Here is a 246,477-nt window from a genome sequence, read left to right on the forward strand (position 1 = left end):
GAGGAGCGGCCATAAGCCAGTGAGTTTATTTTCTTGCCATCCCCAGGTCTGAGCTAAATTGAATGGAGACCCATCAGGGCCTCAGCAGGACTTGGAAAAAATGGGAAGAATTGGTATTCCCAGAAGGGAATCTCAGGGAGGGGAGCTGACACCCTGAGGCTCAGTCACCCCAAATCCCATTGCTCTGTCTTGAGCTAGATTCCATTGAAGAGGCAGGGCGGTTTCCTCGCATGGAGTTCTGAAAGGCGGAGGTTGGAGGCAGACGTTACAGTGAGGTTGAGGTTTCAGTGCCCAGGGACTGAGTGACGCAGCCCTGGCAGGTACTGGGATTCCTCAGAAGGGCTAACAACCCACCTGCCATGTATTTTCAGATGGAGAATAAAAGTCACATAGTGCAGATTTTTTTTCACCATGAGCACCAGTTCCAAATCAGGGTGTAAAGAGACCTTGGAACTTCATATGAGGACAGGCCCTGAGCAGAGCTTGCTTTGCTTGAGCAGGATGTACAGTTGCTTTGGGGCATAGATGGGCCGATACACCCAGGTGGGGTGTTTCCCCCCACCCCCTGGCTGACTTCCCTATGCCTGCAATGAGCAGCCTCATATCTGCATCCTGTGGCTCAGCCATTGCTGCTGGGCCTCCTGAGCGTGACCCTGCATGGCAAGAATACGGGAGAAGCCAGATTCCACTGAAGGAGACAGGAGCGAGTGGGCTGAGGAACATTCCAAAGGTGGGCTGTGCTTCCCACCTGAAGCGTTCTTGTCTCTTCTGGTATGGAGATGCAACTGCCCAAGTAGAAAATTCTAGAGCCCTCTTACATTTGGAAAAGAGTTGTTTTAATAAAATAAAGACAATACAATATTTCCCATTATTTTCCAGTAAGTGACCCTTATTTTCCCCCAGTGCAATAGCCCTTTAAAAAGGTGAGTGGTGTGTGATTTCCTGTGCTGCTCGGCTTCAGGGAGTCACGGTTTCCAGTGTGCTTCTGGAAGCCCCCACTTGTGCAGAGTGTATCCTCATGCAATCCAAGGACAAAAACCCCTGGGCCGTGTATGGAGAGCATGCAGGGTTTGGAGGTCAAAGGCCATGGGGAGCGGAGGCTCTGAACAACAACTTTCACCTGGTGCCGCTGCCCTCAGGGCTGAGAAGCCAGAACCTCCATGTCTCTTTCTTCCTATCCTTCTGCAGACCAGCAAAATATTCTTCCCTTCTCATCGCCAACCAGGAGTTTGGTCTGATTTCTTGGGAAGAGAAAGAATAGACAGAGGGTTAGAGCCAAGCCTGTGAGTGCCTGCTTTCTGGAAATTGTAACCTGGAGGTTCAGTCCAGGACCCCTTGAAGCCTGCACTTGGCCTCCACCTGGGGCAGAGGGATGGGACAGGAATATTGAAGAATGCTTTACTGGGTGGGTGGTTTTTTGAACTATGAGGGTGGTAGGTCCCTATGAGGAGATGGGCCAAGATGCTGAGAGGAGGCCCCGAGTTTTTCCCTTCAGCATTTCCAGATGTGCCTCCTGTCCTGTGAGACACAGTTGAGCCCCTCATGCCAAAAGAATGACAAGCTCTTGTTTGGAGGTTCCTCAGTCTACCAAAAATGGAGCTACCATACAACCTGGCAATTCTACTACTAGGGATCTACCCAAAGGACACAAAAACATTGATTCAAAATAACACCTGATCAAAATAAACACCAATGTTTATTGCAGCACTATTTACAATTGGTAAAACCTGGAAACAACCCAAATGCTCAAAAATAGATGACTGGATCAAGAAGATGTGGCACATATACACAATGGAATATTATTCAGCAATCAAAAAAAGATAAACTCATGCCATTCACAGAAACGTGGATGGAACTAGAAGGAATTATGCTCAGTGAAATAAGCCAGAAGGAAAAAGAAAAATATCAGATCGTTTCACTTATAACAGGACTATAGGGGAACCAAATAAGACATCAGTGTAAAAAAAAATAACAACAGTACAAAACACAACAAAGCAAAAACAGACAATTATAAACCAGAGACATCCTGCAGGGGAGGAGGAGGGAGAGGGGTCAGAGGGAGGGAGGGAGGAGCACAGGGGACTGTGGTGATGGTGCACGGGTGCCTTGGGGAAGGAAATTCTATGGGGACTCATCTGAGGGGGTGGGGGGAAGCAAATATTGTTTAAAAATTAAAAAAAATAAATTTAATTTAATTTAATTAAAAAAAAAAGAATGACAAGCTCTCCAGCAGACAGTTCAGGTCCTGGACTTGCTGCCCCTCTCCCTGGGCCCCGCCAACCCACCCCTCCTCAGCCTGGCATCTAAAACACCATGTGGTCTCCACTACCACAGAACCTGGGTGGCCCACCCCAGGGCAGGGAGGGAGGAAAGTTGACTCTTGAAAGCCCCGACACCTCCTGAGACTGTACTTTCTAGTGTGTAGAACAGGTTAGTGATAGTGCCACCTCCGGGTAGTTGTAAAGAATAAAATATATCTGTCAAGTGTCATACCTGCCACTGGGCTATATAATACACTGACTGGGAGACCTCAAGAGGCGTTTTCTGTCATGCAGGCTAATCATCATGCCACATGTTACAGTCAGTAGCAAACCTCAGGTAAAAAGGCCCTCTTTAAGATGAAATTACAAGAGCAATATAGTTTTACCTTTTGGATGTCTTTGTGAATCAAGGATATTCAAGAAAGAGAGATAGGAAGAACGTGTGTATGTTTAAAAAAAATTTCCTAGGACCCTACGTGACCTCCTTGCCTACATCTGCTTGGTGGATCCTGCTGGGTGCCTGTAGGCTGGCTGCCACTCCCAGGGTCCAGCTGCCTGAGCCAAGAGCCCTGTGGACCTTTTTGGGGGGAGCTGCAGCGCCCTCTGCTGGAAGCTTGGAGAAGCCAGCCGCTCATTACCTGGACACAGCCAGAGCTGTCACAGCAGGGCTGGCCTTGCTGTGCTTCCCGGTCACAGCCATGCTAACATCCAGCTCTCGGCACAGGGCAAGATTCTTCTCCCACCTGTGACCTGAGGAGAGTGTTCAAGAGAACAGTTAGAAAGCCCGAGAAGTTCTACACACGTGCAAGTGTACTTCCACACACAGGGCTACAAACACATACACACATATTTATATTTGTGGTCAGCAAGTTGTTAAATTGAGGGGGAAAATATATTTAATCTTGGCCTGTGCTGTTGCAAAAAGGGCCGTCCCAATTTAATTTGCAGGCTGTGATAGTTACATGTGCTGACGTGCTGCGGTATCCATTGTGTACCAAATTGGATTTGTGTATTATTGCTTTCTAAATTGCATGCCTAGTTCAGCAAAATTGTTCATCAGTGTTTACTGGCTTTATGCTTAATAAGATGCCCCACAATACCTTGCTGCCAGGATGTAATGCAGCCTGTAATTGCCTAGTAAAAATAAATTACATAAAGTCGGCATTATCAACTTATCTAAATCCTCTCACGCCACAACCAATAATTAAATGCTGAGAACGTTTTTTCAAAAAATATAACTCAATGATTGTTACTTCACTCATTTTAATGACTGCATTTGGGGACAGAGAGTAATTCCTTCACTGTGGAGGGTAAGATGGAGAGACATCAGCTGGGCAGGGTGCTGAGAAGTCACCAGGTTGGAGCTGGGGTGGGAATGGTGCAGTTAGTTACCTCAGCTTCCCGGGCTTGTGGACCGGGAAGTGTGTGTGTGTGCGTGTGTGCTGGGTTGTGCAAAAACCCAAACAACAGTTTTCCCAAGTACTTATTATGTATGAGATTGAGTCCAAATCTAGGGGCTGATTCCTAAATTTCTACTCAACTGTGTTGGTCCTTGATGCAAATGACAAATAAATGAATTCCAGGCAGAAATTAGGTTACATCGGCGCACAAATGCAGGATCCTTAATAACTTCAAAGATCTCCTTCCTCGCCCCTTAAGAGATTGAGGATGCAGCAATATGCGCACCAAGGGGACACGTGTGCAAATATCCATGTGTCATGCCTATTATTGGTCCCTTTCCCACAAAACAGTTTTGAGCAATATTATGAGAATAACAAGACCCCGAGTGGTTTAGGTTTGTAAATCTGCATGTGGATTTACTAATCCTAAATCATAACCCAGCTTGACTTTTATGGATCTGCCTTTTCTCACGTCATTTTGTCCCAGTCCTCCCTTGGACTGTTACTACGATCCCGGCAGTTTGTTGTATGGGGCAGTGGTGCCCTCAGGTGTGGACAAACAGCAGAAGGATATGGATCTGGTGCTCCTGTTGCTGAAACCATCTTGTAAATTCTCTAATGTCACCAGCCAGTATGTTAGGGGAGAAATCTTTTAAAAGTCTGAGAAAATGATAACAACAGACTACATTTTGTTAAGTACATTCTTGTCTATGTCTATTATCTTCCTGTCATCAGTACTCTACAGACTAGGGTATATACAAATTACCTCCATTTGACAGAGGGGGAAACTGAGGACTCTAGAAGGTACTGAGGACAGAGCTGGGTCTAAGGCCTTTCCTGTCATTCATCTCATTTCTCATTTCACTAGGCCTCATCACCACTGGCTACAACTGTACTACAACTGTTGGTCCTGAGTAGAAACCTGTGAAATCACTGACCTTTCCAGAACCAATCTAATGTATTTGAGGTGCCCTTTGTCCATCTGTTCTCCAGGCACCCACCCACCTAGCCAGTTAATATCTTGCTCAGAATCCACTTATCAACCAGGGACTAAGTTAATGACTGTAGATTATGAGACCTCATAGCTTCAGAGGTGGGCAGTTGAGCCCAAGACTGACATGGTGTCTCTCATGCAGGTAGACCAGAGTCATGATGATGTCACAGCAGGCTGATCACAAGCGCAGGTCATAAACACCCTGTGCTAGCTGCCTTCCAAATGATGGAAATAGGGGAGGGAGTTTGGCTTCTACTCTCCCAAGAAGTATTTGTGTTCACTGGAATGCACCTGGCTACTTAGCCAGCTGTTCAGGCAAGTAGCCAGCAGAACCCAGGCCCTGGCTTGGGGAGTTTGGCATTCAAGAGACATCCAGGAAGATAAAGAGCATTACACCAAGCTCTGTGAGGTGTGACCCCCTCCCTCCTGGTTGTTAGAAGCCCCTGACTACCACTATTAACAGTGCCAAGGAACACTAGGGCTTGCTGGTCCCTACAAGATGAGGCTGGACCCAACAGGCCTTTTTCATATTGCTTCACACCTTACTAGAAGACTGAAGTAAACTGCTCATGTCCCCCCAAACCTGGCAGCAGCCTGGGACTTGATGACTTTCTTGGAAACTGCAGGCCTGGTTACAACTACTTGTTGTACTTGGGCCAATGAGGAGAGGGAGGACTGTGTAAAGCAAGGGAGATGCCCCCACCATGCACCCCTAGCAGGACAAGTACCTCTTGGACTGGGAGGCTGAGTTGAAGGGTCCTCTGGTGCTGCCTGTCCAGGAACAGACAGCTTCACATCCTCAGTCTTCCAGATCTGTCCAGAAAAGAGAAGATGCTGTAGGCTGCGGAATCGCAGTTTGGATGAGTTCACGCCCCACATCTGTAACTGTAATGCCCCTCACCTCAATCCCTTACCCACAGGGATGAGACTCAGCAGTCAGATCACTATACCACCATTCCCAAAGGCTTCCTTCACCAGTCAGAAGCTGCCCCCAACCTCATGTGTGGCCCTTGGGGTGTGTACCCTCAGGCTGACCACATTTGGGTTCTCTCTTGCTGTTTCTACATTTCTTTAGCCAAAGGACAAGGACCTGTCTCCAGGTAATGTTTCTGTGAGCTCCACACCAGGCCTTGTACAGTGCCATGCCCTCCTAGGGGTTCAGTTACCAGCTGAGTGAATGGTTCTCAGTGCATGGAAGTCCTCCACGCATGCCTGGGCAGGTCCGTGGAAGAAATGCATCTGCCACTTGGCCAGTCCAGGCTCCTGATCCCACAGTACTGACCATTCTCCATCAAGACCTGCATCACTTTCTTACACTGCAATCATGCCCCTCACAGACCACAGAGGGGACCCTGTGATAGAACTTCCTCGGAGCCTCCTCAGCATCATCTCTCCAATGCATGCTCAGCCCATGTGGCCTTCCCCACATGCTCTGACTTTTCCTTATCCTCAGAACTTAGCTGAAATGCCAGCTCCTCTAAAGTCTGTCTGTTGGAAATAAATCCATCCTCCTTTTGAATCCCACTACATTATTCATTCAGCTTCCTGAAACTTCATCTCCAGAATTATTCAGAGACTGAGCATGGAGTCCCCTGGAGGGAAAGTCTAGGTTTTTGCCATGTTGGTATACAGCCAGAATGCCTTCATAAGCCTTTGTGGAATTCACTGGGCATTTTCTTGAATATCTCATGGCATTCAGTTGACATTTACTTTCATTCCTTATCTTGAGTCATTCCTTCATCCTGTCAGTCTCAGAAAAATCACATGTGCTTTATTCTTTCCATCCTAATCTCCCACTTAATGTTCTTTTTCCTTAGTCTCTTGATGCTCTCCCTCTCCATGGCTGTCCTTAGAGAATCCACACCATTCTTTGATTATCCCAGTCACAGCATGAAACACATACATGTATATTTGTTTGTCTTCTCTTTTAGAATAGGAGCTTCTTGAGGACAAAGACCTCTTTATCATTAATCTTTGTGTTTTCAAGGCTTTTATGAAGTGCTTGGCACAGGCCAGAGCTCAATGAATGGAGGCATAGACAGTTGGAGGTACAAATAGTTGGGTGGGTGGATATGGATGAATGGGTAGACTGAAGGATGGATGGATGGGTGGATGGGGTGCATGGATAAATGTTGGAATGGATGGACAAGTGTTAGGTGAATGGGTAAATGGATGGTGCAAATATCTCTTTTCAGCACTGAGTTATTCTTATGCATTTGACCATTCACCTTTCATACTTTATGACAATGTTTGTTTTATTATAGGAATGTATATATAAAATTGTATATATACACACACACATATATATATAATTTATGTATTTATTTATGCCTGGAAAGAGCCTTGTTTTGCCCTTATTTGCTATGTGGACCTGGTCTGGAAGATGTCAGGTGCAACCTACAGATTTGAAGCTGTGGAAGAAGTGAGAAGAATAGAGAGGAACACATTTCTTGTACTCACTCTCATTTGGTATGAGACACACCTACCCGGACCATGCCGTCTTGACTCCCAGTGATGATGACATGGCTTGTGCTCCATACTGGCCCCTCTACCATGCAGCAGCAGGTTATGGCTCCTTCTGGGCCCCAGGCTGTGGTGATGCTGGCCAGTGGCTGCCCATTCACATTCCACAGGGACAGGTGGGCTCCGGCACAGGAGACAATGGTACCCTGCAACAGAGAGAGGGTTGGCTTCACTCTAAGCTGGGCTCACTGCTTGCCCTGCAGCCACTTGCTCAACATCTTTGACCTGCCATCTTCTGAAGACCAGCTAAGGTAACCCAGGACTTCCTGTGATTCAAATATCTTCCCAGCTGACTCACAGGTTCATGTGTTTTCACACAACTGTAAATTCCTGGATCTTTTCATAGTGCCATCTGTGTTTGGATCCTTCTTTCTCCAGCACAAACTGACTGGATCACCCTTTGGGCTCCTCCCCTAAGGCTCACTTTGGCATATACTGTCTGGCACAGAAGACCCAGCCTGAAGATCACCCCTGATCCTAGACATGAAGCCTCCACCTATCTAGTCAGTCCTGTGCCCATTTAGCAACTTCGGATGGCACCTGATGAATGTCAGGGTACAGAGGTTCAAATGCCTGCATTTGACTCATATAATTGGACAATGTCCTTCTAGAGAGAATTTCTGAAGAAAAATTTCCCCATAGCATCCTCTGAAATGTTTATTCCCTGGGTATTTGCCTTCAATTCAATTTTGCCTAATAGAGTGGTGGCCGCTGTCACCAAGGACTCACAGAGTCGGTGGGGGCCATGTCTTTGAACCTTCAGTTAACCAGAGAGGAGATATAGAAAGCTTATTGTCTTTCCTCAGTCCCCTGAGCCGAGTTTCATCATATCCCTCTCGGAACTGTTTGGTGTCATTGTCTGAGGACAAGGACCATGTCTAATACTCCTTTGCCTGACAGCATGGGATCCAGCAGGTGCCCAGTGGCCTCAGAGTCTCTAGAACAAGTAGAGTGGACAACGAGTTATTGCACTGATGTCAATCTTTTCTGAGGTCTGGGGACATAATTACTTATGGGTTTTTGTTTTCCCAGATTAGAGCGCAACACCTTTCCCCATAGAGCCACCCATATATGAATTCCCCTACCATTTTTTCATTCATCTGCCTATTTCCTCACTAATTCACCCAAATAGTGACATGCCTAATAATTAGCCACTGACATACCTAATAATTAGCCATCCATCCACCTATATATCCATCTATCCACCCTCCTTTTGCCCATGGAACATTCATCCTAAATTCAAGCCACCTGGAGCAGCAATTTCAGTCCAAGTTAGTAACGTGAAGATCCTCCAACATCTCTCCTTCCATCTCTGATTCCCCCTGCTCCCTCTATTCCTGCCCTGGGTACCAGGGTTTTCTATGAGCAGATGCAAAGCCTCTCTCAGAGACTCCATGCTCTATGATGGGGACTCCAGTGTTCCAGTGTAAGAGAAACCTGACATTCACACATCGATAAATTACATGTAATATATATATATATGCATATATATACATACATAATCACTGATAATAATATGGTGTGATAATATTTCTGTAAATACTTATTTACAGATATGTCTCATACACACACACACCTGCACACAAGTTCCTGCTGACAGGCTTATCTTGGTAGCCATCATGGAGGGACAAGCAGAAATACTTCCTGCCATGTTGACCAGGGGCACCTGCCATGTCAACACTGATTTGCAGTCAATGAGCTGAATTAGTCAAGCCCAGCAGATCCCTCACCAAGGCCAGCTTCCTGTCCCGATCACCTGGTACCCACACCAGAACAGGCATGCTCTGTTGCCCACCACCCTGAGGTAGAAAGATACAGAAGCAAAAAAAAAAAACAAAAAAACAAAAAAAACAGCAAAACAAAAAACTAAAGGCAGAGGCAGCACATGCTGATGGCACCACTCTGCCTTCGTACAGAATATTCCACTATGTTCTTGGGTGGTCACATGTCTCTGCACCTGTCCTCTCAGATGCTGTCCCCCATGCTACCACACCAGTGCGCATATTGTTGGCAACACAAACATGGAGTCAAAGGGGGTCTCACCGAAATGTCACTGATGGCGATGGCAGAGATGCCCTCCCGGTGAACGGGCAGGCGGACCACATGGGTGAGGTGATCCAGGTCCCACAGGATACAGGTGCAGTCTTGGGAGCCACTCACCAGCAGGCTGAAAGTGACCGATGCTGCCAAGCATGTGACAGCCTGTGTGTGTCCATATAAGGCCTGGGGACAGAGACAGACCTAAAGGTTATGATGTTGACTCAAGCCAGATACCTGGGTAGATTCCCCACACACCTCATCTGTGGGGCCCTCAACAAGGAAACATTTAAAATGCTTCAATGATTACAAAGTCTGTGGTGTGTGTGTGTCCATCCATGACCGGCTTGTCAGTTACATTAATGTCCAGGGGTTGTGGCCCGGTTGGAAAGAACCTGTAATCTTTTATCTTAAACCAAGCAGAGATGAATAATGCTTTATGCTCGGTGCTCCCCAGTATTTGGTTTGCACGTGGGGCTAGCACACACCACACGTAGCAGGCAAGGGCACTGTTGTGCAGAGTGTGGTGTCCTGACCAGGTCATGATCATCATCTAGGGGCTTGTCAGAAATGCATATTTTTGGTGTTTATTCCAGACCTTCTGAATCAGAACCCTGGAGCTGGGGGCCTGCCACAAGTGTTCCCGAGAACTTGCATGACTGTTTAAGTATGAGCATCACTGAAGGAACCTCATAAACCCCTGGATGTTAAACTAGGAAGAGGACAAGGAGGTCTTCAAATCTGGTGGATCTGTGTTCAGGACATGTGGCAGCAGGTGACTCGGGGCATGGGTCTTGACCCTCAGGTTGGCCTTGATCCCTAGGCACACATACCTGAAGGTCCCCTGCCCCTGGGCCCACTGCTGCTGGCAAGGGGTGGTCTCCATGATACCCAGCCTAGAGGCTGCCTGTAAGCCTGGTCTGAGATGAGCTGTGCACAAACATGCCTGCTGTCCGCTGGAAGCAGCCACAGAAGTGCAGAGGTGGCGTTCTGAAATGTGATTACCCTCGCTTAGTAAACCTCCACCCTCAGGACAGACGGCTGCTTACTCATTTGGGTCAATGAAGCTGAGCATCATTTTTCAAAACTGTCATGACGCCTGGTCACTGCAATTAAAAGTTCTACCACGCTATCCAAATGGATTCTGTTTGTCCTCAAAGAAACCTAATGTGGCACCAACCAGATGGTGCTGGCAGGGTTCTGGACATGACCCATGGAAGAAGAACTGCTTCATCTTAGAAAGGTAAAGCATGTCTAAATGAATAGAGGGAAGCAGAGGGTTGACAGGAGTGTGCTGTCATCCTCTAGCGACTATGCTCTGATCATAAGGGACAAGGTGACTCCAAAGAATGTAGGCCAGGGGACCCAGCAGTTATGCTGGGATTCAGAAAGAGAAGCTGTGAGCTCAGTACCCACACATGCTGGCCATATGGAGCCAGGCCTTCCACTCTGCAGGGCTGGGGATGAAGAGAACAGACCACATACTTAAGCCTTGTTGCCTCCCACTGGCCTGGGAGCTAAAGCCCATTGCACCAGGCACCCAACCACTCTCCATCTGGAAAGGCCAGGGAAATCAACAAAGGAAGACAGCAGTTCTCAATGTGTTCTTGAGCGGCTCTCTTGTTTATTAGACTATTACCCCTCTACATGGCAAATTAAAATAACTCCACTATACCATCTTATACCTAACTAATGTAGCAACTGATAAATAAAAAAAAATCTCTGAAAATAAATCCCCATGCTGACTACATTGTGGTGAGAGGATACTCTTAATGAATTGTTGGTTGCACTGTAGCACTATGGATCCCTTGTAGGAAGCATTGCGTCACTGCTTGTAATTCTCCTTCTTGAAATTCATTTTAAAGAAACAATCAGAAGCAAGCAGCAACGTAGGTTTTCCATAGCATTGTTCAAAATAGTTAAAACTTGGAAGCAATGTAATTGTCTAGTTTTAGAAGAAATGGTTTATTAAACTGTGATGCTTTAACATAACAAAACAATTGAAATATAATTTTATGGAAATGGAATAATATGGAATTGAAATGTCAATTATAGGAACTGTAGAAAAGCAGAAAGAATCTGATAGGCTGGATGAAAATAGAATAAAAATATCTACACAATGATCAGAATAATATAAATATGTATATCTGGGGATGGTGGGATGGTAGTATGTAGCCAAGAAAACTTACAAGGATTATAGAGAACTGTTTGACTTTGAAGTGAGTTTGAAATTTGTTTTTAGTGCTATCATATCCTTAAAAATGAAATACTCTTGGTGAAAAACTGCTTATGAAGCTATTTATGATGATGCCTGTCTACAGTTTGGGGACAGATCAACTGGCTAAGCAGCTGGTGTTCTGGGGGAGCCCCAAGGCCATGTTAGCCTTTATAGGTAAATGATAGTGTTCATTTCACTTAGGAAATAAGAGCATGTGGGATTTCCCTTACCTTTGTCTCTTGATTCAGAAATAGAGAGGATGATAAATTGCAATTTTATGTTGTCAATACCAGGGCTTTTATGGTACGTCTTCAGTACTAAATGGGACTTTGCAGCAGTGGTCAGGGGTCGTTTCCAGCTCCCCAAGGGCAACTTTGGGATTGGGTTGCATCTCTTACTGTCCCCAAAGTGATTGATGCCTAGGATGGAGGAATGCTCCACAGAGGTCATGCATAGCCTCCTCACTGAGGTCAGGAATGAAAATTCAGCCCCTTCCCTCCAGCCCCCAGTGGGTGGGTGGGAAGGAGCATGAAAACACTGGAAAGCGGTGGTGGGGGAGTCCAAGGCTGACTTCAGAGGACATCCTGGGAGAACTGGTAAAAGCAGCCTGTACCTGACTTCGAGAGTTGCTCTCAGAGGTGCTGAGGCTTCTGCAGGACAGGTTGGCTCCCTAGGCCTCAGCTCCTGCCTTCATCTCACTTCTCTGAGTGCCTGTTATGCAGGGGCAGCACCAGGGGCCAAAGCAGGAAACTTGAGTAACTTGAAAATTTTCCAGAGAAGCCACATCAGTTCCAGCGAACCAGGTTCAGTGTAGGAAATCTGGTCAGTGGTGAGTTTTGTATAGATAAAGTATTTTTTTTTTTAATTATGTTGGAGGGCCTCCCCTGGTGGCGCAGTGGTTGAGCGCTGGGCTGTGAGGCTGCCCACAGCCTCTGCAGCGCCAGTTCATTCCCCGGCCACCCGCCGGAGAGGGTCCCACACACACACACACACACACACACACACACACACACACACACAAATAAATAAATAAATAAATAAATAAATAAATAAATAAATAAATAAATAAATTATGATGGAACTGTAGGACTGACTTAAAAAAACTGATCTGGATTTTAAAGTTGGAAGGGTATCCTGGACCAGCTTAAGGGTACATAGGGAGAAGGCATGAGGTTTAGAGTTAAACACACCTCAATTCAAATGCAAATGTGACCTTTATGAGCCTCAGTTTCCTCCTTTTAAAGGGGGAATAATTGCACCTGCTTTTCAAGATCAAAATGAATGTTCAGGGTTGTAAGTGAAAGCAAGCACCACTCTGCTTATTAGGAGGATGTGAGGTGGTCCGTAAGATGGGGACAGAGCTGGGTCTCTGCTCCCTTTCTGCTTTCCCTCTGCTCCTGCCACACTGCTGCCATTCTGAAATGGTCTCTCACTTCCTTGAACAAGTCACTTGACATTTTTGCACTTGTTTTTATCCCCTGTATAGTCAGGATGATTACGGTACCTATTTTACAGGGCTCTTGAGAAGGTAAAATGAGGTTATCTAGATAAAAGTGTGCAGGGCATATGCTCAAACATGTTCTCTAGTGCCAGGGAACTGATTTACGGACCTTGACATGCAAGTGGTGTCTCTGACTGGAGAGACGTTCTCCCAGGAGACACCTGCCCTGTGCCTTTGTCAGATTCACCCAAGGGCATGAGATGGTGCTCTCAAATGACACAGAGTTGTGTGCTGTCCTCAGAGACCCGTGTGTTCTCCCAAGGGAGTCAGGGCATTCAACATGCAGGGGGCCTGCTGGGTACTGAACCTGCCCAAGGTACACCTGCTCCAGCACACCTTCCTGTGTGAGCACCCCTGCCGGAGGCACTGTACCTGCTTGAGGCGCAGGTCTTTGGGGCGGCCTTTGGTCATGCTGAGCTCCCACACACACACCACAGCGCTGGCTCCTGAGGTGATGATCGTCGTTGGGGATGGGCACACAGCGCACAGACAATGGCCCCAGGCAGCCAGGTTTTCGAAAGTCACCAGGATCTATGGGAGACATGGGAAAGAAGCACTGGTAGCAGGGCTGCCATGCGGCTGACATGGCTGACACCCACCACGGCGGGTGACAGAGGGATATGGGCAGGTCTGGAGATGGCTGCTCTGCTCATGTGCTTTGGGAGCCAGGCACATGCCACTTGCTCAGAAGCCTGACCCTGGTGACAACCCAGGCCTGTCCCCAAAGAGCTCAGACTCCATTGAGTAGAGAGACCCATGAGCAGGTGGTCATGGGGACACTGAAACAACTCCCATGAGCACTGGGAGCCCCAGAAGGCCAGTGACTCAGCCTGGACAGGCCGGTGACAGCTCTCAGGACAGGGTAGCATCAGGATGGCCTCATGAAGGTAGTAGGAAAGGACAAGAGGGACAAGAGGGCTTGGTAAGCAGGGAATTTACCCCATGTGATGCAGCGGGGTGGAGTGAGAGGTGGGGGAGAGGGGAGCGAGGGTAGGAGACAGGGGGGCAGCCGAAGCCACTTGCAGAATGTGGAGATGACTGGATGTCTTAAAGCAGGGGTGGCAAGATGATAACCAGACATCTTCAGCTCTAAGTTTTGACTGTGGCAGAGGAGCCCCTGGGACCACCCACCCAAGCACAGTGAGAATCTGTTGACTTGATGTAGCCAAGTGACCAGCCAGAGGCAGAGACTGCTGTGGAGGGGACCGCATCATGCTAACTTGCAATCTCTACTCCTTGTAATATGGTCAAGGTGGGGCCCACACAGGCCCTTGGTGTGGCTGCATGAACCCTCTTGACCCCAGGCTGTGGGCTCAGCCCCATGGAGGTAGCAGGGCACGGGGCAGGCCCTGATTTGCAGTGGCTCATCTCCTGACAGCCCCTGCTGGGGCCCCTTGCTGCCCTGCCCCAGGTCCCACTCACCTTGTCAGAGCCATAATTCCCCAGACAGCAGCTGAAGTCATCAAAGCCCCAGCTGAGGGTCCGGTTCCAGAGTGGAGGCAGTAGCACCTTGTTCTTCTCCACGGCCAGGATGGTCTTCTCAGTAGGGACAATTTGGCCAATGGCTCCCTTGGGGGATTCTGAGCCTAGAGAGAAAAGGTACATATCTACCCCCCAGTCAGTATGGTGGAGTGTATATGTCAAAAGGTAACCCTCATTTTTGCTGGGCCCTGAAAGGTGAGGTGGGCAGGCTGCCCTACTTGACAAGCCCATGCCTGGGCAGGAGCTGTTCACCATGGCGCCTCGCTCCCAGGCCCTACCATGGAGGCTGGTTAGACCCTGGCCCTCTGTTCCTCCCAGACTTAGCACGTAAATTAAGCATGTGGCCCTGCAGGTGTTCAGTGTCTCTTAAAAGCTAACGCCTGGGGAGGAGAATGTGAGGCCGCTGGGGCAGATGGTAACAAAGTCACATGGGCCTGAGGAGGGTTCTGCCTGCCCTGTTCCTCTCAGGTGCCATATCTAACAGGGCTGGGTATACTTGGATTTAAGGGGGGAAAAGGGAACATCAAGAGAGCCCAACAAAACTGACCTTATTATATTTCTTGGGACCAGAATCTTGTTCTTGATAGTGGGATTTCCCAAAAGCAGTGTGCACCCTGGGTGGCAGAGACATCAGTCTCTGCACACATGCACAGCTTCTCCAGGGAGTGGCAGGGCTGGGCTGTCCCTCCCTCAGGAAACCTGGGCCTCCCCTAGATTAGGCTTTAGTGAAGAGGGGTGTGTGTGTGTGTGTGTGCACGTGCGCTCGTGCGCACATGTGTGTGTGAGAGAGAAAGAGGTGTGTGTCTCAGGCAGAGAGATAGATAGGTGAGTCTTCATAAGTCAGACTCTAACAGGGGTGGTCCCAGACACATTAGAGCAGGGGCCACCCCAGATCCCTGCTGTTACTGCAGACACAGTCATCCAGTCATCCCCGAGACCCTGCCCATATTTGCACCCCTGAGTCTCCTGAGGAACGAGAGTCACTGAAGGGACAGCTCTGGGAGAGGACACCCAACAGAGCCTGGCCAGGTAGTTACCCTTTACTGTGACCTGGGACGGCCTCAGCGAGTGCAGGTTATAGAAGAAGGGCTGTGGGTGGCCCGGCAGGCCGGCAGGTGAGGAGACATCCTTTCCTGGTGAAGGCTTCCCTGCTGCGGTCCTGGCCGGGTGGGGCTTAGTAAAGAGCTGGAGAGGCAAGGGGACAGAAGCACACAGTGCAGGCCATTAGCAACAGCCAGGAAGAGTCACCCCCACACAAGTCCCAGCTGCACCTCCACTCCTGGCAGTGCCTGGGCCCGGCTCGGTCCTGCCTGGGGTGGGCACAACAGAACCATCTGGCTCAAGCCTTGAAGGTTGCAGACGAGGGGTCTGGGGAGTTGGTGGATAGCTACTTTCTCAAAGTCACAGTGCAGGGCTGGCGGAGACAGCCCTCTAGGCTGCCAAATCTCAAACTCTTGGCATTTCTTAGAAATTCTTCTCCAAACTGCTTGGGGAAAGGATGACTCATCAAGTAGCCCCCAGTTCCCTGGAAGGATTGCAGCTCTCATATCACGGATGAGCTATGGCTTTTTCCCTCCCCCAATCACCTGTCCGTCTTCAATCGCTTATTTCTCAGATCTGTTTCCTTTACCTTAAACTCTCTGCAGGCACCGGTTTCTTTAAGAGCATCCATTCAAATACTCCAAAGAGCAAACCCTGTGGCTTTTCTTACTTTCATTTTTCTGAGCTTTCTACTGTCAAATTGTCCCTAATGCCAAACTTTTTTTTTTTTTATAACTTTCTAGTATATTTATTTTTTGTGTGTGAATTTCTTCTTATTAATGAAGGGCCATTTTGCATAACTGGGCAATGCATGGAGTGCGAGGCTGTGCTGCTGGGCCAGGGAGTGCCCTGAGGCCACTCTAGCAATCCCTCTACCCAGCCATCCCTTGCTGTGCTCCTGCCCTGCTGCTTTTTCCAGCTAAGGGGCATATTTCTCTGCTCCCCCATGGAAATAGCCATTGAGGGGGAACAGGCAGAGACAGCATGGTGGGCAGCTGAAAGGGTGGTTCTCAGAGCAGCCTTGGCTCAGTGACAGTTGTTGTTTAGATGCTGGGCTCTCAGAACTATGATTTTAAAATAAGCATTAAAGAATGTCCTTTGCAAGACCCCAGGTGGGGTCCTGCAACAGCTTTTGCAGGCACAGCCTCTCGATGGAACAGTGCAAGGTCCTGAAGCATTTTAATCTTGTCTTTTGGCTGGGATCACTTGAAGAATTCTAATACTGATGACTATTTAGAATTTTTTTAATTAAAAATTTATTGATGCATTGGTTTAAAACATTATAGAGGTTTCAGGTATACTGCATTATAATTCAACATCTGTATGTTATAATCATCATCAAAAGTAGTTTCGGTCTACTACCAAATAATTGACTCACTTTACCCAGCTTACCCACCCCAACCCTCTTCCCCCAGGTAGCCATTGTTTTGTACTTATATTCTGAGAGTTTTCCCCTTCTTTAGAAATGTTTTTAAAGTCCATAAGATAGATCATTAAGTAGAATAAGAACAAAAAGTTGTGTGCATTCCAAGCTACACTGATATGAAAATATTTTTGCTTGAGGACAAGGATTGGGACTATGTGACATAAGACACATTTGGATAGTGCTGGTATTATTTTGAATTGTTTAATTACTTTATCTGTATTATGCTAATTTTTTAAAGTAAAGGAATGATATCATCAGGCTACGTCAGCTCTTTTCTGATATTCTGTCCACAATGTCTTTCCTGGGCAAACCCACATTTGGATATGCCACCCATTCTCCAAGTCACCCAGGCACCTCTCCTATCCCCCTAATCTGGGATTTGAGCAAACCTGAGCAGGGCAGATAAGGTCAAATAGGAAAGATGTTATTAGTTTTGCAGTGACTGAGATGAGCCCAACCGGCCTCATGTGGGGAAGTCTGTCGCCCAGATGGTCCTGGAATTGGCTGCATTTGTGTACACAGCTGCCAGCGTGGCTCCTGACAGTGCAGGCTGGGACTCCAGCCCATGGGGCCAGGCTTCTCAACCCAGATGGCTTCTCTCAAGGATAAAACATCTCTATGCTGAACTAAGCTTGAGTTTAACAGCTGGGATAGTTAAATAAGCGCCTCATCACACTGCATTCACCAGGATATCAACATGAATGCACATCCTCACATCACTTCCTGAATATCCTGATGGGGGATGGAGACTGGAGAGCAAAAGATTCAGGTGAGACCCCTGCAATTTGGCCAGGGGCCCAGGGGGCAGAACTTGATGCTCTTGCCTGGTGGCAATGTGGTGCAGGCTTTAGAACCAGTCAGATGGGGCTAGAGTTCTAACTCTGTCATCTGCTAATGATGACATTATTGGCTAGATATTTGTTTAGTCTCAAAAGAACCTCAGTTTCTAGATCTTTAAAAAAATAAATCCTATACCCAGAGCTCATGAAAGGTTCACTGAGATAACCATACTGATAACTAATATTTATCGGGTGCTCTAAGCACATTTCAGGCACAACCGAACACTTGGTATTTTGATTCATTCACAACGATGCAATAGGGTAGCTACATATATGAGAATTACATCCTGTGGCTTTATCACAGTGTCTATAACATACATCAAAATGAATGCAGCCTTCCTCACTGTCATTACTAACATCATCACCTTCATCAGCATCAGGTGGTAACTGAGGGCCGAGACCTGATACTGACGACACAGGAAGGATAACCCTTTCCAGTCTTCTCTTTTGCTCTTATCCCAGGAGAAAATGCCCCCCACTTTCTCCCCTCCCCACCCCCAAGTTCATAATGCACACACTCTTTGCAGTAAGCAAGATAAAGGATATGGCATGCTGTACCTGTTTGGGCACCTGTCCAAAGTTGCTGACAAACCCCAGGATCGTGCTCCTGATCAGGGGGTCACTGACACTGCCGAGGTCCATTTTGTCACCGTAGAAGTAGGGATGGAAGGTATTAACAGCCTCCACGGAAGCTGACCCCTGTTGCTTGTACCCAAAAATGAGGTCTATCCAGTGGTGGAGGTTGGCACTGACAAAATCACTTTCCAAAGCCTGTAACAAAAACCCAAAAAGCATGAAAAATGCAGCCTCTTTACAGACTTGTGGCCCCACCGCAAAGGTCAGGAAGAGCACGTGCAGCAGGATGCTGGAGCTGGCTCTGCACAGGGGAGCTGATGCCCCCCGGGCTGGATGGGCACCAAGTGGGCAGACATGCAGGACACCCGAGACCTCACAAGGAGGCGGGTGGTTTTCACAGTGATTGTGGGTTGTTGGTTTTCAAGGCTAGTATAGAACTAGACAGGATAAATGGTAATAGTGTGTTAATACACCACAAAGTTGTTCTTACCAAAATTGAGCCATTTATCTTGAGGGAATAGTCCCTGATTATTCCAAACCTTTGGTTGATTTTTAGAGTTCTGAAAAGTTTGCTATGGCAATTTTTGCTATGATTCTTACTGCTGGCATGCAGTAGGGGATTTTTACACAGACATTTTCACTGATGTGGATCATTAACTTCATAATCTATGGAAATCTAACCTTCACCAAAGGAGGTGGCCTCACTGTGATCAGCACTGCCCAGTTTCCCTGGTCTCATTTCTCTCTATCTCTCAGCATGTCTCTTCTTTGTAGCACTCTTTGCAATTACAGTTTTCCTGTTATTTGTGTGGTTATTGGAAGACTTTTCCTTCCCACAAAAACACCGGCACCTGTATTCAGATCTGTAGAGTGAATTTGTTCACTCATTGCAGGCCAAGAACTTTTCTGGGGAGAGGGCTGCTGCCCCTGAGGGTCAAGCTCATCTCTGGCCCAAGTACTCCAGACTAGTGAGCTGTGGGAGGAACAATTGTTGGATTAAATATCAGGAGCCAAGAATAAACCAAAGAAGAATTTTCTCCTCGCCAAGGGAAAAGGGCAGAGGAAAAGGCACAGCTTTGTAGTTACTGTCAGTCCTGTCTCCAATTATTTTTTTGATGTATAATTTACATACAAAAATATTCACCCTTTTAAAAAATATTGTTCTGGCAAATACGTGAAGTCACATAACCACCCCATAATCTAGGTGTAAGACATTTATATCAATTCAAGAAGTTCTTATACTTCCTTTTTGCTCATCAGATGTTACAGACCATGGATCTCTTTTCTTCCCTATAGTTTTACCTTTTCCAGAATGTCCCATAAATAAAATCCCATGGATTTGGCTTTGGGCTTTGGCTTCTTTTGCTTAGGACAGTGTTTTTGAGATTCATCCATGTCCTTCCATGTAGCCACAATCTGTTTCTTTTTATTGCTATATCTATATTCTTTTTATTTTATATATTTATATATACATTTCTTTTTATTACTATATTTATGCTCCACTGTGTAAGTGTATCACTTGATTCTCTATTTGCCAGTTGAGGGATATTTGGGTTGTTTTCTGCTTTTAATTAAAATAAATAAAATGGATAAATATTTATATATACACTTTCCTGTGGATATGTTTTCTTTTTTGGGGGGTGGTGGTGGTAAATACTTGCAAGTGGAATTGCTAGGTACTATGGCAAACGCATCTTCAACTTTATAAGAAGCTGCCATGCTTTTTCCCAAAGTGGCTGTGTCTTTTTGTTTATCCCACCAGCAATGTGTGATGAACTCTGATTGTTCTATATTTTGCTTACTCTTGGTTTTCTCAGTTTCTTAAATTTTAACTAGACATTCTTGTGAATGTGTAGTAGCAGCTCACTGTGGTCTTAATGTATGTTTCCCTGATGACTGATGATATTGAACACATTTTTATGTGCTTAATGCTAACCCAGGCATCTGACCCAGGAAATGCATTGCAAAATGGTCCCTGGCCTCCATGAACACCAGCTTTTCTGGGTAATAAACCAAGTGCTGCCTAGTCCTGGCAATTCCTTTGGCCACTGGTAGCCGCTCAGGCCCTCCAACCTTTCTCTGAGCTACACTGGGCAGAATGATCCAGGGCATGGTCCTGTCTGCAGGGTTGGCTAAGGACATTAACTTGCCCTCCACCCAATAAGAATCTGAATTGCTTCCCCCAGTGATTCCCACAATAAACTGGCACAAGGGCAAAGCCTAATGGAGCTCTTAAAAAGCTCAGAACCTAAGGCCAACCTGGGGCACAGAGCCAATCCTCCCTCTCCAGGTTCTCCTAGCATAAGAGCCTAGAATTGCTTGTTGCTAGCACTCCACTTGGACAGAAAACCTCTGTGGACATTGAGGGGACAGTGAGGTCCTCATTTCGGAGACCAGGGACTCTGCTGTGACCCCAGTCAACTCACCTGTCTGTGTAGGCTGATGAATTTCCGAGGGTCCCCATCAGCCCAGGGAGGGAGTTGCACATCCCCCAGCGCTGTTCCATCCTGCATGCAGCCTGAATGCAGTGAGAAACATCAGAGTTTAGGGTGAATGGGAGCCCAAACTGGATGAGGGAAAGGGTTGTAAGCACTGTGCTGTCCAGGACTGCAGATTCTGTGCAGATCAGGCTGTGAGCTGCATCCTGCACAGGCCACCCTGCCTCCTGCCTCTGTCTGGGTGCCCCCTCCCTTGTCTGCCTGCAGTATCCCTACTTGACCTGTAAGCCTTTGACCCTCCCACGAGGCCCTGGCTTCCCAGGCAGTGTCTGTTTGATTCACAGTTTGATTCACAGGCATGAAATGATTCTAGTGTCATCATTGTATGTCTGCCTTACCCTACTCCATGCCCTCTCATCTGGGTGCTTTTTATACAGTGCTAAAACAATAAGGAGATAATAACAAACGCTATTGTATTTTGAACACCTAATTCTATGCCAGGGCACTATGCTAGGTGCTTGGCACACATTGTTATATTGAATCTTCATCCAACTCTATAATTTATGCATTTTCTCTCCAGTTTGAAAGTAAGGACAGCAAGCTTTCAGAGGGAGCTTCCCCAGACATTAAGAAGAGGAACCTGGATAAAAGCCCGAGTCTATTCTACCCATTAGCTGCACAACTGTGAACATGTTGCTTAACCTCTTTGGTATTCACTTCCTACCTGTTACCTCATGGGGCCGGTATAGGGATTAAAAAAGAAAATGCACAAAATGTGCTTAGAAAAATTCCAGGCCCACGAGGATTGTTCAATAAACATTAGTTATTATCTTGCTTAAACCCTCCAGAGCTTTCAGACTGGAACGAGAATAAAAACTCTCCCTCCTCTCTCTGGCTGACAAGGCTGGGCTTGAAGCGGTCCTTCTCATCATTCAGCCTCAGCCCAGCTGTCACCTTCTCAAGCAGCGTCTGAGTCACTCACAAGTCCTCTTCCTGCCTATTTCCTCCATAGGGCTTCTCTTCATGGCATAGCATTGCAGTTTGTCTATATTTTCTATTCCCTTCTCCCTTCCCTGCACAGAATACAAACACCTTCAGGAAATTTACCCGAGAGACTCAACTAAATTCCCAGTATCTGAAAAAGTGCTTGCACATAAAATAGATGCTCAATAACCCCTTGTTTTCCTGACTTTCCTGAGGTCACCTGGCCTTGGCGTTTCTACAGCTAAAACCCTCCTGTTGGCAGAAGCCCCTGGCTTCATTCCCCAGACAGAGGGGATGTGGTCCCTCCAGTGCATGCCCGACCCCAGGCTGACCAGCCACCTCCTCTTGGCTTTCTCCTTCAATGGGCTTTACCATGCCTTGTGAGAATGGCCTTTTGTTTTGTTGGGGTCTCTTCCCTAATGAATGGGAAGTATCTTAAGAATCTGAACTCTACTGATGTCACCAAATTCTGTGGGGTCAGACTTGCTGGGTTTGGTTCTGGGCCTGGGCACATTTTAAATGTTCCCTAGGCAGCTGGGTTGCAAACAACTACACAGGAGGTGAGTGCTTGAGGCTGCAGCCAGATGTCTTCATCTGTGTCCCCTGGCCTGGCCCCTGATCTGGCTTGAGGTATACGCCCTTCTGGGCTGTTTGGAGGAAGAAAGAGGGCCCCTTGGAAGGGAACACTGGCTTGCCAGTGTGTACTTGTTACAACTCTCCAGTGCCCTCTACAGGGAAGGCGATCACCTCCCGCTTCTGCCTATATGCTGCCCCAGGCTTGGATCATATATCTCCACAAGTCCCTTGATATTTGCCGAGCAGGTCCCCAAGGTCTACACACAGTCCCTAGGGACCTGCCTGATGTGACTTCCTAAAGTCAGGCTCAGTTGGGGTAGGTACAAGAGGAGCGACCAGCAGGCCTGCACAGCTGCCTTTGGATGCCACCCAACAATATTCCCAGGAGTTTCAGCATCTCTGGGTCTTACTCACGGAGCCCAGGCTAACCTGTCTGTGGAACAAAGGGTCCGAGAGGCCATGGGCTTGCCTGGAATCACACAGAAGGCCTTGCCAGACCTGGGCTCCTGTTCTCTGCTCACCTCCTCACTGCAAACTGAGGCCTGAGGATCCCCTAAAGAGGGGTCAGAGGTGGGCACAGAGCAGTTCTGGCAGCCTGGGACCAGGCACCCTTCCTCACATCCTGCTTTTTTACCACACACCAACCACACTGGTCTGGGGAAAGACCTGTTCGGTCAGTTGCTCAGTAAAGAAATTGATAAAGTTAGTCATGACCACCTATAAGCTGCAAGAAAGAGCCTTGCCCAGGCCTCACTCACCAAACTCCACGGCGTTGCAGTTTGTTAAGAACTCGGGCAGGTAGAAGAATTCAGGGGTCAGTTCCCTGACATCACTCATGTTCTCTCTGGAGGCCGACTCCCATGTGTTTTTCACACTGTGAAACATTCTATCTGCCACATCGAAACCTCCCCCCTGCAAGGAAAAAGTGCTGATGTGAGCGGCTGTGGAAGTCATGCTGTGCGGGTGCCCATGGGCCTCCAGGCCTCCCCTCTGTGGCTGAGCGGCAAGTTCCTTGGTGAGAGCTCTCCATTCACCCCCACACTCACTCCCACACACACTCATGAATGAAACTCCAAAGGTCCTGTTGTGCCAACTTAGTGGGGGATCCCTGGGCCTGGGGCAAATAATCTACTATTTGTGGGTCAGGGGGACTCAGCTCTTTCTGAGAAGAGAAATCCTGCCACACTCCTGAAGCAGCCCACACCTGGGTACCTGGAGAGTTGACTCATAGTTCTCTGCACAGAGACAGGGACACCAGGAGACCTAGTTACTTCTGGGGTCTCTACCAGAAACAGGGGGCGGGGGAAGAGGGGCTTAAAGATGTGACCTTTCTCCAAGGTCATTTTGCTCTTGGTTGAAAGGGGATGCTGTCCACTCTCATATTCAAATCGAAATGGAAACAAAATGGAGGGAAGAGTGTTTCTAAATAAATCTGCAACTAACGAGTCACTCATTGAAACGTATTAAGAGCTTTGTGTATTTAATCTGCAGCCAGCCGGAGCCCTGCATCTGCGGGAGATTGATGCCTCCGCTTCGTCCTGCTTTCCTTTTGCAGCTTTTATGAGTGCTGATGGTAATCTCCTGAGAAACAATATGATTTGGTAATAAAAAGATTACCTGTATTAAATAAAAATAATATATACATAGGAAATATTGTTAGTGCTACAAATCTGGTTAAAGATATTACCACAAAGAAAAATGTTATTTTTTTCACAGCTGTCTAATGCATTTTAGCAAAAGTAATATCTTTAAAACTTAAGCCTGTATTATTTATAAAGGAAGCAATAACTGATTTTCCTATTTCCTATATTAATAAATGTATTTGCATACATTTGTTTCAAAATTAATGGGTTTTCTCACTTCTGCAATACAAAAGAAATGCCAGATCCCCCAGAAGAAAAAGTAGAACTGCTTCTGCTTTGTTACTTGTAAGTCTGTGGGTTGACACACACTCTGGAGGCTGCCAGCAATGAATACCTGAGTCTCAGGAAAGAAAGGAAGGAGAGAAGGAAGAGAAGACAGAAGGGAAAAGGAAAGAGGAGAGAGGCAGAGGGGCCTCATTAGGCTTGCAGGGCACCTTCCTAGCAGAGTCCAAAACAGTTATCAAATAAAAACAACCACAGAATAACCCTAGACACTGGATGGAAACAAACGGTGAGAGGTGTACTGAACCACCCGTAAGTGTATTCTGCAGATATTTGTGATTATCAAGAATGAGGAACCCCACACAGATGCAAGCAAACCCCCTCAATAAATAAAATAAATAGCAGTGAGGTTATTATTAACAACAAGAGAGCGACCTCTTACTGGCAGAAGATTTTTCCCATGCGCCATTAAGCCAGAAGATAAAAGGGACAGGATGGAGGTTTCTGAGGCAAAAGATTAAAGAGTCTGGATTTTATGACCAGCAAAGGTATCACGCATGTAAGGAGACCCCCAAAGAGATTTTGAGTACCTAAGGACTCAGAAACAATGTAATCCTAGGTGCCCTTTCACCTAAAGTATTTAAAGAGAGGAATTATGCAAAGAGGAATTTAAAGGAAAGGCATGATAATAGGGGAGAAGTCGCCCACACGGACTATAGCTGGACATTCACATGGGTTAAAATCAGAAAAAGTCCTTAAATGTGGTACTTGGGTCAAAACTAGAAACACCCTTGAGAGGAGTGTTTGGTGTCAAAGGCACTGACTCTGGTGTGAGGACCAATTCGATGCGGGCCCTCCAGATCCCACCTCTGAGGCCACCAGGTTATGACCCTCCTCCCGGACACTTTCCAGCTGCCCAGCCCTCTCACTGTAATCAGAGCTGGCACAGCTGCAGGCATGAGCATCCAGCCCCCCAGACCTGGCTGCAGCCAGTGCCCAGTGGTGGGTCTAGGTAGTGGGTGAAAAGGCCCAGGTGGTCTTTGCACCATGTATGAACACAGACACAGGAGCTCCGACTGCCCTCCCTTCTCCCTGGCACATGACTCACCCACACCCCAGGCTGGCACCCACCAGGAGCGACTAGGTGACAGCTCTTTTGAGCCAAGCATGGCCACGGTCCTCAGTTCTCTCTGTAGTTAGCATATGTCTTACACAAAAACCAGCCATCTCGCCTCAGGTGGTTCAGAAAACCCTTCCTGCTGCTGGTAACAGCTGACTTCACACGGGCTGTGACTTAATTAACACAGCACTTTATTTCAGTTTCTTATTAAATGCAGCAGTGAAGGTGGCGGTGGCAGTGCTGCCACTGTGCCCTCGCCAGGGCGCTGGCTGTCTTGCTTTGCCCCGCCCAGGCTGGGTCTGAGCTCAGGCCTGAGAGGACCCAGTGCTTCTGCCAGACAGAACTGGGCCTGGGCTGTGGCCCCAGCAATAGCAGGCCTCCGGGTGGCTCAGCTGCATCAGAACTCACTGACAGTGGCTCCAGGCAGGAAAGATTCTCAAAAATTACTGCATCCTGGGAGACAAGTCCCCACTTCCTGCTAATAAGCCTCATACCACCAGGGAGTGGGGATCACACCAGGACACAGCTGACTTGGTGCCTGGGTCCTGCTGCCTGCTGTCACCAGCTCAGGCCAAGCTGCACATAAACACCCTACTTGTTAGATTGTATCACTGTATAACAAGTTTGGGGCAGAAAAACAGACAAGCACAACAATAGAGGTGTGCATCAATTTTAATAGCGGTCCAAACTTGTTAAGATTTAAAGGTGGGGGGATAAAGTATACCTTGCACCTAGGAATCAGAGTATGCCCAGCTGCAATTCTTAAGCTGTGTGTGAGAGCCCCTTGTGCTGTCCACTTCTGTGCATGTCTGTACAGTGCCATGTGGGATGGCTGATGCCCCAAAACGTGCTCACACAGATCACACGCCACTCTGAATACCAATGGTACTTCCATGCAGACATGTCACTGTGTTTGGGTACACAAGTGGGTCGTGTTGACCACCTGTAGCAAGCAGCCACCTGCATGACTCACAGTGTGTGTGTAATATTGCACAAGAAGCTCTGCATTGAGCTACTAAAACAGTGATCTTGAATATGGAACATGTCCCCTTTCTCTTAAACACTCTGCTCCCTCTGGGCAATCTCTGTAGACTGCCACTCATTTTGCAGTGAGTGACTTTGGCTCCTTGTCCCTAGAGCTGTAATCCATTGCATCTTCTTATATATGTCCTTAGTGACCTCAAGCGAGGAATATGACCTCCTAGAGAGTCAGGAAACCAAGATTAATCACAGCACCCTTGTGAGGGTACAGTGAGATGATGTGGGTAAGGTCCAGTCACATTCACAGTGGTGCAACGCTCAAGCACCAAAGGTAGAAGCAACCCAAGTGTGCATTGTTAGGTAAGTGAATAACAAAAGGCAGTAGATACATACAATGGAATATTATTTAGCCTTAAAAAGGAAGAAAATTCTGACTCATGTTATATCATGATTGAACTTCATGAGTGGTCACGATGATGTTACGTTAAGTAAAATAGTCACAAAAAGACAGTTAAGTATGTTCCACTTCAATGAGGTTCCTAGAGTAGCCAAATTCATTAAAAGAAGAGAGAAGGTGTAATGGTGGTTGCCAGGAGCCAAGGGAAGAAGAAATGGGGAGTTGTATGTAGTCAGTATAGAGTTTCAGTTTGAGAAAAAGATAAAGTTTTAGAGCTGGGCAGTGATGACAGGTGCAGAACAACATGAATGTACTGAACTATACTTGAAAATGGTCAAGATGGTAATTTTATATTATGTATATTTTGCCACAAATAAAACAATAATTTCAGAAATACAAGTGAGGTAGTTTGCATCATCCAAGCACACCGCAGATATCCAAGGATGATTAGAGGCTGGTGCTGTATGAAAGAGCCTTCAGAGAGGACTGTCTCATCCACCTCATGGATTCCATCAATAAGAAAACTAAGTCAAGAAAGAGAATGTGATGTGCTTGAGGCCAGACAATGAGGACATTGGGCCCTGACCCCAAATGTGTTATCTCTGGCTATTCGCATGTAGACAAGAAGCAGAGCTTGCTCCCTGCAGGATGGAAATGTGCACTTCCTGAGGCTGACTCCTGTGTGTCCACCGCCATCCTCATGCCCTTGCTCTCCAGAAGAGGAAGAAGACCTCGCTGCCCAAATTCTGCCTTCCCCACCTTACCTACTTCATAATCCATGCTGGGCTAGGAAGTCTGAGATGTTGAGAATGGGTGAGGTGCCATTTCTTGTTACTACATAGGGGGTCTTCTGAAAAGAAATGGGCCTGCCCCCAAGAAACAGGGTGGGGCAGATGATGTCAGGACATTCTCAAGGAGGTCTATGAAGAACCCAGGATTCACAAAGAGAAGCCTGATTCATTGCTCACCGATGTAGCCTTTTACCCATCCACTTGAGAGCTAAAGTTCACCTTTTATTCTAAAGGAAAAAAGCTAAAGATGGTTGTTTCTTCTGCTGGCTCCAAAAGCTGGACCATTTATGGCCACTGGAAGAGACGGTTAAAAGTAAGAAGGTGAAATCAATTCAGAAGCAGAGGTGAGCCAATATGCCACAGGTAGATTTGAACTTGTAAAAAGCAGGAGTCACATCAGACTCCAACATGGGAGTCAAGAGGGCTCAAGCTAGGAAGAGTATCTTTGTGACACCTAAAGCATGTAAGATTGGCTCTGACCATCTCACACTGGTTTAAACAATCTCAAACCGATGTTATCTCTTTGCCAATCACCAATGGATCAAATGAGCTCAGATAAGCTCAAACTAGTTGGGACTAGCTTCAAAGAGGCCCAAACCCAATATTTTTGTGGTTTCACAGCACACCTATTCTATCTGGTTCCTGCCTTCGTGGAATGTTTTTACACAGTCCAGACTGTCTTGAGTTTGCTTAAACCAGAAGAGACCAGCTTGAAGAAGTTCAGGCACATTCAGATTAGATCTGGCAGCTTCAGCAGGGGACAGGGGCTAACCATGATTGATCACCTATGTAGGGTCAAGCCCTGTGCTAAGGGATTTACCCACATTTTCTTATTTAATCTCAAGAACCGGTGAGATGTGCATAAGTAACCCTCATTTCCAGGGATAAAATAAATTGGAGAAGTAGATGTAAATTTCAGAGCTGACACTGCAGCGGCAGATAGAGCTGGGGGTTTTAATACATTAGACAGAAGGGGCAAGGGGAAACTTTTAAAGCATCCAGAATTCCCCGGATGGAAAGCCATAATGGAATGCATCACCATCATCATCAACAGGGCTCATCATTTCTTGTGGATTAATGAGCAACATCTGGATGGGATTCCTGGCATGGGGTACAGCTCTGGGACCATTTGTTCTCCAAACCAAACTTACTTAAAATGCTTGTTGCCTGAGAAACGCTCAAGGGAAGCACACTTATTATTTTTGAGTGAATTTCCAGGGAGAGGGGGTTATACAATGTCTAGACAATCCACGCTGTCAATGAAAGAGGAGGTTGTGCCGAGAAAAAGACAGGAGGGATTTTGCTTCTTGTTGGAGAAGGTGCCTGCACCTTGCCTACTTATTCCCGCCCAGGGCCTGGGGTCTGTTAGGGTGAAAGTCATTTGAGTGATACACAGAATGACCTTGCTGGCGAGGTCAGACCAAACACACAATTCCTGGCACTCATTCTCCTTTGTTGAAGCTTAACTGTCAGAGCAAGTCCCTGCATTTTCAATAGTCTGTGACCCCCTGTGGCTCTTGCCTTGCAAGTACTGGATCAGGTCAGGCCTTAAAATTGGGCCTGTAGTGTATTTACTTTGGAGTTTGAGCCAGCTGGCTCTGGCTGGGTTATAGCCAAAGTCAAAAGCTGTGGCCCTCGGATAACCTTGGAAGTAGGATCTCAGGGATAGAAGCAGAAAGAGAGAAAAAGAGAGAGAAGAGAGAAGAAAAAGATCTCAGCTGCTCTGGAGCGACCCAGTTCCTCTTGTTGGTACCCTGCCCCCCATTCAGAGTCAGACTTTCAGTTCACAGAGGGTGGCAGCCTGGCTAATCTGAAATTCAAATTATTTTTTTAGTTGTAAGTCACTGTTTATCTGAAATTCAAATTGACCTGGGTGCCTTAGATTTTTATTTGCAAAATCTGGCAATCCTAAACTGGCATAAGGGTCTGCTAGTTTATTGGCAGGTCATTTGGATAGTTTGGCTCTTCAAATACTTTATTTCTTCTGAGGCAGGATTTAGCCTAACTGCTTATTCTGTTACCATCAATGATACTCTTTTCCCTCTTCCTTCTTTGTGTTTATTTTTCTAATTTTTGACCACCTACCTTCAAGCATATTTTTAAGTTTCTTGTTTTTCCTTTACTATTAAAATCAACTTATGTTAAGTATTTTTCCATGTCTATCTTTTCTTATTTTTTAGTTATTTTGAGACTGGTGACAGATATACAGGTATCATTGATGAGGCGCAGCCTGCCTCAGCTGGACCCCTGAATCCTGGAGCCAGCATCCAGGGACTCACTGGTTAAAGAGGTGATTTCTAGTGGACGAGTCCCTGCCTCATCTGAACCCAGCTTGTAGTCTGCAGGCTGTCTCTCTCTCTCTCTCTCTCTCTCTCTCTCTCTCTCTCTTTGCTCTGTGTGTGTGTGTGCGTAGGCATGTAGTGGGCATTCAGGAAAGCTCACCTGCAAAGAGCAGAAGGCCTGGGTGAAGGGGGGCATCCGGACCAGGTAGGAGGCGACAATGATGGCTGAGGAGTAGTGCGTGCAGTAGTGGCACTGGACTGTCATGTCTCCTGCAACGAAAAGATGGTTCCCACCTGTGCTGAGCAGGTATAGACGCATCGGCCTGCCCATGCTGAACAGTAAGCCCTAGAAGACTCTTGTGGGCTGACGGGGCCTCTGTGCTCTGCTCACCAATGTCATGAACACCCACCCACCCCTGGTGACAGCACATTCAAGACCTATGGTTTGCCCCCAGGAATGCAGGCAGAGCCAGGCCCTGGGAAGGTGGGACTGAGGATTCATGGGGAGCTGTGCTCCTGACTTAAGGGGTCAGGAGCCCCACATGCCTATAGTCTATTCAGCAACATTTGCTCCTGTTTTCTTAGAATAGAAGCACCTGCATGAGAAGGGGAGGCATGAACTCAGGGCTTCCCCCATGTGTTTCTAGAGGGGAGTATAAACTTCTTCATTTTGCTCCCTCTGAGGCAGATACAGGGCCCAGATGGACATCCCAGCAGGAACAACGTTAATGCTGCCATCTGTGGGGCATCAGGCCGGCTGTGCATTCTCTCTTATCAGCTCTGTATCCACACAGCAGCCCTAAGATGGGTGCTACTCACTCTCCCCATTTCTCAGATGAGACACCAGAGCAAATTCGAGATTGACTTACATAGTAACTAGTGGCACAACCAGTGGGTGGCACCTTCAGCAGAAGCCTGAGCCAGCCAGCCCCAGGACATGTGTCTGCTCATCCACTCACCGCCAGCCTACACTGCCCTAAGGCCTCCCTCACACTGTGCAGTTCTCTAACTCAGAGTGGTCTGCAAGATGGGTGCACTTACAAAAATATCCAAACTCAATGTGTCACGCAAATGCACAAGCAGGAGAGATGGGAGAGAATGAGACAAATGGCCTGCAATGGGACACAGTTGGTGAGAGCTAATAGTCCTCTGGCCTGCCTCTGTGAGAAGCACCCCACAATGCCAGGTGCAGCCAGGGGAGAAGCACCTGGGCTGGGATGCTGAGAGGGGTCATATTGATTCAACTTTTGCCTCAAGAGGAGATAAGGAGGGCCAGGAGGACATGCTTATTTGTCTACCTCCTCCCATTTCCCCCAAACAAGTTTCAGTGGCAGCCTCATGCAGAGAGGGGACCCTGGGTATAGGCCAGGTGGCCCCAGGGGCTGTGCAGGATGTGGCAGGAGCCTCCTTATCATGCCAAGAATCTGTCCTTAGGGGAATTCTGCATGGTTCATGGATGGAAGTTGCCTATTTTAACATATATGTATTTCAAAGCATTTGAGAAAAAGAATACATATAGCATAAAATATATGATAGAAAAATTTCTTTAAAAATATATTCATTTAAAAAAATACATGTATTTAAGAAGGGACTAGAGCTCATGACAAAGACTAAGGTACAAAGAATATAGATGCCTGTGAAGGTGGCAAATGGTATAATGGTGACAAGTACATGAATAGTTTGGAAACTAGGTTATAGAGCCAAAAGGCAGCCAGGGTTCAGACCACTAGATTAGAGAGTTCTGTCCTCAAATGCAATGGTTGACTAGTTGATCTCCTAAACCGTCATTGACTACCAGCTCAAGGTGTTCAAATAGGCAGCACTGCAGGAGAAAAAGCAAGCTGAGAATCTACCCACCTTCAGTCTTCTCAACTTCTTTAAACCTCTGGATAAATTTCAGCTTCCTTTCCTTGGTCTGAGCCCCCATAGGTTTTGAAAGATCCCGGAAAGTCTTGGGATTTGTCAAGTTCAGCGTCTAGAAGGCAGATGTGCAGCTGGAGTTAACTCCCCTCAGACTCTCTTGTGCCCCAGTGAGACTTCGGAAGCCACGCTCTTTAGTTTTATGGTTCTCTTTATTGGTTTATTGTCGTTTGGTCTGACCCCCCTCTGGTGATTAGCAGGCGTGCTGGGGTTTTATGGCCCCGGAGGCAGTGATCCACAAAGACTTAATAGGGGAGAGATAGAAAATGAGAGGAGGGAAAGATTGAGTTCACACTGAACCTGTTCCAAGTTGACCCAAATCAGAACATGGCCACCAGCTACCAGAAAGAGATTTTCAGAAGAATTCCTGTTGTCTGTGAGGCACTTGGCTCCTACCCTCACAGAACAGTTTGCTTCGATAGTTCAAGGACCTTGCTTAGAAGCCAGCTGATTTTCTAGGAAATTAGAAGTTATCTGTGCAGGGAGGAGAGGAATGGCCTCAGGCTTTGGAGGCTCCCTGGGCAATAAAAGTACATGTGTTCACCCCTTTCCTTGCCCTTGGGGACACACAGTGGTGGGGACCTGAAGGTTTTCAGGACGGGTGCCCTGAGAGCTGTGTTCTTTGAGCAGAGATGTTCTGTGTGTCAGCGGAAGAAGTATGCATTCCCCAGGGTTTGTGTGACTTGACAGGAGGAGGTGTTTCTATATAGCCCCCTTTCTTTTGCAAGCACTGAATTACCAAGGTACCCTAGGGGGGCAGGGCCTGTCACCTTTTCAAAGGCCTATAGAAGACAGAAGGGGGCAAGAGTGGAGCAGGCACTTCTAAGACCCCCGTGAGTGACGCACATGTGGACACCCACGCTCTGCTACAGTGATTTTTCCAGGGCAGAATGGGACTTCATGGTGGCCAGATCTCCCTATGCTCTAAAAAAATATTGGAAATTCAGATTTTTAGCATAAATCTTCCATTTTTTAGATGCTGGTCAATAATAAAAATTTGGGACTAAACAAAAGGGACTAGTAAACCATCACTTCACAAAGTGTCAGTTAAAAACTTGGATTTGTAAGTTTCAATTTTATAGTAACTTGCCCTTAAATGGATCATTACAGGGATAAAAATGGTGATTGGTGAGAAAAGTTTTATGTGGTTAAATAGCTTAAGTGGAAAAAGGAGGTTATAAAAGATGGAGTCTCCCTCTCCAAATCCTCGTGGGGGTCAGCTATCCAAGCAGCCGCAGACAGGATTAGCCAGGGCTGGTCTAACCAAGACCCAGTCACCTTCTGCCCTCTATAACATACCTATAGAGGTATGCTAGCATACCACAGACTAGCATACCTCCTGATGGCCATTGTGCAGGTGGTCAGGTCACTGCTTCAGCACTGAGCCAACAATGTCACCTTGGGTCACCTTCTTCCCCTGACCACTGAGGTCCAAGAACAGAGACTAAAAAAGTCATCAGCCTCCCCAATGGCTACACTTCTCAGTCCAGATCTTGGCTTATCTAGATGCCATCATCTCCGTTACTGAAGTCAGACTACAGAGAAGGAAGTCATTCATTCTCTCTAGGTCTCTGTATCCTCTCTTCCTCTTCCTCTTTGTACACAGTCATTCTAAGAAAAAATTCTTTGACCCATTTCACTTAATGGACCAATGTTGGTTCATGGCAATATCTGAGCAGATTCATTCGTTTTCATGGTCGGGAGGAAGGCCAGCAGCTCCCTAAAGCACCTGTTGACTGTGGTTCCTAGTCAAGTTCATCATCACAGTTGGGGCTGTCCCTCCACAGGTGGGGCCAGGACAGAAACCCAGAAAAACAGACTCCAAAAGCCTCCCTTGGGGTGAGGACCAGAGCAGAGAGCTGCCCTGGGCCCCAGATGGATTGAACCTCATGGCAGAAACTGTGTGCTAATTTAGGGTGCTCTGATTGTGAGGGTCAGAAAGGCTCAGGGCACCCATGGAGCATCTGCATGAACACTGTACCTGTGAGGTGTAGTCGGCCAGGACCCAGGGAAACACTGGATACTGCATGTAGTCATTGCAGGTTCTGCCGGCCAGGGTGTTGAGGTGCATGAGATACTCAAAATTGCTGATGTCCCTTTTCTACCAGAAGAGACAAAGAGAGGATAAACCCAATGCGGTTGGCATTTCCTGAAGGTCACAGGAGTCTAGCTCTCCATCCACAGGAGACCCTTGCTGTACAGATGAGAACAGGCAACACATCCATCCACCACTCCCTGTCTACCTTGAGCATGAATCAGGCTGACTCAGGGAGTCTGCACTCAGTTCAGCATGAACTGAGGCAAATACATTCAGGAAATAAAGTTGGCCAGAAAAAATATATATTACAGCTGAGCAGCTCAAAGCCAAGGAAAAAGCATTCTTTAGTCTAACTGTTGGATGTGATACTCAAAAGGTGATTAAAATAATAAAACAAATGTTACGGATGAACTTTTTGCCAGACCCCCTTATGATAGAATATAAATAAGGGACTTTGCAGCCTCAGAGAAAGAGGTCCTCTTTGGTGGGGTGAACACCCGTCTTCCTCTGGGATTCTAGGAATTTTTTTCCCTATCCTTGCCTGTTGGTTGACACTTGTTTTCCTGTTTCTCAAAGCCCTAGGACATAGAGCCACAAGATAGAGAGAAGGACTCTGATGGGGGGAAATCCACCAAGGCCAACAAGTGAAAAAGCAGCTCAATGCAGATACTGTCTCTTATAAGAGACCTGCATGCTGGGGTCACTCCTTTCCTTGACCTACTCCTTGGGAAGGGATTTCAGAAGGGAGTGACCATGAAGCTCACTCTTGTGGCCATGTGCTCCCTAGGATTGTCCTCTTGGGATCCCTTCCTTTCACTGGGGGCCCTAGGCTGAATATCAATCCATCTGGGCTGGGAAGTGTCTTCCCAGGAAAAAAAAAAAAAAAAACTCATATACCAACTGCATGTGTTCATTTATTCATATAGGTCACAGATGGAGCGTGTGTGCACACAGGCCATGCATACTTGTACACACACACACACACACACACACACACACACAGACAGTCCCAGCTCTGGCTTCCAATGCTCAAGAATCACCCTCAATTTTGACATCTTTGCAGGGAAGTATTTGTAACATTTTGGTCAGTTATAAAAACCGAGATCCCTGCTGATTAATCCACATATTCTCGCTCTTCATCACTGCAGTCTGAGCTATTTTCTGAGTTTCGCTCCCAGAAGGTTTCTTTGGGCCTGGGGCAGGGGTTGGGGTGGGGGGTGGGTCATGTACCTGCCACCTCTGCAGCATGATCCTCTCGGAGCTCGGGTATTTCCTGTGGGACAGAAATGATGGTGGTGAGCTAACATCTCAAGGCATGGGCCAGGGGAGAGGTGGCAATTTTGGGGGCCCTGTGGGGTCAGAGAAGCAGGAGACGTCCCAAAGCACACACAACACTCCCAGCCAGGGTGACAAGACCACACTCTAAGCCCTTCTTGGACAACCTAATTAAGACTAGGATCTGGCTGTCAGCGTTGGTCATAGGGGATGCCGGAACATGTTCTGCCTTAGTGGGCACATGGAGAAGTCCCAGGGACATGCTGAAGCAGGCCCAAGCTCAGACTGGGCTTCCCATAGCCACATCCTGGCCATCTTTGTCCATGTGCATATAATACATGTGAATGTGATTTTAAAAATGAAAATGCTGTAGAAGGCCATAAATCATACAATAAGTCATAGATATTTATATAATAATAAAATAAAAGACTCTTAGTTCATATTGCTCCCAAGAAGTGTCCACACTTCAAAGTTTTCAGAAAAGTTGTCCCAATATGCCTACCTATATGCTTACAATTTTTAAAAAATCCATCATACAAGGGACTTACTTAAGTTTCCACCCAGCCTCACTGGCATAACAGGTCTCAGGAGACCAGCTCCCATTGCTGTCTGGCCTCCTCTCTACAGCAGCAGGACACCATCATACACGTGGATCGGCATTGATTGAGCCTGACCCCCATGAAAGTCTTTGTCCTAACAAATGATGTTTCCATGACCACCACAGGACATAAATCTGCATACTTCTGAGAGGTATTGATGAGATAAGTTTCTGGTAGTGCTACTACTGGGCCAAAGAGTCCAGGTATTTTCAGTTTGACTACATATTGTGAAAATGTCCTTTAAAAAGGCTGCACCAATGTAAACTTCTACAAGCACAATTAAGAAATGCAAATTAAACAAAAGAAATACTGGGTTTTGAGCAATCTGGTAGGAAAGAGTTTAAAGTGTAACAAAATGTAGTATTGGGAAAGATATGGGGAAAAGGCTTTCTGTATGAAGTGCCCCCTCTGTTCAGTAGAAACTTGCAGACCCCTGTTTCTCCACCTCTTCAGAGTTTCTTTTCCAGCTGTTTTCTTTCCCCCTCTGTCTCCTTGAGACTCTCCTTCTACTCTCAGTACCAGGTAGGTACTCGAGATATTCCACCAAGTCATGTTTCCTCTTCCTAGCCAGGCCTCTGTCTCAGTCCTGTTCAGGCGCTCAGGGACCACACTCTCACATGCTTTCTCTGTTCCACCATATACACTCCAGGCCTCTGTCTGCATAAGGCCTGGCTACCCACATGCCTCATCAGGGACACCACCTCTTCATCTTACCACAGCACCACCATCACATCACCTGCCCCAGGTTCCCCATCCTTCCTCATTCAGTTCTTTCCTTGGCATAATTCTTCCCTTCCAAAAGCAGAAAACAACTTCCAGGCTGAGATCCACCTCTCCTCCCTAGTAGGGAAATCATCTATTTGGTCCATTTTAGCTGGGTAAACAACAAAAGTGCACAACCACAGAGGAGAAACATGGTCCAATTTATTATTTTAGCTTGCAAATGCTCAAGTGAAGATCCTGTTCTCCTGCTCTGTCTATGAGCCTACCACTGTCCCCGTTTTACAGGCCAGAAACAAGGGCAGAGTCCAGGCTGGAGATATTGGGCTCTAGCCACATTGAAAAGGACATGTCCTGAACCTGCTAATTCTGACTTTATTTTAGAAAGTTGACAGTGGACTAGGAATAGGGGAATACATCGTGCCTTTGAGAATCCAGGAAATGAGAGACAGCACTGTAATTTTCCCTTCCAGGAAGGGTTCTAGAATTTTATCTATGGTCTTTTGTGACTATGCAACCAGACGGAATGGTGTACAGAAGATAAAGGCATTTCACCAGCCCATTCCCTGCTTCATCGGCTATGAGCTCCAAGGAAGATCCATCATTTTGTTACCATCAGAAAAGGACACCACTACCAACAGTGCCAGGACACATAACCAAAGGTGGGTTTTATTTTTAAAAAAATTTAATTCATATTAATATGAAGGCAATTCATATTCTTGGAACAACCTATGTGAATTTTGTAAATATCTGATAATCAGTTTTAAGTGTCTCAATAGTTAATAAACTGCATCGTCCTGCCATTATAGTATAAATTTTAGATTAAATTAGAGATGGCTCTTGGTGTTCCAAAGCCTTCCTGGGGTCTGGAGGAGACAGCATGGGAAAGAGTACTGGCTTTGGAGTCAATAGAACTGGGTTTCAAAAAGAATAACTATAAGACAGAAAATATCAAAATCGACAAACAACTATGAACCAGAAACACTCTATGGTGGGTGGGGGGCGGGGAAAAGAGGGCTTGGGATCAAAATAAGGGGCCTGTAATTGTATGGGGAATATAAAAAATAAAATTTAAATTAAAAAAACCTGGGTTTCAAATTCAGAGCACGACTTGACTACTCTGAACAGCTGTCAGTTCATCCTTCTAACAGGGTTGGCCCCATCTGTCACAAAGGAGTGCTAGGAGCACAAGAGCCACCATGGACGAGACTCATACGAGCATGGGCCCCCATGGGCATGGGGTCTCTCAATGGGAATAGTACTCGTAGGTGTTGATGATGATCAGGGCCGGGTTGATTCTTTTCTACTCTGAAAGAACAGAGTGGTAAGATGGAAGGCTACCTCTGGTCAAGACCTGCCTGGTTCTGTCAATATCTTTCTGAATGATCTTAGAAGAATTATGTCACCTGTGAATCAGATCACTTGCCTAGTCAACCTAGCAGTTGACAAGGGTGAGGAGCCTCTTAAGTATCTGACATGGAGTCTGTAGGCCAAGAGCGCAGGACTTAGTCAATCAGAGATGCAGCTGAGAAGAATGGAGGAACTCAGTTAGTGAGGGCTGGGGGGTTGCTCTGCTTAACCTAAAGGTAGCCTAACACAGTGGGTCCCAGAAGACATCTTATTAAGTCCAAGACAGGGGTCTAAACTCCTCTGGGTGACTTCCAAAGATGGGAGCCTTATCTTTAAATCAGAACTTCGAGGGAGGTCAACTGCTAGAGCGAATGTTCAAATTCTTCCTTATTTTGAGTAGCAATTTTTATCTATGTTGCTCCATTTTTAATCAAATCTCTGTCCTTCAAACCCTAGAAGTGCTTTAGAGGCTGAGTACTGCTGTCACATGGCCTTGTGGCCTTCCCTATTCTAGAATATCAGTGTCCCCCCATTCGCCTCATGGTCTTACCTTAACTCCACCCCCTTGGATTAGGTCTACCTAATTCCTCCACACCGCCCTGAGCCTATACCCAGTGCATGCCAGAGGCAGAGCCCGGGAACTTACTTCTTTCCGGGGAGGCAGGCAGAGCAGCCTGAAGGGGGCCTGGCCCAGGCCAAATGGTCTCTATGAAGGAACTGGTCCGGCTAGAGGCCACACCCTCTCGGCCTAGGAAGGAATGGATCTGAGCTTCTCTGCCCATTCTTCTCCTCACTTCTGGGGCTGGGGACTAGGGTTAGCTCTGAGGCACCAAGAAAATAACGTGCAGGCACCCAAGGAGGGCCCACAGGGAAACCCGGGCTCATTAGCTAACGTGGACACATTCTGAAATCCTGCTGCCAAATTCTTCTGCATTTCTCCTACAAGACAGACATGAGGCTATGGTAAGACAGATCAGTGAGTAACTGAGGGGTGTGTTCCTGGGGTTGGAGGTGTCAGGAAAACAGAAACCATAAGGTGAGTAAGCACATCTTAATACCATGAGTATAAAGGTATGCTTTATACTCATCTGGGCAAATTAGAAATGCATGTCTGCTAATGGGTTTGGGTTTACATCTCAGGACAGGGCAAGTGTTTGCCGGCATCTGGCTGGGTGAGGATCTAGAGTGGGGAACTCATGAGGTGGTGTGTGGTATGAGGAAAGTTTCCAGTGAGGAGCCAAGAGACTGGTACTAAAAACAAAATCCCCACTTTTTTTGGTATCTCCTCAGAAGTTAATTGGAGCCAACCAAAAGAAACCACAAAGAGACAGATTCAACCAGAGATTCTTCCCTGTCCTAACAGGATATTGACCCTTCTTGTTATAAATTCTTGACTTCATTTCTTACATACAGTTCTAGACCCAGTAAAAGAGCAATTAATAATTGTCTAATGCATACAGATTGCTAAGACATTTTGCCTATTGTCTAATTTTCTCAAAGATCCACCAAAGTGGCCATTATCTCCACTGGGGTTAAAGGTGGCGTGCAAAGCAGGCAAGTTCAAGATGGCTCGCTGGAGCCACCCCAAAGTCCGACCCCTGCAGAACACATTCTCATGAACACTCCACACAGGGCTGGCAGACAGCACCTGCCAGGATCATACCTCGATCCCCGCCTCTGAAAACAAGCTCTTTCACTCATGCTGAGAGGGGGAACAAAAGCAAACAAAAAGCAACAGCAAAAATCTTGGAAGGCAATTACATGACAAACTAGTAACTTGTGTATATTTGCAGGCATTCACTTAAAAAATGAGCATTAGCAAAGTTACCAGATTATTACTGCACAACCGCACCATAAACATGATGCTATAGATATCTGGAAGTCTGGGAGGTTATGCAACATGAAGTTCCTCCAGGTGCTGAGCTTAAGCATCTCTAATTTTATAAGGTTTTACATATCTGCATTTTAAAATATATTTATCGTCTGTTTTTTCCTTCTTAAAATATTGATTTTGTTTATCTGTATTTTATGATTTTCATATTTCATGAATACTATAATTAGAAATATACTAGAGAGTAGGATTTTGGTAATTTAAAGTTTGTGCTTACCTTCATTTGTAATTAATTTGTAATTTATTGTCTAAATCAAATAATCTATTTTATTTTATTTTGGGTTAAACAAAAATAGTGGTGGTGTTCATCAGTTTTTATAGTTAACTATTTTTTTAATTTGATATTTAATTTTATTTTTCTTTTAGCTCAAACTATTTTACTTTTTTTGTAGATTCCAAAATTTTTGTTCTTTGGGTTGATTTTGTGGATTTAAAATTATTTACTAATGATTTTACTTATTCCCTGATTTACAGCTGGTTGGTATAATTTATAGTACTCATTTTTTATTTCTATATATGCATTTTCTAATTTTCTACAATGTTATTTTATTATTTGCATACCGATGTTAATGTTTTTGCCAATTTTCTCCATTTATGGGAATTTAATTTCAAGAAAAAAAACTGAACAAAGAGACTAAACATGTACAAATATATTCATGGCAGCATTATTCATAATGGTGCCAGACTGGAAACAACAGGAAGAGCAAAATACTCCAGATTCTGCATTACACATTTATTCAAACTGGAGGATTTAGAAACTACATATAGGCATCTAATAACAATGTTAATTGAAAAAGAATATAGGATTATAGGATTTTCCGATTTTTATAAGCATTATAGTCACTCTGATTTCATCCTGTAAAAAGGGCACAAAAAGGAACTTGCAGGAAGTAATTAAAATCAAATAAACACACAAAAGACAGCCATTTCAAAAACCAAAGAGCAGGAAAAAAAGATGTGGACAAATTCTAAGGAAATGGATATTTTATAGGACTCCTTTGGAAGCATCAGACATTTGTTCCTTAAAAGAGGCAAAGGTGGCTTTTATCCCAAGTTAGCAATGTTACTTCCAGTGGTCGCCATGGAAGCCAGCAGGCTCTCGCCTTGTTCTGTGGCCCTCCCCCACTGCACTGCTGGGAATCACCAGCAGGAGGGCTCCTGCGAGCACCCCAGGAGGCTGGGCTCCCTCCATGTGGGAAGCAAGCAGAGCCAGCTAGTAAGTTTGGGTGTCCTGGAGACCCTTCCAGCCATGGGTGTCCTTCCCCTGACTGGCTGGTTTCAAGATTACGTTAATCAACACCAAGTCCCAAGCCTCCTGTTGCCTGGTGACAAAGTTTCACACTTCAGAAGGAGGAACTGGGACTGACAGGGTAAGTTTTCTCTGGTGGTGGTCCTGTATTTATTGATTTGCTTTAACTTTGCCAAATAATAACCACTTTAAACTCTGCTCTTTTCTCTCCTCCTTTGAGTAAGCAACTTTGGAAATGCCAGCTTTCCTGGTGTGTTTTATTTACAAACTCCAGACGCGAGCTAATTCATTATTTAAGAGAGGAGGAAGCTGGCACTGAGCCCCAGTCAGGAAGGGCAGCTACCTGGGCAAGCTTGGGGAGGGAAGTGTGTGGCTCTCTGAGGCTCCCGGAGCATTTTTGTGGCTCCACAAACCGGTGGAAACTAGTGTTTGAGCTACTTCTTCACACAACCGGTTACCCCTTTATATATATATATATATATATATATATATATATATAAATATATATATAAACCCCTATATATATATATATATATAAAGATTGTTAAACAAATAAATGAATGTATTGAATGAGCAAAGGAGTAACTTGGGCTATAGCAAGCCCTAGAGTTTAAAAGTGGTCAGAAGTATACTCATAGCAACAAGTTATTGTTATATTTCCATTTTCTCATTATTGATGTTATTATTAATTATTTGTACTTAGAAGATTTCAGACTTTTGTTCCCAGGAAATAACAAAGATTGTTCTGCTAGTCTTGTATCTGGAATTAATGACCACTGGGGAGTCCTGAGAGAACTACTTTGAGGGAACTAACGCAAATAGTGCTGTTTGGTGAATTTATCGGTGTTATTTACCATCACAAAGGCACCGATTGTAGGGGCCAGATAATTACTTACTGAGTACCCACCACACACTAGACATGTAACATACAGTTATCACCTCTTTCACTCCTCACAACAACCTGCAATATCCTAACCCATTTTGCAGATCATAAACTGAGCTCATGATTAAAACCAGGTTGTAGTGAAGGTGGGTATGGATCCCAGTCCCATGGCTTCATAGCACCTTTATTTCCTGTCGTTCACATGCCTGATTTCTTTTAAGACCTTATATACACAACATGTAAGGAACAGGCAAGATGGCTAAGTCATGGGCATTAGCCTTCTCTGGAGAATGCTCAAGAGCTGCTTGTCCTAAACAAAGTGCCATGTTCACATCCTTCCTAGCAAGTTTTATCTATTTACCCAAAGTCATCAGCAGAGGGTCTCTTACTGGTGACAGTATTGAATGCTTCAGTAATGATGCCAAATAAGCATGATAAACACTCAGGGAGTGGGAGGCAGAATGAAGACTAAGCATACCCAAAAGCCCACATAAAATATATTTAGGCCATGGCTCTATGGAAGAAAGAACAGCCAACTAAGGAGGATCTATGGGTGGCTCTGTGGTGGGGGTAAGTTTGCATCATTAATTGGGGGATCAGAGAAGACTGAATTGAGAAGGTAAAATTTACCCCAAATCTTTAAGAATGTAAGGAGATCAGCCAAGCAGGTATTTGAGAGAACAACTTTCTAGAGGAATGAGAGAGCTGGAGCAAAGGCCCTAGGAGGAGATTGCCAGGCACATTAGAGGCACAAGTGGGCTCTGTTGGCTGATGCGGGAGAGAGAACGGGGGAGCATGGTGAGGAGTCCCTCGGGAGGTCAGGGAGGCCATGGGGAAGACAGAAAGGACTCTGGCCTTGACTTAGATGAATCAGGGGTTGCTGAAGGGTTGCTGGAGTCAAGGGGCAAAGTAGTTGGACAGGCTGTGTTTTCTGACAGCTCTGTGGAAAACAGATTGCAAAGACCAGAGCAGGAAAACAAAGTAGGAGGCTTCTGCACATGTTCCCATGAGAAATATGGGTGACTCAGTCTAGCCAGGCATGAGAGCAGATGGTGGGAAATGGGGGATTCTAGATGTATTTTGACTATAGAGTCAAGCAGGATTTCCTGATGGATTGGCCATGGGTGTAAGTGGAAAGGGGTGTTGAGAGTAAAGCCACCATGTGGGGCATGAATACAACTGAGAGATGCTGTTGCTCTCCCCAGGGGCAGAAGCCTCTTGGTGGACCGACTGACAGCAAGCTCAATTTTGAATACACTGAGTTTGAGATGTCTTTACTGTGCCCGCACCTCAGCATGTCTCACTGAGACCCGATGGGGTTCTGGTGCAGAATGCACACCCCACAGGGCACTTGAGGTGATCTGCTCCCCACTCAGTGATTCTGGGGGACTTGTGTCTTAAAGAAGTAAGGACGCTGGACCATGTGACTCGACTCGGGCTTCTCCCCAGTGGAATCCTGGAGTCCCGGCTTCACTGTTGATCAGTGATGTTCTATCCTTGCCACCCCCCATAAAGTCACAACTGTCCTTCCAAAGCTTTCACTCCCTCACCCCTCACCCTTGGAGACCAGCCCCTTTTATTATCCTCCTTACAGAAGTGGGAACTGAAGCTCAAGGAAGCTCAGGAGGGCATTGAGATGGCATTGAGGGCATTGAGATGGCAAATGGGAAGCTAAGGCCCCTCTACACTCCCCCTGCCAAGCAACCGACTTGGACCCCAGTTTCTTTACTGCAAGGGAGATAGTGACTGCGTGGAAGAAATGCAATAATGTCTGTTTGGCAATAGCTGTACTTCTAAGCCATTTGGGTTGAAATTGAATTAATGTTTCTCACTTTGTGGGGTGAAGGTGACAGAACTGACTTCTGCTCTTTGCCTTCCCATGTCGTGGAGTTGGTTTGTGTGTTTGAATCTATTGGCTGATGAACAAGGCATTTCTAGTCTGTTAAACTAATAATCTTAATATTTTATTTTAATTGTAAGGCACCTATTCCCTTTTGTTCCTTTAACAAATCCAATTAAAACAGAGTACATTCAGACTTACAAAATAGATGCTATTAAACCAATAAGAAATCATAATCTTCTGTTATTGGGCCATGTGACCCCTGGGAACTTTTGCTCCAAATAAAAGTTGAATTCTTATTATCCGAGGGTGGTGGTGGGGGCAGCTTGACAACTAAGGACTTTCCAGGCAGCACTTGGGCAGAGCAGCACTGGCGCTATAGATACAGAAGTAAATGATACCTGAGCAGACAAAGCTGCGCATGCATAATGTCCCGGTAAGATACTTAGAGCTGCCTTGATCAAATTAACCAGATAATTGCCAAAATGAAATGAATCTGATCATTTCCAAATAGACATTCTGTTTGCTGCTTTATAGGCATGAAGGCGGGAGCTCTGATGTCATGGGAAGAACAGTTCATCTAGAAGCCCTAGAATAAGGCAAGTTATGTGAGACTGAGTAAAGCACTTTCCCCCCTACCCTATTCTATTACCCTTCACCCCCAGCCCCTCTCCTTCTGGTCCCCCCCACTGCCCTGTTCCTTTATCTGGGGGAGATTATTCCTACCTAAAAGAAGTGTGAGGACTAAATGAAGTGGCAGATGGGAGACTAAGGACCAGAAGTCTTCTAAGGGCTTTTGTAAAGAATGTGTGAGGTGGGGGTGGACAGAATCACAGATTGGCTAATGGAAGAGATTGTTGTTTGGAGGAAAGAAAGTGCCCCTTACAAGGGGCTAACTTTTAAAGTATGCCTACAGGATGAGAGCAAACTTGTGGTAGCCTCAGGACCGTCTCCCAGAGCAGAAGAGGGGCTGGTTGGTCCCTTCTCTAATGAACACCCAGGATACAGGACGTTAATGTTCCAGGGACATGCTGGAGAAAAAACCTGGATCTCTTAAAAAAAAAAAAAAAAAAAAAAAAAACCAGCCCAAACCTGGATCTCCTGTCCCTCACTGAGGTAGGAAGTTCACAGCATGAAGGGCCAATTTGAACAGGAGGGGCTGAGGGTCAGAGTCCTGTCTCCATCTCGGCCACTTGGGGGCGCACGCCCACTAGGTGAACTGGCTGATAGCATTTGTACCCTTTAAGTCTGTCTGTCTCTAACACACACACTGCCAATCTCCAAACTCTTAGTTAAATAATTCCATTAATGCTACTGAAAAGTGTTTAAAATCCACACTACTTGTATATATATGGATATATACATACATATATAAAAATAAGTATGTGTACGTCTATGAAAACAAGCACCCTACATATTGATCCCTGGAGTGTGGGTGGGCCAAACAGAGATCCTTTCTTCTGACACCCTGGTTGTGTGTTGTCCCTCCAAAAGGTTGGTGGGAGATTTACATTCCTGACTCCTGCGGGAACTACGGCCAACAATTGCATCTCCAGCCCCTCATTCTCCATTGCGTTGGCCAGCCACTTGAGCAGGAATGCACCATTCCCTTACGCCGCCCATGGGTGAGCATCAGTGAAGCTCCCTGGGGAACCCATACCCAATAGAATGGACCTGAGCCAGGCTGGTCACCCAGAGACTGAGGACCTTGTGACACTCCTCAGTTCTAATGTCAGCGAGCCCCTCGGTGGCCAAAAAGGCAACATACCTTTTTGAGGTCACAGGGGGAAATGGCCCTAATTTTCTGTTGCAGAGGTGGCTTTCACCCAGGGAGTGCTAGGATTTCAGAATACCTTACGCTCCTTGGAATCAGTGGGGGCCATGTGCCCCAAGAATGAGGCGTTTCCTACTTCTGGAGCCAAGGCATGGGGAGGGGTGCAGCATAGTTTAATAAAAAGAACATCGATACATCAAAGTTATAATTATGTTGTGCTCTGTGATGTCTCTGTGACGTCTCTGTGACCTTGGGGAAGTCAATTCACTTCTCTGAGCCTCAATTGTCTTATTTTAACAATAAGATTGCCACTTTGCTAAGTTTCTCTGGAGATTAGAGATACATGAAAGGCCGAGCAGCATGTTTGTATGAATTACTTTGATGAATGAATGTGAGTGGGTCTGGACATGCAGCAGCTCCAGAACTGATGTCAGCCACATGCCCCCAAATCTTGAGGTCCCTGTAAGACTGCACTCCTGCTGTCTACATCTCTCTCCTGCCCATCCTCACCAACTCTGCCAAGTGTTTGGTGGAGCTATTGCTCTAAACACCACAAGTTTTTCTGCCTCTAGTCTCCCCTTTCCTAGCAATCTGTCCTTCTGCCGCAAGAAAGAGGGGCTCAACACAACACAGCTGGGGGCAATAGTAGAAAAATAAAAGCACTTCATGATTCTACCCCTCCCCATTAGTCTATACTCCCCAAAGCAGATAACACTGTGAAACAAGTAGCAAAGCATGCAATTCCTGGTCCAGAGTGGACATGACGAGGAGCATTTCTTCCAGTGCAAACTACACCTGATTCAAACATTAGTGCCTATTTTAGGGGGCTGGTCCCTCCACAGATGGCCCACAGTGACCACCTGTGTCTCCACATGGCTTCTCATGTGAAGGTACAGCATGTTCTACGACAGGGTGGAGGGCATGGGAGATGTGAGGTCACAGCAGAGGTGAGGCTGTTCTGTTCCAAGCCTAATGAGTCTCCTGAGGGTTGGGAGGGCAAATACATGCAATGACTTTTGAATTAGTGACTTTGTTGAGGGAAGTTTACAGACTTTCCCTAAAGAGCCATCTATGAGCAAAAGATATTTCTCATCCTTATGGCATGAAACTTATCTGTGAATTTAATCCCAAATTCTGATTGTGAAATGGTGGTGACTTTCGGAATTTCAGTTCTGGAATGTCTCTGTCCTGAATCTCAATGCATCAATCAAAAGAGTGAAATAATTAGTGTGAGATCACATTGGCAAAATGTTTAGAGATATTGGATATATACAAAGTCAGTTTTACTTAAAATTATAGTTAAAGATACATGGTTGTGAAGCACCAGATAAATTCAATTATCATAGTGGGGATAACAATCTTACAACTGAAAATGTTTGCAAATATTGTGATGGCATTAAAATATAGGTTGCCATTACATTTTTAATTTTGCTATCCATGGGGTGTCCCACCATGCTGCTTTATTCACAATGACTAGATAGAAAAATTAATTAGAAATTAAAGTCGAACCAACTGGTCCAGTTTTTCCAAAGCATAGAAACCGATTACGGAAGACAAGACAGTACATTTCAGCCTCTAAACTGTTCACATGAAATCTATTCTACATCTATACATCCATTTGTCTGCCTATCATCTATCTATTAATCATCTATTTTCCCATATATTATCTATTGATGAATCTATCTGTCTTTCTACATATCTCCCTCTGTAATTGTCAGCTCCCTTGGGTGGGTTGATTCTCCTCAATACTTGAGGATTCCATGAATTGATACGAACAGGCCATCTAACCAGTTTTAGTTGTATCATAGATCATCAGTTTCATCCTTCTTTTGCTAACATTTATGCTCCTATTCACTGGGCAGGCCAGGGCAGCTTCTTGTGGTGTCAGCAGTTTAGGGTATCTGGATTAACCCTGAGCAACACAGCACAACATGCCCTTTTGCCCATAGGAAAGAGGGTTTCGACAGCCAGCCAAGTCAAGAGTCCCCCAAGAGTCAGCGTCCCAATCAGATAGCACAGTGGCCTTGAGGAGAAGCATAAAGGGGTGGGGGCTGATCATGTGCCAACTGGCCTCAGGTTGCCTGGTGACTTCTGAGGAGAAGATGAAGGAAGGGCATTATCCCAGCCAGCCCTTGCAGGTGATTAATGAGCAGACTCAGGGTTGATGGGTTTGTTGACGAGCTGCTCCTTAATGGAGAAGTTCTCTGTAGACGGCGCCATGCTGCTCCCTCCCCATCATTCATCAGAGCTGGGAGGTCTTCTTATCAGGTGTGAGTGGGCTGTGGGGGCTGGGGGGGACTCAGCTGGGCCCAGCTGGCTGTATTTCCAGTCTACTGGAAGCATCCCTTCCCATTCAGAGGCCCTCTAACCCATGAGTAGTATATGTGGGCGCTCTAAACTGAGCTTTATCTTAAATAAAAGAAATAGGAAAGACAGCTGAGGCTTCTGTGTGCTCAGGGGGAGCCTAGTGGCCAAATCCATTACACTTTAGATTTTAGCTCCATAAGCTAGAGAACTGGTGCTGTTTCTTGCTCACCAGGGTAGTCCGGAGGCTTGGGACATATTAGGCTCTCAATACACTTACTCAAAGAGTGAGCAAATGAATGAATGCAGGATTAAGCACATACACATGGCTTAAATTAGTCCCAAAGGACTAATAAAGGAGACTTTACTCTTTGCTCCATCCCATGGGATTGAGCTGACAAGGAAATACTATATTTTGCAGTGTTTGGGACATACGTATCCTCAACACTATCATTGTTTATATGAAGCGCATGTTGGGCATCTTGTAATTTTATTTGCTACAAGTGGCAACATTACCAGGAGAAGTCACTGATAAAGACCAGAACACAGGCTACTCTCCATCTCAGTCCATCTTGTCTTTGAGATATTTTTTTAATTAATTAATTTATTTATACAAGCACTGGGTACAGTCAGAAGCGCGGGAAGGTGAGAGAATTCACCGAGCCAGAGCGGGGAACAGAGCAGGCAGAAGGACCGACGTACACTGCTGAGGGGAGCAGCGGGTGGCAGGAGAGGTCTGCGCGCCATGTAGGACCCTCCTCTGGTGTCTTTGAGATTTTTAACTCAAGTGCAGGAGAGCAGGTTTTTTAACAAGCTACCTTGTGCATCCTGCATTGTGAACATGTGCACACACATGTAAACATGCACACTGTACATCACATTTACATGCCCTTCTGGAGCAGAACAGTGTTGAGTCAGGACACCAAAAAGTCACAGCCTTTTAGGGCACACTGAGCAAAAACAACCATGGTGATAATAACGGAAATAGAATATGAAGTCTCTAGTATTTTTAAATTAAAAATTTACCCATAGTAAAATAGCATTTTGTGTGTATACTTTTCTGATACAGTTTCATGTAACCATTACCAGTCAGGATACAGGCAGGTCCTGCTCCCCAGATCACTCCTGCTGTTCCCTGAAGTCAAACCTTCCTACCCCTAACCCCTGGCACTCACTCATTTGCTTTCTATACCTACCGTTATGACTTTTCCAGAATATCATATACATGGAATTATTTTCTTATGTTTGAGATTCCTTAGGTTTGTTGAGATTGGCGTCTTTAATTCAGCAAAATGCTTTTGAGATTCATCCAACTTGTTGCATATCTCCATATAACTGTCCTCTTCATTTTTAATAGTCTTTCGTTGTAAGGATGTTACAACTTCTTTATTTATCCACCCACTAAAGGACATTAGTTTGTTTTCTTTCTGGTTTTTGGAAATTATGAATAGAACAGCTCCAAGCACATGTGATCAAGTTTTTGTGTAAATGAAAGTTTTCATTTTTCTTGGGGAAATATTGGGTCATATGACGGGTCAAATGGCTTGGGGTGATACTGGGTCATATGGCTAATTTTTTACAAAATTACCAAACTCTTTCAGAGTGACTGTACCACTTGAATTCCCAACAGCAATATAGGAGCACATCTTTAACAAATCAGTTTTCACTTTTCATTTTGTTTTTTATTTTAAACATTTTAATAACTGTGTAGTAATATCTGATTGTGATTTTAATGTGCATTTCCCTAGGGACTAATGATGTTGAGTAACTTTCTGTTGTTTTGTTTGCTTCTATTGTAAAATGTCTTCTTAAAACTTTTGGACATGTTTTATTTTTGTGTTTTGTTGCTAACTTTGAGTTCTTTATTAGATTTTGGCCACCAGTCTCTTCTCGGATATGTGATTTGCAAATATTTCTCCCAGTCTATACCTTGCTTTTTCATTCCCTTTTGTTTTGTCCACAGCAAACATTTTTAATTTTATTTAAGTACAACGGCTCAATATTTTCTTTCATGAATTGTACTTTTGTCTAACTAAAGTCATTCAGATCTTTTCCTTTAAAAGTTTTATAGTTTTATCTTTTTCATTCATATCTATGCTTTTCATTTTGAGTTAATTTGAGTTATTTCTTAAGTCAAGATTCATTGTTTTCGGTACATGAGTTCTAACAGTTGTTTCCCATTGAATTTCCTTTGAACTTAGGTTAAAAAAAAATGACAAATGACCAGATTAGCCGTATTTGTGGGGATCTATTTAAGGATTCTATTTCTATCCTGTTGATTTATATATCTGTCCATTCACCTTGCCACAGGTTATAACTACATAACTTTCAAACTGGAAAGCAACAGTTCTTAAACTTCTGCCTTTTCAATATTGCTTTGGATTTCTTGTTCCTTTTCTTTTTACTATAAATTTTAGATTTTTATTCATATACACAAATAATTTTGCTGAAATTTTGTTAGGAATCATATTAATCTTTAGATCAATTGGTTTTCTAGCTAGAAACTCAAGGATATTGTCTCCTTGATCTACTGTGTACTTTCTGCCAGTGATTCTGCCTCTAGGCTAAGTGGCTGTAGGGCAGAAAAAAAGTAACTGCCAGGATCTTGGGACCAAAATTGGGTCACAGACAATGGTCTAGCTCCTCTTCAGAGTTTTATTTATTTATTTATTTATGTTTTTGTTTGTTTGTTTGTTTGTTTATTTTTTAATGATTTATTCATAGTTGTAGATGCCTGCCCACTGAGCCCAGATACAAGGACTGCTTAGTGCTATGGTGGGGCCCTCAGTGCTGGAGTTATCTGCCATGACTTTCAGTGAGAGAGGTGTGAGCAGAGGAAGAGCAGGGGAGGAGACAGAAATAAGCAGCATTGTTTTTTAAGCTGTTTCAGGCCCAGTCCTGGCCCCTCATGCTCCTGGAGGCGCTCCCTCCCACTGGGGCTGGTGGAGGGTGCTGCCTCTGCTCCTGCTGTGGTAATTGTAGCAGCCCCTCTGGGTCCAGAAAGCGAAGAGCAATAAACAGCATAAATCATTCTTAACTCCACATCTATGACCTCCTATCTAGGCTTATGTTGCTTCTGAGAGGTCAATAGTCTCAGACTAGGAGCTTGTGTGCTAGATAACTCTAAGGAAACACTGGATTTATGTGAGGGTCTGGAAAGTGGCAGACTTGGGTGGGGATGGGGGAGGGCATATGTGAAAGCCCAGGACAATAGAGAGATTCAGGTTAGGGGACAACACAGTCAGAGGGGTGCTGTGCATCCTCAGGCCAACCCTGCACCTCTCATTTCATATCTGAGAGCAATGAGGTCTGACAAGGACATTCAATTTGCTGAAGATGTTTAGTTGGGTTAGTTCTGTCAATGCCCTAATATCCTTTCTCTGTTTTTATACCATTAGAAAGAAGAGCATTATGATATGGGGGTGGAGGGAGTGGTGGTGCAACAATCTCCTGTCACCTCCTAACTAGGTATTTTTTTCTCCTCTTTATCAGAGTATATCTTCTAGCAGTTTCTTGTGACTTTTTTTCTCTAACGTATCACCATCCAATCAGTACAACATACCTCAAACATCCTCCCAAATATACTAAAAGAACATGGGCAAGGGCGGGAAAGGCCCCAAGGGCAAGAAGATCACCCTCAAAGTGGCCAAGAATTGTATCAAAGTCACATTTGATGGGAAAAAACGTCTTGACTTGAGCAAGATGGGAATCACCACCTTCCCCAAGTGTATTCTGAGACTCAACGATGTGGATGAACTTGATCTTAGCCGGAATTTGATCAGGAAACTCCCTGATGCAATATCCAAGTTCCAGAACCTGCGTTGGCTGGACCTGCACAGCAACTACATAGACAAGCTTCCCGAGTCCATTGGCCAGATGACCTCTCTGCTCTACCTCAATGTCAGCAACAACAGGCTGACCACCAACGGGCTGCCAGTGGAGCTCAATCAACTCAAGAATATCCGCACTGTGAACTTTGGCTTGAACCATCTGGAAAGTGTGCCAACCACACTGGGCGCTTTGAAGGAGCTCCATGAGGTGGGCCTTTTTGACAACCTGCTGAGCAGCATCCCAAATAGCATCTCCAAGCTCCCCAAGCTGAAAAAGCTCAATGTAAAGCGAAACCCCTTTCCCAAGGAAGAGGAGTCAACTGAGTTCTTAGATTCCATCAAGAGGTTAGAGAACTTATATCTGGTGGAGGAAAAGGATCTGTGTGGACCTTGTCTGAGAAAATGCCAACAATCCCGGGAAAGGCTGAACAAAATCAAGAACATGGCCGCAGTGACACCGAGAAAAGCCCTCTTTTCCAATTTGACCTCACCCAACTCCACGGCCAAGGAATCTCAGGAAGAATGGAGGTGACCTGGGACCCTGACCCTAAAGCAGGAAGGGAGGGATGATGGCAGTGGGCTACATCCACAAGAAGTTGAAAAATTCCCATTACTGCAATAGTTCTTCCAGTCAGGCACATAAAATACCTCTCTCTACTTCCTCGGCTTGTGATTTTGTTGACTGAGGGTGTTTAGTTTCCTGCCATTCTGCAATTTTCTTTCTGCTCTGCATATGCAGAGCCACACATTCAAGCAAATTTCACTTCTGCCTCAGTACTCTCCTCCCTACAGCTAATGCTGCCAGCACACTTGGGTCTCATTAGCACAGGTTTCAGGGCCAGCCACCAGCTCACCAACATGAAGCTCGTTCTAAGGAAATGCTTTGGGCCAGGGCTTCCAAAGTCAGAAGGAAGAGGGGCATTTGATCTTGGGAAGGGAACAAAATTGGGCCACAGAAATGGGCAGATAAAATCACTGAGTATTAACAGGTAACCTCTTGGACTCAAAGCTGAACTTTGAGTCCCTCAGTATTTGAGGGTTCCACATTCATGTATACAACCAACCTCAGAAGAAAATACTTACTATGTAGTTAGGCCTATGATGCTTGCATCTGTACTGAACATGTACAGACCTTTTCCTTGTTATTTATTCCCTAAGCAATACAGTATAACAGCTGTTCTCATAGCACTTACATTGCATTAGGTATTGTAAGTAATCTAGAGATTATTTAAACTATATGGGAGGATGTGCCTAGGTTATATATAAATACTCTTAATTATTTTATATAAGGAACTTGAGCATTCTCAGATACTGCTATTTGAGGGTGGAGAGGAAGTGAGTCCTAGAACCAATCCCTTTCAGGTCCTTAAGGATAATTAAACCTTATCTTTTATCTAAGGTTGCATAATTTGTTCTAGGTACTTTCTAGATTAAACCTGCAAGCTCTCACTGGCTGTGAGTGAAGTTGCACACCCATCTTATAATGTCCAGTGCTTTGCCAGGCCTTCATGGGAGTACAAGAATGGATGCAGATATGGGTTGATGCAGTTAATAAATAAATAACTTACTAGGTGCTGTGTTAGGTGCAGGCACTGTGCCCTGTGGGGGAAAGGTTGACTTGCCCTATGCAACCTGTAGGAAAGACCAGCTGAGAAAAGACAAGGCAGAGCATTATTGTCTGAGAAAGTTAGGAAATCAGAGCAGAGAGGTGTAGAGCTGGCTTGGCATTGACAAAAGCCAAAGATTCTGGAATGTAAGTCCAGAGCAGCTCTGCTGCTTACTGTCATCTCTCTGGGCCTCTTTAGCTACGGTTCCTTCACTTGTATGGCAGGAATAATACTGGTGCTAACTCCAAGGTCTGATGTGTATCTAGAGCAGACAGTACACAAAGGAAGGAGTAAATAGAACTAGAAACTGGTGCATCTCAAAGCTGAAATCCTACTTTGGAATGTGTCCCTAGTCAGACTAGATACTTTGTCAGAAAAGACCATGACAGAGTCAATTCTCCCAATAGATGAGAATTTTCTCTGATCTCTGTATCACTCACTCATACCTTCACACTGCCTAGAAGAAAAGGATCAAGTTGTATAGTGGTCAGTGGGAAAGCAACAAGAGCCATGTATTAACTCAGTGGGAATAACTTATTTTTTTCACATCACAAGACATAGCAGACAAGACACTTCATTTCTTCACTCTTCACTGCTTATTTTTCTTTGCAATGCTTAGCTGTGACAATTCTATCATATTTCAAAATTTCTGAAGATATAGTTTAAAATTTCCCTTTTCAGTTTTCTTTTTCATATGGTTTCCAGTATATAAGTCACAAAACCATGACATGATTTCAAATATAATAGTTGAAAAATCCACCATTCTACAGTGTAAACAATTATAATATCGATAGATTTCCTTTGTTATTTTTCTCTGTATATTTTTATGTAGTTAAAAATTTTTATGTAGCTTTCATGACATTTTTATCCTGCTTTGAAATCCAAGTTGCTACAAGTTCTTAATAACCATAATTTAAAACATCTGTAAGATAGTTAAATATGGATTTATGTAACTATAAGTTACTAGTGGACATTTAAGTTGTTTCCAGTATTTTCCTAGTAGAAATTGTTTTGTGATGAAAGCTTTATGATTAAGTTTTTTTTAATAGTTTGCATTATTTCCATAGCATTGCATCATTGTATAAATACTGTGGAACAGGTATTTTTTAAAAATAATTTTTGATTTAAGCTGTCAAGTAGCTTATAAAAAGTTTACACACATTTATGTATCCGCCTGCAATATATTAGAGAATCTGTCTCACTGCATCCTTGCCAGCCTTACATATTACTTAAACTTTTCCCTTCATTTATTGTCCAAAATTATTTACTAGAAGTCTTTCTCAAGATAAGCAGAGCAGTTGCACCTGCGAAGGACTTGATGAGATGTCATGCTTCAGGCTCAGGAGCGACTGATAGTGTGTTGGGGCTTGAGAATATCTAAGGCAGCCTTCCTGCTATTTTAACTACTTCATCCCAGGCTCAAGAAGTACAGAATCCATGCAGGGGGATGGGATCCAAACAAAGGGTGCATGCTAGTTATTTGGATACTGCTCACTTTCATTCCTCAGTCTTAAGACACAGCTTCTTTAGAATTAACATTCCTTTCATAGTCATTCAAAAGGATGGTCAGAGAACAGGAATTAAGAAAAACAGAGGCCATAGATGTGCCCCGCTGATCCACTCTCTCCATCACAGCACATTCTTCACTGCTCCTGGCCATGTCCTCAAAATCCCTCCCCAGTCCAGTCTCTCAGATTCACTGCCAGCTGAGCAGTTGGCATGCAAGGTGACATTTGTTTTCTATTTTTGTTTTTGCATCTTTATTATGCCTTCAGTCTTACAGACTTAGAAGGGGTCTTAAGTGCATTTAACTTCACCAGAATCAAGAGACAAATAGGCAGGGGACTCTGGTTTGCCACAGAATACAGTTGTATTATACACCTTGTTAGCCTGGAAACTGTATGGTAAAGCAAGAACTTGAGAGAGGGAGCAGATAGGAGTCAACTTGTACATTTTATTTCTTTTTCTGTCAAAGAATAAGTTTGATATTGATGTTCCTTCATAACCTAAAATATCATAATTACCTTTACTTCCTGGAAGTTGTATTAAGCCTAAAACACTTGGTAGGAAAACCACGGGGTATCACTTTCCTCAAATAGAACAAAAGCCCTGTTCATACTAGCCCAGTCATGACCCTCTCTGAAAACCTGGCATGACCTAAGTGTCCTTGTTTGACCCCTGTCCTTGCTGTGTCCATGACCTGGAGTAATTGCCTCAGTCTTTTGTGTCTCCATTCCCAGGATACGTTCGCCTGTACGCTCGTCAGTTACCGCCCTAGGGTAGCTAAAAGGCAAAAATTTGAAGACAATCAGCTAACAAGAATAAACAACTCTGAAGAAGAAAAGCCTTCAGTTAGGAGAAGAAAGAGAGTAGCAAGGAGAACATTCTGGAAGCCCATGTTGTTTTGGTGCTAGCCGAGTCACTGACTCCCTTCTTAAATACACTTTGTCTCTCTTTAACTTAAAGGTGATATATGTATGAAGATGACTTTGGGAAATGCTCATTTTATTTTTTAATGTATATAGAGGGAATATTTTAGAAAATGATATATGTTATATACAATTAAAAGTTTAAAAGAAGACTTTAAATCTTAAAAAACTTATGGTCTTTACATTTCACTCAAACTGGTAAAATCTCAACATTAGTACCTGTGATGTTACAGATGTAAAATACAACACCTTAAGCAATTAAAATTTATACAAGGGCCTCCCTGGTGGTGCGAGGGTTTAAGACACAACCTATGAGGCTGTCCTTCGTCACTGCAGCACGAATTCAATCCCTGGCCAGAGAGCTACCCATATGGCATGGCAGACCTCTCCTGGCTCACCTGCTGCTCCCCTCAGCAGTGTATTTCAGTTTATCTGCCTGTTCTGCTCCCCACTCTGTCTCTGGTGAATCCTCTCACCCTCCACACCTCTGGCCTGTACCCCAGTTCTTGTATGGATAAATAAATAAATCTTGTAAATAAAATTTATACAAAAAACTCAAAGAAAATATTCTGAGGCCCTCCCTGGTGGTGTAGGCGGTTCAGCGCCATACTGTGAAGCTGTCCTCAGCCTCTGCAGTGCAAGTTCGATCCTGGCTGGCCAGCAAGAATCCCACATGGTGATGCAGACCGCTCCTGTCTCGCCTGCTGCTCCCCTCAGCAATATATTTCATCAGTCTGCCTGTTCTGTTTCCCACTCTGTCTCTGGTGAATCCTCTCACCCTCCCGCGCATCTGGCCTGTACCCTGGTTCTTGTATAAATAAATAAATCTTTAAAAAAAAAGAAATATATTCTGAAATCCTACACATTTTAGCAAATTTTTTAGCAGTGCACAGATAAACAGGAAAAAGAAAACAGAGAAATTGAGACAAGAAAGATAACAAACAATAACATACAGACTTACATTCTATGTAAATAATTATTTACATTAATAATTACAGCAAATGTAAATATCAAGTAAAATTATGTCTCTGCGCTGCGAGTAAGATCTCCCATTAAAAAAAGTTAATAGGGAGGAAAAGCGGCAGGTCCCAGTGAGAACTGGGACACGGAAGATAAACGGGTGACGCCAGCAAACTGCCCGAAGAAGAAAGTTGCCATAAAAGAGGACCAGAAGGGAGGAAAGCGCAGAACCCTGCTCCCCTCCCCCGCCCACAAAGTCAGCACTCTCCGACCAGCAGAGAGGAGGGGGAAAAAAAAAAATAAAATAAAATAAAATTATGTCTCTGTAAATATCCCTGGATAAGCAAATGGCTAAGTGAACTCTGGTATGTCCATATCTGTTATACTACTCATCAATAAAAGAAGAACATACTGTTGACATATGCAACAACTTGGATGTGTCTCAATGGCATTATTCTGAGTAAAAAAGACCTATCTCCAAAGGTCACACATCCTATGATTCCATTTACAGAACATTTTCTACATGACAAAATGATGCAGAAGCAAAACAGATGAGTAGATGGCAGAGGTTAGGGATGATGATGGCTCAGGGCTAATAAAGGGTGAGGGTGACCAAGAAGCGGCAGCCTAAGAGATGTCTTTCTAGTGACTTTTTAAAAATTGTGTATGTTGGTAGAGGTGGTGGTTAAATAAATCTACACATGATAAAATGACAATGAATTATGCACACATATCAATGTTATTTCTCTGGTTCTGAAATTGTACTATCGTTATCTAAGATGTAACCATGGGGGGGAATTAAATGAAGAATGCATGGGGTCATTGTGCAACTTCCTGAGAACCTATAATTATTTTAAAATAAAAACAAAAACAATCATACAGCTAAAGTGAAGCAATAAACAGATGCTTGTACATCTACCAAGTGCTGATTTCTGAATAACTATGGCAGTTAAAAGTTCCTCAACCATTCAGAAGAGTTAAGGCATTTCAGGAGAAAGAATACTTCCAGTTCAGTTCACCAGAGTAACCTAAAGTTATCCATTGTTGATCTTAGCTTGAAGATTCCTGAGAGAGATGTTAAAATAATAAAAAGCTAATGCATGGCTTCTCTATCCATGCAAGTAGGATTTAGGGTAGGGAGGTCAAGAGAAACCTTGGACCAGACTTGCTCCCCTCATAGTTCTGGATTTTCACACTGTCCACACTATCCCTATAGAAGCAGCAAGACTTGGTGGAGCTGGAAGAACACAGGGACCAGCCTTGGTGCAGAGAATGAGGCTTAAGCTAAGCTTCTGCCTAGAAATTGGTCTGACATTATGGCTAAGATAGAATGAAGAGGAGGCATGGATCTTAGAAATAAGAAAGGCAAAGTGTAACATGGGAGGGGGCCCAAAACCAAGTTCTGATCATGTCCCAGGAGGAGTTCTCTGTAGATCACTGAGCTTTGCTGAGTAGTGCTCACTGAGCCAATAATGTGAGAAGCTCCTAACTCCTGGGGCATTTGTTATTCCCAGGAGCTCATTCTGGTACTAGTGACATTTTCTAAATGACAAAATGATGGAGAAGCAAAACATATGAGTAGTTGCCTTCCCTTTTGAAGGAGTTTTGAAATAATTTTTAAAGGATCAATGTGTATTTACTGGGGTCTGATCTGTGTGGTCTCCATAACTGCCCTTCTTGGGCTGTGCTTTACCAAGAAGCCCCAGGACCATGTTGGTACTACTCAGTGGTGGAGCTGAAGCTATCATCATGTACATTGCAGATTCTCAGCTTCCCAGTTGGTCAACAGTGATGTTCTCTGGAGAGCAGAACTGAAGGAGCAGAAATGGGGAGGAGTACTTGAATTTTAGCTCCCACACTGCTAGTGGTAGTGCCTGGGGGGAATATGAGTGATTTTCATGAAAGATCAGCATCTTAGGGGAATTTATAGCTTCTTATGGTTGGTTTTTAAGTTCTTTGTCCTTCATTATTTTTCAAATATAATCTATAAAGGAAACTCTAACAACACTCAACTATAGAATGTTGTGCCAAAAACCAATTTCAATCTAAAATATTATATTTAAGTAAGCTCTACAACTGCAAGAATTTCAGAAATTACAATCATTCAGATAAAATCACGCCCTAAATATTGCAGTCTCATACCCAGTGACTTCCTCATGTCCAAGGACACTTCTGCCTTAGTGACACAGCAAGTCAGCCTTCCAGACCCAGTCAGAGCCCACAGTATAGAAGGGAGCCTGCCGCTCATGCGCAGATGGGGGCTGTTTTCAACAGAGATTTAAGAGGGGAAACGCCAGGCAGGGACCCCAGCTCTGTATTTCTCTGTGTTTTCTAAGCTCTGGCTTGAATATGAACTGAGGTCACTGGGAAGCAATGTAACAAAGCCAGGTCATGGAAACCTCTCAAAGAGAGGTCTGCTCAGGAATAAGTCCAGATGTTAAGCACCCACTTTTGCAGAGAACCAATACAGAAAATTATTTTCTGGAGTGATTTTTTTTTCATATTTCATAAGAAGGAAATAGCCTTCTTTGGTACCCACTACCCTTTCAACAAGGACAAATTTCATATCCAGTGCCAAGAGAAAGTACATTCCAGATTTTTTCCCCCAACAACCCTCTGTTTCTTGTTATCTTACTGGACGATGTTGTAACCCATCAACACAGTTGTGTTTTTTTTCTTAGTTTCGGGACAATTCAAGTAACTAGATCACTTTAGTTACCTGGTCCCTTCGACTTTTTTCTCCTTTGAAGGAGTTTTGAAGTAATTTTTAAAGGATCAATGTGCTCTGTATTTACTTTTGAAGCTGTTTCCAACCCTTTTTGGAAAGGAACAGAACTAAGTGTAAGGATGAGTGTTTATCCATATGTACAGTCTCAACTAACTGCAACTTCAGCTCTTCTTTCTGTTTTTCTCTAACTGGTCCTTCTCACATTTCAGCAAAGCCTGCCTGTGTCCAACACTGTGGAGCTTTCTGGCTGCCAGGAGGTCTGGCTGGCTTTGTAGTAGAAGCCCTTGGAGCTCTAATAGTCCTACACTCCCTGGCATCTGATTATGTGGCCATCCTGCATTCAGAATGGTCTAGTCTTGTACCATGGAGAGACACAGAGGGATTATAGATCCCAGGTTAATTCAGGTTTTGCAAGCATTTTCCTTGGAATCCAGACCTCCAGATCCTCCTTGAAAACAGTTATGGTATTAGTCATTGTCACTGGAATTCTAGGTAAACTCTGGTACCCAAAAGTTCTGGTTTCCAATAAATGAGGGATGGTTTCCAGAAGGATCAAATTAATCGTCAAGAGCTAAGAGTTGAAAATATGAAATCCTATAGCAGAGGCCAAACATCTAGTCACCAGCTGAAACCCCTCAGAATACATCACAAATCTCCTTTAGAGAGTAGAAGCTTGTGTTCACTAGAGGTAGGCAATTCTCAAGATTCATCATACAGACTGGACATTGCCCTTGGTAATCTAAATGGAAAATGGTCAAGTTCATTCCAGGTCACGGTAAAGGTTAGCAAGTCCTCCTAAGACTGGAGGCCTCCACTACTTCCCTCCCCCTGAAGCTCGGGAAGGCACACTGTAGGGTGAGAAAAGGGCTGGAAAGGAGATATAAAAAGGAGCTGACCACAGAGACAGCCTCCTATTTTTAATCAGTTGTTCCACAGATATGCCCCAAGTACACAGCAGTTGGTTTGAAACCTAACTAAAGAAATTATCATTTACTAAGTGCCTACTATGAACCCAAACAGATTGATTTTAAAGTTCATGACTGACTGTGGTTTAAGCACATGCCCCGGCTGCTTGGGTGGTCTCAGAGCCTAGGAACGGGGCTCCTTCAAAGGCTACCTTATTTTGTCACTTTCCATGAGTTAGAGATGCATTTTCTCTGGAGCACTGTGTGCTGTTTCCAAAAGACTCCAGCAGCTTTCCATTTTATATTTCCCAAAGGACCCCATGCTTGGAGCTGTGCTGGGAATGTGCCAGGGATAACAGAGAATGGCCCTGGAAGGTCCTGTTCCAATAGGGCTCAGATGGCCACAGTGGAAAATATAAGCATGAGGGTACTAAAACCAGAAAAGTGCCCAGCTGTCCCACAGGTGCAAGTTAGAACCCCACTTGGTGTCAAGGGTCACCCTTATAGATGAGGAATAATTTCCTCACATTTGACTCAATCCAAGCCAAGAATCATCTTCTTGCTACCTGGCATTCATTTTTTGTTCAGACCCACCAACTTAAGTGGTCATGGCCTCAGTTCACCTTCCCTTCTATGTTCTTCCCTCTGACCCCTCTGTCTGCCCTTCTGTATCTGGCGAAGAAATTTGGAAACTCATATATTTGAATGAGATTTGCATTGTTGGGCTAAAGCGCCCCCAAGACTCTGAGCACAGCAAAATAGGAGTGGACAGAGTTTCATTCAGCTGAGCTGTATTACCTACTTGACATCTCTACAAGAGGGTGAGCAGAAACAAATGGGATTCCGCGAGAAATGACTTATATAAAAGTTGACACATGGAGAAAGTAGTTCCAGGGTAGAGAAGATGAACATAGAGATCATGGGTGCTGGCTCCCGGGAGCACTCTGCAGGGGGCAGTGGATGTCCATCTGCTTCTGTTGACACTCTGGCATTCACCCCTCTTATGGTAAGAGAACCTTGATTCTCTTAGGGGAGTACCCGCCCCTTAATTTGGTCATGCTGGTGGTGGTATTGACTCTACCCCTAGAAGAGGGCATGCCTCGCTGATCTGGCCAATGAAAGCACTCAGTGGCCTCTGGAATGGGTACTAATCTAACTTTAAGCAAATGAAAATCAGTTCTGGAATTTTTGCTGAAATTACTGGGACAGAGCACTCCCCATGTGGTAGAATTCTTAAGTAATTGACTACCAGTCTGGAGTAATTGAGGACACGGTGCCATTAAGCTACAAGAGAATGCCAAGCATGGAGCTAATCCAGGGATAATCCTCACCATGAGAAGGAGAGGCATGGCATCCTCTGGGCTTACTGACCCAGTAAGGAATTGTGAATATTTGGCTTGTTACTCTGTCAAGAGCAGACACCATGCATAACAAACTATTGATAAGTAATTTTGAATGACTTGGTGGCATCCATTCCAGGGTCACTTATAAGTATTTTGAATACCACTACTCCTGGGGACACCCCTCCTAGCCTTGTGTCCACACATGCCTGGAAAATAACAGCAAACACTATGCTCTTCCTATTCTTCTTAACTAAAATAAAAGTACCTGCTGATTGTGAATTGGCTTTCTAGAAAACTGGGTACTTGTAGAGGGGCCCTTGAGAAGCAACTGTAAGCATTTCTTTCCCTGGGAAAGATGCTCTTAACAACATAGATTCATAAATTAACATTGAATTCACACAACATTGTATGTTAATTTAGCTGGGCCTGGGCGGACACCTCTGCCCAGAGCAATGGAACAGAAACACCAGCAAGAGGTCCAGACATGAGGGTTCACCCCCACACCCTTACCTTAGATTGAGGGTGTCCTCCATGATACCTCTCCCCTTCAAGTTGGATTGGAAAGAACAAAAGCTAGACAAACAGGGAAAGGATCATTCTGTCAGTAGAGTCAAGACTCTCCCACAACCAGGTAGACTTTTCAGAGCCAGGCAAGAGATGGGTCCTTTTTGCCCCTCCATACTCCAGCTTGCCCCCAGGTGGTGAGCAGCAGACTTGGGTATATCTCTGAGGCACCCCATCCTCAGCAACCTCTGACATCCCATACTCCAGCCTCAATAACAGTGAGACAATAAAACCATAGTCATAACAAAATAAAGTGTTTTAGATCCCTCCTCTGAACCACGCACTTGACATTTCCATTGCCAATGTCAGCAACCACTGCTGTATTCTGGGACAAATGCCAAGTTACTGTAAGGTTTCTTGAGCATGGTGGGGGGCAACTGGGTAGTTTACTGTAGGTAATGTTTGCCCTCTGAGCAGTGAATGGGCAAGACTTCTAGATTAGCTGTGAAAACCTTAGTTTAATACATAGAAATCACAAAGGGAAATGAATGTGAGTGAGGTTCAGTATTGTATGTTCTACTTTGATTTGGTCTAAAACAGAATTTTCAGACAATTTCAGGAGGTGATATAACAGCAGTCCTTGGAAAAACCTCAAAGAGGGACTCACAGTCCACAGAGATGCATCCAGAACTGGTGCAAACAGCCTCTCTGTGGGAGTTGTTTTTCTCTACTCTGGCCCAGTCCTTTGGACCCAGCCACGGGTCCTGATGCCAGTGACTGGTGAGTGCCAACAGGAAGTCAAGGCTAGAGCCTCTGAGCACAACATGGGACTTCCCAGGCCAGGATGTCAGACGACACCTCAAAACTTCCAGCCTAAAGTGGAGCAGAGCATAACTATGCTCCCCCAAGTTCTGTGTGATCTGTTTACGGCTAGTAATCTACTTTCCCTTCTGTCCCCTCTAGATCCTCTATAAGTTGATCTATTGTCCATAATTTTAGTGATAATAAAAATAAATAACCATTACTGTTAAAAATTTAGACACTAGCTTAAATTTCTAAGATTGATTAATCTATTTGGAGAAAGAGAAATTAAACTAAAACAGCAGGCTTCCTCTTTAAGGAAAAAAAACTGTTTCATGCAGAAGTGGGAAATCAGTTTTTTGGAATTCTTTCCAATGAAATATGAAATTGGAACAACTAAAATTGGCAGCTGGGATCAAAAAGAAAGATTAAACCCAAAAAATATTACTTGGAAAATTAAAAAATAAAGCCAGAAAATGCTGGAAGCCCCATCAAACAGCCAGTTTCTTAAATACATTGTGTCTGCACAATTTTTCTCCGATCAGTCATTACTTCAGCCCATAAATTGGAGCCTGTTTCCCAGGGTTTGGGGAGAACACATCTTTTATATCTTTCTACTTTGTCCCATGATTCAACAGTCCTGTGGGTCAGTAAGTTCTTCCTTGTGTCTAACCTAAATCTTGCTTGCTATGGGTTAAGATCAATTATCCTAAGAACAGAGCTAGATAGTCTCTTGTTTCCTCAAAGGAGGGTTTTTAAATCCTTACCTTTTGAAGGCCTTACTTCGATCACCATTGTGGAAGACAAGAAACTTGGAATATCCATTTCGGAAAAAGATCTCCAGGGCTATGTCCTGTAAAGAGAAATATCCTTTACTATTCCTGAAGTTTCCTAGAATGCAGACACTCCCAAGTAGCAGAGCCACTGGCAGTGAGTCTCTTGGTTTGGTGTCAAAGATGAGCAGGAGGACAGGGGGCCACAGGGTTCTTTTCACTGAACAGCGAAGCAAGAACCCCACTTCCCAGACAAGCAAAGAACAGACAAAAAGAGGTGCCCAGTGACACCTCTGGGCACTTTCACTTCTGGGTTGTGGGTCGGTTTCCTGAACCAGCGGGTCACCTTAGTGCAATGCTAGGGGTGCTGATTCAGTGGGTGTAACTCCCAATCTGGGAGCACCGTATGCCAATCTACAGACTGGAAGGCCAGGGAGCTTTGCCAAGGCTCTTTCACTGAGCCATTCTGATTTGGTCCCTCTGTCATAGCAACGTCAAGATCAAGAGTATTTCGTTAATGCCTGAATGAGCTCTGCATGATTTTGTTTCTATTTTCCCTTCCTCATCTCTTCTTTCCTTCCCTTCTATCCCAAGCTTTGTAAAACTATTTGGAATAGCTATATTAAGATTCATAAAGGAAGCGGCTCAGGGATGGCAGGGGTCAGGGAAAAAACTTCCAGAAAGGGCCGAGGAGGAGTGAGGCCTGGGTATGGAGATACAAATGGGGTGGGTGAGGGTCAGACTCAGAGATGTGGTCCTGCATCCAACAGGCAGGTCCTGCTTGTACCTGGCTGGAAATGAGTTCTCCAAGTCCAGTTCATTAAGCTCCTGAGCAAAAAGAAAATTATTTGTAATGATGCTACGAGCCCCCTCTGTCTGCAAGTGCCTCAGATTTTTTTTTTTTATGAAATAGAAATAGAAATAGTGATGAATATAGAAAGTGGAGAAGCTGCAGCCTGGCCCCGCAACCATAATGCATAGGTCCTGACCTTCTCCTGGAGAAGTCAAGGCAGGACCAAAGGCAGCCTTGCTCACAAAGTTCTCTCAGGGCCACTCTCTCACCCCCTTGGCCATACTCATACATGCCCTCTGACTTCTGGCTTCACCGTGTCAGCCTATCCAGCCACCTGGAAACAACCACACTTATGGGGGGAAAAGAAACTCACTCATGCCTTTTTGCTACGACATATGTATATGTATATACATACATGCAAACATATATGTACAGTACACATATATATATTCATGTATGTGTGTATATGTATAACCTGTAAGGACATATAATCATAAAATGCTTTTTGAGTCCATACATTTATGTGCCAAGAATGTGTTATGTACTATATATGTACTATGTATGTATGTGGAAAAAACAAAGCATAGGCTCCTTTTTACTGGAGGGTAATGGAAGTCCGAAGAGGTGCCCAAATGTACCCACGTGGCAGATTCGTGGTCGGGAAGAGGACCGTGCTGGCCTGGAATCTTCAGGGTTGGGGTTTCTTCTGCTTATTCCCTTTTAGCTCATTCTCCTTGCACAGATGCACATTAAGATTGGGCCAAATTAGGTTGTTTTGTAGGCAAAAGCAGCAGAAAGGGAGGAAGAGGAGGAGGGCTGGCAGGATACTAGCAGCTTGCTGCACCCTTGTCAGCAGAGCAGCTAATCTTTTCTAGAATGACAGGATCTCCTGATAGGTTTCCCTGGGCTTCAGATCAAAATAATAAGGCTTTCTGCAGGATCATGTGAAAAATTATACACCCAGAAAATTGACAAATGAAGGCATTCTTATTAGTTTGTTAGGGCCTCAACGCTGCCCCTCCACCACCACCCCCAACCCCATACAAAGACCCTTTAGAGAGGAGCCACATTCTCCCCTTCTATAGGGTGACCTCACATCTCTTCCTTTGCCTGAGAGGCTCCTGAGCAAAAGCTTTGCTAATGCTGAGACGGGTTTGTGAAGGCAAGATGTCAGGCCAGTGGGGCCTGGAGCTCTTCCTCCTCCCTTATCCACTGAGATGATCTTTCTAAATGGACTGATTTATGCCTTAGACTGTGATTAGTTTACCTCAGAGCTCTGCCTCTGAAAGGAATTGGCTCTGTTTAGCACCTGGATGAGTCCCTGAAGGAAATGGGTGAGGCTCTGGGACTCTGGTGTAAAGGGACAATCACATCTCTAAGCCACTTGGCTCCTGAAAATGACCAAGACCTTAGAGATAGGTGAGGCAGTGGGGAGGAAGGCTGGCAGCTGGCAGCCAATGGCAGGGGTCCTGCCATCAGAATAGAGCAGACTCGCACTCAACTCATAGTCATCAGTTCTGCAGGAAGCAATGGAGCTGCCCTGTCCTGTATTCTTGAATCTGCACATGAAAATAAAACATAGGCAGCATCCTAAAAGATATAGTAAGGTGGAGAAGGGCCCAGCAGCCAAATGGGAAGTGTCTGGGGAGAGTATAGCAAAAGTCAGAACTCTGAGCTAGGAGAGCGAGACCACTGTGAGCCTAGGGATATCATGGGGTGTCCCAAGGGCATGGACTGTGTGCAGGCATGAAGGTGGATCATAGGAGTGTGTTCTTCACAATCAAATGGAACTTTGATGGTGCCTGAACCATCTCCCCATGAAGAGCTGTCCCTCCCTCTGGCCCCTCTCTGGGGCATACCTGCAGGAGGAAGCGTGCCTGCTGGAGCTCCCTGAGGTCACCATAGCTGTGTCTCTGGCATGAGTAATGGTCGGAGGATCTGTCTTTGCTGCACATGTTGAAAATGAATGGATCGCTGATGCTGGAAAGGAAACGTGACATGTAGTGAGAAGGTGTCTGGTGGGCTCGTTCCCCTTCCTGCTGTTTCTGGGTATACAGGGAGGAGTTCTGTGATCATTGACAACCAGGGTGCCAGCACCCACCAACCTGATAGATCCTTTCTGAGCACCTGTCTGTGTCATACACATCATGAGGAGTAGGCTGGGGCATTACCTTACCATGCCATTCTTTGGAGGGAAACCAAGAGAGACAAGGCCATCACACAGGCTGGCAGGAATTCCCCAATCAATGATCAATGGTGGTGGTGCTAAGAACTCGGACTTGGGCACCATACAGAATGGCCACTCTGGTGGAAATGAAGGCTACCCTTGTGGGACTCAGCTTGAGCCTGGTGCTGAGTATCCTGCATAACCAGACCTCAAGGATGTAAACTCAGGCCCTTTGCAAGTCCTCCTGCCCCTACTTACAACAACCCTGCTCTGAGATGTATAACAGAATTGCTATAGGATTTATTGGCTACCAATGTGGCTTTGGTTCTGGATGCTTCTTTCTGCATGATTTAATTCAAATCTGTTGCTGGATGAGACCCTTGATCCATTATTAATGCCTTCCTCTGGGACTAAACTGAGTTTCCCCTAAACTTTTCTGATGCCCAGTGGGGCCATTTTGATAAGTCAAATGGCTCCCCAGGTCAAGGCACCCGAGAGAGTGACAGTGAAGTCTCCTCTATGCGCCCATGCTTGCAGCAACCACAGTGACCATCCCCTGTAGCTCAGCCCTGTGCCTGGTTTTTGCCAACAGACTATGAATGAGTTCAGTGGGTTACAGACCTAAACCCATGGCTCTGTTCTGGCTTCTTTCCTGGACCACTTGCTGGGAAAGTTTGCTGAGTGCACTGACAATTGTCATGCTCTGCTGTCCACCCATGACTTCCCTGTTCTGTGTGTAACTGAATCCTCACATGAACCCTTCTAAGCATGTTATTGTTTTCAAATCAGAAATGAGGAAACTACATTTCAAAGAGAAGTGATGTTGCAAGGTCCTAAGGAACTGGCTTCAAATTCAGCTCCTCTGCTCTAAAACCCAAGCTCAATTAACAATTTCTGTTTCCCCCTGAGACAGAAAGGCTCTCTAACATTTACAAACCTCTTCCTTGTGGATCCCTCCTTCCATTTTAGTATGTGCTAAAAGATTCTGCCACCTAGGACTCTGAGACCCAGAAGACATGAGGAAGAATATTCTGGAAAATGCTTTTAGGAAAGAGCTTTCAAGATGAAAGATGTTTTGATTTTTCCTGCTTGTAGAACTGAACCATCACATAGAGCAGAAATGCTCAGCCAGCCCCAAATGCTCAGGAAGAGTAAGTTATAAACAAACTTACTGAGTTCACTGACGTTAAGTCTAAATTGGGGTTCTGTTGGATGTACCATTGGTCACACAGCTATGGCTGGATTGCTTTGCCAATGCTTTATTCTGTCATTCCATGTATGAAATCAGAGTTCAAGCCCTCAAAATGAGTGAGTAGAAAGGAATAGCTGACCATGTTCTTTGTAAGGTGGAGCTGAAGCTATTCAATTATTGTCAGAATTTGTACCCAGAATCATTCTCTAGATCACAGCCTCTTTATCAGACTCACATATGACTCAACTCTTTATAGCTAGAGAGTCTATCACAGTGAGTAGCTAAGGCAAGTATTTGTTGAATTGAATTAAACAGAGAAATGATGCCTTAGAAAACTGACTATTGAAGTGCAGGAGATATCTCATTAAAAGCATCTGATTATAAAGAGCCAGTTGGATGGTTTGGATTCCCACCAAATGAGTCAAAGGCTATAGTTTGTGAGCTTGACTGTCACTGTGATGGACTGTGTCATTGTATCCCCTAATTCACAAAGAGGTATGTGGAATTCCTAAGCCCTAGTTAATCAGAATGTGACTATTTAGAAACAGGTGACTACCAGAGATAACAAAATAAAAATTAGTTCACTAAGAAAGTCCCTAATTCAATATGACTAGTCTCTTTACATAGAGGTAAAATTTGGACAAAGACACATAAACAGAGAAAATGATGTAAAAACACTCAGGGAGAATACGACCAGGGGTCTGGAGTGGCATATTTATAAGCCAAGGAATGCAAGGATTACAAAGAAATGCCAGAAGGCAGAGTTACAGAAGGACCTTCCTCGAGAGTTGTCAGAGGAACATGGTCTCACCAACACCTTTGATTTTGGACTTCTGGCCTCCAAAACTATGTGACGATAATTTCTGGGTTTTTTTGTTTGTTTGTTTGTTTTGTTTTTTGTTTTTTGTTTTTTTAGGCCGCTCAGATTTTGGTGATTTATTCCAGCAGCTCTAACTAACATAGCATTATACCTACCCCATTCAATCAAGAAGGGATCCCACCGAAAGCAAAACACAAGCTTTTCAAAAATTCTTAATTTCTCAGGAAAGACCCAAAGTATACAAGTTCAATCACTGCTGGATGTCTTAGTGTTCTTCAACTTTATTTGGAATATTTTATGGCACATCAGAGAGTCTCTTTCAAGGTCTAATGCTCAACTAACTCAGTTTGATAGCAATTTTTTAGAGAAACATTTCAGGGTTGAATTAGCTTTGTTTTTAAATTACTTATTTATGTATTTTCCTTAGTCTCCATGGTCAAAATAAGACTTAATCCCCATTGATCTGACATGATCTAATAGCCTGTCTCTGAGAACCACATTTCCATGAGTGCCAGCAGCTTCTGCAGTCAGTAGAGGAGATCTTGGAGGGAAAGCGCTGTCTGGTTAACAAATACTTCCTTGAGATATGGTGACTAAAATTACCTATGTAATTCCCAAATGGTGTTCTAGGATAGTAATTTGTTCTCACTACACTCCTACTTGCATTCTAGAAAACTGCATTTCCAGACATGGGAAGTTTCCCTTGTCACTACAAATCAAGAGAGTACATACAACCTGACGACTAGCTTCTATTAAAAGTGCATATATAGTCAATTTGACCATGATTAGCTGCACCTCATAAACACAATCTCCCTAATCAATAAGATCTTATCTAACACTAAGTCAATTTAAACCAGAGGTAGAGAGTGGAGCAATGGATTATGCAAGTCATTACACAGGCACGCAGCATATAGGTAGAGATGAAAGCTTTCATCAGCTCTCAGAAAGGCAAGTCTGCAGACCCATTGTCCCTATTGATCAGTATCAATAAAACATGAGCAATAAGATGGGATGAGTGTGCCAAGTATTAATTATGCTCCTCCTGCCTTGGAAAAGCACAGAAAACTCCCAGCAATCGGTGAACATTTGGTATGAATAAAAGATGGAAATTAGCAGAGAGAAAAACACCAAGCATTTTAAAGCAAATCTAAATCAAAAGAGGATGGGCTGACACCCATCCTTCCATACCTCTTTAAACTCTTGCTTCCTGACATAGGCTGGAAGTGATATAACAAGTGGGAGTCAAAATTCTTGGTGACTGGCAGGAAAGACAATGGCTTCTCTTATCAACAGTATAAATTAGAGGTTCTCAAAGGGTGGTCCTGGACCAGGAGCATCAGCTTCAAATGAGAACTGAGAATATTAAAATCTTAGGCCCTACTACGGACCTATGGAATTAAAAGCTGGGATAAAGTGGGGCCCTGAAACCTATTTTAACAAATCTTCCAGATGATTTCCCAAAAGTTAGTTTGAAAGTCATTGGTCTAAGACGAAGTCTCGTCATCGTTTGGATCTTGGCTAGCCAGAGACGTCAAGGCCTACCTCTAGATAAAGAAATCTTCATCCAATGTCTTTAGAAGCAAAGATCAAGTGAAAGCATATACTTGACAACTGAACTTCTAGTGAAAGTGCCAACATGCTCAATTTGATTTTGAAGAGTTGTACTTTATAAGCACAAAAGAATGAAGCAGTGTGAGTTAAACCTAAATAGGCCTTGATCCTTAACCCACATGTGATCCTAAAAGAAGAACTTTAAAATTTCCAGCCAAAGATTTCTGGCATTAGTTGGTATTCAGTGACCCTTCAAATTTCTACCTCAATCTTGCCCATCCTACGGGACCCAGATCAATGCCCAACTACCCATGATGACAATGTGCTTCAAACTCTTTCCAAAAGGACTTGCTAATGCTGCCAATTGCCTCACAAATGATATCTTACATGCTATGAGCAATCAACAAGTCGCTTTATGAATGAGCTGATGAGACTGGATTCAATTACCCAAATCACCTAAGGAGAAATCCCGTTTGACCTATGGTGCATTCCATATCAGGAGAGGCACTAGGAGCTGCACCTTCTTATTCAGATCTTAGCTTTGAGGAACCATAGTCATAGATGCCTATACCTTAATGTTCTTCTGTTCTATCCCATGGCTCCATTTCAGGCCAAACCTGAGCCCACAGTAAGAACAAGGTGTGGGTGGGGAGAGGAGTGTAGGTAGCAGAGGTTAGGGATTGCGTAAGAGTCTTCCAGAGAAGTGGTGAACTCACTTGGATAAGCAGTGGTGGGTGCAGTAGACATCACCTATGGGAGAGAGGGTGAAGTTCTCGCAGATGTAGAAGTGCTGGCTGCCAAAGAGCAGGACCCCTTCGGAGACCAGGTGGCCCTGCACAATCACCAGGGAGAACTTCTTCGTCACCTGGAGGGAGAGGGCAGGAGAGTCAGGTGATACACATGGAAGCAAGCCCATCATTCTTGTTGAGGGCAGTGACTGACCACCCACTGGGTCTCGGAGGTGGAGCAGCAGCCTGTAAGGATGGTGGCACCATGGCCCAAGAGCTGCACTGCTGTGCACAGGTAGGTGCAGTTGTGTAGTTATTGATCTACCCAAGGCCACCCATCCCCACCAAGGTGTGTAGATGAGTGTTTATTGCCATTTTGAGTACATCCATATCCTTTCTCTCACTTTAAGTCTCTCCACACCTGTAGAGAACACTCTGCAGCTACCAGTGAGGGAATGTTTTGAGGTACAAGACATCTCTGTTACAGAGATGAAGGAACTTGTCAAGGACCAGGTGGGAGTGGCTGAGCCAGGACTAGAACAAGGTCTGTCTAGAACCACAAATGCCAGACTGGTTCTGCTATTTCTGCAAGTACAACGATCATCCCAAGAGTGTGCAGAGGTGGCGTGTGATCCACCCTGACCCCTCCTTTCTCACTCGAGCTGCAACCCTCACCTTACTGAGGCCAGAATTCCCAAAACTTTAGGAATTACCTAAGCTGAAGGGAGCACCTAGCCAAAGGTCACCTCCCCTTCCCAGTGACAGTCTGTACCCAACAACTAGTCAACACAGAGTAGGAAGGTCAGACCCTTTGCCTTAAATCAGGTGAGCCCTTAAGAACAACCCCAGACCTCGATCTCATGGATCGAGGCCTTTACTGAGCAATCAACTCAGGTTGCTTCTGAGTTCTGCTTCTCCCTCCACAGGTCCCGCAGAACCCTCACTCCCAGTGAACGTCCTGCACATGCATCTCTGGTCAGGAAGCATAGATGGAGTGCTGGAGACAATGCTTGGAATGATCCAGCATTCTACTTGAAGTGAGGGATAAATTCCTTATATGGAATAATCCCCAGGGGAACAAGTAAGGGAATAAATATGTTCTAGATGACAGGAGCCCAAAGAAATCAAGAAAAAGACCTAGACCATTTTCTCAGGGCAAATCTGTGCCCATTCAATTGAACAAAAGAGGAAGGTAATTTTTTTTTTTTAACTACTATATGACCATTGTAAACATTACACAACATAGTCCTTACAACTGAGCAAGGAAGTTTTTACTACCCTATTTTAGAGATATAAACAAATAAAGAGGTCCTAGTGATAACTTTCAGCAGAGATCAGTCACCTAAAAAGTGACTGAGTCCAGAATTAAGCTAAGCTCCCTACTCACCTTTGGGAACTGGTGAGACCTAGAAAGCAGACTCCGAATGTCAATTCTCCTACTCCTGCATCAAATGGGATTCATCAAAGTCAGGGCCATGGCAGGAAAGGAAGATTCACCCAGGGTTTAATTCCAAGGCAAGTATTAACCACGGCAATTCAGGACATGACATTACTGAGCTACTTTTCCTAAGTGAGGGCCAGTGAGGAGTCTTGATTCCTACAGTGTATACTTTTAAGTAGATTCTATGACTACATAATCATGTTTCATGCATATTCTATTTTTTCAAAATAACATTCATATACTTACTGCCCTGCCTCTATTTTTTTTCCTTAAGAGCCCATCTTAGAAACCTTTTCAGATCACTTTTTACAGAGTTGTTTCATTCTTGTTAATAGGTGCAGACTATTCCTTAGCATGGATGTGCTACCATTTATTTATCCAATCCCCCATTGAATTGAGGTGTTTTCAAATGTTTTGACATTATGAGCAATGTTGCAGCAACCATCTTTGTACATATGCTCCTTTGAATACATGGGTAAATCCAAAGGTTAATTTCCTAAGAGTAGAATTGCAGGTCAAGGGTGTGGGCATTTTCAATTCTGACAGCTACTGGCATATTGCCCTCCTGCAAGGTGGTACCAATTTACACTCCCACAGTACTGCTGGGAGGGTTATGCCTGGTGTTTACACTTTTTCTCTTGTACCATTGTACAGAATAAAGACCATCCTCAAGTTCACATGGTAAAACATGGTCCAAGGCCCCAGTCCTGTTCTATGTACCTCCCCAACCTTGCCCTTTCCATGATGCCTCACCCTCACCCATGTTCTGCATGCCAACAAGGGCTGGAGCATATTCCTTTGAGCCCTAGTGCTTCCCTTAAGCAAGAATTAAGTAACAACTAGAATGAACCAAGCCACAAGAAAAATGTCTGGTGAGAGCTGGGTTAATAGCTTAAAAATTGATTCTGCTAGAAAAGAATGGCATTTTAAGAACTGGAAAATGAACCCAAGTGAACCATTACCTGCTCTTCCATTAAAATTAGCTCTGGGAGGGCTCCATCCCCAAGTTTACTCATGATTAAGAAATCCCTCATGCCATGATTGCATTGATCGCTTTAGAAAGAATGGAACCCCAGCTTTATAAGTAGATTTTTTAAAGACCAGCTAGATGATATATTATCACTTCTGATAGTTGGATAACTAAGTATGTGACCATGCGTGGACTCACGTATGATGAGGAGCAGGTTGTCTGGAAATGCAAAAATGTCAGAGCTGAAGTTCAAAGGGCAGCAATATGCTGGGACATTCCACAGAAGCCCAGGCCAGCCCATTCTGCATGAGTCTGGTCTCAGTGTTCACATCTGCAAAAGGGGAAGGTCAACTGGACATCTCAAGTTCGCCCCAGAGCTGGGATTGCTTTATTAGTCTGCAATCTAGGCAGATCCCTAACTTTATAGGTGGAGAAACAGACCTGACTTATGAGATACCCAGTAACAGAACAAATGTGTCCATTCTCTCCTCTTTGTGAACAAAATGTACTGCAAAGAAAGCATTAGCCTTGCTCACAAGTATCACACATTCTTTTTCATACATCTTCTTGCCTAGACCATGTCATAAATACATTCTGCTATATTGGCATGTTGAACAAAAATCTCAGGTTAAAAAAAACACAGATTGCTGACAAAAGTTTAGTAGGAAAGAGGGAAGAGATCATATCAATTATATTTCTGTTCGCTACTTATGAACTCTAGCATCTACTTTTAGATCTTACATACTTGGTTACTTTGAGATGGAGCATTCAGTCATACCAATAATCAAAGAAATGCATATTAAAGCAACAAAAAGATACTATCTTTTATATATCCATTTGGCAAATATGAGGAGAAATATCATGTGTGGATCTTGGCAGTTGGTCTTCAGGCAGAGACAAGGAGCAGGGATGCCCCCTGCCTGCCTGTGTGTGCCACTTCCACAAATAGCCCTGGTTGCTTGAAAACAGTCCAGCCTTTCCGCCCTTCTCCAGCAGCTTGAAGGAAAGCAGGGGGAAATTATACCTGTGTAAGGTGAAATGCATTATAGGTCTGAAAACTGTTCAAAGCACAGTGCCTCACATAAGCTGCATTTATTAAGGATCTGCTTATTGGTAATGGAAATTGGAGCACATTTCTAGCATGGGAATCTCTGAATATTGTAAAACCTGTACCCATAGATCTTGGGCATGGGTTTTGGGCACATGCATAAGAATTACCTAGGCAGTTTGTTCAAGTTCTTCTTCCCAGCCTACATTCCTAGAGGTTCCAATTCAGCAAGTGCAGCATGAGACACCTGGAACCTGCATTTTAATAAGCAGCCCAGATGATCCTGACATAGGTGATCTGGGACCACACTTTGAGAAACTGACTCAGGGACACCAGGCTATGAAAGACGAGGTTCATCTTATGAAGGCATATTGCTCATCAGTTATTTGTTCATTTATTCATTTAACAGGTATGTTTTCAAAGTTTAGCCTGTACCCCAGGCACTAGGGACAGAGGGAGACAAAGCACAACTTCATGGTCTCACGGTCCAAGAGGAGAGAAAGTGAGAACAGCAAGTTTGCATCACAGTGTGGTGGGGAGCTGGGGGTATACAGGCATTCTGGGGCTCCAGCTGAGGCCCAAATGGTGTCTGGCCCAGATTGCATGAGAGAGGGGGCAGAGGTGACATCAAAGAAGAGGTTTCCAAGGAAGTGACCTCAAAGCTGGGGTATGAATTAAAAGAAAAAGACAGGGAGGAGGATTCCAACACACAGAGTCTTGAACCAACTGGATATGTTTGGAAACTATAAATGATTCCATCTAATTGGGGTCAAGAGTCAGGGGTGTGTGAGTGTGTGTGTGTGTGTGTGTGTGTGTGTGTGTAGAAGGGTAAGGAACCCGAGTCCAGGAAGCTATAGGGCAAACCCAGGAGTGGCCTTGTACACAAAATGTGCCAAAGAGAATCTCAGAGGGTGTTAAGTGGGGATGACATGAGTCCTACATTTTAAAGGCAGTCATCATGTTCGCTGACAGGAAGTAATACATGAAAAGTTAACTCACTTCTTTACCTTCTACAAAGGGCCTCAGCTAAAAATACCTGGGAAGAGCTTGATGCTGCTCTCTGCTGTCCAGAGCACAAATCACTCACTTTGAGCTCATTGCTTTCCACCAAGGTCATACTAATATTTTCCACTGAGTTTGTACTAAAAACAAATTGATGTTTAATTTTTCCTGTGATTAAAGAGAATGGTAACAACAAAAATGACTCTTACTGGAGTTCTGACTCTGGCATAGGTTTGAAGTCCATTTTTCCAAATGGGGCTTTCTTTCTTAGAGTAGTTACAATGAGGAGGTACCAGAGGCCATTCCCAACCACACAGTAGCTTGATAAGGCCCACAATTAACATGCATTAGATAAAGCACACCTCACATCAACCGGAGCTGTTTGTAGAGAAACATGTTTGTGGTTCTGGGGAATCATTAATCAATGACGCAAAGGTGGCACAGAATAATTACTGTCCTAGGAATTGCTGGAGGCACATAGAGCTCCAATGTTCACACAAAAATTAATGACTTAAGCTGCTACCATCCTGAATCTCTGGCCTGCCTGTTTCCCCCTAGAGGCCTCCACCCAGAAGTGTGGACAGAGTCTCCTGGGCAGTGTCTACCAAGGTGTAAAAGCAAGCAATTCTGAGATGGGTGTGGGGAGGGAGTGTTCATCAGAGTCAGGGACTCACCATGGAGTTGCCTGCCCAGTTTACATGGCAGGGCTTGTAATTACCCTGAGTATGCACACATACATGCTATGCAAACCCTGCCCCTTGTGGGTACATTTTCAATTAGAAATGTGGAAAAAGCACAAGGCCCAAAAGGTTTTATGGAGATATCTAAATTAGGGGAATGCCCAGTTTACAACTAATGCTTGCTACAAAACATCTCTACACAGAAAGTACCAACCCAGAAAATGCAGAGGAAAGCCCCCACTACCAGCCACCTGCCGTCCCAACATGCCCACATACATTTGCTGTGGGAAGACTTTCTGTATCTTTGCTTGAATTTGCTCATGGTCCAAGGATCAGAGCAACAATCGTTCCTTTCTCAACTTCCAATTCCTATTCTGGGCAATAAGCATAATGGAACAGGATTAAAGCCTTGGGGACCAAGCATTAGGCATGTCCAGGTGGGCAGGTTGGCACATGCTTGGTCTGTGTGATGAGGGGCCGGGAGTCTGCCTTCCGGGGCCAGGTGCAAAGGAAGTACAGTGGGGCCTGGGACCAACAGCTCCAAGCCCCAAAGTGGGTGGCTACTGGAGGATAGTGTGTGTGGAGTAGAGCTTTCGTAACTTGCCCAACACAGTGAGTTGAGAGATGGTAGAGAGAGTGAACAACCTCATGACCTTGGAGTAAGACCTGCCAACATGCAACTTCAGCACTGTGAGTGTCTAATCAGAGAATGGGCTGAACCATGTTGTGCCTGGACTTCTTAGATAATAAATGTGCTTTGTTTTAGTAACTATATCTGTGGTAATTTGTTATGGCAGGAATAGAAAATTAATATACCAAATAGAACCAAAGCAGTGCCATTGCTTTCTTCTAAAAACAATTCCTTCTCTTCTTCTGAAAAGAACCAATATGGGGACAACATATAATTCAGTGTACACTATCAGGAGAGTAGGAAGGAATGGCTGGACTTGATACATGTTTGACATGCACCCTTCACATCAGGGTTTATCACCTGGACACTATAGATATTGTGACCTGGATGATTATTTTCTGGTGGAAGGCAGAGCTGACCTGAGCATCATAAGATGTTTAGCAGGAGCCCTGGCCTCTGCTAGAAGCAGATGCTAGAAGCACCCCTCCCTCCACTTGGTCACTGTCTCCAGACTGGCAAATGTCTTCTGAAGGTAAAGTTGCTCCCTGTTGAGAAACACCACTTTATATAATCCTTTAAATGCATAAGGCAAAGAAAAGTTTTTACAGAAAGCATCAATCTCTTAGCTGCTTTCTTTTAATTGACTGGGCATTTACTAAATATCCATTTACCGGAGTGTATTAATATGATACAAACCAACTATTATCAACTGTTAATCCTCAGCAACTAGATATTATAAATACATATGCACACTTTAAATATATATGTGTATATGTTATGTGTTTTAATATTGTTTTTTAATTTCACAAAGTTTTAAACTTTAAAATTAATGTAGACATACATGGTTTCCATAATTAAATACGAATTTAACAAATCATAATTCATTAGCATTTACTGAATGGCTGAGCGTAGGCACTTGGGAATCCCTCCACATGCAGGCATCCCAGACCATGGGTTCCCTGCTAACTGCTCAGCCTGCATCCTGGACCCTCTTCACTTCTAGGTCCACCCTTCTGAGGGCTGACCGTGCTACAAATATGCTTACACCTAGGTCTGAGTGGTGGCCAAGGGGAGGCTGATGGCAGAGGCTGATGAGGAGTACAGGGACAACTGGATATATGAGTTAGGATGTCCAAACCCATCCCCACAGAATGGGATCCACAGGTGTAGGATGGACCCCTGGGGGAGGTCAAGCTGCAGGTAGAGGGGCAAGGTACTGAACTACAATAGGGTCAAGGATTCTAAATTTGAAACTGGCTCCCCAGGCACTATAAAGGTCAGCACAGGGAGTTAGAACATAATCATGTAACAGTTTATATTATTTAAATATTTAATGCAGGTTGTGTGGGCTTCCATTTGACCCCTTTCCCTGGATCCACAAATTAAAGAATGTGCCTGTGATTTTCACTCATTATTTTTTCATACTGATTCTTTACAGCTCCCATGTGAGTGAAAAAAAGCTAAGTTCTCTTATGTCTCATAATCTTTAAAGAATAATCCCAATGGATTTCATTACCTTTTCATGATCAAGAAGCTCTTGTAAAATAACTTGTCTTTCCCGACACAGTTCCAAGAAATCTTCAGAGTGCAGGCTTTCATGTAAAGCAGGGAAGAAGGTCAGCTGGGTACAGTCCACAGCTACTTCATCAATCTTGCTCTCAGCTTCCTTTGATGTCAGTTCATCTGCAGCAGCACAAAGGCACACACAGTTTTGGCACACAGTTTTGGTAGGAGCCCATCAAAAGGGATGATGTGGTGCCCAGCCTGGGCCTGAACTCCTGAGAGGTTCTGCAAGGTTTCAGGATGTGAATGGTGTGGATCTCAGTGTGATCCTTGCTGATTCTGAATGTGAGTGCCTCTCTTCTGACATATGGTGTGATCAACAGATCTTTCGCCGGAAGGTGAGCCCGGCTATTCTGCAGCTCTCCAGTGATGATAGGACATTTTAAATTTATCCTCATTAATCAATAAAGGAATTCCCTGAAGGGTAATCAAGAATTTACTTTTCTTGAACTTCACTTTCTTTACTCTTTAAAAGAGTGTTTTTTTCCTAATTATGAAAACACTATCTTCTTATTGTAAAAACTTGGAAAACTCATGAAACGGTGAGAAGTGAAATCAATTATCACTCTTGCTTTCAGAGATAGTGCTGATAATAATGGGCCCCAGATAGTAAGCAATTTCTATGTTGGATACTTTTGATGACACTTTCTCTTCTACTCTTCAGAGTAAAACTCTGAACTAAGCCTCTCTGAGCCCAGAGCCTGCTCTTTTTTAATCTCTTATCTGTCCTCACTGTTCAGTTTGATTATTTACTGCTGATATCTTTGCAGTACACATATATATATGCACAAACACACATACAATGTTTGACATGATAATAATTACATTGCATTTACAGTTTTTCTTTTCTGATATTTTTTTAAACTCAAGATTATTGCATGATTACATTCCCATTCCATTAAAAATTCTAAACAACTAAAATGACTATATAATATTCTACTGTGTGGCTCTTTCATGACACCTACCTTCTAGTTTTTAGAAGCACAGATGATTTCTATTTCTGTACTACAATGAATACACTTTGCTGCCATTTTCTGTATGCATATCAAGACTTATTTTCCGTAGGATGAGCTCCTGGGCATAAACATTTAGATGCCAGCTAAGCACAAATCCCCTGCCCTGTCCTGATGTCCATCTGTCTGGAGCAGGTAGGTTGTAACTGACTGTGAAGCTGAAGAGCTACTGGCCATTCTTTTGGCCTCCTCTCTTCCCAAGAGTCTCACATCTGGATGGATGAAAGTGCCTGCTCCTCACAGCAACAGTAGCATAAGCTTTCTCCATGCAGGGAAAAATGATGTGTAAACACAGGCACCTAGGAGGGCACAGTGGAGAACTCCCTTCTCTGACCTCCCTACTGTGCTCGGGGATGGAAGAAAGAACAAGCTGGAAACATCAAGGAGATCTGGGGATCGCTGGTGCCCAGGGGGATTCAGCAACCCATGGTCATGGTCCACATAAAAGTTAACAATGCACTTTCTACCACTGCACTCTCCGCAGCCACAAGGAAGATCATTGTTCTAGAGTTAGAGCTGTGAGGTTTGGAGTAAAAAGAAGAGAAGCCAATGGGTAGTACAATGTCATCCCAAGTCCTGTGTCCCAAATCAACGTGGGCCCAGAGCCCAGGATCGTTACCTCTGGGCTTTGTTACTGCAGACTAGCAAGACAGTAAGCTCAGGCAATACGGGGTACAGAGGTCCTAAATGAGACAAGCTTGTCATTTGACAGAGCTGCAGTCTAGAATACAATAAAACTAATAAGTGGAGAATGTTGGAAGACAAAGGCAGAGACTTTGGTAGAAATGCACAAAATCTGAAATACAGTGTGCCTGTTTGTATGTGTATGTCTATGTATGTGTTTATATGTGTTCATGCCAAAATGACCTCAGAAAATAAACCCTGGACTTTCAACAAATCAACTGAATCACATTTTTTTCCATGAGAATTACACAAATAAAGAGTAAACATAAACATTAAAAATGATTCAAAATACTTTTTTTAGTTTGCTAAGTAATTATGACTATTTGTCTATTTCATAATCAGAGTTTGGTATAAAAAGTATTAAATATTGAGGAGTGCATAAATCTTATAGGTTTCATATTTCTGGAGTAAATACATAGCAGTGGTACCGCTGGATCATATGACATTTTCGTTTTTGTTTTTTTAAGGTAACTCCATACCATTTTCCATAGAGGTTACACCAAATTACATACCCACCTACACTAGATGACAATTCCTTTTTCTCCACATCCTTGCCAATATTTCTTCCATCCATATGTTATTCTCACCATGGTAAGGTGATATCTTATTGTGGTTTTGGTTTGCATTTTCCTCATAATGAGTGATGTTGAACATTTTTTCATGTGCCCATAGGCCATATGAATGTTTTCTTCAAAGAGGTGCTTATTAGGTCTTTTGCCTATTTTTTGAGTGAGTTGTTTGTTTTATTGTTATCAGATTTTGTCAAATGTGTTGTGGTGGAACCAACCTAGGTGCCCATCAACAGATGACTGGATAAAGAAAATGTGGAAAGTACACTCAATGGAATATGACTCAACTATTTAAAAAGATGAAATAGTGCCTTTTTTTGGGGGGGTGGGGAAGAAACAGATCTTTAGGTGATGATGTTAAGTGATATTAAGACAGAAAGTCAAAGATAACTGGATGATTTCACTTATTTGTGAACTATAAGTAGCCAAAGAAAACAAACTGGCAAATCAAAACAAAAATAATTCTTAAACTCAGTGAAAAATATACTGTATACTATTTATATAAAATAGAGGGGAATGGGGGGGGAGGGAGTAATGGACTTAGGAAGGCAGTATTAGGGCATTTGCAAGGAATTTTGTGGGGTGTGAGTAAAGTATGTGCACATATGTGAAAATGCACCCCCAAAATTATATAATTACACAAACAACTGAAAAAAATAATAAATTATGAGGGGAAAAGTATTATTTTTCCATCCATAACTCTTTCTTATTTTCCTCCTATCTATTTCGCTTCTATTTCTACTATTTAGGGACACTTTTAAGGTTTCCCTGATATGGCAAATTGACAAGAGAGTTTCTCTGAAAAAGAAACCTTACTATTACAATTTTAATATAAAAATTCTTCCTCTGATGGAGTGTTTGGATCTGGAATAAGTTTCCCTTCAATTCTAAGTAACATATAAGTGAAAAGAATCTGAATATTGCCTACACCAGACTTGCAAAAAGAAGGAAATATTAATTTCATATCTTTATTAAATAAAATAAATATTTGGTTTAATTTATTAATAAAAATAATATGTTAAATGAAAACTGAATACCTTGATTTTCAGCATCTGTTTGAGAAATATCACTATTTCTGTCTTGGCATTCCTGAAATAAAGTCAGAAAAAAAAATTAAATCCTGGAGACTACCTGTATGCCCTGCCCCCCTTATACCACATATTCATAAACACACACACACATGATTGTGACCCCTTCAAATGACTCCTATACTGAAGACTCAGATGTAAGGGGAGTCTAAATCCTAAAGGACCACAATAAAATGCAAGTATTAATGTTCCTGAGTCAAAGGGGAAAAAACCCACAATCTTCCATTAAGTAGGACTTACAGTAATTATCAAAGATGATGCCAAAATGGGATTAGACAGCATCCTGGATGTCTGTGGTATAGACCACTCTGGAGAGGGGAGCAAGGTGAGGGACCTGGGGCTGGACAGTCCAAAAGACCAGAGACCAGGTCTCATGGCCAGCTCTGGCTTTGTCACCAGCACTGTGGGCAGGCTGTTCCCCCTGCCTCCATTTTCAAAGAAACTTATTGAGGGAAAAATACTATAGACTACCAGATGTTTACTGACAGTACATTGAAAACTTAAGTGTCTACTGAATAAATGAAATATTTTTATTAGGTTTTATTTATTTATTTATTTATTTAAAGATTTATTTATTTATTTATTTATACAAGCACTGGGTACAGTCAGAAGCACGGGAGGGTTAGAGAATTCACCAGAGCCAGGGCAGGGAACAGAACAGGCAGACTGACGAAATACACTGCTGAGGGGAGCAGCGGGTGCGGCAGGAGAGGTGTGTTGCGTCATGTGGGACCCTCTCCAGCGGCCGGTGATCGAACTGGCTCTGCAGAGGCTGCGGGGCAGCTTTGCAGCCCAGAGCTCAACCACTGTGCCACCAGGGGAGGCCCAATTTTTATTAGGTTTTAAAAATAATTTAGCATGGATAAAAGATTCTAAATGTTACAGACTAGAGAATAAACCCAACATTGGAATTCAGGGTGAATACAGAAGGAAATGTGTACCATCTCAGTGTTTAGCCTTTTAGAATATCTTAAATGGATGTCTGTGGTATAGACCACTCTGGAGAGGGGAGAAGGTTGAGGGACCTGGGGCTGGACAGCCCAAAAGACCAGTTTGATGAGGACATGGAAAACCATTAACATATTTTCCATATTCAGGGGCCTCCCCGGTGGCGCAGCGGTTGAGCGCTGGGTTGCGAAGCTGCCCGTGGCCTCTGTGGCGCCGGTTTGATCCCCGGTTGCTCCCCGGCCACCGGAGGAGGGTCCCACATGGCGCGCAGACCTCTCCTGCCGCCCGCTGCTCCCCTCAGCAGTGTACTTTGGTCCTTCTGCCTGCTCTGCTCCCCGCTCTGGCTCTGGTGAATTCTCTCACCCTCCCGCGCTTCTGACTGTACCCAGTGCATGTATTAACAAACAAACAAACAAACAAATAAATAAAACATGCCTCTATAAAAAAAAAAAAAAACATATTTTCCATATTCAGTACAAGGGAGTCTGACATTCCCCATCCTTCAAATGGCAAAAATATGAGTTTGATAACACATAATCCAACATTTGGGGGCTGCCCAGATTCTGCTGCTTCAGTGTTGTTGTACTAAGCAGGTCACTGACTTGAGCTTGTGGAAATAGCTGAATTCAAAATATTTCTATTGTAAAAATTGTTGTAGGAGTTGCTTATGCAATAATACCTATAGCCATGCTGGCTATGACTTCTGAATGACACATAATTTGCTAAGCAGACAACGGCCATCAAGTGGCTCTTCCCAAACACTGGTGTCTGTCTTATCCCACTGGACTTTTGTGGATGTCAGCATGATACTGGTGACACCCAGTACCCGTATCATAGATTGACCCTCTTACTTATTCATGAAGGCTGTATTTGTAGCACCCTTTCTATGTACCTGACAGTGTTCGTGCTTCTTTATTTCTGTTGAATAGTATCAAGAATAAACCACAACACTCTTTGATATTTAACCTCATATGTTATCTCTCCTAACTGTCCACATCAAAGCGTTCTCAAAGAGTAACAGGAAGAGTCCTGATGAAAAAAGCATTTGACAGGAAAGCTAAGGAAACGCTTCCTTAACATCTGTCCAGAAGCACCATTTTCTTGCTCCTCCTAACTCTTACCTTGAGCCTTCTTGGATTCGGGGCCTCCAGTGGAGATAAGCGCCTGATGCGTTTCTTCATGCGAGCAGGTCCTTCTCTCCAGTCCAGTTCCCACTGGGAGCAGGGTGGGGCTTCTGTCTTCTGACCCCACAAGCCCAGCTCCCCAAAAAGCTGCTCCTGGATCCGGGCCCAGGCGTTGGCTGCCTTGATATTGCCACATCTCCGCCTCTGAGGAGCAAAAGTGCAATGTCGCCCCTGGACACATGTCTTCAGGGGCCTGAACAAACATCCTGGGGGGCACAGACCCTCATAAATGTTAGAGGAGAGTAAGCCTCTTTAGTTGATCTTAACCATCCTCAGAGTGCGTAGTGTACTCTGGTACCAGGACCAGGCCAGGAGAAGAAATCCTTTTCTCAACCTGAGACCATTTAATCCACGTTGGAGAAAGAAGAAACCATTGTCCTATGGCCTTCAGAGCACATGACTGCTGGGCGCTGGGCAGAGGGCTGAGGTCCCAAAGGCCGTGACACTAATCATCAGAGTAGCCTGGACAGTGATTGTACATAATAGATGCAGAATTCCTCCATACCGTTCAAAATGGACAGGGCATTTCACCACAGCCCCTACTCTTCAAAAATGATCCTAAAGCTGTCCTTGTAGCCCTTCGGACTGGGGGGTGTGCTGGGAACCAGCAGACCTGCCGACAACTGGGTGACTGTCATTCCTGTCTCTGAACTTCAGATTCTCCAAATGTTAAACAAGAACTTTGGTTTACATGACTACGAAAGGCTTTTCTAATCCTAATATTGTATGATTCCTTTATGTTCAAGAATTCTGGAATGTTTACAGAAGCTAACATTTTTTATTTTAATGAAAATAACCCCCTCTGATACCAGGAAATTCTCAGCCTGCCTGTGCAGTACCTGTTACATCTTCCGCTAGAGTGAAACTCAAGTCTTTTATAAAATACATGGACACCCCTAAACTGCTTTTGTATCTTGTTTTCTCTATCCAGTGGCACCAGAAGAAAGTAATTTCTATTAACCTCATTAAAAGAAAAAAACAAAACAAAACAAAACAATACAACAACAAACAGTTTGGACAGGAGAAGTGATTTTTCCAAGGACCACTTGGCGACTGAGCTGAGATTTAAAACCAGTTGTCTGAACCCAAATGTCCAAAAATAGATGACTGGATCAAGAAGATGTGGTACATATACACCATGGAATATTACTCAGCATTCAAAAAAGATAAACACATGCAATTTGCAGCAACATGGATGGCGCTGGAAGGGATCATGCTCAGCGAAATGAGCCAGAAAGAAAAAGAAAAATACTGGATGATCTCACTCATAGCAGGAATCTAGAAAACTTAAATAAGGGACCAGGGAAAAGAATAACTATAAGAAAGAAAATATCAAAATCAACAAACAACAATAAACCAGAGACACTCTATGGGGGGTGGGGGGCGGGGAAAGGAGGGATTGAGGTCAAAATAAGGGGGTTGCAATTGTATGGGGAATATAAAAATAAAATTTATTTAAAAAAATAAAATAAAATATATACCTTTCTCCAAAAAAAAAAAAACCTAATTTCACTCCACGTTAAAGATAATTAGCACAATTCACAAAAGGTCCCCAGCATTATTTCTTGAATAAATAATAAATTTTAAAAAGACAAAAAATAATAAAATAAAACCAGTTGTCTGGTTGATTCCAAAGACTTTGCTTAAGTCTGCTTTCCTGGGGGTGGGTCTAGTATCATTTTATTAACTCATGATTTTGTTGGCATTCCTTCAATGTCCTGCACACGTGGGCTATTTTGGGTAGGTAAATTATTCTCAGAACTTGAAAATCATGACAAATGATACAGTGCTCAGCGCATAGTCTCTAGCATCAGATGAACCCTGGTTGTCATTGCATTTCTGGTGTTCACTAACTCTTTAATCTGAAGGGACCTCTGCTTCCTCATCTGTCAAATTTGGTTAATAATATTGCCATAATAATAAAACTGTGGGTTTATGTAAGGCTTTAATGAGACAATATTTTCAAGAATTTTATAAGGTGCCTTACCCAGCTTAAGCATTTACAGTTATTATTATGAATAAAGCAATGCCTATTTCATAACAAGATTATTTTGTTTCTCCACATTCTCAAATTCATATCCAAATCAGTTGCAACATTTTACACAGTACTCCAATAATAAGGAACTCCAGAAAAATAACGACTGTCCAAAGCCTTTTACAGGGATTTGGTTATATGAAATGAACACTTGCTTGGGGAAAATATTTCAGCTCTCTGAAGACTGCCCTTGTGTTTGTAGTAATGTATTGAGCTTCATAGAGGATTTGAAGCTTCCCAAGCTTCAAATTAGCTTTTTAAGAGCCCCCCTTCCACCCCAAGACTCCACATATACAACCTGGAGGTGCCAGCTGCCTGAGTCTTGATCACCAGGCAAGTGCATTGTGTTGAATATCTACAGCCAGCAGACATGCACCAGCTGAATGATTGTTTAGTCCATGGACAGAAGACTTAAGATCATGAAATAGCACAAGCCCTGATTTTCCACACCTGCAAGATGCTCTGGGATGCCCATGGTTTTGCGCAAGGTAAGGTCCTCTTTCAGCTCAGAGCTGGAGAATCAGAGGCAGGGGATCTGGTGCGCTAGGGGCAACTATGGTTTTTGGTTGAATAGAAACTCTTAAGTAGCACCACTGAGATTTTCCTCAGAACAACCAACCCTTTTCTACTTTCGGTCCCTCTGCTTGGATGGGACTGACTCTCAGTCCTGGCTTCAGGATTGAACAAGTCACCTAAGACTGGCTAATTCCCACATGAGTAAGAGGATGGGCTAGTGAGCATCATCTCCCGGACTGGGAATGCTGCTCTCTGGGTCCCATACAGAAAAGACAGTGTAGAGGGGGTGCTGTGCCAATATTCAGGGCTACCTGTCCCCCGCCAATGGCATCTTTATGTGCATCAGGAGAAGTACCCCTAAGGCAGATACATCCTCCACCCAAGCCATTTTGTTAGGAGACAGTGCCTTTGTGCAAATTAGAAAATGGTTCCCCTGCTTGGTTCCAGGATGAACAGCTTGGGGAGCAGAGCTTGGGGAGCCGAGCATGAGTTCACTTCTGATTCACATGCTCTTTTATGCATGTGTCCTGGTGCCTCAAAACAGGTTAAGAATCTCACATTTATTTGTGTGTGTGTGTGTGTGTGTGTGTGTGTGTGTGTGTGTGAGAGAGAGAGAGAGATTGAGAGAGAGAGAGAGAGAGAGAGAGAGAGAGAGAGAGAGAGAGAGAAGAGACACAGTTTCCCTACAGGAGTTTGAATACCCAGATCCAGCTCTTCCTGAAGCCTCATCTTCCCCTGAATTTTCTTAGTAACACAAAACATTTCCTTGGTTGCTAGTCAGTTTGAATTAAGTTTTTGTATTTGTTTCTGAAAAAAAATGTGATAGAAAAAGCTTCATGGAGAGAGACTGAGCAAGAAATGGATCCCCAAAAAGCCCAAAAGAGGCTGTGAGAATGTCTCTCACACACTGCAAGAAAGCCATTTCTGGGGAGGCAGGTATCTTGCAAAGAGCTTTAATCAGTAAAGCCTGCATGTTTTACAAAACATGCAGAAGGAGCCAATTACATAAGCGATGAAGAGGACTCCATCCAGGAAAGGATGGTCTGGGTATATAACAGAGCAAAACCAGAGCAGCTGGACTACAAAGAAAATAAGGAACATAAAACTTGGAAAAGGTAAAGGGCAAGCAGAGTGGGGCCAGTGTAGAGGGAACTGTTTTCACCAGTGCTTCTAAAGTGATGAGAAATTTGGGAAATTATCATCAGAACTGCACTATTTGCTGGTGACGGGATATGATGATGTTGGGTTAATTTCCAGGGCTCTGACAATGTTATCTTGTCATGCCTGGGTTCCTGCTATCTCCTGTGACCTCTTGGTTCTGGAGAGAAGCTGCGCTAGGAAGTCTCAGAGGACCTGACCTAGGGAGCCCTCAGACCTGGGTCCCTTCAATCTCTCTACTCCAGCCCTCTTAGAACCTCATGGGGTGCTGCCGGGATTAGCTGTCCTCGAAGTAGCTGGCAGGTTTCACAAGCCTAAGTTTTGTCCAGAACTTGGACTTGATTTTTTGGAAGTGGAATGGGGGTCTGCACTGGGACCAGGTACTATCCTTTAAAAAAAATGGAACAAATGTTCCAGACCTCATTATATCCAGCAGACAGTGATTATATCTGCATTCCTTTAAACATCAAAACAAACTGTCTTTAATATTTAAATACTTGGAAGGTATTCTTATGGATTAGCCTCAAAATGCTGATTTTTTTTTTCAAAATACCTCAATCTCAGGAAAAATGTACAACTTTCTCAAATATTTTCTGAACTGAAGTCAGGCCCACTGCAGAAAATGAGCAGCTTAGTTTTAGAAGGCTGGATTCTTTCCTTTTGAGTGCAGTCTTGCCAAGGGTCTATCCTTCCTACATGAACTTTCGATTTCACACATTTCAGCAGAAACTCACAAAATACCAAGAGCTCATCAATCCTCGCCATACTGAAATCTCCCAAGCTCTCCCCACCATATAAAGAGAAACAGTCATACTCTTGACTTGATAGTGATTAGAAAATTAGATGAACGCATCCTCTGTCTTGGATGGAACAAGCATAATGAGGACATTCACAAATAAAGGATGAAAACCTAAACAAATTGGTTTATCTGCCCCCAAAGGTGATTACATTTAGCAGCCATATTGCTAGACCTGAATGAAATCAGTGAATACAAGTGTTGGGACAACGACGTGCAAGGACTGGTCCAGTGGGCACAGATAATACCCAAATAAGCCAGCAAGGCACCAACCCAGCTGTGCAGTGCAAACAGCAACGTTGGGTTGGAACAGATACCCACAGTGGAGACCTTCTCCAGACTTAGAAGGGCTTGTGCTTGTGCAGTTGGGGATACCAGTCATATCTGCTGATAATCTTTCCAGCAGCAAGGAACACATCTTGTCGATCCTGAAATCTCTGGATAAAGGATAAACTGCCCCACTCTTTACTTGTAAGATAGCCTCTATTGTTGGACTGTGTGTTTTGGGGGCACAGGGGATACATTTCACAAATCCCTATTCCCAGGGTTATATTGTGGGCTCTCAAATAAATTCTTATGGAGGGAATCAGATTAGGTTAATTGACTTAAGTTGATTAGATTTTTCTTCCTTGCATTTGGGCACCACCATTTCATTATTCCTTCACCTCTCACCCCACCCTGGACACACTTAAAAATAATTACTTACACCCCACCTTTCCTCTCCTCATAGTAGAACATTCTAGTATTTGTATCTTCACACTGTTTGTGGTTATTCTTTACTGGGTTCCTCTACCGAGTTTAAGAACCTTCAAGGCTGAGCAGCATCATTAACTCTGCCTCCCCTATACCTGGTGCAATTTTTGGGACAGAGAAATTGTAAAGTAATTATGATCGAGGTTTTAATACTATACATTATATTCTATTATTTACAATCATTTAAAAAATGTTAACAATAACACCAACTAAAAGTTAAAAATCCTAACTTCAATGAGCACACATGGGATGTCTATTCTCTGGCTGCCACTGACTAGATGTGTTTTAAATGCTCTTTAATCTTCTTACTTAGGTGGTATTATTTCATCTTAAAGATGGGGACCATGAGGCTTAGACTGCAGGCTTAGGATGGAGTAGACTTGAGATTCAAGTAAATATATCATTGATAATGACAGCCAGGAGTCTTTGCCTTGATTATACAGAAATCACTCTTAGAATGGTATTTTTAAATATCTAAGCTAGCCTCAACAGTGGCAACCTATGCTGTTAAGATAAACTGCAAAATCCCTAATATGTCAGCAAGCCCTGTCTGCTCTGATCCTGCCTCGTCTTTGCCTTTGTCCCTTCCCATCTCAAATCAACCCAGTCACTTCTTCCCGTTCATTGATGACATCAGCTCTTTACTGATTAAGGAACAGAACACTGTCCTCCCCAAAAGCAAAAGCACCTAAAGCATGGTATCCATATTCCTCCTCCTTCAGATTTCCACTTAAAGATCACTTTCTTGGAGAGGGACTCTAATCTGCCCAAATTCAATCCTTCCCCTATAATAATCACTCATTGTACCTGTATTTTCCATGTCTTTTGATCATCACGTTATACTTGTCTATATGTGTATCCAGTTATTGAATACCTCTCCACTAGAGTGATATTATCTGAGAGTAAAGGCCCATGTCTGCTGTGTTTACAGTGGTGCCCCTAGTACAATGTAGCAGCAGAGGTACCCCAGGCTCTCCATACCTATTTACTAGTAGGGGAATAAGTAGATGAGTAGATGGACACAATGCTTATCTCCTCAACTGTTCACAGAATGGGTCCAAATCCCATTCCTCAGGTTGTGCAGATAGTACTAATAGGATTGAATCACTGATGAATGATCATTGACCTAGCCAATCTAGAATTCAAACTCCTGATACTTTATATCAAGTTCAAGGTGGATGGTAGGCTACCATGGAGAGAAAGGAATTGCTTTATTTCTTACCTGTACATGATCTTTGTATAAAGATGCATATAGTTCCTGACCTCTTCTTCTGTGGTTCTCAATACATGACACAAAATCCTGGAGGAGAGAGAAAACAAGTCACAGTTCCATGATAGTTGTGATTTTAGTTAAGAGCTTCCCTACCCTGACCAATTGTCAGGGGAAATAATGGTTATAAGATTTGTTGGTGAAATCAATCTCAACCTCATGAATAAAGACTTTACTTATGCTAATACATTCACATAGACACTCACATGTTTAGGTTACTTCCACTTCCAGCTATGATGAGTTAGATTATATAAGATAAATCTTCCTCCCAAGAATAACTAGAAAGCTAGATTTAAATAATCTGCCTTACACAGCAGAGTGCTACCAAGGATGAACCAATGATACATGCAATAAGCTAGATGAATCTGCACAGAATTACACTAAGTGAGAAAATAAAATCCCAAAATGTCACATACTATATGATTCCACTCAAAATTTTGAAATAAAAAAATTATAGAAATAGTAAAATGATTAGTGGCCATGAGGGGTTAAGTTGTGGGGATAGGAAGGAACATGGGACTACATAAGGGGTTCCTGTAGTGACAGAATGTTCTAACTGTGAACTATAGTTTTTCAAGATGATACCATTGGGTAAACAGTAGGTGGACTCTCTCTGTATTATTTCTTATAATTGCATATGACTCTACAATTCTAAAAATAAAGTGTTTCACTTTTAAAAAGTCTTTGAGGGTTTTATATTTACTATTCAAACAAATACACATAACTAGAATATACAAACTACTATAAATCATAAGAAAAAAACAGACAAATAATCAACATTTTAAAAAAGAAAAAAATTGAGTGGTAGTTTATTAAAAAGGATGCCCAAATATACATATGAAAAAAGAGGTCAGCTTCATTTGTTATGTGGAAAATACAAATTAAAAGCAAATTAGAATATATAAAACTCTATGCAGCTATTAAAAAAATGAAATCTTGCCATTTATAACAATATGGATGGAGCTGGAGGGGATTATAATTGAAAGAAGTAAGTCAGGAGAAATGCACAAATGCAAGATGGTTTCATTTATATGTGGAATTTAAAAATTATATATCTAAAGTGCAAATGGGCTATCATGCTTTCATTATTAGAGAAACTGGAATTCTCTTACATTACTAATTACTACAACCAATTTATAATATTCTTTGGTAAAGTCTTAAGAGATGAATTAAATATATGCACACCCAGTCACCCAGCAATTTCATTCCTAAATATATACCAAGCATAAATTCATACATCTGTGTTCTAAAAGACAATTGAAAGAATGTTTGTAACAGCAGAGTTTGAAATAGTCCCAAACTAGAAACAATGCAATGTCCGCTTTTCAGTAATAGACTGGAAAGTAAATTGTATAGACTGGAAAATATATTGAATAGACTATAGTAATGGTTATTAAATTATGACCCATGACTCCTTCCTTATGGGTTCCTGAGAATTTTCAGGGATCTGAACTCAAACCCACATCAAAATACTAGGACATCTTTGCCCCTTTTCACTATGTTGACATTTGCATTAATCACCCAAAAGCAATGGTGGGTAAAACTAGTATCATAGCCCAAATCAAGTCAATGGCACCAACTGCACAATAGTCATCATATGTGTGTCCACCATTAGGAGCTCAGAAGATAAAACAACACATCTTCTTTTAAGAATGTCATTGGTGAAACAATACAAATCATTAATTTTGTAAGTCTGAGTATTCTCTAAGTATAATCTTTTTTTAATAGTCTGTATAAGATGGGATGTGAGCATAAAGCAGTATAGAATATCAAAAACCACTGTTGCTTCAAGGAAAAGCACTCAAATAATTGTGAGTTGTTTGCTGTACTAGTTGCTTTTGGTGACAGAAATTACTTTTTATGAAAAAATAACTGATAAAGTTACTGTTATTAAGATGAGTATTTAGCATATATTTTCCTGAAAATGAAATGGACCTGTCATCTCAAATAAAACAATTGATGGGATTTGTTGCCCAATGATAAAATTTGAGCTTTCAGGCAAATACTAGAATGTTGGAAAACATGTATCTCCCTCTGTGAACGTGACTGTTTCTCAGCAGATGGAGACTTTTCTTATAAGACTTGTGGTGGTATGACATGATATTTCTATAGTAGATAATCAAAAATGTCAACATTTGGGAGATACATAACTCAGGGAACAAATATTCTCAATATATGTTACATGCATGTTCCAAAATCATGTCAGGGTTAAATGTTCATTCAAAGTGCAAATAGGGGGCCCAGTTGGCTGAAGTAGAGGACTGTGGGTTGGCTGGTGATAGACATGGTATGACAACGTCCATCTGAAGGATGTATTGCTATACCTCTAAATCATATATGGTTTTGTAAACCAGTGCTGTATCAATAAAAAAAGTGCAATATAAATTAATACATTTTCATGTAACAGAGTTCAAAACCTAAATTGATAAAGATTTCAAGTAATTTACAAGAAATTACTACTTGTTGAGTTTTGGTGTAGTATCAAAGAAGAATATAATTTTTTTGAAAAGGCTATTAAAATATTCCTTTATTTTCTAATCACATATCTGTGAGAAGGAAGAAAAAGCAAAAAAAGCACAATTTAAATAAAGAAGCAGGCATGAGAATCCAGTTGTTCCCTACTAAGCCAGACATATATTAAAGCAATTTGTAAAAATATAAAAGAAGACCCCTCTTTTCACATTTTTTGAAAAGTACAGTTCATTCATTAAAATGTGATTTATATTACACACAATAATTTTAAAGCTACCATTATTTTTTTTAAAAATTCTGGTTGATTTATAGTAAGGTAAATATCAATATGTATAATCTACATTTTTAAAAAAGCCCTTTGGAATTCTCAGTAATGTTTAGGAAGGTAAAGTGGCCACAAAGTTTGAGAACTGTTGTTCTATCACTATGAAAATAAATGAATGACTACTTTATGCAATGACAAATTTCACAAACATAGTCTGTAGTAAAAAAAAAAAAAAGGCAGAAGATTATTGCTATGTTTTTATATTTATATAAAAGTAAAAATGTGGAAAACTAATTTATGATAATAGTGGCCAGAAAAGTTGCTAGCTCACTAGTGACTGGAAAGGGACATGAGGTGGGGGTCCTTCTGGGGTGCCATTAATGTTTTGTTTTTCATTCTGGGTGGTGGTAACATGTTCACTCAAAATTCTTTAATCTGTGATTTGAACACTTAGTTCTTTGTATGTTAACCTCAGTAACATAACAACTGTTTATCAACAAAGTCTCAAAAATATGAAAACAATGTAATTTTAAAACCCTAGTTACTCTCTTGGAGTAGTGGGAATAGCATGATTTCTTTCTTTTTCATTTCTTTCCTTTTTTGTTGTTTATAAAATTTTCCTTAATATTGCGGCTATATATTTAGACAATTCTACAAGCAAAGCAATCACGATGTGCATCACAAGTGACATAAAATGCTGACAAATTTGACTAATTTTACATCTAAGGCAAAAGCCCAGACTCCTTTCTAATATGGTGCTTTGGAGACAAGCAGCAGGAGAAGAGAACTCTTAGGGAGTACATGTACATAATGCAGCTCTTGTCAAATAGCAAATGTGTATCTTGCCAAGAGGGAGGGCTCCTGTGTGGGTGGCCCCAAGGGGCTAAATGTGACAAGGGTGGGGAGTTTCAGGCTGGCACACTTCAGCAAGTTATATTGAAAGATATATAGTAGACAGTGGAAGGCTGCAAAGGAAAGGGATAGGTCACTGATGCAGGTTCTACAGGAAAAGAGAAGGGATGGGATCAGCAACCCATGTGGAGACTGAGCCAGGGAGAGGGAAGAGGTTTCTCATGGTCAGAGGCTGGAGGGAAGGACTTAAGGATGGGGGCAGATATCTAAGAGATTGTAAATGGAACACTGGAAAGTGAGGTGGGTCACACCTGATGATGGTTTCCAGTTCCAGGGTAGAGGAGGAGGCAGGATGGTCCTGCTTTCTTTGAGGGCTGAGTAGGGTTTAGAACAGAACGCAAGAGGTTTGGAATAGTGCATCAGGAGTGGGGGGAGGGAACTTACCCGAGGCACATTGACACATTCTTTCGGGGTATTGTTAATACAAATATTTGTTATTCCTAGGTCTGTCATCTCCACATTGCATTTAATTAACTGATATGCACATAGTACTTTGCAATTAGCAAAGGAGTTTCCCTATGTAATATCACATTGGATACTTAGCTTCCTTATGTATCTATATTATGATTATTCCCATTTTACAGAAAAGGAAACGAGGACAAGTGGGAAGCAGTGACTTCATCAGTACAGGAAGCGCAGCACTAAGAGTCCTTGAATTCTGCCACTACGTGCATATCCCCCATACCTCTTCCACCCTGTTTGTTTCCACAGAGCTAAGCAAACATTACTTTTCCTTTGGCTTTTGTGAATTTTCATGATCTGGAAAGTTGTCACACCCAGGAGTGGAGACAAGAAGAAGGTGATTTGGTTCAATCAAGGGCAAATGCCCATCTGCCTGGACAACAGTGAATGTGGCGCATTGATCAGGGACAAATTCAGAGCAGAGCCCCGCATCACTTATTGGAACTAAATAGCCTTTGCTTAGCAACTGTGCATTACAGAGTTTGAGAATCTTTGAAGTAGAACAAAGGACCCCCAAAGGCTGTTTGGAGATTTGAGGGAAAGCAGACCAGGTTTAAAGAGTTGGTGCCTGCTCTCCCAGGGCATCCATAGGAAAGGGTTTGGCTTCAGCCCATGGATCAGACTTGAAGTGGGGGCAGGTGATGTGGAGGGTCACTTTTAAGTGAGCTGACCACAGTTTGTGGTGCCCACCTTTGCTAGGGGCACCCAGGGGTCTGGCCAGCTGCTGGTGACCCTCCTATCCAAATTATCCCATAGGAAGTGCCTGCTGCCCACTGATGATAGTCATTACACTTGTTTGTTTAAAGCATCATTAGTCTTGTAATCACATTTGCATGGCCTTACAAAATTGAAAAGGACCAACAAGTGAAGGCAGCAGCTCAGAAACTTGGTGCCAAGATGATAGTCACAGGTCCTGGCCTTTCCAGCCAAGCATCATATACGCCTGGTCTGGGACTAAACTCAATAATGAAGAATGCCACATCTTCATCTGCACGATCTCTACCATGTGCTGACACTTTATGCATCTGATTTTAATCCTTTGACTCACTATTTTCACTGCTACTAAAGTATCCCAAGGAAATCATAAGCTATATGCGCAAATATGTATCTGCCATGCATCATCCTATTTACAGCAGTACAAAACGAAACAAGTCATATGGCAGTGCTGGACAATAATAAAGAAAGTGTATGAAAAGTATTCCAAAACAAAAAGCACATTGAAAAATGCAAAGAGGGCCTCCCCGGTGGTGCAGCGGGTAGTGCTGCGCTGTGAAGCTGTCCGCAGCCTCTGCAGTGCAGGTTTGATTCCTGGCCAGCCAGGGAGAAACCCACATGGCGCGCAGACCTCTCCTGCCTCATCTGCTGCTTCCCTCAGCAGTGTCTTCAGCCCGTCTGCCTGTTCTGCTCCCTGCTCTGTCTCTGGTGAATTCTCTCACCCTCCCGCGTCTCTGACCTGCACCCCAGTTCATGTATAAATAAATAAAATCTTTTAAAAAAATAAAATAAAAAAATGCAAAGAAAAGCTCACAATCCTCCCACCAAAGCCCCATCACGAGACGGCGGTGGAAGGTGTGAGTCACTGCTGTCTCTGTGGGGTGCAGCTTCACATTTCTCTTGTGTGCCAGCAATTCATTGACTAAGTATGATTCTCATGTTTAAAGACAAATAATTTATGGTAAATCTTGACTTGTCAATCGTTTCTCAACAAATAAACAGTTATTGATCCCTCAAGGACAGAAAAACCACCTTGTGGGTATACAGGATGGTACAGAAAATTAAGACTAGTGTTGATAACTTGATTCCCTTCTTATGAGTAGAATTTAAAATTTAACCCCATAAATGAGATTCCACAGCAGTCATTTTTTAAACAGTTTTTAAAGTTTCCAAATACTCACTAATTCCCTAAAGGAAAAGCAATTACCATGCTGTTTGATTTGATTTTATTTGATTTTTTTATTTTCAATTTTTTTTATTTTAACATTTATCTTTTTTTTACATTTTTTAGACAATATTTGCTTCCCCCCACCCCCTCAGATTGAGTCCCCATAGAATCTCCTTCCCCAAGGCACCCGTGCACCATCACCACAGTCCCCTGTGCTCCCTCCTCCCTCCCTCTCACCCCCTCCCTCCTCACATATTCAGCTGTGGAAAGCTCTTTGATTTTAGTGTCAAGTCTAGATTTCTTAGCATCTGACTTTCTCTGGCCGAAGACACAAGTGTCAGGTTCAAGTTAAACTCAGGTGATCTCTCATGGAGGTTTGAGTGAAACTGCGCAAGCGGAAGGGAGTTCCTCCCCCACAGCCCACATATTCTCATAGGTCACTCTCATTAGTCACACTGGTCACTGGTGGCCACCCCTCTTCCTCCGGTGTGGGCTGAGAGGATGAGGGGTTTGATTCATGATGCCCTGTGGTCAGGTGGTGGTGAGCAACCCAGGAAGGGAGAAGTACAAGCCCTTTGTAGTTATCATGAAACCCGTAATTGTTATTAATACCCCTCTTTCCCAGCCTGCCTCCCCAGGGCTCCCACAACAGAATGCAAATGCTGCGGAGGCAACACTCAGATGCCAGTGACTGGGTTCCCTGCCTGCCCCCTCACTGCAATCAGTACCTTAAGGACATCAGCCATCTCTGTCCCCAGGGCCTAAGAAATGGAGGCAACACTAAAATCTGAGAAACTGAAATGAAGCTCAATATACCCCATCCCATCACTCCCCTGAACCAAATTATCTGAGCTGGTCATTTCCGGCTGAAGTACTACACTCCCCGTGGTCAGGATTAACGAGACAGAGAGGGCAGTTGACAACACTTCCAGGTCTGCGAACAACTGGAATGGGGAGCTGGTCATGCTGGCCTGTGCTCCTGCTTCCACTTTAATACACGGAATTCAGTGCTCTCTCACGTGTGCAATATTCAAGGAACACATTCCCTACATAGATTTCCTATTAGAACTTTCACATCTGAGAATGACATATGTGTCTTTAAATTGAAATCCTGAAGTGCAGACTTGGTTTTAGTGAGATGATAGAGGCAGTTAATGACAAAATGAAATCCTGTCCCTGTTTGTTGGTGAAACACATAATATCTGTGCATGACCCAGAAGAAGCTGCGGTGTGTGCCCAGTGACAGACTGGCCTGCGCTTTGCATCAAGCCATGGTCATGGCTGAGGGGTCCTGGGGGATATCGATTTGAACAACTCAAGCCAACGGATGTGCTTTTCTCTGAGTGCCCAGATAATTGCACTTTTCTCTGCTATGGAGACACAGTCCCTGGATTCTTAATAAATGTCAAGCAATACCAGAGTAATAATCATATTTCCAGCAATAATGACAAACAACTGGTGTTCAGAGTGGGCGAAGAGGGACCAGATCACCACAGCGCAATTCATCTCTTGTTAAATTCACTCATATATTAATTTCTAAGATGAACGGTGGTTTCTAATTTGTCTGTTTTGAACTGTGATGGTTTTATTAAATTCAATCGTCATGAGTACATGAGAATGACTACTTAAAAAAAAACAACAACACTCCTGTGTAGCAAAGGATGAAAGCTTTAAAACTGCAGGTACTGGACTTTTTCAAGGACACCCCTTTTTTATCTGCCTTCTTGGGGGTCAGAGCCACATGAGGCTCAGACAGAGGGCAATTGTTGCCATGTTAACCTTATCTGAACTCTCCATGTCTGTCAGCCTCGTCCACACAGGTAAAGGCCCATGAAGACTCACACCTCTGCAGGCAGAGGCAGGAGGGTAGATTTGGGAACCGGTCTAGCTGAGAGGTGAATGTGACCATCTACCCTGAGGGTTTGCTGCCATGGAAACATCTTCCCTTGAACATGCATTGAGATTTGAGGTGCTGTTATGGTCTGAGTTGTGTCCCCTTTATATTTACATGTTGAAACCCTAATTCCTGGTACCTGAGAATGTACCTATGTTTAGAGATGGGTGTTGGAAGAGGTGACAGGATTAACTGAGGCTTTTAGAGGGCCCCTAATCCATTCAGGTGGGTGTTCCATAAAAAAAAGGAAGAGATGCCAGGGATGCTTACATTGAGAAGACAGACAGTCTCCTATAAACCAGAGAGAGAGCATCAGGAGAAACCAGACCTGCCAACACCTTGCTCTCAGATTGGCAGCCTCCAGAAAGAGAAAAGAACATCTGTTGGTAAAGCCTCTGCCTGCAGGCCTGTGTGGTGGTAACTCTGGCAATCTCATACAGCTTCCTTCACTCCAAACAATGCCTCGCAGGGGCAGCCTGCACTCACAACTCACATTGCAAAGATAGATAACAACTGGGGGCTGCAGTTTATTGGGAGGATTCGTTCTTCTGGCACTAAGGAGAGACAAGGCCATTGTGACCGGCATTTATGGCCATTACTATCCACCCCAGAGCAGAACTCTTGACCCAAGTTCTCGGGATGACACTGGCCCACATCAGGAGCTTCTCAGGGCCACTCTGGCCACATGACTGCCTTTCGAGATGCCAAGGACACCTACTCTCAGGGGCCACACCAGGTCTTGCCAGTACAGACACTCAGTGTGCTGGGTTATATGTGGCTCCTGTGGAACCTAATCACCACCAGCCCTTCCCTGCCCCATGAGGCTGGGCCCTCACAGGAGAGTGGCCACTATGAGAAAAAAAGATAGAACTGGCTTTTTCTCTATAATCTTTCCAACACCTGCTCTCACCCAGGCCCTGTGCTCACCCTAATGCTTTAAAAATGAGCAGGCCTTGCCATCCAGGAACTTAAAAATCTGCCCAGGGAAGTAAGTAAGAAAATCACTTTCCCATGGAGGGGACCAGGCTGCTTTGCCACACATGGTCATGGCCAGGCTGAAGAAGGCCCTGAGGACTTTCAGAAAAGGCAGCATCATTAAAGTTTAGGAGAGACAGTTGGTATTATGGAAGGGGAGGCTCTTCTAATCAGATGGAACCACATTTGTTCCAGGACAGAGATGGGAAAATACAGAATATGTTATAAAAAAATATGAAAAGGTATCTGGTTGGAATAAAGGCTGTGCAAGACTGTGGTAGGAGGTGAACTTGGAAAAGCAGTGAGGGTCAGGCTCCTTATCCCATGGTCATGGGGCTGAGTTGCACCCTAGACAGTGTAGACACACTGGTTTTTGATCAGGGATAGGGATATGGCATGACCTGATATAATCTTTAAAAACTCATGTTGGGGTGGCATGAAAGTGTGATGGGACACAGGGACCTGCTGGACAGGGACCATATTGGTGGAGCATAATTGATGGGTAAGGATTAAATGAATTACTATCTTGCCTCCCAGAAAGCTTGGGAACAGTGTAGATGCCTGACTATCTTTATAGGCAGTGTTTTTATGATCTTACTCCCCAGGATTTGACTTTCTTTTTTTTTTAATTACTTTTCCTGATCTCATTTCTTTATTTTATCACATGCATTCTCATCTAAAGGTACCATAAATCTTCTGGGGAGTGAATCAAAATAAATAAACACCTGAAATTAAGTTAGGACACAGTGGATGTGATACTCCAGCAGCTGACTCACATAGCAGATGGTCACAACTATCCCATTCGGCATGGAGGATATATTACTTCACCAATATTACTTCACATTCTTCCTCCTCCTTGTCCTCTTCCTCAGTCTCAGCTCAAGCTCCTTCAATAAGTCCAACTAGGCCTGCTTTCTTTTGGACGCTTCTTGAGGCCTCATATCTCTCGTTACACCGTAATTAGTTCACACCTAGATGGTGAGACTCACCCATCAGGGACTGTGCCTCTCTTGTCAGTACCCTGGCCTTAACCCAAGGAGCTGGGTTTGGTAGGAAATCAATGAGTATATGTGGAATATTGAAGAATGTTCACATCACAGCAGAGATCGGTGTTTAGTAGATGAAAGATGGAGATACAGAAATAGATACAGATGGAGTCATAAACATAGACATATTTTCTGACCCTCTGGAAAACTTGGGATGACACTGGACTGCTGGCTTCTGCTACCTGTCTGCTGGTTTGAACTCTGCAATCCGACATTTCTATGTTCTCAAATATATAGACTCATTCCCACCCTTGCTCTTGATACTAGCTGGGTCTTTTGGGGGAGCTCTCATTCTCCCAATGGTGGATGGTTATTCCTTCCTCTCAGCTGCATTATTTCCTTGGAGAAGTCTTCTATGACCTTCCAACCTATAGCAATCATGAGTTAGTCTCCTGGCTTTCTGGAAGATTATGTCACACTACCTAGTATTTCCTCCTCTATTCTCTTTTGCTTACAGTCTGTTTCACCAAAAAGAGAGGCGGCATTTCATCTGTCTTCCATGCCTATATCACAGGCCTAGACATAGCCAACCAGGAATCTTGAATCAATTGCAAGGACCATTCTGAAACTTGTTCATTCAATTGTACTTTTGTGTTACCCAAGCACCTTGGTTACTCCCTTTATCGTTAATAATCATACTAGTGGATAAATTAGTACCTGCTAACTCCCGAACCTTCCTCTTGCCTCACCCAGCACTGGGTTGCCATGCTTTCTGCTGCTGTTTCCTCAGTCTCTCCTGCACATTCATTCTCTTCTCCTTTCTTTGTCAGCCCAAAGAGCCATGTTTTCACCAACCCCCAACAACGACAACAAAGAGCAGAAAATTTCAGAAACTTCCTGTTCTGAGACTTTGAAACACTTTTTTAATTAACCAAAATGGTTTCTCATAATAGATGGGTCCCAGGGCGAGAAAGCGACTGCAACTCACGCGGCAGGCGCCTGGCGGCCGAGCTGGGAGCGGGGGGCCTAGCGGGTTGTGAATGGCAGAAGCGCCTCAGGAGGGCCCCAGACTGATTCTCCATTCCACGACCATCTGCCGTTTTATCATTTATATAGTTTGGGACACTCTGTCTTGTGAACTCTAAAGTGTTTTTGCATTGATGGATATGTTTAAATTTTAATATTCAATTTTAGAGAAATAAACAAACAAAAATATGTTTCCTCCATCCATGAGTCACAAGTTTTAAAAATTGAAAGCATTTCCTGGGATGATGATACCTTCCCTCAATCACAACGTTAAATTTGAGAATGCAGATATACCTCACATTATTCAATATACAAAAGGATATTCAATATACAAATATATGAACCTCAAAAGATATTCCTCAGTGTAATTAGCCTTTAAAGTAAAGGACTATATTCATTTTTTAAAAAGAACTCAACATAAGATACTTTAAATTGCCAGGTTTCTATATTAATTTCAAATCTATTTCATTTACAACTTCTTGAGATATATATATATCATATATATCATATGATATCATATCATATATATCATATATCACATATCATATCATATCATATCATATATATCACATATCATATCATATATATCATATATATCATAAGAAGTTGTAAATGAAATACTTGATATACATATATTTGATGTCTTACTTGATATACATATATATGTGATGTTTTACTTGTTTTCTCACTAGAGAGATAAGTAACCAGACTACAAGTGTTCTTTAAATATAAGGACAATGTGTTATTCATCTCCATATTCTAGTGAGAATGCTCTATTCAGTAAGTCCATCTCTTCCTCAATTGCACAATGACTAATGTTTTGATGGACAAAAAATATTATGAGTTGAGCTTCAGACTTGGACTTTTAGTCCTCAATGACATATATGGCATATAAACAGCCTTATTTTGAAATAAAATTAAATACTATATGAGAGAAAGGAAAGAAAACCAGTAAATAACTAGCAGAAGGCAATGAGAAACTCCCCTTAATCTTTTCAGAAAAGAGGTTCTGTTTAGGTAGTTATCTTGGGAGAAGGAACTGAGCATCCATCCCTAAGAACTTTTTAAAACATGATTTAGATTTAGCGTGCCTTTCAGTGGCAATGGTTGTGACCCTATGTTGAGAATATGCTTCTGATATAAGGAACTCTCATGACTGAGTGCCTATTCTCTTGGTGAAATTTCAAGCTATTAATAGTGTCTTGCAGCCAAAAGCATTACGACTTTAACCTCATTTCCTGTGAAGGTGAATGGCAAAAGAGTGTTCAAAGAGGTGTGTCTGGGTTGCATTCAGTGGCATGCTGCTTGTGTGGAACACAGTAAGAGAGCCAACCCATGAAGCCAGTTACACAAGGAGGTGTGACTAGCAGGAGCAGGACCACAAGTCAGTTATGAGATGAAGTAAGTTACTATGAGAATTATGAGTAGAATTATTCACTTATTGCATGGGTTTTGTATTCTTAGTAATTCATGATGCAGTATAGACCATGTCTTAAGAATAAGCAAGAAGAAAATTCTGGAAGAGAAAATTTTTATCTACTAGCTGAGTTAGGTTCTTGGTATATGTTAGGCGGTCACCATTGTCTGATTTAGTAGTGGGATCCCTTAGCCAGGGATCATACCACAGCTCTCCTTGCTGATAGCAGAGCTAGGGCAGAAGTCAGGGACCATGCCATAAACTGTCTATCTCTCTGTGGATCCCTGGTCCTGGGAGGGCCAGTTTCCTCAGAATGAAAACTTCACTGTGGATGCAGGCAGATATCCTTATAGTCCCAAGGCCTCATGTGGTGGGCAGATGCAGGCTTCAGTGCACAGTGGCTGCAGTTAGTGGCTTAGCAGGCTCTTCTTATGGACTAGACCTGACATTGATCTTTCAAGAAGACAAGGGAGAGTCTCTCTTAGACTACTGTATTCTCAGACTGAGAGACCTGGATATTCCTAGAAAAGTCACCTACGAACAGAGAGAAGAGGTTCCCCCTCCCAGATGCCATTAACTTGATGCTGTAATGGCCCAATGTCTTCATGCATCATATCCACCAAGCTCTCAGAATAAATGGCAAGCTTAAGTAAATATGGGTGTTCCAGAATTCTATCATGATTGTTCAAATAATGAAAACTTTGGCATCTTGGCCATCGTAGCATTTATTCTCAAGCAAATGTCTGGGAACTCTGTAATATTACAGAAAAGATTCCTAACTAACAACGTTACTGTATGTAGCACAACATGCTCATTACAGCTACATTTCACCAGAAATCAAGGGTTTGCCTAAAAAAAGTATAAATGTGAACTTGCAACCAAGAACAGCTGGATCTGCACAGCTTCTCTCATTCCTGCATGCTTCGGGGCATTATGTGTCACCTGCTCCTAACAAAAAGGGTTCATTAAAAGATTTGCCCAAAAATGCCTTAAAAGGGCAGTCAGCTAGAGAATTTTTCAGAGAAAATCAGAGTTTTCAAAGAAAACTTATCAGTTATGATATTTTTAAACATGAAAAACACAAATAGATTAAATGAAATGACCAAATAAGAACAAAAGCACATGACACAATAGCAAACAAACCAACTAAACAGTCATAGAGTGTTCTATAGTTCTACAACCTTGCAGTGATTCAAACATCGAACAACAGACAGGCTATTTTGATACATATCATTGATAGCAAAATGTCTGCTTTTATTGAAGAAACAAAAATTGTGTTGCTCTAAGCAGTTTTGAAATGAATATCTGATTCAAAACTTCCCCTGTGCATATAATCACATGCTAATTTACATTTTAATTACTTCCTAAGAAATCAGAAGCATTTGTTGACAGTAGAACATAATGTCAACTTCATGGTGCACTGTTGGTGGATGCTTAATGAACTTAATTAGATAATTAGTGATGTTAATTATCCTTCTATTATGAAGATAAAGATGTCTCACAAATGATGCTCTTGGTAAAGAAACATCATTAAAGGTATCAGTGTTTGCTGTGTTCATTTACTTCTATTTTTCAAGCTCCTGTAACAAGGACATGTGATAAGACTGGAAACATTTAAGACTTCCTTAAAATGGAAAAAGCAAAGCCACGTTTTCCATCAGCTCATACAGATCCTCACCCCTTATTTTGGATACCAATGCTGTGCTGGTGATGCAACTACTCTTTCAAACTGGCTGTGTTGAGTGCAGAGTTTCTTGTTCAGATGAACAAGCCCTTTCCATGCATTTCTTAGTCATGGGATAGGTGGATTCTAAGAGCAAACAGTTTGAAATGTGTGTGGGGTGTGTGTGTGTATGTGAAAAGAGGAAAAGTGGGCGCAAGGACTCTGGTTAAGCCTAAGATCACTGGAAAGAAAGCCTAAATGATTAATTCACCCTCTTCCTATTGCCCCATGATGGCTGCATTTCCAAGACCCTCCCCCCACACTGGCCCATCCTGACTCTGTCAACAGATGTCATGCGACTGTAGAAAAGTCCTGCTCACCCATTCTGGGTGTGGTGCTGGAGCAGAGTTGCCTCCAAGATCAAATGCTACGATACATGCTACACAGACTTTCAGTTGAAAGAGGAAATTTGAGAGATTTAAAAAGTAAGATGCTGGATTCTATCATTTTTCTCTTGTTTGCCACAAACTACCATAATCCCCAAATGTAATGTAATGGAAACCCTTTCTGAAAAGAGTTCTAGCCCCGACATACCCTGAAGAGATCAAAGTCTAGGTAAATAGAATTACCTTTAGGATCAATAACCTCAGTAAGGCATCAGGAGAAAATAAGTCATTGGCAGCCTTGCCAGTCACAATTAAGAAAAACAATATTGCATTTAGCAGAAGGTCTTACTTAGTAACACTGCTGATATTGGTAGAGTGGCCTATACATCTCAGTCTTTAAAAAATCATACTTTCCTTTGTTTTTGAGTGGTTTTATTCTGCTAACAAACAGTCCCCTTTCATTAGTTTACCCACCACTCAACACAACTGGCTTTTCCAATGACACAGTCTTGTGATTTCTCATTAAGTCCATGATGTTACGCTTTCTGAATCCTCCTTTCTTTTCTATGGTTTTCAATGATCTTGCTCCTCCGGCCTGCTCCTCTCTTGATGTAGGGACAAAGGCTGCCCTTTCTGCCCTCTGCCACTCCAGCAGAAATGTATGATCAATATTTCCCCTCTCTAGGTCTTCTGTCCTTTCATATTTAAAATCCTGCTGTGTCTTCATTTCCTCAGTTTAGGCTACCTGCTTCAAAACATCTGTTTTAAAGGCATATTCACCTCCTTCTAAAGTCCTTTCTTGCCCACAAACATCACATTGAGTTTCCAACAAATTTAAGTAAAAATAGTCCATATGTCAACCTTATGAATTTTAATTTTTTTAATTAAAAAATTCCTTATAATTTTTAAAATTACTTACAACCTCTTCAAGAAATTTGACTTCAACTCTCCTACAAAAAGTGGTCTCTGGAAATTCTAACGTTTAGTACCACAGTTGCCTTTTGACTTCCTCAGCTGTTCCCCTTGGCCCAACCACAACATTTCTTTTTTTTTCTTAAAAATTTATTCACCCATGCATACAAGAGCTGGGGTATAGGCCAGAGATGCGGGATGGGGTGTGTGTGTGAGAGGACTCACCAGAGACAGAGTGGGGAACAGAACAGGCAGATTGACTGAAATACCCTGCTGAGCGGAGCAGTGGGTGAGACAGGAGAGGTCTGCTGCGCCATGTGGGTTTGCTCCCTGGCTGGCTGGGAATCAAACTTATGCTGCAGAGGCTGCGGATTGCTTCACAGTGCGGTGCTTAACCCCTTGCACCACCAGGGAGGCCCTAACCACTACATTTCGAAGCCTATTCCTTTTTATTTTCAAAAATCTCTTCTCAGTCCTGGGGCTCCCCTGATTATTGAGCTTTTCTCCCAGGTTAGTGAAATTTGAGGTTCCTCCCTCAAGCACTGTTCACTCCCTGAACACCAAGTGCTAATGCACTAAACTGGAAAACATGGGAGCTGCTGTCAGACATCAGCCTCCTGGAAACAGGTGCCTTCGGCCTCAGCCAGACATCCACTCGGCAACAGGAGGCAAACGCCAATGTGTCAGAGAGAAAGGCCAGGAACTGCATGATCCACACTGACTGTTAGAGCCTCCAGTTCTGCACACTTGCTTCCTTGTCTGACCTTCTACTTAGGTTTCAGTACTTCCTTAAAAAGGAAATAAACACACAGAGATATCTATGCATAAAATGACATGATATCTGGGACATTGCTGCAAAATTATTCCAAGCAAAGGGGGAAAGTGGGTAGTAAAGAGATGAGAGACAAGATATCTATGACTTGAAAATTATGGAAGTTAAATGATGGATGGACAGACACATAGGATTCATTTTATTATTTTCTATACTTCTGCGTAGGCTTGACATTTTTGACAATGATTCTGCAAAAATAGTATGGGTAGAATGCTCAGAGTATATGATCAAAAAGGTCATTTCCCTTGCCAGGGACCTGAGCCAGTTGTCACCCAGTTGTCATAGGCCAGGGGCAGGGGCTGAAGGGGGAGACAGTGGGTCTGGGCACACATTCAGGGAAGTGGTCAATGGCCAGTGTGGAGCAGTAGTTGAGTGCTGGGTTGCGAAGCTGCCCAAAGCCTCTGCAGCGCAGGTTTGATCCCCGGCCGCTGGGCGAGGGTCCCACATGGGGCGCAGACCTCTCCTGCCACCTGCTGCTCCCCTCAGCAGTGTACTTCGTCGGTCTGCCTGTTCTGCTCCCCGCTCTGGCTCTGGTGAATTCTCTCACCCTCCTGTGCTTCTGACTGTACCCAGTGCTTGTATAAATAAATAACTAAATAAATCTTTTAAAAAAATAAAGGACCAGGGGGTCTTAGAGCAAATATTTGGTATTTTTGCATCCTCTTGCCAGGGCTGGCAGGTCAGAGGCCAGATCAGAGGGGCTAAGCAGAGGAGCATCACATTTCTGTTTGTACAAGTTAAAATCACAACTGTTTGTATGAGTTATTTCCCCAGGGGGTTGGTCTGACTGGGAGCTGCAGTGTCATTCAGGTGGAGATGGTGGGGGCCGCAGCAGTAATGTTTGGAACAGTGAAAAGCAAACATACAAGAGAGTCTGCTAAACCAAGGCTGGGATAAGAAAAAAAAAAGGGGGGCGGGACCACTGGGGACAGTAGCCCTGGCTCCAGATCTACAACCAAAAATCTTGTTTTGGGTTTGCTAGCAACACCAGTATACCCATATCTGACTTTTCGTACTTTTTCATCCCTTTTAATTTGCACATAACCCTGCCTTCCCAACATGGGCTATTTCAACTTTAAAAACAGTAACTGGAAGATTGTTTAGCTGTCTCCAAAAGCCATTGGCAGTCACTGGGGTTGGCCCTGTGCCATGAAATCTTGCTCCTCCACAAGTCACCTAAGCTTTGCTTGGAGGCTGGTGTGGGGCCTCCATATTTGGGTAGGGCCCACCTGGCTGCTGTATGGAACAGCCATCCACACATGTACAGCCGATCCAGGAGGAAAGTGAAGTCCAGCTCATGCTTTGCTGAACGAAACATGTTCCTACCCAGAGGGTGCCCATATCCTTTTCCAGGCCAGCAGTGGCCCTCGCTGTCGGCTCCTTTGTCTGGCTTGTTCCTCGCAGTCTTTGCAGCGCCCTACAGGACCATCCAACCACACCTCCTGCACCTCCCGCATCTCCCACACCTGGGTGCCCTCTCTTCTAAAGGCCTGATTGAAGGCCTGGAGCCAGGGTTTCTGTACTTGGTGGCCCCCCTTTTTGGCTTATCCCAACTTTGGTTAAACAGATTCTCCTGCGTGTTTGATTTCCACTGCTCCAAAAATTTTTGCTGCCACACCCACTTCCTCTCCCCGAATGATGCTGTAGCGCCCCCACCAGACCCATGCCTCAAGGGTGGTAACTTCCAGTCTTACTTGTACAGAAATGTGATGCTTCTCTGTTTAACCCTCCTGACCTTGCCTGGTCTCTGTCCAGCCTGCCACTAGAGGTACTCCTGAATGTCCCCTGCTCTGCATGGGTTTCATACCCATCCATCGGCCATGCCCCTTCTCACCTAGCTCTAATTCCTATGGCCCGTATACCCATTTTCTGTTTGCAAATGCTTTAAAAAATAAAAAATAAAAATAAAAAACAGAGGACAATACATTTTCTATTTGGGAATAGTTCTGGGTTTTCAGAAAAGTTATAAAGATAACACAGAGGGGTTCTTATCAACCAATACCTAGTTTTCCTTTAATTTAATGTGCTATATTGCTATGGTGTATCTTGCAAACTAAGACACCAAGACTGATGTGGTTGGTGTTTTTTCAACTTGTTTTTAAATAAGAAAGTCTGAAACTGAGCAGACGAACAAAGCCATGCCCACTGCTGCAAAGAAAAATAGCAGGCCGTTCGTTATACTTTGGATTTCTCCCGGCTGACGGATCTGATGACGCACCTGCCAGGACACCCTAGTTAGCCTCTGGTAGACTCAAAGAAGCTCAAGGTCAAGACCTCTGTCCAACAGACTGACACCCACCGCCATCACCCTGACAGAGGCTGTGACTGTGCAACTTGATCTCAAAAGAGACTATGATGGGGGTCAGAGGAAGAAAACAAAGAAACAACATTAATTGCATCAGATTTGCCTCAAAGTTCAACTCACCTGCCAAGAAGAAAACATTTTCCACTGAAAATGAAGATAGGTAAGAGGAATTAGGAGTCATACATCGTATGTCTCACTCCAAGGAACAATTTATCAGTGCTACAGAGCTGTCAGCTGCTGACATGATAAGGAATAACACCAAATGAATAATGTTTCCTCCAAAACCAACTCCTTTAATTACAAGCCTCTTCTTTCCAGAAGAGAGACAGAAGATGCAGAAACACCAATTTCATGCACTTGTGCCTGAATAATGTCTCCATGCTGCTTTTTCCAGATGGCGACCTTCTCACTGGAGGGACTAATGATGTGGGCATATTTAGGGAAAAACCAATAACGGAGTCTTTAACCTTCAACAACAAAAAGCGTGTTGTACAAAATGTTCCTTGGGATACATTAGAAAATATCAATTACATTGCTCACTGAGGTGTAATCAGCTGTAATAATCAAAATTAATTTTTAAAAATAATTAAACAGACCCCAGGGCAAATAGTTGATGCTCTTATCCTATGACATCACAGTGTACATATGTACCTGAGAAGTTGTGCCTTCTGTTAGCTGCAAAGGCATCTTTGATGAGTGATGAATATGGGATCTGCAGGCTGGTGAGTCTGGTCCCAGCAAAAGGAGAAGTGTTTCACTCTCTCCTCCCTTCATACAGTTCTGTATACATTCCTTAAGCACCTTCTATATACCAGGCACTATGCCCAGCCCAGAATGAGTTACCAGTATAGGATGCTGCTAAGCAAGGACACTTTTGATTTTTCAAATTAAAGTGTAGTTCACCTTGTTTCAAAAATAACGTGTCTTTAAAAATTCCATAAAATATTACAAGTAGTGGAAAGGATAAATAAGTTCAAGTGAAAGAAAAAATGGTGTTCAAATAGGAAGGAAGAAGACAGCAGGAGGGGGTGTGTGCATGTACCCATGCTTTGTAGAAATGTATCCCACTAGGTATGGGCCCTTAGTAGAGTTGGGCCACACTTTGTCCCTGAGCTTCCAAGTGTCCAGATCAAAGAGGAAGACATAACAGAGTCGAAAGTCTTGCTGTTCCTGAGCCACGTGATTCTTCCTGGTGCAGACAGTGTCGGGGGTGTCTCCCAATGGCTGCCTTTTCCCTACATTCCACCCCACTGGGCTTTGCTGCCCTGAAACATCAGCACACACCTCCTTGGAACCTGACATCCTCTCTGCCTGAATGTTTTCATGGAGAGTCACAAGCTTGCGTCCCTCCTTACATGTGTGCTTCCACATCCTGACACCATAGTGGGCCTCAATGTAGTGGGTTTCCATCTCATCAGACTACCGCTCCAACCATCCTCTACCACTTACCCTGCTCAATTTTTTCCCATTGCTATTAGCTGCTCCAACCGCTACAAATGAATTTATCTGTTGTTTGTCTTTACTATCATAGAATGCAGTCTCCATAAAAGCAAAGAATATGTTGATTTTGCTATCTTCTGTCACCTCAAGAGGACATTTTCCTTCAGCAGCCTGCTTTTACCAAACTCAGAGCCAATTTCAAATATTCTTTCTTCTATATCTCTCAATTTGAGTCAAGAACAAATTGTTATAAATCTTTAGTAAAACTACAAGACCCCCAAACAGTGCAGTATACTTAAGCTTCTTTCAGATGAGCAGTTTTTCAGGTCCCTAGGACTTGGAGGGAGCTGAGCTGTGTCAATGACAGTGATCATGGAAGATGACCTTGAAAAGAAGAAAGTATCCTTCCCCTGACTGTCTGGTAGCCCATGGTGGCAGCTGAGTTCAGATTTGGAGCTGGTGAGATTTGTGGTTAACCTCACTGCCAACGTCACATGGGCAGAGAGCTCAAATTGTGTAATGTGTCTATTATCTGTCTACTCCATCTTCTTGAGGAGCTCCTTCCCACAGTCATTTGTCTTATTGTAGAGATTAGAACACAATTACGCGATGAAGTTACATTAATTGCCTGAGGTCTCCTGACACTATGTCATGTCCATTCAATGACCATAACCTGCTCTGAAGATAAGTGAGTGATCCTGGCATTAGAATATCTGACAGACAGCATTTCCTGAAAGAGCCTCAACAATATTTCCAATTCTATATGCTCTTGTAGACCCTTACAAATTCTCCACCAGGAGATTGTAATCTACTCCCCTTGAACCTGCGAGAATTCTGTGTCTTGACCAAAGAGATTCAGTGAAGGTGATTCTGCATGGCTCCTGAAACTTGGACCTGGCTTTTATCTCTTTCCCTCCCTTTCCCTATTGAAGTTGGCCCTTGAAAATCAGTCACTAGGTTGTCATTAAACTCAGGATGAATGGAGAGGCTATGTGTAGATATTCTGACAAACAGCCTCAGGACTAAAGTTGGCCACAACCAGAAGTGTGGGTAAGTGAAATTTCCAAAGATCCCATTTGAAGCTCCAGACATCGTGGAGTTGAAACAACCCCCCACCTGTTCTTGTTATGCCTCAAATTCATTATCCCATCCACTGTGGCCATAAAAATGTGTTGATACCACTGAGATTCAGGAGGGTTTGTTATGCAGTTTTAGAGGAATGGATTAGAAAAACCTAATCATTTAGCCCACACAGTCAGGGGGACCCACCACTTTGCCTCCTGGAAATGGTGTCAAAGCTGCTGCCCTCCTTTGTTGAGCTCACACCCAGCTCCCACTGAGCTATAAGTTAGTGCTCTGTGAACACGCCTGTCTCAGAAGGAGAACAGGAATAAGAATTGGTTTTGTTTCTTTAATGTCATAAGGCACACCTGTTCTTGATTCTCTAGGGGAGTGCATATTCATTCAAGTAAATTTAACCTGAGGGCCTGGCTCTCCTAAATGTACCTTCATCTGGGAAGCTACATGCACACCTTTAAATACTCAAGAGAACATGGAGTTTCATCACCTCTAGCAACAACAGAGAGAGGAGACACAGCTCAGGGTGTTTGAAGCAAAGTGCTTGAAGATTCTATAAAGACAACAGGTCTGGACTCACCTCTATCTTGTACTCGGGGTCCTTGGCTTGCCGCCCAGGCATCAGCCTCATGGCTGTGGACAGGCTTTCACTCCATGAAGTGACTTTGCTATGATGTCCAGCATTTGAGCGATTAGCCAGTGATTTCTTCTCAGATGCTGGGGATGGGGAAGCGAAGACAGAGGTAAAGTTGAGGGAGGGTATATGCTATTCTACAGGTGGCTTGGCTTTCAAAGGATCAGTCAGGAGCATGTCTGCCTCCAACAAGGGAGGAGCTCTCCAAGTAACAAGCTCTCAAGGCACTCTTCTGACCAAGAAGTACACTATGGGCTTCGGGGCAGGGGGGTTGTGAAGGGAAGAAGCAGTTACTGGATCTGACTTAGACTTCCAGCTCCACAACTCACTGACTTGAAGTGAGATGTTGAACAAGTTAACTAAAGTTCCTAAGCTTTGGGGTTCTCATCCTATAAAATAGGGATAATAGTATTTGATCCCATTGTGGTGTCATGAGGAGTAAATAAAAACGTGCTCAAAAAACAGAACACATAAAGTTTTCAAAATATGGTTATCGGCAAAAAGACAGCCATTTGTAAGCTTTCAGGTCCATTTTACCCTTTTCCCCCACTACATGGATGTAGGTATATATGTCCTGTTTTATTATGCTTTTCCCTGAAATAGAACCTGAAATTTTGACTTCAATTGTGCATATGTATGTGTGTATATATATATATATGTATGTGTATATGTAGGTATGTATATATATTCAAATGCATGTTGATATACATGTACATATTTGTCAGGAATAATTTGGAAAGTCAATTAAATAAAAGGCTCTATATCTTAGACACTCTAGAATTATATACATAAGGAGATAAGGAACACTTGAGGGAGGGAGGAGCACAGGGGACTACGGTGATGGTGCACAGATGCATTGGTGAAGGAAATTCTGTGGGGACTACACCTGAGGGGAGCAAGCAAACATTCTTTAAAAATGAACAATGATGTAAAAAATATATAAAGAAAAAGAAAATTTTAAAAAAGGAACACTGGAATCATTGGAAATTTTGTGATGCTGCAAAATTTAAAACAAGTATGTGCCATAATTTAAGAACTCTTTAAAAACAAAATTGAAAGCTTCATAGAGATGTGTTGACCAATGTGAGGGTAAAATGTTGGGTTGTTGATAGAATGCAAGGGAAATTAACATCTTTGGATAAAGACTTTCACTTGGAACATGAAGAACCTGAGGTTCCAGGTCACAGTCTGACTTGATGCCAGGTTTCAAAGTTGGCAGGAAAATATCAGGCAGAGCCTATAACCTTAAGTTCCACAGCCCCATGCCATACCTCTAATATCATGGCCCCTCCCTCTAAGAGATCAAAAGAACCTGATTGTCACTGCTTGCCTTCCTGTTACCCAAGATGCAAAGCAGCATCAATTTTTTGTGAGCAAAGACTCATGGGGTTTTCAAAAATGACTGGATCAAGAAGATGTGGTACATATACACAATGGAATATTACTCAGCAATCAAAAAGATAAACTCATGTCATTTGCAGCAACATGGATGGAGCTGGAAGGGATCATGCTCAGTGAAACAAGCCAGAAAGAAAAAGAAAAATACTGGATGGTCTCACTTAAAGCAGGAATTTAGAAAGCCCAAATAAGGGATTAGTAAAAAGACTAATAATAATAAAAATCAAAATCTACAAGCAACTGTAAACCAGAGCCACATTGGGGGGGGCGGGGCAGAAGAGAAGGGAGTAGGATCAAAACAAGGTGGGAATTTTATGGGGACTATGACCAAGATGAAAATGCATACATTGTACAAAAATGAAAAATGATATAAAAATATATAAAATAAAAAAGGGACTCATGGGGTTTTGGCGATATAAATAAAATAAAAGGGAAAATCTGGGTGGAAAAGGTTTTGGACCTCGAGCGGAATCTTGGAGTCTGACTCCATGAGAAGTTCCATCCCTGAGAGCCAAGTAGACAGAGACCTAGGTAATGCTGCCAGGACTTGAGCATCGTCTCCTCCCAGAGTGGTGTGACATCTTCAATTTTCACTTCACTCTCTCCAGGTTTCACAGTGAGATCGATCTTGAAGTTGTCCTCCAGCTCCTGACGCCTCTGTGCCATGAGCTGCTGCCAGAGAGTCCTCGCCTTCTTTTGGATGCTGTGCTGGACTGGGGGAGAGAGCACAGCACACCATCAAGACAGCCCCCAGTATTTCTCCCAGAAAGGCCAGAAGATGGAATATCATGTTTTGCTTTTATTCTCAGCCTTCTTGAATATCATCCCAACATTTCAAACTCCACCCAGAAAGCAGTCTACAGGACTGTTGGCAATGTTGCAAACATCCATGTGAGCTGACCTTTCCCTGCCTCTAATTTTCTGCTACCAAATCCTGCTCCCTCACATGTGCAGAGCTGGAAGCACAAATTGGCTGGCACAGGGAGCCTTTTTCTCTCATTCCCCAATGCTGTTAATCACCAGAAACAGATCCGTGTAAACGCTACAGAAATAAATAGCCTCTCCCCACCCCAAACAATCCTTTCCAACTTTACCTTGTATGCTGATCCCTCAAGGGAATGGACAGCAAACCTAAGCCTGTGCCAATGTCCTCTCTCCAACCGCTGGATCATGCTTCTCAACACCCTCCCATCTCAGGGCCTACGTATGGACAAATCTACCAAGCCAGTTACTGTCTATTATCTCCTGAAATTGCTTAAATTCCCTCTGATCTTGGACCACTGGTTCTCCCCAAGACCCCAGTACTTACTTCCTTGGTCTGTTTTTCTCACCCTTGGGAAATGGATCTTGTTCAATCCATCCATGAGCCAAATTCCCAAATTTAAATGTTTGTGTTGTAATTAACACTGTGTCTGAGTAAAACTTAAACTCACAAGAATTTTGGACACAGGCTTTGGGAAACTACATGGCCAGAAAACAGAGGTCCCTGTGCCTTCCATCTGGTCTCACAAGCTCTCATAGTCTACACAACACAGCAAACCAATGTGGTGGAGGGAGGTCTGCTGAAGCTTCCTGGATTGAGAGCAATCTCTGGGACAAATGGATCTAGCTGCTATTTCCTTCCTCCCTGTCTTGCTTTCCTTAAAAATTGCCATTACCTTTCATTTGATTAAAGATTAGCAAACCCAAGCATGAAACTCCATGAAATCAAAAGTCATGTACAAGTATTGAGTTTATTTATTCCATTCCCATTTTCTAGAGAAGAAAACTGGGAGACAGCTAAGTAATGGCTTCAAGTGAGTAAGCTAATATGCCAGTTACTACATGGAGAGGTTTAATGGAAAATTCAAGAACCCCCAGCCCCCAAAAAGTGATATCAATTTACAGTGCTGTCATCTTGGATTTGAGCAAATACATCAAGTTCTTAGTCTAAACAAATCGCACAGAGCCTTCTTTTCATTTAAGCATCTAATACATTTCAATTCTAATGTGCAAAGATTGTTCCAATTATATTCTCTACCAGGTGCCTCCTGCTCTAATACATTGTGGGAGAGTTCCTAAGGTCTCTTCTGGCCTTGGAGACTCTCCTTAGTATTTGATTCCTTATCTTGGAAGGAGTAAATAAAGAACGCAAACTTGCAGTTATTACTATTCATCTCCTCTTCCCAAATGAATTATAAATGAAATGTACCATCATTCAAACTTGAGAAGTCTTCCCCTGTTTTTTCTCTTACTTCTTCATTTGGAAAAAGAAAGACTTGATGATAAGGAGTCATTCTGGGCTTGGGATCCAATCCAAATCCTTCTGGATAACTAGCAGACAAAAGATTTTTCACTATAAGCTCATTCTTTGGGATCACTCCGTGATTCTTTACTATAAACACTCTCCAAATAGTATATGTCAATATGGAAAATCAATATGGAAAAATATGTCAAATTAAGTTAAAGCAAATACCATGTAACAACTTTTAGAACAGATATTATACAATAGCATTCTTTTAACTCCTAACTTACTAAATCTAATTCAAGCTTCCAGCAGGGCACCTGAATCCTCTCCTGTTTATCCCACCATCAGAACCATTCATTTCTTCTTGGGCTCTCCCCAGCATTGGATTCTGCCTTTATTTGGCACTGATGTCATCCTGCCTGGAAGGGGTCCAGGGTTGACTTCATGGGCCTGGATCCTGTGCAGTTGTATAGTGCCTATTCTCAAAGGACCCATGATTGAGCTCTGTGTCACTGTCTTGAAATCGTTATAATTTTTGGACAAGAGCCCTGCATTTTCACATGACTGGAGGTCCACACATCATGTAACTGGATATTAGTACACAGTGATTTACAAATTAGGGTTGCTAGGCATCGTATGCTCCTCATATAAATGTCCACATGCCCTGATCTCTGGGCTCCCTAGGTGAACCAAAGTGAATACACTCTCAGTATATGTTTGTAGGTAGAACCAAAAATGACAAACAAGGAAATGAAAAAATACCAACATATAAGAATGTCTACTTTTAAAATTTCTAGAATAAAGACCGTCTGGATTTTGGAGGCCATATTGTTAAATAGAGGAATCAAAAGAGGGTGAATCCTCAAACACACAAATCAGTTGACATTTCTTTCCTCCCTACTTATGTTTTCAGTATGGACAAGGTGCAGCTATTAAAATACAGAAAAGAAAGTAAACTACCCAGTTTAGTCCATATACTGAAAATGGAATTATTTTAATTCAAATAAAAAGGCAAACACTTCTGGGCTAGCAGTGCTTCCCAGAGAGTTTTAAGACAATTTAACTCTAGTGTTTTGAAACACGCAATAATCAACTAGATATGATTTGGGGAAATTTTTTTTCAAGTAGTCAAGTATAATCTGTACTTAGGTAAATACCGTCAAGAAAAAGTACAAGAGCAAAGAGCACATTCCATAGTCCTTTCCTTCTCTACACTCAACATAACTCTATTAATAAGAGTTGATATGATGTCAAGGCATAGGTGTGCCAAGACATGTACCGAAACAGCCACATGCAGAGAAGGTTCATTTATACAGAGAATTCTCAATATGTGCTCCAGCCTTGGACTTCAAAGATTTAAATAAGATTAATTTAATTTATTTTTATGAGTATTTCTTACCTCTGCTTATACACATTTTATGTCATAAAGTATACACAATATTTTGCAAGAAAAATCATTTCTGGGTAGCATGATACAAATAAGCATATATTTTTCCATTCTAAGATTATCAGTTATCAAGTGTTAATATTTCTGAAATCTGACTGCATCATAAAATAAATGTTTATATTTAATGTTGGAGTTTTCTGTCCCCAAATTAAATCAATGGTGTATATTACAATCTTAGAATTGTGGGAATAGTGCAAATTACTATTTCATGGTGACTCAAGCTGCTCAGTCACATGAACAATTTTGAGAAGCACTTACCATATTATCAAACATTGCACATAATGTGGACAACCAGATAAACAAAATGATTCTAGCATTTATATCAACCTCAATCAAATATGCTTCTACAACTTTCCTTTTTGCATTGACCACTGATAGGCATGGGAACAAGTTGGCAGTTCTTACCTTCTTGAATTAAGCAGCAAGAGACAATGCATGAGACACAGAAGGAAGCTAATGTTGGAATTATAGGTGGCAAAGATAATGTCCCAGTGTTCCTGGAGGAAGCCCAGGATGCTGAGGAGGCTGAGGCACTCGGAGAGTGACTGCTGGGGTTTGGAGAGGCAGTAAAGGATGACTTTATTTAAACTGCTGTATAAAGCACCGATGGCTGCATCCCTTTGAAACGAGGCACTCTCAATGACCTTGTCACAAAATAAACACAAACACAACACAAACTTGTGAATGCTTTGTTATTTAGGTACTGACTTAGTTAACAGTGAAAATGATATAATTAAAAAGTAACATAATCTAAAATTAAAATAGAACTAGTTTCCTCTACTTTTGTGCTTTTTTCTAACTTGGATCTAAATTATCAGTAAAATTATTTTGTCTATCAAAAAAATTAAAAAATATAAAAAAATCCAGACTCTTAGATTTTTCAAACACTTGAGTTAAAAAAATTGAAAGTTTACTTTGTTCCTATTTTGGAAAACAGATGTGGGGGCTAGAGATTTATGAAATATCAATAATATAGTTGACATTCAACACATAAGAACATGCTATTGATAGTGTCTAGTATATTAGATGTATCATTATTAATAATAATATCATGCATAACATGTTTATAATATTCCAAGTATCAAACTAAGTATTTCACACATATATGCATAGATTTACATGCATTGTCTTGTTTAAATATCATAAGAACAGCAAAAAGTAGAACTTCTTTAGGAATATGAGGATTGATGGTTAGAGATAGGTTAGCAAAGGTCAAACACATGCCAGACACTTAAGCTATCTTTTAACCACTACATCACCCATAGGAGTCAGAAGTCCAGTACATAGGATTTTAGTACATAGGAAACTTTGAGAGGGAGGACAAAAGAATCCTGATTGTAGCCTTAGCACTGATTGGCCCATCCATCTGTTTAACTTTTTTGCAACTAGTAGATAAATAAATCCTGGATATCTAGTGCACAGCATAATTACTACAGGCAACAATGCCATATTATAAACTTCAAAGTTGTTAAGAGGCTAGATCTTAATGGTTCCCACCATTCAAAAAAAAGATCATTATGTGGCATGATAGAGGTGTTAGCCAATGTTAATATGCCAATGTAAATATATTTACAACACATAAATATATCAAAGCAGTAGGTTGTATACATTAAAATTACACAGTATTACATAAAATAAATAAAATTCTTTTTTAAAGATTTATTTATTTATACAAGAACTGGGGTACAGACCAGAGGTGTGGGAGGGTGAGAGAATCACCAGAGACAGAGCAGGGAGCAGAACAGGCAGACAGACTGAAGACACTGCTGAGGGGAGCAGTGGGCAAGGAAGGAGAGGTCTGCCGTGCCATGTGGGTTTCTCCCTGGCTGGCTGGAAATCAAACCCATGCTGTGCAGGTTTCAGGCAACTTCACAGCTCAGCGGTCAACCTGCTCCACCACTAGGGAGGCCCAATAAATAAAATTCTTTAAAGGAAAATAATCTACAGCACAAAACTTACATGCAAGTTTTACACTAATAAAGTTAAATTTTGTTTAAAATCTGTGGGAATTTGGGATTCAGGCTTTTGTTCATCAGATGGATCACTTATTTCAAGCTGAGGTTATGAGTTACGAGAGTTACAGGTGGCAAGCAGGAGAGAAGGAAGGTGGATGAGAACAGCACTGAGAGTCCTTGAGCATGGCACACCCCTGAAGACACATGAGTTCCGGTGGTCACCCACTCTTGGTTACCCACTCTTGGTTAGGGCACTGGGGAGTTGCTATGGACTGACGTTTGCATCTCCCCAAAAATCCATATGTTTAAACCCTAATCCCCATATGACGGCATTTGGAGATAGGGTCTTTGAGATATAATTAGGTCATGAGGTTGTAGACTTCATAATGGGATTAGTGCCTTTATAGGAAGAGAAGTGAGAGAGTTTGCTTGTCTTTGCGTTGTGTGAGGATACAGTGAGAAGATGGCCATTTGCCAACCAGGAAGGGAGCCCTCACCACACACTACATTTGTCGGCCCCTTGATCTTGGACTTCCCAGAACTGTGAGGAACAAATGCTTGTCAGGCTCCCCAGACTATAGTATTCTGTTAGAGCAGCCTGAATTGACTAACACAGGGGCTCATCCACTATTTTCATTCTTGACATGACTTCTCAAGAACCTGACTTTAATCTCCTCAGAGTTGACAAAGGCTACTTCTCTCCTCTTGGAGTTATTCTTGAAGAAGTTTCTCAAAACCTTCTTTTCAGGATGCACATCATCCATACTATCCTCTTATGAATTGTGCTCCGGTCCAGTCCTGGGGTTTGAGGGTGCTTCTACCTACAGAAGGGTGCTGGGGGTGTGATAAGTCTTTCTGTGAGGTGTGAAGGGGATGGAAAGTGGGACCTTCTGTAGAAGACACACATGGCTGCTGGTAGGAATTTCTGGAGGCATCTTTCAGTTTTGTAAATAAATGTTATCCTGCAATCCCAGGAAACTTGCTGGCTGGAGCCACTGTGTATCAAAATGAGCTCCTCATATAGGGAGGGTTCAAGGTCACTAGTCAGCACAGATTTCCACAGTGAAATGGGAGGTGAAGTTCAACTCCAGAATTTTGAAGTTGTATGATTCCCTTTGTGTCTATCTACACATGTGCATAATAAAGAATGTGTCCACATGAACACACACACTTACACTAAGGTATTTATCTAAAGCATGCATTTGCATGTCAGGGTATGTATGTAGGTCTTTCAAGAGAACAAGAGAGCACATGTAAGAACAGGACTGGGTAAAAAATAGACTCCTGCCTTGATTTCAGGAAGGTACAACTATAGCAAATGGAGGTGGATAATACAGTAGAAAATTAAATGGCCCTTTGGAGATAAGGACATTTTTGTTGATGAGTAATAACAATAATATTAAATCAACAACCACAATAAAAACCCAAATGGGTGTGTGTATAGAGTCTAGGAGGGGACAGCACTCAGATGCCAGAACTGGGGGCTGCTGGTCTTGCTCACTGAGACAGATGCAGGTGGCCTGAGGCTAGAGGTGACAGGGCACTCAGATGTTACTTGGGTCATAAGAGTCCTTCTACTTTTCCCACTCCTACAGTAGACCAGCAGATCCTAGCGTATCATACAGATACTTGGTGGGTCAGCATGTGTTTTCTTACTCCCATGGCAGCCCAGCATTCTTACCACCATGATGTGCTCTGTGATGAAGTTAAGGACATGAATGGGGTCTGCTGAGAACATCCCACTATACAGCTTCTCCACCAGCTTCTGAGCAAAGTAGGAGATGTTTGTTAGTGAAGGAACAGCAGCGGCTTCTGTGTTTGACTGAGGATCTTTACTGCCTGGGAGAATGAGAAGACAGACCAAGCCTGAGAAATCATCACTCTTAACAGCCCTCTCTTCACAACAGTATCCAAACTCCTCTTGGTAATCAACCACCTCTTACTCAACTCTGTATATTCCACTGCAATGCTCTGTAAAGTGTGTTGTGGTGAAAATAGAGTCTTACACATAGTAGGTGCCCAATAAGCACAAAGTTTTTCAAAGTAAGTTGATCTTGAATAATTTAATCAGTGATATAAGGCAAGTGAGGAGAAGGCAAGTGAGAGACAGCATTTCTTCCGTGGCCATTTGGAATGATGGTGGAGGAGAATTTAAGGCATATGGTCAATGCGAAGGTTGTCATGGTGACCCAAAACCCTGCAGCTATATGGGACAGAGGATAAAGCTGTAATGGTCTGCCCATGCTTCCTAATATGGTGACCAGTGTGCTCATATGTGATGAGATGATCTCAGCCAGTGCACACACCAGCCCTCAGTTAGCCACTGCTGTCCTCACTCACAGGTTCTGGTGGCTACCCAGAGTCACATCACCATCCAATGACAGAACCAAGGTCAGAACTGGGATCATCAAGCTCCCACTTTTCAACTTTCTATACCATACTGCAAATATTTCACAAGAGAGATCAAAAGTTGGGGTTTACAAGTTGTGTGGCAAGGAAGACTCCAGAATCAAGTCATTAAGAACTCCCTGGCTCAGCTCAGAACCCACTTTGTTGAAGGACTTTGTTGAATCTTGTTGGGCAGGTAGGATGCCCTGGAGCTCAGGACTCTGAATGGAGCTTCAACCTGAATGCAATATTCAGTCTGTGCCCTGGTACGGGTGCAAAGAATAAGATGCTGAGCAGAGGTCTTGACTTCCTTCATAAAAAGCAGACAATACTCCTGAGGCTAGAGGAGATCCAATGTTAGCTCAGAGGACAGAAGTACGCTCTGTCTCTGAGTGGCCCCAGCATGGCAGGGCTGTCATGGAAAGGTGCACACATGCTTTTCCTGGGGCCTCCAGGCAGCATCAGCAAGTTCATGTGGCAGATTAGTGGAGGGACTAACATGCTGGTGGAGGGTAGCTTCCCAGGGCTCCTAAAGGACCCCACACTGCTGCAGCCCAGTCCCCCACTAGAAGGCTAGAGTCAGCAGCAGGTAGGCATGCCGGGTTTCTACTCAGCTGTCAACAGTTTTGTATCATAAAAAGTAAGGAACAAGTCACCCCTCACTCACCTCTGAGCATCAAATTCTCACCACCACTCATCACATGAAATATTTCCATGGTGGAAAGCAGGATCTCAGACTGGAAGTCTCTTTTCTGTTGGCTGGTGGCATTTCCTGGAGAAGCCTGGAAGCACATCACTATAGCCATCATGTCCATTCAGTGCCCATGTGGGGCCTGACCCATATGCTAATAACACAGCCGTTGCAAATGTCATGCCGGCAGCTCACAGCTGGCCCTTCCCCAGGACACTGCTCTCTGCTGATCAGGTCTCCTCCCCCAGAAGGAGATGCCCACTTCCCAGAGTAGGCAGGCAAGTGGGGAAGAGAGAACCTCACAGCCCTCTAGCAGATGCCTCAAAGTGGAGCCAACTCTGGGGTGCAGATACCACACCAATGTTATGGCTGCACCATTTTCTTGAATAGTTTCTCCATCCTCCTCCTCTTCATTCCTTTTCTGCTTCTCCTGAGAGCATCCCCAGTAAAGCACTTCCACAAGATCCCTGCCTCACACTCTGCTTCTACCCTGGCTAAGGGTTCTGCCCTCTGCCATCTATTCACTCTCTGGTGGGCTCCCTGTTGTCCCAGGGCCTGTGGCTCTGGGGGACTCCTTCCCAGGACACCTCTGGAGTCTAAGGAGCTGTGTCCAACTGTCCACCAGCTGGCAAGGACAGGCCTGAGTGAGCTCTGTGAGATCCAGTCCTCAGGTCTCCCTGGGCACACCACATCTTCAAGGCGCCCGTACCCTCTGAGAGACCTGTTCTAGTAACACCTTGTCCAACGCACCTCCAGGAGCACCTCCAGTGGTAACCACTGCTTGGGGCTGGAAGCAGCAAATAAGAGCTCCTTCAAAAGTAGCTGCGTGAACTCCTTCAGCTGCTTCCGGGTGGGATGTGACTTGGAAGGTGCCTGGAGACCCTCCACAGTGCTGCTGTCTTTGGCCTCGGCCCCAGGACTGCTGGCATTCTGGGTGGACTCAGTCACGGCTCCCTCAAAGACAAGAGAGACCCCACATGAGCAGCCTGCCCTGCCTCCAAGCACATTCACATCCACCTCCGAGGCATGGATGGGCAGAATTCTCATCAAACCATTCACAGGTCAGGAAACTGAGGCTCCCAGGAGGTAGGAGACTCCCCAGGTTTACAATTCACATTGTATTGCTGTGGTCTCTGATCCCCAGGCAGGCAGTAGTCATGGCAAGAAGCTGATCTCAGAGCTGGAGAGACCTGCAGTGCTCAGAGATGAAGCCCAGAATGTGTCTGTTGCTCCCTTCCTCGGAGCCACAAATTCTCATCACTTAAATGGTGATAATGAAAACCTCAAAAGGTGTGTGAGAACGCAATGAGAGAAGAGTGTGGGTGGCACTGCCTGGCCCCTGGAGTGTGGTCAAGAAGACCTTCATGTGGGGCTTTCAGCTTTACCACCTCCCAGGCTCTGCTGATGCTGATAAAGAGGACGCTCAGGTGAAAGAGAGAAGTAGGACTTGTGCAAGTACTGCCATCCACCCCAGAAGTGCCTTGGCCTTCTCTGTCTTGTTTTTATACTTCTAAAAATATCAGGAGATAAACCAAACAGGGGCCATTAGCCTAGATACATCCAGGAGGCCAGGGGGATGTTGGGAGGCCAAATGACACACCCAAGGACACGCGGCCAGGGACTCTTGACTCCCTGGCCAAGAACTCTTCATGTGCGCTCATCTGTTGGCACCTCCCTTTGCTCATTCATAAAATTAATGCAGCCGTTCTTAATTAAGCCATAAAATGAATTTAATGGCACCTAGGGAGGTGGTGACTGTATTAATTAGCTCCATGCGGCCTTGACTGGAAAGATGCCATATAAATTCATAGCAAAGCAAAGCCTTTTGGCCACCAGCCTCCTGTGAGAAGAGGGTCTGTTATGTTTTCTATGCAACAAAAGTTCTTTGGAGCTGACTTGGAATTAAGACAAGGCAAAGATGGATGGGGATATGCACATCAGGATTGGAGTCAAAAGCCCAACACAGGGGCTGGCTCCTCTGCAGAGGCTGGAGAGGTGACTTTGGGGCAGGTCCTCCCCTGGGCAGCAACTGTGGAGCGTGGGGAGGCAGAGCCCTGGGGCAGAGTGCGCTCCAGGATGCTGGCGGCAGGCAGTCAGCTGGAACCCCGACTCAGCAGAAGGCAAGACTGGCTCTTTGGGGAAGGGGCTGCAGTGAAGATGGGCTGGGAATGTCAGGCCAGGGACTTCAGGGCCTGCCTCCACCCTGCCAGTGCAGCCTGCAGAGGCTGCCTTTGCTCTTTCTTGCACCTCACCTTCTTTTTTAGTCTTACTTCTCTAATCTGTTACTTTGGTTGATATTAACAAGACTTTCTGCCCTACTTCCTTCTGTCCCTCTGCCCTAGTCCTCACCTGCACTTCTCAGCTCCCAGATGCTCCTAGCAGACCAGAACCAGGTGCTCCGAGCTCACCAGAGCCCTGTCTGGCCCAGGATCAACCACCTCCTGACCTGCTGGAACTGGTTCCCAGTCTTCAGTTCACTCATATCTCTTCCCATGCCACCCCTGACATCTGAAACTTGCCCTGAAGAACTCAGCTGCCCTCCCAGCCCAGCTCTTCTGGCTCTAAGGTGGGTCTTGCAGGTTCTCTGGCCGAAAGGACATCCAAGTCCTGACCTTCCAACAGGACAAGGGTCCTGAGAACAAAGGACAGAACAGGATGCTCTTCCAGTGCCATCCCTCCCCAGTCTGGTGCACTGGCCACAGGCTTCCTGGGGTGAAATTTGTCATTTTACATTATTAGTGTGTGACTATTCATTGTAAAACTGGACTTGAACCACCATCAAATTTCTCATTACTGAGATTCCCAACAACTCAAACAAAATGTTGAATCTCAGAGCTGAAAATGACCTCAGGCTGCATCTCAGCCAAGAAATGGAAAATGACCCAAGTTGCCTGCCCAAGTTCTAGCCATGTTACCTTAAAATGGCTGGTGTAGAGGAATTCATCATTCTTTCCTGAAGAACTGCCCTGCTCTCAGTGGGGCAGGGCAGTGGCATCCCCTACCTTGTGGGTTTCCCAAGGGAAGGTGACTGCGGCCAAGGTCTGGAGGAACTCCGGGGTCCGCCAGGCTGGGTCCTGGGGGTAGGTGCTGTGCACCAGGCCAAGGAACTGCAGCACGCTTGCCGGGAAAGTCTGTTCCCATGCACGGTCTTCAGAACCTGTGGAGGGCTGAGGGCACACTTCATGAGAGACAGTGCAGGGAAGCAGGGCTGCAGGCTACACAGGAACCCAAAGAAATGAAATCTATGGGGGTAGACCTCCTTTCTGAGACTCGCAGCAAGACACCTTATTGCAAGTCTTAAGATTCTGGATTAGCAGGGGATAATGGTCATGCATTTGAAGAAGGGATTAGAATGTGCAGATGTTCTAGGGGCTTCACACATGGCCTCTTCTCACATCTGAGATGGGTTCTATGCTTACTCCTGTTTTATAGATGGGAAGACAGAGGCAAAGAGAGGCTAAGTGGTCGGCCAAAGACACTCAGTAGGTCAGGGGCAGGACTGTTCTTTATTTTCAAGGCCTTTGTATTATTCTTTTTGTTTGCCTTTTAAAAATAACAGTAATTGAGTGGAAAGGTAACAAACTCCTGAGGTTTCAAATAGAAAATAAGCATTTTTTCAGGTACCACAAATACATTTACCAAAGATGTAAAGTATACAGAACACAACTCTGAATAGAACACCAATAATCCAAAAAAATGGAAATGGATAATAGCAATAAAAACCAAAAATCTGAACCACATGGATGTTGAAAAATATGAGTAAAAAAGTCTTGAAAACAACAATCACAGACACTCTAGAAAACAACAAAAAAATGGAGATGCCAAATATCAAAATCTTATAACCAGCCAGAGGAAAAATTAGAAGGATAATATATATACCCAAAGTTGACTCTAAGTAAATCAGCACGTCCTCAGCTCTTTAAGTAATGGGAGGGTAGGGTAAAGAGAATGAACTTACAGATTAAGAAGAGGGAAATAACCACACAGAAGTTAAATGAATTTTAAAAGACCATTTGTTGAAACTGAATAAGTGGGAAGCTTTTTTAAATATTAATTACCCAAACTAGGTCAAGAAAACATTTAAATGTCTAAATACGGCAATAATCCTGGAAAAAAAATCAAGTCTCAGTAGTTTCAGAGGGGCAATTTAAATAATATTAAGAATCATAGATTTAACATCTTTTTGAATATAAATATAGGAAAAGAATCTTTTTTAAAGCTAGCATAATACTGTTATCAAAATCTGACAAATGTATTACAAAAGAAAATTGTGGCCTGATATTATTTACAAAATGCATGCAAAATCATAAAATATTTACATATAATACGAATGCAAAAAGAATAAGAATAGTGACTTAGATCTTTGTAAAAATGCAAGAAAATATATATATATATTTTTAAGATTTATTTATTTATTTATTTATTTATTTATTTATACAAGCACTGGGTACAGTCAGAAGCGCGGGAGGGTGAGAGAATTCACCAGAGCCAGAGCGGGAAGCAGAGCAGGCAGAAGGACCGAAGTACACTGCTGAGGGGAGCAGCGGGCGGCAGGAGAGGTCTGCGCACCATGCAGGACCCTCCTCCGGTGGCCGGGGAGCAGCCGGGGATCGAACCGGTGCTGCAGAGGCTGCGGGCAGCTTCGCAACCCAACGCTCAACCGCTGCGCCACCAGGGAGGCCCCAAGAAAATATATTAATGCCATTCACAAGTAAGTGGTTAAAAGAAAAAAATGAACATCTAATTATATGCAAAAAGTATTCAACAAAAATTAAAACACTTTCCTATTTTATAAAGAAAAAAAAAGATATCTGTATTTTTTTTCCAGCATAATCACATTCAGAAAAAATGGCAAAAGATACAAACAGGCAACTCACAGTAAAATAAGTAGTTATAGCTCATAAGCATCTGAAAAATTGTTATCAACCTCAATAATAGTAATTTTGGGCCTCAGACAGAAAATATGAACTTTTGGCTAATTTTCAAAAAGAACTCAACTATGAACTTATCATCAGTTCGGCCATCTTGTTGATGCTATAAGAACTGACCAGATGTCTGACGCAATCTACCTGAGAAGGGCACTCAAAAGAAAATGCATGCCATTCGCTGCAAACCACCACCCCACATCCCAGAAATTACACTGTGGAGGATATCACACTAGAGAGCAAACATGTCTGCTCAAGAAAGTTCATTGCGGACTTGTAATAATAATAAACACTAAGAAACAACATAACTTTCCACCTACAAATATATTCTAGATGATTCCTATGTAATTTAATGAGATTAACCTGTGTCCCAAACATGCTGAGAAAAAAGGCAAAAAGAATGTATGGTGTCTAATTCTCTACAAGGTTATGGTATGATCTTAGAGGTCTGGAGGGTTAGTCCACTAAAGGACACAATGGATGGGCTTATTCTCAGATGATTTCTACTTTTTAATTTAAATGTTAAAAGCAATCATGGATCATTTAAACAATGTTTCCCACATGCACATAAAGCTTCCAATTGCCCTTGGGAATACAAAATTTTTTATCCTTTCATGCGAGTTCCCCTGGATCTGACTCATAATGACTCCTCTTCACAGGCCACCAGGCCCTCATTCCTTCCCACTTGGCTCCGTGTCTACATAACCTTCTCACCTACCCCTAGTGGAACTTGAAGGCCTGAATCACAGGCTGTCCTTGAAGCTTCTCCACATCTTGTGTGAAGTTGGTGGACATCTGTCTTCTCTAAGACAAGTCTCTACCTCACTGCTCATTATCTGTCTGGCAGAGGTGAGCTCCTAGAGGGGAAAGACTCCTTTACTCCCTTCATGGAGTCACGATGCTCCTGACCTAAAGCAGTTGCTCAGAAATGTTCCCTTTGCCTGAAGCACTGAATCCCCTAGTGAAGTAAAATGTATAAACAATGGAAGACAGATGTCTTCTGGCAAGAGTGACTAAACTTCATGGGGATATTTAGGCTGGATTTCCCGTTGGCACCTAAGTCAGCACTAGGGACACACCTTACCTCAGCTCTCACGCATTCTGAATAACACTGGCTAATTACAGGCATTATTACCAGGAAGCTGCAGGGGAAAACTAAGGGGAGTCTTCCAAATAGGTCTTCCCTTCCAAACCTTATCATGGTGTGTGGGGAATGGGTCTCACCTGGCTCATGGCAGCTTTCAGCAATTCCAGGAGCAGTAAGGCACCTTCAGTGCACAGCCCAATTCGGAGGACTTCCTCCCTGTGGTGCTTCTGCAAGAGCCACTGAAACATGGCATCCAGGCTATCCTGAAAGAACAGGCAGGAGCTGAAAAGACACCTGTGGTCATCCACGCAAGGGATGGGCTTTCCAGTCAGGACATGGCCCAGGGCACCCTAATGGAAAAGGCAAGTCATCACAGTAACACCCAACATGAATGGTCCACATGGAGAATTTCAGCTCTTGCTGGCCAGAGGGAAATATACACCCCCAGAAGGGGCTGAAGACCCATTAGCAACTTGTATTGAAATTCAACCTTTTGGTCTCTCATCACAAATACTCAATTTACCAATCAACTTTAATGAGAATTTTATATAAATGAGATTGTAAAAGACCTATGCAAAGTTTTTGGAGAAAAGTACAGAATGTAGTGGAGAGAGCATGGGATTGATGAACAGGGTGATCTGGCTTTACTTTCTTAAAAATCTGGGTTTACACAAGCTGCTCAGCCTCTTGGCAGTTCTGTTTCTTTCTGTGTGAGATGAAAGTTACATTACCTATCCCATGGGATTGCTAGAAATATCAAGTGAAATAAAATATGTAAAACATCAACCCTGGGTCCTGACTCTCAGCAGATGTTTGCTTCCTGTCATACATTCCGGGAGACACAAAAATACAGGGTTTCAATGAAGTTAGTACAGCATATCAAGAACTTTATTTTGAAGTGAAAGCTATGAAACTTTTAGCATTTATCAAGATTGAGATCATCAAATATAAGGAGTGCAAGAGACATGAATATTTTAGCCTCTATTTGCAAAGCCACACCCCTCCACATCTCAATTCAATGCAGTTTAACTCTACTTAATTGTGATCAAGAAATAATTACTGAGTTCACTAAAAAAGTGCCTAGAAAGGTGAGTGAAAGGGAAAGCCTGGTCTTGAAGTGCTCAGTATCTAAGGACAGAGGCCGATGTGTTCATGTGATGGTGCCATATGAGGTAAAAATATGTTGAGGCACAGAGGACAAGGGGTCTTCTAGGGAACTCTAAGCAGAAGGTGGCATCTAAATATTGAGGGAGGATGCTTTACCAGTCAGGTGACAGTGGGAGAAAGTTCGCTCAAGGCACAGGACTCAAGAGCACAAACCAGCTGGTCTTATTGGGTAAGTGACTAAGGAGGGTCACAGAACAAAGGCAGGAGAGTGAGGAAGCTGGTTGGAGAGACAAGTCAGGTACCCAATTGTGAAGGGGCTTGATGACAGCTGTGGAGTCTGAAGCTTGATCCCAATGAAGACTTGCAAATGAGTGAGCCCATGAGTGATAGACGGTGAGAAGGTATATGCACTGAGTGTAGACTTTTTTTTTAAGATTTATTTATTTATTTATTTATTTTTATTTTATTTATTTATACAAGCACTGGGTACAGTCAGAAGCACGGGAGGGTGAGAGAATTCACCAGAGCCAGAGCGGGGAACAGAGCAGGCAGAAGGAGCGAAATACACTGCTGAGGGGAGCAGTGGATGTGGCAGGAGAGGTCTGCGCACCATGTGGGACCCTCCTCCGGTGGCCGGGGAGCAGCCAGGGATCGAACCGGCGCTGCAGAGGCTGCGGGCAGTTTCGCAACCCAGTGCTCAACCGCTGCGCCACCGGGGAGGCCCGAGTATAGAATTTTTATTGGAGAAGGAAGAATAAGAGAGTGATAAACAGGACACCAGTATTCCAAGAATATGAGTCAAGAGGGTGGTTTCTTGTGTCAGGTGGGATATAGTTTATGATACTAAAGGTATATGAGCAAAGAGGCAGTTGAAAGGGAGAGGCTGAAAATACAGCAGAAAAAAGGGACCCAATGGGGTGAGGTCACTCAGGAGAGGAGTGGAGGGGTTGCAGACCAGCATGGAAACCTGCCCTTTGCCAACAACAATGGCAGAAGATGAAGAAGGTCATAGTCAGAATAGGTAGTGGAGGGTGGGTACTAAGACAATGCCCCTCCCAAGTAGCCAGCCTCTACCCCTCTAGTAAGGTAAGTGAGTTGAACAAAGGATGGCCATGGGGCAGAAGACTCAAGGGCCTATATGGTTTATTTTAGAATGTAGTGGAATAGTGGGGCATTACTAAGTCTGTGGCAATTCTCCTCCCTACCCCATCATCATGTGATTTCTCTAGCTATCCTTGGGAGAAAGAGTTAAAAGTGGGACTGATAAAAATAGAGACCCACTGGAAGCGATGATGGGAACCAGAGGCCAAAGAAGTCCCAGGCACTAATGCAAGGGTCTTTGAAGAACTAGCCAAAAGGTGTGGATTGATAGCGAAGGAAATGAGTCATGACAATGGAGTTGGTAGAAGGGAGAGGAGGTGGTCCTACTGCATGGAGCTTATAGGTGCCATGCACAGAAGTAGAGGGAGGTAAAGCTTAGGGAACTGCGTTGGTCAGATGGAGTCAAGAGACCAAGTGTATCATTCCCTCCCAAGAGCGCCCAAGAACCTACTTTGGGTCCATCCACCAGCTCTGTGAATGGTGTCTGCAGCAAGAAGGTGGACACAATGAGGTAAACTTCTGGAATATGAACATGGTAGGCCAGAAAGTCTTTCAAGACACGGAACCCAGGAAGCTGGCAGGGGCTCTGGTCAGGCGTGGGAGGCTGGCTCTTCAGGTTATCTATTGACCAGGTAGAGAGGGCACAAAATCTGATTGAGAACAAATGCTATTGTTACTACTCAAGAAGGGGAGTGACTACATGAGGAAATTCTCTGCCACCCACCCTACCTACAGGCATGCCCAAGAAATACATCTCATACATACATGAGCACAAGATTTCCTTTTGCTATTCCTGATGTGCTCATTCAGTCATTCATTTATTCATTCATTCAAAATCAGATATTGATTCAGTGCCTACCTCATTAAAGGCAGCAAGGCAAATTTGTATTAATACATTGTATTTTATATTTCAACAAAATATACAGAACCCAGGGCAATCATGAAGTACTGACAAAGCAATAAGAGGAACAGACAGTAAGTGTTACACACTATAAAGAAATATAGTAGGGGCATAGAATATAACAGAGAAGCATATAACTGCTCCTCTCTTGCAGAAAGCGATATTTAAAATGAGAAGAAAGAATCCACAGCAGCCAAAAGAGGGGTGCTAGTGTTGTAGATTGGGGAACTATCACAGGAAGAGGGAAAATGTTCAGAAGGCTCTGAGCAAAGGGAAGATGCCCCTCTGTTTGAAAAGCAGTATCTGCCCGGGGCCCTGAAAAAAAATCAGAGGGGCTGAGACTGATTAGAGCTCAGAGCTCAGGGACGTGTGATGGTCCTGAATGGGGACAGCCTGGCAGAGGCTCACTCAGAGACTCTGTGCCCTGGAGATGGACACACACTCACCCATTACAACGTCCACACCCTCAGAGCTGCGTTCCACCCAAGATCCCGTAGACAGCCCATCTTTAAATCGCACTCGCAGGGAGGGGCTAGACAAAAAGTACAGCAGCAGCTTCAACCCCAGTACAGTGGTGCTGGGGTGCAGGTGGCCCTGCACGAGAAGCAGGAACCAATCTGGCCCCAGGTCCAGGAATATCTCTTCCTTTGACCTAGGAGAGGGGAGACTGGTCAGTAAAGGCAATAAATTGTCTATCAGTCCTTGAGCAAAGCCTCTCAGCCACCTCGAAAAGGTCAGCGAAGGTTAACATCTAGATGTCATTTAGTGAAGCACATTTTGCATCCTTAAGGAATGACATGTTGGCAGGATTGCTATGAGATGGAAGACTTTTTCTATTAACAGCTGAAATGTAAGTTGGCCAAAACTAGTTTGGTAGCTGGCACTGAGAACACTGCCTAGCACAGATGAGCCCTTCCCTGGCACCCAGGAGGCTGGACCCTTTGCTGAGCCATTGCCCCTGAGAATCAGCTGCCAACCTTCCTGCCTTCTAGAACCCAAGTCTGTGCTCTCCAGATTTATCACTTTAAAATTCACTTTTGAAAGTGACAGTTAATTACGCATTTTTTTCCTAAACTGATAGAGGCATAAAGAGTGGACTATTCTGTTTAGATTTGTTTTCAGCAGTGTATTTACAAAGGGAGGTAAACAACCATTATTTGTTTATATGACTGTATTAATGTGATTAGATGACTAGCTAGTCAGGTGCTGTGTAAGTATGAATATTAATAGAGTTGGAATATTGTAGGAACTGTACCTTTTTATGTCTATTGGCCCATGGTTTATTATTTATTTATTTATTTATATTTAAATTTTATTTTTATATGCCCCATACAATTACAACCCCCTTATTTTGACCCCAATCCCTCCTTTCCCTGTCCCCCACCCCCCTTAGAGTGTCTCTGGTTCATAGTTGTTTGTTGATTTTGATATTTTCTTTCTTATAGTTATTCTTTTTCCTGGTCCCTTATTTAAGTTTTCTAGATTCCTGCTATGAGTGAGACCATCCGGCATTTTTCTTTTTCTTTCTGGCTTATTTCGCTGAGTATGATCCCTTCCAGCGCCATCCATGTTGCTGCAAATTGCATGTGTTTGTCTTTTATGAATGCTGAGTAATATTCCATGGTGTATATGTTACTTGAAAGGTTTTGGCCAACTTACATTTCAACTGTTATTAGAAAAATTCATCCATTTCATAGCAGTGAGAGTAGGCACTGGGTTAAGAGTCAAGAGACTATCCTTTCTTTGAGCTCCACCCTTGATGTTTACTAACTGGAAGATTTTGACAGAGACTGTGATATCCTCTTGTCATTTTGCTTGACAATTATGATGTTGGTGGTGGAGGTATGGTGATGATGACATAGTTAGCTTATGGATGATTTATAATATTCCAGGTACCATACCATACCCAGGGCTCTCCCTGATCCTATTAATAAAATGCCATATTACTTTTCATCTATGGCAGGCTTTATTTTTGTCCTCTTATAGCTGAGTACAATAGAGTCATCAAGAGTTTATATAGCCTTGCAAATGTTCCTGGGAACAAAAATGGGATAAGAAACAGGAGATCTAGACCTCAGAGCCCAGGTGCTTAAGCACTACACTCCATTCTCTTTCAACAAGATGGAGGAGGAAGGAGTGTGACTAGCTCATCTCTGAGGCATCTTCCAGTTCTACCATGGTTTGATTCTAGGGACACAAAGACAATAGAATGGAGAAATGACTGGTAAATTTTTAAACACTATTTGCAAGGCTCTTTTACTGAGAGGTAATTCTCCAACCTCCTTACTCCCCCAAACACACATACACACTAAAATGTCAACTCAGCAAGAGCAACAATCTGAACTGATTCAGCACTATGTCCTCAGAGAAAGCAAGTGTCTGGCATGCAGTAGGTACTCAACAAATAGCTATGAATGAATAACTCCAAGGTTACCTCCAAGAGGTAAAGTGGGCAGTTAGCAGCAGAGAGTTTTACACATTGTTTTGAAAGATAATTGAAGACAAAGACTTTCTTTTCAACTTGAAAAAATAACTAAATAACAGCAAATAGCAGAAGAATTTGGCAAGCCCTTTCCTTGATAGATATTATTTAGGCTAACCATTTATCCATTCTATTATCTGCCAAGCGCAGGACATTGAAATCAGTAATTGTCACAACTGCCAAAACAATAACAATTATACTATAGTAATAGTGACAAAAAGAGTTTATTGTAATTATACCAAATCTGTTTTGAGTTACTCGTGCCCATTTAACATTTGCATCAGAATATCTTAGGGCAAGGTCTGCTTTATTGAGTGCAGAAAATATAATTTTCTTTCTGAGTAATACAGGAAATACACTGTAGAAAACTGACTCGGAGATGCTAAACTTTTCATTAAGAAAAGGTTTTAATACTGCACCCTGTATGAGGCAACCTCATGCCAAATCGCTCTTCCTGGAGCTACTTACTCAGAGTACAAATGAAGTTGGGAGGAAGATATTACACTAAACATCATCTCTAGCAACTGGTTTCTGAGCCAGATTGTCTTTCCAGATGTTTGGCTTCGAGCTACAAAAAAGAAAATTCAGATTTGAGGGAAAACGGATGTAAAGAGACATAATATTTGCTGCAGTATGCAATTGTATTCACCAAATGTTTTGTTCACCCAGAAAATAGGGCATGGTTGGAACTCAAAATTTTGGCATTCAATTCTAATTAGGTACTTGAAAAAAATTTCCGGAAGTCTTCCTATAGTTCCCTTTAACCAAAGATGTTTTCAATGTTCCCCATATCTCCCACCCCCCAAAAATCCTAAAAATGCTAAAATCAAATTCATCTTCCAGTAGAAGAGGTTTTTTACAATTATCATTGGTTGCAACATTTCTTGAGCAACCACAACATACTGGTGGTTATTTGAGGCAATAGGGAACAGAGCAGTGAATACTCTGGTCTTTGATTCTGTTCCTGCTCTCAATTTGCTTCTATGCCTTCAGCATATCCGTATTGACCTTGGAAATAGTTTGAATTATAGCAAGAGGTATATAAATCTTTTGGAAGAAGAAACTATTTCTGGAGCATTATTATAGCCTTGAAGGACACATTCACACTGTCTTAACGGAGATGTTTTTTCAGATACAAGTTTCAGAATGGAGTCCATATAAGAAGTTCACTCTGGCCCATTATCCACTCATTCAGCCCCCTTGTTTGGCCAGTTATTTACAACCAATTCAGGGCACACATACCATGCTTCAGAAATAGGACTGACAAGGCTACTTGGAGAAGTGGAGTCATATTTCCCTCTATTTGGATCCTGGTCCCATCTCTTAATAAGTCCTAACTGTTCTGAGCCTCAATTCTCTCATCTGAAAAATGGGAACTGCAATTCCTACCTTTTGGGCTTGAAGCAAAGATAAGAAAGAGGTTATCTAGATTGAGTCACACTATCCAAGAGAATCTTTTGTGATCATAAGAATATCTGAGCACTTCCCTGTCCAATGCAGTAACCACTGCCCCCTAGTGTGACAGATGTATTGAATTCTTAAATGCATTTAATCTGAGTTAAATGGAAGTTTAAATAGTCACATGTGGCCAGAGGCTCCATCTTGGACAGTACAGATCTGGAGGGACAAGGACAATCATAATTTTTCCCTTCACATCTTCCCTAGCAGAGGGAATGCAAAAGATGATGTAGCTGCTGTTCTGCAACTGGTTGGAGAAATAGACTCAACGAAACAAATCACAAACCTGTGCGTTAGAGTAAACTGAAGGAGCTTTATAGAGGCACAAGCACAAGCCAAGGGGCAAGCACAGAGGAGGGGACAAACCTGTCTTGGTGGGACTGGGAATGGCTAGTCCAGCGGGGTGGGTAGCGGATGGGGTAGGGCTAGGAATGGATTCCTGCGGTAGGAACAGACCTAACGTGCAAGCAGGGAAGGAGGGCACAGCACCATGCATTAGGATGTGCAAGTGCTGCAGTGATGAAATGGGGACTTGATAAGGGGAAGCTCCCTCATCAAGGTTGGGGAGGCTTCAACAAGAAAGGTCAGCAGTGGCTGGAGCATGAAGGATCCCACCTGCTGCTCTACAGAAACTGAGGTTTTTTTCTGGAGCCCTCCGAAGCCTTTCTAGGTTAATACACTCAGATTTGATGTGTGACCTAGATCAGAAAATGATGACCTCACAAGCCACTCCTTGGGGACAGCTGTGGGTGACCTCCACTTCCCTCATGGCAGCCCTTCCCTCTCAAAATGGTCCCACAACATGTGCCTCTCTGGAGCACAGGAGGGTCATCTTGCTGCCTTCAGACTGGCATTTTGGAAAGATCTTCTTACCATGCATGGGAGGCTCTGGGACTTCATCCACACAGATCTGCTTCTCATTCACCGATGAAGGCTTGAGAGTGTACACAACAAACAGCCCGATTCTTAATGCAGAGAGAAAAGAATGCATTCAGTTGTGAGCTCAACCTGTTTCTGCTGAGCACACCTGAAGGCTTTCTGCACAGATGCACCCAAATGCAATTTCAAGGAGGGTTTGAGTGGAATCACATTATTTTGTGATCAATTCAGTATTACAAGAGACTTCTAAAATCAGGATTCATCAAGCAATTGACTCTGCCAGATCAGTACAGCAGATAGTGATGAGGAGGGAAAAGGCTAAAAGTGCCAGCTAGGACTGTCCTTTGGGAATTCTGAAAAAAGCAGACATGTCAGGTTATCAACTGGTAAGGATGGCTGTGCTCACCAAAATTCTTAAATTCTTGACACTGTCAGCATGTCTGAGTACCAGGGAGGGGTGAACATATCCCTGCTGGGGCATCTTGCAAACCCATCCCTTTTCTCCACTCTTGACCCCAGCAGTTTCCAAGAAATAAACCTTCCATTATATTGAAGGGTGGGATGGTGTGTTGAGTGCAAGCAGGAGAGATTGGGGCTCTATATTCCCTCAGAAAACATCCTAAGATCTTGCCCTTCCCCAAAAGTCTGATGATGTACCTGAGAAAGTCCCGGCTGCTGAAGTGGCCCCTCAGCTGACAGCCTAGGATGGCAATGATGGTGAGAATCTTGGAGGGGGTGAGGCCCGGCTCATTGAAGAGGAAGACGAGCTTGGGTATAAGCCATGCCTGATGAGCAACTTTAGCATTCCGGGGTCCTTCCCTGGTGAGCCCAGGAGAGAAGTAGTAAAAGCTTTTACTGGAATGAACCAAATTTGTTATGTTTCTGCTAAAAAGTTTTCCCAGGCTGGGCTTGCTTCATGGCCCTTGAACTCCAATGTTGTCTTGGCAACTCGTCAAAATGCTGTCAGACACCCATCGAATATGTGTCTGCCAAGTGCCAGAGTCGCTGGGGGATGAGCCTCCCATGCCTTCCAGCCCCCAACCCCCGGAAACTGCCTTCAAAGACAAGCCCCAATTACTGACTTTTAAATTCCAAGCCTAGGGGAAAACTAATGCTGGTCTCAGAAAACTCAGAACAAAGACAGCAGACTGGTATGTGACCGCGGAGCACTTCCCACCAGCCGGGAGCTGGGCTCTTCGAGAGCCTGTCTGGATGTGTGTTCTTCCTGCCCGCCCCAAACCACAAAGTGGATGAACACACCGCTGAGAGTCAAAGGGGAAAAAGACAGAATTCAAGCATCTACATCCCCCTCCTTAGGATAATCACAAATCCAATTTCCAGTAAATTCTACCCCCCAAAGAAAACAGCTCCCAGTGTAAAAGTTCATCTTTTGAAAACAATAGGTACAGAAAGAGAGTGGAAGATGAGAAAGAATAAAAAAAAGGTGGAGGAAGGTGAATTTGGGTGTATAGTTCCAGTATGAATTCAAGTCAGCCCATCTCCAAAGCCAGATACACAGAAAAAGAGACACATCCCAGATCTGTGTGTGACTTATGTTCACTGAACCTACAGGGAAGATGTATATCCATCTGCTGTGAGCTTGGCTGTCTCTTTCTTATCATAGCACTGACCACCTCTTGTTCTGTGTTCTTTCTCTACAGAGCTGTGTCCTGTTCTTTGTGAACATCCAGCACTAAGAAGTGTGAAGTGAAGTGGGTTTATAATAAATATTCAATCGTGAGTGACTAAGTAAATGATGATTAAAACAGATCCCAAATCCTGGGGCCTCCCTGGTGGCACAAGGGGTTAAGATGCCTATAAGGCAATCCACAGCCACTGCAGCATGAGTTCGATCCCCGGGCAGAGAGCCACCAACATGGCACAGCAGACCTCTCCTGTCTCGCCTGCTGCTCCCCGAAGGAGGTAGGTTGATCTGTTGACTTCCCTGCCTCCCTTCTCCCTTATTCTGATCATAGCCAGTTTTCTTGGGGAGTGACCTCCTTTCTAACTCCCCACCAGCTACTCCAGAGGGGCCTGCCCAGGTGAACCAAAATAGTGTCAGTGAGACACCACCCTATTGCGAGGGTGAAGAAAGACCTCTTTCTCTCCAAACTGAGCTGAGTGGAAGATATGCTCTGAGAAGCTCCCCAACAGCAGCTACCTTGCTGCCACAGAAAATTTGCCAAAATGAAACTGGCTAGGAGGAAAGAAGAAAGCAGAGACATGGGTGACAAATCTCTGATAAATGGTGTGCGCACCACCCAGTCATGTGCGAAGATCTGCCCCATTCAATTGTGAAAACCAAAAAAACTACCTCTTTTTTCCCTTTCCTTTTTCTCCTCCTCCTCTCTTTTTTTCCCTACTCTTCTGTCCTTAAGTTGGTTTGGGGGGCCTCCCTGGTGGTGCAAGGGGTTGAGATGCAACCTATGAAGCTGACTGCAGTAGCTGCAGCATGAGTTTGATCCCTGGCCAGGGAGCTACCCACATGGAACGGCAGACCTCTCCTGTCTTGCCCGCTGCTCCCCTCAGCAGTGTATTTCAGTCAGTCTGCCTGTTCTGTTCCCCACTCTGTCTCTGGTGAATCCTCTCACCCCACACACCTCTGGCCTGTACCCCCATACTTGTATGCATAAATAAATAAATCTTTTTTTAAAAAAAAAGTTGTTTGGGTTGCCTTGCTTCCACTTGCAACTAAAAGAGCCCTGACTAATTCAGAAAGCATTTTGGAAAGGTCAAAGAAATAGTGGGTAGGGAGACCTATGGGCCACACTAAGGGAGCTTCTGAGAAAGACATTGCTGTAGAATGAATGTTTGTGCCCCCCTCCTTCAAATTCATGTGTTAAAATTTAACCTTCAATGTGATGGCACCTGAAGGTGGGACCTTTAGGAGAGTCTGAGGTCATGAGGGTGGATCCCAAATGAATGGAATTTGTGTCCTTATAAAGGTGATCTCAGTGAGCTCTCTTGCCCCTTCCATCACATGGAGGTATAATGAGAAAACAGCCTTCTATAAACTGGGAAGCATGTTCTCATCAAGAACCCAAATCTGCCAGAATCTTGATCTTAAGACTTCCAGTCTCCAGATTATTGTGATATAAATTCCTGCTATTTATAAGTTACTCAATCTATGGTATTTTTGCTATAGTAACCTGAATAGTCTAAGACAGATGTGCTGCCACCAGGCACCAGTGCTCTGAGAGCAGAAGCAGGTCATGGTGACTGAACTACTGGCCATCCTTCCCTCCTTCCCAATCAGCTCCTATTCTTGGCATGAAGTCTTTAGTTCCTACCCCCAGGCAGCCAAAGCTCAGCCTACCTTGGTGATTGAAGGATTTCCGTGAGATGGGAAAAGAGAGAGAGCTCCAGGTTGTCTGCAGTATTCATCCAGAGCTGGGAGAGAACAAACACATAGTGAAGCCAAGATTTGTGAAAAGAAAGGTTTCCAAGCAGTGTGAGCATATAGGGAATGGGATGTGATCTCCTTTGGCTTGGAATCACTCCACAATCTGTGAGCTCTAGAATCAGATCAACTATCCTGATAGAATGTAGAGAGTCTCCCCAAAAGAAAAGCTCTGTAATCTCTTCTTCAACTCTGCTGCTGCCTGGAGGTTTCTCTGTGGATCTGGATTATAACCAAGAACAACTTCATTAACCATCTCTTATGTCTGCCCCACCCTGGGTCCCACCGTTGTGGCCACACACCAAATGCATCCTCATGAATCCTTCCAGGCAAATGCCCATGTTCCTATTTTAGGCAGTGGTTTTTGGGTGGAGTGTTCTATAGATATCTGCTAAGTCCTAACAGGTTTAGTTGCTCATTTAAGGTTGTTGCTTCCTTATTTATTGTCTTTCCTGCTGATCTGTTCATAGCTGTAAGTGGAGTATTAAAACACCCTAGTATTATTGTGTTGTTGTTACTCTCTTTAGTTCTGTTAGTAATTGTCTTATGTATCTTGGTGCTCCATCATTCACTGCAAACATGTTTATGAACATTATTTCCTCTTATTTAAGTAGGCCCTTAATCATGTCTTTATCTCATTACCTTTTTAAATTGGAAATATCTTTTATCTGATATAAATACAGCTGTTACTGATTTCTTTTAATGACTGTTTGCTTGTAGGATTTACGGCCAGTCTTTAACTCACAGTGGAAGCTAGCTAACTTTTAGAAATGACTTTAGTAATACCAAATGTCTGAAATCTAGGAAATATGGATAATTGACTATGTTAATTGTTATTTTGTATCATATAACCCCTGTAATAAGGACTTGTTGAGGTATCTGGAGTAGATGTGTTTGAATATCAAAAGGAAAATGTATCAAATTCTGCCCTTTCCCTATTCCTGAGAACACCTCACTCTCAAAATGAGCTACCTAATACTTCTTCAAGGAACCAAAAAACCTAAAACTTGAATGCCCACAACTTACTATTTCTCCCCTGCTTCTCAACTTTCTGTCTCTCCTTACTTCTCAACTTCTAGGCACTTGCTGCTTCTCAACCTTCTTCTATTCCCCTTTGCATCTCAACTTCTTGTCCCTTCCTATTTCTCAACTTTTAGTCCCGCCTTGTTTCACAACTGCCTGTCCCTCTTTAATTGTCCCTCCCTGTCCCTCCCTGCTTCATATCAATTATCAAGGATACCACCCCTCTTCCTTTAACCCACTCTCTTGTCTCCAGACCTTCCTTCTCCTTTAAGGACTTGTCCCATCAATAGTTGATTCTCCTACAATAAAGGGAAGAGTACACTCAAAGTTTATAACAGTTATCTAGATCTCAGAAACAGAAGTCCCTCTTCCTGACTTTTCTGTAATTTAAAATATTCTATGATAAACATATATTATTTTTTTAATTTTAAGACAGTTTTTAAAATAGTTCTATGGACTTCAGCATTCATTAGCTAAAGTAAATCCAGGTTGTATGAAGGGTCTGGGTCCTGATTATCACTGTGTCTCCAAGACACTGCAGTGCCCAAACCACAGGGGCATGAAGAAAATTTTGCTTTGTGAATGGATTGATTCACCCAGAGAAGTTCTGGGCAGTACTCCTCACTTAGTCTTAGAAGTATCCTTTAGTATCTCTTAGTCATCCCTCTAAAGATGTATTTATCAGCAAAACACTGTTCAAAGGAATCATTTTTTAAACCCTCCTGTGTGATGGCATATTATAAATTTTAAATCCTTTCCTAGATACTACTTGGTTTGACTGCTACCCCAGCCTGTGAAGGAAGGTCTTCATCTTACATATAAGAAGATGAGAACTTAGAGATGTCAAGAGGATTGTCCAAGGGCACACAGCTGATTGGTGGTAGAATTTAATTATAAACAGGGCCTCTGAGCTCCAAAGTTTTTGTGATTTTTCCCTCTCACCACCATAATGAGTGTTGAGGAAACTGATCTCAGACCTTAAGTGACACTCTAGACTCTTCACCACCATGTGCACACGTGAGAGCACATGCGCACACACACATATGCACAAACACACTCCCCTTTAGGGTTATTATCAGTATCCAGTTTACCTCAAAATTGCAGAGGATATGCTGGAAGACACCGAAGTTAATGCTAGTAGGTGACCCAAAACCCAACTCTGCAGTGCCAGCGATGGAAAGGATCAGCTGAAAAGTCCGATGGTTTAGGAGTGAAGTCTTCTTCCTCAGGAGAAACGCCATTATCTGAAAGGTTAAAACACAAAGCAGTTTCCTCATGAATGCATCATTGGTGCTCTTTCTCCTTCCCCTGTTTGATCTTACCAGCACCTTTGGTCAGCCCTACCTAAAAGCCCTCTGTTTTCTCCTGCCACCTTCTTCACACCCATTTTTCTCAGAGGAAAACATATACCAACTTCTGTGGCTGACTCATATCATTCTCCACTTTTTTGCACTGGGTATGTTTCTGAGTGTTCATTCTCATTTTCCTTTCTTGGATCCTACACTCATAACCATCCCATATCACCAGGAGGCCACCACCTACCCATGAGTCCAGTTACACTCAGTCTCATTTGAGGCCACAGCCATCAAATATATCATTCTATTGTTCCAGGCCCTTGGAAGCTAGAAACACAATGGAACCCACATCAGGATGGAGGCATTTGGATCCCTGAACCCCCACACCCATCTCGGAGATGATGAAGGACCCCAGCCAACCTCGTGTTTTTATTGACCCCAATCACACAAAGTCAGGCTTCTCAGCCATCCATTGACATCTGGGTCCTCAACCATCTCATCTGGATTCTCGTCTCATCTCATCCACAACTCAATTCCATATGCCCACATATGATACAGTCCTCCCTTCTCCTTTTCTTCTCAGATAAGTTCTTTCAATGTGCCCTTAGTAAGTCTTACTTGTTATCATGAACTAAATGTTTATGCCCTCCCCAAATACCTATATTGAACCTCTGTTTCCCAATGTGATGATGTATGCAGGTAGGTCCTTTTGGATATAATTAGGGCTAGTTGAGTTCATGAGGGTAGAGCCCTCATGAATGGATTAATGCCCTTACAAGAGTCACAAGAGTGCTTGTTTCCTTTTTCTGATCTCTACAATAATAAGAACACAATGAGAAGTTGACCATGTGCAATCTGGGAGAGGTCCTCACCACCACTTGACCATGCTGGCACCCCAATCTTGAGCTTGTCAATTTCCATAAATTCCTATTATTTATGAGCCACTCAGTATGACATCCTTAGTAGCAAACAGACTAAAATCTTGTGATCAGCAAATACTCAATATCTTTTCATACTATTCTGGTTGCTTCTTTCACATATCTGAAATCTGGCCACTTTACTGTGTCCCATCAGGACAGAGTAGGAGAGTTACTTAAGAAAAATTGTACACTCAAGTTTCACTTTACAAATGGTTTAACTTTACAAATGTCAAATTGATACTCACTTTGATTTTGTGGTCCAATTCTGTTCTTCCAGTTGTTTGTTTTCATCATCTTAAAGATGATGATTTTGTCTCTTTTCTCTTCCTCAACACTCTGTTCCCCTCCACCACTGATTTCATACTCTACCAAGAAGATAAAACCCACCAGATATAAACACTGTTACCTCCCACCACCAGACTGACAATGCCTGCATTGCATTTCTTCCTATCACAGTAGGGTCTTCATCTTCCTGGCCTCTGGATTACACCCTCCTCCACATTCTTAAAGACAATGATCCTTGAATAGTTCTCTCCAAGCTTCATCCATTTATCTCTCTTCTGTGACTTCTTTCCACTGACAGGTGTCCAGTAGTGGTTCTCATCTCAAATATAAACCCTCCCTTGACTCCCAAACCCTCTAGCCCAGACTCATGTTACTACTCCTCTTCATAAACAAATTTCCATAAAGCTCTACTGGCATTCTCTGGTTCTACATCTTCACATCTTCAACTCCACTCAGGCAACCATGGCCTCTACATGTCCACCTGCCATAGAAAGGTCACCAATGATTTCCAGGTGCCAGATCCAACAGAGGCATCTCTGTCCTTAATTTGTTTCATTATTTTCTAGCATTTAGCATACAAATACTCTCCTTTTCAAAACACTTTCTTCTTTCATGTTTATTGACAAATCTTTAGTTTCTCTTCCATCTTTCTTTTCAATCTCCATTGTTGGATTTTTAAAATATTTTCAACCTCCATCTGGTTAGTTCCTCATTGCTTCCTCCTCAGTTCTCTTTTCTCCTTACTCCTTTTCTGTAGGTATTCCATCAATTTCTTTGGATTTAATATCATGAGTCATAAGTTAACAACTCTCACAATTACACCATCAGTCTTGCTTGCTTCTCTGAGTTCCAGGGACGTCTATCCACTTGACGTCTCACAGAAATTTCAAACTTAGCAGGTCCCAAATGTCTTCATTCCTTCCTGTCTGAAACTCTCTGGGCACACAACCCTGGTTACTTTGCTCCGCTGTGCATCCAGACTACTTACAAAGATCCCAGGTTTCCCTGGGTTAGGAATGTAGTTTCATACTATGTTGGATAATCACTCAGCCTGCTGCTCAACTCTCACCCTCCAACCCATATTCCACACTGGTGTCTAAAGTCATTCTATAGCCTCAATCATTCCATTTACTGTTGCAAGTCTTCTTATAACTGCTCATAATCTTTGAGATGAAATCCATGCTTCTTGGAGTAACAAAGTAATGGCCCTTCCCTCCCTCTCCATCCTGACTTGCTATGCATTAGTCACAACTGTCATTTCTTCCCAACCATGTGGAGATACTCATACCAGTCCCCTCCAGTGTTTGTATTGTTAGTCTGGAGTACTGTCCTCCTTCTTTACCATGCTATGAAAATCCATCTTATAAAATTTGGTTGGATGTCACCTAGTCTGAGAAGAGGATTTGAATGGTAAATACTTTTGATAGAAATAACAGATAGAAAAGTGTATTCTCTCACTACGCTTTCACATCGAACGAGTAAAGATGCAAATGAATGCAAAGTAAAAGTCTAAAGAATTGTTTAATCTATTCCTGAGCAACTCACTTAAAGATCCTTGTTTTATTTCAATAATTCATTCCTCAAATCCTTACTGAGCATCTACTGTCTACCTGTGTGCTATTAGAGTACAGCAATGAATAGCAAAACCATTCTTGCCCTCCAGAGGCATGTCTCCAGTGAGTCAAGAAGACCACAAACGGGGCCTCCCTTGTGGCCTAGGGGTTGAGTTTTAGCACTGTCACTGTTACCATCTGAGATTTATCCCTAACCAGAGAGCTACCCCACATATGGTGCAGCAGACCTCTCTTGCCTCTCCTACTGCTTCCCCTAACAGTGTATTTCAGTAAATCCACCTGTTCTGTTCCCCACTCTGTCTTTAGTGAATCCTTTAACCCCCCACTTCCCACACCCCTGGCCTACACCCAAGTTCTTCTATGTAAAAATAAATTTTTAAGAAAGAGAAGACCACAAACATGGTTCAAATAAGCACACATCATGCCAACTGAGCATGCCAATTATGAAGAAACAGAAGGCAAGAAAGTGATACTCTTATCACCTAGAAGTGATAAGGTGAGAGGGAGCTTCTATTTGATAAATAGTTGTTATGGAAAGAAAAATAATAATAATCTTGTATCTTTATTCAAACCCACCATTTCTCACATCCCCTCCCATACCCAGCCTCTCCTTCTGGTTTTCCCTGAAGACATGGATATTTGAAATCTTTGCTTTTAAAGACAGAGTTTTAAATTTTTGTTCTTCTGCCTTCATGTCTAAAGGTACAATAAACCTCTGCATCTGATTAACTCTTTACTCAAATAAGGTATTTGGAAATCCTTGCCTCATGATAATATTTTTCTGTCTACCTCATTAGACAGTGCTATAGACTGAATGTTTTGTCTCCTTGCATTCATAAACTGAAACCTAATTCCCTATTCCTCTTAGGTATTAAGAGGTGGGGCCTTGGAGACGTCATTAGGATGGAGCCTTCATGAATGGGATTAGTGCCTTTATAAAAGAGACCTCGGAGAGTTCCCTTGCCTCTTCTGTTATTCAAGACACAATGAAAAGTCTTCGGTTTATGAACCAAGATAGGAGCTCTCACCAGACACCGACTCTGCCAGCCCTTGGATCTTGGATTTCCCAGGCTCCAGAACTGCTGTTTATAAACCACCTCAATCTATGATATATTGTCATAGCAGTCCAACCAGACTGAACTAGACAGTAAGTTCCATGGAGGAAGGGACAAAACTAAGCACAGTGCCTGGCTTCTAGGAGGTGCTCAGTCAATATGAGTTGACTAAATAGGTTCTTTCCATGGGCCACTCCACCATCTCTTCCTGAAAAACTCACTCAACTAAGGCTTCCATGATCCTTTGGCTGCTTTTCTTTTGAATGAAGCCCTTTTGACTCCCCTACCCACATGTGATATCGACCACCTTGGCAGTTCTGTAGCATGTTATCACCTTTTCAAACACTGTGGTGATGTGACAAACACTCATTGAGAACTCATAATGTGCCAGGTCCCGCACTTGGCTATGAGTGAGAATGAGATGATCCCAACTCTAAGGAGCTCAGGGTTTCTGGAAATATGGCTAAAGTACCATCAAGTCACAGACTGTATGGGACACAGACCACATTCTAGAAGAGAAACTCAGACACATGTTGCATTCAATTTATACTAAAATTATTTTCTATTTATATTATTTTATTTTAGATATATTCATGAAAGCAGAAACTACTTTGTATCTTCCTGTGCTCACAATAATAATTAAAATCCCTAGGCACAACAGCACATAACTATGTGCTGATTTAGCACAAATCCCTTTACAACTACCTTTAATACTATAATCAAAGAAAACTTTTATATACAAAGAGTCCCAATTATTGAGTTTTAATATAAACCAAGAAATAGCCATTCACTTATTCCCAAAGTATTTCCTGCATGTCTATTTGATCTCATTGATGGAAAAGAAAAGGAGGCACCAGGTCTTTGGATGACTACAGTGTAGAGGAGATGTGCAGAGTTAAGAGCCATTGGCACTGGGCATCACACAAGAGGCCAGGAGATGATGCACTCTAAGCTCAGGAATCAGGGGAGATATCCCCCTTGCCATTTGAGTTTGATTTGGAAAAATAATGAGGCATATACTTGGGGATCATCCTCCAAGAGCACAGTTATTCAAAGTCACTCTGTATTAGCAATCCATGACCTTGTAGGATTTGGGGAGGAAGGAGTATAGGGTATGAAACATTGGCTGGTTGGTACTGGGGCATGAAGGACCTTTAAAAACCAGTCTAAAGAATTTGAGAGATTGTACCAGGTTTGCACAAGGGATAGATAGCATCATACCTGTAAAGTAGAAGGTGGCTATCATCAATAGGCCACAGGCAGGGCAGGAGGAAAGGGCTGTTTCCAACTTCAGTCCAGGCAACAGGGGGCATGCCTAAAGTGTTCTTCCTCACAGACCCTGACTCGGGAGCCAAAGAGACATGGGGGATTTCTCCCAGTCCCTTGGACCAGGAGGGCCCACTTCAGCCATTGTGTCCCAGAGGCATTATCTAGACTTCGAACCTAGCTCTTCCCTACTCATGCCAGAAGATACTTGGGCAGTGACCATGTCTCACACGATTTTATGAATATTAAATAGCAATAACATTCGCAGAGAACACCTACACAACAATTAATCTCAGCAGCACTTTTCTAAGTCCTCACATATATTAACTCACTTAATCATCACAACCTTATAGAATAGGTGCTGTTATTATTCCCATTTTTCACATAGGATAACTAAAGCACAAAGAGATTAAGAACTAAAGAGAGCTAACATTTGTAGAGTTCTTATTCTGGGCCAGATATAATTCTGAACCCTTCATTTTCATTGAATCATCCAGTCCTCATTGCAACCCCATCATGCAAGATGTTGGGTAATCCATACTATACAGGTGGGGAAGCTGAGGCACAGGAGGTCAGTAATTCACTCAAGGTATAATAGAAGTTAAAGGAAGAGGGAACATTCAAAGTCAGCACTCTTATTACAGAGCCTGGGTTTTTAGCCATCACGTTAGATGCAAAGGTGGGATTGGGGGGAAGAAACCACACGAGTCTTGAATTTATCAGTGAGTGGAACAGTAGCCACAGAGAGGTGGGCATCCCCATCCTGATCAGAGCCTTTTCTGGCTGTCACCTGGCCCTCTGCTATAGCAATGCTGGTCTCAGGACCCAGGAGCTTTCAACTTCCCTTCTCTAGAAGCCACCCTGGAGGGAATGTCTGTTGAAACCAGCAAAGTTCTTCCGTGTTGTTTTGGGACAAAACCTCCTGAGGAGTCACAAACTCAGACGGAAGGATGGGATTACCTGGTACCCAGAGATGTGCCTCATCAGGCGGTCACACATGGGATTGCTGGTCAGGACTGAGTGCAGGACTTTCACAGCTGCGTACATGGTGTGGTCATCTATTGCCAAGGAAATGAGACCCAGGAGGATGGCAGGTCCACCAATGAAGTCCAGGCTGCTGGCAGCAGGGCTGGAGTGGAACACTCTTACCCCTGTGTGGGACAAAGGGGTGTTCCATCAGTATGTCACAGTTTCACTGTCACAGAAAATCCCTTGGCAGCATGCAAGGGGAAATGAGTGGCCAAGGCCAGTATCCATCCATATAGGTGTACCCATGCATGTGGGACAGGCTGGGAGGCAGGGAAGGGGTCTTTAAAAGTCCTCAGTCATTGAGAGACACAATGCTGAGTCCTTTCTGAGTCCCCAGGGGCTGAAACAACCCAATGGGTTTCAGATCACCTACCTCTGTCTCAGTCCAGAGATTTAGATGAGCCAGTGCCCTCTGAATCTCAATTTTCTGGCTATTCTGATAATCCCCGGTTCTTGTCTGCTCCCTAGATCCTAAAGGATAGGATCTTCACACTAACTTGCTGCTTTGCTCTTGCCCGATTGCAGGACACCAATAGAGACTAACTGTTGTTTTTCATTCAAAGGCACAGCCACTTCCCTGCTCAAAGGCCTCACTGTGCTTGCTATAAATATGCTCCCTTGCACATAGATGCCAGCCTGCTTAGTAGCTGAGTTCATTACCAATTGTCAATTGTAACAAGGTGAACTGACCTCTGTGCTCTGTGGGAGGCCAAACTTTGGGCAACATTATTGCCCCAACTCTTGCTCTCACCATTTTGGCTCCCCAACACACCAAGTGAAATGGAAATCCTGCATGTTACTCAGAATTCTAGGTTGCAGGGCCTCCCTGGTGGTGCAAGGGGTTAAGCATCAGCACTATAAAGCTATCCGTAGCCACTGCAGAACAAGTTTGATCCCCGGCCAGAGAGTTGACCCACATGGTGCAACAGACCTCTCCTGTTTCACCCACTGCTCCCCTCAGCAGTGTATTTCAGTAGATCTGCCTGTTCTGTTTCCCAGTCTGTCTCTGGTGAATCCTGTCTTCCCCGTAACTCTGGCCTGCACCCCAGCTCTTGTCTGCATAGATAAATAAATCTTTAAAAAAAAAAAAGAACTCTAGGTTGCACAAATGATGACAGGCATAAATCCTTCTTCCCATGTAGCAGTAATGGTTTGTGACTTGACATACCTAATTGGCCAACAACCACAGCACCAATAGTTCGCAGAGGACCCGAGAGGTGGCCAGCACAATTCCTTAGCAAGAACACAGGTGTGGCATTGTCACGGGATGAAATGTTCATCTAGAGAAATTGGCAATAATTAGCTCTAAAAATTTTCCTGGAAAGGAAGAGGTCTTGTTCATGAGCTCCTCAAGGGCAGGCACCTGAAAACTGACCCACTGTTAGCATTCAGTAAATGATAGTCAGTGAATAATAATGAATAATAATTGAACCAATGTCAGAAGGACTGAAGCCAAAATTCAGGTTTCATGTCTCGCCTCCTGGGCTTTCGTTTAATCATAGGGAGAAATTTCACGTATGCAATTGCACCACCAAATGCCCCACAGGCTCACAGTCAGGCCCCAACAGCACATTCAGGAGGAAGTGCTAGGAAGGCCAGGTCTGCCTTTTTCCCACTTTGGGGGTGTCCAGTCTCTGCAAGCCCAAGACTCTAATTTCTGAGGGTCAAGGAGAACATTCTGGCTTCCTCTGCTATTAAGTACAGCTTTGGTGCTCAACAAAACCTATTTCCCAATCATTCCTTCTCAGTAAAGGGAGGTGATCCCTGTCTATCTGTAAGGGTAAATAGAATGTAAACAAATCAGTCCAAATTCAATAGCAGTAAGCAAAAGAGCTCTTTATAGGGATTAGAAAATAGCAATTCTAATAGCATTTCCATCTACAACACATCTGCTTGCTGTTTCACAAACTAGCTGTTTAAAATAACCACAGCAATTCACAGAACACTTTGCAGTGTTAGCGCAATTGGGGGTCAATTATACTCCAAAAGGGGAAGCTCAATAGTGTTCTCAGTTTCCCAAAGGGTTTTTAAACATTCTACTTGATCCTGCTTTTCTTCAAAGAATGAAGAACACCTACTTTCTTCCCTGAGCAACTCCAAATAAAAGGTTTAGTCTCAGGGGATGCTAATAGGTGAAAGGCATAGGGTATTTTAACAGGTGAAGTGGAAAAGTATCTGTGTGTATCTGTCTACACAAAGTGCAAACCTGAGTTAGTGTTCACTTAAGCAGAAAGTGGAGGCAAACCATGAGAACATGATTCCAGAAGGGGGCAGTAAGAGAAGTTAGAAGGCATACCTCTTTGGCAATCAGGCGGCTGTCCACCTCATTATAAGTGTTTCTGATGTCGGCAACACTGGTGATGGAGGAGCTGGCTATGTGAAGGCCAAAGGAAAGTTTTTCTTCTGCAACCAGGGGTGTTGCTTCCATACCAGGGTCCTCTCCTAAAACAGTGTATTTTCAGTTAGTTCTACTCTCACAGAAAGTGAATTAATCCTCGGAAGAGTAAATATTTACTGCTATATGGCAAAGTCATCATTGAGAAAATGTTTGTATGTTTTTCCATTGTATCTTCAAATGTCTATGTCTATATGTTTTGCACCCACATGATTACTATAAAACAGCGGAATTCCAGGTATGAAATTACTAGAACTTAAAACATCAAGGATGTAATCTTGCTCCCCAAACCAGAATGCTAAGTGATATTAAAGCTGCTTTATGAAAAAGGGAATAGGCTGAACTGGAAGGACAATGAGATGCATGTCCATGGTGAACATCCCATTTGGAATTAGTGGCCTGGTCCTTAAGTTAAGGAAAGCCACACATACTACTTGAGAAGCCTGGTATGAATAGAGCACCGGTGAAACTGGTTGTAAGCCTGATCTTGTCGCATTGCTCTATCCATTGCCATTTGCCAGAGGAAATGCAGTTTAAGGAAGTTGTGGGGCATGGAGACTGAAATACTCGTCCGTCACGAAGCCCAAGGCTTCCGTGTGTAGACTCATTTATCATTCTTCCCAGATGGGAGCTGACCCCTTTGACTTGACTGAGTACAAAGAGCAATGCTCCCTGCTTGAACAGCCAACAATCAATATTGAAAATGTGAATGTTTTGTCTGCCTGTTTAATAATTGAAGACAACAGTATACTTTAGTTAAAAAGCTTCTTCATTAAAAGGAATACAACTTATTTATCTCATTCTCCTCTCTCTTTCTTAGCTGATGGTATTACCCACCCACTATCTCCATTATGTGCTTTGGAGTTGAAATATAAAGGATATTGTCATTTCCTTTTCTGTGACATTTTCTGTTGGGTTGTAAATATATAATGATCCAATTACAGAGGTCTTCCCTAATGACTGACCTATGCTGAGTTTATTCTTCATAAATATGCTATAAATAGCTGGATGGCCATTAAAAAAAATAACATCAACAAGAACATTATGAATCAAAATACTCCATACCTTGGGCATGCACAGCTTGGAAGTTGCCACAGTATCTTGGGCCAAGTTTGTTAATAACTTCCAGAGTTTCCATTGAGATGGCCTCTTCAAAGAGGTATGTGGGGCCAAGACGCCATACTAATGATGACTTTTGCTTCCAAACTCGAGGGGTAGCAATATATCCATAAACATCCACAAATGAAGAGGGATCCATTGAAAGGAAAGGTCCTGGTAATGCCTGCATGTACAACATCTGTTAAAATAAAAAGGATGGGGGGGAATAGCAGGCGGTTAGCTTCAAAACTGAGCAAATAAATACACACAGATCACACAGGTATCAAATGATGTATCTTATTCTTTTCTCAAAGTGAAAACTTATTTTATCTGAAAATATTAAAAAGATAACTCTTGAAGCTGAAAAGTATAACTGAAAAGTTTATAAATTGCTGGTGAGAGTGAAAAACTGATACTCTGGCTTTGGAAATAAATTTAAAAAGAAATATTAAGATCCACTAACAGGTCTATCCTTCTGGTCCCAGTCATTCTTCTAGGAAACTGAATTCTAGTATTAACACATTAACTAAGTCTTCTCTACTAAAAATAATTACACACATACATATCAGGAATGAAGAAATAAAACTTTTTCTATTTCCATATAGCAAATTCCAAGTAATCTACAAAAATAAATAAATCCCTCTTATGACTAATGAGTTCAGCAACATAACAGGTTGAATCATCAAAACAAAAATCAATCATATTCTATAGTCTATCAATTAACATACAGAAATTAAAATTTAAAATACCACTTATTATTATTTAAAGGAAAATTAAATACTTGATAGTAGATGAATAGGATCTATATAGTGAAAAATTTTTAAAAAGATGAAAGAAATCCTATATAAACAGAGAGAAATACCATCTTCAAAGAGTGAAGAAGTAACTTTTTCCAAAGTGATTAAAAGTACGATGCAATTCCTATAAAAATCTTCAAAAATCTTTTTTATCAATACAACCAAGCTAATTCTAAAATATATATGGGAAGATCCAAACCCTAGAATAGCTTAAATGCTTTTTTTTTTAAAGCTTTGAAAAAGGGGTCTTCCACGGTGGCGCAAGGAGTTAAGTCTCTGCACTATCAAGCTACTGGCAGCCACTGCAGCACAATTTTGATCACCAGCCAGGTGCCAGAGTGCTAACCCACAAGGCACAGCAGACTTCTCCTGTCTCGCTGCTCCCCTCAGCAGTATATTTCTGTGAATCCGCCTGCTCTGATCCCCACTCTGTCTCTGGTGAATCCTCTTACCCCCACACCTCTGGCCTATACCCCAGCTCTTGTATGCATAAATAAATAAAATGTTTAAAAAAATTAATGAAGCTTTGGAATGAAAAGAATTAAGTGGGAGACACCACTCTACTCAATATTGTATAGCTATCATACTTAAGATAGTGTGATATTAGTAGGAGGATAGTCACATAAATCAATGGAAAGGAATTCAGATTCCAGAAACAAACACACAAATTTGCCAAACTGATTTTGGGTATAGGTTCAAAAGCAATTCAGTATAGATGCACAGCCTCTCCAGTAAATAGTTCTGGAGCAATTGGGCATCCATAAACAAAGAAATGAACTTCAACCTAAACCTTATACAAAAATTAATTGATTGTTGATCACAAATTCAAATGTAAAGTATCTTAGAACTAGAAAACTTTTAGAGAAAAAATAGAAGAAAAGTTTCATAATTTAGGTCCAGGCAGAGTTCTTAGACTTAACACCAAAAGCATTACCAAAAGAGAAAAAATTGATGAGTCATACCTCATCAAAATAAAAACTTAAGTTCTTCAAAATTCCTTGTGAAAATGGATGAAACCAAGCTATAAATTTGGAGAAATTATTTGCAAATCATATACTCAAAAAAGGACTAGTATATAGAATATATAGAAGAATTCTTAAAATTCTACAGGAAAACCAAATAATATATTCATAAAATGCATGTACATTCTCCACGTGCTTTTCCACCTTCCTGAAACTAATTTTAAATAAATACGAGACTGCCCTTGGATCGGAGTTGCATCTTCTTGGTGTAGTCCCTCTAGGCTTCTCACTGTTCCACATGGACATTGAGTCATCTTTCCCTCACCCCACACCACTCCCAACACTGCTGCTCTTGGAGGCAGCATCGCCTCTCCAATCTAGCTTGCTCTTTTCCCCCCAAATTCCAGCAGTATATACTCACTGCACCATTCAGATTGACCTATAAACATAAAAATCTCAAATTACTCCCAAACCAATTTTGCTCATTCAGGATACTAACATACTTGCCACCTCTCTAAATTTAATTTATCTTCCCTTGGAAATGAAAACAAAGACTCTCACATTTGAGAACAGTGGTTACACCGGGTTGTCTCCAACCTAAGCGCTCCCATATTATTCTTGCCCCACAGAAGTTTGCATTTAAACTCAGTCTTTTAAGTTGATGAGAGTTAATTTCACTTGCCGATCTTGACCCTACTTGTTGAAATTATCTTAGAAAATCAGTTCTGTCAGACTTGGCCTTTGACTATTCTCCAAGGCAAATTTTGGCCTATACCCATGACCTCACACCCCTCCCAGACTTCCTGCTGACCTATGGTTGAGATGTTCACTCATGTGCCTATTCCTTCAACAATACCATCAGTCAATCCATATTCTCCTTAGGGCAGTAAATTCAGTGCAATTCATCAAGGGTTGTTGGAAGGCTTCGTGAGTTGTAGCCCCTGTGCTAGGTGTGAACAAGGGCCAAATATCAATAGGACCTTTTTATCCTATTTGTCCCAAAGTACACAAACTATTTCACAGGATACCAGCCTATTGCTGAAACCAGAGAGATTGCGAGTGCATCCTATAACCATGCCTGAACAGATTAAAAACAAAGACACTGTGCAACCGCAAGAGACCATACTTCCCATCCTGATTGACATGAGTGATCCTGTTCTTCTCCAATGACAACCCTATCCCTTTTTCCTTCCTCCTGTCTCCTAGAAAAACATACATGCACATCTCACAATATACCTTAACATACACAGGTCGAAAGTGGCCTCTCTTTCTGACAGCATCCAATGCAAAACAGACCAACCTCCTCTTCTTTGAACCCAAATCACCTAAAATAAACTCACACCTTATATAAGTCCCTCACAACTCTTCATTATCTTGGTAGAGCAAGTTCAATAAATATAACTTTTGTTTTATAAATATTCATGGAGGTATCAGACTGGTGGACATGGACAATGGCTAGAAACCAAAACAGCACCAAAACATAGTAGATGCTCAATAAACATGGAAGGAGGGAGGGAGGGAAGAAGAGACACAGGGAAGAAGGAAGAAGGAAGAAAAGAAGGAAGAAAGAAGGGAGGAGGAAGGAAGGAAGGAAGGAAGGAAGGAAGGAAGGAAGGAAGGAAGGAAGGAAGGAAGGAAGGAAGGAAGGAAGGAAGGAAGGAAGGAAGGAAGGAAGGACTAGTATTTTTAATAATTTGGGGGGAAAGTTAACTTTATGTCTTGGAGAAACTGGTTTTTTTTAATCTTCCTGCTGAATTTCTCTGAGATTTGTTTGTTGTTGTTTGTTTGTTTGTTTGTTTTTGCTAAGACAATTTTACCAGAAGAGAGAATCATTCATCTTTAGATGTTCCACAGAATTTAGGTTGTTCTGACTTCATGATTCCCAACCTGCTTAATTTTTGTCCTCCTGAGGGACATTTGAAAATATCTGGAGACATCTTTGGTGGCGACAACTGGGCAGAGAGATGCTATGGCATCCAGAGGGATGCTGCTAAATGTCCTACTGTACATAGAATAGGCTCCTACCGCAAAAAATTATCTGGTCCTAACTGTCAACACTGTTGAATTGAGAAACCTTATTAATAAGTGTCTCCATTCTGGCTACATATTATAATCACCCAGGAAACTTTGAAAACATAATCCATATCACCCCACCCCCACAGATTCTGCTGTAATTGGTCTGGGGTGTAGCCTATGCAAGAGAAGTTGAAAAAGAATTTCCAGGTAATTCCAGAATGCAGCTGAGGTTGAGATGTTCTCTCCGGAACCTGGGTGGAATCTGGCCATACCTGCCCACTATGGCCTTCTGGGAACTGCCTTCTGGCTTCTTTGGGACCCTTGACAATGGCTTCTGCAGCAAGCCTACTAGAGCCCTCATCTCCTCGCTTGGTCTCCCTTATACCTCATGGCCTCAGTTGTCTCTACACGGCAGCAATGAGACACTTCCTCCTGCTAAAGCAACATTCACATTCCTTTATCTTTCCTGAATAGGAGGTTATCTTTTGCTCATCGTTCTTGCTCTAAGACTGGCAAGATGTGTTGGAGACTTTGTAAGTTCTACCACCTTGCTCCTCAGTATGTGCACAGATCAGATGCATTTGACTCACCAGGAAGCCTCATAGAAAAGGAGGACCTTATGCACTGTTCAGATCTCCCTGAGAAACCCATGCTTCAACATGTGAGCCGTTTGCTTTGTTCTCTCTGGAGATTTGTATTTTCTTATGTTTATTCTTAGTCATAACTATCAAAATATTCTTATTTCCATTTTTATTTACCTTCTCTCTGTTGTGTTACCTTCATTCCATTTTCTACAGATGCCCTGTTTATGCTGAACTCACTTAAGTGTTCTGACTGCAAGGAAATAGGGGTTCATTGGACCCCAATCCCACCACTGAAAAAAGATAGAGAACTGAACAGAGGCCACTCCTGGGTGGCTAGCCAGGAGTATGGGACAAGAGTGGGTCAAGGGAATCATCTCACCTTGGCTGAGCCAATGGCCTGTCCATCCAGATAGGTGGAAATGGTACAATTCCTTTTCATTTCCTTAGTCACAACCACAGCCAGGTGATGCCACTGACCACAAGCCAGCAGTGGACCACATCTGACCCGAAGCTGCCGTCCTGCAGAAGGCTCAGGGTCATCCTCAGGTTCCATGATATCTGGAAGAGAGCACAAACACCAGCTCGCATGTCCGCCATGGAGGACATGGAACCCAGAGGTGGACCTCGTGCCTGGCAGCCACAGTCTAGACCCTGCCATAAAATCATCACTGTGGTTACCATTCCTGAGCTCTTGCTTTGTGCCAGATACTGGAGAGGACTGCTAAAATATGAGCTCACATTCTCTTCACAATAATCCTGTGAGGGAGGTTTTATCCTGATTCCCATTTTAGCATCCCAAGGCATACAGAGTTAGGCAACTTGCCCAAGGTGGTGGATTCAAATCCCAGGCAGGCTCTGGGGTCTCCCTGCACCAGCACATCTCCACAGACACGTGCATTCTCTGGCATCATTCTGAGAGGGAGGGGGAGAGGCAGTAGTGCTGTGTGTCAAGGATGCCAGTCATGCTCTGGACCTTTCGGTGGCTTCACTAAGAAATAGCTACCCTCTCAGGGTGCACATGACCAGACAAGCTGGGACATGCTGGGTTTGGCCCCCTCAGACCAACTTAGGTCACCATAGATGGATGACTTTAGAAGCCACGCTGAACTCTAAAAGGCAGAGCCAGGACCAGGCACCAGCATCACTGAAGGAGGCTTGGGCCCTGGGCTATATGCTGCCAAGCACCGGCAACCCTCTGGATTTGGGACTGAGAAGTAGCCCTGGCTCAGTTGTGTGCATTCTCACGAGCCTTTCCAAGGAGATGCCCCAGTGAGGGGAAGCCCTGAATCCCCTTAACAACAATTCCACCAGGGCCCAGCAATGTTCCTGGAAGGCCACCAAGACACCTCCGAAGCCACACTGAGGCCTGGGCCTTGTCTGCCTGGCAGTTATACCATGAAACTGCCTGGGTCATGGCAGACATATAACAAACACTCATTTAGGTGGTTCATCGGGTATGGAACTCAAGAGAGCAATTTCAAAAGATGGAAAAATGAGAGGTTTTAGTCATGCTTGTGGCAAGAACTTCTGACACAGCCCCACTCCCCCAAGTGGAGGTGAAAGCAGCTTTGTCTCCCAGCACCTTACCTAGGGGCTGAAACTCTTTCTCTTCCGTAGACACAACCAACGAGAGGTCTTCTGGGCAGAGGCTGATGGAGAAGCAGACAAAGGGCTGCTCGGTCCTGGCCAGGTGGCGCACCAGGGTGAAGAAGTGCAGCGGGTGGCCCTCAGGGACCCTGCTGTGCCTGCTGATCAGGAACCAGCAGGAGAAGGTGAGGCCCCCAGGTGGAGGGAATGACCTGGAAGTGCCTGGGGTAAGAACACAAGCCTGTACTTAGGCTTTGTCCTGTCACAGAAGCCCATCCAGACTCAATGTGGCTCTGATTCAGCCCAGGATGGCCCTATTTGGTGCCAGCACCACATGTGACTCATTCACACTTTACATCAACCCCATGTGGCAGGATGCTCTGTCTCACCATTCATACTCACAGGAATAAGTCATATTCCCACAGGGACTTAAACAAGACCCTCAAAGTCTCTCTCCAGTTCTGTCCCATTGTTATTCTATGCCACCTTGTCACGTAAGTAGAACGGGAGCACAACCGTGAGATCTAGTGTCATTTGGTGGTCTGGTCAGCTGATCTAAAGCTAGACCCTGTGCTACATGTGGTAGGAGACACTGCAGTTTAACTAGTCCCATGAGCTACATGGGGAAGGCATCAATCTCAGGAAGCCCAGATCCTCCCACCCCACAATGGGGTAAGCAGTGAAGGTAGGGCTCACTGTCCTCACCGAATGGTCAGGGTCAGACTTAGTGTCCTGTGCTGAAGGGTTGTGAATGCAATGGTTCCTCCATGCTCACCCTTCCCTAGAAATACAGACCCTGATCCTCCTGATAAAGGGTGATTGGTTTTCATCTCAGGTCAGCATGCCAAGGTTCAAGAACAGCTCTGTTTCTGAATGACAGTAAACATACAACTCACATTCTTCTCTAGAAAGAGTCATAAGGTTAGTCACCAAAATAATGAATCTAACCCAGGCTCAGTTGACAAGTCACCCCCTGAACCAAGCAGTGCTTACTGAACGCCCCTCTATACACAAAGTCATGGGCCTTGGGGACACATGATGAACAGGACACCTGCCCTAAGAGAGGCATGACAAACTGGGGATGACTAGTGTGTAGATAGCAGGACCCAAGGGAAGACTCATGCTCTTTTGATAAACCATGTGGAAATCTGACATTAAGACTCCCTAGGGACTAATTCTCTGGGCATGGTAAAGATAGCTTACAAAGGTAACCCCACCCCCCTCCCCCCACAACAAACACAAGAAGCACCTACCTGTCCCAGTCCCTCCGGAAACAGAGTACTCAGTGCTGGTTCCCATAACCGTAGACAAGGTCGGAATAAACAAACAACTGGAAACAAGAAAATGCCTCAGATCATGGATGTGCAAGCCAACCTCTGGCCATGACATCTCCCCTCTGTCCTCTGCAGGGGCCCCAGAGACAGAAAGTGCCTGATGCTGACCCCATGGCCTTACAAGGATTCCCACTGGAAGCTGCAGGGGAGTGTGGGCACAGCCAGGGGAGGAGGGTGGGGGTCCTGGCCCTGCCCAGATCAGGGTGCTACCCCTGAGAAGTTAATCAGTGGACAGGGTATCCATGACCCAGACATTTTCTACCGCTGAGAGCTGATGGGAACTACAATTTTATAATCAATATCATTCATTTGAGGCACTGGAAAGTTCATAAAGTGTATTTCAAATATGTGAAAGCCTGTCATACCCATAGCCTTCCACAGACATGTCAAATTCCACAAATGATGGAGCCAGGGCTGCCTTCTGCGGCTGCAGGTTGCGTGGGGAGGTCATGGAGATGAGACTCAGTGCTGTCTGCAGGGCAGTGGTGGAGCTCGGGGTCTCCCCAGAAGGTCTGAGGGCCTGTGTGACTGCAGGGCAGGGGGAAGCATCAGGGGTGGCTCCCACAGTACCTTCAGCGGCCACTGCTGCCATTGCCTGTGACCCTAAAGCAGCAAAAGGAGACACATGCCCTAATAACATTTCCACTCCTTTCCCACAGTAGACAAAAGCCCTGACACCTCTGCCATGGCACCCAAGGGGGCCACTACTGAGTCACCTAGCATTTCCTAACCATTTTCAGGGTGTTCTCCTGAGCAAAACTGGGCCCCCTGTTGATTTTGTTCACACTGAACCATGATAACAATCTATTCCTTCTAGAAATTTCTCCCCTCTTCAATACCACTACATCCCCCACCCTCCCAACACATCCTTTTCTGATGCTGTTATTGGCTTACCCCATCGGCAATCACTGACTGGGGCTTTACTCACATCCAGTTGCTCTCATAACAGCTAATGTCTTTGAAAGCTCACATCCCCAACCTCTGGCCACCACACCAAGCCTTGCTTTTCAATCAGGCTCTGGATCTTGATGTCCTGATGTGATCCTATAGTTAGCATGTCTTGGCTTTCTTTTCTCCAAGCTGGTTCTCCCAGGTACCAAGCCTGCTACTCAGATGTTCACCCTATGCTTTGCCCTCCTGTTCTCCTCACCCTGAGCTGTGCAAAAGTCATCACTGGGCATCCCTGCTCAGAAGCAGCGGCGGGCACTCTGGCTATGTCATGGCCCTATCACTGTTACTGGGATCTAAGCCCAAAGGGGTTGAGCACATGCCACCATCACCTCTCTCATATGGGGGTGGGGTGGTCCCTCTCCTGCCCGATCTGGTCTTTCTCTTGCGAACACAGATCCCTGTGCTATTCATCATTTGCTCCAGTAGTCAGGAGGCAAAACCATTTTTAAAGTCTGTTTGCTTCCCAGCTGTTGTAAATGTTTGCTTCCCAGACAAGACATGCATATTCTCTTTCAACCCCAGATAACCTGCCCCTGTTCTCTCCTCTGTCCTCACCTGAGCATCCAGAGTCCTTTCTAGGCACACGAGATGAATTGAGTATTTTCATTGCAGCTGATGGAGCGGGGGGAATTCCAAGGCCTAGAAATTGTCTGAATATTACAACACACAAGAGAACCAAATGAGGACACCATACAGGTGAAGTTTTCCCCAGCTTCATCAGATATCTCTAGATCCTAGAGCTTAGCACTCCTGAACCCCACTCTCTGCATTGTTCCTCATGTGCCTCAGATCTACAGTCAGCTTTCAAGAATTTTCTTTAATGTTTGCCCATGTCTGGACCTTTGCTTGGTTTCTCTATATTCCGCATACAAATGACACCATGCAGAATTTATCTTGCTTTGGCTTATTTCACTGTGCATAATCCCTTCCAGCTCCATCCATGTCGCCACAAATGACATGAGTTTATCTTTTCTGATCACTGAATAGTTTTCCATTGTGTATGGCATATATACCACATCTTCTTGATTCGCTCGTCTGTTCTGGAGCATTTAGGTTGTTTCCATACCTTGGCTATTGTAAATAGTGCTGCAATAAACACAGGAGTGCAGGTTTTCCTTTCAAATATTGTTTTTGTATCCTTTCGGTAGATTCCTAGGAGTGGAATTTCTAGGCCTTACAGCAGAGCCGTCTTTAGTCTTTTGAGGAAACTCCACGCTGCTTTCCATAGGACCTTCCCATCTTCTGTGTCTGCTTTGCCCTCTGCATCTTTCCTCCCTGCTCCATTCTTAAAGAAACCTGTGGCTTCACAGCAGAGGCTACCACAGGATTCAGTGGACACTACTTCTGTCTCCCTCATTATCAGGAGTCTGGCTGCAGCTGCTTACACCACTAATCTCCCTACAGTCCAGACTCTCAGGCACTGTCAGGCCCTTACGGCCTGGGCAGACCATCCACATGCATAGATCCCACCTCTCCTGTTCTACTGAACATCTATCTGCTCAGCCCACAGGGCCCAACTGGTCCCATTTACTGGAAGCCTCTCCACTTTACGCCCTTTGTGGTCCTCCCAGTTCCAGACAGCTTGCATTCCTGGAGCACCCCCACACCCCCACAGTGCTATTCTGTATGGTCTGTAAGACCTCTTGGTTATATAGTCCCCTCTCCTTGACACAGTCAGCTCATTGGGTGGGGCTATTTCTGCCCTATGAGCCCACATACTGTCCACACAGACCCCAGGCTCCTGGTCTCACCGCCTCTGTGCTGGGGAGGGCTCTGTTCTCCAGAGTTTGGAGGGACCTAGAGACACTGTCCCTGCATACTCCTGCCACCCACTTGCATGCCCTGCCCTGGCATGAGCACAGCTGCAGGGGCTCAGTACACAGTACCTTAACACATCTGGTTCGATGGCCTGCGAAGCCAGCTTTTCAAAAATCCTGATGAGGCCCAAGTGTAAGGGGCTGCTGCTGCTGGTCAGGGCCTTGTGGCAGGAAGTCATGAGGGTCCTAAGCATCCCCGCCTCACACATCACCTGGCGGTTCTTTTCTGATTTCACCAGCGACTGGATGTGACTTGTCAGGGAGCACTGGATCTCCTCGGAAAGCTAAGAGGTAATCAAAAGCAGGCAGTAAGTACTGAGGTCAGAATAGTTTGTGGGTGATTGTAATAGCTCCCAATTGGGCTTTGAATTCATGGTGAAGCAAAAAGGCTGTGCCCATCGCAGTCTGAACCATGCACTCCAGTCTGTCTTGGGTACCCTGCTCACATACAAGTCCCAGAGGCCAGGTTTCAGGGCTTCGGGAAGATGGAGCTGCTGGGATCAGCTGCAGGAGAGGCAGATGACTGTCAACAAACTGCAAGCTGGTGGGCAACAGGCTGTATCTGCCTGGTAACTGGTGTTCAACCCATGCAATGTTGAAGCAATTTCTGGATTCATTGCTAACATTTCAAAGTCTGGCTATTTTACATTAAAGCCCGGGCATGTGATCTGTCAAAAGATGGAAAGATCCCATCAGGCAGGTTTGCAGTAGTGCGCCTGTGGATAAGTAGTTGGCGCTGGGCAGGAAAGTGCCTTCTAGCGGGCCCCACCCCATCCCAGCTGGCTGTGCTCACTTAACACTGCTGTGTTCTACATCCAGGCTTAGAAGATTCACTGCAATGTAAGCCAGCAGGAAGCACCCCACACAGGCCCTGGTTGAGGCAGGTGCAGCCCTCATCTCCCGGCAGCCAACCACACTCAGTGTACAGGTCAGTTAGCATCACGGTTCCTGCAGGAAGCTGCACTGGAGCCTGCCAGCCCCCCGGTATCCTAAATACGTTCTCCATATAGACAGCTGCCTCTTACCTAACCCTCATAGATTTCAAATCACTTTATTATCTTTATGTCCTTGAAGGACATAGAAGAGAGTGCATAGAGTTGACTCAGCAAATATTTGAGCCAAATATAATGCATTGACTTTACAATCTTCCTTTTCGTCCATAAAAAGACAACCCCTGAGAGTCCCAGCTCTCTGAGGAAACCAGTATCTTCAGCTTTTCGAAGTTCGTGTTACACCGCTTCACTGTTATGAAAGACCTGTATCAGTGCCTGTTTTCATTAGCCAAGTGAAACCTTAAGAGGTTTTTCACTTTTATGACAAAAGTTGAAATGCAAAGGTAACATCGTTTGTTTGGCAGCAGCTGTTATATAGAGGCAGCACCCCCAACAGTGAGAGCGCCCCCCACCCCAAACTCCTTCCTGGGAATCACTTTACACAGGCTGTGTATTTAACAGATCATTCCTGCTTTTATTATACATGACTGTTATTTAAGGTTTGATGCATTATTTGGTATGATTTGGTAGGTTATTTGGGGTGTCTGGGAATGCTTTAAAGGTGGCCACATAAACTGATGACAGTTGCTTGTTTGCTTTATGCTATTTTGGCTTACAAAAGATTTCATAGGACACTCTACTTTCAGACATCCGGGGAAACCTATTTATAAATGGTTTAGGGGAGGGAGTTTCCTTCAGAAAAACTCTTAGGGCTGTCCACATTCTCTTTTGTTGTTATATAAGACATTGTCTTAAGTGGGAGGGATACCAATTAGATCTTAATGGAATCTTCTATTATGAATGCTGTGGGGCCCCACCCAGGCCTTCTTCCTTCAAGTGAATCTACTCATCATAGAAGTGTACTTCGCAGGAGGACAGCCCTCTTCCTTAACATGAGCTAACTCACCCAGGGACTGTATAACCCCCATATTCATGCATGTAGACATAAATATGTCCATACACATTCTCACAGACATACACACACTTGCAGACACATAAAAGCACATACATGCCAATATTTTGTGATACATATGCACAGGTATACATGTGCATGCACATACACATACATGTGCAAGCATACACTCACACACAAACCCCTTACTACTGTCAACGAGACTGCACTCCTCCTCAGCTCTCTGGTGCAATTCATGTTCCAGATTCCCCCACAGACTCAAGTTAAAGTTAGACTACAGTTGACAGCATATCATCACTCAACTCCTTCCCAAAACCATCCTGCTTCACTCACTCCCTCTGAGTCCCTCCTTCTGTGAATCCCAACCACATGCACCTTTATCTTGGGCTCTCCTTTCAGGGAACACAACCCGACCCCTACCATGCTTCTCACTCTGCTGTTCCTTCCTGCATCTGAGAGAGCCTCACCTCCACCTTCCCTCTTTTCCACTCTTGTCAAAGCAGTAAAGGAGCTTCTACACTCTGGCCTTGAGTTTTCCTGCTCCTAGAACTTGGGAGATTGCATTCTTTTAATTTGGGGTAAGAGTTGGGGAGACTAAACAAGATGCAAAAATAACATCACAATGTATTATTAATAAGAATTAAAAAGAATATCTACCATCTCAAGTTTTTATTACTAGCACTTCACTTATTACTTTTGGGATTTTTGATTTTCTTTTTTTTTTTTTTTCTAACCAGGGAAAGAATACTTAAAATCTAAATATGCAAAAAAACAAAAAAGAAAGAAAAAAGTTTCAAAAGGGAGAAATGCTGATCTTGTCTAATGATGCCACAAGTTTACTCCAAAATTGCTCAATACCCCATAATGGAGGAGAGAAAATTGATCGTCCTCATTATCACTGTAGCTCTGTCAATACCAATATTGCCTTGTTTTGAATAAAATGTGCTGTTTTTTTCAATGTTGGTTCCAGTAAAATGGGGTTTTAGTGAAAATATGAGCAGTAGCAGGAAACCAGTCTGGTTTCTCCCCCTACAAATGGATTGATTTTCCTAACGCATATTACTTCCAACGCAGGAAAGGGGGTGGTGGTTCAATTAGGACTCAGTGGTAAGCGTGCAGGGTCACCAGGCTGGCTGGCAGGCTGGACCTGTAAGGCAAATTATCACAAAGCAATTTACAGGGCAGCCTGAAGGAGTTTTCTGCTTTCTCCGCTTAACAGTCAAGTCTTCAAGTCCATCCTTGTCCACTGTGAATCTTTATTCCGCTTTATCTCTCTATCCCCCACTTTCTTTCCTGGACCAGATTAAGATGGTCCCAGACCCCCATGATGGCCATGATGGTTGGGTCTCACCATTGGAGGGGTGGGCCCCTCCAAGGAAGCATGGGATATGGGTACATGAATCCACATGTGTGTCTGCACTTTAACCACAATGTCCTGACATAGACATAAAAAAGCAATCAGATCACTGGTGTTTGCTTCCCCCATACACCAAGAGAGAATTAGGGTTTTTATTGAGCTACTCAAATTGGGATTAGTAATTTATTCCCTTTTTGTTGAAATGGGTTCCTTATTGATAACTTTGGAAGAGAGATGATACAATTGAAGTGAACTCAGCTCTTAAGATCAAAGACTACAAGTGAGATGTCATGAATAAATAGGTTCCACAGATGTGTTTTGTCTGAGAAGTCTCTGTGGTTTTTACCTTTGTTTACTTAGAATAGAATTAGTTTTTTTATTTGGGCATAAATTTCCTATTTTGCAACCATCCCCACCAACCTGATACTCATTTGTGGTACCCATATCACCTTCACGTGGAAGTTTGTGATCTTGATTTAGAGGTAGGAGGGTCCAAAGCCCATCAAATCATTAAAATCCATGTCTAAATACACGGCTTCCTTGATGCACTTGCATAGACGTGCAACTAATGCCCAGATGCACGTGGATGCCTGCTCCAAATCTGTGCCTGGGTCTTCCTCGGCAAGCCCAGGAAGGGAGGCACTGACCTTCCCTGAGTGTCTCTATTGCTTTGGCCAAATTGCTGACATTAATCTTTCATTAGAGATCTTTAAAACAGGTTTGTTATTGTTGTCAACAGATTTCCATCTACAATTGTCTGTAGACGTTTCCTTGAACAAGACTGTAGTGTACACAGTCTTGCAGAGATAAGGCATCGATTCATAAGAAAATTGTGCCTCATGTCCTTGTATATAGTTTCTGCACTTTCAAACAGACACTCACCTTCCTTCATCTTCTATGCACAGGATATGTAAACATTACCCAGAAGTAGAGAGTGTCAATTCATGCTGATTTGGCACTAAACTAATGGGCAAACTTGGGCTAATTAGTTACTTTCTCTAAGGCACAGTTTCTTTAGCTTTAAAGTGAGAAGAATGAAAACACCTACCATGCTGGTATATTGTTTCTGGGAATCATTATAAACAGCTTCTCAAAAAGCACTTTTTCTTTGGGGATGCAAGTACTTTCTGGATATTATCCTCTCTTAGTTATAGTCTTTTTTCTCGTCTAATATTATTAAGATTCCTTCTAACTGAGCTGTCAATGTGCATGGTTACCACGCACTGCAGCCGCTCATGCAGGAGCAGGCACGCACGCCTACCTTGTGATCAGCCCCCTCACCAGTGCCAGGTTCCAACTTCACTGTGTGCTCACTGTCTGTAGGCACTCTTCTCAGTGCTTTCATATACTAGCTCATTTAAACGTCAGTTAATCTCCAGGAGATCCATGCTATTATTATTCCAGTTGACAAACAAGGGAACTAAGAACCAGAGCTACTATGATTTGCTGAGGTTGTATGGTGAACTGAAGGATAAGATTCAAGCCAGGAGGTCCCCTCCAGAGGCTACATCATTCTGTGATCACTCCCTTTCAGCCCCCCGGGTGCTAAGATTCACAGAACCTCAGCTGATTGCAGGTTTCCCGGCCAGCCTCTACTCTACAGGTTCTGTAAGCAGCAGCACCGCCAGTCTCTCTGTAGGTCAAGGAAGTTGAATCAGCCCAGAGCTGAGTCCAGCAAAACTAATTAAAACTGTTAAACTGTGAATTGGCCACTGAATACCCATTGCATCCTGTCTTGCGTTAATTCTTCAAAACATAGAAAAAAGGAAGTGACAGCTCTGCCTCAAATAGGAATTTAGTAACTGGCACACGGCACTTGCCACAAACCTCACCTAAAGTGGTTTAGTCATTTTTGCCACGTCGAGAGGTTGAGTGTCTCAGGTATATGCGACCTTGCCAATGACCTCACCCCCAAGCCATGAGGGGGTCAGGATCATAGAGGTCATCAAGTCTAACTCTGTTCCAGATGCTGGATTCTCTCTATCATGAACCTAACACCTTGCTTGAAACCCCAGAGCAGAGAAGCTCACTTACCTCCACAGTTTTGTCAAGTTTGTCCTTATAATGATCCCAAACCTTTCACTATTTAACTAGCTAGTCTTTACCATCCAGTATTTTACCACCAGCAAGCATTTGCCTGGATCTCTTTTTCCCAGTCCTCTCTCTCTAGGACACACACCCTGAGCTGTTAACCATTCCTCCTTTGACTAAGCAAGTTATTCAGGTCCCTCACCATTCTAATTTTTCACCTCCGTTAAAACACAAGTGTAGTATTTTATGGGCCTCCCTGGTGGCGCAGCGGTTGAGCGCTGGGTTGCGAAGCTGCCCGCAGCCTCTGCAGCGCCGGTTCGATTCCCGGCTGCTCCCCGGCCACTGGAGGAGGGTCCCACATGGCGCGCAGACCTCTCCTGCCGCCCGCTGCTCCCCTCAGCAGTGTCCTTCGGTCCTTCTGCCTGCTCTGCTCTCCGCTCTGGCTCTGGTGAATTCTCTCACCCTCCCGCGCTTCTGACTGTACCCAGTGCTTGTATAAATAAATAAATAAATCTTAAAAAAAAAAAAAAGTACTTTAAAAAAAAAAAAAACAAGTGTAGTATTTTAATGGGACAGGGCATCATCATCTCCTTGTAGCTGGCACTATATCTTTATATTATAGATAAATTTATATTATTGTATATTAATTATGTTATCTATTAATTATTATTATTATCTATTAATTATATTATTATCTATTAATTTTAATAGATAAAGCAGGATTCACCATAGCAGTACAGCAGTGTCCCATGCACTTGGGAGTATTACAGACCTTGCACTAAACAACCTAGAGCTCTTACACATGTTTCTCTTTCCTTTCCCCCTCAGTGTTTCCATGCATTTGAACATTAGTGCAGACATGATTATCTCTGCTGAATTTTGACTCAATGAATTCATTGCTCAAGCTGGTAAGGACCCCGCACATCTGCACTCTGTCATCCAATGGGTAACTCCTCTGCCAACTTTACGCCACCTATCATCTGAGCTTCACCCGGTCATTCATCAAATACAGAAAAGGCAGAAAAGAGGACCTTTTGACTCATAAGTATTATTAACATATAATCAATATCAATTCTCTCTTATTAACTTATCAGTAATATAATAGCAGTTGGAAATATGCCTAAAATGTGTTATATTCCATTTAATATTTCCAAAATTTTATATGCCATGACCCAGAGTACTAGGAATACAGATTGCTAATGCCGGAATAAAAAGTGGGGGACCTGATGGAGTCTACCTGGCTATACATGCCAGATACTACTAAGTACTTTATAACATTATTCTCTCTTACTGTTCTCAATAGGAAAATATTATTATGAGGACACTGGATCTTGAAGAGGTTCATTCAATTTCCTATGGTCATAAAACTAATGAGTGGGAAAATGGCACCTCCATCCAGTTCTACTCCAAAGCCTATGGTTTTAGCACCACATCATGTAATCATAAGGGATGGAACTTAGTATCTCATGAGGGTTATAAACTAATGACCTATAGAAGTGTTTCAAATGGGGGTATAGCTTAGTTTTGCTAGTTTTATTTCACCCTAATTAAATGTACTTTTAGGTATGACAATTACCCTTCCCTTTAGTGGCAGTCCTCACCACTCCCTATTGTTCAATGCTGGTTTGCTGATGTGTATGTCTTTTACACTCTGGCCCCCAAGAAATTGAGTCTGCTATCCCTGTGAACTAGGTAGGCCATATCTAAGTAGCTGAAATTGAGGTACAGAAAAAGGAAGTGGTCTGCATAAGACATAAATCATAGTGAAAAGGTTGAAAAGGAAAGGCCAACCAAAATTAAGCTGGAGCTCATCCCATCCACCTTTAATGTCTCTGACATACATTGTAGCCTGCGTTTGATCCTCTTCCTGTCTATGCAAGAGTGTCTGTTTGCTCTATTTAAGAGGCTGCTATAACAAGTCACATGAATTTTGACTAGAATCTGAGATTTTTCTGCTCAGGAATACAGAAATATTTTAGAGATGAGATGCAGTATGAAAAAGCATAAGAAACAGAATTCAACAATATGCGTGGAATTTCTGAAGTGTCATAATTTAACAAAGCAAGACTTCTAATTTACCAATTTCCTTGTTGGAGGAAATGGCTTTCTTTTCAAATGGCCTGTCCTTACACAATGCTATCCAGATCTATTAATGCTGTCAATATTGTCATTTGAAACTCATATGATTAGTTCAATGTATTTGAAATGCAGGCTAATTCCAGAAAATGGTACCCTTTCCCAAATCAAGGTACAATTCAGCTGACAGACAAATATAACCCCACACCTGATCTTCTTCCTATCCCATCAGACAATGCAGGTGGTTTCTAAGGCAGTAGAATCTGGAACATACCCAACATTGACCAACCTACACAACAATAGTCTTTCTAAAGCCCAAGTCTGATCACATCATTGCTTTCCAATAATATCCTATGGATACCACCTCTTTACAGGAAAGGCAACTTGGCACAGAGGCAGGAGGCCCAGGAACATTTTACCAGGGACAAATGCCACCTAGCAACAGTGTTGAATCTGTCACTTAATTTTTACACAAATATAAGACCTCATCTGAAAAACGAAAATATTAATAGCTGCCTTTCAGGGTTCTTATTAAGATTAAATGATACAATGCCTGTATAGCTTATGACAACACTACTGAACATGTGCTTCCCAAGCTGCAGTGCTAAGCACTAATGCATTGATTAATATAATCATCACAATAATGCCACATGAAGATCATAGTGTCCCATTCTACAGCAAAGAAAGTTAGGGACCAAAGGAGTTAAATAACTTCTCATGGCTCTGTGATTGTTAATGTCAGAGCTGAGCTCTGACCAAAATCTGCTGTCATCGGTGCCTGAACTCTGCCCTCACATAAAGGGTATCTATTCACACAGTAGGGATGTTCATGATGACAACAATGGGGATGATGATGACAATGACAATGGATGCTGACCCAACAAAGTTCAACTCTCTTAACTGGTATTCAAGGCCTTGCATGATGTGATTTCGACAGGCCTTTCCGCTCACTGCCTTTCTACCCCCATGGTCCAGTCTAGCCCAACTGATCTAGTCAGTATCTCCAAATGGGCACCTTCATTTATACTTCTCCGTGAGCCTGAGTTTGCCTCCTCCCCCTACCCAATCCTCTGCAAAGACGTATCTTTTCTTTAAAGCCTATCTCCAGCGTTCCCATCTCTGCAATCTTCCCTGCCCTCTGTCCCAATGTACACAAACCCTTGTCATAGTCATTGGAATGTTGTCTTGCCATCTCCCACACCCCTCTGCCTACCCACCCTCAAACTCAGAGTTCTTGTGAGATTTGTTCTCGAATCCCCAGTGACCACCGGTAGGTGTGAGTAATTATTTACAGAAGCAAATGTTTCAAGTCGGTTGATGCAGCACAGGCTGAGTTTCATCTCAGCTAAACTGGATCTGGCTTCCTGTTGTCTGAGTTAACACTTTACTAAGAACTGAGTAAAGGCCTCGGTCCTGAGGACACAGAATGGTGCCTGGGACCAGAAAGTCTGTCTGCTATTGGCCAAAGTTCTAGCCCAATGCCTCGTCTCTATGGCAAGACCCTCGTGGCTACTGAACATGCCAGAAAGGGGGAATGCCTTTCTTCCCAAATATTTCTTTTTGGTCAATTCAGCTCCATAAGAATGCAGCTGGACTCCATCTTAGTCTGGTGCTTTAGTCAGCAACATTCACAGTAAAATACCTGCAGTTCAGAGTTAATACTGGTGATGACACCAGAAGCAAAAAAAAAAAAAAAAAAAAAGCCAGCTAGGTTCTAAAAGCAGCGTGCAGTTCTAGCATTTTGGAGAGGGGAAAACAAACACATTTTGTGAACAGAACAAATAATGTGGCCACAATTAGAAATAAATCAGACAACCCATACATGCAGCTTTGTAAGTTGTCCCTTCTGAATGACATCTGCACCTTGGAAAGCCATCAATTTCTCCTGCATAAAATAAGAAGAGCGGCTGAGGAGTCTAAAGTGGGTAAGAGCATAGGGAATGCTAGGAAGCATCGGGCAAACCTAGAGATGAGTGGGAACTCACGTTTCATCTTCTTAGTAACACTGCCATCTACTGAAACTTGCTACTCCTTCCGCCTTAAAATCTGCAGTCTCTCAGACAGTTTGGGTTTAGCATTTTCTTGTATGGTCTCATTTCTTATTTGATTTACTATCCTGTTTGTTGTTATGAGGTTTCCCACCACCCTTCCAGAAATTAATTACTGTAATTATCCAACTTTTATAGCTGCTGATCTGGCATCTGCAGGAAATATTTGAAACTGCATGGCTACGATTCATTTGCATACTTGAGAGACAGTGAGGGAGAATTAGACTTTTCCTAAATTACTTGCTGTGACCTGAATAGAGAAAAAGTATCCTACCAAATGGTATTCTCATTTGCATACTTAATTTGTCCAATTGTCATCACAGGATGAATGAAAATTCTTCCCCATATGCTCATGTGACAATTTGTGGAGTTTATCTGAAGCTCAGGCTCATCCACGGAGTTTTCATGCATGTAGGAGACAGCAGTGTCTCTGTATCACTTCATCAGTCATCGTTGCCATGGAGTTTTACACAACACATCCATCAGACCCTGTCTGATTACTAGGATTACCCAAACTACTGGTCTGCTCATTCTTGTTGCAAGTAAATTACAGTGTATGAAATCAGTGAAGGAAGCCAGTGAGGCAATGAGGTGGTGATACCTGGAAAATTTACAATAACCAGATTCCATGACCTTGCATTCTTTAACAGCTGCAGAGATAAGAAACCCATTCATTAAATGCATGTTGGTCTTCAACCTGGGATGAGTTTCAGATCTTTTCTCACCAGTCCATGACCTTAGGAAGTTATACAACTTATATGAGCCTCATCCACCTGTAAAATGGGGAGAGTCTCATGTACTTTAAAGAGCTATTGTGATTATTGATGAAATAACGAATCTGGCACAGAGCTGACCTTTAGTTTCCAATATGCTCCAGGCAAGCTCTGTCTTGAATACCAAGGCAAAGAAAGTACAAAAGGACCCAGACTTAGGAAACTGATGGATTGGAAGATATTTGACGTAGGAGTCAAAACTTTTATCCATCAACTAACTAACTGGCTGCTTAGGCAATTATAGTGATTCATCTCTGACCTCTACCCCTTCACTAAATCAGATTTAATTAGGTCTTCCCCTACCTCCATTCCCATTATTCTTTCTCGGCACCTTATTTTTTCCCTTCATATCACTGGTCACAATTTGTAATTGTACATTCTTGTGTGTGCTTAGTTATTTAGTTAGCACCTTCTGGTCCCCACCAGAGAATCAGGCTCCGTGAGCAGCATCCATCTTGTTAGCCCTGCATGTCCCATGCAGAGCACCGAGCCAGAATCACAGCCAGCACCCTGTGGGGAGTGAAGGACTGTAGTCCCGCCAATACCCAGCACTGTACTTAGTAATGCTATACTTAGCACTAGCACCCAGTGTTGGCTCAAGAAGGTTAAATCATTTCAGTTGTTTTTTGTTTGGCTGCTCTTTTTTAGAAAGTCATTTTGCCAACAGAGGTGAACTATTTTGAAAGGCCTTAGAAGTGTAGGCAGAATCCAGTCAAGAGCCTTTGACATACTGACTCTCCCTTCCACTTCAAAAGAGTGTCTCTGTTAATGCAGGGTACTGAGAACAAAGACAGAAAGGGGGAAAGAAGCTCTAGCTAGAAAGAGTGAAAAAGACAAACACATGTGTTCATCAATGGGTACCTGGGGGTGATCTTCATGGTATAACTGAGGCAGCAATCTCACCATGATGCACAAGACTCCAGGGTGCATGATCACAGATTCACCTTCATCCATCCTGCAGAGAGAGGAAAGACAACCCATCAGACTTAAGCCTTCTAGTTTCCTCTCCTCTTCATGGAACTTCCTGAATCTTTCTAAGACAGGCCATGCTACACATCCTCAAACAACAACTCTGCATTTATATAACTTCCTGAATCTAGTTTTCCCCACCTGTACAGTGGTGTTAACAATAGCATACTTTCCTCATAGAGCCACAGGATAAAGCTTCTGGGACTAAGATGCACTGCTTGGCCCATACTGATGTTCAACAGAAGTCTGTTTCCTCATCCTCTCCCCTTCTCTCCAGACAGGTAGAAGATGGAGATGCTCTCATTTTATATTAAACACACACACACACACACACACACACACTTTTGAATCTCTTCAAGATGATGTAGGTACATCCTATCATGAGAAGCAACCAAAAATTCAAATGACATGAGCTGTTCTCTGTGGTCTCTGAAAAGTAAATGGCAGCAGAGAAGGAAAGGAAAATCAACCAAAACACCATCAACTGAAATGAGTTTCCTGAGGCTTCCCCTGCAGAATCCCCTAATAAGGGAGCCTGAAACTCAGACCATGCACCAGGTGTAGACAGAACACCTAGAGTTCTAAGAGAGCTCCTGTTCCTGGTCTAGCAGGAGAGGAGATTCCTGCAGGTCACAGAACATGGACGAGATCCTCTGGATTTCTTGGTTGGGTTTTTCCATTCTTTCTCACCCCAACCTACAGGCTACCTTGCAGCAGCAGCAGCCAGACCAGCATTTAAAACTAGCAACAAAAGAACCCTTCTCTCTGACCAGAGGAACTATAGTCCTAAGAATGAAGGTAAAATCCCCACTGATATTTTTCCTCTCCCTGCTTGGTCCCAGAGACAGATGCAGTTGTGGGAAGGGTAAAAAATGCTATAGCCCCTCCTGGCTAGGCAGAGGAGAAGGAAGGAGCTCTTGAGAGCCAGAAAGTGTTGGAAAGATGATAAAGAGGAGACTCAACAAAGAGAGATCATTAGGTTGTCTATCAAACTCTGCACTCCTTCTGAGCTGCACGTGTATGGATCTGACCATAAACCACATTCCAAAGACTTTGAAAACTGAACTCAGGAGTAGACAGGGTATAACAGAGCAAGAAGTCAAACCACCCTCCAAAGACACCTAAGGTCCAGGGATGCCCAGGTGTAGATTCCTAAACAATGGTGTTCTGACATCAGGGAGGGCTGAGTGGAGACCAGCATCAGAGGGACGGCCTCAAGTCTGCAGAAAGTCAGGCATAAATGCAGCCTGGTATGTGGAGCTCCTAATTCCAGCAAACCCTAGGCTAATCTAGAGTCCCGACATGTGGTGGTCTTGGTTGAGTTGGAAACTTGGTTTCTCAGTTACCATGAGAAAGGCAAAACTTTCAAGCTCATCACCTTTACAGCTTACCAAGATCCTTCACAGAGACTTTCCAATTCACTGCATATTATCATGCATCCAGAAAGTTCAGACTTACTAGGTTTTGAGCCTGATATAGTTCCTGAGCAACTACTAGGTCTTGACCCAGATACTCTGTAATATCTAAGTCATTAAGTCTCTGAACAGCACAGTGGTAGATACTGAGTCCCCCATTTCACAAAAGAAAACTGGGCTTCTGAGAGGGTTGGTATATTGTGTGATAACCCTCAAAGTCAGGGAAGTCTCCTCCCCTAGGAGTTTCCATCATTTCTCTGAGCTCTGTCTCTAGTCTGGGGCTCTGTACTTTAGGAAGCAGAGCTGTGGGCACACATGCCTTATGAAAGTAATGTCCCAACTCTGCTCTTCAGAGGCCAACATGAAGCCAGCTGATCCTCAGCACACATGAAGGAAGGACACGTGCCTGGCCACGCGCCCACCTGGTCATCTTGCTCCCATCCCCACTGCCCACAGAGCATCATCGGGAACCCCCTGCTGTCTCCTCACCACATTTGAGCTACTTTCCTTGCCCATTCCCCCACTGATTCATGCACTTAATCCATTCAACAGCCATTTACGGGGGCCTGTGACATGGATCAGGGGTGCAGGCCCATCTGTGATCACATGCATCTACCACGCCAAGCCAGAATTCAATCATTGCCTATTGCCTCAGCGGGAAAAGCCAGGATTGAGAGATGTGCCACGGTGTTAGAGCAGGTGGGGGAAAAGGAGACTCAAATGCCTGGTAGATTTCTTATGACATCAATTTTAACATGCCTCCTGGTTTCAGATATACTAGAATGAAAAATACCCCAGAGAAATTAGAAACTACAGTGTTTACACAGTTAGTCATTGACTTTCAGTTATGATTACTGTGGAGCGTACTGAGTATGTGAGGCATCAGCACTTGACTTGTCCTGGAGGGCAGGGACATGGTAGTCAGGGAAGGCTTCTTGGAGGAAGTGACACCTAGAGATTAGGATCTGTTTAGGTAAAGCCAGCATGGGGAGCACATCCCAGACAGAGGAAGGAGCATGTATGAAGAAGAAGCCAAGAATGTGGCTCAAGGGGCAGGGGATCTAAGAGCACGTGGGACTAAGTGCTAGCCAGGAACACGCCTAATGTCTGCCTTTTTCCTGGGAAGGATGGGGGATCACTGGAGGCTTCAGTTAGAATGACAGGGTCACACCTGAGTCTTGCTAAAGCCAAAGTAGTCTTCATGTAGACTGTTGAGGCTCTGCTCTCCCCCAGCAGTGGTCATCAGACTCTCAGTAATGACTATAACATAGGCTTAAGTTAGGATGTAGTCATAAACATAAGGGCATATTGTTTCCACAGGAATGATTGGGACTGTGCTACAAAACAAATAGTGACAGAGAAGATGAGGGACAGTTTAGGGTTTTGATCTGCAGAGCACCCCTTGAAACCTCATCTTTGCCTGGAGTACACTCATTCTATTGAAAATGTCCCCTATGGACATGAGCTATAGCCACAACTTATGTTTAAGTTATAGGTCATTGGGATTATATCTTTGCTGACATCAAGAATAAAAGTCAGCTCATAAGCCCCCATCACCACCAGGGGCTGGGAGAGGTCAAATGCTAAATTAGGGACCTACTCCTCTGGCAGCCCAGAGTTGGGGTACCTCCTGCTTTTGAAAGGGCACCTCTCTGGGCACAGTTATATTGGCCCTTCTAGATCACAAACCCCATCATGCCACAGTCCTGCCCCATGGTTCCACATTTCCTTTGGATAAACAGCAGCCTGGAGTGGTGAGCATGCAAGACCCTCCATGGCCTGATCCACTCTCCCCTCGACCTTCGCCTTCAGGCCTGCACTGTGGTTGTCCATCCCAGGTAAGGGGATCTCATAAATACCTGGGAGGGTCAGCATGTCACAACTGCAGCTGCCACTCACCGAATTCCACGGTCATTTACATGGGTTGTGGTGCACCTGCAGGAGAGGGGAAAGCATTTGGTGTGTTTGTGGTGTGTAGGGTGTGTGTGGTGCTGGTGTACTTTGGAGGGGAGAGGAATGTGTGGTACGTGGGCTGTGTGGGGTTGGGGTGTGTTTGGTGTATACGCAAGCTCAGTCCTGGGCAGCTGCGAGCCTCGACAGCACCATCACGTGGCCAGTCCTCACCACACAACAGCCCTCAGATGGATACAGTTACTACCCCTGCATTCAACGCAGGAAATCGAAACTCATAGAGAGAAAGTCACAGGCCCAGGAACACAGTCACTGAGAAGGACAGCACGTGGACCTGAGTCCAAGGACAACAGCCGCTGAGTCCTCTCTGGACACCAGGGCCCACTCTGCCCAGGCCACACCAAGGCACCTGCCTAAGCTGGTGCCCAGCACCCTCCCTGTCTCCCATCCCAGGCCCTGCCCTGCCCTTTACCCCACAGACCTTCTCAGGAGAGGCTGGGGTTTCACTTCCTCTGCTCTAACCATTAGGGAAGGTCAAGGGTGATGTATATCTTTTAATAAGGAAAAATTGCTCGATTTATGATATCTGACTCTTACACATTTAAAAATTACTCGCTGTGAAACCAGGATGACATCTGACACAGGAGTCATCTATAAAGAATCAGGGCTGGTGGCCATACTGGGTTAGAGCCCAAACCTTATACTGCAGGCTTTTGTGTCAGAACATTTGGCAAATCTTTACCACAATAGGGGACAGCCAGAAAAAAATACAGGAAGAACTCACGCGAACACGCACACACACACTTCAGTCAGCAAAAGGCTGCTCAGGAAGTCCACACCAAGATCCCCATGGCAGCAGTCACCAGAGAAGAAAGTGAGCCTAGCAGCTGAGTTCTGCCCTCAGTTACCAAAACTGGGCAAGCCTTTTGGGCTCTGTAAGACCCAACAGCATCCCCCAGACATGGTGTTGACAGATTGGTTTTCTGCCAGCTCCCATCATAGGGGAGCCCAGAGTCAAGGTTAACTTAGAGAACAGAAAATCATGTGACATTCCCACATGCCCAACGTGTAGCCTGGGCGTCTTACGGCAGAACATGCACAGAATGTTGGGGGTGGAAATAAGAGAGGGGGATACACTGACGACCCTATGGCAGAAGTGGGCAGCAAAGTTCTACCTCTCCTCCAGGTCTGGCCACTGCTTGAAGTTGCCTTGGGAGTCGCTGCCTGCTTCCCCCTTGTGGGCATTCACACCTGGTGGACGCCTAGCCCACAGGGACTCCTTTAGGTTCGAGTGCAGGTGGAGGGTGCCGCTGGCCATGCTGTCCAGGAAGCCGAGGATCTGCAGGCAGCTCTGTATCTTGGGTGGGAGAGGGCTGGTCGAGGAAAAGGCCACACTCAGAAAATCAGTCAATGGTCTGGCTTTTGTATCCACTCGAGTGTGCACAGGGGCATCCTCTTCCTCCGGAGCCCCAAAACAGCCCAGCAGGCAGAGGTCCTCAGCCAGCTTCTCATAGAGCCCATTCCTCCTGAAGAAATCACCATTGACAGGGTCCAGGTGCAGGGCTGCAGCCACAGCACAGAGGGTGTGCAAGATCAGCTCCAGGGTCTGGCTGGGGGATACCAGCCCCCAGGTCGGCATCGGGGGCTCCTGGAGAGACCCCTCCAGGTCAGAGAGCAGGGATAGCAGCCCATTGAACCCACTGGACACTCTGAAGGCAGCACGGCCTTTGGGGGTCTCCAGGATCCGGAGTAGAGACTGAAACACCAAAGAGAAAAAAAAAAAAAAGAGTCAAGTCCAGGAGGCAGATCTTTGATGCAGAGCAACCAGCTCAATGCCATGGGAAACAGTGAGGTATCTGCAGGGCAAGTCTGAAACAGGGGAGGTCAATATTATTCTTCCTAATTTTAATTTTAGGTTGCCCTTCAATGTCTTCTTTCAAACAATTGATCTTAAAATCTGTGCTGATTTATACGGCTGATTTACTGTCCTGTCTTTGACGTAAATGCATCTAGCACCAAAACGCTTTCTCTGATCCCTTGCTTATATTCACTCCAGCTGAATACTCACATCACCCCTCAAACTCCCCAATCAAGACATTTCTTAGACAGTATAGAAGTAACTTAAAAACTGAGCCCTCCACTGGACTGATGCTCCATAAAATCAGGTTTTCTCACTGCTGTGGAACATAGCACACATTTAATATTTGCTAAATGAGGGGAATAAGCCATCTTTTATATTGCAGAGGAGACTCAGTGAAATCTTTACAAGGCAGTTTATTATTATTTATCTCTTCTGTGCAGGCACAGGTACCTCTGTTAAATGAAGAAAGATAGTAAAATGAATCTACTTAAAACCTGGTGTGAAAATATAAGGGAATCAAGATAGAAAACTTAATGGAAGAAGGCACACAGGTTATAGCACACTCATGCATGGAGTTTAGGCTGTTCATAACATACATAAATAGAATCCACCTTCTCCAGATGGCTGAGATTTTTCTGGACAGCAAACTTTCAGTTGCTTCTAGAATGATTTCTTGAACATATACATTGTGCCAGTCATGGATCCCAAGGCATGGTATACACCAGGGAGTCAGCAAATATTTTGGAAGGAAAGACTACTCCTTTGATGAAAGTGAAGAATGGATGGATAATTTGCAATAAATAATAAAAACTCTAGTTTTTGGTATTTATTATTCACAAAAACTGCATTGGGACTCCATCTAAGACCCAGCATCTTATGCATGTTTCCTTGAGGAGCCAGTCCTTGTGGTTTTGCTAGTAAACTCTAGAGGAAGATATGAATTGCTTTGTGCTTTCAGATATGTAATACTCTAGTATCACATTGGGCAGACATAATTTAGAATCAATTGCAGGATGCTTGAAACAAGGTTCAGAGAGAAAACATTTAAAGGAAATTTCCAACTTGGGGAGGAGGGGATGCTTTAACCCGAAAGTGCTGGTAAGCCTAACCTAACACCAGTGTTTAGCTGAAACAACAGAACACTCAAATTTTCTCATATGATATTCACTACAAGAAACCTGAGCTGCTTGGTGGCCGGTCAAGGGGCAGGAGATGGGGCAGGAGAACACAAGGACCTAGCAAATGCACAAAGATGAGGGCGCCCTCAAACAAGAGAAATGATGACAAAGGAGCTGCTTAAATGTTCCCCAATGCCCTGCTTATAATATTTCAAGAAATTAAAAAGCACAACAACAAAAAGACAAGCAGGAGAATCTACAAAAGGCCAAAATACACAACTATGTTCAAAATGAACAAATAATAATATAGAGTAAGGTAGAAAATTTCATCCTTACCAATGTGAGTCAACAGACATTTTCCCTGCTGCAGAAAAAGGAAATGCATGACTTATAGTAGTTAGAATGTTCCCCCCACTGCTCAGGGGGATTACTGGGGAAATCAAATTGTTGCTTTGAAAGAAACTCGGTATCAGGGCCACCCACGAATGGTGATCAAATTGAGTCAAGGCACAGACCTCAGGGGAAGGAAGTTCCCTCACTGCCAGAAAGGTGGAGGCAAAAACTGAGAAGGAAGTGACAACTGCTTTGTCCTCCTGGGTGAGTTTATGGCCCAACTATTTGTGAATTTGACTCAAAACCCAGGAAAAATTGACAGTGGTAGACTTGTCCTTAAAAAGAAACACATAGATGTCAAAGCAGGTTCTCTAGAACCATGATGCGAAAGTTCATGGTGGAGCAAGCCTGAGCTTTCTAGAAGGGGCAAGGCCTTTGTCTGTGTAGACAGTATCACCAAGCTGCTGACCCTGGGGACTCGGGGGCTGGAGGAGGCTAGGGGCAGACACCCCTGCCTTCCTTGGGTGAGCAACTCTCTGCTCATGGTGTGTTATTTCTTTGACCTATTTGGAAACACACTCAACCTTGAGGTATGTGTAGCAATGGGCTCTACTGCCAACTGATAATCCACATGAGAAGCTGAACACTGCAGTGTGGGAGGCCTGCATGGCACTCTCTGAACCTGACCCTGTGTCTGGTCACATGACTTGTGCAATGAAAAATAAATAAGTCACCGAGATATTAGGAAATTTCCAGCTCTAGGCTGCCAAACCATCTAAATTTATGTGAATGCTTTCAAAATGATCCTGAAAACCACTAGGAGTTTGTTTAAGGCAATGGAATGAATGCAGCTCTGCTGTTTATCATATGACAGATGACAAACAAATACCAAAAAGAATGATTTAAAAATCAAAGTAATCAGATGATAAGCAATGACGGCTTGAATGACTAATAAAATCCTTCTTCCCTCAAGAAACCACCTTCCAATTGTCTGATTTGACACCAGATATTGCTCAAACGACCTCTATCATCCAAAGAGTGTTGAGGGCAGATATTTTGTTTAAAAAAGAGTAACCCAATAATACTCTTCCTTTTGATGTGTGTCTCTCAGAGGGTCTGTCCCTATCATTCCTAGACGTCTCTTCCCTCCTCCTGATGGGCGGGGGTAGGAGGACGGATTGGCTGTCCTTAATTGTTGCTTTGTTTGATTTATTAAATTCAGAGTCATTATCTAAAATGGGGTTAATCTCATTAGAACTTAGACTGCTCTATTATTTCTTGGGATGGGGTTAATTTCATATTTGCAGAGTCATAAAGTAAAGAGTGCAAAATCCAATTACAAGGGCTTAATTTCATAGCAACTAAAGAGAAACATTTCTATCATAAAGGAAAATAAATACTGCACTACTTCGGGAAACGATTTGTCAGGAACTGGGGGCCTAGGAGGAGGGTCTCCATTACTGTCATTCAACTTTGCATGATAATGCATCACCTAGGCTTGCCGAGTCTGTGCAAGGGAGTAAATTTAATCAGCCGCAGTCAAAGTAATCAGGCTAGGGTTGACACATTTCAAGAAAGGTCAGTGTTAAGCACATTTTCTCCTCCTTAACTCAGTTACCATGTCATCGTCTCTGAGTTAGTATTCCTCCAGCTTGAATCTATATAATCGATGTCTGCTGCAAAGCGCTAACTACATTAGGACTAACAGGATTTATTTCACATTCTATTATTTGTTATTCCTCATAATTTTCCATGTGTCATGCTGGAAGACCGGTGAGGTAATGTGATTAAGTTCCAAGTTGAACAGCTAAATGTATATTAGTAAATCAATCTGAATTTGTGCATAACACAATCACAGTCCCACTGGCCGTGGAGAGGAAATTCATTTGCTTACATTATTCTTTAACTCAGTTATCATTTGCCAGAATTAGGTGGTGAAGTCACATATGCCTCTGTATTGGTATGGAAGCACCCCTGCATTTTGGAGACAGCTATCCCAAGATGGGTGTTCCTGGAAGAATTCTCTTCTCCTGAGCAGCTGACAGACTCTGCCCCAAGCGAAAGCAGCAAGGGGGCTAGCATAGGGTGTGAATGCACTTCAGAGAGCTCAAACCTTCAGTGAGGGCACTTCAGAGGGGGAGCAGGGAGCGCTGCCTTTGAGGACCCACACTCCAGCATCCACCTCTCATTCACTCCACGTCGACCTACTTAATAGTCACAATGCAGAGCAGAGTCTGTTCTCAACTTCTAAAATGGAAGATCCAGCCAGGAAGAGCTAATTTTACATTTTTGGTTCTGAAGATCCATGGGGTTCCCAAGATGATTTAGAACAAATGAAGACCCCCACATCAGATTCCAGCAAATGTTCACTAGCTGCTCACATCACCCAGCAGTGGGTAAGTCTGGAATAGGCTCTTGGGCCCGATCCCTCCCACCACGCACTGGAGCGGCAGTGTGCTAACAGCCGTGGTCCTGGGAGAGCAATGGCAGCTCCAGGCGCCCTCCTGAGTGCCCAGCAGTGCCTTGGCGCCCAGGGAGAACACAGCACATTGAGCACAGGGTATGATTTTGTTAAATAAGCTTACACAGTGTTTATTTCTGACGTGCTCTCTTGATAGTGTGATTCTGAAATGATATTGAATCTGTAAAACACCATAATGACTTTACATTGCTAATTCTAGAAATTCAGTCCTATTACCCAAGGGCTGACACTCCAATAAGGTGCCTCTGGGCTCTAGAGTAAACAAGACGAGCTCTTCATGAGCAAAGCAGGGTACTCTTTCCTATAACAGACACTGAAACACTTGCACACTCTGAGCAAAGAGAAAACAACTTTGTTCTTAGAGGCTCTGTTTGACTTTCAATATGAAAATGTAAAGAAACAGATGAAGATTCCAATTCCAATTAGAAAACCAAAGTTCTGGCCCTTGGTCTGTCTCCCCTATCCTATCAATGAGGAGACTCATTTTAATCAAGTTGAACACACACAAATATGTGAAAACAAAATGAGAAAAGAAAAAAACGAAATCACCTTCAGGAGATCCAGTTTTAGCTGCAGCTCCCCTTGGGTGGACGAGCACAAAGCCCCCACGATGATGCTCATGTACTCCTCTGCGTTGATGACTGACAGCTGCTCCAGGATGCTGAGCGAGGGTGCCCGGTAGCTCTCATCATCCAGAAAGATCTTGATAAAGGGCACCATGCCGTGATCCTTCAGGACAACTGGGGACCAGACGGACAGTGTGGGGCTAGAACCATTGGGCTCTTGGCACCTTGGTTCAATTACAAGGAAAATTTTTCTTACATTCTAGAGTTTCCTTTGCTACATGTACATGCTTCTCTTCTGCCCATGAGAAGCATTTTTTCAAAACCCTCTCCCACTGTTGAAATGAGAAGAGAAACTGTGGAACTGAGAATAAGAAAAACTATATCTTTTTCTCTGAAACAGCAAGACTTCTGTTTTTGAATAATAATCCTTATTTTTTAAGAAATGTAAATAGTACAAATTGTAACTAGTTAGGCCTCTGTCCTTTATTCCTACATAATTCCCAAATCCAGGGCCAATGACAATTCTCTTTGCCAAAATTCTTATTGAAAGAAAGTCAGAGTTTAAGTTAAGAATATGTTTCATTCCTAGGTAGTTTCTTGGGGACTGAGAAGGAGGACTGAAGAAATCTGACTGATGTTATCTATTGTTTTTTTAAATGTGCTAAGAATTCCTTGCTCGATGTTGCTATTTGGAGTAATCGTGTATAGAGTAATAGCTAAGAAGTAACTGGATCATTCAAATGCCACGGTGTGGATTTCAGCTGATAAACTCCATAAGGCAGGTTCTCTCCGGTTTGGGGTCAGGTACCCACTACATGCAAATCACCTTGGAGGCATATTTAAAAACAGGGCTCGACATTGACCTACTACTAATTCAATCTTAAGTGAGCCTAGGAATATGCTCCCCCCACATTGACCAGGGCCTTCAGGAAATCTTCTCTAACAGAATGATGGGGACCCTGTGCCATAATGAAATAACCATTCATATTTGGTATAGCTGCTCTCTGAGGACATCAGGCAAAGATGCTCACAAGTCACCCAACCCACTGATAATATATATTTTATGTATGTATACATTTTTTAAATATGGAAGCAATATGATCTTAGGAAACTAAAAAAAAATTTAGATGGATGGACTACTGGGTCCCTATGACTTGAAAGGATATTAAATTATGTCTCTTAAAAATGACTAGTTTTCTTTGTATTTTACATTTTGGAACTAAAATAAAGCAGCATTGATAGTACAGAAGGATATTAATAGATTTAGTTGGTGGGGGTGCTCTATGGTTTTATAAATTTAGGATATCTCTTTGCTTCCTAAGTTAGCAACTATAAAGTGTTAACCGAGGCACCTACCAACTTACTGATGATCACTGAACATCAACAAGCAGACAGATCTCAGCCAGCATTAGTACGGGTCATTCTTAGATACAGCCTTTGAAATGGACATAAATCATGTTTCATAAATCAAGAGCCCGTGTTTTCCCAAGGAGCAGAAGGCAGATTTGGTGCCATGCTTACCCGCATTCCTCACTGAGCCCTTCAGAAGCATGTCCACAGTTCTTAGCATCACACAAGTCAGTTCCTTTTCTGGATGCTGAACGCCAGGTGTGGACTCTTTGTTTGCTGCCATATTTAAGAATCAATGAAAAAATTTAAGAGTACATAAGACACAAAATCTCTGATTCCGTTAGTTTTCTATCTTCTTAAGAAAATATGAGTATAAAACTTCCACTGTAAGAGAGTATACATTCCAATTCCGACAACCCAACCCTGCAAAACCATGCACCCCAGGGGTACCTTCTCTGACCCTCATGGTGTTGGGTAAGATGGGGGCACTCGCTTTTTTTGTAAACATTGATAAATAATAGAGATGGCACAGACCTGATCCAGCCAACACTGATACCCACCCCGTCCCCCATGCCCTCTCCCCACACCCTGGGGCTGCACCTGACTTCCTCAGGATCTTGGCCTGCCTCCGCAGCTGGGCCAGCAGCAGGCCCAGGAGTCCTGAGTCCCGAAAGATGTCAGTGAAGAGAGGGTCACAACCAGAGATCCTGAGGACACTCTGCAGGGCTACAAGGGTGCAGGGTGACTCAGGGCTCTCCTTAATCAGGTGCTGCACCTTCCGCAGGATCTCATGGGGCACATAATGAAGCTCGAACACCAGGGCCTCCAGCAGCTGGAAGAAGTGCATCTGCACTGGCACGAGCTTCAAGGGCACAATCTCCACAAACTGTGAAATGGGCTGCAGCGTCCACTCCAGCAGGAAGAAGTTGCGTGGATTCCAGGACCACATGGTTCTGATGGCCAACAAGACTTTTGTGCAGAGGACAGAGTTGCTGGCTCTGTGGAAAACATTCTGCAGGACTTGGAAGGCCTGAAGATTCTTAACAGTCACCCCTAAAGATGAAAAAAGGGAATAACTCCGTAAGATATTTCTGCAAGTCATACTCTACTAGTCTGTGCCTAGAGATACAAGCTTGCATTCCTATTAGGAAGTACCTCTTAAAGTTCCTATTTCCTAGCTCCTGTGGGTAAATGTCTATCAGAAGTCCAAAAAACCCAGTTGTCCAAGGTATGAGTAAGACTAAAGCTGCATTGTCCAAGATGTGGTGACTGAGCACTTGAAATAAGGCCACTCTAAACAGTGATGCCTCTGAGTATAAAAATACATACCAGATTTCCAAAATATAGCACCAGGAAAAGAATGCAGAAAATATCATTAACAATTATTTGTATAGACCACATGTTGAAAGAGCATTTTGGATTCAATAAACTGGGTTAAATAAAACTGGGTTAAATAAAATGTATCATTTAAAATACTTTAACTTGTGGGGCCTCCCCTGGTGGCGCAGCGGTTGAGCGCTGGGCTGCAAAGCTGCCCACAGCCTCTACAGCACCGGTTCGATCCTCGGCAGCCGGCGAGGGTCCCACATGGCACGCAGACCTCTCCTGCCACGCCTGCTGCTCCCCTTAGTGGTGTATTTTGTCAGTCTGCCTGTTCTGTTCCCCGCTTTGGCTCTGGTGAATTCTCTCACTCTCCCCTGCTTCTGACTGTACCCAGTGCTTGTATAAATAAATAAATAAATCTTTTTAAAAAATACTTTAACTTGTTCCTTCTGTTTCTTTTTTAAATATGCTACTATGACATTTAAAATTGTATAATATGGCTCAAATTATATTTCCATTGTGCAGCATTGTTAGAGTATTTATTTCAATTTATTAAAATCAAATGATGTTAAAGATTACTAAACAAAGTCAGTTCTATTTCTAGACAAGCTGTTAAATAAGACATCCTCCAAACCTGACACCTCCTTTCTCTCCAGCTCAAAGGTTACACTTCATTCTCTCTTGCACAGGAGACACTTCATTAGACACTTCCCACCTCCAGCCCTCTCTGCCTCAGATGCTAGATTTTTCTCAAACTCCTCTCTGAAGCATAAACTTCCCCATGTGGTGATATGAAGTCATATCACCAATGACTCCACCTATACTGATCCTACAGCTCCGCAGTTTCTGGCCTCTGGTCTGCATAGGCTACTGTGTTCACCTCCCCAGATTCACCTACATTTCTGGTCCTTATTCCCTTCCCCAGGTTATACTTTCTGACTTTAAACTTCTTCAACATCCCTTCTACCTGGAAACCCATACTTAGCCTCGAAACCTCACTTGCACAGGACCCACAATGCAGGGTTTGGAAACTTAGCCAGAAGGGTTGACCTTACTGCCTGGGGTCAATCTGTGCTGATGCATTTATCAGCTAGTTATACAGCAGATCATGGCTCAGTGTACGTGTAGGGGTAGCTAAGAGAATTAGGGAATAGAAACCTGGCCTGTACATGCTAATGCCCAGCACAGGACAGAATGACGATACAAGAAAGCCTCAGTGTGTGTTGATTGAACTTATCAATCAATCAATCAATCAATCAAATAACAGAGCCAAAGTGGCTGAATTGGGGTCATCAGTTCCTAGTACATAAAGGCCTGTTACAAAGCAAGATTCACCGGAGGTGGGGTGAAGATCAGTCTCCCTCTAGTATACCAGTGCCATTCTTTGTAAACATATACTGTATGTATATGTAAACATATATATTTGTATGTATGTATATGTAAACATATATATTTGTATGTATGTATATGTAAACATATATATTTGTAAACATATACTGCCATTCTTTGTAAACATATACTGTATCAACGACAGTTGCCAAGTGTTTGTTTCTTCACAAAGAATCAGCACAGACCAGCACAGCATCTGTCAGCGCACTGCACTGCCCAACTCCCAGACACAGGTGACCCACCAGAAGCCTCATGATGGAACTTGAAGCCTTCCAGCTGAGGATAAGTGATGGTGTCAAACACCTTCAGCTCTGACCTCCCACAGGTGGTCAGCCATATCACCAGCTCCAGGAGCTCCTCCAGGTGGGGGTCCACTTCACTCTCACTCTGCTCCTCATACCTGTGGGGACAGACAAAGCCAACTCCCTGGACTTCTTGGATGAAACAGATATATTTGTTAATGAAGGTGTGATACAGAGGCAATGCCAATCACAGTACTGGGGAGACCCCAAAGATCTCCAACCATTGGGTCACCACCAAAAGGTAAGGAACACCATGGATTTAAAAAAACAAAATGTTTGCAAACATCAGGTTTGGATCTAAAGAAATGTCAGCAGAATACAGAGAAACTGTGAAGAGCTTTCAGACTGAATCCCCCAAAAGACATGTCCTGTAGGCACCAACCAAACAGGGGCATCCCTGTTTTTCATTTTGGTTACTCATGTATAGGTGGGTTAGAGGAGGATGGTCTCTGAAATCCCATTCCAGCTTCATCATGTCAAGAGTACAAGTGCTTGGGGCCTCCCTGGTGGCACAAGGGATTAAGATGTAGCACTATGAAGCTATCCACAGCCACTGCGGCACGAGTTTGATCCCCAGCCAGGGAGGTGACCCACATGGCACAGCAGACCTCTCCTGCCTTACCCACTGCTCCCCTCAGCAGTATATTTCAGTACATCTGCCTATTCTGCTCCCCACTCTGTCGCTGGTGAATCCTCTCACCCCCACACTTCTGGCCTGTACCCCAGTTCTTGAATGCATAAATAGATAAATCTTAAAAAAAAAAAAAAAGAGTACAAGTGCTTGCAGTGTCACTCCAGTTAAGGCAGAAAGAAACCCAGTGAGCTGAAATGGGTCTTTCCTACCACTCCCTGGAGCAGGTTTAGTTCCCCCTCCTGCCTTTCTCAAGAAGACCAAGGAAAGCTGGCCAGCCTTTTAACCAAAGAAATGTTCAGGAACTGGTATTATACAGATCTCCCTGGTAGCAATAGCAAGTTGGTCTTGGTTCAGACTAAGATAAAATGAGGCATCTTCTGGCTTACCCACAGGGATATTCTTAGTGTCCCTTTGAAGGCAGGTGCCAAGGAAATGATCATTTAATCACATCCTTTTGGACATTATGGACAGAGGGGCTTCATACCCCTCATCCAAATCATGCTCTCTAGACTAGAAGCCTGATTCTGTAGTAAAGTCTGAAGTACAGTGCAAGGTAAGCAGCACCCCAAAGAAGAGAAGGTCTTGTCCTATTCACAGAGCAATACCTAGGGAATATATGTGACCTTGTCATTAAGCATGTTACCCAAGATCAATGGAAAAGTTTGGACCATCAAGGAATTTCTTCTGTGATTTTCATCCGTTGGCTTACCCAATACCTGGACCCTATCTGAAGACGGTAAGATGATACAGAAAGTCAGAGTAGGAGGAATTAGCCCATAGTCAGCTGAACAGTGTTTTTGTTTTGGTTTCCCATGGATCAGTGATTTAATAGAATATAGTTTATTTATGAAATGATCCTAAAAATACCAGGAGAAGGAATAGAAGGAAACCAGTATTTGAGCATTGGGAGCAAGTACCTCTTTGGTTAATGTGAGGTTACTCCTTCTGGGGACTCTGAGAAGCAGAGTAGAGCCACCCTCCTGAGGGGCAGCTTTACTGGGAATTCATCCATCAGGTCTGAAGGCTGGTTGAAGGTTGCTCCTGGAGTTGTTGATTCACAGGCACTTGCAGCCCCCAAGCATAAAGGTAGAGCCAGTTACAATAGCTCCAAAAAGCCACCCAACACAGATGCAGGGGCTAGGAGATGGCTATCAGGCAGGCATGAAGGGGGTGCATCCCCAAATGGACCTGGTAAAACTATCATCACAATCACCCATCGATTCTCAAAAGAACTACTTTTGCAAGAAAAGCCTGGCCATTCTTTATGGAGATTTGTATTTCAGAAGACAGTCTGAGAAACCACAATATCTCTTTTTCCAAGGCACCCCAGTGTTTCTGAAGACCAAGGTCATAGTGGTTTTGCCCCCACAGACCACAGCCACTTACCGAAGTAGCACTTTGAGCAGTAGAGGATAGCCTTCTCCATTCTCAAATTCCAGGAACAGAGCCGAGGAGACTGGGTGGGAGTCCCTCACAAAGGCCAAGATGAGGTTCACAACCTCGCTCACCTCAGGAGCAGGGAGAGTGTCTGCAAGCCTGGAGAGGTTCTGGAGGGACATCTTGATACAATCCATGGCTACAGGAAGAAAATACAGACATGTTGAGCTGAAAGGCAATATTTTTCTACAAGGTCATTTCCTCCCCACTTTAAACTGTGTATCAATATTTAAATGACAATTAATCCAAAACACTTCTCTGCTGTCTCTTGGATCAAGAAGAAGACTTCCTTGGCCTCCCTGGTGGTGCAGCGGGTTGAGCGCAGCCCTGTGAATCTGTCCACAGCCTCTGCAGTGCGGGTTCAATTCTGGGCTGGCCAGGGAGATACCCACATGGCGTGGCAGACCTCTCCTGTCGTGCCTGCTGCTCCTCTCAGCAGTGCTTTTGGCCTGTCTGCCTGTTCTGCTCCCCACTCTGTCGCTAGTGAATTCTCTCACCCTCTCACGCCTCTGGCCTGTACCCCAGTTCTTGTATAAATAAATAAATCTTTTTAAAAAAAGAGACTTCCCCTTGGTAAGTGCCATCTTTAGAGCCACCCTGTGCAGACCCAGATGGAGGGCAGGTGTCACAGGAAGAGGGGAGAAGTCTCTTAGGCCTCTGTTGCTAATTCCCCGCACCCAGGGGGCCCCAGGTCCATTAAGGAAATATAAGGCACAAGATATAAGCATCATGAGAAAACCTCCTAAAGGAGGTAACACTTGAGCTGAGTAGAAATTATCTTGATAAAAGTTACTAAAGAAGCCAGGGGGTTGGAACTTGGATGACTGGGCCACAAAGGAGAGGAAGGAAGATTGGGTGAGCCAGATGGATGGGCCTGCCTGTGGAAGTTGTCAGTTACCCCAGAGCTGAGAGAAGCTAGGGGAAGCTATGAGTCAGAAGAGAGCTGTCACTGGATATTCATTCACTACTTTAGGGCTCTTTCTTTGGAAGACGCTTCTTTTAAATGCCTGGAACACTACATTAGTGGATCCATTAAAGTACCTACAAAAACTTGAGAAAAAATTCACTTATAAAACCAGATGCTAGGTTTTGGTTTGGGGGAGAATTTTAATTACTATTTCAATTTCCCTAATTATGTTCAAATTTTCAATTTCTTCCTGGCTCAGTCTATTCTAAAAATTATCCATTTCTTCAAGATTATTGAATTTGGTAGCATATAGTTATTCATAATAATCTTTTATAATCCCTTGTATTTCTGTGCTATCTGTAGTAATTTCTCCTTTTTCATTTCTAATTCTATTTATTAATGTTTTCTCTTCTTAGTCAGCCTAACTAAAGATTTAACAATTTTATCTGCTTGAAATATGAATATTAGTTTTATTGAGCTTTTGTGTAGTTTTTAACTTCTATTTCATTTATTTCCACTTTAATTTTTATTATTTCCTTCCTTCTACTAACTTTTGTTCTCGTTTGCTCTTCTTTATAAAGTTGCATTAGTTATAATTTTAAATCAATTATTAGCACTTTCTTAATTCTTAAAGTAGGCCTGTATGAAATAAACCTCTCTCTTAATGTTTTTGCTGCATTTCATAAATTCTGATGGTTTGTTTCCTCATTTTCATTAGTCTCCAGGTATTTTTTTAATTTCTGCTTTAATTTCCTCTTTAATGCAGTGATTATTGAGCAGATGTTGTTTAATATTCATGTGTTTAAGGTTTTTCTAGCTTTTTTAACAGTTATTTTCTAGCTTTATAACATTATGATTGAAAAGAATGTTTGGTATGATAACAACTTTTATAAATTTATTTACAATTGATTTGTGTCTCTATGTATGGTCTATTCTTAAGATTTTTTTTTTAAGATTTATTTTTATTTATACAAGAGCTGGGGTATAGGCCAGAGTTGCGGGAGGATGAGAGGATTGACCAGAGACAGAGTGGGGAGCAGAACAGGCAGACAGACCGAAAGCACTGCTGAGGGGAGCAGCAGATGAGACAGGAGAGGTCTGCCTCGCCATGTGGGTTTCTCCCTGGCTGGCTGGGAATCGAACCGGTGCTGTGGAGGCTGCGGACAGCTTCACAGCATTGTGCTTAACCCGCTGCACCATTGGGGAGGCCCTATTCCTAAGATTTTTACACAAGAACAATGTATATGATGCAGTTTTGGGTGAAATGTTTTGTAAATGTCTATTAAGCCTACCTTATTGAACCTTTATTTTATCAAATATGATAAAATAAAATAAACCTTTATCAAACTTTTAAAGAAGTAACTATGCCCACTTTATTTTCAAATTATTCTAAAAAAAATCCAAGACTATTCCCTAGCACATTTGATGATGCTAACATTACCCTAATGCCACAACAACATGAAGAAAAAATATGAAAAGGAAATTATAAACCAATATCTCCGATGAATATTGATATGAAAATTCTCAACAAAATAGTAGCAAATCAAATTACAAAGATCACACAGTATGACCAAGTGGGATTTATTCCAGGAGTGCAAAGTCAATGTAATACACTACATCAACAAAACAAAGGACAAGAAACATATGATAATATCAATAGATACAGAGAAGACATTTGATGAAATACAGAATCCATTTATGGTAACAAGATGAGAATAGAAGGAATCTACCTCAACATATAAGGACATGTAGCACAAACCCAGTCTATCTTTTACTATGGTGAAAAGCTGAAAGCTTTCCCTATAATATCAGGCAAGGATGCCCACTGTCACCATTTCTATTTAATCTAGTTTTTGAGGTTCTAGCTACAGCAATCATACAACAAGAAATGAAAGGAATCTATATTGAAAAAAAGTGAAACTTTCATCATTTGCAAATAATATATTACATACAGAAAATCCTACGAACCCTACCAAAAAGCTATCAGTCACAATAAATGAATATAGTAAAAGTGATAAGTTATAAAATTAACATACAAAGATACCTTGCATTTTTATATACAAATAATGAGCAAGAAGAAAAAGAAATTAAGAAAATAATTTCATTTTAAAAATCACATCAAAAAGAATTAAATAATAAGGATTTAATCTAAGTAAGGAGATAAGAGAATTTATGCAGTGAAAATTGCAGGATACTATTAAAGGATATAAACCAAGATCTAAAAATATAGAAAGATATTCAATGTTTATGGATAGGTTCAATTAATATAGTCAAAATGACTATTTTACCAAAAGCAAGATATAGACATAATGCAATACCCATTAAAATCCTAATGATAGTCTTCAGGGAAATAGAACGATAAAATACTAGCATTTATATGGATCTGTACAAGGTGCTGAATAGCAAAAGCAATCCTGAGAAAAAGAATAATGGAAGCATCATGCTACTTAATCTTAAACTAAAATAAAACCATATGATATTGGAATAAAAATAGACACTTGGATCAATGGAACAGAATATATGCATATATCAATACCTAATTTATGACAAAGAAGTTACCACCAAACAATAGAAAAAGCAGTCTCTTTAACAAGTGATGTGGGAAAACTGGGCACACATACATAAAAGAATGATGTTGCATCACTCTATGATTCTATGCACAAAAATGAGTTCAAAACTGAGTCTTTTATCCAAAAGACTTAGATATAAGAAGTGCAACAATAAAATACATAGAAGAAAGCACTGGCAACATGTTTTATGACATCAATAATAAAGATGTCTTTGGAGACTCCACTCTTAGGGTAAGGGAAATAAAAGCAAAAATAAACATTTGGGACTACCTCAAATTTAAAAGCTTTTGCACAGCAAAGAAAATATTAGCAGATTAAAAAGATATCTGCTGAATGGGAAAAGATATTCACATATCATACAACTGGCAAGGAGTTAATATCCAAGGTTTACAAAGAACTCATCTAACTTAATGAAAACAACAAGCAACCCAATTTAATGGGAAGCTAGTCTGAAAAAATAATTTACTAAAGGGAATATGCAAAAGGCCAAGAGATATATGGAAAAATACTCATCATCACATATAATAAGGGAGATGCAAATCACAATCACGAATGAGACATCATCCTGTTCTTGTGATAATGACCCATAAAAAAGAGCTCCAGCAACAAGTGTTGGAGAGGAAGTAGAGAAAGGGGAACCCTAATGCATTATTGGTAGGAATATAAACTGGTGCTGCCTTTTTGGAAAGTGGTCTGCACCCCTTTGAAAACTCAAAATGGAACTACCATATAATCCAGCAATCCCACCTTTGGGTATCTAAAAATTACAAAACTATCAACTCAGAAAGTACAATAATATCAACTCAAAATATTATACCTACCATGATGCTTATTATGACATTATTCATAATAGCTAGGATTGCAAAACAGGCCTAAGTGTCCACTGATAGAGTATTGGATAAAAAGACATGGTTCATCCACCCACTGAATACTACTATTTGGCTCTAATGAAAGATGAAATATGACCATTTACAGTAAAACAGAAGGAACTCAAGGGAATTATGGGTAGCAAAGTTGGTCAGAAGGACAAAGATAATATTGGACAATTTAACATCTATGAGTAAAATAAGGACTCAAAGGATGAACTGATTATGCTAAATATTCATAAATGAGCAGACTTTGATAACCAAAATGAGGTTTTTGAAGTTAAGAGGGAGTGGGAGTAAGAAAGGGTCAAAGGAATAGGTGGTAGAAAAATGCATACATACATACATACATACATATTCTCCTCAGCAAGAGTTAAAAAAAGAGAAGTCAGAAAGCAGAGATGAGAGGCTTATTCAAATTAAGAGCCATTTCACAGATCAACAAATATTAAAAAAAAAACTCTACAAGCAAATAAAATGTGTGATATATAGATATAGAACTGTGATAAATATATAAACACTTGATATAATATATGCTCAGCTGTGAGACTGTGGCAGCAACTCCAAGGTCTTCATGCAGAGCAGGGCAGCCTCAAGAATTTAAAGCTTGACAGGTAACAACCAGCCCAGCCCTTACTTCCCAAATTTTCTTTTCAACCCATTCACTCACAGAAACTATCCATTTCTCTAAGCCCCAAGCTATAGACTATTCATTAAGGTGAAATTTTTCTTTTCCAGTTTTTGTCTTGGTCAGCTAAGAATAACAACCCAATGAGAGACACCCCCCTTCACCTCCAAGGTATGTAGCCTTTTCTCAGGGGTCTCAGACTCTAGCCCAAGAGGGTACCTGAGGTCCTTAGTACCTCAGGCCCAGCTCAGTCCTGGAACATTGCCACCAGGCCTTGACCTCTCCAGTGTTTTGAACACCTAAATTGGGCTGATGTTTCATCCAGGCTCAGTTACAGTGAGCAGTTGGGCTTGTTGAACTTTCCCAGCTCTCACCTGTTACCAGATATGCCAGAAAGAAAGCAGATCACAGGGCAAGTGTTTGTGGACACTGGCAGGCTCATAACCCCTCCCCTCTACACAGACAGACAGACAGACAGACACACACGCACACACACACATGCACACACCCCTATCTAAGGAAGACCCCATACTTTCAGGTTAGCCCAAGGATAGACTGTGGTGCCCCCAAAGACGGAAGCGGTGGGTGGGAAGGTCAGATGAAGTGAAACTTCATCAGAATGTTCCCTTGGAGTTAGCCAATAGCTGAGATGAGGGCAAGATATTTCTTGAGATTCTGTAAGCCAAGATGGTGTCCATGCTTCCCAGCATTATCTTGGGAGGCAGATGATACCAGGGCAGCCCCTGGTTTCACAATGGTATTGACTCCCCTGGTAGTTTGCCTGTGATCACACCCAGGTATTGGTGCTGGGATGCTAACACCTGTGAGGCATCCAATGTGCCAGGCATTGTCTAAGTGCTTCAAACATGTCAACTCATTGAAGTGTCACAATGATCCGATGGGTTCAGAGGGATTACTATCCCCATTTTATGCAAGGAAGAACTAAGGCGGTTGAGCACCTGGGGATATGCAGCATGAAGGCAGACTGGAGTTCACACCCCAGCTGTCTGGACCCAGAGTCTACAGTCTTAACCTCCTCACATGCTACTCAGGGCAGAACCTAAGGCCTAGGAATTATGCATCTCCAGGATTAAAATTTGATTCTGTTCCCCACTAAGTAAGAAACCATGGCACATTCTTCCACTGTTCTTAATCTCTGTTTTCCCTATTGCAAAATGGTGTTAATAGTTAATATTATCTCAAAGAAACAGGTGAGAAGTGGGCCCAGCACAGTGCCTGTTCAATAGCATGTATGCAACCAATCTGTTTCCTTCCCCTCCCTCCTCCAATGGAGCATCAAAATGAACAGTAAAAGCACTTTGATAAATGGACCCAAGTGATACAGTGTTATCTCTTGGGCATAGCTGGACATTGATGAAAACTTTATTTGTCCATTTCTTTTTTGGTCCCAGAAATCTGTACTGATGCTGCAAGAACCTCTCAGGGTCTTATTAAAAGGAACCTCACAGCCCTGGCCTCCCCGGGTTCATACCCTGCAGGTATTGGATGATGGCAAGGTTCTGGGCCTTGGAGATGGCCCTCAGCACACAGAAGGTGGGCTCCTTCCAAAAGCAGCAGCTGTGCTCCCGAAGACAGGTGGTGGCAATCACTAGAGACTGGAGCTCGTTTCCCGAGAGAAGCCCCTGCAGCGCCTGAGACTCACTACAGATGTTCAACAGCATCTGCACAGGGAGAAAAAGCCAAGAAAACTCAGGTTAGGAAGCTTCTCTCCTGTGACACATTTGTTTCCTTCTTTTCCAGAGTGGTGATGAGCATGTCCCAGCTCAGTGACAGGGGGCTAAGGGAGGAAGGGAAAGCACCATATCCAGCACAGGAATCTGCACATACACATTCATTTCCAGCAACCCTTTGACTTATCCCTTATTGCACCTAAAAAAATGAACACTTCTCATTTATGCATGTGATTATTTCTCCTGTTAGGCCTCCCACCTCTCTGTCACCTGTGCGAGAGAGGGTACTCTGCCTGCTGCAGGGACATCCTCTGACTCCCCACCACACATGGATGAGAGCCACACATGGAAGGAATTTATATATTTTTATGGAGTGATAAAGGAGAACCCTTGACAAATACAGACATGGTCTTCCACCGAGGCTTGCATGCCATCCATGGAAAAGACAGGGCTGCACCAGTTCTCTGCAGGGCACGTATGTTATAGGGTAAAGTTTGCTAAAGGGGCCAGTGCCATGTGCCGGTCATGACTTAGAATAGATTTACCTATGAGAAAATGATGACTAAATTTCCAATAAATGCAGCACAGGGGGTCAGCTACCATAAGTAGAATCTTCCACTATAAGTGGAATCCATGGGAATTGTGAGATACTCTCTGATAATAATGATTCTGGCTTGAGAATTAGTCCAAAGTGGATGGTAATGTAAATGTGCATGGTGAATGGACAGTTGTATTTAGAAATTCCCAGGTGGACCTAAGAAACTTCTCTATGTGAGCCCAAGGTGCTGGACTCTAAAAGATGAGTAAGACACACTGTCCTTTTACCCAACCCCTTACCCCCAAGGGGTCAGAAAGAGCAGAAGGAGTTTTCTGGGAAATCTATATCCCAGAAACTGAGAAAGCAGAACTTGTCTAGAAGTGGCGGGGGAGGGAGATGAACAGTTGTGTTGAAAGTTGCCACTGGCAGTCAGGGAGGGTAAGGAGGAAAGGCTTAAACAGAGGAGATCAGACTTGATGCTTAGTGACCTGAGGTGGCTTCTGAGAAGAGGCAAGAGGTGACATCACACAGTGGTTAAGACTGGCTGTGAGTGGACTTGGGAGGCAGAGTCCAGGGTTCCAGCCCAGCTTCCCATGTGCTACCTCCGGCTCTGGGCTCATGTTTACTCATTGTATCTTGGTTTGTATGGAATTGGGAGGACAGCACCACACACACCCTGGCATGGAAGAGAAGGTTAGTGGGAGGAACAGATGTGAGGCTGGTCATGACACAAGAGTAAACACGCAAGCAAATACTTAGAAGAGGTTCACTACAGTTGTGCAAATAAGATTGATCAGCCTGCTGGTCCCTCAGACAGGAGGGTCCAGATGTCAGCGAGGACAAGCAGGACCCACAAAAGCAGGTTGGGGAGAAGGAGCTCCTCAGCCTTGTAAAGGGGAGGAACACAACTTCCTGTGAGAGCAAGGGGAATATGGATATAGGGATACGAGGAAGCTGAAATGAAGAAAATCCTTTTTCCAAATACATGGGATTCCCCAGAATTTGCAGCGTAGATGGGTGAGCTGGGTCCCAAAGGAGAAGAAATGAGTTTCAGAACTAGGGCCAAGAGAGATGAAAGTATCTCCAAGAAATTGGCCTGGGGGAGTCAAAGCTCTTTCTCACTCACCTGCACAAACATCTTCTGCATTTGAATATCACGCTCAAAGATCTCCTCCTTCTCCAGAGGAAAGACAAAGAAGAGGTAAAGGCACTGTAGGAGCAGGGCTGGGAGCTCAGACTCAGCCACTCTGCCCAGTGTATCCTGCAAGAGAAGAGCAGAGGTGACCCAGGCTTACAGAATAGACCGTGCATACAGTGGGCCAGGCGGCTTTTTCAGAAGAACAATATGTAAGTTCAGGAGAACAGTATGTAAGTTCTCCCTCTGGACAACACATTCTTAAGTAAGAATGGAGACAATCATAAGAGCTACCCAGGGTGGCTGCAGAGATTAAGTTTATATTAAGTGTTTAGAGGTATTCCCCACTTTTCAAAAGTTCTCATTATACCACTTCGTTTTTTGCACAGGATTACATCCATACCAAAGATTTTGTTTTTACAACAAAAGTCCAAAATTGATAATAGTGTTCAGTGCTTGTTTTGCAGCAACTGCTCTAGAGGGAGCACCTCGCCCCCTCCCCCGGAGCCAGAGCTGCCCTACCAAGGTCCTTCCTCAGAACTACGTTCTACAGCCTGTGGGTTATCACAGCAATCCCCCTTTCATGACATGTGAGGGCTATTTGAAATCTGGTGTGGTGTTTGGTAATGATTTAGTAGATTAATTTTGGGGTGTGGGAACAGCCAAACATTTTTCCATATGAATTGATGGTAATTGCTTCCTGGCTTTACACCAATTCAGCTTTCAAAAGAGTTCACAGGAATGTTCTATGTTCTGATAGTGGGGGAAACCTATACTGTGCTCAATAAATGATACCTTTTGTAGGATAGATAGTAAGAGGGGGAGAGAAGGAGGGAGAAAGGGAGGGGGACGCAGACTGCTGCAAAGCAGAAAGCCAGAGCTTTCCTGGACAACCACACCACTGATGGTGGCAACTGGCTTCCTGACTAGGAACCCAGAAACTCCATCAGGAGGGGGATGGCTGATAATAAGTGCACACAACTGAATTTACAAACTGACCAGGGTCCTCCCCATCTCTCCTTCAAATAAGGCCTTACTAAGACCAAGAAGACCCTACAAATCAAGACTGATGAGCAGACAGACAGAGGGGAGAAGACAGGAAGCTGGCAGAGAGGGACCAGCCTGAGTCTGGAGTTTCCTGGGGTCTCTCTGTTTCACAGGGGTCACTGTGCTCCCCCTCTCTCTATAAGGGTGAGCCCATGGGGGGTTAATCTGAAGTATATTGACCCCACAATTTCCCACCTAAATGACTCATCTGACAGACATGGTAGGCAAATTAAAGGAAGGGAAGGACTAATGTACAGTCTGGGCCAGACACTGGAGCATAACTTGGCCACTGGTGTGATCCTTCCCCAGAAAAGCTCCCACTGCAGGGTAGGTTCAGCCTCTGAGTTTGACCCATAGCTCTGTCGTGACCCCACTCAGGGCTACCCTGCACAATTCCTTGCAACACTGACTCCATTGAAAGCCAGCTTGCACTTCTCAGTGTTTCAGGGGCAGCCCCATTGCAGCTGGGAACTGCTGCTGCCTGAGAGGACACAGCCATCGGAAACCATTCAAAGAGGAAGCACCAGCCCTACCTTTGAAGCCAGGATTGGGGTGGGAGTGGAGGAGGTAGAAGGGAAGCAAGAGTTGCTTGCTCATTGCGGCAGCACAGCTGGGCAGGCAGGGAACCAGGGCTTATGGCCTGGCTCGGTCAGTCTGAGTCTAGCAGGAGTGAGTACAGAGCAGTAGGTCAGAACAAGGGCTCTGGAGTCAGGCAGACTGCAGCTATACCACACACATGAACATGGCTCTCATCACCAACGAGTCATCACCATCATTCAACTCATAGGGTTTGGGGAAGATTAATTGACCCCATGCACAGGACACATCAATTTCACCCCAACATGCAGGAAATAGTTGACACACATCAGCCACTTGCTAATCTCTGTACTGGCCCTAGAACCAAGGCCTTATTACCCCAACTCTAAATAATAATGCGACAGGGTCGCAAAGAGGTCCAACAATTGACTCCAGGTTACACACAGCTTGTCAACTGAAGAGGCAAGATTTGAACCTGAACTTCAGACTCTGAAGTCCATGTCCCACATCAGAAGACAACTAGGGAAGGAGAAAGGTGAAGTTGGTTTGGTGGAAAGCAAGGCACTCCTTCCCTCTGAGCATGGACAAGGAGCCCCAGACTGGGGGTGGGGCATTCCACTTACCGGGTCTGTCCCCGTGAGCACGTACACCGATTTCAGGAGCAGGTAGCCATCCTGGTCCGCATCACCCTTCCACTGCAGCAACTGCCCAGCTGCCGCCCTTGCTTGCTCTGGCAACAGCACGGGGAGGCAAGTGTCACCAGCAGGGCAACATGCTGACCTGTGCTGCCAGCTCCCTCTCCACTCCAGATCCTTAGCATCTTTTTTTTTTTTAAAGGAGTTTTTTTTTTTTTAAGATTTATTTATTTATCCAAGCACTGGGTAAAGTCAGAAGCATGGGAGGGTGAGAGAATTCACCAGAGCCAGAGCAGGGAACAGAACAGGCAGACTGACAAAGTACACTGCTGAGGGGAGCAATGGTCGGCAGGAGAGGTCTGCGCGCCATATGGGACCCTCGCCTGGTGGCTGGGGATCGAACCGGCGCTGCAGAGGCTGTGGGCAGCTTCGCAACCCAGCGCTCAACAGCTGCACCACCAGGGAGGCCCCAGATCCTTAGCATCTTTATGGTACTTCTGCCTCCTGCCCACCCCCCAGTGACACCTGAGTCTACACTAAACGTTTCACACTTTGCCAGATTAACCTCTTTGGAGGACAACCCTTATCATGCTAACATCTTTGTTTGACAGCCATCGCTGGTCTCCTACTGCCAAATAATAACAAGCTCCCCTGCTATTGGACTTCCCACAAACCAGAGTTTTCATCTCACTTCCTGTATATACTGTATTATGTTCCCCCTTACATTGCAGGGATTCCTGCTATCTACACCATGCTCGTTCTCCCCCTTGGAAATCCCCTCCTGCCTGTCAGTCCCCTGGGCCAACCTGCACGGTCCAGCTCCAAGAGTGGGAGAATGCAAGTCAGGAGGCCCTACAGCAGAAAACATGCTTCAGCCTCTGTGTTTTCTAGACTGAGTTCTCAATGGAACACTCAGGTACAAGATTTATCGTAGTACTTCCCCCCAGGGCCTGGCCGTGTGTGTGTGTGTGTGTGTGTGTGTGTGTGTCTGTGTGTCTGTGTGTCTATGTGTGTCTATGCATGTGTCCATGGGGGGTAATCTGTATCTGTATGTGTGTGTCTGTGTTCTGTGTATGCATGTGTTTGGGGGAGGGGTGTAATGTGTGTGTGGGTGCACTGGGCAGTGTATGTGTGTCTGTCCCTCCCAGGATCAGCACAGTTCCCCAGCCTCCTTTCCCTCCTATGCTAGCCTTTCCCATCTTCCCAGGATACTCAGTGGTGAACTGGGTCCTCCAGGTGCTTTGAAAGGCACTACTCTAACTCCACTAGAAAGCAGAGAGGGGCTTAGCAGAGGTCTGGGGGTGGGGGGTCTGCAAAGCTGTTCTGCTCTCCATAAAGCATTCTTCAAAGACTCTTCTCTTACCTGCAGGCTTTCCCACAAGGGCCTTCTGAATTTCTTGAGCAAGCTGGTTGGAAACAGCCTCGGCCAGGTTTTGGAGGCTGGGAAAGCAGATGATGCCCACAGAGTGTTCCCAGGCCTGAAGTGCAACAAGCAGGACTCCATCAGAGATAGCAAAGCTACCAAGCAAAATGTGAGACTCACCTTTCTTTGCCAGCCCAAACTAAGGGCTCAACCCGCTTTCCCTGCTGCCTCCCCAAGGAAACTATATCACCTACCCTCAAGCTTCCACCACATTCCCACCCCAGAGCCTCTGAATTCACTAACTTCCTGCTGAGATCCTCCTAGAAAATGTGAGAAGGGTATAAAAATCCCAAAGGAAAATCATTGTCAGTGTCTCCTTGCTATATATACTATGTTTGTAAAAAAGTAAAAACCTTTAAAACTCCATATTAAAAGATGCTATAATAAAATGAGAAGGCCAACCACATAGTGGGAGAAACTATTTGTAATATGTAGAGCTAACAAAAGAATAGTATTGAAACCCATACAAGTTAATAAAAAGGGACAAACACCTGATTTTTTTAAGGCAAATCAAGTAGCAAGTAATGTTTAAAAGATAAAATAAATAAGTTATGAATAATTAGGAAAATGAAAATGAAATCTGCAGTGCGATATTTTATACTTTTCAGAATGGTAAAAATGAAAAGCCTGACAATACAAATGTAGGCAAAGGTAGGGCCCACAAACCCCCATGCTCTACTGATAGGGTGTCTCATGGAAGAAACTCTTTGAATAAGTATTTCATTCAATCTAATAAATTTAAAGAGGTGCGCATCCCACAGACCAGCACAGATAAACTCCTAAGTTTATCCCCCTAGAGAATTTCTCACACACATACACAAGGAGACATGGACAAGAAATATTTATGCAGCATTATTTTCAATTGTGAAAAATCAGGGGAAATAGTATTTATTAATAGGATGATGAATAAATAATTTGTAGCATACTTACATAATAGGATACTATATAGAACTTAAAAAGAAATAAAGCTACATGTATCATTATGGATTGCAGAAATAGAATGTTGAGTGGAAAAAGCAAGTTGCAAAAATCTATTACACCATGATTCAACAAAAACCTGTGAAGCTATATATATATAAATTATATGATGATATTACTTATGTTTACACATGTAAAAAAGTATGTCCATAATGTTATTGTACAATTTTTATATGGTCTCACAAGTTTCTTTATAATCATACTGTAAGACACATGTATAGCTTGCTTTATATATATGTACAAATACACACGCACATACACATATTCCCCACGCAAGGAATTCAGGATAGGGCTTACCATATTAGAAAACCAGAAGAGGAATGAACTGTAAAATGCATACACTGGTGATTTTAAATTATCTGAAATGTTTTATTTCTTTTATATAGGTGGTAAGTACTCAGGTATTTATTATGTTTTGATGGCATGTATCTGAATATTTATTAAGTCCTATAGACAGACATAGTTTCCCCTTTCCTTTCCTTTGCAAATAAGCAGCCCATCAGAACTTTGCTCAAACTACAAAAATACTACTGCATACAATAGACCTTCAACAAACACTTGGTTAGTGACCACATGATGTTCGTGAAGCCCACGCTATGCAGAGTGAGAGCAGTGTCTTGAGCCAAATGCTGAGCCAACACTTACACATCTGTTCCCCTCATCCTCACAATAATCTCAGAGGTTGCTTCTTTGCTATTCTTCCCACTTTACAGAAACTGTGGTTGAACCAGAGGAAAAGCCCAGAGTGATGAGCTGAATTGCCTCATGCACATACAGACATACCCGAGTAGCATGTCCGGAAAATGTATGGCTACCACCTGGAAACTGCCTATCATCCAGAAACTTCAACCTCTGGAGAGAAAAACTCTGTCCTTTTGGCTGGGAATTTCTATGGAAGATTACTTTCCTCCCCAGGACTGAAAACCGCTTTGATGTCTTCCTAACCAATTCCTGTGCCTCGTCCCTGCGATGGCAAACCCCTCAAAGACCAATTTGCAGGCAGTTGACTCAGAAGCATCTAGATCGTCTTTGAGCAGTGGGATTCTGGGAGGCACTCTACAATAAAGCAAATTGGGCCGCTGTGAGTTGAACAGTAATTGTACACTCAGCCAGAGTCTCCCAAAGCTCACACTCCTTCCGGGGACAGCAATGGGCATTTCTGGAGGCCGCGTTAACTCTTTCAGGCCACTGGGGTGCTGTTTGACACACACAGGCAATCACTCACTGAATGGTACCGTGGAGACCCCAAAGAGTTAAGGCAGCTTCCAAAAGGACCAAATTTTTTCCCAAACTGGAACTTACATGCTGGGAGAATATTGCTCAATATTTTTAAAAACTTTTATTTACTGACATTATCTAAGCTGCACCATCACGCCTGGTGACTGCCCCCTTGTATGGAAAAGAGAAAGAATATGATGCTCTGGTCTCCAAAGGAAAATAAGCAATGACAAAAACTTCTGCTGAGATGGGAGGCAGCCCCAGCTTTTGAATGACAAAGAGAACTTGGGTGGTTTTTGAATATGATTGCAATGAGCCTGCTTCTCCTTTGCTGCAGTTTGGGAGTTTTGTCTTTAAGTGAACGCCAAACATTTCAGACACTTTACACGTATTTCCCCTGCTAGCGTAATACAGTTGATCCGCTCCATTTTAAATTTTTTTTTAAATGATGCATAGTGTGTTAGTGATGCTAACACAATAATGTTGTTTCTCAGAAATGGGAATAAGACATGTTGCAGACCCCACTCAGAGAGGAGAAAGGAAAAGGAGGGGGGTGGGTTATTGCACCAGGCCCACTGGACACCACATCTGGAAAGAGTTGTTGGTCTTCCTTGTTGTTATATTTAATGTTACTTATCTCTCATCCATGGTCACTGGGTCCTGGCTTGGTTTTTATGAAAGCGATTGACCACATTCAATGGCATGAGCTCACTACCACTGGCTGGTTAGCCTAAGAGTACACTCCTGTGTAGAGGCTCATGGGCACACATGCACATATAGATGTGCCTGCACATACACAGATAAACTCACCTTCAAGGTCAGACAATTAGTGTTAATTCCAGTCCTTCCCCACTAGAAAATGAATGGATTCTTCTCTGTGCTACCCACTGTTCCAGTTCTCTATTGTTATGTAACAATTCACCCCAAAGTTGAATGACTTAACATAATAGCAATCCTTTATTTTGGTAATGAATCTGCAATTTGGGCAGGGATCAGCAGGGGAATTTTTCTATGTTCCACTCAGCTGAGGCGTCTAGGAAGAGGAGTCTAGGAAATGTACCTCTAAGATGGCGCACTCAATGGCTGGCAAGTTGGTGCTTGTCAGCAGCAGCTGCAGCTATAAGGTCAGGGATGTTTGTTCTTCTCCAAGTGAGCTTTTACTTGGAGTTTGCGAGACTTGTTCATAATATGGCAGCCAGATTTTTAAGAGTGAGTATCTCAAGTGACAAGAAATATTTCTATGTCTTTGTCCAGAAATGTCACCGCTGCCCTATTCCACACCATCTCAAACCCACCCAGATTCAAGGGGCAGGGACATAGATCCCATCTGACTTAGGGAGGAGGATAAGCCCATTTATAGCATCTCTAATCTACCACATCCACAGATGACTTTCTTTCCTCATATGGTCACACCCTGCTCCCTGTTGTCCCAGAGAGTGAGGAATCTTACACTAATTAATGAGGATTCCCTATCTCCCTGCCTGCTTTCTCTCGAAGTATATATTCTAAGAACAATCTTCAACAAGGCACATCTATAGTTCTAGTTTCCCTACAGTCTGTTACTACAGAATATCGTTATGCAATGTGAAGGTCTGAAGTGATTCCCTTTCCCCCAAAGCAAACTCAACCCAAGGCCAGCAGGAGACCCTCCATGCTTGTAAGAGGAATGCCTTCTCTTCTATTCTTGGTGTGATGTCCTATGATAGGAAGGGTTCTAGAAATACCAAAGCACAAAGCTCTAGGCAGGAAAAGAACAACAGTCAATTGAATCCTTCCTAAAAGCACAGCTCTGTATACTGAGAAGTCATTGGCTCTGTGCTGCCTCACTTGCGATGCAATGAAACCTCCTCCTAGTCTGCAACATCCTGGAATCAGTGATCCAAATATCACATGGGGGGTGGGGGAAAACATTCATTATATACCAAGGTGAAAATGAGGTGAGTCATGAGATAGGGAAACAGAAACCAGATGTGCTCTCTGCTATGGACACCTGCACTGCCCAAGGAACCCAGTGGCTAATAGCACAGGCCTGGGGTAGACTCCCAGGGTTAACTTGCACCCTTAACAACTGGGTGAAGTTGGCTAAGGTAGGTAATATCACTGAACTTCTTCCCTCATTTACAAAGTTCGTTTGACAACAACCCTTCACACCCCACTACACTCCCCCCCAGCAAAAAACAGCACCCACTGCAGAGTTATTGTGAGGGCTCAAAAACACCAACAAAATGCCTGATTTAGTTAGTTAGAGCTTGGTGAATAATATGGAACTGGCACTTGAGGATGCCCACTTAATAAACAATGGAACAAGGACTTGAGTCTTGCTCTGTTTCACTTGAAAGCCCATGTGCCATTATGTGCTCCAATTACAGGACAGGATTTGGGAACCTTCGCCAAATATCAAGTTTCTATTACACAGGTTTTCCCCTGCTTTCATTGTTACCCTATAGTTTCACAGGTTTCCCCTGTTTTCATAGTTACCCTATGAAACCTATTGTAAGCCATTAGTCTATATGGAAAAAAAAAATCTTGCGTGTTCCCAACAATCAAATAACACATCAAACTTCAAATAATACTCCCATAGAGTAAAATTTTAAATGATATAATATGCAGCCTGTATAAAGCAGTTCTCAGGGAAGGAGTTTGGTGGCGCTGTTCTTGCTGTCTCTATAAAGGCTCACTGCTAAATAAAAGCTGAACACAACTTTTGCCGTAGAATTGAAAATCCTCTTCAGATTCCTTCCAGTTAGGGGAAAAAGTAGTAATGTAGCAAAAGCAAGGTAATGTGATGCAAACTTTCAAAAAGCAGAGGATTAGGAACTGCTGCTACCCATGGAAGCTCAAATGCCTGTAGGGTCAGATAAATAAGGTGAGCAACATGGGTTATGTCAAAGATATTAGGGAGTGGAAGTCTGGGTAATTGAGAGACCAGGGCCATTTTCTGTCTAAAAGGGGTGCCCCCCCAACCATCTCTATCCAATGTTGGTGTTAATTCTCCCAAAATTTTCAAGAGAAACTGGAAATCTGATTTTCAAATTAAAACTTACCAATTTGAAAAAAATGCCACTGATTCATTTTAAACTCCTGCAAGTCAAACAAAACACAGCCTCAGAGCTATTCAATATCCTCTGCCCTTTGAGCGCGCCATGAGGGTGGATCCTTTATCTGTCTTTTTTACTCTCATAGGCCCAGACCCAAAAACAGAGGACGGGAACAGAAAAAAATATTTGTACAACAAACGAATTCGCAAATCAACAGTCTGGAGAGAGATGAAGAAGTATCAAGCCCTGGCTGGCAGATACAATCTTTTCATCAGAGCCAGGAGTGCGATACACCCCAGGACCACTGGCTCCACAAAGCCTGAGTGCATGTGCTTTCTTGGTGAACTGCAGTGCAGAGCCAGGGTGTTCTCATATCGTTCCTTCTAAAAGGCAACATTGATCTGGGAACTTGGGTGACACTAAGTCACCTCCCAGAAGCTGTGTTTGTCAATGCAGGAAGGATGAGGAATGAGCCAACTCTCCTAACCTAGTTCTTCTTTCTCAATATAATCCCTATGGCCCTGTCATCCCACTTGTGAAATGGGAGGGGTAGGGTACAAGTCCAAACCGTGAAGGAAAGTTACTAATTTACAGACAGTAAGATACTTGGCAGTGTTTTACAGAAAAACATGCATAAGTATTCAGTGCATCCCATAATTCTGAGTCATTCTTCTACCGCAAAGGATAGAGGTTCTTCATTTCAGCATTATTTGTTTCACATTCAACATGTTCAGAGGACTCTGTCCTCAAGATGACTCTTTAAATCCCCCATTCCTAGGAGAACTCCTTTGTTACTACACCCAGGATCTCAGGTCAAGAGGCAAAAGGATAAGAACTTTGGTGATGAAAATAGCCATAAGTTACATGAAGCACATTATAAAGGGGTTTCCCAATAAGAACCTCCCAAAGCCTCCATCTGTCGTAGAATAATTTCAAAAGCACCAAGTATCTCATACATATTCTCTGTGTTTTGGATATAGGTATATTATTTTTAATAATTAAAAATCCATAGTTAAGCAGAAATTGAGTCCTCATAAAAAGATGTTTATAATTCTACAACCAGACTTCAATATATTAAACTAGAAGGCAGATCCTAATGACAGGATTCTTTTTCCAAGACAACAATGAAAAGCCCCTGTCAAGCTGTCACTGGATGCTCCTAGCCAGAGTGTGAGTCCAGAGGCTGGACTTGGGTTCTCTCATGTGTCCAAGGCCAGCGAACAGGGAGTTGCTTTGTTCCTCCCTGCTGATTTGACCTGAGTTTGCCTTATTGGCACAATTTCATACAAGATACTCTAGCTCCCCCAGACCCTGATGAAGGCATCACTAGTGTTGAAGGTCACCAGGCTGTCCCTAAAACTCAAGTCTCAGGACACATATTCTTCTTCTAGCTCCCAAAGAAGTTTGGCTCCCAAGCTGAGAATTTGATTGGAACTGTTTGATTTTTCAGCTAAAGAGACAATATTACTGAGGAGCCACCGTCCATCCTTCCAAGTTCGTCCATATCCAGGAGGATGCCTTACTTGACATCTTTATCAAATAGCACAACTCTCTCCTCCAAGCAAGCAATCAGAGTCCACTTACACTGATATCTAAAACCACCAGCTTCAGCTTCTAATCATCCCAGAAGTGTCCCCAGAACTCCATATCATCTCACCATTTCAAAGATAAGAACACTAACCTTTAGGAACAGTGGGAGAAGACCCAACAATGTCTTCTGACATTCAATTGGGCTCCTGTGAACCAACTGTTGATATTCCAGAAACTTCTTTTCTAGCCCCTCCCAGAGAGCAGTGGGGTTGGGGGGCTGCACTCCAGACTGTAAGTCAGGCTGAACAACATCAAGCTGGTCTTCATCTTTGGAACCTGGATCCTTGGCTCTGTCTTCAGCGTTTGAAGTGCCGTCTGCCTCCATGGCTTTGCAAAGCAAATCTGCGTTCAGGACAAAAAAAAAACAAAGGTGAGATGTCTTATTGCAGCACTTCCTGGCAACACCAGTGGTGAGACAAGGTGCTATAATCATTCATCCAGTTCCTATTGAAGATGGTTCCTTTAAGAATCTGAAACCAACTAAAATAAGGAAGACTTCTTTACTCAGAAATTCAGGTTTAGACGTGACTCACACATGTGGATAATCTAACGTGTCCCCGGCACTGTGCTGGGTTTTTTTACACAAACTTTTACGAAAGAGGTAGTTATTACTTTATATTGTTAGGAAACTTGCTGGGTTGAAGGCATATAGGCTAGATATCAAGCTTACACAAACCTTTAACACCAACGCCTGTTTTTTTTTTTTTAATCACTTGATGCTGATCCTCTTTTAAAAGGATGAAAAAACAAACATGTAAATATCATGCCAATATTTGTGGAGGCATATAACTCTACATCTTCTATTGTAACATTCTTCTACCGCAAAGGATAGAGGTTCTTCATTTCAGCATTATTTGTTTCACATTCAACATGTTCAGAGGACTCTGTCCTCAAGATGACTCTTTAAATCCCCCATTCCTAGGAGAACTCCTTTGTTACTACACCCAGGATCTCAGGTCAAGAGGCAAAAGGATAAGAACTTTGGTGATGAAAATAGCCAAAAATGGATTTGATAGGTAGGAATCCTCAAGAAGGTATCTTTATCTACATCCTTGACTATCAGTTACCATACTCTGTAGGTGAGTCCTGTCTGACTCACAGCATAACAGAGATTTGTTCATTGTTTGTTAGGAGTGCAGAAAACCTCCAGTAGGGGCTAGAATGTCCAGGATCCCTGCAAGAAGTCCACCCCAGTTGCAATGTCACTATGTCCAAAACCATCCTGGAACCTGGCCAGTGACAACAGTCACGAATCACAGGGTAGCAATCAGACAGATGGACACATAGAGGTGGATCTTCAGACAGATGGACACACAGAGGTGGGTCTACCAGTGTTTTGCTCTGGGCAGCAGCAACTTAGGGGATCACTCTTGCTTTATTGTTAGCCCAAGCAGAGAATTCTTGTAGGCTAGAAGGGGAGCTGACAAGAATCCCAAGGCCAGGCTATCATCTCCACTTTGAACTTTCTGATCCCTTACATATGTAATTTTATGAGTCCCTGGCACTTCCACTATCACACATGCTTTTACTCTCAGACTTTATTTTCAGAAGTCATTTTATTATAAAGCCCATGAAATTTCATTGTCAAAAATTGGGAAGGAAGCAAAGATCAGGAAGAAAACAAGACTGCCCGCACCCAGGGAATGACTATTGTTATTCCAGTTTTTATTCATGAATACATTGTTTAATAAAAGCATAATGCAAAAATTAACAACAAAGTAAGAAATTAATTAGCTAATTTAACAAAAAAGCATGCTCATAATATGGTTGAAGCAAGCTTTTTATATACGCTTTTGCTTCTGCTGGTTGTGGTTTGGTGGTCATTTGATTTGCATTCATTTGAGGGTTGACCCTCAGGAGCAGGCACTGGGTTCCTCACATTCCTTAGACCCAGCACAATCTCTTCCCTGACCCAGGCGGGTTCTTTTCTGGTTCTGTTGTTCTACTTGAACTATTCATTTAATCTTTGGTCCTCCATTCTCCACTCGCATCCCCTCCCCCCCCCACCTCCTTAATAGCATGGATCCTTATAAAGTGTGGCACAGATGCGTGATCTGTGAGTGTATGCATTCCAAGTTCCCCAAATGATCTTCTGCGTCTGTTGTGCAGTTTGCTTTCTCACTCAGCATTATGCCTTCAGACTTAACCAAGCAGCTCTTATCAACTGCATGTCCCCTGACTGCTGCCCCATGTTATAAAGTGGACATCTTGTGCTTATTTGACTTGTTCATTGTGCAGGGATGCATGACTAGATTGCCTGCGATGTCTCCACTCAGTCTTGTCCTGAGCATTCCCAGTGGCAAGGGGCTGCATGTGACTGTACAGAGGTGGAACACAAGTGCTGTGTCAGGATATATACCTGCTCAATTCAACTTAGTTCTACCAGCTATGCCTCAAGAAAACTGGCACCAGATCATATGCCCCCCATTGCCACCCTTGCTAGGCACCATCTAGATCTTTAATGGTTACTAATCAGATTGAAGTAAAGTGATCCTTCATTGTCATTTTAATTTGCATTCCTCTAACTTCCTAATGAGTCTGAGCATCTCTTTATAAGCCTGTTAGCCTTTTGGATTTCGCTTTGTGTGAACTATTTATAACCCTTCCTTATTTTTTCTTGCCTGTCTTTTTCTTGTTGCCTTGCCAGTGTGTAGTCTAGAAACTAGTCCCTTGTTGGTTTTAAAAATTGCAAATATCTCCTCTAGATTCATTTTTCTTATAAATTAGTTCATAACTTTCTTTTTTTGTCACAAAAACATAGCATGAATATTTTCCATGTCGTTAAACATCCTCTCTGTCTTCATTTTTATGGCCGTGTGGTGGCCGTGTTGCCACGTGGATCATTTATTTAACTAACTCCCTACACTTAGGCATTTAAGTAGTTTCCAGTTATTCACTACTATAAACAATAATGTAATGGCAGTATTATTTAAGCCTTTCCATATGTTCATGATTAAATAACAGATTGTCACACATTCTTGCATTTGAAAAGGAATAGCGGGATCTACAGGTAAATGGAATTTCCAGGGTCTTGACACATACATCCGAACACCCTCTCCCAAAAAAATCCTACCAATGTATAGTCCCCCCTACCCAAGGGTTTACAGCAGTTTACACGTCCTTCGTTATCGTTTTTTTGCCATTCTTGCTGATTTGATAGGTAAAAGGCAATGGCATCTCTGATGGTTCCCCCACAAGTTTTACTGTCATGTATTTCTGTGTCTGCTGCTAAGTCTCCTACAAGGCTCTCTGCAGTGGTTTCCTGGAGTCAGACCCCAGATATTCTCATTTCAGGAGTTGCTAGCAGGAGACCTCGGCTGTTCTCTAAGACTCTAATTATCCCTGAGAGTCACATACCCACTAGTGTTAGGTATGTGACTAACATACCTCTATGAAGGAAGGTCATTGTGCCTATATCAGGGGCTGATAACAAAATGTTGCTGTACAGATGAAAAAATGAATAAACTAACCTAGATAATGATGGCACCCAATTTCTCTCTCAAGCCCAGATTCCTCTTCTAAACAAGTTCTTTTTTCTCACTCTAAGATTTCTACTTGAATTTCCCCCCAGACTCTAAATGTCACTGCATCCAATCCAACCTCCATCTGATCAACACTACAGGGCCAGCTGTTAAAGTCCAGCCAAGGGTGATCATTTGGTGACCACACCTGTGGGCATCACTAACCAATTTCATTCAGTGAAGGTTGTCTGAGGGCTTGCTGACATGCCACATTTTCAGAATCAGCAGGTGAGACATCAGCGAGCATCAAGGCAGAGAGTGAAAATGGATATCCCAGGGAACTATCAGGAACCAGCTGTCCTCTGAAGTTAAACCAGGTTTACTGAAGTGAAACATTTGAATCGAGTTCCCTTGAATAGACAGATTTTTGAAAGACAAGAATTTTTGACACATGGGAATCTGTGAAACCCTGTGAAGAAGACATCTGCCTCAAGTGTTAAGTTGTGGCTGTCCATGAGCCTCCCTTGGCTCATTGTCCTAGGCCTGTCTTGGCTTAATGTATAAAAGGGAACAGGGAGAAACCTCTCAGGAATAGCAAGAAAAAAATCACTCTAATCCACTTCATTATCAACAGTGCCCTCTGTTGGAGCCAAAACCTTCTCATCCAGAGCAAAAAAAGACATGCTGGCCCAGGGCAAGGCTGGAACAAGGTTAAGTTAAGCAAGGCATTCAAAGAGGGCATTTAAGGAGGTACCAGAAATCTCAGTGGGCAAGATTTTTTTTTAAGGTTTTAATGCAATATCTTTTAGATCAAAATTAACTCCCCCAAAATCTATGATGAGCAAAATATCAAAAATTTGAGAAAAGACAGGATGCAACCCCCTGTAGTTGGGGGACCACACCTCACTGGCCTACCTCCTGTGACAATTCAAGCTGAGGGCATTTTTCACAAAAATCAACAAGTTAAAGAGACACCACCTCCAGGCCCCCATCTGCAGATTCTGCTCCAATACATGGCACATGGAAAACATGCACATTTTGGAGCCAGACTGCTCCCATTAGGATCCAATGGCTTAGAGCAAGGAAGAAATCCAGCCCACCTCAGTGTCCTCTTTTGTAAAATGGGATAACAGGACCCTTATCGGGGGAGATTGAGTCGAGGCTTAGCACTTGCCATTGTTAGGCTGCCCAGTTGGGCATGTATTGGTGCTTCCCTGGTACAAGCATTTATGTGGCCACTTTATTCACCTTCCTATTGTCCAGCCATATCAGAGATGGCACTGAGGCTCAGAGAAGGAAAGTCGCTTACCCAGAGTCCCACTGTCAGTCAATGGCCGAGGCCATCCCACTGCAGGTCTGTCAACAGCTTAAGCTTTGCTGCCACAACGCATCAGCCCCCATGCCCACAGGAGGCTGAACCCCAACAAGAGCTTTGCTAGGATGAAGAGAGGGTCTAGATGAGAATCACAGGGAGGGGGTACTGTCCCTATAATACAAGCTGTGGGAAGGCTGGCTCGTCTACAAAGGTCTCTTGGAGAGGAAGTTTAGGGGAAGGGTAGAGGAAAGTTGACCTTGAAACTGAGAATGCAAGGTTACAGGGGTCTCAGGGTCTCCAGGAAAAGATAAGCCCCCGCCACCCCACCACAGGTGACCTGTATCTCAGTTTGGGTCAGGCCCAGGGCATGTGAGACACCAGCCCAGTTTTGTCACAGCTCTTCTCTGAATGACCAACCAGACACACTTGGCGTCTTGCATTCCTAAAACCCGTATAAGGCAGTGAGTGGCAGTGACACAGAAACCCTCCCACTCACGCAGCCCCCAGAGAGGGGCCTGGGGTCTAGATGAGAGTCACAGGGAGGGGGTACTGTCCCTATTGCTGTGCCTTAAGCAAGTTACTTCCCCTCTCTGAGACTAGTTTCTGTTTATTGAAAGGATGATCTCAGTTCCACCCTCTGGCCTGTACGCATTACCACAGAAGAGGCAGGCCAGTGAGTCAGTGCAGACAGCTGGAGAGGCCCTGAGTGGGCTAAGCCCTTGTGGGCTATGTGTTGTCAGGGGGCCCGGAGGGTAGCTCCCTCTTTGTATATTGTGTTCAGGGAACCAGATGACAAGTCCACAGTGACCCGAGAAGGAAGGATTCCCTATGACCTCAGCAGCACCAGCTGGGAGTAGCCACTTGGGCCTCGGTGGAGGCTGTCACTGCCTACCCTGGCTTCTGCTTCACCCACCCTATCTACATCCATAGCCTATGTCACCAGAGCTTTGATTTTTAAAGCACCCAAGCATCTGGTTCACAGCTGCCACACCGGAGGGTAACATCTGGAGTCTGAAGCAATGACTGAGTTGCTGATGTTTGGGCTGCAAAATCTACATTCTGACGGACTACTTCACCCCTCAATTTTCTATGGGGTGATTTGACAACAGGGAAGTCTTGGGATATGCCTTGGAGGGAAGATGCCAGGAAGCTCTTCAATGAAAATGAAGCAAAAAAGATATGCAGGTTATAATATGCAGGTTACCTTCCAACAGGGAGCCTGGAGGGGTGCCTGGGGCTCAGCATACTCTGCGATCTGTGGGGAAGTTCAGATTAGAGACAAAGAGCTGCTAGGACAAAATAGACCATCAACGCCCCCTTTTTTTCTCTGCTAAGCATGTGACTGTTCCTTTTTCTAGCTTGTAAGTCTGGGATGCAGACCTATAGAGGTGTACCTATTGGCCCTCTACTTCATGGGCATTTGGCCTCCAGGCCCTGGAGCTGGGGGGGGCCTCTAAACCAGGGGAACAGAAGAGAACAGCAACTTCCCAGGCATGCCTGCACACGATCTATTTCCTTTGTGTTCACAAGTTAGTTCTCCCCCCACCCCCCCCACACTTTCCCCACACCCCCAGACCCCACCCCCGATGTCCTGAGATCCAAATCCCCTTGCTCCTGTCTCAGCAAGGGCCTGGCCTTAATCTGGAGCTCTCAGAAAAACATATCAAAGTCCTTGTTCCAAAAACATGTGCAGGGTTAAGTAAGCCTTGCCTTCATCGCCCCAGCCTCTCCCTTCCCCCTTATCGCCCGTGGACAGGAGAGCTTACAAATTATAAACAAATTGAAAAGGAGGAGTTGGGTAGGGGTGGGTGGGGGTAGTTCTGTGAAAACACATTTCACTCCATACCCCCCTGCAGTTCATCAGAAGTACTGAGACAGGCAACAGGTTCATTAAAGAAATGCGCATTGAAACCACACTCACATGTCAGGATACACCTATTTGAACATCTTTAAAACACAAACAAGAATGAAGTAAGTGCTGTGGAGGGTGCCCAGCCACCGCGGGTCTCACCCTTGCAGGTGGGAATGCAACTGATACAGTCACATTGGAAGACACTTTGCAGTTTCTGAGAAAGCTGAACTTTTTGCATTTCTGCTCCTGGGTATTTTCTCTAGAGAAATGGAAGACCAATGTTGATACAAAATCCTATCCATGAATGTTTATTATAGCTGCTAGAACCTGGAAACAACCCCAATGTCCCTCAAGAGGTAAATGGACACCCCCAAAGCAGGACACCGCTCTGCAGTGGAAGGAGCACACATCCCAAGCCAGGGGGCTGCAAAGGTCTGAGTGACGGAGTCAGTCACATACTGTCTTATCTTACTCCATTTACGTGACATTCTGGAAAAGGCAAACTTATTGGGACAGAAAATACATTAGTGATTAGGGGTAGGAAAGTGGCTACTAAGAGCAGAGAGGAACTTTGGGGATTATGGAAATGTTTTATATCTGGGTTGTGGTGGTTGAACTATCTACATTTATCAAAAGGGCTTGCTAAAAAGGGGGAAATACTTGTATTAAAGTGTATCTCAGTGAGCCTGATTTTTTTAAAAAGCAAGTGTTCTCAGGTAAAAAGAAAGTAGGAAGGTTAGAGCAGAGGTGTGGCTCCTTTCACCTGTTTTTATTTAACACGACAGGGATGTAACTGCGTCCAGAATCGTAGTATAAACTCCAAGCAATGAGAGCTGTCTTGATTGCATTTTTATCTCTGTATCATTTCACTTTATCGAGATAACACCCCACAAGAGAGCAAAGAGTAACAGTATTTTACAGGTGCTGAAAGCATGGCTTAGAGAGATTCAATCGCTTCCTGAGTAGCACCCTGAGACAGGGCTAGAGGTGACAATTTCCATGACAGGAGTTCTGTCCCCAAAAGCACAGCTGGAAGAACAGGAGCAAGAGCCTGTGCAGGGGTAACATCACTGGAGGCGCAGGCAGGGAAACAGCAGCCTGCAGACAGAGGCAGCAAGGGCAGCAGAGTGGGCAGTGCCAGGAGTGCCCTGAGGGTCTGATGTCCCCTTCCAGGGTATGGACCCGGCATGGCCTACAATCACATTGGTGCTACCCTGAAACCCCTCCAGCACGCATCCCCACTTCCACATTAGCCAAGCGGTAAGAGTATCCACAGGTACTACCCCAGAGAAGTAGCACCCAGGACCCTGCAACCTGCCTCAAATGACTCAGGAGGAGGAGATATCTCAGGTTGTTTCCCGAATGTCAGGAATTCCCCAGAGGACTAACATAGAGACTCCGGTTGGCAGGAAGCAGGTAGGTGGAGCGACACCTCCCATGGTCCTCAACACTTCCTTTTTCTGATTCCAGGCCATGCACTCTTGGCCAGCACACACCTCTGCGGGTTTTGCAACAACAGCAGAATATAGGAACTCACAGTGTCCTGCGGAAGGGGCCCGGTTTTGGATCTCAGAATGTGTACAGACTTCCACATTGCCAAAAAAGGCCAGGGAGTAGTTCCCTTGCCCAGGCCCTTAAAGCTTAGCTGCAGCCAAGCTGTCACTATCAACACAAAGCCACGGGCTGGTGACAGCACAGGTAACAAGAAACCTAGTTCCCATCACTGGGATCCTGTCCAACGTGGAAGCCAAACCATGACTCTGTCCAGTGGAATGTAAGGAAACACTGCCTAGGTGAGAATGGCCATAACTAAATGAAAAACTACTAACAATGCATGCCGTGTTCTTGAATCTTAGAACACTGGACTGGTGGCAATGAATTTAATGTATACACAGGTATTGACTTATAATGACGCACACTCGAAACCTGTACAATGTTATAATACAGTGTTAATTAAAAAATGTTTTTTAAAAAGTGAGACCATGTAAGGCAGGTATTCTCATTCCCACTATAGAGATGGGGAAAGCAAGACTCAGAGAAATTGAGATTCAAGTCCCTTGCCTCCCTTATCTGAAATCAACCCGCTAATTAGCATCAGAATCAAGGTTAAATCTAAGCTTTTTCAACTCTGAAGCCCTGTAGCTGTTACCCCCACTCCAGATTGGCTGAGGCAATGATTGACAATGGTGAGAATGATTGACAGTTCCTTCCCTCAGCAAGGAACTGATTCCTGGGAGTTACCAGTCCAAGGGTTCGCTAGCCTGGGCATGAGATGGGCACCAGCAGCCCAGTCCTTCAGGAACTGACACCAGCAGCACACGCAGTGTTAATCCTTCATTTTCAATGTAGAGCCACCAAAACAATGGCTCTGCTCAGTTTTTGTGCTGGTCACTTGATTAATAAACATGTATGGAGCCAGAGTAGAATCACCCCTGGTCCACAGTCAGGGGAGCAGAGGAACCAGCAAGGAAACAGATGCAGGGGGACTTCTGTTGGGCAGAGAGGTGCCTGGTAATAAGGAGGTTGATGATCCATCCTAAGGAGGTGTATGGTGGGGTAGGAGAGGATCTTTTAAAAAAATCACTCCCACAATGGATATTGTAAAATGAGGAGAAGGTGCTTTTGCAGCAAAGCAGACACTCCAGGCTGCGTGCATATTTGGGGATGTGGTAAGGTGCACAGAGGCTGTAGCACAAGGAGCAGAGATTGGGTGAGCTTGTGTGTAGTGAAGGAACCATATATGCCAATAATGGACATGGCCCTCACCCCATGAAGTGGACCTGGAGGTCAGTGCTGTGCTCTCAGCAAGAAGTGACATGGACAGTATACATTGGCCCCCTCATGGATGCTGGGCTTGCCAAGACAGCCCAGGCCCTGCTCCCAGATGGGGGAGTAGGAGGTCTAGTGCCAGGAGAGAGAAGGCAGGAAAAAAGATTCCACAGCATAATGCCTGAAATGCTCCTAACATCACAGCAGGAATTCAGCATTTAGGGGGCAGAGGAAAGGAGCTGGTGACTGGGGGAGAAGAGGTGAGGACAGGGGACATAGCGGAGGCTTCACAGAAGTGGGCTTTACAGAGGAAGGCTGGGGAAAGCAAACTAAGTCCTTGAACAGGTTAGACAGAAGTGTTCAGGATAAAGGATATGCAAAGGGCGGAGAGGGAGGAGGCTGAATCTCAGGTGGTTGTGTGCCACTGTGCAGGTGGGTGTAGGGTGGAGAGTGTGGGCAGCATCTAGGTCACTATGGTCACCAGGTGCCCAGCTGGCCCACCCTCGTCCTTACCCTACAGTCCCAGGAGGAGTGAAACCACAGGGAACTTTGCAGCAGCACCCACTGTACCTTTCAAGCCATTTATTTAGGTTCAAGAGATGAAAACATTTCCAGAATCAGCTAACTGACACATTGTCCTATTTAGATTATTAAATTTTAAGTACAGTTTAGTCAAAAAACACACCAAAAAATCACTAGGCCAACTTTCAAACATATCTGGAAGTCTGCACTCCTGACTTGTAAGGAATTAAGCATCTCTTAAATTCCCATGTAGTTAATTATTAAATTAAAGAATTCTTCATTCTTACTGATGATAAAAATCATAACAAAATGAGGCGCAAACCACCCATATTACACAATAAAAGAGTCACCATTTTTCTTGGACTCCCTGTCCTCAGCTATGCAAGGCAGGTCTGGATCCAAAAAACTTTACTTTTAGGTAAATGAGAAAAAAGAGATACTTCCAGATGCAACTTTGTCCAGCGTTGCTTTCTCAGCACAACACAGGGCAAGGAAACAGCATTAGCAGCTGAGAGCTAGGGGTATCAGTCCTTCTGCCCCCCCATGACTCAGTCCCCAACTGTAATGCACCTCGAATAACACACTTGCCTGTCCACCAATGAAGGTCCACTTTTCAAATGAACCTACTGTTCAGTCTTCAAATTTCTCCTCTGAGAGATATTTGTTTAACCAGAATGAGTCTCCCACAGGCTGGCAAAATTCCTCATGTGTTAAGAATATTCTTTTACCCAGAGCTGAATCTTCTACCTGCCCAGGAGGTGGGCAAACAGCACTGAAGTGAAAGGAAAGGAGCCGAGGAACCTGATGATACTACATGAGTAGGGGACATGGGCTCCCTAGTTGCCTGCCCTTTTGGGTCTTCTCCTGGCAGCCCAGTGCAGGGGTGCCCAGAGCTGCTCCCACTATTTCTCCATCTCTCTCCCAGTGTTGCCATGGCAGGTTTCTCCGCCCCCAGGCCCCACTGCCTCCCTTCCCACCCCAGACTGTCAGACTTAGGAGCACACGTTTTGTGTCAGTCCAAATGTCTTCAATGGCTCCTCGTGCTTTCTAGGACTATTCCCAAGCTCTCAAACTTTGATGCTAGAGTTATCCTCCCCTGTCTGATCGCCTGCTCACCCTCAAGGGTGTCTGGACAAATGAACGAGTCCCTTATTCTCTGACCCCTGTGCCTTTATTCAGGTGTCTCCTGGGATGCCCCTGCTTCAGGTCAACGCGTAAATCCTGGCCCTGTCCAAACACAACTCCTGGCAGCATTCTGGGCACAGCCTCCCCTGACACCCCAGCCAAGAAATAACATCCCCTCAGTTAAGCTTCTGACTCCATCCTCACTGAACAATCCTGTGAGTAAAAAGCAGCCACCACCACCAGCTTGCAACAGCACTTTCTGGAAATTACACCAGGGTGCAGAGGGGTAAGGATCACGTCACTCATCAGTGGGGCGAAGTGGATATCACTTGTGAGGGATGTGATTTGTGGAGTCAAGCAGAATAAAAGTGCGCACCTTGTAAGTCCTCAATTTATCGTTTTTTTTCCCCCTCTGGTACTTACTGTCTACAATAGCTCAGTCACACGTCACTTTCTTCCCTAAGTGCCAGGTCCTCCACACCCTAAAGGAAAGGGATCCTATGAAACTTGTCCTAAGTCGAAATGCCAGGAAGTGACCATTCACTTGCATGGAAATTTGTTACATGTTCTCAAACCCCCAATAACCGAAATATGCCAAATAACACATAAAACCTAAAATAACACTCACATGCAGTAAAAGCAGGAATGATAGGATATATGCACAGCCTGTTGCGTGGTTCCAGGGAAGGAGCTGGCGGTGCCACCCTCTGGGGCTAACCCCTCCTTCACGCTGGAGGCCGTAAAACAAACACTGCGGCTATTTTCGTTTTCTCTCTTTTGCAGTAAAAGCGAAAAGTGAGAAGTGAAGGGGCGTAAGGAGAAACTTCAAAAGGGTGGGATAGCCTTGTCGTTACTCATGAATACACTTTTTCTTTCTCATTTCCCCAATCCTAAGTTTCTATCAATTATATAATTCCTCCGTTATTTAATGTAGGGGGGAGGGATAGGTCATCCCGTTGAAAAACACATTAAAATGAGATTAACCAAACACTTTAAATTTTGTGGAGCAAGAAGTATTTCTTGAAAAGGTGATATGTTAGAAGGGTGACTGTGTGGTGGGAGGGGTCCCCTCCAGCCAGAGGAAGCAGCAGGATGACCTGAGGGGTAACGGGCCTTTCAGCCAAGCCTTCTTACTGCCAGGTGATAACTGTGTCAGTTAAGAAATGAAATGTGTGTGGCAAGAAAAGGGAAAATAAAATAACAAGCCTGTTTTGATTGCAGGGTAGTGGCCCCCTTTTGAATGTCGTTTTGTTTTGTTTTTCACTTCTGATCATTTTTCTGTGCTGATTGTTGCGACCTCTCAAAGATCATGAACCGTTGCATGCGTGCCCGTGGCCCTGCCCCAGAGTCCTGGAAGCTTCAGGGACCGCAGGTGAGTGGAGGAAAGCGCGCCCTGCTGATCGCTCCTCCCGCGGCCCTCCAGCTTCTAAAGGGCCTATTCTCAGGGCACAGACAGGGGGCAAGAGCTACAGGGTCATTCTGCCCGGCATTTGTTACACGCGTCTCCCGGCTAGCATCCTTCTACGCGTGGGCGCGCACTGCCTGGTCTGGTCGGGTCTCAGAGAACCCAGGGCAAGGCCTGCAGGCTCATCGCGGCGTGTTTCAGTGTCAGTAAACCAGCATGCCCCGACCAGCCTCCATAACATAAATTCTTCACGTGTACAGAGCTTTATTTGCCTGTGATTACAGCTCATTTGGTATGTTGTGCTACACTTTAAATATCAGTGATACTGGTGTGCTCCTTGGACAATTTTCTTTTTATTATTATATTGAAAACATAAAAATCACAGGCATTTCCCCCTTTGGGTATGTTCATTTTCATAGCCACGTATCATATTGTGTAATCGACTCATAATCATTTGATTGCATTAATCATCCATAGTCTGAGCCCATGTTGCCTTTGCTGTATCTGTATAGTTCCTATTTGAGGACCAGGAGCATGTTCTTGGCCCAGGGAGCATATCCCATTCTCTCAATCCCTAACAAATGGTTGCAGGGTGTCTCCACTGCCATTGTGAGGGGAGCTGGAGGAAAGAACCCCTGGAAAATCGCAGAGCCTGTGAATCATCTGCGAAGGTGGCTTCTCAAAAGGTTTAATCATTGGGCACATAGGGAAGAAGCAGCTTTCACACTTCTGTCAAACGCTAACTGTTCTTTTCCAGAAGTGTTGTTTCCTCATGTTTTTAGTGGTCATGTTGCCTGGTACAAAGTGCACATGCATTAAAATTGGGTGAACTTAGGTTCCTATGTCCCAGCTTAGTCACTTAATGCCTGAGGGTGAAGGACCTTGCCTATCTGGGCCTCTGCTTTCTCATCTCTAAAATGGGAGTAATAAAACTGATCCCACTGTGAAGATTAAGTGACTTTGAAAATACTGGTGTCCTACCCAGTGCCTGGTTTATTGTAAGGACTAAATTCATTCCTTTTACTCTCCATGTTGTCTTTCTTTTTAGAATTATTTGGGACAATGACATTTTACTTCTCTGACTTTCCTGTTCCCCACAAAAGCCTCTGGCCATGGAAGTATCATTTTTTCAGAAGGGTGCTGCCTAAGAGATGTATGAAGCCAATCACGAATGGAAGCCATGTGCATAGTGTTAAAGTTAGGTGGGGTGGAGGGGAGATTAAAAAAGTAAAAATAAATGGGCCAGATTAAAACTATTTAGTAAAATATATTTTAAAATATATTTTATTTAGCTCATATCCAAAATATGTCAATATATAATCAAAATTTTCCATATTGAGTAATAAGTATTATTTCATATTTCTTTTGTTATTGTTTGTTTAGAATGTCTTTGAAATCTGGTGTATATTTTATACTTACAGAGCATCTCAGTTCAGACTGGCCTAGAGGCTACTAGATGGGCATGGCTAGAGCTACTGTATCAGATAATGCAGGCCTAGATTTTAAGACCTAGGCTTTTTACAGCTGTGCAGATCTTCAAATAGGACTGCAGTCAAAAGTTTAGGATTGTTGCCTGGAGACAGCAACATTTCAGATACAAAATGCAGATGCATTTTGATGATTTGCTACACTTCGAAGAGGATAACAAATGCCTGGCCCTAGTAGTAAGTAAAGTGAGTAACAGCTCTAGCTCTTCAAGGAACTCTGAGGAGCTTTTCTCTATCTTCCCCCTTTTCTCCCTGCACAAATATCCCCCCTCTCTCCCAGCTGGCCAAGTGGCTCTGCTTTTCTGCCAAGATGGTCACTCAGGGGTGATGGGAACCAAGATTTCATTTTTCCACTTCATGTCTAACAGGCATCTCCACTGTTAAATGTCCATACTGACATTCTGGAATAACCACTACCTTACAAATACACTCCTTCTGCCCTGGAGCCAGCTCAGTAAATGACAGTTCCACTCCCCCTGTTACTCTGGAATCATCTTTAACTTCTCTCTCTCACACCCTATACTTAAAACATCATCAAATTCCACTTTCAAAAAGAACCTGGGATCTTACCACTCTGACCACCTCGCATCATCTTTATGACGATGACAGTGGGGCAAGCCAGAATATCACAATAGCCTCTTAACTGGTAGTCTTGATTCGTCCTTTGCTCCCCAATGAGGAGCTAAAATTATTCTTCTTTAAAGTGCAAAAATACATCACCACAAATCAAAAAATATGTTTTAATGATAATTGAAATGATATAAAAATATAAACCACCTAGGAACAAATCTAGGCAAAATAAGCACTGCTTTTATAAAGAAAATGATGAAATTTTATTTTAATAATATTAAAGAAGATCTAAATAAATAAAAAGATAAGGCATTTTCATGAATTGGAGAAAATTCAATGAATTTCACAAATTGGTGTTTTTTTATAAAGATTTCAGTACTCCCCAAATTAAATTTCCAATCAAATCTGAATATAAATTTTTGACCCTCACAAGCTGATTGTAAGATGTATATGAAGGAAGAAATTATTAAGATATCAAGATAGGGCCTCCCTGGTGGTGCAGCGGTTGAGCGCTGGGTTGCAAAGCTGCACGCAGCCTCTGCAGCGCCGGTTCGATCCCCGGGCACTGGGCGAGGGTCCCACATGGCGCGCAGACCTCTCCTGCCGCCCGCTGCTCCCCTCAGCAGTGTACTTCGTCAGTCTGCCTGCTCTGCTCTCCCCTCTGGCTCTGGTGAATTCTCTCACCCTCCCGCGCTTCTGACTGTACTCAGTGCTTGTATAAATAAATAAATAAATTTAAAAAAAAATCAAGATAGAAGGGAAAAAATGAGGAGACTTTCTAGTTATCAAAATTTATGACAGACCTATAGTTAACAATATTATATAGTATTGACAAAGAGATAAACAAATTGACAAAATAGAAAACACAGAAAAAGATCCACATAAAAACAACTTGATTTATGACAAAACTGTCATAGATCGGTGCCTAGTGAGTGGCCTTTTTAACAAATGGAGCAAAGATTCTTGGTTATGCACATGAGAAAAACAAAATAAAATAGAATGTTACCCTCTATCTCATACCATACAGGAAAATCATTTCCAGGTGAGACTACAGGCTTAAATGTGAAAAGCAGAATTATAAAAATATTTTAATAATGTAAGGGAGTCATTTCATGACTTTGCGGTGAAAAAGAATTTATTAGATAACACATAAGGGCATATCATAAAGGAACATATGTGTAAATTAAGCTCATTTGAAATTAAGAAGTTCAAACATTCATAGGAATAACAAGAACAAAGAGACAAGTTTAAAAAATGGAAAACATTTACAACATATATAAATCACAAAGGATTAATATCTGAATATATGTTGAATTATGACCCCCTGGGGAAGTGGGCAAAATTTTTGAACAGGGAAGACAATCCAGATTGGCCAAAACATGTAAAAAAGATGCCCAGCCCTAGTAATTCAGGAGACGCACATTAAAATAGATACCTTTTCATTTTTACCAGACTGACAAAAATTAAAACTGTCGCAGTATTAAATATTGGTAAAGATGTAAGCACAAAAACTTCAACGTATTGCTGACGGGTGGACAAAATGGCTTTGGAAAGCTTTGGAAAGCTATAATCATTCAGTGAAGCTAAAGGTGTGTATAGTCTATGACCCACTAATCCCCCCTCTTGTGTACATAACCCTTGGAATTCTTGTACACCTGCCCCTGGATGGACACACAACTAGAGGCCTAGCAGCATATACCAGTATCAGCAGCAACTAGAAATACCCCAGTGCCTTCAGCAGTACCATGGAGAAGTATATCAAGGTATAGTCATATATACAGAACACTATACAGCAGTAAAATGAATGAATTAGAGGCACATACAACAACATAAAGGAATTTCAGAAACATAATTATGAGCAAATTTAGCTGTCTTAAAAAATACTTAATTCCCATTGACAAAGTTCAAAAACATACAAAGCCAAATAAAGTACTTAGCAATATAATTATCCAAGTTAGAACTATAAAAAAAATAGTAAGGGAATAATAAGCCCCATGTTAGGTCAATAGTTTTCTCTAAAGAGAGAGAGAGAAGGACAAGCACACTGAGGGCTTCAAAGATACTAATGATTATTAAAAAATAAATAAACCTACAGTGGAGCACATGGGTATGTCCTTCTTATGCCTTATATTCTAACTTGTTCTAAACTTTCTTTTCTATCTACCCAACATTAGAAAGCTTCCTAAGTGTGGGGGAGTATAGCTCAGGTGCTCATACCAGAAAGAAAGGTGCTCCCTGGCCTGTCACCGCCCCCCTGCCCCTCACCAGGCCCCTTTCTCTACACCTTGACCAGTTTCCAGTGCCCCTGACAAGAATACTCCTCAGAAACCCATGGGGCTCAGTTCTTCCCTTCCTTCAGGCCTCTTCCTGGCCTTTCTACTATGCTCCTTACCCCCTGCTCTCCAGCCCACTTCAGTCACGGTACCAAGAGCCACTAACTCCTGCGCACTGTCTCTGGCACTTGTAACAGTGTCTGGAAGGAAGTAGCTCTCAGTAATTATTTGTCGAATATTAAGCATAAATTCACATCAAAATCTGAGTGTTCCATGGAAGGGGTAACACACGTGGGATCCTCATGTTAGAGAATTAGCTCCCCATCACTTCACAGAGGTTAGGACCACAGATTGGTTTAATGCTTTATAAGGTATGATTTTAGGAGGAGAAAAGAGCAAATACTCCATGATCCAGGTAGACCTTATTCAGAAAATGTTGGCGTTTCTAAGGTTTTATGTAGTAATTCAGATGAGAAAATGGAGGCCTGGAGAGGCACCTACTTACCAGATCTGCAGAGCGACTGACTACAGGGCCAGGACAGAGCCAACCTTCTAAGTAACCAGCCTGAGTGACACCCACTGCTCAGCAGCCTCTAAGGAAGCTGGACTGTAAAGATTCATGGTTAGCCCTCTCTCTCCAACTCTGGATAATTGGCACAGATAGCCTCATGCTTAACAGGTCACCTTGGCAGAACAGTGGGAAAAGACTTGACTTGAGGTAGGAGGGTAAGGAGCAGTGCTAAGGCCTGGACTGGCTCAGCAAACACCAGCAGGACAGACACCCCAGCTGACCAGGTCTTCAGAGTGGCCCTGACCACATGTGCCACCAACAACGCGTACTTTCAGCTCATCAATTTACCTTCTCTCCCACATCCACAAACCCGGCTCAGGCACTGGTGGTCACATGTGCTCACAAGCTCAGCTTTCCAGGAGGTGGCCTGTAGGCCCCTCTCTGGCAGGCAGCACCCACCTACCCACGTCTGCACTGGCCTGGCATAGCCAACACTATGGACCTACCTGGAGATTTGTCGGTCAGGCCCTGCTGTTATCAGATGCCATGGGCCCTCCCATGGCCGACCGCAGCCTTTCAGGCCTGGGAAAACAAAACTGGCCCAGCATCGTCAGTCAGTCTTCAATGGCGTTTCACTATGAATCACCCGAGCTGGGTCTGTGTTCATTTCCTGGAGAAAGCAGAAGTGGAGAGTCAGCAGATGCCTGATTCTGCTCACTCTCTAGCCATCAATAGAACCGCCTGAGTTCTGGTGGGTGAGTCCAAGAAAGGCTCCTCCAGGCAGGGCACTCAGCAGTCAGGCAGTTTTGGGTCAGTGCAAAGACAAGAAGGAAAAGCTCGTGAAAAATGGACAGAGCTCTGCCCTGAAGTATCAGGCTGGATTTTCTCTCTTTCCCTTGGTCCTGCATATCCTCTTTGAAAATCTGAAATATAATAATGGTGTTTAGGTGAATCTAATTAGAGGTGTATCTAAAGCGGACCCATGGACTTGACCTGAGATCATTAGCCTTCTCCTCCTCCTTCTCTGTCAGGCCCAGAGAGACCCTACCTGGATTCCTTCTTCCTCCATTCCCAGATCTAACCTGTGTCATTGATCAAGGGAGTCCTCTCAGATCAGATGGCAAACTATGGATAACATTGATGTCATGATGAAAGAAGCATTTTTTTATTTCTTTTTTTTAAAAGATTTATTTATTTTTATACAAGCAATGGGTATAGTCAGAAGCGCGGGAGGGTGAGAGAATTCACCAGAGCCTGAGCGGGGAGCAGAACAGGCAGACTGATGAAATACACTGCTGAGGGGAGCAGTGGGCACGGCAGGAGAGGTCTGTCGCGCCATGTGGGACCCTCGCCTGCAGCCGAACTGGCACTTCAGAGGCTGAGGGCAGCTTCACAGCCCAGCGTTCAAACGCTGCGCCACCAGGGGAGGCCCTGAAAGAAGCATTTAAATAATAGTATAAATGTCCCTGAAACTCATCACTGAGCTTCATGTTCCTTTGGGTTTATTAGATTGAACCATTTCATACCCACTAAATATAACATCATCATATGGGACCAGCCATATGATGGGTACAGGCACCTCCCTGTACCAATGAACAAGAGAGGTTGTTAGCATGAATGCCTGATCTTTCAAGCTAGCTCATCACTTGTTCCTAGCTTACAACCAACCTACCATTTATGAGAAGCTAAAAATGAGAAGCAAAGGGGCTCTGGAAATGTTTTAAAGAGGAAAACAACTTTCAATGAAACCTCAGCTCACGCATGCAAACTTGCCAGCAGACAGCCACCAAAATTGGAGACCTGTCCGATTGAAGAACTGGGCCACATGCTCATTCCCTAACAGGAGTCAGAAGTACTAACAAACCTGTTCAAGTTCTCACTTCTCATCCACTGTCCATAGGTAGCAAAGAAGCCGGGATGATGCACAGAGCAGGGCACCACAGAACAACCTCAGCCATGCAACAGGTGTAGGCAGCAAGAGCAGCACCACCTTGTCAGGCCAGGATGGCCCCTAATATCTTCTAAAGCAACAAATTAAAATCTATAGTTATCCCTTTTCTAAGATCCATTGTGCTATAGTGTTTACCATTATGGGTGGGAAAATATTAATGGTCTCAGCAGTTGGTACAAGATTTTTTACTAGGAAAACCCTGCTTTTGTTAAGATAGTAGAGGCTGGGCTCCTGGGTTAAAATTTACTTCTATACTGGGACAGTTAACATTTGTGAGTCTCTGCTTCTTATTTGTGGAATGGGACTAATGTGATATCAAAAAGAACAAATCAAGTAGTATTTGCGAGAGGATTTTTAAACTCTTAAAAGACCATATTAGTTGTTATTACTGAGTTATTATTATTGAGGGGGCTGCCCATATTGACACTGAAGCAGCCAGGGCAACTACGAGCTGCTCAGGTAAAAGTATATTTCTGTTAAGGGGAAATGTGAGATTCTATGAATTTTTTAAATGTTCAAAAATAGCAATTGTACTTCTGTTTCTAGTTATGACATGCCATCCTACTGAAAGCAACTCTAAAATAGGGCAAATATACGAGATACCTATTTTCAGACATTGATAGCAAGCAGCATGAAACTGTGATCCTTGACACAAGAAAGACACACAAGGTGAGTCCCACTGCCACCCGTTTTCTTCCAATGGGGGCTTTCCTGTCATGGTACAACACATAGGGCCCCGGGGCAGCAATCTCCCTGAACTGAAAAGGTGTAAGATTATTTTCATAACCCTATAAGTAATGCAAAATTGGGATAAACTAAGGCTACATATCTTCCTTATAATTTTTCGACAAAGATGTCAGAAAAGTACAAGTTCATTTCCAACCCACAAACACACACAGAGAATCTATTGTATGCCAGATCCCAGCTGGATCTGGGGAAACAGGGTCAAATAAGGCAAAGTTTCTGTTAAGGTCATTATCTACAACTGTTGTTCAAGTGGGCAAGTGGCTCTTTGTCCCTTAGCATTCCATTATCATCTGCATCTAATCAACAAAATGAAAAGAGTGGATAAAGCACGTCCCACCCATCAAAGTCCAACCCATAATCCCATGTGATTGCATGGCCCCATCTAACAGCAGCAAGGCTGGGAAGTGCAGTCCAGCCTTAATCCTATGGCTAATAGAGAATACACTGCAGTAGGCTCTCAGCTTCTGCCATAATCTTTTCCGAGAACTTACAATCTATACAATGGACAATATATAAAATGTTAGTAATATTTCACTGACTTTTAAAATCATGTAATTTAACATATGATGTGAAAAAGTATTAAGATAAAATAAAAATCACTCATACCCTAACAGCTAAGCAATAGCCATGTGAAAATAACATTTCATTCTTTCTTTCCATGCTTACTCAACTATATTCCTATCATTTGGTGGTTGTTTTTTTTTTTTTTTTTTTTACCTTAACAAATTTAGAATCATGCCATAAATTTTGCTTCACAACCTGTTGTGGGTTTTATTTTTCCACTTAATTCATCATTAACACATCCCCAGTTCATTATTACAATATATTTTTTACACCAAACTGTAATATAGAAGAAGGAAGACTATCTACATAGCAATGGAGTATTTTTTGAGAACAACTTTCTTGGAGCTAGCTGTATTTCCACATTCCCTGTAAGGATCATAATGGATTCCAGAAATAAAGAAAGAATGCTACTGGCAGGAAATACAATCTTCCTCGGAGATGGAAGACACGAGTATTGGTGTAACTGGAAAATAACTCCACAGGACACAGGTAGCCTGCAGGAACAGTGAACTGGTGGCAGGAGGAGACTTAGAGAGAGGTGAGGGGATTGAAAACTACAAATGGGCTGATGCTTTCCTAATTTTCAAAAACAACTGGATGGTGGAATCTACAACTCCACATTGGTAGCATTGACAGAGACTCAATAGGAGCCCATTTACAAGACAAAGAAGAACCGCAAGCTACTATTCACTTAAATGCAGGCCATTCAACTTACTTCAATCAGCATAATGATTTGCACGACCAAGTCCTAAATTGGGTTCTGCAGGCATAAATAATGGATACAAATGCCTTCCTCAAAAAGCTTTCAACCTAAGAAAGTCTCCTTTAGGCTAAGCTGATCTTTGGTGGATGAGAAGATACTGACATTACTGTGGATGTGAGCTCCAGGAAGGCACTGGATAAGACCTCTTCTGATTTACACTTTCTGTTATTCCACTGCCTTCTGTCATAGCCCTCATGTGACTGACACAATGCAGGATCCCTGTGGTGGAGAGGTCCAGCCTGTCTTTAGGGTATTCAAGGACATCCACACATACCAGGCAGATCTTGGCCACTATGTGCAGTCACACATCTGTCATGCCAAACAGTTTTATTTTGAGGAAGTAGAAATAGACAGCTGAAACTTCAGTTTAACTCTGGGTGCAGTTATGCCCTCACGCAATTAATATGGCATTAACAGAAAGTAGGGCCTTCTTACCAAAGAGTCTCAATTTGGGGGAATATCTCATACAAGCCTGAAGAAATTGTTAGGGGGAAAGGATGTCCTAAAGCTAATTCCATACAGACTTTGTGGACTCCACCCCCACCCCAGGCCAAAGCCAAAGACACTGGGAACTCCAAATCCCATCACCACCAAAGGGAAGGTGGCTGGGACCCTGAGGGTGGGGTTAAGCAGCCAGGTTGGTATAAAGCCAGACATGTGGGCTTTGGAGGGGTCCCCCATTTTGGCTCTCCACCATCTTGCAGCGCCCGCCAGCTCTGAGAGTGACTTTGGGTTTCCAGGTCAGCGGATCGGGTAGGATGCATTAAAGACTTTATTTCCCTATTTTCTCCCTGAGTTGTACATTTTCCTTATTTCCTTTTCCCTTGTAAATAAACCTTTTGTTATAGGACAGGGAGAGGGGCAGCCCAAAACCCCGCAAACCTGCCTATTCTAAATGGGTTCGGCCATCCGCCGCATCAACACAAAACATAGGCGACTTTAATGAAAAGGAACTTTAATAAAACTAGGAAACAATACAGGTAAGGCAAAGAATCTAGTTTCTAAATCAAGCACCCAAAGTTACCCGTCCCCTCGTGGGTAAAAGTCCATCCAAATGGGATTGGCCCAGAGCAAGGCCCCAAGGCCTGCCACAAGTCTAAAGCATCTTCCAGTGGGGACCCACAGAAAAGGGTCACAAACAACCGGACAAGCCCGGAAGGAAAAGAGCAAAATCAACATTAAGATAAAAGCTGCCATTGTCACCTCCCCACGGGTCTCACCCACATCTGTGTCACCCAGTCTACGACCAAAAGACAAGCGCAGTTTCTTCACGTGTCTCTAGGCTCCATGTGCCTCCTCCAGGTCTCCTGGCTCCATCCTGCTTCCTTCCTCAGTCTCCTCTGCAACTTCTCCTCTTCCTGCTCAGCTCCACCCTCCCTTGGGTGGGGCAGGGAACCTCCCCCTTTCCTGGGGACCACCCTGTTACACTTTTATTAACCTTTCATGTGTGCCTGTAGTGGAGTATTAATAAGTCCCTTGTAAGCGCACGGGTGAGGACCCACAGCCAGGCAACCCGTTCAATATCGGGGCTGCCCTATAATAAAATGAGTGAGAAACTGGCTTAAATTGGGGATGGGTGCCAGTTCCTGGCAATAAGGAGTGAAAAAAAATGATTCATGGGTAACAAAAGTCTTTTCAACAAATGGTTCTAGAACAACATAGATATTCCAGATGAAAATAAATCAAACTGGACCTATAGTCACACCACATACTAAAAAGGAAAGAAAAAAAATACCAAAATGTTTCTTAAACTGAAATGAAAAACATAGGAGAATGTCCATGGAGCCTGAGGTTTATTAGACAGAACACAGAAAGCAATAACCATAAAAGAAAAGATCAATACATTAGAGTTCATCAAAATTAAAAACTTCTTCTAATCAAAATACATTGTTAGGAAATGAAGAGGCAAGTCACAGACTGAGATAAAATATTCACAAGCATATATCTGACCAAGGAAAGACCCAGAACACCAAAGAACTCCAACAAATCAATAATCAAAAACTAAATATCCCAATAAGACAGACAAAATACTCAGACACCTCCAAATATATTTTATATATAAATATATGTATTTGTATGCAAATATATGTGCACAAGCCACAAACATATGCAAATGCCCAAAAGTACATGAGAAAGTGCTCAATATTGTTAATTACATGTAAATTAAAACAACAGTGAAATATTTCAGCACACCCATTATAACAACTAAGATTAAAAAGTTTATCAGGGCCTCCCTAGTGATGCAAGGGGTTAAGTGTCAGCACTATGAAGCTATCAGCAGCCACTGCAGCATGAGTTCCATCCCCCAGCCAGGGAGCTGACCCACATGGTATAGCAGATCTCCTGTCTCTCCCTCTGCTCCCCTCAGCCGTGTGTTTCAGTCAATCCACCTGTTCTGCTCTCCACTCTGTCTCTGGTGGATCCTCTCACCCTCATATACCTCTAGCTTATACCCCAGCTCTTGTATGCATAAATAAGTAAAGCTTGAAAGTGAGAGAAAGAGAGAGACAGACAGAGAGAGAGAGAGAGAGAGAGAGAGAGAGAGAGAGAGAGAGAGAGAGAAAGAAAGAAATAGAGAGAGAGAGAGAAGGAAAGAAGGAAAGAAAGAAAGAGTTTATCAAAACCAAACAGTGAGGTTGTGGAACAAGAAGAGTGTTCCTACATTGCTGGTAAGGATGTAACATGATCCAACTACTTTCATAAAAGGGTGAGCAGTTTCTTATAAAGCAAACATATACTTATGTGACCCAGCAATCCTACTCCCATGTACTTACCCGAGAGACATGAAGACACCTGTCCACAAAAAGGTTATGCATAAATATTCATAAGTGCTTTGTTAATGATAGCTAAAAATGAGAAACAGCCAAATATCCACCTATTTGGCTAACAAATAGATCACGGTCTATTTACACAGTGGATTTTCTTAGCAATAAAATGATCCCACTATTGATACACTGCAACATGGATGCATCTCACAGATATTACTGACTGAAAGAAACTACACATCAAAAATAAATACTGTGATATCATTTATATTAAATTCCTGAACAGCAAAATTAATCTGTAGTGAAAAGTTGGAATGGTGGTTACCTCTGGGAAGGAAGTTTGACTGCAGAGAGGCAAAAAGGAACTTTCTGAAGTTATGAAAATATTTTATATCTTGTTAGAGTTATGGGTCACATAGGTGGAATTTTTTTAAAACTGTGCAGCTAAAATGTGTGCCTTTTAATATATATAAAATTTTTACATTAGAAAGTATAAAAATAATGAAAAGGGGAGTTGGTGGAGATATAAAAATAAAACAAAAATGGCAAAATGTTAATCAAGGTTGAAGTCAGACAATGAATACATGGGTTCATTACATTCTTATGTTAATTATATATATTCTGAAATTTTTTCTATAATAAAACTCTTTTAAAGAGAAAGAGAGAGCCAGAAGGAAGTTTTACCAAAAATTCAGACATACTCTAAAGCTTCTGCCATGGAAACAGTGTTCACAAACATAAACATAGAGAATAATGAAACAGAAGATCCAGAGTGATCTCAAATACACATGAAAACTTGGTATATATCTGAAATTCATGGGTATGATGAACTACTAATGAGTGGTATTAGGATAACTAGATAAAGATTTAGGAAGAAATAAAATCAGATCATGCCTCATAACTCAATGAAAGTCAAATGAATCCATTATTTAACATATATAAAACAAAAGTAAACAAACACTTGAGAAAAAATAAACAGATTACAAAGAACATCTGGCTGGTACTAGTGGGGACATATTTCTGGCAACATGGACAGCCACCAAGTCAGTCCAGAGCAGATGCCAGGTCCAACACCAGGGAGCCAGATCATGACTGAGAGCCGTAAGGGGCCCAGGGGCTGTGTCCAGCAGGAGCAAGCACAGCTGAGCAGTAGGCACCTGTACCTGAGGCTGCTTGCAGGTGGTTTGGAGAAACCAAGGTAAAACCTGAGGGTCATTTCACAATTTCATGGAGCTATGGCTTGGAAGGAGTGGACTGCCTTCCGGTCACCACGTCAGGTCCACTGCAACTGCAGCAGCTGCTTAGTGAGGGGTAAAGAAGAAGAGAAGGAGGAGGAAGCAGAGAGAGGAGAGGAGCAGACTGCATTTGTCAGGCCCAAATCAACCATGGTAGGCCTCAAAGGGAATCTTGGACAAAGACGGCAGCAGAAGGATGGTATGGCAAGGCCATCAAGGACAGAGGTCAAGAACTTCTGATGGTGACTCTTACAAAATTTTTCCTAGTCCAGGAGGAGCTTTTCCATTTCCAAAGGCCATATTCAACAGATACTAGGTACAGAGAACTCCCACCTATGCAGAGCCTGAAAAGAATTTACCCAGGAGTGGAAGACAGGAACCAGAACAGCATGCGGCACCCTGAAGACAACTGGCAACACTTCTCTCTCCATGGAGAGGTTGGAAAATGGGAAATGGTGGTGGAGGAGCCCAGTGGGAAGGTGGGCAGGAAATGGAGACATCTGAGGTAAGTGTGTTGGAGACCAAACCTGGAATGTGCAGGAGTCTAGGGCTCCAGGCTCGGGGCATGGGAAGCACTGGATGGGGGTGCACTCAGCTCTCCTGAGCTCTACTAGGAAGAGGAAGCAGCACCTTTCACAGGAGGTGCTGCTGAGAACTAGAGCTGATTGCCTGGGCAAACACCAAGTGAGACACTGCTTGCTGACAGCGCTACCACGACTCTGGCATCGTGGAGAGTGGGCTGGGCAGGGAATGGAGACACAGTTTTGGAGAAAAGTCTTTTCTCCACTCTCCTCAATGAAGCCTAATGCAGGAGCTGGGCACTTACAGGGGGTGTGTCCAGAACCCTTGGCCAGCAGGAGCTTTAGTGCTTCATCCACAAGCCTCTCTGGTCAAGATTGTGATCAGAAGCTTAGACAGCAATTTGCACAGCCCAAAGGAGCAGGAGGTGCTGTTCCTTTTCTCCCTGCTTCTGGGTCTTTGCATCATTTCCAGTGGCAGAGCCAGACTCCTGGGACAACATACCTCACAGCTTTTACATGCTCTCTATTCCCAGATCTCCATTTGAGTCAGTGAGCACCTGGACCAACCAAATGTGGCCTGGATGGGACCAGGGAGTGACTTGACCAGGTCAGGATTGATAATCGCCCTAATCAGAATAATTACCGGTACAGCGACGCCCACATGCCTCCTATCCAGCTGCAATCCCATGGGGATCAGGGGGAGGTAGGATCCCAGGGAAAGGCTGTCTCTTTAGTGATCCTTCCAGCCTTCAACTGGCCAAATGTTCATGACCCAAAGAGGATGTTTTGCAAGGAATTGCTGCCAGACAGATAAGGGTGTCCTTTCATTGAGCCAGAGGAGACAGAAAAGAATGGGAGGTACCTTGAGGATATGCTGCCATGTTTGGCTCTGGAGGACGGCAGGGATAGCCACAGGCAACATTTTCTGGTCCTGGGAGGCAGGGGCTGGTGAGTTTAGAAAAACTAGTGAGGTTAGCAGAGCTACCCCCGGAAACAGTGTGGTGAAGCATAGCAGTGGAACAGAAAGAGGAGAGTGGTTTAGCTTCTGTTCTTGGATGTGTGAGCTGGGTCATAGCTAAAGGTTGGTGAAACCAACTTCCAGCTCCTGTGGATATAGAATGAGATGAATGCATGTTCCAGGGTCCTCCCAGGGCAGAGCATTACTCCTCCACAGCTGTCCTGGGGCCTCTTTGCTTTTGCACAGTCTCCTTGGGACATAGACTTTCGGTTACAGGGGAAGCAGGAGCAGCACAGCAGGTGGGGCCACTCCACGCTTCGGTGGCCACCTTCTCAGCTGGCCTGTGGTCCCTGTGGGCCTCCATTCAGGCATGGCTGCTGGACACGCCCGGCAGAGAAAGATGAGGCTGGATATCAGTGTGGGTTCAGAATGTCACTGGAGCAGGACTGTCACCTGAAGCAGAAGCAGGGACACCGGAGGTTCAAGAGGAGGTTATAGACCCTGCTGTCCTCCCTCCTGGAGAGCCCTGCCCAGCAGCCCTGAGAAAGGGACAGTGAGGTCTCCCAGGCCTTACTGGGAGGTGGGTGGGAAAGCAGGAGGGAAGGGGTGATCTTAGATGCATTATTTAGATAGTTTCCTTTTCTGAAAGTGAAGAAAATGACAGCTATTTCACAGTGATTTTGTTTTCACAAGAATTAGAAAAAATGTGGAGAGCTGGGAATCAGGGCGCTCTCTCCTTCTCACCTACTTGTGGCCACATCAGTGACTTTCTGAGAGTGCACTTGAGGGTGGGGAGGCGGTCTCAAAGGACAGAGAGAAGGGAACAGAATTATCCCTCTCAAGGCTGTGGATTCCCCCTCTTTTTAAAAAAAAATTATTTATTTATGCATACAGGAACTGGGGTACAGGCCAGAGGTGTGGCAGTGAGAGGATTCACTAGAGACAGAGTGGGGAACAGAACAGGCGGATCTACTGGAATACACTGCTGAGGGGAGCAGCGGGCGAGACAGGAGAGGTCTGCTGCGCCATGTGGGTAGCTCCCTGGCCAGCAGGGGATCAACTCATGCTTCAGAGGCTAAGGATAGCTTCACAGCGCTGTGCTTAACCCCTTGGACCACCAGAGAGGGCCTATGGATTCCCTCTTTAAGGGAACCCAGAGAGGTGAAAATTTCTAGATGGAGACTGGGGCATTATTAGCTTCTTACTCCAGAGAAGCACCCCATTTCCTGGGGCAGAGGGGTGGGGAAGGGGCAGTGAATGATGCCCTGGTATTGGTTTAATGTCTTAACCTGCCCTGAAGACAATGGGAAATAGTCAAGTTAAGCCACTAAACTGTAAGATTCTGAATAAGGCATCTACCCAAGTGCCCTGTGTCTTCCTTTTCACATAAATTTAGTGTAGAGATTAAATAATAAGAATGTATACCATATGGCAAAGTGCAAATATTTAGCATTTTATGAATATATGTGGTTTAGATGGGCACAAAACGTGGCCACTCCCCAGTGTGGCTATAAAAATCCCTTGCTGGCAGGGAAAAGTGGAGGGCCATGGAGTGGAATAGGGATTAAATGGGACCGAGGACTTTCAGAGGTGTTTGCCTCTGTGGTTGAAAGCAAAATACACTACTAAAGAGCTCATTGCAAAGTATTTGGGCTCCAGATTGGAGGAAGCAGAAGTTGCTTTTTAAATAGTAATCACGGGGTTTTTTTTTTCACTTTTAAAATTATATCTACACAAGGAAGCAAAATTCAGTTTATAAGAACAAAAAAAACAACTTCCCTTTTGCCCATCACCATTTTCCCCTATGCCCAAATTATCAGTAAGAGTAACCGTTTTTAGGTCTTCTGATGCTTGTCAGAAGATCTATTTTAGGATTAGATCTCAGACATGAAAAATGAGAGAACTTGCATGCTTACATTATTTTCTTCTTCCTTTCCCATATTCCTTCCTGACTTATAATTACATTTTTGGTTTATTCTTCTACATATTGCCTTTCCAACTTTGTTCATTATATTTTTATATTTCCTTCTAGTAATTGCAGTCATCACTTTAAGTGGTATATTCATTCTTCTATGCACTAAATGAAAGCAGTGTTTACTGATTTGATTTAACAAGTATAGTTATTCTTCCTTCTTCTTTCCCCCCAAATTTTTGCCTCTTATTGCTTTCATATCATCATTGTTCAAAATTTATGTGGCTAACTGAAAGTCTCTTGCTTTGTCAACAGAGCTAGAAAACTAATGGCACTGGTGATAATAATAATTCAAAGATAATATTCACCAAGAAGCATGACTGATCCAAAGATAAGAAAAATACTCCAGTATCATTAAAACTTGAAAATTAAATCATATAAATGTATCATTAAATGAATTCTAAAAAAACAAAGGTAATAAATATTCAAAATCTGCTCATTATTTTATTACATATTACTCTTGTGCTCTTGAGATAACTAACATCCACTTTATCTGTGTGGGGGAAATGTTATATATAAGGAGGTACTATAGTACATCTTCAATTCTGCATTTAGTGATGTCATATTAGTAGCTTATAATTGGCCACCATAGGAGAATTTATACCATGGACTTTATACGAGAACCTGATTTATTGTTTTGTTGACTAGACTTAAGATGGTGGTGGAGAAAATGTTAATAATGTAGATTAAATTTAAATTGTACTGTTTCTATAACCATTATATTGTGACTAGAACAAAAAATTAAGGAAATACTTTCCCCAGTGTTTCGAAATGATTATCTGATTCAATAGTCATTCATGGCATTGACGAATGAGTCAAGTTCTGACTTCCATAGTGCTAACGCTGAAATGGTTTCTGTTTAATGAATATAATCTTATGAGGATGAAAACAGTATATCAGTAAATGACATCAGATTTAATGACTACAAATTATCAGATAAAACATCATGGATCAGTATGCAAATGCATTTATCAAGTCATGTTAAATTGAGACAAGAGATTGACTACAGAATTAGGAGCTTAGCACACAGTAATGAAAGCATACTGCAAGAGTCAATTGGCTCCATGGAATTTGTAATAGAGAATTTCAGGTTTAATAAGTAATGGTAGGTTAAGTTTTATACATACTTTATATCAGTAAAATTTATAATAAACTTGGATAGATGATTGATTGATAGGTAGAGAGATAGGTGCAATTTTTGAGAGCCAGTTGTTAAGTATTTACTACACGAAAAGAGATGTTCCAAGCTGACAAATCAACTCCATCTTGCGCCAAAACTCCATCTTACTGAATTTTTTTTTTAATTTTTTTTTTTTAATAGAGGCATGTTTTATTTATTTATTTATTTTTGTTTGTTTGTTTATACATGCACTGGGTACAGTCAGAAGCGCGGGAGGGTGAGAGAATTCACCAGAGCAGAGCTGGGAGCAGAGCAGGCAGAAGGACCGAAGTACACTGCTGAGGGGAGCAGCAGGCGGCAGGAGAGGTCTGCGCGCCATGTGGGACCCTCCTCTGGTGGCCGGGGAGCAGCCGGGGATCGAACCGGCGCTGCAGAGTCCGCGGGCAGCTTCTCAACCCAGCGCTCAACCGCTGCGCCACCGGGGAGGCCCTATTACTGAATTTTTAACTTAAAAAAATATTTACTCTCAAGAGCCAGTTTCCAGCTAGACCTGGCCTTCTTTGAGAAGTGTAAAAAGATATTTTTTTCCCCATCTCTTCATAGTAACTGAGGTAGCTTGACGTAAAGTCAATAAGCTCTAAAGGAATATCAGCTATCACCAATCCTAATTCTCGATTAGCAATGTTATAATCCTATCTGCCTTCTCCTTTCTTTTCTTTCAAAACCCATTAAACAGAAACCCTGGTGGGATACAAGGACTGAATCTGAGTCTGTGTTACTCAACTCGCAAACCTGAGACCCCCAAATAGGTACTGGTATTTTATTTTAGCCACTGTCTCAGGGGCTTGCTGATGTTACTATTACATGAGAAATTAGGAGGAAAATGGAGAGAAAGGCCTTCTCCTCCAAGCACAGTGTGATTGCAGGTGCTACAGGACTCCCTCCCCCTAGGGAAGGGTAGGAAAGGCCAGGAAACACTCAGGCTCAGAGGTAGACCCCCTACTGCAACACTTCTCTGAAAAGGGGCTGCTAATTCCTCCCCATCCCTCGCAGGGCAGTTGTGAGACCATATTGTGGTTATGAGGATATGGGAGCCCAGTGACAATAATGACTCCTTAAGAGGGGTGTCCCTTCCTCACCAATGACCAAGAAGACATGTAGCTCAGACAACCCATGGCCACCTACTTCCATCTCTGGGGCTTGCCAGATTCTGAAGCATAGGGAAGGAACAGGGAGGTGAGGCCACTTCTGCTTTCTGTTCACACCTGCTGAGGTGCCAGCCCAGGAGCACATTTGAATTCTCAAACCTCAGTCACAGGTTCACTTCAAGTTTTGAGGGAAAACTTAAAGGCAGTTTCATTATAACTCATTACGCCTAGGTCCTCAGCAGAAGCACTTCTCTGTGCTTCTGGAGAAACTTTGAAATGTAGGAATAATCATTCTAAATACAGTTGGGTGTAACTGTTTCATCCACAGATTGATTGCCTTTTGCTTCCAGATAATTCTTGCAGAGAGCCCTATACTTAAAGCAGTTAATTTATCCTTCTGTGAATCTAGAACCAATATTCAGAAAAGGCTTTTTATATATCCACTTCAAATCCTTTTTTAAATAATGGAATATGTGAGAAATAAATAAATGTGAAAAGATTCATTATTTATTTATACTCATTAATTATATCAATTTTGCCTTTAAGCGCTTAAAGAAATCTTTAATCTTTATGTGTAATAACACTAGATATTAGCATGGCTTTAACATCTGAAGACCTTTCTATGTATATACATAATAGAATGGGAATGTGTCTAGGTGCTACTAATGTGTGCACTATGCTGTGCTCTCTGATTTAAGCTTGTCATTTTGAAATGATTATAGGCCTACAAGAAGTTGCAAACACTGTACAGAGAGGTCCCACATGCCTTTCCCCCAGGTCCCCTGACACTTACATTGAACTTAATTATGGCGCAGTATCAAACCCAGGAAACTGACCTTGGTGCAGTGTGTGTATAGTTCTATGCACATTATCACATGGACAGATTTCTGGAACCATTGAGATATGGAATTATTCCATCACCACAAAGATCTCCTTGGTTCTACCCCTTCAAATCACCTCCTGCCCCTTTGATCACTAAGCCCTGGTAACCACTAACCTGCTCTCCATGTATATAATCTTATATAATCTTATCATTTATAGAATTTTATATAAATAGAATCCTATAGTAAGTGGCCTTCTGAGTTTAGTTTTTCTCTTTGGATTCATCTATATCGTCAGGTGTGTCACTAGTCCGCCCCATTTTATTGCCGAGTAGGATTCCACGGCATGGATGTAGCTGTTTGTTTGTTCACCTGCTTAACCCCCTTAAAGGTTTTCTGCCTGGGGATATTACAAATACATCTGCTTTGGAGGACATCCCCTCACCCATGCTCTCTGTGAGGGGACCCCACTCTCTCAACAGTGGGATGAACACAGGACTCAGGACCATGGGATGAGTTCATCCTCCCCAGGTCACAGCAATTGAGGCACAGAGATTGCACATGTTGCCCTCAGTGGCCTAGTTGGAGAGAATCTCAAGCATTTTTTCAGAGCTATCAGGTTTATGTTCTGTAACCTTGAAAAGTACATTCAGTCTCTGGGCCTCATGGACCTCGGCTATAAAATAAAAATTTTAAAAAGCCCTATGTTAACAGGGCATTATGTATTTGTTCACTCAACAAACTGTTTATTGAGAGACTGGGAGTGGGGGAAAGAATTTCAAGAAGAGGGAAAAGAAAATGCAAAGGTCCTAGGACAACAAAGGAGTTAAATGACTGGTATGTCCAGAGCCTGACACTGGCAAAGTGGGGACAGGGAAGAGCAGTGTCAAAAGGAAGTGGAGAAATAGTCAAGGATTCTTCACGGAGGAACTTCTAAGATTTGGAGTGGAGTTTGGGCTTGAGAACCACATGATGGGAAACCACTCAAGTGTTTTAAGCAGAGAAGTAATGTTCTCTAATTGACCTCTTACTGCTGTGTGGGGTGGGCTGGGGGTAATGGAACATGTATGGAAGCCAGGGAGGAAGTTCCTGTAAAAGGTCAGGAAAGTGGTCATGACCCAGGTAAGGTGATAGCAGTGGGGAAAGGGATGGATTTTGAGAGATCTATCTGGAAATAAAAGCAATGGCAAGGCTTAGTCATGGAATGAGTCAGAAGGTAAAATCAAGAATGACCTCTAGTTTTTTGCTTTAGGCTAGTGTGGGTGGGATCAATGGGGAGAAGGAGCAGGTTGGGGCACCAGTATGGGATGTGTCAGCTTCAGATGCCAACCACTGACTGAGACTAAGCAGTCGTCAGAAAGGAAGACTTAGAGATGGAGCTCCAATCTGAGGATATTTACTTGAAAGTCATCAAAACACAGATGGTATTTTAAAACAGAAGAAATGGATAAAACAACCTAGGAGAACATGCAAGAGAGGAAGGGCCCAGAGCAAACCTGGGGACCTCCAACATTTAGAAATTGTATAGAGCATGAAGAATCATCTCCCTCACTCCCTTCAGACCCAGACTTGGAAAGAAAAAAAAATGAACTATCATCATGTGCTTTTCCTAAAAATGCCTTTAGTTGATATTTAGTTGATTTTCAACCTTTTTCTGTTTTCTAATATACACATTTTAATGCCATAAATTTGCTTAGAGGTATGATGTTAGCTACATATGATGTTTTAAAATGTGCTGTTTGCTTGGCATTCAATTCTAAATATTTTATAACTTCCATTCCAATATCTCCTTTGAGACATAAATTAATAATGTGTTTTTCAGTGTTTAGATGTATGTCCTTTATTTTTAACTGTCTCTTTTGTTATTGATATCTAATTTTATTGCATTGAGATTAGAGAACTTTGAATAATATTGATTCTTTAGAGTTTATATGCGTAGCCTTCCTTTGTAAAGTGGGAATCACTCAATTTCTATAAACATTCCATGGGTAAAGGCTTCTATGTCCATCTATTATATCAAACTTGCTTGCTGTGTTGTTCAAAATCTTCAATCTCCACTAATAGTTTGTTATTCAGTTTGATCGGTCCATTTCTGAGAATAATGTTATCATAAAATTTTCACTAGGATTGTGAATGTGTCAAATTCTCATGGCACAGGTTTGTTTCTTCCTTTCAAACTTTGTTATTAGGTGGTTATAGGTTCAAAATGTTAGCATCACTGTGAATTTTTCTTTTTATCAACTTGTAACAACAATCTTTAACCTCAATAAGGCTTTTTCCTCAGTCTAGCTTATCTGGTATTAATATTATTTCATACACTAGCTTTATTTTAGTTACTATTTCTCATATATTTTTCAATATTTCTTTGCTTTTAGGTTTTAGTTGTACCTTTTGGCAAATAGATGTAATTGGATTTTTTAAAAGAATTAACCTAAGTACCTCTATCTTTTAATATAGGAGTTTAATCTGTACATTTACTGTGACCACTGATATATTTATACCTACTGTTGCCTTCTTATTTGTGTTTATATTTACCATGACTCTAACAGTTTTCTTCCTTCTGTTGAAGTTACTAAGTAATTTTTGTCTTTATCCCCCTCTACTGGTTTAAAAGTTTTACATCCTACTTCTATTCTTTACTAGTTACTCTTAAATTTTTAACATGCATATTTGACTTTAAAAGAGTACAGTGCTGCAGTGAGCAATACAGTGGGCTACCAAGAACCTGTGGCGATTAAGCATTTAAAATGGAATCATTTAAACAATTTAATTTTTATCTTGGGGGCCTCCCTGGTGGCGCAAGGAGTTGAGATGCAGCACTGTGAAGCTATCCACAGCCACTGCGGCATGAGTTCCATCCCCAGCCAGGGAGGTGACCCACATGGCACAGCAGACCTCTCCTGACTCACCCACTGCTCCCCTCAGCAGTGTTTTTCAGTCAATCCGCCTGTTCTATTCCCCACTTTGTCTCTGGTGAATCCTCTGACTCCCCGCACCTGTGGTCTGCGCCCCAGTTCTTGTATCCATAAATTAAAAAATCTTTAAAAAATAAAAAATAAAATTTTTATCTTAATTTAAATTTTAAAAAAATGTTATATGATATGGTATTGAAGAGGTTTTATATATGTTTGGAGCAATTTTGTTAGTGAATTATCTTTTTCAACTCTAACATTTGTAAAATCAAATATAGATGAACTATTTCCAAAGGCAATTTAACATTCAAAATGAAATGTATTATATGGGGCCTCCCTGGTGGCGCAGAGGTTAAAGACAACACTATCAAGCTATTGCCAGCCACTGCAGCATGAGTTTGATTCCCAGAAGGCCAGGAAGCTGACCCACATGGTACAGCAGACCTCTCCTGTCTGACCCGCTGCCAGCAGTATATCTCAGTAGATCAGCCTGTTCTGTTCCCCACTCTCTCTAGTGAATCCTCTTACCTCCCACCACCTGCATCTCCAGTTCTTGTATATATAAATAAATAAATCTTTTTTTAAAATGAAATGTATTATAAATATAGGATATACACCAGATTAAGAAGATTTAGTATAAAGATAATATAAATTCACTAACAATACTTGCATTGACCACATGTTGAAATGTTATCTTACATACATTGCATTAAATAAAATATATTATTAAACTAATTTTATCTGCTTCGTTTATAATGCAACCACTAGAAAAATTTCAATTACATGTGTGGCTCACAATATATGTCTGTTGGACAGTGATTATCTGGGGTTAAAGTACCCAGGAGTCTTAAAGCTCTAATTCCCCCCTTCTTCTCTTCCATGTTTGTGTACTTCACATTAGTGACTGTGTCATATGCAATTTTTTTAAAGATATATTTATTTATGCATACAAGAGCAGGGGTACAGGCCAGAGGTGTGAGGAGTGAGAGGATTCACCAGAGACAGAGTGGGGAGCAGAACAGGTGAATCCACTGAAATATACTGCTGAGGAGAGCAGCGGGCTAGACAGGAATGGTTTGCTGCACCATGTGGGTTGCTCCCTGGCTGGCCAGGGATCGAACTCGAGCTGCAGAGGCTGTGGATTGCTTCATAGTGCGGTGCTTAACCCTTTGCGCCACCAGGGAGGACCCCATATGTGATTTTTTAAATTTACATAAGGATAATTTAGACTTAGCAGAATGTTTGCTGGTTTCTTCATCCACCTGCACACGTGGCATTCCACACTTGGCCACCTAACTATCTGACCTCACTGCAGGCTGTGTGACTCTCGGCATCATCAGTGACACCCAGCCCCAAGCCCTGGCCAGACACCTGTTTGCCACATGTGCGGGGGCCCTCTAGGCCCATGTCTAACAGCTGCTGCTCTGCTCCCTCAGTGGAGCCGGCACTGCAGGAGGAACAAAAGGCAGGGCAAGCCTGAGCTGCAAACAGGAGTTGGGCCTCCTGAGAGCTCTCTGTTAAGCTTTCACAGACTGCTGGTCTTTCTGTGGCGGACAGCCATGCTCACATTCACCTCCGGTTCAGAGCGGTAATGGGATGAGGCACCACCTTGTCCGTTTCCGTTAGTCCCCTTTCTGAAACTATATCTGATTATCCTGATTACCATACCCTCTGGGGCAGAGTAAGGGCCCAACCTGACCAGGGTTCTGCTCAAAGCGTCCTCCACTCTTCTAAGGCCTTTGGGGTTCATTCCTCCATTTCTCTGCTCTCTTTGCCACATCCTAGCAATAAGCCAGGGCCGGGGCTAGAGGGAGGCAAATTACCTCTTTAAATGTTGTACACTAAATGTATCACTCTCGTCCCAGCTCTGAGTACCCCTGAAAAATGAGCTTCTCCTAGATGCTATGCAGATATCTACCTGAAGCACCTGAGGTGAACAGAACGCCTCCTCAGATGGGTCTCTGCAGACCCAGAACTATACAGCTGGAAAGCAGAAGCCGTGTGCCCAGAGCGCCATCTGGTGGCCATGGTTGCCATTACAGTCAGGATTGCTTGGTACCTATATCAATTAGCTGTTTCTTCTACACAATAAATGGGAAATCTTCTGCAAAAAAGGAGGAAACAATCCCTGAACTCCAGCATCAGCCTAAATATTTACACACATTAAATGACACATGGTATTTCAATGTTCATTTATGTTTTATAACACCTAGAAAACTTATAACAACTAGAAAAGTATAACTTAGCTTTGTAAATCAAAAAGTTCCCTAAGAGTGGGCCTCCCCGGTGGCGCAGCGGTTGAGCGCTGGGTTGCGAAGCTGCCCGCAACCTCTGCAGCGCCGGTTCAATCCCCGGCTGCTCCCCGGCCACCGGAGGAGGGTCCCGCATGGCGCGCAGACCTCTCCTGCCGCCCACTGCTCCCCTCAGCAGTGTACTTCGGTCCTTCTGCCTGCTCTGCTACCTGCTCTGGCTCTGGTGAATTCTCTCACCATCCTGCGCTTCTGACTATACCCAGTGCTTGTATAAATAAATAAATAAAATAAAATAAAATAAAACAAATCTTTAAGAAAAAAAATTTCCCTAAGTACTTTTAATTAAATGTGATCTTCAGTGTGTTTCTGATTCACTGAGCAGAGGCCTCCAGGGGATCTTCGTGACTACCCTGATTTCTGGTGGCTTCCAATTCCCCTGAGCCACTACACACAGGACCCTAATTCATAAAGTCAGTCAACCCAGGGATGGTGACAGTTCCTGGTTAGGGTGTGGGTTCCCACCCAGTCTTCTCAGCAGTAAAGGGGGGCTGGTCAGGAAAGTCTCCCAAGAGGCAGTCACCGTCTGTAGGGTAAGTAAAAATGTCAGGCTTTTCTGCCCTCCCGCCATCAGGATAGAAGATGGAACCCTGAGGTCCTGAATGCATGCCTGATGGCGGGCACCTAGAGTAGGGTGTGGGCATAGGTAGATGGGATTCGCCTGGGCTGAGACTGGGCTTTTAAGGGCGGCATCACGGGGATGCCTGCAGAAGCCAAAAGAGAAGCCGAGAGAGAAGCAAGAGAAGCAGAAGCTGAGAGAAGGCCAGAAAGCCCAGAGTGAAGACCTGCTGGGGGCTGGGAGGCCTGCCAGGCCTCCCGGCCCTCTAGCACCCCTGCCTGCCATATGCCTGTTGAACCCCAATAAAAAACCTGCAAAAAGCCACTAAGAACTCTGACTCCTCCTTTACCCGGTTTGCATGGGATCAGAAAACCTGCACCGTGTCCTGTCCTGACCCTACACCATCCCAACATACTGAACATTAGGATAGACATGCTTTACCCTCCCTGGTGGTGCAAGGGGTTGAGTCTCAGCACTATAAAGCTATTGGCAGCCACAGCAGCACAAGTTGGATCCCTGGCCAGTGAGCTGACCCTTCCTGTCTCGCCCACTGCTCCCCTCAGTAGTCAGTCTGCCTGTTCAGTCTGCCTGTTCTGTTCCGCACTCTGTCTCTGGTGAATCCTCTCACCCCCTGCACCTCTGGCCTGTACCCCAGCTCTTGTATGCAAAAATAAATAAATATTGGGGGGAAAAAGATAGACATGCTTTCTGCCACTTAGTGCCAATGTAATTTTAAACACAAATGCAAAATCAGACACTGAGAGTGTTTGGTTTTAAGTGAGCCATCCCATCTTCTAAAAAAGGTCTACTTTTCAAGTTATCGTATATATTAAAATTCACACTTTTTAAAGATGGGCAGGAAACCTGGTTTGGGAGCTGCAAACTGCCCTAATTATGTGCTCCTGGAGGGAGTGGAGGGAACAAGCACTTCTCTAGCTCCTGTTAAGGGCACTGCAGCAGCGCCAGGGACAAACACAGAGCACTTAGCTAAGTTCTTAGCATGACTTACCTTGCTCAATCCTCACAACAGACTCTTGGAGTCAGCAGTATTGTTATCCTCATTTTACAGATTGGGGGCAGGGGTGGGGGAGACTCAGAGATATAACTAACCCGGTGACCTAGGTAAATGTCCAGGGCAGGAGTCAAACTTGACTTTGTCTGACTCCAAAGCCCTCTTTCTTCCCCCTGCATCTCCTGTCCCTCACCTAGCAGAGTTAGTCCTACACAGAAAAGGCCAGAAATGCTGTTTTCCAATCAAGTCCCTAGTAGGAGTGGGGACTGCTAGTGTCCAAAACAGGACACTATGTCTTGCTTCTCAGAAACCCTGAGCTCTGGCCCAATAGCAGGCCATGTGCCAGCAACCTCTTCTACATGGTCTAGCTTGTCCTACTCTCAAGGAGCTCCAAGAACTGGTGGGAGGTTTATCCCATTGCCTGGGGGGAGGGGGAGTTGTGACCACCTGTCTCTGCATCACCTCCCTGATGCTGAACTACCAGAGACTCTGCCCCAGCTCTGCCCAATTGCCAAATCAGGCTCTCCAAGGCCGCCTGTTCATGGCCAGTCACCTGGGCCTTATTCAGAGAGGAGAGGGAGGGGCGACACCCAGCCCAGGGGAGGGGGAGGTGGCTCTCAGGGAATGGGGTTCTCTGCCCACCAGACACCCACTGGCAGGACGGGTTAATGAAGGCCGCCTGCCTTCTTCACTCCTTGCTCTTGCCTTTCAAGAGCTTGT

General features: G+C 43.5%; 2 protein-coding genes across 2 annotated transcripts; one reads left to right on the forward strand and one right to left on the reverse strand.

The window, feature by feature from the left end:
• Nucleotides 1–869: 869 nt before the first annotated feature.
• WDFY4 (WDFY family member 4) lies at nt 870–224,409 on the reverse strand. Its single transcript, XM_054690149.1, has 63 exons — nt 224,395–224,409; nt 207,202–207,452; nt 200,227–200,341; nt 198,852–198,958; nt 196,636–196,770; nt 194,773–194,962; nt 188,259–188,448; nt 186,179–186,336; nt 183,825–184,277; nt 183,396–183,500; nt 181,858–182,048; nt 176,690–177,270; nt 175,503–175,538; nt 172,081–172,174; nt 161,099–161,313; nt 159,768–159,862; nt 158,627–158,864; nt 158,181–158,257; nt 156,928–157,149; nt 155,720–155,898; nt 150,949–151,180; nt 149,785–149,930; nt 148,657–148,768; nt 147,420–147,610; nt 141,156–141,308; nt 138,958–139,031; nt 136,299–136,460; nt 135,636–135,727; nt 133,773–133,872; nt 131,269–131,474; nt 130,373–130,542; nt 127,851–127,976; nt 124,704–124,868; nt 122,452–122,655; nt 121,678–121,792; nt 120,304–120,461; nt 117,073–117,311; nt 115,185–115,306; nt 113,521–113,706; nt 111,542–111,678; nt 90,008–90,085; nt 83,465–83,671; nt 81,345–81,396; nt 77,995–78,161; nt 70,695–70,843; nt 66,108–66,228; nt 63,450–63,535; nt 61,888–61,950; nt 34,921–34,963; nt 33,634–33,753; nt 31,590–31,707; nt 29,893–30,002; nt 23,055–23,208; nt 20,725–20,816; nt 18,281–18,493; nt 15,454–15,601; nt 14,357–14,541; nt 13,307–13,465; nt 9,222–9,401; nt 7,142–7,324; nt 5,384–5,468; nt 2,900–3,011; nt 870–1,241 (listed from the first exon to the last, which is right to left on the reverse strand). Exons 2-63 carry the CDS (start codon nt 207,433–207,435, stop codon nt 1,175–1,177), a joined length of 9,597 nt encoding a protein of 3,198 aa, XP_054546124.1. The 5' UTR covers nt 207,436–207,452; nt 224,395–224,409; the 3' UTR covers nt 870–1,174.
• On the forward strand, nt 44,995–55,604 carry LRRC18 (leucine rich repeat containing 18). Its single transcript, XM_037496154.2, has 3 exons — nt 44,995–45,122; nt 51,068–51,933; nt 55,253–55,604. Exons 2-3 carry the CDS (start codon nt 51,170–51,172, stop codon nt 55,293–55,295), a joined length of 807 nt encoding a protein of 268 aa, XP_037352051.1. The 5' UTR covers nt 44,995–45,122; nt 51,068–51,169; the 3' UTR covers nt 55,296–55,604.
• Nucleotides 224,410–246,477: the final 22,068 nt, after the last annotated feature.

This window comes from Talpa occidentalis, unplaced genomic scaffold (assembly GCF_014898055.3).
Source record: "Talpa occidentalis isolate TD23 unplaced genomic scaffold, MPIMG_talOcc4v2.1 talOcc4.8, whole genome shotgun sequence".
Taxonomy (NCBI): domain Eukaryota; kingdom Metazoa; phylum Chordata; class Mammalia; order Eulipotyphla; family Talpidae; genus Talpa; species Talpa occidentalis.

Excerpts from the sequence above, each read along its gene's own strand:
- LRRC18 (XM_037496154.2), top strand. The coding sequence starts at position 51,170 with ATGGGCAAGGGCGGGAAAGGCCCCAAGGGCAAGAAGATCACCCTCAAA. Across the intron at positions 51,934-55,252 it reads GAATCTCAGGAAGAATGGAG|GATACGTTCGCCTGTACGCT; the intron begins GTGACCTGGGAC and ends CTCCATTCCCAG.
- WDFY4 (XM_054690149.1), bottom strand. The coding sequence starts at position 207,435 with ATGGAGGCAGACGGCACTTCAAACGCTGAAGACAGAGCCAAGGATCCA. Across the intron at positions 157,150-158,180 it reads TTCCGGAGGGACTGGGACAG|GCACTTCCAGGTCATTCCCT; the intron begins GTAGGTGCTTCT and ends TTCTTACCCCAG. Across the intron at positions 15,602-18,280 it reads TTGGACAGGTGCCCAAACAG|CTCTTTACTAAGCCCCACCC; the intron begins GTACAGCATGCC and ends TTGCCTCTCCAG.